Source organism: Pan troglodytes, chromosome 1 (genome assembly GCF_028858775.2).
Source record: "Pan troglodytes isolate AG18354 chromosome 1, NHGRI_mPanTro3-v2.0_pri, whole genome shotgun sequence".
Classification (NCBI taxonomy): Eukaryota; Metazoa; Chordata; class Mammalia; order Primates; family Hominidae; genus Pan; species Pan troglodytes.
Window position 1 is genome coordinate 130639370 of NC_072398.2, and position 288358 is coordinate 130927727.

At 38.9% G+C, this 288358-nt stretch overlaps 5 protein-coding genes, 1 non-coding gene and 1 pseudogene across 31 annotated transcripts in view; 3 read left to right on the forward strand and 4 right to left on the reverse strand.

The window, feature by feature from the left end:
- GPR88 (G protein-coupled receptor 88) overlaps positions 1 to 1352 on the reverse strand; it is a 3704-nt gene extending 2352 nt beyond the window's left edge. The window contains exons 1-2 of the mRNA XM_001135440.6: positions 687 to 1352; positions 1 to 299 (exon numbers count right to left, since the gene is read on the reverse strand). The exon at positions 1 to 299 is cut by the window's left edge and continues 2352 nt beyond it. Coding sequence (XP_001135440.1) covers positions 1 to 226 — 226 coding nt within the window. The 5' untranslated portion in view covers positions 227 to 299; positions 687 to 1352. The remainder of the gene's footprint in view (positions 300 to 686) is intronic.
- Positions 1353 to 18582: 17230 nt separating this feature from the next.
- CDC14A (cell division cycle 14A) lies at positions 18583 to 194594 on the reverse strand. 23 transcript variants are annotated; one of them, XM_063781289.1, is made up of 16 exons: positions 194396 to 194594; positions 185699 to 185789; positions 161879 to 161954; positions 148564 to 148656; positions 114997 to 115076; positions 98980 to 99046; positions 96002 to 96064; positions 83506 to 83593; positions 75974 to 76204; positions 70760 to 70898; positions 54401 to 54560; positions 43934 to 44046; positions 42815 to 42862; positions 40639 to 40761; positions 39584 to 39917; positions 18583 to 20609 (listed from the first exon to the last, which is right to left on the reverse strand). In XM_063781289.1, the coding sequence occupies exons 3-16, from the start codon at positions 161918 to 161920 to the stop codon at positions 20580 to 20582; spliced, it is 1611 nt and encodes a 536-aa protein (XP_063637359.1). In that variant the 5' UTR covers positions 161921 to 161954; positions 185699 to 185789; positions 194396 to 194594; the 3' UTR covers positions 18583 to 20579.
- Positions 135839 to 146429, forward strand: LOC107973498 (pre-mRNA-splicing factor SPF27-like; annotated as a pseudogene).
- A 12602-nt stretch (positions 194595 to 207196) lies between the features above and the next one.
- On the forward strand, positions 207197 to 208021 carry LOC735368 (keratinocyte-associated transmembrane protein 2-like). The gene has a single exon (XM_054668207.1). The coding sequence runs from the start codon at positions 207197 to 207199 to the stop codon at positions 208004 to 208006; it is 810 nt and encodes a 269-aa protein (XP_054524182.1). The 3' UTR covers positions 208007 to 208021.
- Positions 208022 to 248140: 40119 nt separating this feature from the next.
- RTCA (RNA 3'-terminal phosphate cyclase) lies at positions 248141 to 273751 on the reverse strand. 4 transcript variants are annotated; one of them, XM_063816521.1, is made up of 12 exons: positions 273481 to 273719; positions 273277 to 273377; positions 272357 to 272395; positions 271599 to 271742; positions 269218 to 269341; positions 266440 to 266498; positions 264924 to 265065; positions 264170 to 264294; positions 262568 to 262626; positions 254603 to 254697; positions 252731 to 252835; positions 248141 to 248542 (listed from the first exon to the last, which is right to left on the reverse strand). In XM_063816521.1, the coding sequence occupies exons 1-12, from the start codon at positions 273523 to 273525 to the stop codon at positions 248441 to 248443; spliced, it is 1140 nt and encodes a 379-aa protein (XP_063672591.1). In that variant the 5' UTR covers positions 273526 to 273719; the 3' UTR covers positions 248141 to 248440. The 4 variants fall into 4 exon arrangements, with proteins under 4 accessions (XP_063672591.1, XP_001160984.3, XP_016778737.2 ...); XM_001160984.7 differs by lacking the exon at positions 272357 to 272395 and having other exon boundaries at positions 273481 to 273751; XM_016923248.4 differs by lacking the exon at positions 272357 to 272395 and having other exon boundaries at positions 271599 to 271820; positions 273481 to 273744.
- MIR553 (microRNA mir-553) lies at positions 258592 to 258658 on the reverse strand. Its single transcript, NR_035903.1, has one exon. It is a non-coding gene; the product is annotated as a microRNA mir-553 (primary transcript).
- Positions 273728 to 288358, forward strand: part of DBT (dihydrolipoamide branched chain transacylase E2) — an 83550-nt gene continuing 68919 nt past the window's right edge. The window contains exons 1-3 of the mRNA XM_063780695.1: positions 273728 to 273898; positions 273985 to 274087; positions 274655 to 274749. The gene's annotated coding sequence lies outside the window, so the exon portion shown is untranslated. The remainder of the gene's footprint in view (positions 273899 to 273984; positions 274088 to 274654; positions 274750 to 288358) is intronic.

A 288358-nucleotide genomic window follows, 5' to 3' on the forward strand; every position in this document is an offset into this window, starting at 1 on the left:
CGGCGCAGCCGTTCACGATGAAGGCGTTGCTGGTGGTCTGCAGCTTTCGGAAGGACGACACGAGATAGATGACCATGCCGTTGGCCAGCGTGCCCCCGATGGCCAGGCCCGAATACAGGAGTGACACCGGGATGCGCCGGCCCGCCCACGACTCCTCTTCCTCGCAGAGCAGCAGCAGCGAGCCACCGGTGGTGGAGGAGGTGGATGTGGAGGAGGAGTTGGTCATTCTGGCCAACTCTTCACACCTCCCTCGCTAGCGTCGGCTTCTGGCAGCGCGGTCCATCCTGACACTGTCCTGCCTGCCAGAAGGGCAAAGACATCCCTTCAGCCCTCTGCCACTGACACAAAAGGCTGAAGCAGAATAATGGGCTGGGGGAGGGGGAGAAAGGGAGCTCGAGGAGGAGGACGGGGGTGGCAGATGACAGGTGCCTGCCTCGGAAATGTCTCCAGAGCCAGGGGAAAGGCCACTTTGCATTGGATTCAGCAGGTATCGGGGAAGCCCTAGGACAGAGCAATACCTAAAACAGTCTCCTCTTCTCCCCCAACACACACATACACACACACACACAGAGAGAGAGAGAGAGAGAGAGAGAGAGAGAAATGTTGCCAGCTGGAGGACCTAGTTCCAGGAGAAAGCAGAGATATCCCAGCGGGGGAAAATCCCATGGGAAAGAGGTGAAGGTTACCTTGCGTTTAGGCTGGTCCTTAGCCGGTGTCTCAGGGGGAGGGATGCCAGGAAATACCTCCTCAGCAACAGCATCAGTGGTCCAGAAATCAACAGGAGAAACTCAGCTGGGATCAGTGCCAGGAGCAAGTGCCCGCTTCTCCCAAGCAGCATCCACACACATGGTCCTGGGCAGGAACTAGCAGCTGCAGGGAGACTTCTCAGCTGGTATCAGGGCTGGAGAAAGTAAAGTGGCGGGCTGCAAGCCCAGGCGGGTGGGCAGGCAGGCAGCAGCAGCAAAAATGCTTGGCTGCAAAAGCAGAAGCTGAGCTCAAGAGGAGAGCACCCTGTGCTCAGAAGCAGGAGTGGTGGCTGATGTGGTGAACCCACTCGAAGCTCTCTCCTGCTTAGTTATACATCACCCAGGGAAAAGACAGCCTTTCCACGCTTGGCATGAATTATTCAATAGCTTCCAACTTGTAAAAGGAAGAAAAATATCTTGCTCAGAAAGTCCTGTCGTTAACAAGTTTCTCTGTCTTTTCTCTCTCCCAATCACCGTATTTTTCATCCTGTTTCATTTTTCTTTCCGTCCTTTTTTTCCCTCCCTTCAATATTAGAATAAAATTTAATATACCCTAGAGTATTTCATCTCAGTCTGATGCATTTTGTGGGCAAGATTTTTCTGTGAGATAAATATATTCCCAGTACCCAGGACTGATCTCTTTATTCCCACATTTTTTAATGAGAATTACTTTATGCACTACTTGAAATTCATTTTTCTTTGGTAAAGTGGAACATAGACAATTATCCACAGAAAATATCCATTCCTCAATTTAAATCGTACTTTCAGTGTTTTCTCATCAACAAACTCCTTTCCAGAGTTTGTTTTGTGTTTTAGTAATGAAATGGTTAGAGGGTAAAAATGAAATGGGCAAAAGATTTAAAGCAGATGTCAGTGGTACATCTAGACAATGGAATATTATTCAATGCTAAAAAGAAATGAGCTGTCCAGCCATGAAAAGACATGAAGGAAACTTAAGTGTGTATCACTAAGTGACAGAAGCCAACTGGAAAGGACTACATACTGTATGCTACCAACTATGACATTCTTGAGAAGGCAAAACTATGGAGACAGTTAAAAAGACCAGTGGTTGCCCGAGTTAGGGGGAAAGGAGGAATGAATAGATGATCACGGAAGATTCTTAGGACAGTGGAACTACTCTATATGATACCATAATAGTGGATCTGTGTACTTATAAATTTGCCCAAAGTGGCAGAATGTGAAACACCAGTGTAAGCCATGGACTTTGGGGAATGATGTGTCAACGTACATTCAATTGTAACAGACGAACCACTCTGGTGGGGGATTTTGATAATGGGAGAGGCTATGTATGCGAGGGGCAGGGAGTACATGGGAAATCTCTGTATCTTTCACTCAAATTTGCCATGAATCTAAAATTGCTCTAAAAAAATAAAGTCAATTTTAAAAAAATGTGTGTCAGGGGGAAAGCAAGAAACCTGAATAATCCACAGTGTGAACAAAGATGACTTTTCACTTCAGAACTTTTTGTCTTGTCTGTCTTGGAGATTTGCAGTCTGATGTTGGCATCTTCTTTGGTGCAAGTGTTCATTTATCCATTCCATGTGGGAATGTTTTCAGAAAGGGAGTTCTCTCAATTATTCACTGGAAAAGTCATGTATTTGAAAATGTAACTCAATATGGGAATATGGTAACATGGCATAATAGAAAAAAATGTTAGATGGGGTTGCAGCACACCCAGATACTAAGCCAAGCATCCATCATGTAGCCTTGCGATGGATTATTTTCATCTTGTCAAATAAGTTCACAGTCAGTTACTTCAAAGGCCCTTTCTGTTAAAACTTTCTGTGAATCCCTGTTCATGAATTTAGCATTTCTTCTCTCTAATTATGACACATGGCATATACCTCTTCTATCTAACATGCATTGCAGTTGTAGTTCTGGGTCATATGTCCCTAAGAGCAATGTTTCAGGAGAGAGGTCAAAACACAGCTTCTCTGCTTTACTTTTTCTATTTCAAAATCAATATGGTTAGTTGATGACTTCAAGAACTCTGATGAGGATTAAGGATAAGCATGACTTGATAGATTTGGTCCAGCTAAGCTATATCTGAATGAAATTGGTTGGGGCAGGGGCCGGAGGGGGAAGTGAAAGAAAAGAACCAGTGACTTGCTATTCAGAGGGTTGAAGGTTTCGATATCAAGTTTACTGATGTAAATGAGATGAGTATTTGTCATCATCTTTTTGCCTATTGCCATTTGTCCTTATTGAGGTTTTGAGTGCATTAAGCACAGCAAGCCTGCATTTCTCCTTTCTAGTTATGACACATGGCGTATACCTCTTCTCTGTAACATGCATTGTAGTTCTGGCCCATATGTCCAGGAGTCTTTTCCACTCTGCCCCTAAGAGCAATGTTTCAGGAGAAAGGAGACTCTCCTAATCATTCATAGTTAAAACTTGCCATTGAAGTAAAGTTTTTTCTCTCACATTAACATAGTCCTAAAGGACTCTCTGATAGAATGTGGTGGGAGGGTATTCAAATTCTGGATCCTTGGTCCCAGCTGCCACTTTGTGTTGCCTTTGAGATGAGCAGCATTCCTGCTGAGGGACTCCAGTGCCTGGCAGTCACACACACTTCCTCCAAGACCATGCCTCCTTTAGCGCTGGCTTGACAGGGGCCAAATTTTTGTTTGTTTCTGGATTTGGTTTTCCTTTTGTTTTAAGTTAATGAACTTACATAATATAGGGTGGGAATTTTTTCTATCTTATTTCCAGCACCAGGTCAGTGCCTGGGACATAGTAGAAACTTAATCAATACTTATTGAATTAATAAGTGAATGGCAGTGTAAATGATTTCATTTATGTTTTCTCCACGGTGAAACAGTAATTCACTTTTATGAGCATCTCTTTCCTCCCACCTTCAGCAGGAACTTGCCCCATCAGTCATCTGCTTTCTGCTGTCTCTTGTCAGTCTCTCTGCTCTCCACTGCTTGCTCCCCTTCAGACTTACAAAAATGCTGATTTCACCACAACCTCATAAAACTCCCCTGGAACTTCACCTCCTTCTCATGGTGCCTACACACAGCTCACTTCCCCTTCCTGATGGAAGTGCTCATTTTCTCCTTCTACTTCTGATTTTACCATTGAATACCCACCCACACGGCCCTTAGCTCTCCCTGCTCCACAGAAACAGCTTTGGCCAAGTTAACAGTAGCCTCTCAGTAGCAAATCGTGACTCCTAAATCCTTGCCCTCTACTTTGACTCTGTGAAGAACACCCTCCTCAGTGCCGTTTCCCTCCAGGTTTCCCTTTGCTTCTGTTCCTCTGTCTGCTCCCTTCCAGACTCAGTCTCTGGCTCCCCAGTGTCATGGCTCCTTTAATATAGTGTTCCTGGCTTCTCTTCTTGGTTCTCTTCTCACCCTACTCTCTCTCCCTAATTGATCTCATCTGATTCCTGCCTTCCACTCTCGCCTATGGGTCACCCACAGATTCTTTCCCACCAAGCTTACTTCTTTCCAGAGCTGCAGACGTGTTGGAACTCTCCATTCGGCTGGCCTCTCTCCCTCCTCTTCCCACTCATTCTCCTATGGTCACTGATTTGGTTAATAGTCCCCATTGTTACCCTAGTGTTTCTAATAATTCACTATCAAATATGGTGTTTGTTATAGTTTTCTGATATATTGTTTATAAGTTAGAGACATTTCTATCTATTTCTAGTAAGACTTTTATATGAAGTGAATTTTTTTTTAGCTGTTGATGTAGTAGGTTACATTTGATATATTTTTAAAAGTTGAATCATCTTTGCATTCCTCTGATAAACCCTATTTGGTTACAATATATTATCCTTTTAAAGATAGACTGTAGGATTCTATTTGGTAATATTTTATTTAAGAGTTTTGCATCATAAGTAAAGCCCACTTGGTTTATTTTTCTTGTGCCATCTTGTCCTTTCTTAGTGTCAAGGTTAAGATAAAATTTCCCCCAGGAGTTATTTCACCACTGCTACATCCACATCCACATTCCAGCCCACAGAGATGGAGAAAGATGAAGGGAGGGCAGCCAGCTTCCTTTTTAAGATTTCAGGAGAATCCTAAACATCATTATTTTCAATGCCGTCGAGTACATACCATATGTGCCAAGCCATGCTTTGAGTATTTTTTATCTGTTGTTACATTTATTCCTCATGCCAGGGTGACAAGGGACCCAGTCCCCCCCATCCCCCCCACCTAAATTTGCAGGGCAGAGCAGGTGTTCAAAAGGAAGTTTGCCTGCCAATGTCTACATATTTTAAAATCATAAATCCAGCTATCAAACTATTAAATATGTTCTATTCTCCTAACTTAACAAATATACTTTCATGACAACTGGAGAGCCAGACTCAAATTTAGAATTCTGACCAGACACAATAGCTCACACCTATAATCCCAGCAATTTGCAAGGCAGAGGTGGGCAGATTGTTTGAGGCCAGAAGTTTGAGGCAAGCCTCAAAGTGGGCAACATAGCCAGACCCTCGTCTCTACAAAAATTAAAACTTAGCCATCGTGGTGGTATGCACCTTTAGTCCCAGCTACTTGGGAGGATTGCTTGAACCCAGGTGTTCAAGGCTGCAGTGAGCTATGATTGCACTACTGCACTCCAGCCTGGGCTACGTAATGTGACCCTGTGTCTTAAAAAAAAAAAATAGAATTCTCATTACACTCATGGGTTGTTCTGTGCTACCTGAATGTGACTTCTTTGGAGAGTGTGCCACTGGTCTGCAATTCACCCCTATCTCTCCCCACCCTCTGCTCTGTCATCACACGCCACAGAGGCCTCATGTCTAATGTAGAACACTCTAGCCTGCCCATCTGAGTTCTACCCACTCCACTGTCCCACAGCCACCCCTTGGCAACATCTCAGACCAAGGGTACCTGGTAGGTATAGTCAGCCATCAGGACAAAGCCAGAAAAGTCCATGCAGACTTTGGAACCTGCTCATGGCTACTGGGCAGGGAATTCTAGGCCCTGCTACTGGATATAGTCTAGAAAGGGAATGAGCTCTAGGTGAACTTGTCCCTCAGGATCTATTCAATAGATGAGAAAACTGAGTTACCACAAGGTTAAATAACATGCCTAAGATCACACAGCTCAGAAGTAGCAGAACTGGGATTCAAATGCATGCTATTTGGCCCCATATACATCCACTATACAATACTGCCTCCCTTGGTAAAGTTCAATTTCCTGAACATGACTTAGCTGCTATAGATTACGCTGCTGTAACAAACTGATCCAAAACTACAGTGGTTCAAAAAAATAAATAACAGTTTATTTATCTGCCATGGGGGTAACTGAGCAGTCCATGTAGAAAGCAGATCTACTCTACAAGATAATCTAGAAACCCAGGTGTCTCCTCTGTTGCCACTCCATCATCCCCTAGGGCACTAGTATTCAAAGTGTGGTCCCTGATCAGCAGCAGCGTCACTTGGGAATTTGTTAGAAATGGTCCCCACCCCGTGAATCAGAAATTCTGGAGATGGTATCCAGAGATCGGTGTTTTAACAAGCCCTCCAGGTGACTTTGATGCACACTGAGGTTTCCCCTGTCTACACGGCTGAAGTTATTTCACCACTACTACACCCACATTCCAGCCCACAGGAAAGGAGAAAGGCGGAGGGAGGGCAGCCAGCTTCCTTTTTAAGAATGTGACCTGAAAATTTCAAACATCACTTCTGCACACATCTCCACAGCCAAAACTTTGGTCTCATGGCTGCTCCTTGCTGCAAAAGAACCTAGGAATGGATTGTCCAGCCAAAAGGCCACATGCCCTGCTAAAACTCCAGAGAGCAGGGAAAATGAGACTGGATACTGGGGCAGAGGGATGCAATTTGCAGGCTTATGACACAAAAGCCAAGTCCATTTTATGATTTGTTTTAAGCACAGTGCCTAGAGCCTACCAGCTTTGCAAGACCCCTTTAAAATGACTGCTATCTGGAAAAAAATTACTGGCTCTGAAATACAAAAGGAAAACTTTTAAAAAGGTAATATGTTATTAAATAGTCACCTGCAATTAAAGTCATCATTGTGTATAAATTACTTATGTGGAATTGGGGTGCATTTTAATATGTTTAATATATTGTATAATGGAGTCTCCAAAAGCATCCAGGTCTGCAGAAGCCTTGAAACAGCCCTGCATACGTTCCCACATGACCTCTCTGCCCCATCGCTCCCTCCTGTCACTCTGCTGCAGCCACTTGCCATCCCTGAGTGTGCCCCAGCCTCTCCTCTTTCCCATCCAAGCATCTTTGTTGACAGCATTGCTCGCCCCTTGGCTGCCTCTCTGCCCCTACACATGTGCTCCCACTTTTGCCCAGCTAGGTCCTACTCATCTTCCACGCCTGAGCTTAGACTTCACCTACAAAGGGAGTCTTTCTTGATCCCAGTGCTATGGTTTGAACATTTCTCCTCTGCAAAACTCATGTTGAAGCTTAATCCCCAGTGCAGCAATATTGAGAGGTGCGGCCTTTAAGAGGTGATTGGGTTATGAAGGCTCTGCCCTCGTTAATGAATTAGTCCATTCGTGGATTCATGGATTAATGGGTTAATGGATGAATGAGTTATCATGGGAGGGGGGATCAGTGGCTTTATAAGAAGAGGAAGACAGACCTAAGCTAACATACTCAACCCCTTCACCACGTGATGGCCTGCACCACCTTAGGACTCTGCAGAGCATCCCCACCAGCAGAAGGCCCTTGCCAGATGTAGCCCCTCCTTGACTTTGGACTTAGTCTCCATAACTGTAAGAAATACATTTCTTTTCTTTATATATTATCCAGTTTTAGGTATTCTGTTGGGAACAACAGAAAACAAACTAAAGTTGATGACCAGATTGCCTAGCCTGTGTGCCCCCAAAGCCCCTGAGTGTATCACTGCCATGGTCTGACTTCTCCGGCATTGAGTATCCCCTCTCCAAGTGGTAAGCTAGTCAAGGGTAAGGCTCTCTTTTTGATTAGAGTACATGACATGTTGTAAATATTTAATCATGTGCTGACTGAATATGTCCCTTGGGAACCTTTATATGTGGGATCAAGATTTCAACCTCAATTATCTTTCTCAAGAGACACAACTCACATTAGTAGAGTCATGCCGCAGAGCATGGTATTTATTTTTCTAAAATACTTTAAAACCTTCATGTAACCACATCCTCCTAGTTTATGCTACCAGATTATTTTTAAACAGAGTGTTTGTTGAAAACACATCACAGAACCCCACACCTGATCCTGACAGGATCCAGTGTGGACTTTCCTGGTACTGAATTTCATGATCCACCAAAACATGATGTAGCAGCTGTCTCACATACTTTGCGAAACCGAAGGGTATGGAGCAACAGTGAAAAAGTGCTCATTTCCTGTTGCCTTTCTCCCCTCTGTGCTGTTAGCCAAGCCACAGAGCAACCTCACTAAGCACAACACTGAGGCTGTCTAAAATCCCATTTCTAACCCCAGCTGTATTTCTTCAGATCTTGGTCTCTCAGATATTACACAACTGAGAATTGTGTTGATATGGGCCTCTTTCAACTCTACGTTTTCCAAAAGAACAACATCTTTATGCTGTTTTATAGCCAGATTTGAGAGTAATTCAGCTGCACGTGAGCATTCACCATCACAAGAAACAATAGTGGTAGAGCTTTTTGAAATTATGAATTTATAGAATCATGAAGCTGCAATAACATAGCGTATTTCATCCTGAAATTCTTTGCCTGAGATATATGAAACCTTGTAATGATGGTTTTCAGCCTTCTCCTGCCCTACCAGACTTCAGAGGTTCGATAGCTTCACTCCAGCAGCAGCAGCTCACTATGGTAGTGATATCAGGGGACTACACTATACAGCAGTGGTTCTCAAATGGAGGTGATTTTTCCCCAAGCATACATTTGGCAATTTCTAGAGACATTTTTTGTTTTCAAAATTTGGGTGAGGAGTGCTATTGGCATCTAATGGGTAGTAGCCAAAGAAGTTGCTGAGCATCTCACAATGTCCACACAGGACAGCACCCTCACAATAAAGAATTATCCAGGTCAAAATGGCAACAGTGCCAAGACTGAGAAACCCTGCCGTGGAAGTTAAAGGGTCAGGGTCAAATCCAGGCCCTGCTTGTTATTAGTCACGTGACCTGGGCAAGCTATTTCACTTTTACAGACCTCAGTTTTCTCATTTGTAAAATGGTGATAATGTCACCTACCTTGGAGGAGTCTTCGGCTTCCCGAAGTGGCCAGCGCTTACTCTGAGTGTGTTGCACGTATTAGTGACAATGGTGATTCCTAACATGGGGCAAGGAGTGGAGGATAAAAAGTGACATGACTCCTCAACAAGGACAAATCTGAATTGGACAGGAGGCGTATGAAACACAGATTCATATAAACCCCATTTTTCCCTTCAAAGAGCCACTGTCTGTCATATGAAGTTCACAAAAGCATTTTAAGGGAGCTGTGACCCTCCCAAATTTGGGTGCAAAAGTGTGTATTTGTGCATTTTTCTGGAGAAAAGATTGAATAGTTTTATTGGTTTCTCAAAGGAGTTTGTAATCTCAAAAAGATTAAGAATGATTGATATTGTATCTAAATACCTGTGTCCCTCAAAAATTCATATGTTAAAATCCTACCCCCTAAGGTGATGGTATTAGGAGATGGGAACCTTTGAGGGGTGATTAAGTCATGAGGGCAGAGCCCTCATTAATGGATTAGCGGCTTTATGAAAGAAACTCCAGAGAGCTAGATAGCCCCTTCTTCCATGTGAGGTCATAGCTAGAAGGTACTGTCTATGAACCACAAAACCCTCACTAGACACCAAATCTGCTGGTGCCTTAATTTTGAACTTCTCAGCCTCTGGGACTGTGAGAAAAAAAAAATCTGTGGCTTATAAGCTACCCAGTTTATGGTATTTTGCGATAGCACCCCAAACAGACTAAGGCATTATCTGATCTCATTTTATTGGAAAGAAAATTGAAACCCAAAGACAGTGAACTATTTACTCAAAGTCACACACAAAATGATGGAGTTAGGCCTTGTACCAGATGGTCCCACAACACTAAGACAGATGGCTCTATTGGAGTGGGCTAGGACATAGTTTCCCAAACACAATTCCTTTTTCTATCCTATTAATTTATAAATTTCTACATTGATCTTTTCTGAGTTAATTAAGCTGTGATCTTCAAATCTTCTCTACTTAAACAACTCGGGTTTTGTTTAGATCTGCAGGCTGGGTTCCAGAATCTGAATTTTAACAAGCTTTTTTGTTAAACAAGATTCTTTCCATGCTGGTATCTGAGAATCATTGAAGTGAAGGATATTTAGGCTGCTCTTGTTAGTTTTTGAGTGTTGATTTGTAAAGCTGCCAAGACATTTCTTTTCAGGATTACGTTTCCAGTTTTTCCAGGAAAACCAATTTGAGCTAAAATTACTTTGGCTTGGTCTCTGTCCAGAAGTGACTTTTTTTCCAGTAAGAAGTTTAGTATAGTCTATTTTTTGAATCTGCTTTAAAATATTTGTCTGATTGAGATAGGAACTAGATGAGGAGGGTTTTGTATTTTCAAGCATTTAGGAATTATTTCATGTAATTTAAGTGAGGACATCAAATTCATATTAAAGAGGGGTGTGTGTGTGTGTGTGTGTGTGTGTTCTCTCACATATAACACTGATGGGAAAAAAAGTTCATATGCTTTTAGGCAATTAGCCACAATTATCATCCTGCATTAGAGTTAAGCAGCATTGACAAAATCACAACATAACTAAGAAATATCTAAGATATTGTTCATGAAATTTTAAAGTCTAAATTATATTGATTAAGAAACAAGAAAACCAGGAGCTACCACCCTGTTTCTACGTCACTGAGGTCATCATTGATGGTGAAAAAAAATTACTTCTATTTGCTGTATCTCAGAAATAGCCTGTCTTCTCCCTGCTTCACAGCAAATTGGCACTCTCAATTTCCAGAAAACCCTTTCTCAGCTATAGTCCTTGAAAATTTTGAAATCCTTCTCTGGATACTGGGCACAACCTTCTGAGCCTCAGTGAAAGCAATGGCCAAATATGCGTTAGAAGCCTCTGGTGTGGAATTTCAGAGGTACAGTCATCACCCCATTTCTGCTGCTTATCAGACATCTCTTAGATATCCCTCAAACAGCATAAACCAAACTAAACTCCCTGTGCTTGCAGCTTGTTGGGGTGTGGAGTAGCAGTGATTCTCTGTGTGCTAAACACCCCTCATTTCATCCTAATCACCTCCACACCCCTCATGTGGGAAGTCAGAGTGTGCGTATGCAGACCCAACTCCTCTGAGTAGAAGTTGCTCCTAAGGTTTAGGGTTCTTTCTCAGGTGGTAAAATGCAATATTTTGCACCATTCATTTGGCCATTACTCTGTACCACACTGTTTGCCAGTGCTGTCCTGGAATATCTCTGTCTTGCTATGCTACATGTATGGTAGATGCTTGTCTTGTCTGCCCAGCAAACCCCTTCATCACATACTTTTTTTGAGTTAGAACCCCTATGGGTCAGAAAACTATTATCTTTCACTTGATTTCAAAGGGAGTTCCCTGTTCTCTTGTGAGCTCAGCCATTCAAACTCCCCACCCCACCCCAGCCACAATTTGTAGGTCCAGAGGTGATTATGAGTCCCTTCCCAGTGGTGTGGGTTCAGGGCTGACAGTCAGGCCAGTGTCCCTGGTGACTGAACCCTAAGTTGCAAAGATGTGGCCTCTGTTGGCATCCATGTTGTCATGAGATAGGATGTTCCTGCTAATTTGGAGCTCTTGGTTCCAGCTGTACCCGAGGCCCAGGCACTTACCATTTATTGGGTTCCATACACTTGTGCCTAAACCAGTTAATGTTGGGTTTCTCTCACAATCGAAAAACACCAGCGAATACATGATTATGCCATTTCCCCAGGTGGGTTGTGAGCTCCTTGAAGATATGGATGACGGCATGGGGAAGATACCTTCTCATCCTTGTCCCATTTATTTGTATTCCCCACAGTTCCTACTATCCCTTGAACAGGATATTAACTGATAGGCGAGGGAGGACTATTTAGCCTATTATTTATCAACCTAAATCTCAATTTTTAAAAGCTATTCTGAAGAATTAAAAATCTTATTGTCTAAAAGTTCCCCAGGGATAGGGGTGCAGGGAGGAATCCTAAAGAGACAATGTTAAACGGTTGGAAAGTTTGACTCCCCCTTCCCTTAAATGACATGAAAGTATTTAAGGTTGTAAAAGAAAAGAGAAGAAGAAGGGGGAGGAGGAGGAAGAAGAAGAAGAAGAAGAAAGAAGAAGGAGAAAAGGAAGAAGAAGAAGAGCAAGAAGAAGAAGAACAAGAACAAGAGCAAGAAGAAGAAGAAGGAGGAGGAGGAGGAGGAGAAGGAGAAGAACAAGAAGAAGAAGAAGAGCAAGAAGAAGAAGAAGGAGGAGGAGGAGGAGAAGGAGAAGAGCAAGAAGAAGAAGAAGAAGAAGAAGAAAAGAAGAAGGAGAAGAAGAAAGTGAAACAAATAATTTGAGTCTCCTTTTCTCTGTATAGTGGTTCTTATTCCTACCGTGCATCAGGAATTACTCTGGAAGCTCTAAAAAAAAATTAAAAATAAGTCCCATGGCCCAAGTTCTGATTTAATTGGTCTGGAATAGAGCCTGGGCACCATTTTTTTTTTCTCCAGAAAACTCTGGAATTTTTATTGTGACTATGGTGAATTTATAGATGTAAACAGAGAATACTGACATCTCGAGTTTCATTGGAAGTACCATAAATATGTTATCCCTTTCTATTTGTATAGATTTCTACAGCTTTATTGAGGAATGATTGATGTATAATAAAACTACATATATTTAATGTATAAGATTCAATTAGTTTGGACAGATGCTTATACCTGTGATACTATCACCACAATCAAGGTGATCAACATACCCATTATCTCCAAATGTTTCCTTGTGGAGGAAACACGCTTTTATTTTGGTAAGAGTACTTCATGTGAAAGCTACCTTCTTAACAAATTTTTAAGCTCACAGCACTGTATTGTTAACTATAGGCGCTAGGTTGTACAGCAGATATCCAGAATGTATCTGTCTTATAGATAACTGTAACTTTATAACAGGTGAACAGCTCTCTGTTTCCTCCTTTGTTTTCCCGTCTGTGTTCCTCAGAAAACTGTGAACTTCAGCATAATGGTTTTAACTTTGTGTCTGTTGCTCCACAGTGGTCTTTCAATAAACGTTGCTGAATGAGGGACTGAATATCAATCCACAGTCAACTTTCCAATCAGTGTGGGTAAATATGAGTTCTTATATTTTATTCCCTTCCCACTGTGTCAATTTTTTCTGAACCAGCAATGTCCCCCACCAGAGGCAGTAGCCCATTAAACCTCCCCGAATCTTTTCCAATACAGCTTGTTCGAAGTTCTGCTCCCCGTAGGAAGCTTTCCCAAACCAGAACTCTAGATGTAATGGCCAGAGCTCCACTCAAGAAAATGAATCTATGTAACCATTTCTGAAGAACTCAGATAAAATGTGAAAAGAAATACAAAGTGGAATTTTTAAAAAGGCCTAACCTATGCTTATTATGTTTCAGTTACGTGGGTTACAGCAATAAAAGGCATACAACCCTAATTAAGGATGTCACAGCTTAGTGAGAGAAAAAAAAATTATACTTTGCCAAACCCAGAGTGAGAAAGGCTTCCTGAAGAAGGTGGAAAGCAAGCTGACTACTGAAAGGATTGACTTTATGTGGCATGTGCAAATATGTAAGAAGGTGACTTAAAAGGTAAGAACAAATTTTTTAGAACTTGGTTTTTAAAAAATAAAACATAAAAAATAATTAAAAGTTTAAAACATTCCTAAGCAAGAGGGATACTTGTGCAGAGAAAGTTACAGATGCCCACAGACCTTCCAATTAGCCTAATCCCAAGAGTGAGATACCCTGGACTCCTCTTGTGAATCAAAATCCCCAGGCAGAAGAGTCTAAGGACATGACCTATGAGCAAGACATTTTGTCAGCTCAAAATGATCCCACTTAGATTGACGGCTTGGCATCTGTAGACTTGCAAAAGCTGTTAAGCCTTGGGGTAACTTTAATTATTCAATTACTGTAGGCCAAACAAGGTACTAAGTGCTACAAATCTGTAAGTAATCTATATGCTATCTTCTCATAGCCCTAAGATGTATCCATTTCTAGAAATGTTGTATCATTTTAATTGATATTTTTATCGTTTTAAGTGCATCATTTTAAAAGCCTCTGTTGCCTGCTTTTTTGCAATCTTTTTTTAGCTTTAATTTTTACTATCTTTAATTTTCTTTAAATTGCAGTATTTTAAAAACTGCATTAACTTACATTTTTATTTCTTTTACTTATAAATAACAGGGAGGTGGCATAGATATTGAGAGCAAAATTTTGAGACTAGTTTATCTCTTAAAGCAAATATGAGTTGGTGCGTTTCTCCTACTCGTTTGGCCTGAAAGAGGTTGGAATATTGTAGACATCGGGTGGTAGCAGGTTTACTGTGGCCAGTAGAGTGTTTTATAAGGGGAAGCTGCACCACTTCCAAATTTAACCATTTGAAAACAAAACAGAAACCAGAACTCTGGCCCATCTGGAACACTGGAGTCCCAAAACATAGAGTTCCCGTCTCCTAGATCACAACTCTTCCCTCCACAAACAAGTTTTCTAAAAACACAGGTTTTGCGTCAACAGCCTGAGGGAAAACTGCACATTAATTTACATGGGCTTTAGTTACTACAAAATTAGTTGGCTGTGATCTAGGGTATACAGAAAAGTATCTAAAAATCAGGCCTGATACTGTCTTGTGAATGGCTTGCTTGCAAGGTTGTCTTTGACTTGTGCCTGAGAACTTGACTGGTAAACGGTTCCCTTACACTGATATAAAACTTCTTCTGAATGATAAGTGTGGTTCATTGCACCTAGACTGTGTAAACAATATGGTTTATGTGGAATACCTGCTTTCCTTCTGGGCGCCTGGAATTTTGATCGTGCTCTTCCAAGGCTGCCCATGTGACCAGCCCCGAGTAGAAACCTAGGATGCTGAGTCTGTAACGAACTTCTTTGGTAGAAAATGTTTCACACTTGTCACACCTCCCTAATGGGGGAATTAAGTGTGTCCTGTGCGACTCCACCGGGAGAGGACTCGTGGAAGCTGGTGCTTGGCTTCCTCCAGATTTCACCCCATGTGCCTTTTCCCTTTGCTGATTTTGCTTTGTATTTTTTGACTGTAATAAATCTTTCCGTTTAAATAAATCTTGGGTATAACTATACGTTGGGTCCTGTGAGCCCTTCTTAGCAAATTATCAAAACTGGGAATGCTCTTGGGGGCCCCCAATACACAGGGCTTTCCTGATTAGACAAATAATTAGATCCTGACTTAGTAACTGACTTTCATCTCTCCTCCAGACCAGATGAGTGAGCTTTTCCTCTTTTGGTTTACCTTAAAAATTAACAATCCTAACTACTTGTCACTTAAACAGAAATCCTTAATTAAGGATAATTTGCCCCAACAGATTTGACTTTAAAATAGATCAAACTAAAGTCACAGTTTGTCAGCTTAGTAGATTTTCAAGGTTGCACTCAGCAGTCCCACTTCTTGTCGTGACAGGGCAGCCATCTCAGGGCCAGCATCTCTGATTCACCCTCCAGAGCAATATGAGAGAAAGAGAACTCCAGGGCTGGTGCTCTATGGGGATGTGATACGAGACTGAGACCAGGGATTTTGCCACCAGTGTCTCTGCTAACAGATGTTAGCCGTATAGTTCGTGCAGTGTTGCCATCTGACGTGGTGCCCGGCCATTTAGTTGTTGGTCATTGAAGGCACCAAAATGGTAAAGTAAGCTACCAGCTGGGCCTCAAGCAGCAGGAAAAGTCTAGGATTGGCGGCTATGCTTGTGAAACTCATTGGTATGAAAAGTGGAGAAGGGAGAAAGAGGAAGTGAATATTACACAAAACCTCAAATCAGAAAAAGCTAGGCCTACCTTTCCAATCCTGCTGGTCACACTCAGCAGATGCAACATTACTTTACAACCCCAAGCTGCTTGAAAAGTTAACTGGTTACCTCTTTCCAGAGTTGATAAAACTGCCTGGAACATGCTTCTTGAAGTATGGTATCCAATTTATGTTTTTCCATTTAAAACAAAATATCTCTTTGCCTGTAAGGAACCTAGATTTTAAAAAATGGCTCCCTCTCCTCCATTGTTTTATTCATTTTTGGTTTTGTTTTTTACAAAGATCAGCTCCTTTCTTCTCAAGTCTGTGGGACCCCTGTGTCTTCCAAGTTTTATTTAACTTCCCAATACAAAAAGGCATATGTTATACTTACATTAGCTCTAGTAAAGCCCAGTTATATGGTAGGTTGGTAGGAGAGTAGTAGGTAGATAGATAGATGGATTCTTATAATCTGATCTCTGGTTCCAATTTTGTCCTTCCAGGTACTCGACATAATTATTTTTGGGGATCTGGATATCAAGACTGGCAATCTCACTTGGAGATAATCTTTTCTTCAAAACTGAGTAAAGTGAGTGCCAATGAAGAGTCCTGGAATTGACTAAAACTGTGTGTTTGGCATAAATATGCCCAGTCTGGAAGGAAAGGACAGATCTCCTGTGATGTCTGAGAGGCCCCTTTATCTCAGCTTCAAGTCTCAGTGTCAGTTGTCTTGAAATTCGATGTCCAAAGCCCCTATTTACTCTCGCTATGGTACATCTGCTTGGTTCTATGAAGCCACTTCAGATCTTTTGGAAGACAGCCATAATATAAATAAAGAAAATACAGTTGGCCATCCATATCCATAGGTTCCACATCCATAGATCCAACCAACCAGGGATAAAAAATATTCAGGGGAAAAAAAATTGCATCTCTACTGTAGTGAACATGTACAGACGTTTTTTGTCATTATTCCTTAAACAATATAATAACGATTTACATATTACATTGTATTAGATATTATAAGTAATCTAGAGATGATTTAAAGTATACAGGAGGATGTGCATAGGTTATATGCAAACACCACACCGTTATATATAAGGGACATGAACATCCTCTGATTTTGGTATCTGCAGAGGTCCTGGAACTAATCCCCCATGGATATGGAGGGATGACTGCATATTTGATAGATTACTACCCCCAAATCTGAAGTTTTAATGTAAATATTTGCAGGTAGAGTCATTTCTACAGTTATTACCATGCCCCATTCTTCACTTGGAGTACAACTTCTCAAAAATGCGTGGTCAACTTGATTCGAACCAAAGGAGACACCACAAGTGGTGATGTGATTTACTTTGATTTTGGTGGCGTGCAGGTTAAAACAAGGCATGCAGAGTGAGAAGTTCAGCTAATTTATGTTTGTCCACTTAAAACCTGTTCCAAATACATTTCGCATTAAAACTAGTCTTTTAATGTAAGTTTCTACTTGTACTTAGCAAAAAAAAGTTCAAAAATTATTGAGAAAAGCTATTTTTCTCCTTCTTGATATGATTATCATAATTCAATCCATAGAGAGGGAACTGGGTGGGAATATATTAACATTTCAATTCAGCTCAAAATAACTTAATACAATTATTTTCTACTTTCCATTATATGCCATAGTTGTCAACCCTATGCAACCTATGTGTAAATAAAGGAGTTTTCTGCTGTAAATTATATACTTCTGTAATTGGAATTGTCCCTAGTTAATCTGAGGAGACATACAGTGACCAAATTCTTGCTTTGCTAAGTGTTGCAAAGGGGACTCTGCCTTATGACTTTTGGAACAAGTACAGACTTCTTATATGACATGAAGCCCACAGAGTCCTGTTCAGCTTATATACTAACAACTGGTTTAATTAGACTCAACATATTAATGGTTTAACATGTCACTGAAGAAAGCATAGAAGTAAAAACAATTTTCAAAATACACTTGTATATAGTTGGTAAATTCATGTTCCTGCTATATTTGAATCACATAGATAGTTTTCCCAGGTGTGTTTTGAGATTTATAAATCATGTTACATCTAAGGATAAAAAAAGAAACAGGTAAACTCAATAGGTGAGAAATCTGTTGAAACCAGCTAATTGATTTGTTTTTTTACTTTCTTTTTCATAAAAACCCAATCTGTACAAAAAGAGATTTCCTTCTGCCCTGTGAAACAGGTTCATTAATTCATAAGAAATGTCCTTCTTTAAGATGTGGTCCTATGAAAACCTTGGTACCCCAATTGTTTCATGCAGTGTTGTTAGGACAGCTATTTGCAGATTCCCAATTCCAAATGTAAAACTACCTTCTCACCCACAACCTTTCCTTTGCATTCTAAAAAAAAAAAAAAAAAATTTAAGGAAAAAAAAAACTTCAGAAACATCATAACCCAAAGAGATCCAGTTTACTATATAAAATATCTCCAATAAATAGTGTAGCTTCTTCCTCCCAAGCTGACTTTTCAGGGCATAGATCCAACAGGTTTGAGGTTTCTTCTAACTGATTTATTTCTATAATTTCTCATTTAGGAAAAATGGCATTCTTTTTCAAAAGGAACTGATGATCAATCACACAATAGTCATCAGTAGTCATAAATGACTAAGCAGGACCCAAAACACTGATCAGGATCAGTATTTTATTGACAGTAAAAAAAATAAAGGGAAAGCAAGCAAGAACCTAACATTATATGATTTTTGTGAAATTCAAAGTATAAGGTTGCTGTGAGCTCACTGTCATGTATTTCAGGCAATGGCCACAACCTAGAAAGTCAATAAAAGCTAAACTAAAATCCAGAATAGAGATCTTGAAACACTCAAGGCACTGACCACACTGAACCAAAAATAAAATTATAAAGAGACTTCAGTACATTGATAACTCAAAAATTCAAATTATAAACACCAAAAAATAAGTAAATTGAATAAAACTTTTATTATTTATTAGCAGTGTATTCTTCTACACTTTAAAATAGAGCAAAATATCTTTTGGAAGATAAACTATTCATAACAAAATACATGTCAAACAATTTTTATTATCAGAGTAAAATTACTTTGCTATATACTTTCTATATTATATACATCCACTTCTTGGTGTGTCTATGTAGGCACATGTGTAAAGTAATTTTTAGACATATACATGTACATACATATGACACATATACACACATAATTATGGGAAATTTACAGTAGTCAACTTTACAATCATTTTAATAGCTTCACACAAATTAGTGTTCACAGAACTAAAACTGTCAACATGATTCCCTTTCCCCTACTTCTCAAATGTCATCTGAATTACTTTTTATGATAACTTGAAAAAAATACTGTCATCTTCCTATACAATTAACCAATTTTTATAATAACTCATAATAAAATATTTTACTTTTTTAACTTTAGAAAAGATACATAATTCCACTTATTTTAGTTTTTGATTCCTAAATCATACAATTCGTTTTTTTCATCAGTTGAGTGTAATTTTTGGTACTGCAGTTACTGAAGGTTAATTTAACAAACCTGAGTCAAACATTCATTCAAAATGCCTTTTTTAAAAACATAAAACATGAATAAGATGTTTTGATGAAGCATATATAATAGACTCAAGGTACCCTCCCCTAATAAATACATTATAAATAACTCAATGGTTGGGAGTAAAGCACTTCACATGAATCCATTTAACTAGCACTTTCAGTGTCGAAGCAGTCCATTCTTAAGCAGCCTGGAAGGATATCAGGATGTAACGCTCCTCAATTCCTCATAGAAATGAAACCTACAGGCTTCTGAAGACCTAAATATCAGATCATACTTACATGAAAGGGCTGTGAGTACCTATAAGGGTCCTTTCATTTTCATAGTAGGTTCCAGATATGCTAGCGTGTGCAGCAGGGGGTTGTACCCTGTTTTAAAAATATCTCCTTTAATACAGAGAACTACTTAGCAGCATCTTTTTCAGTTTTTTCTCTCCATTGATTTAAAACTGATGTCAAACCATGTGTGATTACAGGCAACAACAACCTCATACCCCAAGCAGGATATCCTAATTGGGTTAAGAACTCTTTTGAAAGGAGGAAGGAAAAAAAACATTTGGAATATTGAGTCATTTCATAGAGAAAAACCATGAAACCATGCTCTCAGAAGAAATATTCAGTGAATTCTGATCTTTCACTGCATGCTGTATTTTAAAGCCCCCCAGGATGCAAAACTAACTCAAATTGGCTCAGCAACAAAAACAATGGGAAAGGGAATTGTCCTAAATAAGCCATCCCATGCCATTATACTCTTGGTACAGATAAACTTGGATAAACTCAGTGTAACTAAACTGACTTCCCAAAAGAATGAACTGACCTGCCATATTTATAGTGGGAGCATAAAAATCACTTTCTAAGAACTTTCTCCCTTACTTCTTCTTAATAAGAAGGAATTATTTATTCATTAGAGACAAAACCATACTAAAACTAAACAGATTTAAAATACAAATTTTTGGTAGCAAACAGCAGGAAAATCTAAATCAAAATATAGTCTAGTTTTTACATAATTTTATATATTTATAAATTTATCAAAATAGTCTTTTAAAGTTCACAATACATATATAATGTAACACTGTACATGTAAATATAATAATAAATGTATTACCAAAATACATTAAAAATAACCCTTCAAAATACCAAATTCAACATTAAAACTGTCTTTAAAAGTATGGAAATCTCCATAAACATAGTTTCAGTGCATTTATAGTAGTCATTAACCAGTTTTCTGTTTTCAAGTCTCTTGAAGGTGTTATCTTAGTGCTCTCTTTAATTTAAGGTAAGAAGGCAGAGATATTCTTCCAGCAAGAAGTTGCTTTCCCTCTCCACTGCTCGTCCAGATGAAGAAATTGTGTCTAAGAGAGGAACAGCTTTCACTGGAGTGGCAAGGCCTTAGTAATGAACATATTCAGACTGAAGGGACTGTGCAGGGAGAGACATAAACTGAGGTTAAATTCCATCACATGTAAAACTTCTAGCAAGTCATGCAGCTTCTCCCTTCCACACAAGACAGCCCAGAGATCAATGAAATAAACTAAGCCAAAACAGAAACAAAAAGACGGGAGACGCAAAGCATTAGCTAAGTAAGAATGAGATATTCAATTATGCAAAGTGATTGTAAGAAAACTTTATATTTTAAAAGGTTTACTAATTTATTTATAGTGATTAAAAATTAAGTTTTAATTTAAAAATCGGTAGGTAGCCTAAACTCATCTCTAAGCATTTCTGCAATTAATGAGTTTTACTTAAAAATATTAAAAGATACTTTTAACTAATTAAAGATTACTAGAATATACTTTGAGATGATATATCCTTAAATTTAATTCAGTACATATCAATGGCATGCTTCTAATGCAGTAGAATTAGCAGCCATTTAAATAAATTCCTTAAGAATGCTTGAATTTATAAATATCTTACACATCCTTTCCCTTAAGGGGAAATGAAGTACTACCAGCTTGAAATCTGATCTTAAGACCCAAAAACATTTATGCAGAAGAGTCTTGCTGTCGGAATTTAATAAACAATAGGCAATTTTCAAGTAAACCATACAAATTCTTCCACATCACATTAGATACTAACATATATAACTGTGATTGGGATATGTAATCAGAATGCCTGGGACAACAGACATAAACCAGGAAAAGATAAAGAGAGTTACAGAAAGTTTGCCAAACAGTTATTTTTTTTAGCAGGAAACAGTGATTAGAAAAAGGAACATAAACCAATCTAAACATTAACAAATTTTTTGCTCAATTCTTCCAATTAAATGCCTGAGGATAACAAAGTTTACTTGATTTTCTAGTAAATGCCCTTTTCTCCCACCCAATAATTATTTCTCAAATTAGTATGTAACATTTCATTAACAGGTCTAGTCAATTATAAGACAGGTCCATTTTGGTGATGATATAGGTTATCAGTAAAAAAGAATCTGTCCATTTTCCAAAGAACTTACAAAAGGATTCAAGCTACCTCTTCTCAGCTTCAAAACTGCAGTGAATTTTACACCCCATGAACAGCCAAATGGCTGTTCCTGAGTAAGTCCCTATTAACACAGTATGTCAAAGAGTTATGGTCCCTGACCGCAAAGGGCGAAAGCCACAATGTCATAACAGATGTGAAATGAAAAGACAGCGGTGTCGACATTAAATAGTAATACACATAGTGTAAAGTTAACATCGTGCACCAGGAAAGGCTTAGGTGAGAGGTAGTAAGGGAAATGGGTGGTTCTCAAGGCTGCCAGTTTCAAGAGCTGTAGGAAGAATGGAAAAGGTTTGGCTATTGACTTTCTTGTATGTGGTTCATGCTAATACTTCAAAATAGGTGTGAGATGATCATGAGTCGAGCACTATACTATAAATATACCTGAACCCACAGTGCGAATAAAAGAGGTAAGACCCTAAGAAAGTCCAGTGAAGTTGGTCAAAAGTCTTGAAGCCCATATACATTCCACTTGAGGGACGCCAACTACCACACTCGCAATTAGAGCACAAACATTTTTCTACCTGCTTTTTCTCGGTTTCTTCTAAGTCTGGCAAGCAGTCAGAGGGCAGAGCCAGTTAAGTCCCCCAGCTATAAGAATGCCACAAAGGTATGTTGTGCGTGTATGTGTGTGTGTAGCTCAGCTAGTGCTTTCTTGAGAATATTTAACTTTTACTTTTGTTCTGATTAGTAAAGTTGTGCATGTTATCACTAACAGAAATCAGAAATTCTTCAAACTGCATATAACTTAGAACAAAGTTGTTTTTGCAAGCTCCATCAATTATCAATAAACAGAGATGTAGCAAATAAACATTAGACAAGCGACCTTTGTTAAACCAACTTTTTTATAGGGTAAAGTATTTCATATGTACGTCAATATAGAGGCACAAATATGTGTGTGTGCATATATTTATATATATAAACACACACATATATATATTCATTTATTTACATATTTATTTAGTGAATCACAGGACCCAGTGAACTGGAAAACAGAAATAGTCTAGAACATTTTAAAGATTTCTATTATTCATATGGAGAATATATTCATTAGTCTTCTGTCCAAAGCCTTTACTTCCACAGAGCTCACAAACTCTGGCTGGTGTTTAATCTAGCCTCAGATACAGCTCACCACAAGCCCCACTATTTCCTTTTCCAACCCCCTAATTTGCTCTCTTATGTTGCCTAACTGGCCCTGCAGGCCTCTGCAAACAAATGATGACACCATTTGGCCAACGAATTGACCTTCTGTCCCACCAGTTCAATTCATTCAACAAATAATTACTGAACATCAGTTGTATCTATTAAGCACTAGAGGATAAAAATACAATACCAAAGTCCTCAAAACAAAACATGTTCCATGGTTTCTTTATATGGTATAAAGGAAAGTGAAATAAAAGATCAGTAAAAAGGGTTCAGCAAATTATTCTGACATCAGTATTTTGTAACAAATTAACTTCCTTTCATTTTCAATCTAAAATAAAAATCTTAATACAAATGCACTAAGGGGGCCACAGTGGCTCACACCTGTAATCCCAGCACTTTGGGAGGCCGAGGCGGGTGGATCATCTGAGGTTAGGAGTTCAAGGCCAGCCTGGCCAACATGGCGAAACTCCATCACCACTAAAAGTACAAAAGATTAGCAGGGCATGGTGGCACATTCCTGTAATCCCAGCTACTCGGGAGGTTGAGGCAGGAGAATCACTTGAACCCGGGAGGCGGAAATTGCAGCGAGCTCAGATCACTCCATTGCACTCCAGCCTGGGTGACACAGCAAAACTCCGTCTCAAAAAAAAAAAAAAAAAGAAAGAAAGAAATGCACTAAGGGGAGAAGAGAATTGTTCAAGTCTCCAAGATCTATTCACTTAACAAAAGCATAACTAACACTGTGAGACCTTTCTATTCAGGGAGCAACAGTGTTGGATGACAGGAATATTTAAACTTCAGGTATCACATGGTTATCCTACGGGGTTGTGCTGACGGTCTCTCTGGGTCATTTGTACTCAGCCACAGTTGAGGAAACCTCAAGGAAAAACACAAGTACTCTCCATTTCAAATCTTAGACAGGATAGATAGATAAGCCAGATGAGTGCCTGGTGGGACCTAATACACATCGTAACAAAGCATAACTTCATGCTTTTTTTGTAGTCACAGGTAGGACTACCAACTATATACAATGTTTTCCAAATGTCCATGTATTGTAAAATTACTAATATCCCAGAAAAGACAATAGCCAGTTACTGGCATTTTTAATTTTTATAGTAAAATTACATTTTATAGTAAAATTGCATTTGCATTTTGAATTCCATGAACAATATTATTGCTATTGATTTTCGTATTCAAAAATAGATTAAATACAACTAGCTGAACTTCTTAACAAATTAGATATATTACTTGACACATCAATTATTCTGAACTAGATATTTGAGTACTTCCTATATGCTAAGGACAGTTCTAAACATCTTATACATATTCACGCATTAAATGTTTCAGACAACCCACTTTACAGATGAGGAAACTGAGGCACAAAGCAGTAATTAGCCCCAATTCATGTAATTAAGAATTGGTGGAGCTGGAATTTGAACCCTAGCAGTCTGACTCTAAAGCTCAAACCCTTAGCTACCATAGTTTAATGTCTCAAGACAGCGAGCATTTGCCTTGTGATCACTACATATTCAATCCAACATTCTCTATCACCCTAACATAGACAAATAATGACCTTAGGCAAGATATGATTCTGAGTGAATAAAAAAAATTATTAAAAAATATTTGTTGCATTAAAAGATAAATACATTTTTGAATGATTTTCATCAGGCCTGAATTCAAAGAATTTTCAGGAATATTCTAAATTTAAAAGAAATTTTCATTATAAGAACATCCATGCTTAAGTATTATGAGTTGATTAAAGTTTTAATTCTGATTGGCCAATGTTTTCAGTTGTTACAATAATGAATGAATGAATCTGAAATACAAAATAAATTATAACAATGACAGTGAAGATGGTTATAAAGAAAGCGAAAATAATTTTTATACCTGAAGTACAAATATTATTTTAGAAGCCCTTGTTTATATAACCAAGAGATTTTAATTTCTCAAATATAATATTCAAGCTCATTTAATTAGTAAGCTCAACAGAGTTATAGTGAGTTAGGACCAGATCAAGTTTATTATGAATATGTGGTATTCTTATTGTATGAATACCATAAAATTAATAATGTAGCAATATTCAACCTGAAAAATAAGGATAAAATTGCCTTACATTTGCAGCCCCCAAAATTTTTATGTCAAAATATAAGCTTCCATCAAGAAGTCTTGTTCCCTGAAAGCAGTAAGATTTGACATAAAACAAAGTGTTAGGTAAGGAGATCAAGACAATTTGTTCTGTTCTGGAAATCTGCTACTAATCTGTTTTGGCAGATGTAGGTAGTAACTTTAAAATTTTAGCTATTCTGGAGGTGTTTCTTTTTTAAACAGCCCAGTTACCTAATCATGGCAGGAAAATGTCTAATAATTACAGATATAAATATTGTACAGATGGTTAATAAATAAAACATGTTAGCTATCAAAAACAGCAAATTATAAAGAATAATGAAAGATTAAGGTCCTTGACAGCAAATGAATGTAACGATGTCTTAATGTTCAAATAACTTGAACCAAAGGATCCAATGGCCTGGAATGTTAGCATCCTACTAAGGTCAAAATCCTGATTCAAAATGTTCATGGACTTTTTGTCACACTGACATTTTCTTTCCTACATTTTCCCCAGTCCTTTAAGGAATAAAAAATAGTGTACCAGTTATCCCTGGTTTAAGTTCTAACCACAGAGGCAAAAAGAACCTAAAATAAAAATGGTTTGTTTTAATGTGATTGAAATTAAAGGAAAAAATACATGCTTGGCAACATGGTATTTTATATATAACTATAGTGTTTTAAGTTTTAATGAACAAATACAACACTGGGGAAAAATAAATACACCCATAACTGCCTCTGTACTCCTATGTCTCTTTAAGCCTTTGTAATACAGTTTCCAGTTTTTGTATTGCTTACAAATTAACACATAATATGTGTGCATTGATACTTATTTCCATAACTGTGGATTCACAATACTGAAAGTATTTTTTATTTTTTTATTTCAATAGGTGTTGAGGTACAAGTGGTTTTTGGCTACATGGATGAATTGTATAGTGGTGAAGTCTGTGACTTTAGTGCACCTGTCACCCAAGTAGTGTATATTGTACCCAACATGTACAATACTGAAAGAATTTGCCTCTGTTAATATGATACATATTTCCTCCAATAACACTAGATGAAATGTAGCTGGGTATGGTTTTATTGGCATCATATTAAGATAAAAGGATGAAGGTTTGTGTTAAAATCAGGTTCAAAAGGTGTGTGTGCATTTTTCCATAGTGTTCTCTGTGCATTTCAGGGACTTCAAGACTTAAAAAGCCAATTTGGGCTCATTATAATGCTATATAAAATAGTCTTTCACCTTCCTACATGATTTTTAATAGATTCTTTTTTCTGGAGAAATTTAATATATGCTTTTCAACAATCACAAAGAGCTCAATTGTTAGATGACAGATTGTTGACACCCAGCTTGACTCAGCCAACCATTACATGAGTGTTTTCAGTTCATCTGAACACCAAAATTATATTGATGCAAACTCAGTTAAAATTTATTTTCTCTTATTTTAGTAAAGCCACATTTCTAGCAAAAAAATACACAACTCCCAGATTACCGTATATTAAAGCTAAAGTTGGAAACTTGTTTGTTTTCTGTTAGTGCTTCATATGCTAACAATGAGACCCAGGCTCCTAAACACTTTAACATTCACGAACCCAGATACATTATCTGACTTTTAGTTCAATAAGTATTTATTAGGCACTTATACTGTACTGTGGAACCTCAAGAAACAAGAGATGTTTCTGAGAAGCTTAAAGGAAAGCAGAGGAGAGAGAGAATCATGTATAACTGACTATAATATGAGAGCGTCAGCGCTCCTAGGAGAGTCAAGAAAGGAAGAGTCATTCTGTTTAGATGGGTCACAAATGCTTATCAAAAAGATAACTATCGAGCCAGGTCAAGAAATATAAAATCAAGCAGAGAAAGAAGGGAAAGCAGAGTGGACTGCAAGTGCTAGGGTTCAGGCTTAAGGCAGGTCGTGCCAGGTAGAGCTGCTGGAGAGGAGGCTGGCAGGGAGGCACACAGCCCGACAGGGAAGAACCCTGAATGCCAAGCCAGGGGAGCCAGACTTGACCCAGTAGGCAGAGTGCAGCCACTGAACGAAGCCAAACATGAGAAGGATTTGATTAGCTCTGTGTCTCAGAAATTTAACACTGGCAACAGTATAGAGGAAAGATTAAAGGTAAGAGACAGGAAGACAGAAAGGGCTATGCGATAGTTCATGAAGACCCCAATTAAGGCAGCAGTGGTAAGAATGGAAGGACAGAGGCATTTTAGCGGGAGACTTGATAGGACTTAGTGACTGGTGTGACAAGGGGAAGGCAGGCAGAAGTAGTGTCAAAGCTGACTCCAAATGTCTAGCTTGGATGACTGGATGAATAAAGATGAGATTATTCGGCTAGGAAACCAAAGAGGAGCTGGCAATGGAAGGAACCTGTATTCTCTCCATCCCAGGTAACACCCAGAGGAAGCTGGGAGTGTAGGTCCAATGCTCAGGAGGTTACCCAAAGAGAAAGAGCCAATGTAAGGACAATCATTAAGGGGCAGGCTTAGGAGTAGAAGGACTAACAGGAGCCCATCAGATCTGGCCTTGAAGAAGTCGGCAGTAATCTGCGGGAGAGACTTTCACCAGAATGAGGGGCCACCTCCCAGCTGTAGAGCGGAGGAGTACCAAAGAGACAAGGGAGGGGGAAGTGCAGGCTTCTCTTTCCCCAAGTGTGGCCATAAAGGAGAAACTGTGAGAGGAAGACAGGGCCAAGGGAAGACTCCTCCCCAGCCCCCACCAGCCTACCAACTTGGATGTGCACATTTGCAGTTGAGGAGACCTGCAAACGGAGGGTAAGAGGCTGAAGATAGAAAAGGAGAAGGAAGTGGTTAGGGCAACTTCATGAAAGATTCTGGAAAGAACAGTACAGGTAGGTAGAGTTATCATTGGAAAACAGTAGAGTTTCTTTGGAATTAAAAGGGAAGGAAGAAATGGATGAGTCCAGATGCAGATAAACTTTGAGACAGAGAAGAGGGAAGTTAGAGGAAATTACTTCTGATAAATTCTATGTTCTTAGCAGATCTCAAAGCAGGGTCAGCTGGCTCTGGAGATCAGGAAGGGGTTGTGTTGGTGAAAAATGTTAAAAAGTTTTGGAACAGCCAGGTGGGGAAGAGAAAAGGAGCCAAAAAGGGATAAAACAACTAATTAGGAGCACTGAAGGGCCGGGTAAATTAGAAACACATTTGAGATGGAGCCAATTGGCAAAGTTATAGGATTTTCTCCAACAGTGCTCACAGGAGAGAGATGAGGAACAGATACAACAGATGGTTGAATTGATCTAATTTTGGAGGCTGGTAATCAAGTGGTTACAGAATGTCCAAGTAGCAGTGAGAATGTTGGAAAAAGGAAGCAAAAATGACTATGCAGGCTGTAGAAGGAAAGAGGCGAACTGAGATGGCTGGGGAAACAGGCAGGGTCAGAAAGAGGTCATGGAGCAGAGTTAGGAGGAGGGGGAAATGTTTAAAGGAGGCTGGCAGGATTCAAGATGTCAGAAGCAATGTGCTAAGCAATAAGAAGGTTTATTCAATGAATTTTCAAGTGAACAAAAATAAAGATAACTGAAGTTAAGAAAGTTTAAAATAAGATCACTGTGACACCTTGGGCAAGTTATTGCCATTCTGAGTCTTGATTTCCCCATCTGTAAATAGCAGGTTAAATAAATAAGATAATGGATATAAAGTACCTAATACCATGCCAGGCACATAGAAGGTATTCAAGAAACAGTGGATGATGATAATGATTAGAAAAATGTTACAGTTGTCCAGAATGTTGGCAGTGCCCAGGCAGCTAAAAAGTAGAAGCAAAAGTCTTCCAGGGATGAAGGGAGGTAATAACAGTGATGAGGACAAAAAGACATGAGTATCCTTGGATGATGTTTCCAAAAGACAGGAGAGCATGGAAACGAGGTTCCTAATAGGAAATGGGAACACAGCCTTTCCCCTCTTAACCATAAAGATTCAGGAGCTACCAGAGAGTAAGTAATGTGTACTTAAAGAGTAAATAAGGGAAAATGAGATAGAATGGGTCAACCTTATTTTGCTCACTTTCAAATTGAGACTTCATGATTTTCTCTTACAGTCTACTGCTTTTTCATAACAGAAGGCTGAAGGACTCACAACAGTCTGCCCAAGAGAGAAAAATATCTACTTCTAAACTGATAAAAACAGTTCTCTCCCACATATATCAACCTTTGAGTTGTTTAGACATTCACTATCAAGGAGAGCCTGCGTCATTTACCAAAGGTTTCTGTTACGGGCAAATCCAATGATTTTACAAGCAATGTGCACGTGGTGTCTGTGCTTGTTTGCACATGCATGCACATCCACATGTATGTGTATGTGTGTGTAAGAGGAAGGTGCAATAAAAATATGCCTTTCTAAGTTAAAGATCTGACACACATGTGCACACACAGTAAAATTCAAATTTTTGGAAGAAACTAATGACCTACACAGTATTAGAAAAGATGCAAGTATGGACTGAGTATACCCACAATCAAACAGGTAAGCATAGTTCAATGCCAGATGCTTTGGAGATAACAAAAATAAAAGACATTTTCTAACCTCAATCAAGGAATTCAGTGGAGATTCAAGGCCCACATCCACAAGATAGGTGACTCTCAATACGAAAGAGGGATGAGGAAGGCCAATAACCAATACAAACAGAACGACTTCAAAAAACATCATGATTGCTATGGTCTGGTGAGATTAAGGAAGGCTTCACAGAGGAGGAGGTTGGACTTAGGCCAACTCCTGATGGAAAGGAGGTGAGAAGCAAAGGGAGGGAGGAAGGGAGACCAAGTTGGGGACATAGCATGTAAGAAAAGCACAGAGGTAGGAGGAGCCGTGCACGTTCAAGGACATAAGAAACTGCCTGGCAGAAGCAGAAGGTTCATGCTCAGGAGTGGAGGGAAATGAGTTTGGAAAGCTGGTTGGGGAAAGCTGAAAAAGAACTGAACGGCAAGCTGCAGAGACTGGACCTACTTCATGTCGAGACGATACACTCCAAACTACCCTCTGGATGCATATATTAAATATTTTTTAAAGATGAAGAAGAAAGAAAGGGCACAGCAGGAATTAAAAGCAAGATCAACATCTTTGTGACCCAGAAACAATCAAGACAGTGGTGGGACTCTGGCTACACAGCTGGAAGCCTGCAGAGGTGGCTGGGTGTTCCATTCATGTGGGTACATAGGTCGAAAGCCCCTGGCCTGAAATCAGGGGTGGAGTCAGGCTCTCCCACATGGGGAAGGAGGCTGAGAGAAATTGGGACCATTGCCCTCGGGCCAGGGCTGAGGTGGAGCCACATCCCTGCCTGAGAAGAAAGCCTTGGAGGAGCTCACCAAGAGATGGAAGCCTGGGTCATTAAGGTCTGTTTCTAGACTGAAAGGCCTAGATGATCAGGCAGAGCCAACAAGAAGGCCAGCAGACGAGGAGGGAAAAACAGAGAGAGAAAGAGGAGAGAAACACACCAACACTCCCATCCCATCTGAACCTACCAACCAAATTCCCTAACACACAAGGCAAATGAACATTATGAGAACTAACGAAGTATGCAACCACAAGGCAAACTCTCACAGGATGAAATGCAAATAGCAAAGCAATATCAAAATGGCTTATCACCTGAGATCCTTCAGGTGAAAAAAAAAAAAATATATATATATATATATACACACACACACACACACATATAAAAAGAATAAGAAGCCATAAAACAAAAACAGGCAGGCCCAAATTATAACAGATGGCTATCATAAGGATCAAATTAGAAATGCTGGAAAAGAAAGATATAGCCCCTGAAATCAAAGGTCAGTGGATTGGGGGATATACTCCAGAATGGACACATTAAAGAAAATTCACGAATTGAAAATAATAGGAGGAGTTCAATCAGAATACAGCTAGAGCTTAGGAACTGAAAAATATAAAACAGAAGGTAAGATATATTGAGGACAGATTGAAAGTCTCCAATATAAGTTTGGGGGCTATTGGCTGGATGCAGTGGCTTATGCCTGTAATCCCAGCACTTTGGGAGGCCGAGGCAGGCAGATCACCTGAGGTAAGGAGTTTGAGACCATCCTGGCCAACATGGCAAAACCCCGTCTCTACTAAAAATACAAAAATTAGCCAGGCGTGGTGGTGCACACCTGTAGTCCCAGCTACTCAGAAAGCTGAGGCAGGAGATTCACTTGAACCTGGGAGGTGGAGAACCTGGGAGGTGGAGGTTGCAGTGAGCTGAGATTGCACTCTAGCCTGGGTAACAGAGTGAGACTCCTTCTATTAAAAAAAAAAATTATGGGGCTATTGCAAAAGGAGAAAATAAGGGAAATAAGGGGAAAGGCAGTAAAGCAATATCCAAAAAGATAGTGGAGCCGGGTGTGGTGGCTCAAGCCTGTAATCCCAGCAATTTGGGAGGCCAAAGCAGGAGGATCACTTGAGGCCAGGAATTCGAGACCAACCTGGGCAACATAGCAAGACACTCTCTCTACAAAAAAAAAAGAAGAATGATGGCTGAGAATTTTCCATAACTAAAAAAGCAGCCCTAAGATTGAAAGTACACACTGATGCCAGGCAAGATAAATAATAATGAATCTGTATATAGCTATATTATGGTGAAACTACAGAATTTCAGGAAAAAGAGGAAAAATCTTATAATATTTGGTCTTATTCTTCAACCACAGAAGCTGTTAAACAAAGGCTTACATTAGGAAACTGGTATTTTAAGTGGATTCTGGCAGCAGTGCAAAAATAGAAAGGACCAGAAAAATGAGAGCAAATCAATTCTACCAGAAGATGCTTGCATGAAGTTTTTAATCTAGTGGAGGACAATGGCTTGTATGTATTTGTCTCACCTTGCTCTACCAAAAAAATACTAGGCTCAAGCTAGACACTTACATAAATATTAGCTATAGCTTTATTAATTGGATAAGTTTCCATTTCATTTAATTTCAGTTTTTAAGATACGGGTTCTCTCTGTATTGCCTAGGCTGGTCTCAAACTCCTGACCTCAAGTGATCCTCCCGCCTTAGCCTCCTAAAGTGCTAGGATTATAGTGTGAGCCATTGCACCTAGCCAGCTTTTATAGGTATATAAAAAGCACTTGCTTTCTTTTACTCCTAGCCAAAAAAATAAGACGCAAGATTAAAATAAGACTCTTTTCTATTGACCTAGTAGTATTATTGACACTACATAAGAAAGTATAAAATTAAGCTGAACAACCAGGGTGATTCATAACTCTAATACATTGAAAATATAAATTAATCCTTACCTATTATATATTTCTGATCAACCTTATCACTTAAAGCAAGTTTTATGTTTTCAAGTCTTTTCAAATGTACAGTCAAAAACAGCTGACAGGCTTTATACAGAAAATTAACATAAACTACTATTTAACACTGGAAACTTAAATTATAGTTACATATATCTACAAATACTGCAAACATATAAACAGTTTATATGCATATTTAAAGGCATCATCCGAACCATGCTGACCTCATAACAATTTGATGCTTTGTCAAGTAGCATTCTCAGGTCCCCTTGGGAAGGGAAAAAAAATCGCAATGTTGAATGAATGCCAAAGATGTGGTTCAATACTGAGATTGAGCTCATGTTCTTGATATGTAGTTAGTATCCCTTAGCTGAAAACTTACATCAAATCTAAAGCAATGCCACAACAAAGAGGAAGGATGAAAAACCACAGCAACATAAATATACAACAAGAGGATAGAAAGCTAGTACCTTTAACTGTAATAAATATTAACACCTAGTTAATATTTAACAATATTAATATGAATTAATAAGTGAATATTGATATAGTTTGGATGTTTTATCCCCTCCAAATGTCCTGTTGAAATGTGACTCCAGTGTTGGAGGTGGGGCTAGTGGGAGGTACTTGGGTCATGGCAGTGGATCCTTCATGAATGGCTTTGTGCTGTCCTCCCAGTAATGAGTGAGTTCCCACTCTATGAGTTCACATGAGATCTGGTGGTTTAAAAGAGCCTCGCACATCCTCCCTTTCTCTTGTTCCCTCCTGCCATGTGATACACAAGATCCCCTTTTGCCTTCCACCATGATTGTAAGCTTCCTGAGGACTCACGCAAAGCCAAGCAGGTTGTTGGTGCCATGCTCGTACAGCCCACAGAATTGTGAGCCAAATAAACCATTTTTCTTTATGAATTACCCAGCCTCAGGTATTTCTTAATAGCAACAAAAGCAGACGAATAAAAATGTCCTATTTAAAATCAGGACAAGATGACCAATTTTTAAAATGGAGAAAAGGCAGAGGGAAAAGACAACAAGTTGATATCGGGAAACACTACTACATACCACTGGAAAGTATCAGCACTTTACTGGGAATGGATATTCAAACAATCAATAAGTAGCTTATCACTGTCAGCACTAACATTATCCCAAAGTACAAATGAACCATGCTTTAGTGCACTGCCAGTCACTCAGATTTTCATCAAACTGGTTATTTTATAAAGCTAGATTCTAATATTTTGATCTCATTCCAGGTCCTACTTTAAGGACCAATAATTCCTTAAAACACATACGTATTCTGCCTGATGTTAGAACACAGAAGAACTTAACCTATTCATAGGCTACCAAGATTGTTCTTACGTTTGTCAAATTTGAGGTGGAAAACATCCACACAGTCTTCATAACCAAAGAGCAGCATTAACCAACTGAGTATAAAAATGCTACTAACACTAGAAAAGAGAACTACATTTAAGCCAACTTCAACTGTCATATAAGAATGCTGAGGGAAAGTAGGAAGCACACAATATTTCATTTCCATTTTGCTTTCAACTTTCAACCAAATGAGTATTTTAATTTTTAATTCCCTCCTGTGACCAGTACTGTGTTAGAAACCATGAACTATAAAAGAACTTTTTGAAATGTCTGCAAAAGAAGTTTACATTTGGAGACAATTCTTACATACACAGACAATATGTAAACAAATATAGATGTTCATGTATATAATAGCATACATGATAAAATAAAGTATTAATTATAGGGTGGATTCCACTTACTGGGGAGAGCTTCACAGAAGACATGGGAGGTAATATATGTCTTTATTTAAAGATGAGAAATTGGTAAGGAGAGCAGGGGGCTTCCAAGAAAGGGCTTCCTAAAGACTAGCAGTAGGCATGAACACTGTGGGAGAAGAAGACAAGAGAATAAGCAAGGTAAATGCTGGTGCAAAGATACAATACTACAGAAATGCAGTACAGAGGGCCTGAAAGCTCAACAAAGAAAGTCAGTATTTATGTTCTAGCACTAAGGGACCACTGGTCATTTCTGAACAGGGAAATAAGATGTTGAAATCTATATCTCTTATCTGGCAATGCTTTAAAGCAGGGGTTGGCAAACTGCAGCTCACTATCCAAATGCAACCCACCACCTATTTTTGTTAATAAAGTTTTATATAATATTAGCCACACTTTTCGTTTATGTATTGAGTTGAATAGTTGGGACACAAAGCTAAAAATCTTTACTATCTGGCCCTTTACAGAAAAAGTTTGCCAACCCTACTTTAAAGTAAGAATTAAAGGTGGAAAGAGACAAGTTAGGAAGATCATCAAAGACTCAAACACAACAGGGATGAGGAAGCAACTGAACGGAGAAGAAAGGAAAAATTCCAAGAGACAATGGCACCACTGACATTACCTACAACCTTCACTATGAGAATATCCCTGCAAATGTTTGAAGATTAAGATAGAAGAGTGCATAACAAAGCTTATTACAGGCTATAATAAGTTTCACTTATTTGTATAGTTTTATTATTAAAGCTACAGAGCATTCATTCATTTAACCATCCATCATTTTATCCAATCAACAAATACTTAATGAGTGCCTAATATATGCCATGCACAGGGCATATAACTATAAAAACCAGAGGCACCATCCCTGCCCTCACAAAGCATATAGTCTAGTGGATGATGCAAATTCTGAGTGAAAAAGAGTATTCTGATTTAGACCAAGGTGGGATGTAGAGAGGCTTATGGGAGAAGCAACATGAACTAACTCAGAGTTGGGGGTCAGGTAAGGTCAATGTAGATGACTAGTAATCCAGTGATTAAGTGTCATAAAAATAAAGCATAGCAAATATTCAAGACAGATACCACAAGTAATTTCAATTTAATAAAATACTTCCACCCCACCTACACCATAATCACATGTCCCTCATTTCTTAAGCATTTGAAAACTCCTCTGAGTGTCAGGGAGTGAAACTCATTTTTTACAGTAAGTGGGTCAACAAAAATGTAACCTTGTGTGTGTGCATTGCACAGGGCAGTATAAACTGCAAGACTAGCAAAAGAGGACAAATTAATAAAAATAAAATCTGACTGTTCCTCAGCATTCTGTCACAACCATAAGGAATCCTTAACATTTGTTCTTGTTTTCTGTGTTAAACGATTTAATGACAGAATAAGGAAATCATTTTTACATTTTTCTGGGGGCTGAACTGCTGCAAAAAGTGAGTGAGCAATTGCAGCTTTCAAAAGAGATGCTAATTGTAGCTTTTAAAATATTAGATTCCCTCTAAATACCCATAACCCCCATCCCCTAAGAGTTTCTGGGTCTTTCTTAAAGGTTCTGGGAGGATATTGCCATGCAGACTTCATTTTCCTACCTAAGAATTTTAAAACATTTTTATTGAGTGATTTTCCTAGTTCTTCAAGGCTCCTAATCTCACATCTTCAGAAGTACTAGAACTAGAAGTATGATCTTATTTAGACAATAAACCCAGTATAATTAGACAAGCTGCACTGGACCATAAACAAAAATAACTCATAATCTCCTATCTTATTCCACACAAAGTGGGAATTTTCATCATAATTTAGCTTTTTGACCACAAGTCAGCAGAAGTAGGACTTGGAGCTTTCCCTCTCACAGGAGGTTTTCTAAGCAAAGTTAAAGGGGGGAAGGTCTGCTACAAAGACCTGCTGCTTCTTACTTCCAGGGAGGGTGAGAGGGAGGAAAATGTTGTGTTGATAATTCTATTTATAAATGCTTTTCTTTACAATAAGATGATAAATTTAGGAGGGAGGAGAAGGGAAGTGGCAGCAACTGCCCACACAGACTATTACTTAAATTGAATTATTTAAAAATCACTCTATTCTAGCCAGAAGAGGGACGAGGAGGAGGAGAAGTGAAAAGAAATAACAAAATACGGAACGAGACCCAAATCAAGTTATGTAAACATCATTAGGGGAGATTAACAATTGTCTAAAGAATTGCCCCCATGGTTCTACCAGCAAAGAGGAAAACAAAAAAGTAGAACATTATTCTTGTCAAGCTACCAATGCTACTGGCATTCAGCTATAAATGTGGATTACACAATACCTTTACGTATGTAATCTGCAAGGTATTTACATAGTCATGCATCACTTAATGACAAAGATACATTCTGAGAATGCATCCTTAGGCAATTTCATTGCTGTGTGCACGATAGAGTGCACTTATACAAACCTAGATGGTAGAGCCTGCTACACACCTGAGCTAAATGGTATAACCTATTGCTTCTAGGCTGCAAACCTGTACAGCATGTTACTCTACTGAATATTGCAGGCAACTATAACACAGTGGTAAGTATGTGTGTCTAAACATACCTAAACATAGAAAATATACAGTAAAAATATGGTATAAAAGACTTAAAAATTGTACACCTGTAAAGGGCACTTACCATGGATAGAGCTTGCAGGAAGGGAAGTTACTCTGGGTGAGTCAGTGGGTGAGTGGTGAGTGAACATGAAGGCCTAGGACATTACTGAACACTACTGTAGACTTTATAAACGCTGTACACTTAGGTTATACTAAATCTACATTAAAAACTTTTCTTTCATGAATAATCAATTAACCTTAGCTTACTGTAACATTTTTATTTTATAAACTTAATTGTTTTAACTTTTGACTCTTTTGTAATAATACTTAGTTTACTATTTTTTAATGTTTTTATCAACTCCCAATCACTTGAAATTAACACTTAAAATAAGCATTGTATGTGTAACTGTACCAAGTATTTTCTTCCTTTACATCCTTATCCTATTTTTTTTATTTTAAATATTTTTAGTATTTACTTTCTAAATTTTTTGTTTAAAATGAAGACACAAACACACACATTAGCCTGGGCCTACACCAGGTCAGGATAATCAATATCACTGTCTTCCACCTCCACATCTTGTCCCACTGGAAGGTCTTCAGGAGCAGTAATACATGGAGCTGTCATTTCTTATAACAACAATGCCTTCTTCTGGAATACCTCCTGAAGGACCTGCCTGAGGCTTACAGTTAACTTTTGTTTTAATAAGGAGAAGGTGTATACTCTAAAATAACGATATAAAGTACAGTACAGTATATACATAGGCCAGTAACAGGTATTTATTATCAAATATTATGCACTGTACATAATTGTATTGCTAGATTTTTATATGGCTGCAGCACAGTAGGTCTGTTTACACCAGCATCACCACAACACATGAGTACTGCAGTTATAACCCTACGAGGGCCACGACGTCACTAGGCAATAGGAATTTTTCAGCTCCATTATAGTCTTATGGGACCACCATTGTATACATGGTCTGTTATTGACCAAAACATCATTAGGCAGCACATGACTGTATGATTATCTATATATCTCTAGCACTTTTTCTGAAAATGGAAAGATCTGCATTCTGATCCAAAAGAAGAGGCTGATCCACAATCGGTATGTGAAAATGCTGACTGAACTCAATGCCTGCTGGAAAGTATATGATTTATAAATACAGTTAGGAAAATATAAATATATTATCTTTTTACATCTAATCCTTAGTTACATGGATTTAAGTTTTTATAATACCTATACACCCAATTTTTATAGTGGGATCATGGGATCAGAATCAGATTAAGGGGTAGATGGGCTGGCAATTTCCTGGGACCCTAATCTGTAAAAGAATCTAAACTAATGCCAAGGCCAAGCATGGTGGCTCATGCCTGTAAAATAGGACAGGGAAAATCAGATATGCCAGGCTCCTCTTAGGGAATGGGTTGAGAGTGGACAGAGAGGGAAAAAGTTTTAAAAGAGGTCTCAGGTAGGGACAGGAGTGGTAATGAATCTAATGCAACCACACATGAACACACACACACACACACACACACACACACACACTGCATTCTCATGTTAGAAAACATCCTCATCCTCATGGTTTCTTTTTTTTTTTTTTTTTTTTGAGAGTGGCTCTGTCACCCAGCTGGAGTGCCGTGGCACGATCTTGGCTCACTGCAGCTTCCACCTCCCGGGTTCTAAGGGATTCTCCTGCCTTACGGTAGCTGGGATTACAGGTGCGCGCCACCACGCCCAGCTAATTTTGTATTTTTTGTAGAGACAGGGTTTCACCATGTTGGCCAGGCTGGTCTCGAACTCCTGACCTCAGGTGATCCACCAGCCTTGGCCTCCCAAAATGCTGGGATTATAGGCATGAGCCACTGAGCCTGGCCCATCCTCATGGTTTCTAAACTGTCAACTAAAGAAAGTAGATGTCATTAAGAATGAACCATGGGGCTCCTGTTTTGCTGAGTGGGCCATACGCAGCACACTGCCACCAGCACCTTTCCTCCTCCCCTCTTCTCTACAGAAGCTGCCACTCCCTAGATGATGGCTGAGGAAATGTTTCAAGAATAGCAAGTGTGAAGCGACACCAGGCCAGAGCCTTCCAAGACACCCAGGGCTTGTTCATGCCCTGAGTACGATCAGTGTTGCAACACTGTATGTATATGTACCATGCTTCATATTTCCTTAATACATAGGATTGATTTCTCCTTCCTATTTGTCCTTGTTCCTCTCAAGTCGAAACTCACATTCCTATAGATCTCAATACCCCTAGAGGCAATCAAAACAGGTTATTAAAGTAATTCATAATAGGAGTTTACCAACAGAGTTTACCTTACCAGGTATTGTTGATTGTTAAAGAGAGCTTGGTAACCTAAATAGAGATCTCATTGGTAAGATGTGTTTGGAGGTCTTCCCACCTTTCTCTAGAAGAGTGCTGGCTACTTTTAAACACCTTCCTGATACTCTGCTTGCTCCCCACCTTGCATCCCAGGTACCTACCTATAAGCCCTTCTTAGAAACATCTTCCACTTGCCACTTATTTTATTCTGGGTCAGTTCCTTGCAGGAGGTGAAATATTCAAGGGCCTAATGCTTAGTTCTAGGAAGATACTGTTCACTCAGCACCTTCCACGTTTCAATACTCCAAAATTAATTCACTGATATATGATGCGGAAAAAGCCATAATTCCCCAAACCAGCACACCCCCAGCAAATGCTATCCACTGTATGAATCAGCTCCTGGCTTAGCACCAGATATTCAGAGTGATTGGAAACATAACTGAAAAGTAACTGAAGTCAACAATGCCCATAATCAAAAGAATGAAAGCTATTTCCCTTTTAAGAGAAACTACTTAAAAAGGAGTTGGGGGTAAGAAGAAAAAGAAGGAAGGAAGAAAACCCAGTTGTGACTTGGCGTTTACTTGAAGAGGAGCTAGCAGAATGTAGTGCATAGACAGTTTCACAGCACAGAGGGAAGGCATCGCTCAGAAGGCTTCCTTGGCGCTATTAAATTTCTTTGGTGGCAGCCTCGGCTGGGAAGGCAAGGCACAGAAGTTGCATTCAGGGTTCTGAGGACCAGGAGGTGGTGTCTGCGAACTTACAGGGATAGAACGGCTCAGGAATCTCGCTGAAGAAGAAGAAAGCCCGGTGTAGGAGGGTCGGAGGATGGTGGTGTGCTCCTCTGTCTTGGCGCTGTGGGGGCCTGGGGGGCTGTTCAGGTTGCCCCCGTTGCTGTTGCTGCTTCTGTTGTACTGATTATTGTTGAGCTCAGGGTAATTTCTGGTAGTTGGCTGGGAGCTGCCATTCAAGAGGTTGGTAAACGGGCTGGCTGTGAAGCCTGCCTTAGAGGATGAGGAGGTCTTTTTGTTCTCTGGATCATCTGTTGCAGCATTCAAGTTCCCTAGAGAACTGGCTAGCCGGGAGTTTATGGAAAAGCTGAATGGAAAACACAAGTGAGGAGGGAAAAAACAGACAACAATGTACAATCACACAGAGCTCACGTTTCTAAAACACATACTCATGACATTAGGGGAACATGATGAAGATGAATCTGATCAATGTGAATGATGTCAGGATGGCTTCCTCATCACCCTTGGTGTTATGATAATATGTAGCCTTGAGTTATACATATCAAGTTGCTTTGTCAAAAGCAGTTAACTAGGACCCAAGAAACTGGCTAAAACACTTTGACTACAGATCTTGAAATAGAACATCACAGAGTTTTATTTACCCTGGGGTGGGAAGTAAAGGATAAGGGCCATGTAAGGGGAGTGTTAAAAGCAGACTTAAGTACATATTCAATCACATGACTACATCAAACATCCCTACCCATTTTGGTTAGTTCTCCCTTGCCTATACGTGTCAGCTGAGAAATGACAATATCATTTGTATATACAACTGAACTCCATTTTCTGGATCACACTAAGCCAGCTGCTCACTCTCTAGAAGAAGAGCACGCTTTGCACCATTCCCTCCACAACCTTGTCTCCTGCCTTCCCAAGACAGGAACGGAAGCCCCAGAACATCACAGGGTCTTCCGTGGTTTCTCCTCTTCTCCCTTGTCCCCTCCTCTGACAAAACTGCAGCTAAACTCATCGCCTGCTGCAAGCTTCCTTTACCTCAAACCAGCACCTTAGAAGAGGGAGAGAAAAATTACCTTCTTACAGTGGCACCCGAAGACAAAGAAGTTCTGTTGATCCTCTTGGCCGTTGCTGAAGGGGACAGTGCCATTTTTGATGTCTTCAAAGTAACTGCAGATCCTTGCAGGGATGAACTTAATCTTTGCAGAGAAAAATGGCAAAGTGTCACAATAAAGTAGTCTTATCTTAAACATTCAGCAACTAACTAGGACAAGATAAATTAATCAATCTTAAAGATATCATGACAGGTCCTAATAGTGATGACAGCAGCGGCAGCCACCACTGACACAGCGCTAACTCTGCCAGGCACTGTTCTAAGAACCTTAAAGATGTCAGCTCAGCTTGTCCTCACAACAACCCTACGAAGTAGCTAATATTGCTGTCCTTACTTTACAAGTGAGGAAACAAAAACACAGAGGAAAAGTTCCTCATCCAGTCACTCAGTTAGTGAACAGCAGACCTGGGATTCAAACCTAGGAGTCAAAGTCCTGCTCTTAGCCATGATCCTGTCTTCCTGGGCCACTGCCCTTCTTTGCCACTGGTATTCATTCCTCAGCACAACCTTAGATTCCACTTCTTATATGTCAAATCCATCCTCTTCTTTTCACCCTGCAAACTACCCTAGGCGAGGCCATCTTTATTTCTTATCCTTGACTACGAGTGGCATCTTTTAATCTTATTCCTAAACAATTCAAATTGTGAATAGCCTTCAGTGAATCATGTCACTTCACTGTTTAAATCATTTCATCTTTCCTCTGTGCCCACAAGCCTATAGAAACTCTTTGGCTTGGCATATGCAGCCCCTCCAAAATCTGGACAGGTCCTTCTTTCCACACTTTCCCATTGGACATCTCTATTCCAGCTACATAAGAATGCCTTGAGTTCCCTGAATGGGTAGCGTCCACACGTTTGTCCAGTTTGCACAGACTATTTTCCCTGCCATGGCATTTTCTCATCTCCTTCCCATCCTCTACCTCTTATCTTCCATGTCCATTTGACCCACTTCTATCACACTTAGCCTTTAATGGTCCAATCAGCTGTTACCTCATCAAGCAAGCCTTCTCTGAGTTCCCAAGCAATATATGTTTCATCATATATTCTCATAGTAAATCATAGCTCTTATACCATATTGCGTCATCTGATATTTGTCTATCTCTGTTACCTGATGTAAGCTCCTTGAGGGCAAAGACTTCTCTCTCATTTCAATTCCCAGTGGCTAGCACAATGCTGGATTCTGAGCAGGCGCTCAATAAATATTTGCCAAGTGGACAAAAAGGAAAAACTGACTCAAATCTGGAGAGCCAGGGCCCAGTCATAATCTTAATACCAAATCTGTTTGATCCTAGATAAATCATTTAATATAGCTGAACTCTGTTTTCCTCTCTGCTAGAGAAAAGCTTATTTACTTGTAGACTCTTTCCTTCATTATCCACCCACCAAACAGCAGCTTAAGCTCATGTTTTGCCTCCAAAATAAAAATGGAAAAAGTTCTACAAAGAAGCAATTCAAGCTTCTCCAGAAGCTCCAGAAGCTTAAGCCCTCTTTGAACTGCCCTCACTAAACAGTCCTAAACCTAAGAATGAATAAGAACCAGCAGGTGAAGAGCTTCTTTCCCCTATTTCATCAACACTCTTGGCCAAACATCTCTGCTGCTCTCACTGAGTGCCACACCAGATCGTGGTACCACTCCCGGAGGTTTCAGGGGACATTTTTCCACAGAACAAAACTAGTATTTCCTCTTGAAAAGGAAGGTAGAGAAGAAAATAAGACTAGAAAATAAAGGAGGGGAACAAATGCATGCTGATTGGGAAAAAATAGAAAGAGGACCAATAAAAATGAAAACAATTTAAGCTAGATCTATCACTAGATCAAAAGGAGAGATGCAGAGCACCTGTAGTTTCTTAGAGACCCCCCATCCACAATGTGCTAAGAGCACAAAATACATTGATGTCTCTACCACCACCACACAGCCCTGTGGGCATGCCAGCAAAAAAAAAAAAAAAAAAAAAAAAAAAAAAATCCTTTTCATGGTGAGCATTAAAAATAAGGCATAAACAATATGGAAGAGAAAGGAAGCAATTTAAAAAGTAAAAAGCTGTGTACAGTTGATTTTCGTGTTTGAGGCTTGGGAAACATGGCTAAAAGGAAGCATATATTTACAAGCTACTAGACATTCAACCTCATTGGCAGTACCTGAAAGGCTGGGACACTGCTCTTGGATGTCCTTTTGTATCATCTGACCTGCGGAAATCAAAGACAGATGCTCACATATCACCAGGGCACACGTTTTCACAAAGACCACAAGGCACATCAAATGGTATCAAACCAGTAAAAATATTAAATTAGCAAAAGGGAGAAACCTTGCAAATGGATATTAGATTACCCAGAACCAGGCTTGCTATCCCCTTTTCACATAATACTGCAGAAAATGATAACCTCATCTTTGAGCAATACGAACCTTTATTCCTTAGATCAGGAACTCAGTAAAGACCCAATCTGACTACAGTGTTATAGTTTCTCCCAGATTACACATGAAAACTAAATTCCCTGTGAATCTGTTTGGTGTTTACCATACCGGCAAAACATCCTTCTGCTATGTGTATCTCTTATTTATAAGTCAAAAAAATGTTGCTGCTTACCATTATATTAATTTGTGGACTGGGGCCTTGCCACCCAGTATATTGTAATTTTAAAAAATGATGATATTTACAAATGTTTGCACCTTTTGATTCCCCTTTTTTTAAACCCAATCTGAGCTATCAGCAGGTTTCAAATGTGATCAGAAGTCAAGTCCCATCATTGATTCTGGTGAGTAGTTTGAGACTTCAAAGTCAAGATGGCTTATAACTTTACAGGCACAGGTAAGAATTGCTTATTCAATTTTCAAAAATAGAAGGTAAAGCTGAGGAACTAGCTTAGATTGCCAGAGACTGGCATACAATACTTTTATATACACTATGAGTCAATACAACAGCCTCAGCACACCTGTGAGGATCCAACACAGGACAAGAAACTCATTCACAGCAGAAGGGGAGAAATCCAAACAGAATTTGAAACAGAGTCCCAGAGATAACTGCTTTGCAGCTTAAGGTAGAATTCCAGAGACTGAGATGGCAGCAGTTGCTTTCAATAAACTTCTAAACTTTAGCTACTCCCAACAGTGATAAAATAATCAATAAACAACACAAAATAGTAAACTTAGTATTTGTAGAACAAAATTCAAAAGAGAAGATTACAGATTAAAGAGAAGATGAAATGTTCTATTCACAAAGGGAAGCACACTATAAATTGAAGTGTTTAAAACAGATCTACCTAAATGCACAGGATGGTGAGGTACGTGGCTGTCTCTGACTTTTTAAGGCATGTAGTTTGTCTCCCTGGGTTATACCATTTTTCATTTCCACATCATCATCTTCTAAGTTATCCTGGAAAAAAATACACGTTCCATAGAAAGGTCAAAATTTGGCTTTATATAGGTTTCTTAACAGACTACATATATAGATGCATTTTATACAGATTATCTTAATATAGATTAAGTCACTAAAGGTACTGTGAATCAGCAATGTCAAAGTTTACAAAAAAGAACACTCAACTATTTGCCAGTTCAACAGGCAACAAGTCAAATTCCAAATAAATGAAGCATGGGAATAGATGTGGTAGAATATACAAGGAGCTGTTTGTTACACTGGACAGCAACAGAGGAGACTCTCCTGCAGACACAATCATACGTTGGAATATAGCCTAGATACAGAAGGGCCCACAGATGTAGTACAAATATGTTTTTAGATACTACCAGGACCCATCACTGCAAATTCCATAACCTGTTTACAAAAATACAAGATAAAAATACTTTAGGATATCTATACAGTAAGTTATTAACACAGTAATCATGTAACACTAGTAAAAGCACACAAGCCCTTTTCAGAAGGATTTAAAGGACCATGTTCACTAGATCTTTCCTTCTGAAATAACTCTTTATAGTTTGAAAAATAGAAGTACCATGCTAGTCTCTTCAAATGCTAGTCTCTTCAATAGCCCTGATGCAGGGGGAGGCACTGGTACCCTTATTATCGATGAAAAAAGGACATACTCATGGAAGTTAGGAATATTGCCCAAGCTCCCATAAGCTCTTAATGACCTTTGTGTGACTTCAAAATTAGATTTCTTGTCCCAAGATGCAATGTTCTTTCTAAAATATATGCCATAGCACACTGTCATTGCACCAGTGAAGACTGTATTTTGCCTTTTTTCCTCAACTGAAAAATCAAAGTGCTTGGATTTGCTAAAATCCCTCCCAGCCGTAATAGTCCCCTCCCCTATTTAAAACTAGAACTCTTGTTTGATGAAAAATGTACTTCCATCAAGTCACATTTGGTCATTTCTCATCGCAATACCTCCTCAATCCCGGCCACCTATGTTGGGTTCCACAGTAAAAAGACCAAACCTCACCATCACATCTCTGAGTTTAAAAAAGAAATAAAGAAATGCAAAGCACAAGGCCAGTGGGAAAGAAAGAATAAGGACAAAAGCTTCCTAGAGGCAATCCCTTAAAGAATGGGTGCAAGTGACGCAGCCCAAGATCCCAGGAAAGGTCATCCTGTGCAAGAATACCAGCTCAACAGTCACAGGATCATGGAGTCTTCATGACAGAGGATTCTCTTAGAGTCTCAAGTTGCACTTCTAAAAAATCTCCAGAAATCAGTTTTACCATTCAGTTCTATCCATACAACCCCAATGGGGGAGGAACTTATTACCATCAAAGGAAGCCTGCAAGAACAGAAATCAGGAAGGTCTGACAGCTAGGCTTGCCAGTGGGATGGTGCACCTGAGAAGGTGAGCTTAGCTTCACTAGGCTGCAGTAAGCACTCAACGTGCTGGGATGTTAGCAGTTACTTAGCACAGAGCCAGAGTTTCCTGAATATGAGGTGAGGCCAAAAAACACATAGGTCCTCATGAGAATGGCTAAGAAAGCTTCTAGGAGGACCTGACAGAATCCTTGCCACAATCAGTTTCATTGTCAACTGGGTGCTTTTGTACCAGGAAAGCTTATTTGTTCCTCCAACTAGGAGGATCTTTATGTTTCCCACTAGAAACACCTTCAAAATTCTAAATATAAAATGATTCTCAACCTGTAATTCTAAAATTCAACCTTTCAGGTAAGTATAAAGGTAAAACAGATATAAAAATTTACCTTCCATACAATCTTTCTGAGAAAACTATTACAGGATATGCTCTTCAGGAAAAAAGGAAAGATAACATGAGATCCAAGAAAATTAGGGATCTAACTGAAGAATATGAAGAAGAGTTATAGAATCAGGCTATATAGTTCTGATCCTAGGACTTCACACACACACACATACCCACACACACACATACACACACACACACACACACACACACACACACACAGCAGGGCTAAGAACAACCAGTCCAAGTTAGAAGGGATAAATGTCTTCAGGAAAAGAATGGAATTAGAATGGAATTTTGCTGTGTTGAAATTTTGAAAAAATTTAAAATTGTTTGGCACAACTTTTTAAAGCATTATCTTTTCCTAAATGCATAGAAAACTATGCAAATTTAAAAAGGCAATTAAGTCTAGGACACACAAAGAGAGCATCAAAAAAGGAAACAGTCATAGTGTACTACTAAGCTCAACCGTGAACAATGTTTACATAGTAATAATGTGCACATTATTTGATTTAACGAATATAGTTATATTGGGAAGTGGTGGTGACAGTGAGCTAGAAGAGCTGCATCCTGTCTACAACAACCAGGAGGCAATAGAAAAATGTCCAAAATTGATCAATTAAAAAACAGCAACATAAGCAAAGTATTTATAATAGAAATATGGCAGTAAAAATAATAGTATAATTTTCCTAGAGGTTTCCCCCTTTGGAAGTGGGTCCAGAGATACAGAAAAGTGAGAAAGGAGACTGATATTTTTTGTTGCTAGAATTCAACGCTTGTTGATATTTTTTAAGCTGTGATCAATATTGCTTGAAAAGAATAAAAGCATTTTAAAAGATATACAGTTAAACAGAAAATTAAATAACAGTACATTTTAAATTATAATTACTTTGCATGTATTTTTCTCTCATTCTATTGTGAATCTTAAAGGTCAAATATTTCTGTAAATTATGATACATCTCAAAATCAGAAAACAACAAAAATACTACAATACACAGCCATGCACTTAACTACCCAGATTTAACATACTTTTACTTCCTCCCCTCAAGTTTACTTAAACACCCTCACAGGAGTCACCGCATTGTCTGTGATGAGCCTCGCGGGCCACTGTTCTTCCCCAGCTCCTCTCGGGTGGCTGCGGTGGTGACGACCACGAGGGCAGAGGTGTTTTTTCTCAAAAAAAAAAAAAAAAAAAAAAGTATCTGGCTAGGCACGGTGGCTCACACCTGTAATCCCAGCACTTTGGGAGGCCAAGGCAGGTGGATGACATGAGGCCAGGAGTTCAAGACCAGCCTGGCCCACATGGTGAAACCCCATCTCTACTAAAAATATAAAAATTAGCTGAGTGTGGTGGTGCGTGCCTGTAATCCCAGCTACTTGGGAGACCGAGGCACGAGAATCACTTGAACCCGGGAGGCAGATGTTGCAGTGAGCCTAGATCGCACCACTGCACTCCAGCTTGGGCCATAGAGACTGTCTCAAAAAAAAAAAAAAAAAATATATATATATATATATATAGAGAGAGAGAGAGAGAGAGAGAGAGATGCAGATATATTTATGATACATTTTTATGTATTTAAATATATATGCATTTACCATATATATGGAGATATGTTTACCATATGTTTGTCATTAGTAATAAAGTATAGGTAAACAGGAAAAAATATTAAAACCACCTATATATTTACCATCAAAAGCAACACACATTAACATTCTGGCACATAGTCTTCCAGAATTTTCCCTGTGCTATATAAAACCCCCAACCTACTTCTTCCTTACAAAAAGAGGTTGTATTATATACATATGCTGCTTTGTAACTTTTTTAACTTAAAAAACATATAGTGGAAGTTTTTCAGGGCAAATTTTTTAAAATCTCTGTCGTTTTATGGCTCCATAAAATTCCATTGTCTAGATATGCCTAATTTTATTATTTAACCGATAGCCTAGGTTAGGCTGTTCTCTGTCTTTCATCACTATAAACAGCCTCAACAAACATACTCTTATATATACATGGTTTATGAAGACTTATTATTGCCTTAAGACAAATTCATAGAAGTGGAATTCATTTTAAAGTCATCTTCCACATATGATCAAATTGCCCTCCAAAAGGCTGTACCATTGTAAATTCCAACTAGCAATGTTTAAGAGCTTTGTATTCCCTAAACGTTTGTCAATACTGCATACATTTTTAATACATTTGATAGGCATAAATAGCATCTCATCATTTAAATTTGTGTTTCTTCCATTTCTAGGGAAGTAGAATATTTTTTATGTTTACCAGCCAGGAGGGTTCCCGTATTGTTTTATTTGTGCACATAGTATTTTGGTGATTTGTAAGAGTTCTTTACACCCACACGACCCCCCTCATTTGCATATATTGCATATATTTCCTCCCATTGATCACTGTGAGAATGAATTGGAGGTCAAGACTCGGGGGAGGGACACATTTAAGCGGCTATACAGTGGTCTGATGAGAGATGATGGACTGGATTAGGGTATGGGAAACCACATGGGAGTTCAGACTTGGGGAGAGGGAAGAAGGGGGAGAGATCCAGACAGGCAATATAGGTCTGAAAAAATCTACTAAAATGTAAACCGTACTATTTTTGTCTAAACTAATCTTCTTTTATTTTTTCTCTGTGGCCATTGTACAAAGTGTGGGGCATTTTTAGGACCATGAGAGATAGAACATATAAACTATAAAATTCTCAGTGATTAATAAATAGCCTTCAAACTCAAGAAAAATAGTAACATTATTCAAAACATATTTACATTAAATTACAGAATTAAGAAACTAAAAAGCTATATGGAAAAGGACTTTGGCCTCCTGGAATACTGAATAAGACACACAGACATAAATATAAGAAGCCTTATATTTATTAGGGGATTGATCTGATAAGATGTACCAGGTCATAAGAGCCTGTGGGAGGAAAATGTTTATTAGCAAATGCAGATATTGTGTGGCACAAATCAATCTCATGAGTTGGTAGCCAGGGGAGAGTTTGAAGACTTTTCTCATCAGGTGCTGTTAGGCCTCCTTCCTTATACCAGATTCATTCTTCATGATGACTAAAGAACACATTCACAAATGACAAATGAGGAGAACCCAACCTGGGCCTCCATTCTGCCCTTAGGCTCCAGCCCCTCTCCCTACAAAATGCCAGAGCAGACTCTCTCTTGTCCTAAGCTAGTCCAGGAGAGGCAGATTCCCTGGAATCTGCTGAAAAGAAACAAAACCACTTGGCTGATGCTGGCAACAATGAAGAACCCTACCTAGTCCAGGGAAGACCCTCCTATCTTTGTCCCCCACAGGAAAGGGGTCTGCTCTCAGATGCCCCACTGCCCTTTGGAGGATTAAGCAGCACCTCTCTTCCTTTTGGATACTGGGCTGCCCTACATGAAGGCAAGAAAATGATATTTTAGTAATATCATTTAGTAACTAAAATATTGTACCAAAAGAAGTACAATTAAAAAAAAAAACATGAGTGATGACCTAGTGAAAGAACAAACAACAATATGAAGAATAAATATTTTATTCCACCAGTTGTTTTCTCTATGCACAATCGTGTCCACAGATTTCAGCTAGATAAAGTAATTGCTGACCAAAACCTAAACAAAATCGTGGCACAGTAAGCTATAGGAAAGGCTGTGGAAAGTCTCATTAAGAAAAGATCTATGAGATAGAATATAGCACACTAGGGAATAAAGATGGAAGAGTCCTAATAGAAAAATGACATAAATAGACAGTTTAAATAGAAATGAGTAAAAATAGAAGTCCAAGAACTGGAAGATAAAGATGAGAATGGAATTTTTAGCAGATTTTAATAAATTGACTAGGAAAGGTGGCTGGGTCATCTCTAAAGTTCTTTTCAGCTCTCAGATGTTGAACCTATGAGATGTAAGTGCTGGGGAAAGGCAAAGATGTCGTCTTTATAATAAGCTGCTTCTGAACAATAAAAAGTTTGAATTTATCAGAGCTACCCACATCTCTCTTCCGGCTGCCCCATTCACTGCCACTGGTTGGGACCTTTAAAACCTGGACCTCCCCATCACCAACTCCCTGGCCTTCCACCCTCAGCCCTATATGACACCATAGCCAGAGTGATCTCTCAGCACCATGATTCTGTGTGCTGTCACTCCCCTGCTTAATAACCTCTGGTGGATTCCAATGGCATTCAGATTAGAACTGGTCTTCACTGTCATAATGGGGGAAAGAAAGGTGCTTAAAAAGCAGGACATTAGAGATTTAATTTTTACTTCATAGATTTTTCTAAGATGTACCCTGCTTATGAGTACTTGATGGATTTTATAAATCACAATGTCTCAAAGATGTAATTAAAACACTACATTCTTGTCTACTTGATTGTCAATTTGTATGAACTTGGCTGAATATTAGCAGCACCTGTATCTAATTAATATCACTAAGTCAAGAGCATCTACTGATTGGTATGCTAATATTGGACTATAGCCCTAGAGTAGAAAGACAAAATGTAAAAACCGTTGTAATTCCAGAAGAAGTTTATTAGTAGGGAATGGTTACAGTTTTGCTCAAAATTACTGTACATAATTTACTAAAGCCACACTGAAGACCTCATAGAGAGTTAGCAGAGTATAGTGAGAGGCCTCCCGGGAGGGTGGCTGAGGGCACAAACTTTGGAGCCAGAGCACAGAAGTTCAAATGACCACCTCACCATGTACCCAAGATCTTGGCCAGATGGTTTGACCTCTACCTCAGGTATGTCTCCTGTAAATGGGCCTAGTAACAGTGCCTATTTCATATGGCTACTGTAAGGATTAATAGAGTTCATTAATGTCAAGTGCCTAAAACAGTTACTGGCATATAGTAACTTCATGCTAAGATCCTGATTTAATATTTGCACTTTAAATAAAGTACTTTAAATTCTATCTTTTAAAATAACTCCAAGCCATAATGGACCCATAGGCCCCTAAATGTTAAAGTGAGCACTTATTGCTAGTACTATTTTGTATTTGAGCACATAATGCACTTGTGTAGCTTAGATTATTACCAATTTCATGTCTCTGTCCTTTTTTTTTCTCTGAAACTATAAGCCTTCTTCATCCATTCACATAATACTTATTAAGGCCTTTTGCCAAAAACAGAATCATGATGAAGACAAATAAAAGTCTCTTCCTTCCTAGATAGTATCACCGAGCAGGGAAGGAGGCATGAGGACTGTGGGGGAAAAGTATAGTGCAAGGCAGGAGCAGGGAGCAGGGAGCCTAACCTAGACCCACAGGATGGGCTGTGTATATTTCATAGTGCCCAGCCCAGCACTGAAGTCCAGGCTCAATAAAGGTGAAGCCTCTATTTTATTTCTCATAACTCTAAGTTGGCAAAGAACATTCAGTAAAACCACAACTTAGTCCATCACTATGACCTGCATCATTCTGGTTGTTTTCCTTTCACCTACATCCTAAGCACTAAAAAACTGTATTTTTGTTTTTGTTTTGTTTTGTTTTGTTTTTGAGACCGAGTCTCGCTCTGTTGCCCAGGCTGGAGTGCAGTGGCATGATCTCAGCTCTGCAACCTCCGCCTCTCGGGTTCAAGTGATTCTCATGCCTCAGCCTCCCAAGAAGCTGGGACTACAGGCATGTGCCATCACACCTGGCTAATTTTTTTTCTATTTTTAGTAGAGATGGGGTTTCGTTATGCTGGCCAGCCTGGTCTCAAACTCCTGACCTCAAGTGATCCATCTGCCTCAGCCTCCCAGAGTGCCAGGATTACAGGCATAAGCCACCATGCCCGGCCTAAAAAACTCTATTCGAATTCTCCAAATCTGGTAATACAGAGCTTCCTAAGTAACTAATCACAAGAAAATTACTGTAGGCCTAGAAAGAAAAAAATAATTTAGAATCTCTGCTTTTAATCTTTTTTTTAAAAGTCAATCTCAAGAGGAATACTGCCTTTTTGCACTTTCTATATATACAAACTAAGTAAATCCAGAAATTCCATAGACTTTCACCCACATGCAACTTGAAACACATTAAATTCTTACAGCATTCTCAATCTATTTTCCCATGTGCAATTTATAAGAATAATAAAGACATCATTAACTCTGTTAAGTCCAATTTTGAGTAAGCGAATTTTCCATATTCATGTGATATTCCAGAGCTGGCACCAGATAAGCATGGAAAGAAAAGTGCTTGTAAGAGTTACTTGCACAAAGCCATTAACTAGCTAATAAAGTAGTCCTAGAGCCTATACATGATGCTGTGTAAAATATTCACCATACCATCATTCTCTGGCATCTCTGAATTCTTTCATTTCTGCTCTTGAATTTCAGAAACAATAGCATTTCAATGGCTAAAACTAAAATAATGATGGGGGATGCTATGGTCTGAATATTTGTAGCCCCCAAAATTCATATGTTGAAATCCCAACCCCACAAGGTGATGGCATTAAGAGTTTGTTTGCCCTTTCTGCCATGTGAAGATGCAGAAGGTGCTGTCTATGAACCACTAGGCAGGCCCTCACCAGACACCAAATCTGTTGATGCCTTGATCTTGAATTTCCCAACCTGCAGAACTGTGAGAAATAAATTTCTGTTGTTTATAAGCTGCCTAGCCTGTAGTGTTTTGTTACAGCAGCCCAAATGGACTAAGACAGGGGAGTAGACTTATATACACTTATATTTAAAACTGTCTTATTTAAAATTCCAATCATATTGCATTCCTTACCCTCACAGTGATACATAAATGTTAAGTTTCTTAAATTCAACAAATTGGGGATTAAAAGAGTATGAGAATAAAATGTTCTAACTACCAGATGTTAACTTAATCAAGATTATGATATAGAAAGTACTATGTTCCTGCAAGGTAAATATGTTTCTCAGATAACGGGATTAACTTTATGTTTGTCTTTTCAGAGTTCATAACTCAAAGCCCTATTTACTTGAACTCAACCTGGGGAGGAAATGCTGACTAGAGCAAGAAAAAGGTATTCTTGCTTAGCTATATTATCATGTTAAAATCTTAGTTCAGACCCTTTCTTTTTATTTGCTCTTAATAGGTGAAACTGGAACACAGAGACAAGAAAAAGTCAACAAAGGCTCTAACATCAACATGACCTTGGATAAGGTGTACATTTCATCAGGACAGATGACTCGAATGGGTAAACTTAGTCACCTCATCAGCAGCCATCCTGGAGAACAGAGCACTGGGCTTAAAAATCATTTCTTCCAACGGTCTCCATCCTTTGTCCCTGAAAGAAAATTCATGCTCCCAGTCTCCAAGCACTCTGGCTATCTTTCTTGCTAAAAAGAAATCTGTCTGGGATGCCAATCATTAACCTAAGAGAGCTATGATGTGTTCCTTCCATTCTGGGCTCCTTGGGGGCTAAGCTTGAGCCACAGTATTTGGTTTAAGGCCCTTGTCCGGGTCTAATGGGTCACTGTCTAATAGAATGTAAATCTACACTTGTTGCTTCTATATTCTTTCTTTCTCTTTTTTTCTTTTTTACTTTTTTAGACAGGGGTGCTTGCTCTGTCGCCCAGGATAGAGTGCAGTGATGCCATCATAGCTCACTACAGCTTCGACCACTGGGCTCAAACATCCTCCCACCTCAGTCTCCCAAGTAACTGGGACCACACAGGCACACATCACCCTGCCTAGCTTGTTCCACTATTTTGAACAGGTCCTTTTTTTCTTTTCTTTTTTTCTCCTTTAGAGATATAAAAGTATAAACCAGATACTTAGCTTCACCTCAGGTATAACGTGGTAGAAAGACCTAAACTAGGAATTGAATGCCCAGTTCTCAAAGTGGCCCCACTACTAAACAACCCTGGAACTTTACACAAATCACAAATTTTCTGGGACCCCAGTTTCTTGTCTCTACAATAGTGAAACCAAACAAATGGTGTTTCAACGTTGTTTCTAGTTCCAAAAATGCTCATAATCCTAATTCTTAGTAAATCACTTCTATTTTATTCAGAGGTAACAGGGTGTGATATAAAAAAACACAAGCTTGGACTCAGACATGGATTGAACCATGTTTGACACTGAGGTTAGAACATCTCTGATATGCAATTTCCTTCCTATAAAATAGAGATAGTATTACCTAACTCACCAGGTAGTTATGAATATTAATCAGACAATATATATCAACTATTTACAGTGGTTTGTTTACAGTAGAGCCTTAATTTTTTTTTAAAAAGTGCCCTAATCATGTTTTCAAGTTGGCACTTACTTTAGAAATCAGCATGAATTTGAGGCTTTCAAAGCACCACTTGTGGTATGTATGATTTCCTCAATTGTCACATTAAAATTTTTCTTCTTGATATTTATTTTAATTTTCAAATAGAAAGTTTGCTTTTCTGTTTCCTTTCTATAAATATTATCCCTTACCAGAGTAGCCTCCTTTATAATTTACTCCTTAAATTATAGCTTTTTTTTTTTTAAGGGCAATTGGTTTCTTTCCTCTGCTTCTTGCTATATAGACGGATGGCTCTACTTCTAAAAACTTGGTACTCGTGGCATCCAGAGAAAAGACACTGCTATGTTATATAGGTCCAACTGAGAAACAAATGCAGAACATCAGTTTTAAGAAGATAGAATCTCCTAGGGAAAACTTACCTCTCCAAATCGTTCCATGTTTTGTGTTTTTGAAAGATTTCCACCAATAGACATATCATGTAGGCCAGAAAGAATTTTATTAATACTTCCTTCACTGGATGGTCGATTTTTCAGTTTGGATCGGAAAATGTCTCCTTGGACCCACAACGATGCTTGTTTTCTGTATAAAAAACAAAACAAAACGACAAGAAAAAGTTATCTTTAAAACAATCTACTCTCATCTCAAAGGTATGATGACTTATAAAGGAAAATATTTAGCAAATAAGCATTTACAAATCAGACTAGAAAGATTATGATATCTTAGAATAAAGAACAATGAAGTCACTTTCAAAAAGCCAAAATAAGATTCTATATTAAACACAAATGTCATCCTCCAATATTTGTCTATATAGTTGACTGCTGAAGTCCTCAGATGCTTAGAACAAATTCCACAGCAATAAAGATTATGAGCCCATTTGTCTTTTAAATATAAATTTGAAACCTTCAATTGCTCAAATAGCAATTTGATATGCCTATTTATAAAAACAGAGAGAATAAATGGACTCAAAACTGTACATGAAAGAACTTGAGTTAAATGGAGATATTACCCAAAAAAGTATTGCATACCTACTTTTGGGTGGTACCATGAAAGGCCCTCACACATAACTTTAAAAATCTACTCTTAGAATCTAAAAGCAAGGCTTATATCCTCAATTAGATTGTCCTTAGAAAAGAAAATGTGTTTGAAGTTCATGTATAAACTTTCTTTCATTCATTAAGGCAAAATCACAACTGTTTTCAAAGTTATATGAAGATAATTTAAAATATGTAAGCAAAATGACATTCTGAGGATTTTATTTTTATTGGTGGGATCACCTTCATACATTTCCTATAAGATAAACTATTCCATAAAATCACTTTACTTCTATCCTATAACACACTGTACAGAATATAATTAAACTAAAAACACTGTGGTTCATCATAAAAATATCAACATCTAGTGAAATAATTGCATCATCAAGGAGACGCCACCAGTAAGAACATAGATATTTTTTAAAGCAACAGGATTGAGTAATACTTTCTCACAAAGATTTCACATACCACATAAAATTCAGGTTAAAACGCTGATCATTAGAGAAATGCAAATCAAAACCATAATGAGATACCACCACACACCAGTAAGAATGGCTATTATCAAAAAGTTAAAAAATAACAGATGCTGGTGAGGTTGCGGAGAGAAAGGAACACTTATACACTGTTGGTGGGAGTGTAAATTAGTTCAACCATTGTGGAAAGCAGTGTGGCAATTCCTCAAAGAGTGAGACACAGAATTACCATTCATCCCAGCAATCCCATTACTGAGTATATATCTTGAGGAATATAAATCATTCTACCATAAAGACACATAAACGCAAATGTTCATGTAGCACTATTCACAATAGCAAAGACAAGGAATCAACCTAAATGTCATCAATGATAGATTGGATAAAGAAAATGTGGTACATATACACCATGGAATACTATGCAGCCATAAAAAAGAATAAGACCATGTCATTTATGGGAACACGGATGGAGCCTCCCAAGCCTGCACGTTGTGCACATGTACTCTAGAACTTAAAGTATAAAAAAAAATATATAGATATCTATATCTTTCGATATCTCTCTCTGTATATACATATATACACAGAGAGAGAGAGATAGGTTGAAAAGAATACAAATCATGATTTAAAAAAAAGAGAAGATTCAGCTCTGTCATAAATAGTAAGAAATTCAGATAAATGAAACACACAGGTAGGACAGGATATAAGGATGAAAGACTGAATCCCTGTCTCTCAAGAAGGGATTTCTAGTTTAGGATGAGAAAAGCAAACAAATGAAGTCCAATATTACAAACCCTATGATCAGGATTTGCACAGGACCTCAGGAAAAGAGGCCCCTTACTCAATCTGAAGGAATCAAAAAGAAGTTCCCCAACATTCCAGAAGTATCTGGAAAGATGAGCAGGACTTACCTAGCTAAGAGTATTGCCAAGCAAAGAAAACAATGTGGGCTGGAAAAATAGTGATATCAAAGAAAACAGCATGTTTATGAACATGAATTGTTTAATTTGGCTGAAGCAGAGGCTATGAGAGATGGGCCTTGCATGTCATCCTAAGGAATTTAAATTTGATACCAAAAATACAGGAAAGACCTTTTAAGAGTCTTTAGGAACAAAAAACAAAGTGAGAACAGAGGAGAAGGACATAAGAGGCTAGTTGAAAAAAATTCCAATTTCAAAAGAAGTTATAAAATGAAAATTCTGATGCTGCTGCCAACTTAAAGATGAAAATTACAAAGTGACAACTTTCACTTGCTTGGTTTGAAAGACGCAATCTGTCCCATCTCTGGAAAGGCTTGATTTGAACCTGAATATTAAAGATGAATAAGGTGTCAGAGCTGATTTGTGTGTTGCTAAGCAATGCTGTACGCAAGTGCTTCTTGAGAAAAAGCAGCACTTCACGCAAATTCCTTTTTATTGAAAATGCAAACCATGCTAGCTTTTATTGTGGTGTCTATTACTCCCTAAAAGCCTCATCTCAAACAAAAGAAGTAAAACATGTATTTTTAAGCATTTAGTATTTAAAAATCATATCTATGAAGCCAACACACCAGCTCAAAGTACATTCTCCAAGAATATAGTGCATTTTCTAAGACAGCATGAAATTTACTGACCCTCTGCTAAAAAGGGCATGTGCTTTAAAATGACAGGAAGAGATGTGTCTTGGTTTGAATAGAGCCTTAAGAAGTATAGCCAGTGCTGGGGTCCTTGTTTTCAGCCATGTCCTTGCCCTGGGTTAGTTGGGTTTAGGCTAGCCAGGCATGGGACATAAGAAAATAACGAAATAACTTGGCTTATTATGAGCCAAGTTACAGTTGATTCTGATCTAGAGCCTTCACAGGTCTTTTTTTACATCTGCTTTTAATATTCCTCTAATAAAATTCAAGTCAGTCACACTGTTATAGTGAATATTCCTAGTTCTGAGTCCAGAACACAATGGAAGCTGTTGTGCAGGCTTCTGTGTGTGGCTGACCTGTCCTCCTTCACTTCCCTAAGCCCAGCCCAATCCCATCTCCACACCAACCGAACTCTTTATCTTTATCCTTCTTCCATCCTGGACAATTTTCCCAAAAAACTCAACCCTGACCCCAAAGTCCATCCAAAGCCACTATTTGGTCACTCCAAATAGAAACATAACCCACTCTCTAGCTTGGCCTAGGCCTACTCTAGCCATGACTTGAGTACCAATCTGTTTTGTGTACCTTCTATTCCACCAGCCCAGAGCTATTATGGAAACAGAGACAGTTCCTGGCCTAAAGAAGTGGGCTAACAAAATGGTCTACCTTGCTATCAAAGGAAGACAGATGGGAAGCAGTAACCAAGATGCAGGGGGCGGGAAGGCAATAGGTATTCAAGGAGTTCTTCAAATGCTGTGGTACAAGTGGAAGATTCACTAGGAAGATGTTTAGAGAATTTCTGAAAGTATAAGGGAAGGCAGTTAATTGTAAAACATACTAGAAAATGAAGCTAGAAGGAAAAAACTGAGGAAGGGAATTCTCCAAAAGATTCAACTAACTAAATCTAGTTTAGGTATAGAACCCTACAATCAGAAGCTAGATCATTGGAGTGTCATGCCAAAATGCAAACTTCATAACTAAGCCTAATATATCACTGCTTACTTTCTTACTGCTTACAATACCTTTTCCCCCATCTCTAACCCTTTTCATATAGTTTTATTCAGAGCACACGAAACAAAATAAACAAAAACCATTCATGGTAAGGATACAGAGAAACTGGACCCCTCGTGCATTGTTGGTGGGAATGAAAAATGGCACAGCTGTTGAGGAAAACAGTTTCACAGTTCCTCAGAAAGATAAACATAGAATTACCACATGATCCAGTAACTCCACTTTTAGGTATATACCCAAAATCATTGAAACTAGGGATTCAAATAGATACTTGTGTACCAATGTTCAGAACAGTTGCATTATTCACAATAACCAAAAGGTAGAAATAACTCAAACGTCCATCAACAAATGAATGGATAAATAAAATGGGATATATACATACAATGGAATATTATTGAGCCTCTAAAAGAAATTCTGATACATGTTACAACATGGATGAATGTTGCAAATATGCTAAGTAAAATAAGCCAGACACAAAAGGACAAATATTGAATGATTCCATTTATATGAGGAATCTGGAACAGGCAAATTCATAATGTCAGAAAGTAGAATAGAGGTTTCCAGGGACTTGGGTAGGGGGTGGAGATAATGGTGATTTATTGTTCAATGGGTACAAAGTTTCTGTTTGGAATGATGAAACAGTCTGGAAATAGTGGTGATGGCTGCACAACATTGTGAACATATATAAAGTCACTGAATTATACGTATAATAATGGTTAAAATTGTAAGGTTTATGTTATACATATTTTACCATAATAAAACATTAATTTAAAAAGTCAGTCTTCTATCTAGAGTAATAACTGGCATGAGTATTTAATAATAAATTTCTGATGCAACCACTGCCAAAGATTCTGATACATACTTTAATTATCCTTAATACTTGAACCCATATTAGGATTTTATTTTTGCTTAGTCAGTAGTTCCAGTATCAACTGGCAGTCAACAAATGGATCAGATAATGCAGCAGTAACTGTTGAAAAGAAAATCAGAAAATTCTATAATTGAGTGTTACTACAAAAATGTCATTTTCAGTAAATAGTGTAAACTCAAACCTACGCGGTATGCTTGTAATTCTAATAAAACACAGTATCTTGTTTTGTTAAATTCTGATTTTTATAGTATTTCGGATTATAATTTCTGTATTTTAGGAAACACAAAATTTTAAACCCTTAAAATAAATAATTAAAATTTTTTAGCCTATATTCCTTGACCTACTGCATGTATCTAAAAGAAAACCATAAAAGGAAATGGTACAGGTATGCAAAAGCACACAGAGTGAATATAACGGACTATGGAGACTCACAGAAGGTGGGGTCGGGGACAAGAGAGATTAAAAAACTACATATTGGGTACAATGTACAGTACTTAGGTGATGGGTGCACTAAAATCTCGGAGTTCATGCTATACAATTCATCCATGTAACCAATAACCACTTGTATCCCAAAAGCTATTGAAATTTAAAAAAGAATTAACTTTTTTTAAAAGGAAATGATAGAAGTCAATCTCAACTAAAACTCAAACCATTAGTGTTAGACTTTTTCAAGCATTTTCCATTTTCTAAACAGATGTTTTTCATCTTATTTTTGCTAATTCCTGAAATAAAAAAGCAATGGTTTAACTATTAATTTCTGATCTAGCTCAATCCAATTGTGAAACTTACGAAATACTATTGGCACCAAATTAAGATGTAGCCTAAGTTGATATTTACAGAGTAAGGATGAGCCAAACACCCTTGTTATTGAATATGGTTCAGGGACCAGCAGCAGCACACCACCTGGGAGCCTGTTAGAAATGCACACTCTCAGGTCTCACCTCAGACCTGCCGAATCAGAGACTGCACTGAACAAGATCCCCCAACGATTCCTAGGCATTTTCATGTTTGAGAAGCACTGAAGACAATGGAAGGCTTGCAACAAAGTTAGAATTCTGAAAATATCCAACTCAGTAGAAGCTGATGAAAACATCTATTGTAATAAAGTAGAACAGGGGAATTTTTGATTTATGGATTTAAGAATGAAAAAGAGTTCAACCATAATATTGTGCTTCATAAAGATAACCTCATTCAAAATGGAAGCTCTGCTTTACAGAGCCAAAACTTCCTGCAAGAGCCAGATTTAGGCTTTATGTGAGTTCTCTCTGTCTCAGAAGGAAATGTAAAACAAAAACAATGCCATATTTAGCCCCATAAATAAAGGATCTCCGTGAGCTGAAAATCCCCGTGGGAGCCCCACACTAGTCCCTCAATGATCCCTTTATAATGAATGAAAGCTTTAACAGATCATGATCCCCGAGGTCACAGATAGATCTATCTGTGATATAGGTTATCTGTCACAGATAGATCTATCTATCTGTGATATAGGTTATCTATCACAGATAGATAATGATACCCAAGGTCAGGGGAACATTCACACAGCAAATGTTCAATAAATAGAATCAACCAAATTGTAAAAGCAGCCTGACTCCACCTTTATACTTCTAAAGGTTGTCTCGGAGGACATTGAGTCCAGAGTTGGCTCAAAAACAAAAAGATGTATTTTTACATCATTTTAAGAACCTTGAGGATGTTTGATAGAAGACACATTTGGGATTCAGAATGGTATTTTTGGTTTAAGAACTTCAGCTTTAAATAGAAGAAAAACACCTGATGGTTGTTTTGCAAATAGAGAGCTTTATATCCTTTAAAAGTTTAAATATAAAATTTCAGACTGTAACAAAGGAGAGGTCAGCCAATATGTAAATTCATCAACAACTCAAAAGGATGCTAATAAACATCTCTCTTACTGCCAGTGAATAAGAGGGCTGCTTGTTTAAGACATGGCAATCAAGCACCTGGACATATTTTGGTCCTCAAGGACTAGGAGGATATGACAAACCAGCCTTTCTAAAGTCAGAGATTTGGAATTAACATTCTCTAAAAAGCACTGATTGACTTTTCACCTTTAAAAGAATACAATCACTTTAACTTGTTCAGTCATTTTTGACAGGTGAAAACCTAACAGAAAACGTTTTTACCCTCTTATTTCTTGCTTAATGAACACGTTACTTATTCATGCTTTTGCGTCATCATTGACTTCATACTCTTCGTCTCTCTGATCATTAGTTAGTCTTCAAAGCCTTGTTTTTTTCTTTTTTCTTGAAATGTCCCTGGTACCCATCTCTAAATCTTCAGTCCAACTTCTATCCTCTTTTGATAAGTCCTTGTCTCTCTGAGATGGATGATAATAGCCTCCTTTTTAGCCTCTCTGATTCCAATCACCATCCACCCAATTCATCTTACACATTGTTGCAACTCAAGCTTCCTTAAATAACGCTTAAGTCACACGACTCCTCTATATGCTCTTATTCATCATACTTTCTAATTTGGAGTATTTGGAATTAAATACTCCAAATTAGAAAGTATGATGAATAAGAGAAGTTCAGAATATGCATGTTCATCACTAGGATCTGCATCTCCTGCTGTACATATTTGCTATCTATACAAAGCAGATGTATTAATTTCCTATGGATATTGTAAAGCATTACCATAAATGTGGTGGTTTAAAAGAACACCAGTTTACTTTCTTACAGATCTGGAGTTGGAAGTCTGAAATCAGTTTCACTGAGCTAAAGCAGTGACAGTAGGCAGAGCTGGTTCCATATGGAGGCTTTGAGGAGATAATTTGTTTCCTTGCCTTTTTCAATTTACAGTGGCTGCCCATATTCCTTGGCTTATGGCTCCTTACTCCATCTTTAAAATGCATCAGTCCAATCTGTTTCAGTCATCACATTGGCTTCTCCTCTAAATGGCTCCCCCTGGGTCCCTCTTCTAAGGACACTGTGATTATATTGGGCCCACCCAAATAATCCAGGATAATCTCCCCACATCAACTTCCTTAACTTAATCACTTCTGCAAAGTCCCTTTTTCCATATACAGTAACATTCACAGCTGGTTCACAGGGATTAAAATATGCCTGTATTTGGGGAGACATTATTCAGACTGCCACAGCAGATTTCATGCCGAAAATTATAGGCAGACTAATTACCTTAAAATATAAGGCAATAACACCATTTCTGGAAAATGAAGTAGATGTACTTTTCCCTATTCTTCCCATAAGTAAAATTTAAAATCCTATATATATTTAAAAAAAAAAAAAACAAGACTCTGAAAAATAGAAAAGAAAAAGGCAGATTGGTTGGAACCTTGAGACCTAAGTAACGAAATGGTGGTGAGTTCCTCGAGTTTTCCTTTTGCCTTATATAGCCTAGTCTTAGGGCTGAAGAAGATAATGATTCAAAAATGCCAATAGAGCTGATTTTTTTTTTCAACAGAGTCCTGCTGTGTCGCCCAGGCTGGAGTGCAGTGGCACAATCTCGGCTCACTGCAACCTCTGCCTCCAAGGTTCAATTGATTGCTTCAGCCTCCGAAGTAGCTGGGATTACAGGCACATGCCACCATGCCCAGCTGATTTTTGTATTTTTAGTAGAGACGGGGTTTCACCACATTGATCAGGCTGGTCTCAAACTCTTGACCTCATACGATCTGCCCACCTCGGCCTCCTAAAATGCTGGGATTACAGGCATGAGCCACCGTGCCCAGCCCAGAGCTGATATTTTTAAAGCCCGAAGAAAAGCCTGCTCTGTCTAGTCAAAGGAACAGGAAAAGGGTATCCTAGTAGACAACAAAACATTTCAACAACTGCTCTTCTCCAGCCAAACCCCACAGGAAATAAACTGTGGCCCTAACCCTGCCAGCCAGCAAAGACTGAGAGGGGATCCTGGATTTCCACGCTGCCTGGCTATAGGTAGGCACCCCTTTACCCTTTGTCAATCACTCACCACAGAAGTGTCAAAGAAGGCTAAGTTGGGAGTCAGATAATGAGATCCCCCAATTTCGGCCCCACTCCTCACTAAGGTAGTAATGGTGGAACCTGGAAGTCCACCTCAACCAGGCAGTGACCAGCAACCCTCCTCTGTCAGCTGGAGTGGTGTCACAGGAGGCCTAGTGGAGAGTGAAGACTTTCACCAACACCCTTCAGTAACAAGGTGACCCCTATCACAGTGTCAGTGTAGACCCGATGGGAAACTAGAACTCCCACCTCCACCCACCAGCAACAAGAAGCCCCTCAACCTTGGACATCAACAGAGGCTGAGTACAGAATCCAGATTCCTGCCTCCACCTGGTAGTAGCAATGTGGCAACCCCCTGCCCCCCAACCCAACTGCCACCACCTTCCCCTGCTGAAGCAGTGTAAGAAGCCAGACACAACAGAATGTTTTAGTAAGATCCAGAGTCTCAACATACTAGGAAAATGTCCAGGTTAACATTTTCTCACATTGACATTGACTGAATGAAAAGAGATGATCGCTAAATGCCAACACCAAGATGACAGAGATGTTAGAATAATTTGACAAAGATTTAAAAGTAGCCATGATAAAAATGCCCCAACAAACAATTACAAAGACACATGAAACAACTGACAAAATAGGAAGTTTCAGCAAAGAAATAGATATAAAGAAAACCAAACAGAAAGTTTAGAATAGCATATAACCAAAATGTAAAATTCAGTGAGTGGGTTAAATGGCAGAATGGAGAGATGAGAGAATTTGTAAAGGGGAAGATAGAATAGTAGAAACTACCCAATCTGAATAACTAAGAGAAAATAAACTAAAAATAAAATGATGAAGATAGTCCCAGAGAGCTGTGGGACTATAACAAAAACCTAACACTCATGTCAACAGAGTTCCAGAAGGAAAGGAAAAAGAGGACAGGGTTGAGAAAGCACTTAAGTAAATAATAGCTGAAAACCTTCCAAATTTGACAAGACATAAACCTAAACATTCAAGAAGCTGAGTAAACCTCAAAAAAGGATAATTCCAATGAAATCCACACCTAGACACATTGCCAAAATACTGAAAACTACAAGCAAGCAGAAGGAAATAATAAATATAAAAACATGAACCAATGAAATTAAAAACAAAAATATAAGGAGAAAATTAATGAAACAAAGAGCTGATTCTTTGAAAATATCAATAAAATTGTCCAACTTCTAGGGAGACTGACAAAGGGAAAAAAAAATACACAAATTACTAACATCAGAAATGAAGCCAAGAAAATCACTACAGGCTCTGCAAACATAAAGGAATACTTTAAAAAAAAAACACACACACTCCACAAACATAATTTTGACAATTTAGATGAAACGGACTAATTCCTCAAAAAACAAACTACCATAATTCACCCAATGTGAAATGGATTATTCAAATAGCCTTATATATATTAAGGAAATTGAATTCATAATTTTAAAAAGAAATCCCCAGGCCCAGATAATTTCACTGGAGAATTCTACCAAGCATTTTAAGAATTCACACCAGTTCTCACAATCTCTTCCAGGAAACAGAGAAGAACAATTCCCAATTCATTTCATGAAACTAGTATTATCCTGACACAAAACCCAGACAAAACAGACAAAAAAAAGAAAACTACAAACCAATGTTACTTATGAATATGGACATAAAAATTTTTAACTAACAGAGTTCAGCAATATATAAAAAGAATTACACACCATGACCAAATGGTGTTTATTCCAGGGACATAAGCCTTCTTCAATATACAAAAAACAATCAATGCAATCTACCATATTAACAGTCTTAAGAAGAAAATCATGTGATCATATCAATCAATGCCAAAAAAGTATTTGACAAGATTCAACACTCATTCATGATAAGAACCCTCAGAAACACAGAAATAGAGGGGAACCACCTCGACCTGATAAAGAACATCTATAGAAAACCTCAATTAACATACTTAATCCAGGTGAATGCCTGGATGCTTTCCTTCCAAGACTGGGAGCACGACAAGGATGTCTGCTCTTATCACTCTTACTCATCACAGCGCTGGAAGTTTTAGCCTGTCCAACAAGGGAAGAAAAGGAAACACAAGGTATATAGATTAGAAAGAAAATAAAATTGTCCTATTTGTGGATGAAAAAGCAATCCCCAAGAATTTGCACATACATACACACACACACACTCCCACATAAAACTCCTAGGTTTCGGGATACAAAATAAACAGAAAAATCAATTGTGGCCAGGCAGGGTGGCTCACACCTGTAATCCCAGCACTTTGGGAGGCCGAGGTGGGAGGATCACCTGAGGTCAGGAGTTCAAGACCAGCCTGGCCAACATGGTAAAACCCCATCTCTACTAAAAATACAAAAAATTAGCCGGGTGTGGTGGCACACGCCTGTAATCCCAGCTACTTGGGAGGCTGAGGCAGGAGAATCACTTGAACCCAGGAGGCAGAGGCTGCAGTAAGCCAAGTTCATGCCATTGGACTCCAGCTTGGGCAAAAAGAGTGAAACGCCGTCTCAAAAAAAAAGAAAGAAAGAAAAAGATAAATCAATTGTATTTCTACATACCAGCAATGAACATATGGACATAAATACCATTTATAATTGCTAAAAAAAAAAATAAGTACTTAAGTGTAAATTTAACAAAAAAGGACTTGCATCCAGAAAACTACACAATGCTGATGAAAGAAATCAAAGAAGATCTAAATAAATGAAAAGACATATCATGTTTATGGATTAGAAGACTCAACAATAGTAAAGATGTCAATTCTCCCCAAATCGATATAGAAGATTAACATACTTCCTATTAAAATCCCAGAAACATTATCTGTAGATTTAGACAGGCTTACTCTAAAATGTATATGAAAAGGAAAAGAAAGTGGAATTGCTAAGAATATTTTGTTAAACAAGGAGAAAGTGGAAGGAATCACTCTTCCAATATTAAGGCTCACTATATAGGTCCAGTAATCAAGAGAGTGTGGCATTGAAGGAAGGAGACACATAGGTCAATGGAACAGAATAGAGAACAAAGAAATAGATCAACACAAATATATCCAAATGATTTTTGATGCTGCTATAGAAAAAATTCAGTGGAGAAACTGAATTTTCAACAAAAATGGTACTGAAGCAACTGGGCATGCATAGGCCAAAAAAAAAGAAGCTTGACCTAAGTCTCACACGTTATGAAATAAACAAAAACCTCAAAATCCATCACAGACTTAAATGTGAATGTAAAACTATAAACTTTTTAGAAAAAAAAATATGAGAAATCATTGAGTCTAGGGCTAAACTAAGAGTCTCAGACAATACCAAAAAGAAAAAAGTGATAAAAGGGATTTCATCAAAATTTAAAACTTTTATTCTGTAAAAGACCCTATTAAGAGGATGAAAAGACAAGTTATAGACTGAAAAAAACCTTGAAAAACATTTACCAGACAAAGGACTAGTATCTAGAATATACAAAGATTGACCTTAGTCATCAAGAAAAAGCAAATTAAAACTATAAAGCAAGTTATCACTTTAAAAAATCTAATGGCTTAAATTTAAGAGACTGACAAACCATTGCTGATGAGAACATAAACAGGCATATCTACTTTGGAAAACTGTTTAATAATTCTAACTCTGAATGCACACATACCCAACTGTTCCACTCACAGGTATATCTCCAACAGATAGCTGTACCAAAAGATAAGAAATAGCTAATGAGGGTGAATCGCTTTTCATATGTTTATTGGCCATTTGTACATTCTCTTCTATGAAATATCTTTTCATGTTTCTTACACATTTTTTATCAGATTGTCTTTTTATGGTTAATGTGTAGGAGTGTAAGTATTCTGGGTACAAGTACAGTGCCCATTATTATGTGATGTAAATATTCTCCTACTCTTGTGGTTTTCATTTTCACTCTCTTAATAGTGTCTTTGATGAAGAGAATTTTACAATTTCAACTCAGTTATAGGTAATGCTTTCCATGTACCACTTAAGATATCTTTGTTAACTTCAAAGTATGAATATATTATTTTATGTTATCTTCCAGAAGCTTCACTGATTTTTCTGTCACATTTGAATCAACAACTCATCAGGAATTCCTTTAAAAAATAGGTTGTGAGATAGGAGCCAAGGTTCTTTTTTTTCCCCATATAGATATCCAGTTGACCCAGCAGAATTTACTAAAAAGACCTTTTCCTGTTGCTCTAACATGTCACCTTTATCATAAATCAAGTGTCTGTATATTTTTGAATTTGTTTCTGCACTTTATATTCTATTCTATTGGTTAATTTGTCTGTCTTGACACCAATATCTCAATATCATAATTGCTGCAGTTTTAAAATGAATCCATATCTGGGAGTGTAAATCCTCCAGCTTTGATCTTATTCAAGATAATCTTTATCTTTTCACTTATTTATATCTTCTTTAATTTCTCTCAATAAAAAAAATTCTTTGGTTTTCTGTGTAGAGATATTGCACATCTCTAACCTGAAGTTACCAGATACATTGTAAATGGTATAATTTTTTAGGTTTTATTTTCTAATTGTTTAAGGCTAGTATATGGAATTACAATTGATTGTGCTCCTGTGTAAACACAACCCAAGATAAGATACAGAACATTTCCAACACTCTAGAAAGTTCCGTCATGCTTTTTTGGGGGGTCAGTTTTCCCTGACACACCTCAGAAGCAATTGCTTTCTGATTTCTATCACCACAGAATGGTTTTGCTTGTTCTTGGGCTTTATCTATACAGCATGTATTATTTTGTGTCTGGCTTTTTTTTTTCCTCTTACAATAATATGATATTCATCTATGTTGAGTATATCAGTAATTCATTCTTTGTTATTGCTGGCTAGTATTTCATTTTATGAACATATTATGATATATTCACTCATAAATTGTTGACGGACATTTGGATGATTTCTAATTTTGGGCTACTATGAATAAAGCAACTGTGAATATTCTTGTACAAGTCTTTGTAGACAAATGTTTTCATTTCCCTTATTTAAATACCTAGGAATGAAATCATTGGGTCATAGAGTTAAATATAGATTAACGTTATGAGAAATGGCCAAACAATTATACACCAATTGGTTAACACATGAGAGTTCCAGTTGCTCCATATCTTTGCCAGCATTTTGTAGTAAAACTTCTTTTTTGTTTGCCATTTTGGTTGACATAAAATAGTATCTCATTGTGGTTTCAATTTCTATTTCCCTGATGGCTAATGATGTTGGACATCTTTTCATATACATATATTACCTTCTATGAGATATCTGGCCAAGGCTTTTGCCCATTCAAAAATTAATTTTTAAAATTGCTTATTTATACTTTTTAATATATGTGTACAAGTCTTTTGTCAGATATATATACTGTGTGTCTTTTAATTAGCAGAATTTTAAAATTTTGCTAAAATTTCTGAAAACTGACTTTGTATCCTGCAATCTTCCTAATTTCACTCTTTAGTTCTAAGTTTTTTTTTCTTTCTTTTTTTTTCATTGCACTGGTTAAGATTTCCAGTATAATATTAGAAGTAGTGAGAGTAGACACCCTTGTTTTGTTCCTGATCTTACAGGAAAAGCATCACCATTAAATATAATTTTAGCTATAGAGTTTTCAGAGATTATTTTTATCTGAATGAGGAAATTTCCTTCTATTTCTAGTTTATTGAAAGTTTCTATTAAAAATGGGTACTAAACTTTGTCAAATTTTTGTACATCTATTGGGATAATCATATAATTTTTCTACTTTTTGTGTTAATTTGGTGAATTATATTGATTTTCTAATATTGAGCCATGATGGTCATGATGCACTATCTTTTTTATACAGCTGGATTTGATACGCAATGTTTCTTTAGGAACTCTGTGTTTATGATCATGAGGAATTCACCATCTGTATATCATTTTGGAGGACTTTCTGTTCAAATCATTTACTCATTTTATATTGTTTTCTTGAGTTTTGAGAGTTCTTTATATACAGCTTAAGTATCTATAAATTTAAAAGCCTTTCTTCAGCCTAGAGTGCCTTTGCCTCATAACTCTAATTTCTTCTCTTACTATTTTGAGATATGGCAGAGAGACAGAGTATAATAGGGAGGTTGGAGGGAGTATGCAGCCATGAAACATGAGGGCTGTGTTATCTGACACCCTGAGAAAGCTAGGTGACCTTGACTGGTAGAATTCTCTGCTATATCTCCTCACCTTGCGAGCTGTACTTAGCAGAATGCCTGGGGCAATAGGTATAGCAATACCTATTAAATGACAAGCAATAATTTTAAGACATTGATTAAATGGCTTAAAGAACTAGGCTTAGGAGTATTTGGTTTTTTAACCCTAAGACCATTTCTTCAACTTCAGCAATTAGTATAAGGAGAACCTGGCAGATACATGGCACAAAGCTCCAGGCTACAGGCACATAAAATGCAAAACAGAGAAATACAGGAAGACAATGAGAATCTGATCAAGAATAAAGCTCCAAAATAACAGAATTATCTTATTTGTACCTCACGGGTAAAAAGAGAGAAATCCCTGTCTTTGTAATGATCCTGTCCTTGGATATTTTTTCTAACGCATTCATTAGACATCTGCATCATTCTTTTAAGCTAAAGTATAACCGCTCATTTTTCAGCACTTCTTAATCAGTTATTACCTCTAGGATTGGCAACTAAAGTAAGTAATTCCTCAGCAGGCTCAAATCCTCTTAATCATTTCAGATGCTAAGAGTTTACTTATGGCATCTTCCTATGAAATTCATGATCATTTCTTTACGAATTCACACATGATCATGATCATTAAAACTGGAAAGGAATAATTATATTTAAATTGGAAATAAATAATTATATGGAAAAGAATGCTATTCAAAAGAGAGCCATCAGCCAGGCATAGTGGCTCACACCCGTAATCCCTGCACTTTGGGAAGTCAAGGTGGGAGGATTGCTTGAGCCCAGGAGTTCAAAACCAGCCTGGGCAACATAGTGAGGCCCCCGTCTCTACAAAAAATAAAAAATTAAAATTAAAATAAAATAGAGTCAACCCAGCATAAAAAGAAAAAAAAATGAAATTTCAGTAAAAGATATCACTAATAGATAGTATTTTAGAGCTGGACTTAGATCAACCAGTACTAACTTCATCTTCTCGTTTTATTAATGAGTACATTGAGATACGTTCTAACATTCTAAGAAGAAAGGATTGTGTCCTACAGGTTAAATCTCTCTCTCTTGGGCTGAGGCTGGACAAAAAGTTAATGAATGAATGGCTGTGGGAATAAATGAATGAGTGAATACATAAGTATTCTTCTAAATAATGGTCATAAAGCTAGTTAGTGGAGAGCCAGAACTAAAACTCAGTTCTCCTCCTTTTTTCTTCTGTGGTAACTTCTTGGGTATATTCATAAGTTGTACCTACATTAGCAGTTTAGTTAGTTAGTTGTCAGGAGAGCAGCAATCTTACCAAAATCACTGAGTGACCTTAATTGTGGTTTTTTTTTTCTCATTATGCTTTAAGACATGCAAACAAAAGAAAAGAATGAAAAGTGCCAAGTGGGATGTCATAAGAAAATTGCACTGTAGCCAGATCACACATAGAAAATGACAGAAAAAGGGTAGGCAGAGATGGCTCTGTGATTTTCTTCTCACTCTCACCTGATCTAAGAGATATAAAAGGTACAAAGTTAGAATGCATTAGCTGTCAAATCAACAATATTCTATTAGAGGCACACACTTCTCTTAACAATGCAGCCATTTTATAACCACAGGCTGACATGGTCCACAACCAGGGGAACAAGAGGTAGAAAGGATCAAGAACAGGATATAATGTGATAATGGGGACAATATACTTACTCTTCCAGGAAGTGCTGCTGGGGTCCTATAATAGAGCCTGGCCGGCATATTCTAATCCAAGCAATTATTTCAGCGTGTGTAAACCTGTAGTGTTTCATTACATAACAGGCTATCAATGTCCCTGTTCTTCCAAGACCAGCTGTAAGAGAATGAAACAGAATAAGAAATATAAAGTCTAGCAAATGCTACCACAAAAACACTGAAATCAAACCTTGCCCAGAAACTGCTCTGCATTCAAGTGTGATGATATTATCAACAGCTAATAAACATAACTGCTATCATGTAAAACCCAATTTTTCTTTAAACAATGAAAAGGGCAAAATGAAGGTGCCATAGATTTGGGGGCAAGAAAGTGATGTGATAAAAAGCAAATGGGTCTGGCAGCAGCATTACTGGCTGGAGTGGAAAAGCCAGAGATGGAAGCAAGAGAGATGAGATGGAAGGCTGGGGCAGGGAAGCAAGGGTGGCTAGGGGGTTGGGATGAGGGTGGAAAGGGATGAGGATGAGCAACTGCAACAAAGATGTAAAGCTCAATTGGAAATCCATTAGGACTGGGTCACAGGGAAAGTTATAGGTAAGTGACATTTCTGACCTAGAAAACTGGTACAATGTTGACTTCATCCATGAAAACATTTAGTTAGAAAAAGAAAGAAAAAAAATTGTGTGCATGTGCGTGTGTGTGTGTGTGTGCGCGTGTGTAAAACAAAACAAAGTAGGGAAACATTGATAGTTTCATTTTTTACATGTTCAAGAATTTTCTGCTTTTGAGGGGACCTTTTGTCAGCTTTCCCTGATCAAACAATAAAGGTAGTCTTCTCTTATCTCCCAGTAATTGGGAGCACACAGCATTTCAGCAAATCTAAAACTACAGTCGTGTAGTATGTAAGTTCCACTAAGAAAGAAAAAATTAAACTATGACATGCCATCAATTTTAAGATCCATTCTAACTTCAGAAATGTTAAAACATGAAAAATGTATGTCTTTAAATCAGTGTTCCTCAACCTTTTTTACATTATTGTTCCTTCCAGGAGCCTCTTTAGATATTTTATTCCTAATCAGTCCCCATGAAATTTCACTGTCACAGATAGACTGCATATCTGTTTATGTAAATCTGTGCTTTATACAAAAAAAAAAGTTTTTCATCCCACTAAAACAACAATTTTGTGTCTACAGATGCCTGACATTTCCTTCCCATTAACCCTTCCTTTTTTTTTTTTTTTTTTGGAGACCGAGTTTTGCTGCTGTTGCCCAGGCTGGAATGCAATAGTGCGATCTCGGCTCACCACAACCTCCACCTCCCAGGTTCAAGCGATTCTCCTGCCTTAGCCTCCCGAGTAGCTGGGATTACAGGCATGCACCACCATGCCCGGCTAATTTTGTATTTTTAGTAGAGACAGGGTTTCTCCATGTTGGTCAGTCTGGTCTCGAAGTCCTGACCTCAGGTGATCTGCCCTCCTCAGCCTCCCAAAGTGCTAGGATTACAGGCGTGGGCCACCACTCCCGGCTAACCCTTCCTTTTTAAGAAGTATTCATATTCTGTTTCATTAGATGAGGTGTGTGTGTGTGTTCTGTTTTAATCTGAAGGAATCCTTGCCCCAGATCAAACATCAATGTTCTTTCGAAGAGTGAGGTTTAATTTTGGTCTCAGTGGGGCTCTCCCTTTATGATTAAGATTTCTGCGTAATTTGCCTTCTATTTCACCCAGTGCCTATCGTTGTTAATTCCCTAGATGCCTGGCAAGACTATAGGCAACCGTATAGATAAAACACAGGTGACATCCTGGAGCAGAAGCCAGAGCCCAGTGAGTTTCCAGAGTTCTTCCTTCAAGTCACCAATTTGGGTGTCTATCTGGAGAGAAAAGGGCCTTCCTTTTGGAGACAACACTCTCTCTCACTGCTCCCCACTGTGCAAAGACCTGGATGGCTCCCTCACTTAGGCTCCTGTTCACACTCACAACCAAAAAGGAGGTGCAGGAAATTTTCCAATTTCTCTGAAACTAAAGCAGCTTCCCCCTTTTAAAAAAGAGTCTATAATTTTGATCTATAAAAAGAACGCACTTAGCACTCAATAGTTAGGAGCTCTTACCACAACTGAACTGAATAGGAACATTTCACTAAGTTTCTATAAAAACTTTAACAAAATTTTTTAAGCATTTGTAATTAAAGGGCTCCCTGGCACAGCATGACAAGATGTTGAAAAGTGTTCTATTTATACCAAGTCAAACACCAATTGCTTTATAGTTCCAGGCATTTTCTGAAAGCCCTATAGAACATCAATAATCACATACTGGAATATCACAACGTTGCTGTATTTTAGATTATTATTTGTGGTAGAGGATTTCAAGAATTCATAGCCATCTCTTTTATCAACCACAAAGTGAAATGCAGATATTGAAATGTAATCCCCAGCAAATTGGTTTCTAGTTTATCTCTGTATAAAATACTTTACGTTGAGGCATGACATATTCATTCCCTTTTCAGTAGCCACCAAAGTTCATTTGACATAGGATAAGATTCTTTCTCCTTCCTTCTTTTAGTTCAATTAAAAGACTGAGTGCTGCTTGAATTCCCAGAAAATTAAGCTGACTTAATTAGGGCAGATGTCAAAATAATTAATAAGCCTATAGTAGATAAGTATGCTGTGAAAAGCAATACAGCTGTAATTAAACCAAAGGTGTAATCCTTATAAAAGAATCCTATGTGTGTGTGCAAGTGGAAGAAAATGAAATAACAATCTCAAAAAGATATTACCACATGTAAATGTGACTATCCTATACAAGAACTGACTTCAATGTTAAAGGTTCTGATTTAAAATAAAAACATCTACAATACAGACTGGGTACGGTGGCTCACACCTGTAATCCCAGCACTTTGGGAGGCTGAGGCAAGTGGATGACCTGAGGTCAGGAGTTCAAGACCAGCCTGGCCAACATTCTCCTGAGGTCAGGAGTTCAAGACCAGTTCTGGCCAGCAGAACCCCATCTCTACTAAAAATATAAAAAATTAGCCAAGAGTGGTGGCGGGCACCTGTAATTCCAGATACTTGGGAGGCTGAGGCAGGAGAATTGATTGAACCTGGGAGGCAGAGGCTGCAGTGAGCCGAGATTGTGCCATTGCACTCCAGCCTGGGTGACAGAGCGAGACTCTTTGTCTCAAAAAAAAAAAAAAGAAAAGAAAAGAAAAGAAATCTGCAATATAAAATAAATACATATATTTTTTAAAAGGTAAACATTCACAGGTCAAGAATATAGAGAAAATATCTGTAATAAGAATGTTTAACACCAGAGAGTTTTCTTTGCACAAGGTCTCTCAGGTGAGAAATACTATCAAGAAACACACTGAGTTTTAATGAAAGCTTTGCAGTTCTTCTCCTTTGAATGTGTCAATCCAAGATATGGATGGCTAATCCACAGATAAACTCTACGACGTAGTAATAATAAAACTACTTGAACTAAGAAATAAGGCCAAATTAATCTCAGGAAAAAATACAATTTTTATGGCACAAAACTAAAGTTTGAAAGAGAAGATAGGATTATCTCCTGCTAAACGTTGATACAAACGTTCCCATTAGCTCTCAAGTTCTACTGCTGTTTAAAATACGTGACATGTGGGCTTTTTCTTGGACCTGGGCAATACTGAACAAAACGCAATGGAAAAGCAAACAGGGTGCAAATGAATCACATGGGGACAAGCCAACACACTGGCACCCCACTGTGGCCTGAAAGCAGCACCCACAAATGAGCCAGCAAGTGACACCTTCCTAACAGACTCCACGCCAGAGACAAGATATCCCACAAAGCCAGGGCCCATCCTGCTAGCTAATGGGGAGGGTGGGGAGGGAGAGCTCTGTCCACCCAGGAGGAGGGAGCCTGGCATGGGGAGCCCTGCTCCAAACCCGGGCCACGTGCTGCTCATTTCCATCTCTCTGGGTCTCTGGGAAACCGCAGCTTCCCATTTCTGCTCACATGTTCACAAAGTACCTCCACCTACTCAAATCTTAAACATAGAAACAAGGGCCTACAAAACGGCATTTTAATTTCTGTCAGAACCAAAGCCATACTCGTCTGAATAAGTCAGTTACAGCAGCACTAGGCACATGAAAAGAACAGTACCCTCCCCAACACCTACTAGATGATTAGCATAAAATGAGAGGGAAACCGGGTCTAGACCCAAAACCATGAGCACAGCACCACCCAGCGACACTAGGAGGAGCTGCGCGTGAGGAACTCGAGGCTCCAGCCCAGGGTGGCCCTAGTGATTTCTCCTCGCTGAAATCAAAGACCCAGTAAAATATCTGGAATATTTCCAGTATTATCCATACCGAAAGTTCGGAATGGAGTGGATTTTAAGCCTCCTCGAAGTCAAACAGCCAAGCTTAGAGCAAATGGTATGTCATATTTTCTGAGTAGCTGACATGGGGTTGCCAGATAAAATACAGAATGCATGTTCCCTGCAATATTTGGGACATATTTATACTTTTTGTTTTAAAAGTATTCATTGTTTATCTAACATTCAAATTTAATTAGGCAGCCTGTATTTTTATTTGCTAAATCTGGCAATCCTAAACCTTCTATAGTCTGAACAATTCCTGCCCCAAAGTATCCACCCCCAGAGATCAGAGATTTGCAAAACCAACTCTTTAAGTTTATTCCATGAGGCAGCATCACATCAGCAGCATTGTAAGCTAGCGGATTGCCCCTAGCAACAGGCATGGAAGACGCTCTGCTCCATGAAGCCAAAGACTAGCAGGGGAGGGAAAAGCAGAGACTGGAATGGGGGTCCAGATAACTGGGTCATAAAACAGAACCACGACAGTGCAAGAGGATGGAGAAGAGATGGGCAATTCTGAAAAAAAAACAAAGGAGAGAAGAAAACTAACAACCCTTGTCTCTTGAGAATTTTACCTGTTTAAAGGTGTTCCTGCAGCCTAAAGACACGGCTACTGTATTTCCCCTCATTGTGGCACGTGGGCCTGGAAAGGTAAGGTCTGAAAAACTGGCATATCAAGAAAGCCACACCACCACCAATTGTCCACACCCAAGCAATCGTTTCTTTAAGAAGGGGTTATTAAAATGAGTTTGTGTCCCAGTTGTCTGAAATTTAAAACTTCATTGTTTTTCTAAGACACTAAACAGGTTTTGTTTTATGTTATTTGCTCTTCCTTGGCCCGCCCCTTCGATAAGCACAGCCACCACCACCGAGGCCTTGCACACACCTTTGCAGTGAACGGCGATGGCCCCTTCGGTGTTCTCACAGATGTTCAGGAACCTTCGCACGATGTTGTCACTGGGTGTGCTGCCATCTATGAAGAAGAGGTCATAGTGCTCGAAGCCAGCGTCTGTGAAGCGCTTTGCCTCATAAATCTTTTTGTTTAGCCTCACAACTGCAGTCACATTATGCTTTTTGAAATAAGGAAAGTAGGCTTCAGGGGCGTGAAGAGGATAACCTAAAGGAACAAAGGAGCAGTAAGCAAAAGGCATGCATTTCATCTTCCACAACCCAGAAATACAAAACTCTCAACAATGAAGTGTATAAATCTCAACAAAGCTTGGGAGGAAAGTGTGTTGTGTGAGAGAAGAGGTCACAGCAAGCTCCTAAAAGCATCAATCTGCATAACTGTAAGCACCACAGGAGGTTAAAAAGAAAACTTCTGTAAGTACTGAAAATACATCACTAAAGTTCAAAATCTCAACCTCTTGATTCGAATCCTGGGAGCATACTCTTCCCACTCCCAAAACAAAAGCATTCTTGAGGTAATCAAATGTGCATAACAGACCTAGAATGGTTCTTGGTGACTTTATTCTCTCTTGAGCTTTATTCTCTACTTGACAAATAGTTTTCAACTACAGCTGAAGCTTTTTTGCCATATGTATAGTTTTAATTTGTAGTACAATGCTCCCCAGAAGCAATTATTAAGCACCTACTATGTACAAGTCACAATTGTGTATCATTTCAAATTCTCAAAACCATCTCTTAAGTATGGCTAATTCCATTTAACAGATTAAGAAACTAAAAGAGGGGGTGCTGGGAGGATATTGGTCAAAGAAAACAAAATTTCAGTTAGAAAGGAGTATGTCCCAGAGATCTATTGTACAACATGGTGACTATAATAACAATGTATTATATACTTTAAAGTCATTTAGAAAGTAAAATTTAAGTCTTCTCACCACAAAAAATGATAAATATGTGAATACTTAAGTAAGACTTGACTTAACCATTCTACGATGTATACATATTTCAAAACTTGTTGTACACCATAAATATATAATTTTTATCAATTAAAATATAAATTTTTTTTAGTTAAAAATAAAAAGAATAACTTTCGTGGACACTTCCTTTTTTTGAGGGAGGAAGATGCTCCACCTTTAAATCCCCTTTTATTTTTGAGTGGCTCCACCATCATGTGAGTATTCCTGGGAGCTACACAGTCAGCTGGGTTACAGACCTAGCCTTAGCTAATCAGCCAAGGCAACCACTGGGGGCTTTGGCCATTGCAGGCCTTGCAATGGCAGCTCCAAAAGTTCAGGGGACTAAGTTCCCAGCACACTGATGGCCACATCTGTAACCCATTCAGGATTCACTGATTCCCTAACATACCAGCTGAGTGCAATTATCTCAATTGGAACCCATTCATGATGGTAGGTTCCAGGGGTGGCGGCAGCCAGCAAAGTGAACCAGACTGTTTCCACGCTGTGTGCTTGGCTGTATTTCTTGCTGCCTTGGATCCCTGTTATGCTAGTCAGCTCTCAGCTCCAAGCCGACTCTTATGCTCTGTGACACTGGGGCTGGAGTCCATATACTATGCCCTACATTTCCCAGACTACCTTTCTATCTGGCTTCCTATTAGTTGTAAAAATGGGAGGCACTAAACCTCAACCTGAGGAGGAGGAAGGGAATTCTTCCTGTCCTCCTGGCAGCATCACTTCAGCAGCAGAAAACAGGAGCAACCAGAGCTCCCAGCTTACTTTGGCTCTCATGCCACCATCCTGCTGCACTCATCTCTGAGGCTGGAGCCCTCATGGTCTCCACTCCTCAACCCCCAAATCCAAACACCAGCTATGTGGCATTCCCTTCAGAGGTCAGAGCACCAGCCTTCTGGCTCCTCCTCAGAGCTCCCAGGTTCTGCTAACTCCACTTTTGTCCCTTCTGTCCCCCCCAGCCTTAAAGGTACTACCTGTTTTCTCCAACATATTCTGGTTTCTTCAGTGTTGCCTTTTTACTTTTTAGTCTTCTTTGAAATAAACTCCTTGTATTAAATGCTTTATGTTTGAAATGCCTAGCGTGGTTCCCATTTTCCCACTTGGTTCCTGTTCATCTTTTAAGCCTAGTTCTCCAGCCTTTTCTTAAAGTCTATGAGCTACCCAACATATTCCAAAAACTGCCTTTTACCAGAGTTGGACAGCCATAACTGGTACACTTGGCTAGGTCACACAAAGGATGAAGACAGAATTGGAAGGCAGGACCAATTAATCCACAGCTCAGATATGTGATTTTCACAGGCCATGTTGCTTTTGAGCAAACAGGTAAAACAGAGCTTAACTTAAAATCTTCTGTGTAGAAACAATAACCTACACAAACATGGAGAAAACATGCTTTTCTAACTGCAAAAATCAAGTCTGTTTTCCTAGTTGGTTTACTTGCTCAAATTATTTCCCTGCAACAGATTTATAGCCTAAAGCAAAAAAAGAACTGTAGTTGGCATTAAGAAGTAACGGTTTTTCTATCATGTGAGGAATGGGGAGGAGAAGGGCTCATAAACACCTGGGCAGCCTGCCCTGGGTGTGGCAGGCTGGTGAGAGCTTCTGCCTCTGGGTTGCTAGCATGCCTGGGACCTCCAAGACAGCACCTGTCAGACGTTGTGTTAGCAATTGGTTCGGTGCCTATCCCCTTCCTCCCTGCAACAAAGACTGCAAGAATCTCTCTTGTCATATATGAATTTCCATCATGAGTAAATGGCAGCATAGCTAATATGCCTAAATAGACTATTAAGAGAAACGATGTATACATCTTTTGAGAAGAAAACACTGGACAGAAATTGTCCAAATATGGCAACGGGGCACTGAAATAACAATAACAACAATAATTGCACCTAACGTTTATCAAGCACTTACTATATGCTAGCCACTATGCTAAGTGCTTTATGTGGATTATCTCATTAAAACCTACAATTACTCAATTTCTGGTGCCTGGAAAAGCTGGCCCATACACATACAGCTAGTAAGAGGTAGAGCCAGTATTTCAATCCTGGCAGTCAGATTCCAACACCCATGCTGGGGCTAATTTCAAGTAAGATTCAACTTGATTCTATCTGTTAAGACTCCAAATAAGAGAACATGATATGAACATGAGCGGTTAGAATTGGTGAGTAGGTTTTATAAAAATCCTTAAAACTGTTTAGAATAAATTATAACGAACAATGGAAATGTCCTATGACCTGTGAACAACTGTTTGTGGCTTTTACGGATGTACGTGGGTGCTTTTTGCGAGAGACTGGTTTTAGCAATGTGTATAATGTGCAGACCCAGAACTGATGGAGCCTTCATCCGACCCTTACTCCATCTGGCCACAAGATGGTGCGCTGGCATCACTGAACCACAACAAAGTCCTGGAGTTAAGCTGACCAAACACATGAACACGGTATCAGAGTCAAAAGAGATTTTTTTATTCATCTCTTCCCAGGCCCTCATTTTAAAGTTCGAAAACTGAAGAACAGCAGAGTCAAATGACTAGTTCACTCAGTCATTATTAAAAGTAAAAACTGCAAACTAAGCAGGCAAATGTAGAAAGACATAAAATCTGTTGATTAGCCAGCTAATGATAAAAATGTAACCATAATACCTGCTATCTAATAAACGCCTATTATGTGTGCCCAATACTCTGCAAGGTACTTCACATAACATCTCTAATCCTCACTAGGTGCCTGCAGTGAGGATCATATTTCTCCCACTGTGATATATAGGAAAACTGATGCTCAGAGAAGCTGTGGAACTCACTGAAGTTCACACAGCCAAAAAGGAACGGAGCCAGGCTTCAACCTGCCCAGGCTCTTTACTAAACAAGACACTGGGCTTCTCTCATTAAAGGAGCAGGCTGATGCCTCAAATGGTCGGGATTCTCAGTCTGAAGCTATCTGTGTGTGTGTGTGTGTGTGTGTGTGTGTGTGTGTGTGTGTGTGTGTGTGTGTGTTTAAATAGAAGTGAGAATGACAGTGACACTTAAGAGACATTTTTACAGAAAATCTGAAATCCAAAATATCTGTTTCATTCTGCTGTTATCCATCATTTATCAATTCAAAAATGTTTAACAAAAAAAAAGTAGGGCTCTTCTCTTCCCCATTGTCAAAACAATGTGAATCAAAATGGCTAAAAGAAACTCCTAGTGTTCCCTATTGACACAAACACACACTTAAGGCTCTTATAATACATTCTGCCCAGATCCCAAGATTTTAGAGCTTCCTTTAGCTACCTCCTAGCAACAGCTACTTGATCACTTCTTTAAAACCTCAGCTTTTCTAACGAGCCTCTAAAATGACTTTCAGCCTCCTCAGAAAAACACAGGTTTCTCAATTCAAAAAAAAAAAAAATTACCAAGATGTCACTGTAATTGGATCAGGTTTATTAATTCCATCACAAAATTATTTTCTCAACTTCAAAAAGCATTTACAAAGTTAAAGTACTTTACAAAAAAGTATAGTGAAGCTTCTAGTGAATATTAGATCTTAAAATGGAAATTCCAGTAAAATAGCAATATTTTACCAATGGCAGCCTTGAATGAAATTGTTCTAGGCATCATAAAAGCTGACAAAGGTGAGATAAATGTACTTTCAGATTTTTTTATGTCAATATGACAGGGCACAATACATGCATAGAATAAAATATGCATATAGAGCGATATCTTAAAGTGATTATTTCTTGATTATATGATGTTTTTAAAGAGTTTTACTCTTTATATTGCTTAAATTTCCTAGAGTGAGCATGTACATCCTCTATAATAAAATTTAAAACAACACAAAATTCAGAATTAAACAGACCACTGTTTGAATCCACACGCCAACAATTACTGGCCTATGAACCTGGACAAGTTAGGTAATTCCTGTAAGCCTCCAGCTTCTCTTCCATAAAATAAATACCACCTGCTCCAGAGGGTTGTTCTGATCATTAAATAGATGATGTGTATGCAAGAGGCTTAGCACCCTTCCTGGCAGCTAAGCGAATGGTGGCTATAATTTTTCCCCATATTAAATATAGGACCAAAAAATGTTTTAAATATTTTTGACACTTATAACTTATTATACAAAATTGCGTATCCTTTTATCTAACAATTTACAGAAGAAACTACAGCTGCAAAAAGATGTATGAACATCTATGCCAACCACAGCAGTTTTTAAAAAGTGAAAAACTTCATCTGGTTAAATAGATGATTAAAAAGGAAAAAAAGAGTAAGAATAAGAGATAAACAACTTAGATCTCATTCAAAAATAAATTAACAGGCTGGGCTCAGTGGCTTAAATCTGTAATCCTAGTGCTTTGGGAGGCAGGAGGATCGCATGAGCCCAGCAGTTTAAGACCAGCCCGGGCAACATAGAGACCTCATCTCTACTAAAAATTTAAAAAAAAAAAAAAAATCAGCCAGGTGTGGTGGGATGTGCCTTGTAGTCCCAGCTACTTGGGAGGCTGAGGCAGGAAGATCATTTGAGGACAGGAGTTCAAGGTTGCAATGAGCTATGATCACACCATTGCACTCCAGCTTGGGCAACAAAGCAAGAGCCTGTCTCTAAATAAACAAAAGCAAAAACCAAAAATAAATTAACACAATATGGCACAGTCATATGGTAGAACAAAATGCAATGCAGTCGTGGAAAATGATTACATGGATCTTCATTTACTGCTATAAAAAGAAGTCGTGATATGTTAAGTAAAGAAACCTGGCTGTAAGATAGTAACTATGTTATGATCCCACTTTTGTTAAAAAAAAAAATTTTCAAAATGCATGTATCCATAGAATATACAATGTCTATATACATAAAAACTTTTAAATGGCTTTTATATCTCTCAATTTCTCATTAAGAAAACGTAGTCAAACACATGAATCACAAATGGTGAAAGTCTTTCGACTTTGCCAAATATCCAACAACAAAACTACTACTGAAACAATATCCCTACTAACATTTCCTGGGCCTGAGTCAGATAATTTGCACAGAAAGCAGGTTTAATCAGTCTTATCTTGAAAGGCCAATTATCAGAAAGCAGTTTCCTCAGGCTCTCAACATGTAATTCCTAACAACCCAAAATGACAGAGGTTAATTATTGAATGTCCAGACCAAAAAAGATTATTTAGCAAGCTTATAAGTGAGAAGATCAAATTCTGACTTCACCATAGAGGTATCCTGTTTGTGAGCTTAACTCTCTAGACCTGGATTGCCCATTCGCACGGTAAAATCATGATTCAAGCAGAGTTCCCTATTAAATATGTCACAGGTATGAAATGATAAGCATATTTATGAAAGCTCAAATTATAAAACCTAAATGCATGAATAACAATATACAATGAAACTAGATTCTAGAATATGATGATTAAAGAAAAATAAATCTTTTTTTTTTTTTAAGAGACAGGGTTTTGCTATGTTGCCGAGGCTGGTCTTGAACTTCTGGCCTTAAGCAATCCTCCCACCTCAGCCTTCCAAAGTGCTGGGATTGCAGGCACATGCCACCATGCCCAGCTGAAGAATAAATCTAGACCAGAGGTTTCAAGTTAGGTTCCCTCAGAACACTGGTATTCCACTTCTACGGTCAGATAGAAAAAAGGGGGGGGGGGGATATTTTGTTCATGGATATTTTTTCAATTTTATGTACTTCTCTTGTAAATTATTCTTGAACCTCTGTTGTCTATCATTACTTGTTTTCTAGGGAATGTTAGTAGATAGAAAAAATTAGTAAGTACAAAATAAGTCTTAATGGGAAAACTTGCACAGCTGATCATGTTTCATTCAAAAGGTTTATTTTTAGTTTTGTTTTTATTTTTTTCCTAAATATGTATGCCCATGGCAATAAATTATGCTGCAAATAAGTAGTTTAACCACTGTCAGCTAGAAAATTGTACCTAGTTGTCACAATGGAACTAAGTGTATCAGTGTAGTGGCAATGTTTAGGAGCCCTCCTCTGGTTTGGAGTACCAGTTCTGCCTATTACTTTGTGACCTTGGGCAAATTCCCTACTAACAAGGCTCAATTTACTCCTCCCTAAAATGCAGATAACAATATCTGTATCTCATAGAGTTGTGTTGAGTGTTAAAAGAGATAAATGCTGTGATCTGTGTAACTATCACCTAAGTATTCAGTAAATGACAGATTGTCTTCATCATCATTATTCAACATGGTGTTACCCAAAGAACATCTTGATGTGTAGCACTCTACCAACAAATAAATCTGAGAACCACTGAAAGAATACAGCAATCTGCTTATGAGTTTGACCAGTTTGTTTCTCAGATTCTTCTCTAATAATTGGGGGTCAGGTAAAGTGAACATCCTATTTGTGGCAAGCTAAAAATTTGTTAAGTTCTAAAACAGTGATTATAGCTCCACCTACTGGAAATACAATATTTAACACACTATTACTACTGCTCAATTTTTTAAATTATGAATATTCTTTGGAGAATATTACCAAAGAAAATAATTATCTGAGGAAGTTAAGAAACTTAGAAAGATAAATCAAAATAAATGTTTGGATGGTAAAGGAAAAAAAAACCTACCATTCTCAATTTTGCTTTTAGGATGTGGTCCACTAAATGCTAAAAATTTTCCTGGAACAATCCAGTTGAAGTCACCATTTTCAACTCGCTGGCAGAATTTTGTAAGAAAAGAGAAGAAAAATATTTTATAATTCTTATACAATTTAGGAAACCCTTACAAATAAAACTGCTTTTCACTCTTAGTACTAATTAGACATACATGTAGACAAACATAGCTTAAAATAAAAACATGCACCTGATTCACAAAATGCTATTTAGGAATTCAATCTGCTTTAGAAAAACTTGTGTCTAGACTGTATGAAATGTTTAGAAACTTTTATTTATGGCAGAGGTATTTTGCATAAAATGTTTGTTTCCTGGCCACTCTGCAAAGAAATGAAATGAAAACAAACATTGCTTGTCCTGGCGATAAATAAGAGAAAATGGGAAATATGAAAACTTTCCATGAATGTAGTAAACATATTTTAAACAATGAAAAAACATCTGTAAATATCAAGCTCCTGATGAATACACTTCCAATTTTTTTTCTCTTTTTATAGGGCTGTTATCTCTTGTCAATGCCGATTTTTAGAGGGGGAAATGGCAAAAGGCAGGAGCTAGTGATATTGGTGCATCCATTCCACAAACCAGAGTCAGCCAAGCTGTACTCTGGAGGATAACAAGATTCAAGCAAGGGACATACATAGAGTCAGGTGCTCCTCCACTCCAGCTAATGAGACACCTTGTAGGAAAGCCAGCTGAACACAGCTGATCTTCCAACTGAATTTTCATGTGAAATCTCTCTTTTTAAAATGTTGACTTTTTAAATTAAGTTTTTAACTCCTATGAAACCAAATAAAACATGCCCATTGGCTGACTTTGAGCACCAGTTATCAGCCTCTAGTCTAAACACGCTAAGAGATCCTCAGAAAAGGCTTAAAAAGACCAAGAAAGTAGCCAAGCACATTCCCATGGCTCCATCATCTCCCCCATTTTCTTCCCTTCCCCATGTGCCTCCGAACCATGGGACACTGGGGCACGAGTAAGGTTACCCCAAATTTTGCAGTCATTAGAAGGCATTTGTGCAATGCATCACAAAATATATATATCACCTCTTCACTTACGCTGTCTTTACCACCACCACCCCCTCCCCACCTACCCCTACCCTTGCCCTCCTTGTCTCCATCCTCAGCGCAGGGAAGTAATGTTGTTCTCTTCACTGGGCCATCCGTTACCAACCATATAAAAAGCTTTCTCCCCCCATTATATGGCAAGGACCTCAATAGTAGAAAACTGACCCAATATAGACTCTGTACTCTACCATAAGAACACAATAAATATTTGTTAAACAAATTGGAATATGGCCATCAAAAAAAACTGGAGCCATTACTTTAATTACTTATATTACACATTATCATTTCCATGAAAATCAAAATTTGGCTATAAAATATAATTGTCATTTTTTAAATGCAGATTTTTTCCCAGTTATAAAAAATTATATGTGAAACTGTGCATACCATTTTATAAACATCTGAACTGCATTTAATCTAGTTGTAATAAACATAATATCTCCAGCTGGGCGTGGTGGCTCACGCCTGTAATCCCAGCACTTTGGGAGGCCAATGCAGGTGAATCACCTGAGCTCAGGAGTTCAAGACCACCCAGGGCAACATGGTGAAACCCCGTCTCTACTAAAAATACAAAAAAATTAACCAGGTGTGGTGGTGTGCACCTGTAGTCCCAGCTACTTGGGAGGCTGAGGCAGGAGAATTGCTTGAGCCCCAGCGATGAAGGTTGCAGTGAGCCGAGTTTGCACCATTGCACTCCAGCTTGGGCCACAGAGTGAGACTCCGTCTCAAAGGAAATAAAAAAAATCTCCAAAATGCCCTAAGTAAAATCTAAGAAACCCTGAGTGTTATGATTGCACATGTGAAATTAAACCTCAAGCATAGCTTCTATTTATAACAACTTAAATAAAGAATCTAATTATGGCAATTAAAATTTGCTTGTTTAAATAAAAGTCTCAAATTAATTATCCAATATCTCTCAAGTAATTATTAAGCTTAACACAGTATTTGAAAATCCAAGAATAAAGGTATGCACTAATCATCAAGAGACTAAAACCAATTCTTTATGAACAATAAAAGAAAACAGGTTTCTACGGTCACTATTTCTGCATCCTTGATCACCAAGTAGGTTAGATAAATACGCTCTGCAATATCTGCTTATTTGGATTACAGAAATCCATTTGGTTAAATAGCAACCTTTTATAATTAATCATATGGAGAGAGGCAAGGGGATCCCTAAGATACATTCATTCACAGAACCAAAAGAATATGTTTGCAAATCCTCCTACCCAAAAAGATAAATAGTAGATAATATTGGGTTATATTCAGCAGCCAGGATAAGGCTGATGGAATAAACAAGAAGATTTAGGTCTTAGACCTAAATCTGAGAAAAAATTAATAAGGAAGTTACAGCTTTTAACTGACCTAATATAATATACGCTTACTTTGGTAGTCTTCCAAAGTTAATATTTGTGCCTTTATTCATAGTGAATTATACAAATGTCAATGTTTATCAATAATAAAATACTTTATATGACCCAAGTTGGTTTTTCTAATTAAACACACACATACACTTCAAAGAAATCTAGATCAGACAGGAACTTAAGGTACTTTCCAACCCTACCACATTTTGTAAACAAATACCTAAGCAAGGATGAGGCAAGAGTATGATATCACCACTTCTGATCTAAAGCCTACTACCTACCAAATACTATGCAAAAAAAACTATAGATGTTCTTCACTGTAAGAAAAATCCAAAATAAAAAAATCTGAATTCCTGAAAGTGATACATTTAGGTGTTGTTATTCACCGTGCTATAGGATTCTCCAATCTACAAAAGATTCACAGCTTTCTTTTGAATAACTCACTCTCCTGGTGCACTCAAAATATAATTTGACTAAAAAACATGAATTTTTACAATTCCTTTTTTTTATCTGGAGATGGAGTTGCATTCTGTTGCCCAGGCTGGAGTGCAACGGTGCGATCTCAGCTCACTGCAACCTCTGCCTCCAGGTTCAAGCGATTCTCCTGCTTTAGCCTCCCAAGTAGCTGGGATTACAGGCACACACCACCAGGCCCGACTAATTTTTTTGTATTTTTAGTAGAGACCGGGTTTCACCATGTTGGCCAGGCTGGTCTCGAACTCCTGACCTCATGATCCACCCACCTCAGCCTCCCAAAGTGCTGGGATTACAGGCATGAGCCACTGCACCCGGCCAATTTTTATGATTTCTAAGAAATGCATCTGTGACTCTATAGTAATGGTCACAAATACATTTTTCTGTCCAAACACTGAGAACTATTTGACCTTTTTACTACTGTAATAAACCTACAATAAGATAGAAAAGATAGTCTTTGAGGTTGACGATTACAAGATTGATTTCCTATATCAACAGATGTGTTTTCTAGGAAAACATGCAGAAACAGTTTTGAAGCGCAATTCAACATTCATTTAGACATTTGCTGAGCCTTTATTATATATCAAGGACTGTAACTTGGTGTCAAACATAAAATAATAAAAAGCATTCTCTATGCTTTTACAGAGTCCAAAGGCAGGTGGGAATGACAAATAACAGTAACAAAAATGGCAGCAAATATGTGGATACCACTGACTCTGTGTTGAGCACTAGTGTATTCTATACAACTTACTTATCATAGCAACCCTATGAGGTAGATGTTATTTTCATCTTCGTTTTATCCATTAAAGAAAAAGTCACATTACACTTTGAACATGCGATACTAAAAGTACGTAAGAGGAATGACAGTGGCACAAAGACTATTTTGAAATTTAATAAGGTAGAACCACAATGGCATTTTAAAATTCATTTAAAAAGTGCCTTCTTTATATTTCCCTAACTTCTAAAACAACAAAACAGTGTTGACAGTATAGTTGTATTACATAAACGCGAATATGCTGTAAGGACAGGCACTTTATGAGCTTAAAGCAAAGTAAGTATTTGAATTATTTGGTTTAAGTTGACATGCCATCTGGCTTTAAATAATAATCAAACTCTAGATTATTAATTTAGACTTGCTTTTGAGGGAGACGGTGTGGTGGAGCAAAAGAGGAGTGTCCCATGTGGATGACTGCTTCACCTCTGCTAGCATCAGCTACAGCAGGGAGACAGTGGGGTTGGAAAACATGTGGAGGCCCATTCCAAAAGTCCAGATCAGTGAACACCTCTGCTGGTACAACAGCAGGGTGCAAAAATCCAGTGCACATTTGCAGATGCCACTCCAATGTTCAAGACGCAAAGATGATTTGGAGTCAGCAGCACAAACATAGTTGTTGAAACTTGGAACTGGATGCACTTAATCATACAAAGTGTGTATAACCAGAAATCATGAGGTCCTCAAGAACCCCAGCAAATCAGGGTGGGCAAAGGAAGAGAAAGGATTTGAGAGGGAGGCTGAGAAAGATGGCTAGCCATGGAGGGAGGAGAAATCCAAAAGACAGCACATTATAAATCAGGGAAGGAATGCGAATTAGAGAGCAACCACAGAATAAACCAAGTAGGAAGAAGAATAAGCATAGCCACTTGGTTTTACGAACCCTTGTGTTAGCAGGAACAGTTTCAGTAGAGGCCAGACCATAATTAGAGTCGAGACTGCTCTCTTAAGAAGTTTGGAGATAAAAGAAGGAAAAGATACCAAACAATCATTAAAGAGGAAGAAAAAAAAGCCATGGGGAATTGTTTAGGTCAGGGTAAGTCTCAAAACATTTTATAGACTTAACCAACGTGAGCTTTGAACCAGCAATGGGTGTAGCAGATACGGAAACACTGGGTCCCCTCACTTTTGCAGTTGCGGTGGCCAGGAAGTAATTTTGCTTCCTTAAACTTGAGGCTTTGGAGTGGTGTAATGAACACTACCAGACAGCTCCAGGAGAATGCTTCTTCTAATAGTTCTTCCAATATTCAAATTGCCACAGGAGGCGTACTTCCATAACTGCTCCAGGTGGTGAGGACATGCCCACATACTTGCATTCTGGGGACTGCTTGACCCCAGTCCTATGGCAGTCCCATTACTTCCAGTTCCATAATCCACCAACATGTAAAGAAGGCAGACCAAGCAGCATCCAGATTACATTTTAGTTTGCTGTACAAATTCTAATCCAAACAAAGTCTTGAAGCATCATAACTTCAGTGTTCAACAATATTGACTCCTGCTGTTGACCCGATGTGACTTGCTGAGAGACAGGAGGCCTAACAAACTTTACTATTTCTCAAGGTAGGTGCTAAAGAGCAATTGTTAGGACTCTACACCACCTGGTCAATCTGAAAATTTACTTATGCAGTGAAGGATGACAGAGTCAACCTGGAGATAGGTCCCCAGTCACATATTAAACTAAATTGATGTTCCATACAGAACTGGTCTTAGATTAAAACATCTAGCAATCTGTGTTGTAAATAACTGACTTAGAAACAAACAAAAAAAAAACCTCACTCTTGCAGCATAGATTGGCTGCTGATAAAAGAAACATCATTTGAAGAAGTTGTCTACCATGGTAAATTTGTCCCTTGGAATATTACTGCAAAATCAGAATGGATTCTTAATCAACATGTTTTAGGCACTTTCCACTGAAAACAGATCATATAAAATATCTTGAAATGTGCTATACTCCTGTTTTTAGTATTATTCACACATTTATTCATTAGTTCTTTCATTCCACAAATAATGACTGCCCACTATGAGTGTACTGTGCTAGTAGGTTACTTATTCAAACAAAGAAGAATAAGACACAGTTCCTGCCCAAAAGTACCCGCAGATACAGGAAAGACACAGATGTGTAAACAGAGTACCACACAAGGCTACATGAGAAGAGCTTCCATGGGGTTGAGAAGGACTTAACAGTCAACCATGTAAATACAGTGGACCAGAAAGAAGAGCTGATGGGCAGGAGGAGGGAGCAAGAGCATGTGCAAAAGCTCAGAAGCCGCCACCGGGTAAGCTGCGTGGATTTGGATATGGGGAGGGAGTGGAAAAGGACAAGGGTGGAGAGGAAGGACAAGCCCATGTCAAGAAGGGCCTTCTGTGCTGTAGTAAGGAGTCTGCATTTCCTCCACACCTTTAGTCAGTGTGGAGCCCATGAAGGGGAAATGATAAAACAGGGGAATGATATAATCAGACTTAATTTTTAAAACCTACACCCTGATAGTAATGTGAAGTCTTGATCGAAGAGGCCCAAGATCCAAGAAAGACTCAATCCCAGGCATCCAGAATGAACCCATGCTTTTTCACAAACAGTTCCCAGATGGGCTACATTGTAATGTGGCTAAAATAATGTGAAATCACTTTCTAGAATAGAAATGGTCTTTCCCCAAAAGAGCACCCTTTAGGTGAAGATAGCAATAATGATAACCTGTGAATTGCTTGAATATCTCAGGAACAAAATAGTCCACATTTCAGCCTGTCATGGATCAGTGAGAAATTTTGTATCACAACTAAATTGATAAGCATAAAAGTAGGGGCTTGAAGCAAGACTCAAATATGGCAACTTCTGCAGAATGAGGCACAAGAATACATGGATTCTATGGTACCAGGTGACAAGAGCAAAGGCTTTAACCCTACACATGGAGAGATGATATTACTGGTAGCCTCCTAAAAAACAAAAAAAGAAAAAGAAACATTGGGCCTAGCAAATATGTGGAGCAAACATGAGGCATTTAATATCTGTTCAACAAATGAACTGAAAAGCTATGAGAATGAGGCCATAAGGAGCATGGTGTGGCTACTTGACTTTCAAATAAGAAATGTTCATCTGCACACCATTATTTCTGTAAAACAAAGCTTCCTAGCCAGTGTGACCAGAATGGAGCTGCCTGGGCAGACTGGAGCAGCCAGAGTCCCCAGGCCACTTGCCAACAGCTATGAGCTATCATCACAGGGTGTTGAGCAAATATTATCATTTTCTCCATATGCCATGATGAAAAAACAAAAGGAAGCCCTGTGCAGTGACTGTTGTCAAGGCAGTAACAGGTGCCTCTGTCATCAGGCCTGCAGGCCAAATGTGGCTCTAACTTCTATCAAGACAATGGTAAAGAAATGGCCTGGGTTTGTTCACATTTAAAAGTACAGGATCAAGGCCACAATAGCTTGATATTCTGGAAAATATTCTCATAATTTTGTTTTTCACACCCAAAAATGGAATGAGTTATGGCAGGGGGCAGATAATGGCAGCTAGAAAATAGCTCAAAGAAAAAAAGTCAAAGTACTTTCTCAGTTTTGAAGTCATTTTTCAACTTTTATCTCCACCTAATCCCCAAATAGATATTTAAGGAGACTCCTTGAAATTGCATGGGCTGAATTTTGAATGGGGTAATAAATGTAAGCCACAGTGATGAGGAACCTCCGATGTTGCCACTGAAGCACCATTTCTCTGCATTTCTTCCCCCAAACCCAACTAAGAACAGGACACTGCTACCGCATCACACTTCCATCATCAAACCATGGCAAGCCTTTTGGTAAATAGTGGAAAGCCCTTGGGGACAAGCAAAATAACAAACTAGAGACATAACTTCAAATTCTCTCTGATAAATAATAACTGCTTAACAGTAGCATCATGAATGATCACTGGTGTTTGGGCAACATCTTGTTTGGTAAGGACAGCTATCCCCCAAAAAAACAGAAGAAAGCTGACTGAAGGTAGACTCTGTATATGGGTGCCACTTCCAGGTCTTACAAGCAGAGTATCAGCCTACACTAGCATTCACCACTAACTTTACTACTGAAGAGCATAGTTCTTCACATACCTACAGCTACCTAATTTAATTGAATGTTCAAGCTCTATCATCTTCATTATTTTTCCCTAGGACAAAAGGTCAACTTTCATTTTTCTGAACTAGATTTGAAATGGCTAGATTTCAAAGGAGTAAAAGTTCTCAAGGTTCTCAAGGTACGTATTCTTTGAGAATACCTTAAGAAGCTGTTGGAGAAGTACAAATGTTTTGACACTGATTCCTAGAGGAAGGTTTTGGACCACCATCTCACAGTTACTTTTCTGGACCTTCCCAGCATAGCTGCCCAAATTTCATGTCTGATCGGGGCAAATGTAAGGAACTGTACAGTTCCACAACAGCTTGCTAAAGGACCTGGAAAGACCACATTTTGGAAGATACTTTTCCAAGATGGAAGCCAACACCTGGTGTTGTTTATCAATACTTAATACAATGGGCCATTTTTAAGTCACATGAAAATAAAGCAAGAGCCTGAGGTATCTCACCTCGAGCTTTCTAAATAGAACAGGGCTTTGAAATTAACTCTCGTGTGAACAACAGATCACATGAAGCAAGGAGATATAACCTAGGCTTCATGTCACACTGATGGACTATGACAGTACATTGGCTAGCCTGTCCTTACAGAATCCATACTCTAGCTACATGTGGCTACTATGCACTTGAAATATGGCTAGTCTAAATTAAGATATGCTGTAGTATAAACTGCACACTGGAGGCCAGGCGTAGTGGCTCACACTTGCAATCCCAGGACTTTGGAAAGACAAGGTGGGCGGATTGCTTGAGTCCAGGAGTTTGAGACCAACCTGGGCAACATGGCGAAACCCCATCTCTACAAAAAAATACAAAAATTAGCAGGGCAAGGTGGCACACACCTGTGGTCCCAGCTACTCTGGAGGCTGAGGTGGGAGGATGGCTTGAGCCCAGAGGGTCAAGGCTACAGTGAGCCTAGGTTGCACCACTGCACTCCAGCCTGGGTGACAGAGCGAGACCCTCTCTCAAAAAAACACAATAAATAAAATAAATAAACTACATACTGGGTTTCCGAGGCTTAATTCAAAAAAATGTAAAATACATACATCATTAATAATTTTTGTATTGCTTACATGTTAAATGCTATTTTAGGTATATTACTAAATATGTAAACAACATATTTACAACAAGTAAAATGTATTGTTAAAACTAATTTCATGATATGACTTTCACATTTCTATTGGACAGCACTGCTTTAGACCCTGGAATTGCAGGAGGAAGATGCATATAACCTTTTGCAGGATGGGCAGAGGTTTATCTGTAGACTTTACACAACAAAGCATTTCCCACATTCTGTTGACCTCATCACTAGAAGCATTTATAAGTAGCACTCTTTCTATAAGATTCCCCTTTAATCTCACATAGAGATACAGTCTTATTGTTTTAGGCTTTTTTGGGGTTTTTTTGTTTTTTGTTTTTCTGAGCCATATCATTTACTAAATGTACTTTAGTAAAGAAAAGTTGCATCTTGAACATCCCCTAATCATCTAAGGCTTACAGTCTCACAAATTGCTGTCAACAATAAAATTTTGCTTTGAAAACTACACTGCCTTCACTGGAATACTGACTTTACTGGAGCTAATAAAATGTATGAATTCAGCTATTCCACAAGTTCACCAAATATCATACCCACTAGAACAGGGCAAACAGCAAGAGAAATCTGACAGGAAATGACTGGGCCCACAGATTGTCAGAAAAGAGTTCCTTTATTCATTTATTCCTTAAACATTTAAGAAATTAAGAAACTAAAAATTAAGAAATACCTACCACCTGCCAATCACAATAGTGGTTTTCTATTTTATAGGCTTTATAATAGAACAGATAAATCATTCTCAAAAAAAAGAAGTTGTTTGACAACATCAAGTCTTCACCAAAACTGACTGCTCCCCTCCCATCACCTAGATGGTTGTTGTCAAGGTGAAACCATGACTACCTTCTTGTCAGATTTTTGTTTGTTTGGCTGGTTGGTTTGCAAGAATAAAATTGCACTGTCTTCTTCAGGTTTTTCAAGATTTTTTTCAACTAACCCTCAGCATCACCATTAAAGTTAGACAGAGAGGAAGGAAGGAATAAATAAAACATCCACAAGTTTTCTCCTTGAATTGTTCCTTCTTCTCTCTCACCGCTTCCAACCCCCTCCTGCCTCCATCTCTCCTTTAATTGAAATGGCTTTAGTGTTTGGCTGTATATTTAATAATTAATACAATGGGCCATTTGCATTCTTCATGTTCATATACATGGGGCAGAGATCCAGGTTTTGGGGGGGTCTGAAACTCACCTAATTTGAGGGTCCATCTTAGAGTAAAAAATTATTAACACAAAATTGGGTATAGGACTGTAAAAGGTGCCCATACAAGTTGAGGGGGTGAGGCTCTCTAAAATTTAAGCTTCATTAGCTTCAAAGTAAGTCACCTCTGGTCATATAATGTAGATACCTACATGTGTGGGCTAGGGAGTGTCTTACTATTGTTTGTTTTATTACAAAGATGGATTTTATTAAAGCACTCTTCCATATCCTTTCTCTTCAACAAACATTATAGAAATCATTCCAAGATAAGTGGTATAGCTCAATTCATTTTTTAAAATGACTGCATAACATTCAGTGATTTAGATGTACTACAAGTTATCTGACCTTCTTTCTTATAAGTACATATTCCCTTTGTTTCTAATTTGGGGATTTTAGAGGGGAATCTTTTTTTGTCACTACTAAAAATGCTTTTATGGTATTAAAAAAAACTCTCTTTGGGTTTTTTTCATAAATTGCATTAAATGTATTAATTTTGGGAAAAGTAGCAGCTTTATGATGTTGTCTTTCTATCCAAGAACAAAGTATATGTTTTTCTATTTGGTCATAATTCCATCCATAGGGAATTTGCAACCTAATAAGGAAAATTAGGCTTGTACACAAATAGCCATGATATAAGAAAAATGGAAAGTACAAATTGTAACACATGAAACTGAAGGCAGGGAGGAAGAGTACTCCAGAGGTGAGATGTAATCTGTGCAGGATTTTAACACAAACGAAATGGAGGAGGGGGAGGTTAAAAGGATGGGAATCTGGGGAAAAGCAACCTCAGCCAAGCAACAGGGATATTCAAGAAACAGTAACTAAGCAGTTTGAGGAGCTGGAACACAGAGTACGTACAGTGAAGAAACAGGAGATGCGGCTAGAAGGGTAGGCTGGAGCTCATCACAGCTAAGAATGCCAGGACAGGAGAGTTTATCCACATTTCAGCAGGGCAATGGGAGAAACAGCCGGTTTGGGGCCAAGAACAAGACAAGCAAGATGAGAACTCTATTTTAGGATCACTCAGGTGTGTGTAAGGCAGCCAGGGAGGAGAAGGGCCGTGCTCAGTTAGAGAACTATTAAAATGAAAGGTCCACAGGAAAAGATGTGAGACCTGAGTCAGAGGGAAGGAAGTGAGAACAGAGAGGAAAGACAGATATAATTAATACATCCTGTGGCACCAGTAGAAGTGATCCGAATACTCACTAGGTTAGGGAGGAAAACAGCAATGTTTCTAGCCTTGAGCCTGGGTGCTCAGTAGGATGGCAATGTGGTAACACACACAAAGCAGAGGACCATGTTTGGGTAAAAGATGATCAGTTTCTTTTCAGATATGTTGCATTTAACATGGAAACAGAATAGCCAAACAGCCCTATTCTAGACTAGGGCCCCAAATGTGAGGGCTGCCCTTATCTTACTAAGGATAGAGATAAATTGTATTACTCCTCTGGGGAAACCCAACGGATGAGTTCACCTTCCGAGAATGTCGAACCTACTCACATTGTACAGGCTTCTCATCTTTCAGAAAAAGTTAATGACTTCTAGACTCCTCCTTATCCTACTCTGCTTCAACATCTCCTTACAGCGCAAACCAGCTTGGAGATAGCCTTTGCCTGCATTTTGAGCAGTCAAGACATTAATCAAAAGTCTTGTAATGATGCCATGGGGAAAAAAAAAATTCAGCGAACTTTTAGAACTAAGTAAATTCAGCCATATTTCAAAATAAAATTTATACAATCAAAAATATTATAAGGGGGCTTGGCATGGTGGCTCATGCCTGTAATCCCAGCACTTTGGGAGGCCGAGGCAAGAGGATCACTTGAGCTCAGGAGTTCAAGACCAGCCTGGGCAACATGGTGAAATCCTGTCTTTAAAAAAAAAAAAAAAAATTAGCCAGACATGGTGGCATGCACCTGTAATTCCAGCTGCTTGGGAGGCTGAGGTGGGAGGATAGCTTGAGCCTGGGGAGGCAGAGGTTGCAGTGATCCGAGATTGTGCCACTGCATTTCAGCCTGGACAAAAGAGCTAGACACCACCTCAAAAATAAATAAATAAAAGGTACAAATTCAGTTTTATTTTAAATAAAACCTGATTTCTAAAATAAAAGTAACATAATTTTACTATCCTACTTAGATTTTTCTTATAAACTAAAGGTGCAAAGTGATTGTATATAAATGAGAGAATATATATAGATATGTTGTTTTTCCAAAATAAAATTTTGGTGACTCCTGATTCAAAGGAAATAACCAAGGCTGAAAGGACAAAACTGACCACTATGGAAAACTCCAGAATGCTTTCATTTAGCACCCACTCGATTTGCAATACATGAGTGTGACAGGGGGAAAAAATTAATCAACATGAAATTATGTTTTGTAAAAAAAATTAAATGTACAAACCTCATAATGTTCATATTCATCCACATCAAATGTCTCAAAGTCAAAAAATCCATGTTGTAATCCCTAAAAGCAGAATTTGAATTAGTTTTTCCATGCTAAATTGATAAACTCTACTCATCATTTCTGGAACTCCTACTTACAGAAATGATCCTCACTAATCTGAAGAGACAGCTTGAAACCTTTGATGTTTAATGCATATCTAGAAATCTTTTTATAAAACTGGTTATACTGCATTAAGACTGTCTTACTAGAACTAAAAAAACACTTAGAATAACATGAAAAAGCCCCACAAAAGATGCCTTGGTTTCTAATTTACATCAGTTTTGTATGTAAAATTATATGTATACAAAATGAAATAAAACAAATTTATAGTTAGAACCTGTTGGGAACTAGACCTAACTATGACAGAATAGATCATAGTGATTAACTTCTTTGTTAGGAGAAGAAAAATCAATTATTCTTATGAGTTTTTGTCTTCCTTTTATCATAGGGAGATATTTAGCCCCCCAAAAAAACCCTGCATCTTTTACTGTTTTTTTCTTCCTTAATATTTCTACTTAATAGGTCCTTAATAATATTTGATGAGAGAATATATATATTTATATATAATATATAGTATATATTTATATATACAATACAGAATATAGTATATTTATATATACAATACATAATATATATGTAATATTTCTTAATATTTCTACTTAATAGGCCCTTATTTGTTCCTAAAACTCTACCTTGGGAGAATCTGTTTCATGAGATAGTTTCTGACAAAGTAGAATTATACTTGACTGCTCTTACAATTTAAAAAAAAAAAACATATTTTTATCACAAAGTAAAAGTCATACTCAGTTTTGTAAACAATGACTTAGAACTTTTAAAAACTATCCAGCTAGCTCAGATCTAATATTTTAAAGAGAACAGAATCTTTTATTTTATAAATCATGAAGCTATACAGATTACAACAGAATACAAAACCACAGGTACATTTAAAAGTTACATGATCAAGTCATTAAAAATAGAAAAAGAATCTAGCAAGCCAAGCTCCAGTACATCTATCAGTGTTTTTTCAAAACACAGAACATGCGCCATCAGCATCAGAAACACTTAGGGTAATTCATATGAAAGAAGCAGACTCCTGGGCCCCACCCCAGAACTATCAAATCATATTCGCTGTGGTTGGGGCCCAGGATCACCATTTTCAGCATAGCTTCCCAGGTGATTCTTAGAAATGCAAAATTCTGATAACACTGGTTTAAACAACCCCTACAGAATAAGCAGAACAAATTATTTAAATTAGTCCATTCTAAAAAAAAACAAAAAAAAACTGAGTTCATCCATATGCACCTTTCCAGACAAAAAAGTGAGAAAAATATATAAACTCTCTGAAGGATTCACTTTTTTTTCCTCTGTATTTTCAAAGGGTTTGCTTATATCCATGTATAGTAGTTCACATAACATGGAATATAAACTATACTTATGACAATGCCAATACATTAAAATCAGAGAAATGTGCTCCCTAAAAAGGCAAAAATGTGGCCATATTCTGTATAGGTTCTTGGAATGGTACTACTCGTTGCCACACAAAAATAGCCCAGAATATGGTGCCTTATGTAAAAGAATGAACTTACAGGAAATGTCTCAGGTGCTTAAAGACATGCTGCACAATCTATCAGATCCTCCAAAATCTCATTTGTCTTTGAGTTAACCCCAACATTTGATGAAACAAGTTTACATACCTTTCCTCTACAACAGGAAGGATGGCACAACTTTCTATACTGAGTTACTAATTACCATAATTACAGGCCGCGATATTCCAGTGTGAACTCTTTCTAAATTTTTTAAGTGTTATAAAACAAATGGCCTGTAGCAGATGGTAGAAAAGGCAAAATAATAATAGTGACGATAAATAAATTATTTTTTCCCTCAGGCATATTTTCCAAATGCTATAATCAACAGTTATATGTTGGGTAACGTCTCCATAGAAGCTCTTAACTGGCATTACTGGAAATGCACCTTGGCAATATTGTTGCAAGAGTGGGCTAGAGTATCTCTGTAGTTGTTTAAGTGGAAAGAAAAATATTTGAAAACTATTTTAAAGTTTGATAGGGTTTAAATTCATTTTAAATGAAATAGAAACAACCATGTATAAAACAGGTAGCACATTTATCACACTAATTTTCTCAACTCAAAACACAGCAAAAATCAGTTTTATATTACATCCGAGAAATGAACTAGAATTGCTACTGATAATATATTTATAGTCCATGTGACATTATTATATATGTCCTATGATCAATAGGTTATGTAATATGTACATTCCTGACTGATAATAAACCATAGTTATATGTTCGAGATTATGTACTTTGAGCCCTCATTAGAATTTACAGTATAGCTTGGATAACTTCTCAGATTGTGAATTTATGTTACTAAAACATGTTCCGAGAGCTCTCAGAAATCTTCTAGTTTAACTTCTCCATTATATACAGAAATAATTAAATAACTATGACTTGGTTCTCAAACTTTGGAGTGCATCAAATCACCTGGAGAGGTTGTTCAAATACAGACCGCAGGGCTCCACCCCCAGAGTTTTTGTTTTAGTGGGTCTGGGGTGGGACCAAGCAGCAGAGGAGCACAGTGGCTTAGATAACTTCCTGACTCTCCCACACCAAGATCAAGCCTGATAATGAAGCTAAGCATGTGACAAAGCAATGTCACAGGCACTGCAGCTGATAGTGGTGATAAATCTGCCCTGGAACACAAATAGTTTAAACGACAAAGAAAGGCCCCTGCCACTCCCTCCTCCCAGTTTTTCCTGGTGTTTGTATTTTACAAATCAATCATCCTTCAAGAAGTGAAAAGCCTTCTACTTACTGGCTCCCCTTTCTTCCCTCCAATAACAAATAAGGATGTTGAGATTATTCCTTTCTCATATTTTTTTAAACTACTGTGTCAACTACAGCAAGGAGAATTGTTATTACCTTTCTGATTCCCTGCAAACAGTCGAGAATGGTGAGATTGTAAGTGCAATTTCCAAAGGAAGCATCCCTATAAACATAAATAAACTCAACATTAAAAACTTGCATTTAGAACATTCAAATAATAAAATATAACACCAAAGTCAGCTGGAGATGTGCTTGTTTGGCTTCACAGCTATCAACATGGTAAACTTATATAATACATTAGATCCTACTAATTAACTACCACACTTAACTGAAGCACTTCTGAAATTGCTTTAATCCAAGAGGCTGATTTAAGAGCCTGCGTTCCTGAGTCCGACTGCCTTAGTTCCACTTCCAATTCAACCAGGTACTGCACAGGAACTTAAGCAAGTTATTTTACCTCTATGCTGAATCTTGGTCTCCTCATCTGTGAAATGAAGTTAATGATAGCAGCTATCACTCATAGGACTGTTGTCAGATTATGTTTTTTAAAATATGTAAAGTCCTTCATATAGTGGCTGGTACATAGGAAGCACTTCATAAATATTATGACTATTCTTATTATTAACAGTGAATTGGACTGTTTGATTAAGTAAAACATTCATCACTGCAAGAGGTATTCTGGCAGAGGAATAACCTCCTGTCAGGAATATGATAAAAACAAGCTTAAAAGATAGGAGAGACAATGTATGTAGGCCAACAGAACCTAGCAGGTGTTTTCATGGATTAAATGCCATCCTTCCCCTACAAAAAAGAAAAGAAAAGAAAGAAAACAGGAAAATGTAGTCAGGCTTCCAAACAATCTCCTCTGAGCCACTGGGAGCCACGAGAGCTTCTAATGCACCATGAAGTACTCCTTCAAAAGGAGTGGGAACCTACCGTGGTGAAAATTGAGTGCTTCATACTTTATTTAAGTTTTTAGAGCAATTTAGCAGACCTGCTTTAGGCAACATAAAACTAAAGTATCAAGTTCAGGTCAGTTAAGCAAGAACTGGCACCAGAGCTTTAACACTACAGTGTTCCAAGGTGTCCGAGGTAGGAAACTTGACCTCAAGGCTCCAGGCTCTCTGCCCAGCCTCCACTGCTGACCCAAGAAACAGAGCAGGCAGACACCTATCTAGACAAAGTCAAAGGCACATATGGCAGCCATCAGGAAGGGGCCAGAAGACGTTCCAAGGGGAGAATAGACCTTTAAGGGCTTTAAGGTATAATTAACATAAAACCAACTTTTACAACCATCCAAGGTCACTTGAACCTATGGCTGCTAAGCCATGAAGTGAAATGTAACTTCATCATCCCTGAGTTTCAGCATCCCGAAAGCCTAACATAAAACTAGGAAGTTAGCAAAGCAACTTAACAGAATGCTTAAGTCCTGAAACTTCAATTATTCCAAATATTTATGTCTCATTTCAAAAGGAGGGATCTTTGTTTTTGTGTTTTTAAATATCATCTGAACTCACATGTCAGCAAAAAATAAAATAGCCCCCTTTTCAAATATCTTGTAAAAATGTAAACTATATGTTAGAAAGCAAATTTTAATGGGCTATGCCGGAGAAAAGAGTGACTAGGGATCTAAGAAAAATATTAGTTTATATAAACAACCATAAATTCCTTTGCAGACACTTGTCTTTGGGGTTCAGAGTCTCTGTGCCATGGACTCTCAGCGACCTGAGGAGGCCTGCGAACCCATTTCCTCAGAATAATGTTTTTAATGCATAAACTAGGATTAACAGAAAACTATTTCAATTACATTTAAATAAAGTTTAAATATGTATTTTAAATATACTAAAATACAAATTTGCAATACCCCAAAATGCACTTTTCAAATTAATATATTATATAACAAGATCTAGTGGCAAGTCTGATAACTGCTACTACAATTTTGAGGAAGGAATGAGCATAAATATTTTAAGAAATAATAACTGTAAGTGATATTAAATTGTCACTTATATTGCTAATGCTACTACAGTTTATTTACAACATTTATAATTGGATGTAACTTTATAATTGATAAGGTAAGGTCAGTAAAAATAAAGATATAATTTTTTTCTCATCTAAGTTCACTGACTCCCTGAATTCTCTCCACAGACCCTAGATTAAAAACTACTGCTTTACGTTTTTTAAAAGGGGGTAAAAATTTCTTTATATTTAAAAAGAGTAAAAAAAAAAAAATTACAAGAAGTAGAGGTATCCCTTATTCTTTCAAATATGTCTTCCCACCCCTAGACTCAGCTAAACAATGTCACTAATGTAAGCTACCAGAAAAAGTTCCAGGCCTATTCTTTCTGAATGTCTGCAAAGTATGGTGAGGCTTCCATGATACCTCCTACCCCATCACAGCCACAATTGTTACCAGTGACTAAAAGGAGAGCTCTGGTGACCCGGTGGTCAAATCTGCAGGCCTCCAAAGTTGGGAGGGAAAGTTAACATGCCATCCGACAGAACTAGGCAAGTCAGTCACCACAGGCTGAAAAGGCACAGAGAAGTTTACAAATTGAAATCTAATAAGGAATGCAATAGAATTTAGTCATATCCTCCAGATTGAGAGAAGGAAACGGCATGCCTTTTTTGAGCACCTACTGTGTCAGGTAATTTATATGCATTAGCGCATTTAATCCTCATGACAGCCACATAGTGCCAACAGGTTCTCAAAATCTGCCCCAAAGACTGGACAAGAAAGAAATGGCTTAATCGTGGCATGTGGCTCATACGTAGTCACAGGAAAATACTATAACAGTGAAGGGACACAAGAACATGTTTTATATTCTCTGGGGGAGAAAGAGAGAAGATAAAGATGGAAGATTGAACCCATGCATCTACCGAACCCCACTAAAAGGAGATTTTTTTTTTTTCTTTGAAACAGGGTCTCACTCTGTCACCCAGGCTGGAGTGCAGTGGTATGATCTTGGCTCACTGCAGCCTCCACCTCCTGGGCTCAAGTGATCCTCCAGCCTCAGCCCCTGAATTAGCTGGGACTACAGGCACAAGCCACCATGCCCAGCTAGTTTTTATATTTTTCGTAGAGCCAGGGTTTCACCATGTTGCCCAGACTGGTCTGGAACTCCTGAGCTGAAGTGATACACCCACCTCTGCCTCCCAAAGTGCTAGGATTACAGGTGTAAGCCACTGCACCTGACCAAAAGGTGAATTTTTAAACGCTTTTGTTTTTTAAATGGAAACCAGCAAAGACTAGGAGAATAAGAGAAGAGACAAAACAATAAAATTTTGAAAGCTAGAAATCATTTAGATGAGTGGTAAATAAGTTAGAAGACCAAGAAAACTGAATACTAAACTGACAATGAAAAAACTGAGAACCAGTTGGGCACAGTGGCTCATGCCTGTAATCCCAGCACTTTGGGAGGCCGAAGCAGGTGGATCACCTGAGGTAAGGAGTTCGAGACCAGCCTGGTCCAACATAGTGAAACCCTATCTCTATTAAAAATATAAAAATTAGCCAGGCATGGTGGCAGGTACCTGTAATCCCAGCTACTCGGGAGGCTGAGGCAGGAGAATAGCTTGAACCCGGGAGGCAGAGGTTGCAGTGAGCCAAGATTGTGCCACTACACTCCAGTCTGGGCAACAGAGTGAGACTCCATCTCCAAAAAAACCAAAAAAAAAAAAACTGATAACCAACACAATTAATACCAGGTAAGTCTCAAAAGGCTTAGGAATTGGCAGCACTGTGTTCTCCTGAAAGTGAGGATAAAGGAAATGACTAAAATAAGATTGAAAGTCCATTTAAGAGGCAACATTCCCTCCCATTTTGTAAGTCAATTTTCCCTGTTGATTTTCCTCAACTCACCAATATAGTTGGGACCATCTCAAAATAGAATGGTTGGCCCTGGGAGACAAAAAGATACCTGCCCCACATGATGTTCAAACTTGGAATTGGAAGATCCCTTCTAAGGAATTTTTTTCGCCTGCATTATAACATGAAATGGAGGTCAGGAGTTAGGAAAACAGCAGACTACTGGCCCCAAAAGTCCCCTCCTACTCTGAGGTTATACCACCATAAACACCATTGGTCATCTCTTTATCTCTCTTCTGGATCCTTTCCAACAGAATTTAAACATTTTCAGGTCCCTAGTAGCTCCAAAAAGAACAAGCCAACCAAAATTTTCCAAGCTCCACATCTTCCTTCAGCTTCCACCCAGTTTGGACTCCTCTCTAAAACAAGATTTCTCTAAAGAATTACTCCTTTTCCTTTTTTTTTTTTTTTTTTTTTTTTTAGACGAAGTCTCACTCTTGTAGCCCAGGCTGGAGTGCACTGGCACAATCTTGGCTCACTGCAACCTCTGCCTCCCGGGTTCAAGCGATTGCCTCACCCTCCCGGGTAGCTGGGATTACAGGCGCCTGCCACCATGCCTGGCTAATTTTTGTATTTTTCGTAGAGACAGGGTTTTACCATGTTGGCCAGGCTGGTCTCGAACTCCTGACCTCAGGCGATCCGCCCACCTCGGCCTCCCAAAGTGCTGGGATTACAGGCGTGAGCCACCGCGCCCAGTCTCATCTTCCTTTTTAAAGTGTACAATTCAGTGGGGTTTGGTGTATTCATAATGTTGTACAACCATCACCAGTAATTCCAAAATATTTTTACTACCCCAAAAAGAAACTTTGGACTCATTTGCAGTCACTCCCCATTCTCCTTCCTCCAGCCCCTGGCAATCCACTAATTTATTTTCTGTCTGTCTGGATTTACTTATTTTAAACCCAGAGAACACTGTGCATGCATCATCTTAACCTAATATGTCAGCAACAAGTAACTCCCTACTTTGCTCTCTTCTCTTGGTTCCTGGATTTTCCTTCTACCCTCTAAACACTACTTCCAACCTCCTTTGCAAAGTCATCCTTCACTTCCCAGTCTTTAAAAGTCAAACCTTCTCAAGGTTCAACTCTAGACCAAAATTCTTCTCACTCCATACTCTCTCTCTCTCGACCAGGGCCTCTAAAACTTTAGTGTGTATTGGCATCACCCAGATAGTTCCACAGACACAGGCTGCTGGGCCCCACCTCAAGTTTCTAATTCAATAGGCCAAAGGCAGGGCCTGAGAATTTGCATTTCTAACAAGTTTCCAGGTGGAGCTGAGGCTGCCGCTAGAAAGGCATGTATTTTGAGAATCATTGCCCTAGACATCTGCATAAATTACCATCTATCTACCAATGACCCTCAAATCTCTCTAGCACAAACTCCTTCTTAAAACTTCAAAAATAGTACAGCCAACCACCTACATGGCATTTCCGTTCAGGTGTCTTAAAGATGCCTCAAACTCACTATGTAAGAAGAATCTCTTGAATCTGCTCCCACTCCAAAAAAAAACAACTGCAACGATAATCCAGTCTTGCAGCACTCCCTGTCTGGGTAAAAGCTCCCACAGTCACTCAAGCTACAGGCCAGAAGTCTCACCTTTCTTTCCCCTTATCCTGTCCCTCACTATGCACCATTGGTTTCGCCTCTTAAATATCTCTTGAATGCATCACTTGCCAATTCCATTGCCACTGCCTTCCTACACCCACTCTTAAAACTTTTTAATGGTTTTCTTCACTGAAGCCAGAGTGATATTTTTAAAAGGCAAATCTAATCTGATCGCTCTTCAGCTATAACCCCTCACTGACTTCCCATTGCTCTCAAGGGAAAGTTCAAATCTTCACTGTGGCCACAAGGCCTGGGGGTATCTGGCCCCATCTTCCCTGAGCTCCCCAGTAGCCACTGGGCTCTTCCTACAGAACCTGCACATCTGCAAGTCACATGTTCTTCCCTCTCACCCTCATCTTCCCACTTACCCTCCTCAACCTTCAAACCACCACGCCTGGCCACAATTCTGTCTTTCTAAATGTGACTTCTGGCATACTAGTCGACTGAACTATACAGCTATTATACAGTGATTATAAAAATCCACAACTATGACCATAGGAAGAATTTGCAGTCAATAAATAGTTCTTGAATGAAAAACTAAATGAATAATATTTAAATAGAAGGAGCAATTGGGACTTATTGTTTATTTTGTGTTTAGTGTTTATTTTGCAGAAAAACAGCAGGAAAAAAATTAAGTTTAAGAAAACTAGAATCAACATCCACAATTAAATGTTAAAAGAAAGAGCTTGTTTCACTGGTGTCCCAGCACTGTCTTATATAGGCTCTCAAGAGTGAACTGTTAAATATTCAGAAATTTTGAGAGCCCAAATCAGCAGTGGTAAAAGTATTTGTACCATGGAAATCAGCAAATACTTTTTACTTATAGAGCCAGTTTACCAACATACCACTGCTTGTAACCTGAGAATCTAAGAAATCACTCAGAATGAAGCAACCTTATAAATATTAATAATGGGAGATGAAACCAGAGATGAAAGAACATATTTACACAAAATAAGAAAGCATTTCTTATTATGAATAATAAAGTTACTCGAAGAAGAAAGAATGGAGAACAGAAGCACAGTGTCTACAATGTGGAGACTACATTAAAAAATACAAAAAGAGCTGATAGAAAAGAGACTAAGAAATTTTGGAAATGACTGTGATCTACAATTATCTTAAGCCCTTGATTCTCTAAATTCTCTGGGTAACAAGTAGTTAGGAGGTATGCAAAAATTGCAGAGCAATGGGTTGGAAAGGATCATAAAGGTCATCTAAGAACCCTTACAAGCACTGAACTGAATCCCCTCTTCACAACCTCCACAAGAAGATGAGTTTCTTAAGGACGGGAAACGTGTCTTTTATGTCTGTTGGCCCAGAGTATAGTACAGTGTTGGGAAAATTAGAATGTTATAGATGTTGCTAAATGAATTAATACAGGAATGAATAAATGATCATTACCAAGAGTTCATTCAACTTATGCCTGAACACCTCTGGTGGCTAAGAATTATTGACCTTTTGAAGCAAAAATGTGTCCAGGCATGATGACTCACACCTGTGATCCCTTTGAGAGGCCAAGGCAGGAGGATTGCTTGAGCCCAGTAGTTTGAGACTAGCCTGGACAATAGAGGGAGACCCCTTCTCTATTAAAAAAAAAAAATTTAATTAGACAGGAGTGGTAGCAAGCTACCTAGAAGGCTGGGGCAGGAGAATTGTTTGAATTCAGGAGTTCAAGACTGCAGTGAGCTACAATTTGGCCACCGCACCCCAGCCTGCTAACAGAGTGAGACTCTATTTCTGAAAACAAATAAATAAAAGAGAAAGTATATAAAACAATCTTTAATTATGAGCTATGTACAATAGCAAAAACACTCTAGATCATCACTGTCCAATGGAAATATAATGCCATCCTCAAAAGAGAGCCACATGTATAATTTTAATTTTTTATAACCATATTAAAATAAACTAACAAGAAAAAAGTAAATTTTAGTAGTGTATTTTGCTCATCCAATATATCTAGAATATTCTCATTTCAGCATTAATCAACATAATTATAAATAAGATATCTTACATTTTTCTTTTATATTAAATCTTTTTATTTTGAGAGACAGGGTCTCACTATGTTGTCCAGGCTGATCTCAAACTCCTGGCCTCAGCCTGGGATTACAGCTGTGAGTCACCACACCCCGCCTTTTATACTACATCTTTGAAATCCAATATGTATTTTAAATGTACGATCTATCTCAATTTGGACTAGACTGATTTCAAGTGTTCAATAACACATGTAGCTACTAGCTAACATACTGGACAGTTCAGCTGCAGACTATATTGTCCGTATACTTCAGAGCTAGACAATGCCCAAAATACTTTACACAATTGTCCAAAGTACATCCTAGTTTCCAGCCTCTGAACAAATCTATGACATATATGTACCAGCTACAATAAAAGAAAGAGCTTATATCATCGAGACCTACAAGACGAAACTGTATTGAGAATTAGTAGGGAAGACAAAACCATCTCCCATTCATGAAAGAGCAAAACCACATGCCTCAGGAGGCAGGGCCCAAAGTTGAACGTGACCTGTACCTAACAACAACAACAAAAAAAAAACAGAATCTCAGCTTTTCAGATTTAACATAAGGCTATACACGAATCATTTTACTCATCTAAAGAAACAGAGATACGTGAAAATTCAATTCTAAAGTCATGGCTTAAAAGGTCACCTGAAATCAGCAGAATAAAATCTGTCTAGAACTAGCAATAACACCAGAAAAACACACCAAGACCTGTACTCTGGGCATTTCATCAACATCTGACTGACACCCATTTAACCAGTAATTTTTCTATTCTTTTTTTTTTTTAATTTCAGAAACAGGGACTCATTCTGTCACAGCAGCACGATCATAACTCACTGCAGCCTCAAACTGCTGGGCTCAAGCAATCCTCCCACCTAAACCTCCCAAGCAACTAGGACTACAGATGTGTGCCACTACCCCTGACTAATTTTTATATTTATTTTTTTTTGTAGAGACCAGGTCTTACTATGTTACTCAGACTGGTCTCTAACTCATGGGTTCAAGTGATCCTCTTGCCTCGGCCTCCTAAAGCACTGGGATTACAGGAATGAGCCACCCACACGGCCAACAATTTTTCTTTAAAAATAAAAATAATGGCAAATTGGTTTTAACTCAGGTATTTAAGAGCTTTTCATAACATTCAACAAAATAATAACTATTACTATGTTCATTAAGGTAAATGACTGCAATCTTATTCAAAACCATATTTATCAACTAAGGCTACTGGAAATATACCATAAAGAGTACAAAAACTTTGGCACCTACCCTACTTCACTAAGTTTGGTAAAACTGATCTGGAACCCTAAAGGTAGGAATAAAAAAAAAAAAAAGTAGTCTGAGCGAATTTTCGCAACACAAATCACCAAAGCACCTTCTTGTTCCAGCAGATAAAAAATAGAATAATATAACTCACCTCCATGTGAGTTCTTAATGGGTCATGGAGACACTTACACTTGTTTCTCTTCTCAGGTCCTGTATAGCGGAGCTTACTTAGCACTTTAACAAGAAAACTCTGACAAAGAGTCTTTTTTCATGGGGGTACAACTTATTCAAAATATGCCCCAGCTGTTAAGAATGGATTCAACAGTTTGGACTGGAAAAGCCATCTATTTTCAACACTCAGGAAATTGGCACATCCCCACTAGTCAAAACTAATGTGAATTAGCTTCCATTATACCAAGCACCAAAAGCAAAAGTTTACTAAAGATCCATGGGGCAGAAATGACCCCAAAGATCAAGACTGAGAAACAGTGAGGAAAAGTTGAGAATGAAAGGAACATCTTAAAAGAGGATAAAATACTGTTTCCACAGTTTTGATACTCAAGAGGAAAGCACGGTAAAGAGAACTTTCCCTTTGAAGTACAGTTAATTGCTAAACAAACTTCGACAAAAATCACAATATCATATTTAAGCTAATAAAAATCTGGTTCAATGTTTTATGTAAGGAAATATATTTTATGATTACATCTAATGTCTACCAGCACATGTTTACTTTATGAAAAAGAAGGCAGCCTGATGCCAAGTCCTAAGTGGTTGACCAACTTTTTGAGCCTTTGTTTAAAGACCTACAGTGGTTGACCCTTTTGAGCCTTTGTTTAAAGACCTACAAGTTCTGGCATGCCCAGAAGATCTAAAATAATTACTTTTGAGATTTCCCATTAAGACTCAGCCACAGAGCTCAGCAACTGGGATATCACTAAGGGTCATCCCCCAAAACACAACAAACACCTCCCTCAACACAAACATTATGCATCCATTTTAATGACAGATGTCATAAAAGGATTGCCAGTGGGAGGGGTGTGAATCCTCTGTTAGAGAAGATTGTCTGGCCTCACAACAGCAAGAAAACTTGGATATTCCTGTTCACATTAAATAAAATACCATGATTTGATAAGCCATCTATTTCCAAGACTCTCAAGAAACAGCATTAAAAAAATGTTCCACAAAATGCTAGCATATTATTTTAATCCCAAGAGATGTTTTTTGTTCCACACAGGTGTGGATCAGGAAATATGCCTCAGAGTGTTTCAGAACAGGAGTTCTGCTGGATATTAATGGAAAGTATGGGGCAGGAGGAAGAAAATCAGTACTTTGTAAAATTCTGGGCCAGATGCAGTGGTGCATGCCTGTAATCCCAACTACACAGGATTTGAGCCCAAGAGTTCAAGCCCACCCTGGGCAACAAAGTGAAACCTCCATCTCAAAAAAACAAAAAGAAGAAAGAAAATTCTGGGTTATACAGAGCTAAACAGGTTACTTCATTACTCAGAACCATTCAGAATCTTTAAAACAGAAATTTGCTTTGTAAATCTCCAAGATGGAGAGTTTTAAATTTACTTGATATATATATATATTTACTTGATATATATATATACTTGATATATATATAATATATATACTTGATATATATAATATATACTTGATATATAATATATATACTTGATATATATTATATATATACTTGATATATATTATATATATACTTGATATATATAATATATATACTTGATATATATATTATATATACTTGATATATATAATATATATATACTTGATATATATACAATATATATACTTGATATATAATATATATACTTGATATATATTATATATATACTTGATATATAAATATATATATACTTGATATATATATAATATATATACTTGATATATAATATATATACTTGATATATATATAATATATATATATATACTTGATATATATATATATAGTTTGCCATGGTACATCTTACAGAGCAGGAGTTCTCAACCTTGACCACACATATTGGCATCATATATGCAGTTTTTCAAAATCCCAATACTCTGACTTCACCCTTGACCAATTACAGCAAAATTTCTGGGCACAGAATCTAGGGATCAGTAGTTTTTTAAAACTCCCCAGGTATGTAGATAAGTTTGAGGATCAACATAACTTTGAGAAACACCTGTAAATTCTAGCCTCTTCTCCAAGCTTTAGGAAAAAACTAAAGGGATAGGACATCGAATGTTCACAGCTTTATTCCATTAATGTCAGCACATTACCCTACCTAACCTTACCTCCAGACTTAGTCATTATTTTTCATGCCATGCTCTCTGGATATGTCTTCAAAACTAGATCCCTGGATGTTATTTATTGTCAGCATAATTTTATTCCCTGTTTAATTGTATATGTCATTTTATTTATTTATTTATCTATTTATTTTATTTTATTTTTTTTTTGAGATGGAGTCTTGTTCTGTTGCCCAGGCTGGAGTGCAGTGGCGCGATCTTGGCTCACCACAACCTCCGCCTCCCAGGTTCAATCAATTCTCCTGCCTCAGCCTCCCGAGTAGCTGGGACTACAGGCACATGCCACCATGGCTGGCTACTTTTTTTTGTATTTTTAATAGAGACAGGGTTTCACTTTGTTGGCCAGGCTGGTCTCGAACTCCTGACCTCAAGTGATCGCCCACCTCCCAAAGTACTGGGATTACAGGCGTGAGCCTCCACGCCCGGCCTATATGTCATTTTAAAAACTGGCTTTTAGGAGATTTAGGAATTATCACCAATACTAAAAAACTTACCAATCTGATACATATGGACCAATAAACAAAGAAATAAGTATAAAATGAATTTAAAAGCACAAGAGACATCTTAAATAAGAATTGTACAATTTAGATTGGTTATCTTTTCAATGTTTTGTGGGACTTTAAATTTTCACAAATACTGTTTTGTGAGCACCAACAATGTAGATTTGAAAACCACTGCCACTGACTGCCATGAAAACAATCTGGACATTCCACTAAGGGTCACTGGTCTCCTGGGGTTTTAGACAAGCTGAGATTAATATGACTTTGTTTGCTCAATAGTATACACTATAATTTAGTAGTACACTGAAAGGAAGAGAACCTAAAAAGATTCATACCCAGTTTGTCAATTCAAACTCTGCTGAGTCTGACCCCAGAACTGAAAGGTCTCTTGTTCCCTTGAAGGCTAACTGCCAAGCCAACACTGAAAATGGATGACTCAAAGAATTAAGGTAGATGAAAAACACCCCTTTCCCCTGATTTTCACCTAAAGTCACTCTTAATCAACACATTGGCTATTCTCAGTAAAAGTGAATACAGTTTTTGACACACCTACCCTCCAATTCAACAGAACATCCTAAGACTGACTCACAAGTGACATCACAACACTCATTGCTGTCACACAAGCCAGAAATTCAACTATCTCTAAAGTCAACTATACTTAATTTAATCAAGAATAGGCAGTTAAAGCTACACAATTCTCATTTTTTGTTAATTTTAACTAGGTGAACAGAATCTAAGTAGGAATAAAATCAGATCATCCTTTTGGTTATAATAATGTACCCATACTGTGAACTTCGTATTATATATACTACCTAACATACCATTATACAACCTATGCCATACGAATAAATAAACATAGCACCTAAAATCAGTGCCTGAATTGCTGTTCTCCAGTTTTCATCCTAACATGAAAGGCATTCCATGGGGCCTATTCCTAACATCTTCTCCTACTCCCCCATTTCAGAGTTAAACCTCCTTCCTCAGTATTCCCATAACACCTCTCTCCTAATTCTAACAAAGCACTGTAATGGTTTTATACACCTATACATGTATACAGACTATACACTGAGCTCTCCTGCAGCAGGTACCAAGTTGTCCTAAACATCTTTTGATCCATAGGACTATCACAGTGACTGGCACTGAAAAAGCAATAAATATATTTTAGTATACTTGCTCCCTCAGGACACAATAGGAAAAGAACCAACCACAGCCCTCAAGAGAAGAGTCAGCCATGCAAACAAATAATTATAATACAAGGTGTTTGCTTTAACGTTGCATGTAGCCTTGTAATACATAAAATGTAATAGGGAATCACAGGCAAAGGACCTGCCAAGCCTCTCCAGAAAAATGAGGAAGGCTTTACAGAAGTGACTGCTCAGATAAATGTTTGCAAAGTGAAAAAAATTTGAAAAACAGCATTATTTAAATTCACAGTAGCCATAAAACTCTTTTATTAGAAAGAAACTAAAATATATGGCACAAATGGGAACACAGACATTTCAGTGAAAAGTGTATATGAACATACCAACCACACCTTCAACAAGCCTTCAAAATCATCTTCATTTTTAAAAAATTTTAAATAATAAAACAATTACATCCAAATAGAAATTCCTTTAAGGCTTCTCATTTTTAATTAAAAGTGTTAATATATCAGCAGTTGAAAAAATCTAGACAATGAAGACAAAAGTGTAATTTCATAAGAAATGGGATTTTTTTTTAAACCTGGTGATAATAAAACCCAGATTATAATGAAGGCCAATGCAATGATGGCTGCCCAGAATTTAGTATGAGGATGATTCTTGATAGAAGTCCATTAGTCTTAGTTGGCCTGAACTGTAGACTAAAAACAACTCACATCTTATCTTAGCATAATAAAAAAATTAAGTTTCCAGAAAACTAGTAGTATTCTTTCAACTAAATTCTTCACTAAATTATAAATGCACTACTTTGTGGTATTTTCTGTTTCAAATGTATGGTTTATGAAGATTCCAGATTTAGAAATGAAGCTTAATGTAAATACAACTCTTGGTATCCTAAGATATCAAAAATATAGAACTTAGAGTTACATTCAAAGGCATATTTTTAGTAGGAAATGGGTGCATATCTTCATTTACTTATACGTGCATAAAGAAATTCTAGACTGATATCAAATCAACTAATACCAGAAGTTACCTGGAAAGGACTAGACAGATGAGGATCAAGGATGGGAGGGATAATTTTCACTTAAACCTTCCTATATAGATTTTTTAAATTTCTGAACTATGTTAATGTATTTATATTTTCAAATATTTACATAAAAGTATTTGAGTGAAAAATATTTGAAAAATAGGCTATAAATTTAGTATTTATGTAGAATTGAAATCAATTCTATGTTAAGTAGTATTAATTATCTTACTATCTTTTCTTCTATTCTGGTATTATTATTTAAAAATTCTAGTTCTTGACTGGGTGCAATGGCTCACACCTTTATCCCAGCACTTTGGGAGGCTGATGCAAGCGGATCACTTGAAGCCAGGGGTTCAAGAGCAGCTTGGCCGACATGGCAAAACTCCATCTCTACTAAAAATACAAAAATTAGCTAGGCATGGTGGTGGGGGCCTCCAATTCCAGCTATTCAGGGGGCTGAAGCAGGAGATTCTCTTGAACCCAGGAGGCAGAGGTTGCAGTGTGCCACTGCACTCCAGCCTGGGCGACAGAGTAAGACCCTGTAATAATAATTACTATTACTATTAATTATGTTACTAACAATAATAATAGTATAATGCTAACAACAAGAAAAACAAAAACCAAACATTGCACTAGGTAGAAGGATAAATTTATTACTTCATTCGATCCTTAGTTTAGACCTGAAGCCATTTTACAGATAAGGAAACTGTGGCTGAGAGAGGATAAGTAATTTGTCCAAGATACTTATTTACTACAGATAGCAAGAAGCAGAATGAGGCTTCAAACTGCCTGAAGTTTCTCTGCCTCCAAAGTATATACTCCTAACCACTTTGCTTAGAACTTAGAATTATCAGCATTATTACCCCTTTCTGAAAAAATAGGATTATATTTTACAAAGGACTTTCAAAGTATAGGAGCCATTAGAAGTGGAAGGAAAAATAAGCTTTGTCTTCACCATTAAAACTTTCATCTACATTATCTGCCATTTTTTATCTGCCCTTCCACGGCTGATTACCTCAGACTCTAGGTTGATTCAGAATATTTTCCCCTCAGGGTCCAAATCCCAAGGCCTTACTCCTTGACTTCACTTTAATTAAGCACAATACGTGTTGCTTCTTCCCTCCCCATGTCTTACCCTAACAGCTACCTCCTGTGATCTCAGAAGCAGAATAAGAATCCCTTGACTCTTAAGGGATTTAGTCTTAATGTATTCATTCAAATATTTACTAAAAGTGCTTTTAAGTATAAGGCACTGGGGCCTGCCCTCTGAGAGTTTACAGCAGAATGAGGAAGACAGACAAGCAGAGTCTTCTCAGTCACTCCCATTCCTTTCGCTCATTGTGTTGGTTAATTATGGTAATATAACAATAATAAGCAATAAGCAATACACATGCTTGCAGATTTGGACACACAAGCAAAAAAGGCAAAAATATTAGAATCATTCACAATTCTAGCAGAGGTAAGTGTTATGGGAGTTTTGATGTATGGTCCCTTCTACTGTATGTATGTATGTATGTATGTATGTATTTGAGAAACGGTATCACTCTGTCACCCACGCTGGAGTGTAGTGGGGCGATCTCAGCTTACTGCAGCCTTGACTTCCCAGGCTCAAGCGATCCTCCCACTTCAGCCTCTCAAGTAGCTGGGACTACAAGCACATACCACTATGCCTGGCTAACTTTCATATTTTTAGTAGAGACGGGGTTTCACCATGTTGCCCAGGCTGGTCTCGAACTCCTGGGCTCAAGCTATCCACCGGCCTCAGCCTCCCAAAGTGCTGGGATTACAGCCATGAGCTACTGCACCCAGTCCCCTTCTACTTTTTAAATGAGCTCAAGTTCACCCCAAATTTTTAAAAGATCTTCTTTTGATGATACTTAGAAAACACAGTAATGAGAGAAAGGCTTCCTGGGGATGCCAGTCAGATTTGTGTGCCAAACTGGTGATTTAGGGTCCCCACTAAACAGGTGCTCCTGAAGAATCTTAGAGGGTCTTATTCTATATCCCCAGCCTCTGACATGTGACCAGAGCTCAATCACTGCTTATGAAATGAAAGAATGAATGGATGAATCAATGATGTAGATTACTGAAATCCAACAAATCTTGACATGATTATTAGCTTATAAATGAGGCACTTTTTGTGCTTGACATAAACTGTAAAGATATAGAAAGGATTCAAAGAAAAAAATAAATTCCTACAAGAAGAAAGCTCTTTTATTCTTGCTAGCTAGGGGGATAAAACTCTACGAAATGAAATAATAAAAACTACCATCTCATTTCATTCCATATAACATAATGGTTATTATCTTAAGACAATTAAAAAACACTACAACCCAACTCTAAAGTGTCCAGCTCTGTAGCAAAAGTTTAACCCAAGTCTCACCAGGAGTTATACCTGAATGGAAGATAGGGGGGGGTTGAGCCAGACAGGAGTGCTCTGTAGGCTTCTTCTGGTGTCTTCTTTAAATAGATTACCTAAGACAGATAAATAGCAACATTTAGAACACCCAAGAATGACACAAAACTAATTACTCACCAAATTTGCATTTCACTTCCTCCACTTTGAGTGACAACTGTTACGGTGATAGTGTTGATCTTTACAAAGCAACAACTTGCCAACATTTCCTTTTCAGCACGAAGCTGCGCAGCAGCCTTTGTCTTCTCCATGGGTAAGCTTAGAGACAGAGGGCAGATCCATGAAGAGGCCATCCCAGGCTCTTTACAAAGGCACACTGAACAGACACAATGGCAGGGACAGTTGTACCCTCATAATATACCGTGTGCTCACCAAAGATCAATGCACACCTCCTTGACCTTCATCGAAGACCTGAGGTGAGTTATTTCAGTGCCTGGTAAATTTTGAAAGACTTCTCACAGTGAGCACAATATCCATGGGGTATCTACTGAATTTTCTGCCTACTCTTGAGGAAAGCCAGTGTTGCTCTCTAGACACTCAATAAAATCACAATAAAATGGGTGAAAATGTGTATGGGTAAGAGTATTGGAAAACATATTATCTTGGATTTTGATACCAAAGCTACTTAAATCCCTCTGGTCCAACAAGATGAACTAATCTTAAAGACACAAACAAAAAAGGATTCCTTAAAACCAGTGAACAACTCCCAGGTAATATACATAGATACTGAGTATATAGTATATGCCAGGCACTGTATCAGGTACTGGCACCTCCCTTAATAGAATTTATGCTTGTGGGGCAAAGACAATAATCAACAAAAATAAATACAGTCTAAGGTAAATGCTGAAAAGGAAATAAACAGGGGCCTGGAAAGCAGCTACCTGAGTCAAGGTAGTCAGGGAGGGGTCTCTGGGTGATGTTCAGGGTAAGATCTAGACTCTAGATGGGGAGAACCACAGGAAGAGCTAAGGGGAAGGAGGAATGGCTATCCAGGCATGAGAATGACAAAGACAAGTTCCCTGAGATAGGAAAGAGCTCGGTAAGTTGGAGGAAAAGGAGGTCAGTGTGGCTAGGACTGAGAGAAGAGGACAGGGGGCGGGAGAAAACCAGGCAGTGGCCGGAATGTGAAGAGCAATACAAACCACTGGGAGAGTTCAACTTTACTCCAAGAGCAATTAAATTTTTTAATTCTGAGCCGATGGCCTTGGTCCTTTTCCTCTATAGTCAGAAACGAGCTTAATTCCTACAATCTTCTCTACCTAAAATTAGTGGCACTATTTCCTTAGTATGTCCCAACATCAAAACCCTATGCATTTCAATGACAAGAATGGCAGAGTCTTGGTTCTTAACAGTAGGGTTTTCCTCTACTTACAAACCTTCTTTGAGCTTTAAGCTATTTCACTAGGAATATATTACATGTTTACTTATTAATATTTCAGGACTAGAAAACGAGTCCATTCTGAGTTTTCTAAAGAAAGAAAAATAAAATAAATAGATTAAAAATACTAACTTTAGTAACAAAACCCCATATTCATTTGGCAAGTAAACATGAAGGTCTGATAAAGCACACACCAACCAAAGCTTATTGAGTGTGAAACAAAAAGCAATAGAAAGGAAATAACTAAAAGTGCTGCCAGACAAGAGGCACAGATTCTAAAAATGGAGAATTGTCACTCTAGTTGCAGCTCAAATAATTACAAAACTCCATTTAAACCAACACTAGCTCTAAAGACCATTTTCAGTAACCAACATTACAACAGGTTTTACTGTACCCTAAGGGGTAGGTTATATAACAGAATTGGTTATAATGCAGTGATTTCTTAAGCCTAAAGATGCTGCAGTATTTGAAAGGTGACTGGTTGCTAAAAGGGAGGGCTGCTTGTAGAAAGCTTCTGTGTGTGGATTAGATAATTAAAGCTTAGACAACAACCTTTGAAAAGCAAAAATGCATTTTCCTCCCCAGGAGCAATTACGTTAATTCCCTTTAATTTGGAGGGAGTCATTCTGCAAGAGGGAGGCACCAGCCCACATGGAATGCTTCTTTAGATTGGCTACCCCACAGGGCTTTGCTCCTCATCTTACCTGCATGACTTAGCACACATGGCCCATGTTCTCACACTGCAAGATGAGACCCTTTGTTTTTATTTTTATCCCAGTGCTCAATTATTAATAAGTGCAAAGTGAAACCCAACAGAGGCCATCTAAATTCCAGGAGATTCCTGGGGCATCTTTTACAGGTTGACCTTTCACAACCTGAAGGCAGGTATTTGGGCGAAGTGGGGAAATGTTCTCCTGACGAGTGAGTACATTACTGCATGAATGCATGCTGGGTCATTAAAATACCAAATTCGATTTTTCCAGGACAAAATATGTCACATATTCTTATGCCAGATCTTCTTAGACATGTCTGCTTATTAAAAAGAGAGAGAGAAGAGAGACAGACTAGGCTAGATTAAAGCTCAGAAGAAAAGTGACATTTAGTAAGAAAGGTAAGGAACTTTCCAAACTCGCATTGTTGCTCTAGGATGAAAACAGAATTCGAACAGTGGGCTGACTCCAAAGCCCACAGCAATTTCATCATATCTGCCTGAAAATATAAACTCAGTTGGTAGCATAGGTCTGGAAAAAAGGTTTCCACTCTTCAAGTTCCTAAATGCCATTTCATTCCATTTGATTTTAAAACTTAGGTGACTTCAAACTGTTAACAGTTTGTAGTCACATTTGAGGAAAAGGGCAGGGGAAGGATCAGAAGGAGAAAGAGGAACTTTCTACCTTATATTTCTACTATCAACACATTGTCTTTTTCACAGACATACACAAATCTGTTTTTTAAATGTGAAGTAAGTAAATTAGTTATGCAATGTTAAATGTGTACTCTTTCTAAAAATAAAATCCATATTTAATGCTCGAAAATTTGTTGCCAGATATTCTAATATTTCTAAAAATATTTTTGCCTTCTCTCAGCAGAATCATAAAAATATTTTCTGAATGAAATTAATTTCAAAGCATCTTCTAAATATCTTGATTTTTTCTCTTGTGCTCCTAAGGGGAAAGAAAGAATATGCTGTCTACTTTTCTCGCTAGCTATTAACATATATAAACCCAAACCAGAACTTTCCCCAAACTTTTGACTAATACAACTTAACAAAAGCATTTGCACTGATAATGTTTGGTGTACCACATCATTTTAGTGGGTGGTACATGCACGACTTTGATAAAATTGCCCTACTTTTGCCAAGAAGTCCTAGAAACCATATTAATAATATAGCATTTAACATATACTTTTATTTTTAACTGAGCAGGAGTCACCCAATTAAAGTGACTTTTTTCTGTTTAATTAACTTCCAGGTACCAAGAACTTAAATAACTTTTAGTTTCTTTAATAAAGCTTCTTAAAGAGCCAGTATCTTAACATATATATTATCAACAGCTATGAGGTTTTATTAAACAGCATAATAAAATTTACCCTACTACAAACCAGCACAATTTATATTGTTTACCAGTAAGCCAATGTTGCCCATTAGTTAATCATGCACTTTCCCAACTTCTGCCATAGGTACCACCATGTACTACCATTCATTCTTTTTAAACACACATTTACTTTTGACTTAAATCAATTTGATGTAAAATGTTTTATATCATTGCTATAAATGGGAAAACCTGCCACTGAGTCTATACATAAATGAATATTAAAATGCATAACTCTTATAATTTTAAATATTTGTGTTTACTACACCGTGAGAAACAATGTAACAAATATCAAGTCTGTACTAATTTTATAGAGGAACACCAGACCAACATGAGAAGTTATATAGAATCCTCTTAGAATTCATCTGCAAATACTTCTAAATCATTTTTTTAAACTAAATCCTGCAGTCATTAAATCCTTAATACCTGCTCCAAAATAATATGTGAATTTCTGAAGCATTTTGGAATTTACAACTATATTTCTCTACTCAGATAATTCAACCTCTCTGATACACAAGGGGAGATTCTTAAAACAATAAATGGCTTCATAGAGAAGTCTCAACCAGACTCTGGGTCATGAATTTGCTAATGATCTTTCTCTGGGGACATTTGCCTCAAACTTTACTATGTTTTTAGCTTTGTTTTTAGGTGCTATTTTTCCTCCAAAAAAAAAAAAAAAAAAAAAACCTTTTCAGCAAAGCATAACACACACACACATACACACTATATATATATATATACACATATATGTATATATATATGTGTATATATATATATTTAAAAGTGAAATCTGTGCCCCTACATTAATTATATTTATATTTTGTGACTTGGAAAGTGAAAATACTCTTGAGGATTCAATTTGGCCATCTGAAAGAGTATTCTTCAATTTTATTTGTTTAATATTTTACTTGTGTGAAAAAGAGGAAACAAATGCTGACAATAGCCTTTCCCAGGTAGGTGCTGCCACTGGAACATTGGCACGATAGCTTTGAAATTAACATTCCAACCATGTCTTAGTCAATTAAATTCCTTCAAAATACAATTTCCAGAAAACTGATGTTACAACTTTAAAATAGTCTTAAAGCACTATGATTTACCAAATATGGAAGACTTATGCCAAAAAAGGAGAGACTCCATTTACAAGTTTCAGACAACTAGGTTTAGAATACACAGAATACTAACTGTGGACATTACAAAGACATCACTATGATGTGTGCTTTGGGCTGAAGCCCATTAATCAGCAGAAATGCTGAGTCCTTTCCTTAGCACTATGTAACTTACAATTATCATGCTTGCAAAACTGCAATTGAGGATGGGGGTGGGCAGATGTAAGAAGAAAATGTTTCTTTTACTGGTGAAGCTAACCAGTGCAGAGCACTCACTTGGCTTGAAACTACTGCACCCTAACTGGCTGCTCTCAACATCCCCCTTTCTCATGAGGGGTTCCTCCCAGTCAGCCAGACCCAGAATCTCAAAAGTCATCTTTGACCTTGGCCTCTCCATCACGTGATAGCCACATCAAGTCAATACCCAGACTGATTATCTCTTCACAGTCACAGTCAGTCTCTCTCTTTTTATTTATTTTATTTTAGACAGGGTCTGGCTCTGTCACACAGGCTGGAGTGCAGTGGCACAATCTCAGCTCACTACAACCTCCACCCCCAAGGCTCAAGCCATCCTCCCACCTCAGCCTCCCAAGTAGCTAGGACTACAGGTACACACCACCACATTCAGCTATTTTTTTGTATTTTTCGTAGAGACAGGCCTTCACCATGTTGGCCAGGCTGGTCTCAAACTCCTGGCTTCAAGTGATCCACCCGCCTCAGCCTCCCAAAGTGCTGGGATTACAGGCGTGAGCTACCACTCCTGGCCATCCACAGTCTCTTTCAATTATGGCGTAGATCCAGGTTTGGGAGCCTGAAACACATCATTTGGGGAGCAAAGATGGAGGATACAAACATCTTTTCAAATTTTACAAAAATTTTTCCCTTCAACAGCTTGAGAGACGGAACTAAGCAAGAAAAGGCCCTGAGTCTTAAATTTCATTAGTTCCGCAGTGAACTACCTGGACCTTTCTTCCATGACAATCATCATCACGTTATTTCAAACCCTTATCCAAACCCTTATCACTGTACTCTAGGACTAACACCATTTCTCTCTGCCTCCACCTCCTGCCTACTCCAGTAGTTCCAGAGCAGGGCTCGGAAAGTCTCAACCCTGCTCAAAAAGCCCAGTCTAGACTGCCAACCCTTCACCAAGATATTGTCCCAGCCTGCCTTTTCAGGTAAATTTGTCATTTTTCCTCAAATGAACCCTACCCGCTAGCCTGGACTCCTCACCCTTCCCTAAACATACCGGATATCTCTGGTATTTGAGGTTGTTGTTGTTTTTCTGGAATACTTTCCTCGCCATTTCTACCTATTAGACCTATATTTCATTAGACCTAAACTCAAATACTATGTCCCATGATGCCTTTCTTCTCCAACTCAGAACCTTTTCCCTTACCCTTTAGACTCCAGAATATGACACTCAACTATAGGTGATAATGATCACAATAATGACAACAATAAAAACAAAAAGTTAACAGTATATACCATGTGCCAGGCACTCTTCTAGGCATTGTACATAACTTGGTTCATTAATCCTCACATCACCCCAAGTTAGGTTCCATTATTATTCCCATTTTCATTTTACAGGAAAAGCACTGAGAATTAGTTGCTCAAGGTCACATAGTCAGTCTGGCTCCCTCATAGAAACTCATAAGCACATCCTGATGGGCCCCTCACAGCTCTTTTGTAATTAGTTTCCTTTAGACTAAAGTGGAAAGCTTCTGGAGCTCAAGTAACCAAGCTTCCCATACCTTTATAAACCTTCAGATGCCTCCTGTCAGATAGATGCTCAGCAAAAAACCAATGTTTAATGAACAGCTACTTTAAACATATAAGGATAAGAATGCATCTACCCAAAAGGGTTAATTCAGCTTAATTAATAATTGGTGAATGAGATTTTAAAAGACTATATCACTACAACTATAGTGGGAATGCCCAAAAGAGGGGTAAAATTAACTTTCTCAGCCCAGTTGTATGAAAGCATCAAGCCAAATAGAGTCAATTCACCAATGATGTGCTTCAAGAGAAAGCAATAGACTGATTTTAAAAAATAAAAGCTCTAGGTCATATGATTAGTATTTGCTTATAGAAAGTATTTAGTCAAGGCATACTCCCTGATCCAAATATTCACTCTCCCACTTCCTCTGTGTCTATTCTGAAGCCACACTCAGCCACTTCCAACATGGGATACAACGCAGCCAGCAGGAGGTGGAACAGAGCACAAATCACCACAGATGACTGTAATTCAATCAGCATATATATTTACTTAACGCTTACAATTTGCACAGGAACCTGCACATATACGAGGGCACAGGGATAGTCTGAAATCTCCATTATGGAGCTTAAAGACACTGATTTCAAGGACTCTAAAGGGGGCTGGGAATGGCCTATGAAGTGACCAGACTCAACCTGAGCCTACCTTGCATCATCGCAGTGTTTAGATGCCACCTCCTCCATTTCCTTGGGATCACAGCTCTAAAGTGAGACAGTCTTTTTGGCAACCCAATAAGATCAGGCCCCTGCCTTATGTTCTCAAAGCTCTCTGCCTTCTCCTTCAAATTCGTATACCAGTTTGTTTCTGTGGTTATTTGATTGAGCCTGTCTCCCCAAGTAGGCTGTAAGACTAATGACAGCAAGGTTTCCATCTCTTTTTTATCTGCAGGACTCAACACTATGCCTGGCATGTAGCACACACTCAAAAAATGATGGACGATTGCACAAATAGTGGGCGTTTTATACGAGGGGAAGCATGACATAGACACAGGTTCTTTCCCCATTAGTGGCATGAAACTAACCCTCTATGCTTCCATTGCCTTAGGTATAAACTGAGGATAATAATTGTAACTATCACATAAGGTTGTTTGTTGGGAAGAATAAATGAATTAATAATGTATGTAAAGTGCTCAAAATTATATCTAGCACATAGCTCTTCTACAGCAAGGGACAACAAAAAGGAGATAAACTTTGGTCCCAAAATGTTTTTTTTCCTTTCCACCATCTGTCTCTGGGTCAATCTGGACCCACACTGTTATTATTTCTCGCACCTTCACCCTAAAGCCCGTCTACGTATACAAACATCAGAATATGAGGTTGTAAATGTCCCTAATAAGACCATGATTTAGTTCAACCCTCTGATTATAGAGTACAGATGTTGATCCTACTCTCAGTTCTGTCTCTTTAAACAGCCTCCCTAGTCTCCTGATGCCTTAGTATCAACATCCATAAAATAAATGCCACTGGTCCCTGCTTTACCAAACCCATTATCAAAATATCAGAAGATCCCTGAGGTGGGCCATGTCTTTCTGCAACAAAGTACATGAAATAAGAAGCGAGTTACTGTTATTAGCACTGTATTCATTTTTTCTATTTGAATGTCTCATGAACAAAAGAATTAGATTCCCAAGTTGGATTTGTTTTTAGGAAAGGAAAGCACTCACCAGTTACCTGCAAAGAATGAACCACACAAGTCCATGAAAAGAAGTCCAGCATAGAAACAGAAGTCTATCATAAAAATGCACTGCAAGGCAAAAAACTCTGCAAAAAGCTGAAACATAAAACTTTTAAAGTCTCTTCCTTGGCTCCCAAAACTTGGTTCTCAGACTTCTTAAATGTCAGGGCACTTAATTTATAAACTGTTTTTTCCTAAAGACAGCATTAATTGTGATACACAAACACAAACAAATTGTTTAATTTTGTTATTTTTAGCAACATTATTTTCTTAATCATTTCCTCCCATTATATCCAGTGACTCAGAAAACAATATCTACATTCAACTTTATAATTTTTAAAAAATAGGAAAAAGTTATACATTTCTCAAATGCATAAACAATTCCACTTTGTTCTAATTGCTTGTGGAAATAGAAATATTCAATGTTAATCACATATGAATTAGGAAAGTCAGTCTGATTACAAATCAGAAACACAACTGTATTTAAAACTTGTATTATATTCAGTCTATTTTAAATCTATCATGCTAAATAGTCTAATTAAAACAGAGTAAGAATGAATGTCTTTTGTTTCCTACAGTCTTTGGTTGAACATGTTGTAAAAGAAAGTCATTCTTCCTGTTCTTCAAGTTTTGAGTCCATTATAAATCACAGATTATGAAGTCAGCAAAGCATAAGACAATATATCTGCTTAACAAATATGGAGGCAAGGCTAATCATAGAAGTTAAGCAGAACCTGACATCAGGTCTCTATAGACATCACTTATTTCTACCCTAAAAATACTTAACAATTTTCAGTATTTGAATCCTCATGAGAATGAGGTCTAGAAATGAGTATGTTTTTTGTTTGAGGTGCTGTTTGCTCTGAAATACCCTCATGTGACATCTCTTTACAGTTTAATTTGAAGCTGGGATTTAACATACAGTCAACAATGTTTATTTGACAATTCGTTTAGAATAGAAATACTCTCTCACCCCTCTCATGGGTATAATTAGAGTGAAACCAGTGGGAGCTTTTTGATGGGCAATTTAGGGAGAATGGCAGACAATATTAGCCATGTGTGTCTTCCCATCTAATTTGATTACAACCAGAATTTTCATAATCAGCCTAAAAAGATATCCTTCCAGAACTGACAGCTACAGCCAGCACAAATGCACATCTCTTGCTAGCATTGTCTCAGTGACACAATGCTTCTCTTCTGCCTGAGGTGAGTTCATGTACCAGCATAGACCTCACTGAGCTGGTTGTGTGACAGTAAACTAGTCCAACCCCTTATAAAGCAAACAAAGGAAACACCAAGCCAATGTTCTTAACACACAGAAACCTAAAAGGACACGTTAATGGGGGAAAGGAGAAAATGTGTCGCCCCAAAATAACCTCAGTCCCTTAGTCTTACGCAAGCTGAGCAAAATACTGTTATGTTACAACATGCAGATAAATATAACCCTGTAGAACATTTATCATTCATCATCAAAAGGTAGTCCTTATATAAAACGCAAAAACAGACTCACTCCAGAATATCACTTGAATAATACATACTCCCAAACTGAATGGTTTCATGTTAAAAACTCCTGGTGCTGAGTTTCACTGCTTACTTCTGGGTATATCATGAGCTTCATTTCATAAAACTTTCCAAATGAAGAAAGAAAATGAAAAAAAAGTATGTTATTTAAACCCAGGACTGAATTGGATCAAGTTTATAAGGCAAAGAACCATAACTTTGTAATGAAGATGGTGACGCAGATCCACTGTAACAGACCAGGACTGGATGTTTAAATCCTCTTAACACCTGTTAGCAATTATAGAAAGTCTTTAAATTGCAAATACATTATAGTCCAAACATTTATCTGTAAAAGATAATATGGGGTTTTTTGTTTTGTTTTGTTTTCTGTTGTTGTTGTTTAAAGTAGAGATGGGGTCTTACTATGTTGCCCACGCTGGTCTCGAACTCCTGGGCTCAGGCAATCCTACCGCCTTGGCCTTCCAAAGTGTTGGGATTACAGGCATGAGCCATTGTGCCTTGCCAAGGATAATATTTTGACTTCTGGAAATATTTTCCCAAAGACAAAATCTTAGGATTTTAAGTTTCCTAAGCTAGTCCAAAAATGATAATATATTCACTATTATCATTAAAATCATATATCTAAAATAAAATGTAGTAGAAGACACTATTTTCAAAATTAAAACTAAAATAATTAAGTAAGTGTGTTAGTTTCTTAAGTTAATTATCTTCCCTCAATGCTAATACTTGAGGGAAAGCTAAATTAGAAAAACTTGAAGAAATCAAGGAATACATCTATAATGGCTTTAAAGTGAACCCTGAATTATTTCTAATGTTTTGATTGGTACTTAATTATATACAATTCTGCTTCAAAATGCATAACTTTCCTCAGTATTTGGCATTGTGATTACAGCTGATTTCAAATCTGAGGCAGTGGAAAGCAGGGCAAATATGAGAGGAAATTTTCTTGCTGTCACTGGAAGGAAAGTAATTGAGGAGAAAAGTGAACAAGAAAGATCATAAACTTTCTGGGAATAACAGGAGGAAGCCTACCAAACTTGCCAGGGATGGAACCCAACTTGTGGGGGTTGCTTCCCATGTACTTATGGCAACTTTAGGCAGTCTGTGATCTCCTCGAAGAGAGAAGGTGGTAGACCAGCAACCCAATGTATTTATTTTAGTAACTAGAGTATATACTTAAGGAACTGTACATAGAATTGTTTTTAAAATTAAAATTTTAAGAAGCCTTTTCATATATAGTCATCTTATTCTTTTTCAAATTTCAGGAAGTTTGCAGGTGAGATGTTATCCAAACTTCTAACACAAAAGCCACAAAGCATGTGAACTGAATCTCAGGTCTAGAATCATAGTAACTTGTAAGCTACTGTTCTTTGAACTCACCGAAGAATAGAAAACTAACAATGCACACAAACAAGGAACTGGTTGTTCTCTTCCAGTATTTACAAGAGTTGTTGCTTAGAGAAAGCAGGAGAAACAAGAGTTTTGCCCATCAGTCAGGTGTTTGCAAAAAAGATTCTGTGGCAATTTTTCTGTGCATTAGCCCCAACTGTTCAAACATGTGCCACATGACAGTATTGTCCTTCGAGAAGATAACAGAAATTAATCATCCTTTTTTCTTTTTTCTTTTCTTTTTGACAGTTTCGCTCTTGTCACCCAGGCTGGAGCGCAGTGGCACGATCTCAGCTCACTGCAACCTCCATCTCCCGGGTTTAAGTGATTCTCCTGCCTCAGCCTCCCAAGTAGCTGCAGAATTAATCGTTCTTAAATGTGCATAGATTTTTTTAAGTAAACATGTTCCCTACATACTTTAGCTTACTAACTTCCACAAACAGCAGAACTGAAACAATTACAGCTTAAATAAAAGTAATTCAAACCCAATCAACAGATCTATTGCATACATACTATATATATATAAAATATATATATTATATATATTATATATAATATATATATTTTATATATATATTATATATATAATAATATATATGTATTTTATATATATTTTATATATATTATATATATAATAATATATATGTATTTTATATATATAATATATATTTTAAAAACATACAGGAAGTTCACCCACCTTCCCTGCAGTAACTGGGAACTTCCCTCCTATTCTGGCTCACTACTGTAGGCAGACCTCACTACTTCCAGAAAACAGCCCCCCTTCACCCTGGCCAGCAATTTCTCACCCCCATCTTCCTATGAGCAACAAGACTTGAATGGCAGGTTTCCTGGTAGTAAGGAAAATGAAGAAGGAGGAAGGAAAAGGAGAAAAGCAGAGAGCTTTCCACAGTTCTACACACCAGGTAATTCATTTCTTCATTCAGCAAAGACTTACCAGTACCAGGCACCATGGATAATACCAAGAACAAAGCAAGTATGTTCCTGACCTCATGGCATATCCCTTGTATATCATTTCAGATCTAATCCCAGGAGATCCCCCACTTTAAGTACTCCTCACAAAAACCTTTAAAGGTTAAGTAATCAGAGCATTATGGCAGAGTAGCATAAGAGAAATCGGAACAATACAGATAACTGTACCATGGAGAGCTTCAAGTGACATTCTAAAAGGTGAGTTTTTAAAGTGTTTTTAAGTGTACATCAGGTCATTTCAGCTCCGTAAGAGACCCACAGGTCACGAAGAATAAAATTCGAACTTGCTCTCACATACAAGCCCTGGCAGAGACTTTGGCCTCATCGCCTGCATTATAGCCTTTTTAGCCACAGCAGCTTTGTCTTGGTTCCTCAGCCTTTCCTAGTTCATTCCCACTCTAAAGCCTTTGTATGTGTTGTTCTCTGCCTAGAATGTTCTTCCTCTTTATCAGCATCACCACCCCAAAGAGGGCATCTCTGAACTTCCAATCTGAAGTAGCCAGCCAGTCACCAGCACATCACCAACTTGCCATTATCACTGACCTCTTATTTGTTTGTTTCTCCCAGCAAAATCTAAGCTCTGTCAGGACAGGGATTTTCTCTCTCTTGTCCATTACCACATCCTTAGAGCTCAGAAGGGGTGTCTGGCCCAGGTGCTCAATGACTGTTTGTTCAATGAAAGAATGAACAAATGAATCACACAAAAGGAGAGAGGAAAATACTATTTCCCATTAAAATGAAGAAAGAGTTTTTATTAGAAGGGAAGGCCACAGCAGCCCTCTACTACCCTCTTTTGACTAAACTTCCAGGAAATTCATTACTAAGTTTTGGGCTTCAGTAAGTCAGAGTCAATTTCTGTTACACACACCCAAAAAACTCCGACAGCCAACTAAGAAAGGAGGAAAGGGAAGGAAAAACAAACCAATAGGAGATTCCTTTCATTCTTGTCTGAAGAAAAAAAACTTTTTAAAGCAATAGGAGAGAAGTGATCAGAACACAGGAAGGAGAAAGAGATGGAACCAGTAGGAAAAACAAAAACAAAAATGGAGAGGGAAAGGTACACAGAGACAACAAGAAAGAGTGATAGAGGAGAAAAGAGGTAAGCGGTTATTCACACAACAGTGTTCCCTTGCACTATGGGTGTCGAAGTAAGCTGAGGGCTGCGAAGGTAGAGGCAAAGGACTGGAATGCCAATAATATAGGAGGCTCTTGGCCCTGTCAGTTCTGCCTCCTGTGACAAGTTAATTTATCCAGGTTTACCAGTATGGTGAGGATGAGGAGTGGAGAAGGGTGGGCTGGTTAGGTAGGTCAGGGAGAGATCTTCTCTAAGATGTATCGGTTCCTATAACTGAACAAAAAAAAAAAATCACTATACAGCTCTACCAGAGCAGTTCTTCAGAGGAGAAATTATTCTCCGCATTGCTAGAGTAACACGGTAAAAGTCAGAGACCTCCAATCTCATCCTGAAGTTCTTGTACTTAACCTGAGGTCTAGATCAACCAATGTTCCTTAATAAAAAGGAGCAGGAGGGAGATAAAAATTTTTTAAATTGAATTAATAGCGAGAATTCGGTGATCACCATCGTGGTTAAATCCCCCAAATTTTAATTGTAATAAAAGGATCTTAACAACTTTAATTTCCTCTATTAATTCAGAAGTAAAATATTTTCATCAGTACACATGTGTAAAGTCTAATATACTTTTTAAACACAGCCCAATGCCAGGATATTCCAAATGTTTTTGGGTTTTGTTAAAAATGTATATATCTGGCCGGGCACAGTGGCTCACGCCTGTAATCCCAGCACTTTGGGAGGCCGAGGCAGGCAATCACGAGGTCAGGAGTGTGAGACCAGACTGGCCAACATGGTGAAACCCTGTCTCTACTAAAAATACAAAAATTAGCTGGGCGTGGTGGCATACACCTGTAATCCAGCTACCCGGGAGGCTGAGGCAGGAGAATCGCTTGAACCTGGGAGGCAGAGGTTTCAGTGAGCTGAGATTGTGCCACCGCACTCCAGCCTGGGCGACAGAGCAAGACTCCGTCTTGGAAAAAAAATGATTTTAGAAACTTTTAAAATGTTATCCCCATTTTGTCACTATTTTCATTACATTTCAAAGATATGTTTCTTGGGGAAAAAAAACTAAAATAAAAAATTTTTTTTCTTTTTTTTTTTTAGCCAGAGTCTTACTCAGTCACCCAGGCTGGAGTGCAGTAGCACAATCACAGCTCATTGCAGCCTCAAAGTTTTGGGATCAAGCAATCCTCTTGCCTCAGCCTCCCAAGTAGCTGAGACTACAGATATGCACCACCACACCTGGTTAATTCTTTTTTATTTTTTATACAGACAAGGTTTCACTATGTTTCCCAGGTCCCAGGCTAAAAACTTAAAATTTGACTCTGGATAAAATACATAGCTTGCTGCTAAAACTCCAACTCACTTGCAAGTACTGATGAATTTCTCAAAATTTCAGACATTTTTGAAGGGAATATAAATACTTTACCACATTCAAACTGATGAGATTCAAGGATTCTCCAGTTCCTGTTAGGAACTGATAACTATTAGGAGAGTTATCACATATTCCTACATTCTTTGAACAGGATGGGTCCATTCCTATGTTTTAACAAGCAGTTGATTTCAAACTGAAAGCCTTGCAACTGCAACCTTGGTGACAGGAGTCAAGGGCAGGACTGGATGTGAGATATGGAATCAAAGGAGATCACTTTGGAGCTTTAAGATTTGACAGCTCTGCCATATTTTGAACTTGCATGGGGCCTGTAGCCCCTGTGTTTTGGCCAATTTATTCCACTTGGAATGGCTGTACTTACCCAATGCCTGTACCCCCATTGTATCTAGGAAGTAACTAACTTGCTATTGACTTTATAGGCTCATAGGTGGAAGGGACTTGCCTTGTCTCAGATGAGACTTTGGACTATGGACTTTTGAGTTAATGCTGAAATGAGTTAAGACTTTGAGGGACTGTTGGGAAGGCATGATTGGTTTTGAAATGGGAGGACATGAAATTTGGGAGGGACCAGGAGTGGAATGATATGGTTTGGCTGTGTCCCCACCCAAATCTCATCTTGAATTCCCACATGTTATGGGAGGGACCCGATGGGAGGTGTCTGAATCATGAGGGCAGGTCTTTCCCGTGCTGTGTTTGTGATAGTGAATGAATCTCATGAGATCTGATGGTTTTAAAAAGGAGAGTTTCCCTGCACAAGTTCTCTTCTCTTATCTGCCGCCATGTGAGACGTGCCTTTCACCTTCTGCCATGATTGTGAGGCCTCCCCAGTCATGTGAAACTGTAAGTCCATTAAGCCTCTTTCTTTTGTAAATTGCCCAGTCTCAGGTATGTCTTTATCAACAGTGTGAAAAAGGACTAATACAGGGGATAAGGAGATATTTGTCAAAGGATATAAAATTATAGCTATTAATAGATAGGATAAGTTCTAGTGTTCCATACCACTGTAGGATGACTACAGTTAACAGTAATATATGGTTTCAAATAGCTAGAAGGAGGATATTGAATGTACCCAACATAAAGAAATTATAAATGTGTCAGATGATTGATATGCTGATTGCCTGGATCCGTTCTGATCACTATATATTACATGTAGCAAAACCTTATTATGTGGGCAAAGGACATGAGCAGACACCTTTCAAAAGACGACATACATGCAGTCAACAAGCATAAGAAAAAAAGCTCAGTATCACTGATCATTAGAGAAATGCAAATCAAAACCACAATGAGACACCATCTCACACCAGTCAGAGTGGTTTTTATTAAAAAGTCAAAAAATGTAACAGATGCTGGTGAGGCTGCAGAGAAAAGGGAACACTTATACACTGTTAGTGGCAGTGTAAATTAGTTCAACCATTGTGGAAAGCAGTGTGGTGATTCCTCAAAGACCTAAAAACAGAAACACCATTCAACCCAGCAATCCTATTACTGAGTATATACCTAAAGGAATATAAATCATTCTGTCATAAAGACACATGCACATGTGCATTCACTGCAGCACTATTCACAATAGCAAAGACACGGAATCAACCTAAATACCCATCAATGGTAGAATGGATATTTAAAATGTGGTACATATATACCATGGAATACTATGCAGTCATTGAAAAGAATAAGATCATGTCCTCTGCAGGAACATGGATGGAGCTGGAGGCCATAATCCTTAGCAAACTATTGCAGGAACAGAAAACCAAATACTGCATATTCTCACTTATAAGCTGGAACTAAACGATGAGAACACATGGACACAAAGAGGGGAACAACAAACACTTGGGCCAACTTGGGGATGGAGGTTGGCAGAGGGAGAGGAACAGAAAAAATAACTATTGGGTACTAGGCTTAGTACCTGGGTGACTAAATATTCTGTACAACATACCCCTATGACACAAATTTACCTCTACAACAAACCTGCACATGTACCCCTAACCTAAAATAAAAGATTTTTTTAAATAAAAGCATTACATGTACATTTTTAAAAAACATCAGTATGTATCCCATGAATATGTACAATTATGAAGTCAACTTAAAAAATAAAAATAAATATAAATTTTTAAAATAGCACAGACAGACACTATGTTAAGTACTGGAGATACAAATACGAGTGAGACACCACTCCTATTCAACATAGTATTGGAAGTTCTTGCCAAGGCCATCAGACAAGAGAAAGAAATAAAGGGTATTCAAATAGGAAGAGAAGAAGTCAAATTATCTTTGTTTGCAGATGACATGATCCTATATCTAGGAGACACCATCGTCTCAGCCCAAAAGCTTTTTAAGCTGATAAGCAACTTCCACAAAGTCTCAGGATACAAAATCAATGTGCAAAAATCACTAGCATTCCTATACCCCAACAACAGGCAAGCAGAGCACCAAACAGTGAATAAACTCCAATTCGCAATTAGCACACAAAGAATAAAATACCTAGCAATACAGCTAACAAGGGAAGTGAAGGATCTTTTCAAGGAGAACTACAAACCACTGCTCAAAGAAATCAAAGAGGATACAAACAAACAGAGAAACATTCCATGTTCACGCACAGGAAGAATCAATATCGTGAAAATGGCCATACTGCCCAAAGTCATTTATAGATACAATGCTATTCCCATTAAACTGCCATTGACATTCTTTATAGAATTAGAAAAAAAACTATTTTAAAATTCATATGAAATCAAAAAAGAGCCTGAATAGCCAAGATGATCCTAAGCAGAAAGAACAAAGCTGGAGGCATCACGCTACCTGACTTCAAACTGTACTACAAGGCTACAGTAACCAAACAACACAGTACTGGTACAAGAACAGACACAAAGACCAATGGAGAGAATAGAGAACTCAGAAATAAGACCACCCACCTACAAACATAGGATCTTCAACAAACCTGAAAAAAGCAAGCGATGGAGAAAGGACTGCCTTTTTCTTTTTTTTTTTTTTTTATTTGAGACAGAGTTTCGCTCTTGTTGCCCAGGCTGGAGTCCAATGGCGCAATCTCAGCTCACTGCAGCCTCCACCTCCTGGGTTCAGGTGATTCTCCTGCCTCAGCCTCCTGAGTGGCTAGGATTACAGGCACCCACCACCAAGCCCGGCTAATTTTTTTTGTATTTTTAGTAGAGACGGGGTTTTACCACTTGGCCAGGCTAGTCTTAAACTCCCGACCTCAGGTGATCCATCCACCTCTGCCTCCCAAAATGCTGGGGTTACAGGCATAAGCAAACGTGCCTGGCCAGAACGGCCTTTTTAATAAATGGTGCTGGGAGAGCTGGCTAGCCATAAGCAGAAAATTGAAACTGGACCCCTTCCTTACACCTTACACAAAAATCAACTAATGATGGATTAAATACTCAGATGTAAAACCCAAAACTATAAAAACCCAGAAGAAAATCTCTGTAATACCATTCAGGACATAGGCAGGGGGCAAAGACTTCATGATGAAAATACCAAAAACAATTGCAGCAAAAGCAAAAATTGACAAATGGGATCTAATTGAACTAAAGAGCTTCTGCACAGCAAAAGAAACTATCATCAGAGTGAACAGACAACCTATAGAATGGGAGAAAATGTTTGCAATCTATCTATCTGACAAAGGTCTAATATCAGAGTCTGTAAGGAACTTAAACAAATTTACAAGAAAAAAACAAACAACCCCATTGAAAAGTGAGCAGGGGATATGAACAGACACTTCTCAAAAGAAGATATATTTGCGGCCAACAAACATATGAAAAAAAGCTCAACATCACTGATCATTAGAGAAATGCAAATCAAAACCACAATGAGATACCATCTCACGCCAGTGAGAACGGCTATTACTAAAAAGTCAAAAAACAACAGATGCGGGTGAGACTGCGGAGAAAAGGACATGTTTACACTCTTGGCAGGAGTGTAAATTAGTTCAACCATTGTGGAAGACAGTGTGGCGATTCCTCAAAGACCTAGAGGCAGAAATACCGTTTGACCCAGAATCCCATTACTGGGTATATACCCAAAGGAATAAAAATCATTCTATTACAAAGATGCATGCACGTGTATGTTCACTGCAGCACTATTCACAATAGCAAAGACATGGAATCAACCTAAATGCCCATCAATAATAGACTGGATAAAGAAAATGTGGTACATATACACCATGGAATACTATGCAGCTATAAAAAGAAACAAGATCATGTCCTTTGCAGGGACATAAATGGAGTTAGAAGCTGTTATCCACAGCAAAGTAACACAGGAGCAAAAAACCAAACACTGCATGTTCTCACTCATAAGTGGGAGCTAAATGATGAGAACACACATGAACACATAGTGAAGAACAACACACACTGTGCCTCAGAGGAGGAAGAGCATCAGAAAGAATAGCTCATGAATGATGGGCTTAATACCTGGGTGATGGGTTGATCTGTGCAGCAAACCACCATGGGACACGTTTACCTATGTAACAAACCTGCACATCCTGCACATGTACCCCAGAACTTAAAATAAAAGTTGAAGAAAAAAAAATATGTAAGAGTTATCCCTTTACTCAAAAAGCTCATTCTTACAAGGGCAAGTGTGCAAAGCAAGTAAGTACAAGGAGCTCATCCTAGTAGATCATATTATGTGCAATTAATTGCAAAATGAAGTAAGAAAAGCTATAAATGAGCCATGTTCTAAGTCAGATAGTAAGAAAATGACAGTGAAGAGCTGGGAGGCAGAGAGTGAGGGGTAGGCAGAAAAACTAGGGAGAAAACATCAGGAAAGGTTTATCAGAGAAGGGAATTATGGTTTCTTAAATTAAGAAATTTCCCAAAGCAGGCCCACTAAATGACTCGTACACCCACTCTTGAAAGAATTGTCTGATTCATCCTACAGTATGTATATTCACATGGAAAGGCTTGTCTGTCTGCTCATTAATTTGAAACTGTGAACCACAAATATTATTTCTTATTAAATAACTCTATGAGGTACTGCAGCCCTCCTAAAATATTTCTTTGAGGCTGAGGTTACACTTTCCTAGTCCTACTATTTAGTTTTTGTTTTGTTTTTGTTTTGTTTTGTTTTGTTTTTTTTGAGATGGAGTCTCGCTCTGTTGCCCAGGCTGGAGTGCAGTGGCTCAATCTCAGCTCACTGCAAGCTCCGCCTCCTGGGTTCAAGCGATTCTCCTGCCTCAGCCTCCCGAGTAGCTGGGACTACAGGCACCTGCCACCACGCCCAGCTAATTTTTTGTATTTTTAGTAGAGACGGGGTTTCACCATGTTAGCCAGGATGGTCTCTATCTCCTGACCTCATGATCCACCCGCCTCAGCCTCCCAAAGTGCTGGGATTACAGGCGTGAGACACCACGCCAGCCATCCCACTATTTAGTTTTATTACCCATGAATTTGCTGTATAACTACACCCCTGGCTTTAAGTCCTCATCAATTAAAAGTTTGAATTTCCATAATGAAAATTCAAAGCCCCTACAAGCATTTGTTACGGGGGTTTGGGAAGATAGGCACAGGAAAAGCAAAGCTAAGGCAGAAGAGCAACAAGGAAGAAAATTAAGAAAGACACAGAGACAGAGTGTTGGTGACGTGGGAACCTAGTAGTTTACATGGCCACAGTCTGTTTTTTAGCATGGCAACCCTATTTTGAGCACTAAAAATCTTAGAAATAACTGAACACACGGCAAACTCAACAGCAGTTGGAGTTAGCTCTTTTTTTTTTTTTTTGAGATGGAGTCTAGCTCTATTGCCCAGGCTGGAGTGCAGTGGCACTATCTCAGCTCACTGCAAGCGGTTAGCTCTTCTTTTATTTAAAATTTCAGAAAGTGCTCATGAAGAGGGGTTTAATGAATTTATTCACTTTCCAAAATAGGGGAAAGGCCACAATTTTACTCACTCTATCAAATAGAAAACATTTCTTGAAATAAAAATTTACATAAATTAAAATTATTCATTCAAGAAAACCCTTATAAACCTAAGGTTTAAGATTCGATGTCTTGAGGTGAATGGGACATTATATAACTTTTCAGCCCACACTTAGAAACTAAGCCCAATGAGATACTAAAATGACAGACCCAGTAAGGCAGGCTCAGCGCTGGCTCCTCAGGGCCCACAACGTTGACCTAGCTACAGGCTTCTCAATCAAGGTTCTCCCAAACTGAATCAATGCACATTTTGGTTGCCAGGAAGAAGGGAGGAGTATGAGAGGGCTTTAAGGGTAACACAGTGATTCAAATGAAAGTGAGATAAGAAAAGATAAATCATATTATTTGAAGGCTTAAAACAAACTCAGATTTTCCCAAAAAGTCAAGTACCAACTGAATAAAAACCATCCAGAGACAGGTATGCATCTTGATGTTTAGAGAGAGCAGTCTTCAGAATACTTTCAGTTTTCCTTAAGCCATTCATGTTAATTGCAAACTAGCCTAGATGCAGAGCAATCAAACAATCACCTGCTCATTCAATGCCAAAAATCAATGCCCTAAGAACATTCAAGAACCTTCTGGATCTAAGCACAGTAAGCAGATTCTCCAATGGCTATGTTTTGCAGTCTGCAGGTTACAACCCATTAGTGAGCAGTGAAGTCAATTTGATGGGTAAAGACATATTTTAAATAAAATAGAACAGAATATAAAATATCAGTATGCTTTACACCTTGTAAGAATTGTTTCATGAACCTCTTGCTTCAATTATACATGTGAATGGCATGTGTGTATGTGTGTGTACTAGGCTGCAATGTAAAATGTGTTTCTTATGGTGAATTACAGTGAATAAAGCTTGGAAAACTCTGTCCTAAGATACCAGCCCAACCTACTTTATATCATTCCTTGCTTCTCTTATCCCCCTATCACTCCTTGCACTTAGACCTACCCCAACACATCCATGGACATCACCAAAGTAAACATGAGAACAACCGCCATTGTACCTGGTTGGTACACGAAAGTTTTGGCAGTGTTAGCCCCATTAGCCAGAATCAAAGCTCAGAAGCTACCTGGAAAAGAAACTGTATGACTAATGTATTTGAAACACTACAACACTGCTTTCTAAATAGAAAATTCTACTCTTCCACACTGCATGCTGTTTCTAATCTTTTTGCAGACTATTATGGTTTAGATGTAGTATAATATACCAAGACCAGCAGTGCTCGGTGACATGCTATATGACTGGATAAAGCTCCCAGCTAGAAACTTAGGGATCGGGGTTCTAGTCCTTCTCCATTAGCTGGGTTTGATCTTGGACAAGGTACTCGACCTCTCTGGGTTCAGATTCTCCAACTGAAATATGACAAAGCAGGACTGCAGAAGGGTTCTTCCTAGTGAGTGTTCTGTGGAGATACTTCACCAGTCTTGCAAAAGTGGATATTTTTTTTTTAATTAAGATGTTTATTTTTAAAACTAAAAGAAAACAGTAAACACAATCAAATACATTCAATATCAAATTTTACCATGCTGCAATTACCAGGCAGCCAAATAACCTCATTTTTCAAAAAATTTAAAGAATTACCTTCAGTTTCTGTATATATTCTAGTAAACATCTCATTGATTGGAAGCCTGTAGCTCTGCATGGGGAATACGTCTAAATGTGAGCCTGCTCTGTTCAGATATTTGTATAAAATGGAACACTGATAGTCCTCACTCGGGTAAATGCCAGGTGAAGCCTAGGTAGACACGTACAGAACATGCTCTCATATCAGGCATGGCAAACAATTTCAAGTCACATTCTGATAATGGATAATGTCTTCAGGGCTTTGAGTACCTCCTTTCCGATTTTTTTTTTTCATAATGAATGCATGCAGCTAAAAATTTTCAAGATCCAACTCTAATTAAAAATTTTCTAGTATTCCTCTTTCAAGCATATGAATTACTTCTTTTTTTTTTTTAATGGAGTTTTGCTCTTGTTGCCCAGGCTGGAGTGCAATGGCGCGATCTCGGCTCACCACAACCTCCGCCTCCCGGGTTCAAGTGATTCTCCTGCCTCAGCCTCCTGAGTAGCTGAGATTACAGGCATGTGCCACCATGCCTGGCTAATTTTGTATTTTTAGTACAGACGGGGTTTCTCCATGTTGGTCAGGCTGGTCTCGAACTCCCGACCTCAGGTGATCCATCCACCTTGGCCTCCCAAAGTGCTGGGATTACAGGCATGAGCCACCGTAGCCGGCCCCATGAATTAATTCTTAACTGGAAATTATCCTGAGACTGCAAGGATGGCTGTTAAAAAAATCGTTGACACTTAGTAGCAAATACTTATATGTATAAATAAGTAGTTTCACCTATTGAGAAAAACAGAAACAATGCTGAGAGTAAAATTAACATTATCATCCACAATATTAATTTCAAATGTTTGTATGTACAGTATTAACAAAGCCCATTTCAGTTCTATATAACACACTTTGTTTTACTCAGTAACTTTAAGAAAATTAGTTAATGCTTTGCAACACTGATTCTTGCTGTTATTTTTACAATTAGTACCGACTTCATAATTTATCTTTAAGCACATCACAGGTTTTAAATTACTCCATATTAAACTTCCACAAAACTGTGGAAGTCAACCAAGACTTATTTATCAATTAAACAGTCATTCATTTCACAAACACTTATTGAATGCTTAGGATGTGTCAGACATTGTTCTAGATACTGGGGCTATTGTGGAAAATAAGACAAAGTCCTTTCCCTTAAAGGGAGAGATAATAAACTGGTAAATAAATAATTTCAAGTGCTAAAAAAAAGTACATCCCCTTAATTCAGTATATATTGAAGTAGCAAAAACCGCAATTACTTTTGCACCAACCTAAAATGAAACAAATGGATGTTAGCTTCTTCACATAGAAAGTATATGTTATTCCAAAGCTACTGATAAGGTTCAGAAATTTGTGAGTAAATTACTGTAAGCATACACAGTGCATCACTACTAAATATATAGTACTAAATGCAGTGAGTATGTATGCCTGTGTGTGCAGCTGTGTATGTGTATATAAATTTGAGGGCTTATTTACAACACAAAGGAAGTTTATTATCAGGATGCCAAAAGAAAAAAAGAAAAAAAAAACTGAAAAGATTGATGCACCTTAACTTGATAAATCTTCCAATAATGAAAAGCAAACAGCTAATTTTCCTCGCCCACAGCTAAATGAAACAGGCAAGAAAAGTTAAGAGGTGACACTGCTCTACCCATATGCAGAAGGCTAACAGAATGTCCAGTCTCAAAGAGTCTGAAATTGAAAACGCTGTATGAGTTTAAGGAGCCTGATCTGTTTCAAAGCCACCAAAAATACAAGCCTACAAAGATAAAAGACTGGCCCATTTACAGGCAACATCACAAAAGAGTTGCCTATCAAACTACAAAAGGAAGGAACTGCAAACAGGAAATTGCCCAGCCCCAGCCATGTGCCTCCCCTCCCTTCCTCTCCACTAACTTCTATAAGCAGAAGCAAACACTGCCGTTAGATTTACCAACAAGCCACAGAGAAGGATGACAGAACACTAGTAGCTGACATCTAATATATTATTGGTTCAATAAATATTTAAAGTAAATGCCTTTATTATTTTGAACCAACTTTTTGATAATTTTACCTACATTTTAAATGACATTTATTTAATCTACAGTTTTTTAATGTCACTGTAAAGTAGTTCTGAAATCAGAATTTACAGAATTGTGAGTCAAAATATAAGCAAAATAATATACTTGGTCCAAACAATAAAAACAAAAACAAAATCACAGTTAATTGTCTGGGTATATCAGTGTCCAATGATTTAAACACACACACTCTAACCACTTTTAAATAATACTGTTCTGTTAAAATTTCTGCATACTCAGCAGACAGCTTAATGTTCAAAAATCAATAGGTCCATTATCAGCAGTTCCAATTAAGCACATTTATATTCAGGTATACAGAAGTATTTAATAGAGCATTCTGACATTCTAATGAGTAACAGCAGGAAAGGTCTATGGACTTCCTAATTTTTTACAGAAACTTGGACTGATGGGCATGATTTCTAGTAGTCTGTATCTATTGAAACAAATAGACACAGATAAAATGACTTCATCTTTTTTTTTTTTTTTGAGTCAGGGTCTGGGCTGGAGTGCAGTGGTGTGATCACAGCTCACTGCAACCTCAAACTCCTGGCCTCAAGCAATCCTCCAGCCTCAGTCTCCAGGTAGCTGGGTCTACAGGCTCCCACCACTGTACCTGGCTAACTTACTTTTTTAATGGAGGCTAATAGCACTTATCCACTCTAAAATGGTCTAAATATAGGAAACAAATATAAAAACACAAAGTTTTCAAACAGTTAATAAATCTATAAATAAAACCATGAGAATAATCAACCTCATTAATCAAAAAAATGATTACTAAAACAATGAGGTAGCATTTTTCACCAATTAAATTTCTAAAACTGTAATGTTCATACCCAATATGCAAAGTTTACATGAAATTGGAGATTTCACATAATACCAAATTTAGTATAAACTTGCTTAAGTATAGCAATATGCTCCAAGAGTCTTAAAAACTCTGAAATTTAAAATTATTTACCCTATTTCTGGCAATCTAAAGACAAAAATCCACAAAAAGAAACACTTATAATATAGAAAGAGATGTGTTACATTATAAAAAATTTTGAAAGAAATCTAAAATGTTAAACAATGGTATTCTCTCTAAATGAAATATTATTTGGTCACCTGAATAGCAAAATGGCAAAACATACATAGGCTAAATTTTAAAAGGCTCAAAAAACTACACTGCAATCACACCTAATAAATAATTCAGGTTTACAACTGCGAGAGAATTTTTCCACATTTCTTCTACAATGTGGTTACTCCACTTTTTAAAGTTTTTTTAATTGTAAGGGAAAAAAACACCCCTATCTTCTCATTAGATTATCCCCTTTTCAAAACGGACATTTAAAATAAAATTAAATTAAAAATTTAAAATAACTAGTTTTCTTCCAGCCTCCCTTCACTCCCCTACCACCAGAAAAAGCATCATCACCTTCATGCTATTCTCCCTGTCTGATGGTTCCTCAGCAACCTGGCCTGCTGGGATTGACCATCTTGGAACCTCCCCTCTCTCCAGGTCTGAACCCAGCCCTCCACACCCACACCAACAGGCAGGGAGTCATTCACCTTAGTATCCTCAACTCCAGGAACAAGGCCTGTTACATGAAAATACCTCAAAAAAACATTTGTTAGATAAATTCATATTTACCCAATTGTACCTATTGCCCGCTTTAAACAATTGTTTATCGCTCATCTGTCCCACATTTTAAGCTAGGCATTGTTTTTATATATATATATATATATATATATATATATATATATATATATTTTTTTTTTTTTTTTTTTTTTTTTTTTTTTATTCCCTAGAACCTACCATAGTGCTAGGAAGGGCTCATAGTAGCTAAACAAAGATTTACTGAACTAATGAATACCTGACTACAGATCTCACAAATTCATTTGGTTTAAACAAAATATTCCCTTAAAATAACATCCTTGGAGAGAAATATACTCGTACCTTCCAGTGAATTATACTAAGCAATAATCAGATTAACAACCATATGAGTGTTGTTACTGAGCCAAGGAAGTATTTAAGTGAAAAATATGATGGACAAGAGGAAGATGGGCAGACAGAAAGAGGGGAAGTAGCTGTCCGATCATCAGGGAGGTAGCCTAAAGGGTCTACGCACAAAAGTGAGTGATAGGAAGTAGGAGACTGGGTCAGAAAACTTTGTGGAAGGCCACACAGCTTCCCTGCCAGGGCCACCAGACATTCCTAAGTGCATACAACGTCAGACACTGCACCGATGACACCTTTATATAAATGACCACCTTCAGTCCTCACCGCAAGTATAATAGGGTATTATTATGCCTATTTTAAAGATGAAAAAAACAGGAGTTTGGATAAGTTAACTTGCTCAGGGCATACAACTAACAATTGGATTCAAAGCCCAGTGAGCCTGTGGCTATGTTAAAGTCATTGCTCACAACCACTAAGCCAAATGGAGAATGGCTTCTTTGCAATTAGTCACAGACTTAGCAGTAGAGTATAACTACTTAGGTCTTAAGTGTAGTCTACAAAATAAATAGCCAACACAGACATGGTTAGACAGTCTAAAAACCTCAGGCTTGTTATTCCCAATTCAGACATGACATCTGGTTCAGGCTAGTCTCAGTTAATCCACAATGTAGACCTCTAATTTAGCAATGCAAAGACTTAACAAGTGGGTAAGGAAAGTATATAATGTGGCTACCACCTCTGTTTAAGCATCCTCCACATAACAGAAAAAAAAACTGTATTTCTTTAACTCTGAACTTAATTTTCTAAGCTATACAGTCACACTTATTTTAACATCTTCTCATACATATTATTTTCCAATTCTTCAGTCACGGTGACCTGATCCAAATTCTCCTTGACCTTCTTGCCATAGGCCTGCAAAACTGAAAACAATATAGCAACACAGGTACTAGTGAAGACTTGGTCTTTAAGCACATGGCAAGAACCTAATTAATTCATACTCATAATTTTTAAAAGCCATCTTTTTCAAACTCATATCAGAGTGTTTTAGATGCTACAATGATCTAAACATCCTAACTTCAAAACTGCACTGAGTGTTGCCCTGGAAGGGAAATACCTTTCTGACAAAGTTGGTCTCTTCTTAAATCTGAGCCTTCCATCTCAAGGAGCACAATGTCACAATGCAGGGGGTGAAGAGATGCTCTACTAGTAGAGGCATCCCTAAAATGGGTGCCTAGCATCTGCTAAGTGTCACTGTGGTCTCCAGTGCCCACATCATTCCAGCAACCGTGGCTTTAAGATCACTGAACATGATGGTCTATATCAGGGTGTCTAATCATTTAGCTTCCCTGGGCCACATTGGAAGAAGAAGAATTGTCTTGGGCCACACATAAAATACACTAACACTAAGGATAGCTGATGGGCTTTAAAAAAAAAAAATCTCATAATGTTTTAAGAACGTTTATGAATTTGTGTTAGGCCACATTCACAGCCAGCCGCAGGTTAAACAAGCTTGGTCTATATTTTATCTCCTTTTTGATCCTTATGACAGCTCTATGAGAGAAAGCATAAAAAGTCTCCCCCCACTTAGATATAAGGAAATAGAAACACAAAAGCTGTGAAATACTTGAAGTCATTATCTAACAGAGAAACCAAAAGTGCCACAAGATGGCACACTCAAAAGTAAGCCATGGTGTTGGTGGCACAACAGTTGGAAAGTAGTTAATACCACTGAGCTGTACATTTTAAAATGGTTAAGACAGCAAATTTCATGTTACGTATATTTTACCACAAAAAAAATTGGGAAAATACAAGTTTATTTTTTTAAAAAAGGCTAGGTAGTGATGTAATTTTGTATACTGGTTACTACCCTTGGTCTATGGTCTTTACTTTGATTCTGTATCTTTAAAGACCAAAGTTGGCTCAGTCATGACTACAAATATTCTGGTAAAGGGGAAGACACCACTTTATACCTTACGTCCAACTTCATTATTTTCAGGAGTTTCCCATATATTACCTTCTTTCTTTCATGTTTTGTCATCCCATTATTCATTCACTCAAAAGATACTTACAGAGCACCCATTACATACCAGGCACAGCTCTAAATTGATAGAGTTCAAATACTGAAATAGTTCTATACCAGTTGGTAAATAGCTGCAGCCCACAGCACACCACTCCACTCCACACTGGCCATCCTAGTCTCTTCCTTGGGACCCACGCCCACCCCCTAAGCCCTAGACTTCCCCATGATTCAGCAAAGCAAGAAGCCTCCAGGACCCTGTCCCAACTTCCAACTCAACGGGTGAATACCCGGCCTAACCCCTTGTTAAATATTTTATCACCCTCCACACACAGCAACGAACAAAACAGATAAAGTCCTTACCCTCTAGTCTAGGAAAGAGATAATAAGCAAGTAAATGCATAAACAAAGTAATTTCAAATAGTAGCATGCTGTAAAGAAAATAAAGCAACAAAGGTCTAAAGGATGACTAGGGGTGGAGGTAACAGGGTAGAAATTAAGAGAAAATCTCTCTGAGAAAGTAACATTAGAAAGAGCCAGGCATGCAGAGGTCGGAAGTAAGAACATTCCAGATAGAACAGAAATATCAAGGCTCTTTGGTAGGAACAAGCATGGAATTTCAGTTAGAAGGCCATAGCATGAGGGGAGCAACTTGAGCAAGGAGACCACAGAGGTAGAGAGGGTCAGATCAGAAAGGATCTTAATGGCATTGGTAAGGATAAATTTTATGCCAAGATCAGTGGGCAATAACAGATTTGAAACAGGGTAATGATGTGATCTAATTTACAATTTTAAAAGACTACTCTGACAGTTGTATGGCAACTAAATTAATGGGAAGCAAGAATATAAAAAGGAGACAACATATAAAGCTGTGGTCATAATCCAGGTGAACAATGACAGTGGCTTGGGCTAGGTGATAGCAACAGAGATGGAAAGATACATTCTGATTCAATATGTTTTAGAGGTAGAGCTGACCAAACTTACGAATAAGTAGAATGTGGGATGAGCGAACAAAAGGAATCAAAATGACTACTCTTTTGATTTAGCAAGTCACTGATGGTAGTCCACTTACTAAAAAGAGAATGACTTGGGAAATAAATACATTTAGGGAGAGAAGGAATAAAAACTTCTGTTTTGTCACAATAAATTTGAGGTATCATTTAGACATATAATATGGAGCTATCAAACAGGCAGTTGGATATTTGATCTTTACAATAATCCTGTGAAGTAGATAAGGAAACTCAGGTATTATCCAAATTTTACCAATGAGAAAACTAAGGCTTTGAGAAAAAGGTTTGTCTTAGTACAAAATACTTTTATTAGTCAGTCAATGCCACTTAACAGAGGGCCGATTCCACATTTTAAGAACAGGAACACCTTCACTGTTAAAGACTTCTGTTTGATAAAATATACCTACCTACCTAGCTTGCCTCATGTAAGTTACATGGCTGCTCCGAAGGTAAAGGTCGTTTGTATCCAGAGAAGATTCCCCCAGAAAACGGACACTTATCAAACTAGCAACATTTAATATATGTAAAATTTAACTGAGATATACGTATAATGGATATTATTGACTATCTTACAAGACTGTCAACAAGTAAATACATACAGACAATACAAAGAAAGGCATAAAATTCTCTTTAAGGATCCACTGCCAATTTTTAGTTCCGTTTGTATTAAGGGTTTGTGTCAAAAAGCCCTCTGGGGAATACAGTTACAAAATTAGAAAAATCAATTGGGACATGACCAGTTCAAGAATAATCACTTCACACTGCTTCTCAAGACTGTAACTAGTGTGTAAGACAAGCTCATGCTGTACTCAGCACTTCTTCCACCATGCTAGGACTGCTTTTTCCCCTTTTGGTTGCTTTAAAGTGGTGGAAACTTCTCCATTAGAAGACATATTTTGTCACAGAGTATTTTGTGACAAGCTCAACGCATCTAATATAATCCTTTCAAAGTTCTAGAGGCACCCTGCTGAAATGAAGAACCACACTAAACAAAACAGGAAGAACAGGTGTTAAAAAGGAAAGAAAAGGTTGGGTGTGGTGTCTCACATCTGTAATCCCAGCACTTTGGGAGGCCAGAGCAGGGGGATCACTTGAGGCCAGGAGTCCTGAAGCCAGGCTGGGCAACAAAGCAAGGCACTGTCTCTACAAAAATAAAATGAAATTAGCTGGCTGTGGTGGCACACTTGCAGTCCCACCTTCTAGGGAGGGCTGAGGCAGGAGGATTGCTTGAGCACAGGAGTCTGAGGATACACTGGTCTACGATCGCACCAGTGCACTGCAGCCTGGGGGGCAGAGCAAGACTCGGTCTCAATAAATAAATAAATAAATAAATAAATAAGGAAAAAAGAGAGAGAAGATGCAAGGGAGGGAAAAAGGGGTAAAGAAATGAGAAGAGTAGGGCAAACCTGAGGTCCCCAGAATGGCAGGCACAGGTTTGGTGGCTGGAGAGGTTGAGGTGGATGCACTGCTATATTTTTTTTTTTTTTTGCGGCGGGGATGGGGAACAGAGTCTCACTGGGTAGCCAGGCTGGAGTGCAGTGGCGCGATCTTGGCTCACTGCAACCTCCCACTCCTGGGTTCAAGCGATTCTTCTGCCTCAGCCTCCCGAGTAGCTGGGACTACAGGCTCGCATCACCACGCCCAGCTAATTTTTGTATTTTTAGTAGAGACATGTTGGTCAGGATGGTCTCCATCTCTTGACCTCGTGATCCACCCGCCTCAGCCTCCCAAAGTGCTGGGATTACAGTCGTGTGCCACTGCTTGATTGATATTGACCACTTGATCCATATTTTGATCAAGGTTATGAAGCCTTTGGTGTGCAGGAAGCAGCTGCAGTGCTGGTGGAGAAGGAAACTCACAGATACCAACCTACTATGAACTACCTGAGATACCTGACAGTCCCGGATTATTCTGCTTTTGAAACTGACATGATGAGAAATGAATTTGAGAGACTGGCTGCTCGACAACCAACTGAATTGCTCAGTATGAAACGATATGAACTTCCAGCCCCTTCCTCTGGTCAAAAAAATGGCATTACTGCATGGTAAGAATGTGTAAACAATTCTGTGGCCTAGTTAGAGCATCAAGCAGTTACAACTGAGAATCTGAAACTAATGTCACAGCATGGATGTAATGCCTGGAAAGTATACAATGCAAATCTAGTTCATATGATTGAACATGCACAGAAAGAACTTCAGAAGTTAAGAAAACATATTCAAGATTTAAACTGGCAGAGAAAGAACATGCAACTCACAGCTGGATCTAAATTGAGAGAAATGGAGTCAAATTGGATATCTGTGGTAAGAATTATGAGACTGAACGGACTATTTTTCAGCTAGAAAATGAAATCTATCAAATTAAACAGCAACATGGAGAGGCAAACAAAGAAAACATCCGGCAAGACTTCTGAAAAGACAATTTCGCGGGTAGAAAAGTTGGGCTCTCACAAAAGGCATCTGAACTTTTAATGAACTGTTAAGGACAACAGCAACTTCCCAAAACCATTGATGTTTAAATGTTTAGAAATCATAGAATGTGTGGGCTGCTGCGGTAATTCTATTTGTATATCTCAACAGAATTAAAATGTCTAGCTTGGTGATATTTTTATAGCCATAAAAAAGAAAAACCCTTAGGCTTTCAAAATAAGTATGACTTTAGAATAATATTATGTCATAGAATTAATTTTGAGCCATGTGGGTCATGTTTTGTATCCAAGGATCTTTATTCAAAACTTTCAACATGTACAGGAAGTTGGAAACTTTTGGTTTATTACCTTGTCTAATAAAGAGATAGTTCTAAACACATTCTTGATTACCAAACAAGACTTCAGAAACACAGTGACTATACAGAGTCATCGTTACCATCATCATCATAGATAACGTTATATCAAGCTTAATATGTGCTGAACACTGTCCTGAACACTTTGGGTAGATAAACCAGACGAATATGAATAAAAATCATTTGGTCTTCACAAAAAAAAAAAAGAAAGATGTGCGAAGAGTGGCAAATGACCTCTTCTTGATGGCAATGCTTTACGAGAAAGGATCCACAAATAACACGCTTACAAAGCATCACAAAACCCTGCAGGAAAAACACATTTGTTTACAGGGCTTGAATCCAGAAATTAGTACAGTCTTTTTCCATATTTCAATCACAGTGTCAATCATCAATTTCAAATGAGTAGTCATTATCAATGTAAGGTAAAAAATATTCAGCTTACCAGAACTTCACTGAACCTTCATGCTAACTGACAGCTTTTCATGTATGCACTTAAAATAAAAGCAATAGCCTGGCTGGCACTACAAATAATCTCAGTATCCTAAGAACTGAAAGGAAATGTAGGGGTCATTACATCCAACCCTCTCATTTTGCGGATAAGGAAACTAAATAAAACTGAGAGAGATAAAGTGCATCATCACAGAGCCCTTCAAGATGAAAAACATGTTTTCTGACTCTTAGCCACTATTCCTTGTACTATACCATGCTATCTACAGAGCAAGAAAGAATTCTGCCACAAGGGGTAGGCCAAGGGTTTATTGCAGCTACATCAAGGGACAAAAGGTGGGCAGGGCTGGGCACCTCAGTGCTACAAACAAGGCCCCAGCCCACAGCCTGGCTGACAGTCTGCCACTCTTCTCAGCCTGCACCCTGCAATAGCTGACAGCTTTTCCAGCAATACTGCTGGGCTTTTTCCCCTAGAGCTTTTGGGTTGATGGGGCAGAGTTTGAGGTCTAGTAGCTGGTGCCCTCTTCCCTCAAGGTCCTTAGAATGAGGCCCTTGAAAAGTCACTCAGCAGGGTTGCTTCCATGGCTTCAGAGGAGCACAAGCCCTCCCCAAGGATGAGGGGAAATGATACCTCTCTGCTCCCTGCCTTTAAACCAGCATATTCCCAACTGATATCACACATATCCCTGCAAGTATGTTTTAGCTCTGATGGTTTCTGCTTTCTAAGCTTTTGCCCAATCACAGCATATATAGAAAATTCCAGAATCACCACCTAAAACTCCATAGCATGGTCATGTGGAATTCATACTGACATGTTAGTGTCTGCAGAGAACAAAATTTTTAATTGAAATTAGTTTTGGAAAAGTCTCTTGTAGTTATTAGGGAAGCTATAATATATGCAGGATTTATATTCAGTTTGCCTACTGCAAACAATTGTATAAATTAATGAATGGATTGATAAAAATAATAACAATCCTCCCCTGTGCAATCTAGGGTTTCCTCTTCTCCCAAAAAACAAACACTTCAACAGTCTTTTAAAATCTTCCATAATATCATATTTCATGCATTTAAACATACACACATGCACACACACATTTTTTTTCCTAGAAATGTCCTTGGTAGGTATTCTTTTTATTAAAATACCTATATAACTGTGGAATTCAAGCTACATATTGCAGTTTCAAGATTCTCTCATTAACTAGTAGAAAATAAAATCTAAAGAGTAAACATTCCACCACTGCTAGTCCATATTTCTCACTACAGATCAATTCCCAAACTGCTAATAATCTCCACCGTCTCTCAATCCCACTGAAAAACTGGTCTGGATTTTCTTTGACAGTGTTAGCATTTCACTGGCCTGATTATAGAAAATAATCATGAAGAAGGTACTTACCGCATAGGCACCTATCAAAAATGCTGCATTTGCTCTTTTCCGTTGGTCAAAACAGGTGTAGTGCACTATTTTCTTTCTTGACAAACTGTATGACTAGAAAGAGGAGATAAAAAGAGTTAGTGTAACCATAGAGACAAAGTTAACATATACAGAAGGCAAACATCATCTCTTAACCTTCAAGATGTGCTACAACCCATAAAATTTAACAACTTTCAACTTTAATTTCTATGGCATTTGAGGGTTGGAGAATTACTAGCTCAGATTTTGTACAGCCCAATCATAATGTAAGAATCAACAATATAATTAATATCTTTCTCTCCCAGAAAAGAAACTAATATGGTGGAAAATAATTAAATTATTGGCATCTCTATTAACTGGAAACATTTTTGACGATTTATTCTAAATCTTCTACAGAAAGTCTCTTCACACTTTGTTACCCCCTACATGCCACTCCAACTCCCAGGAATATTATCTATAGTTTTCATATAACACAATTTTTTAAAATGTCAACCAGTTTACTATGATCTCTAAAAAATCATATTTTTGAAGACCAATATTAGTATTTTATTTCTGGGATGTTCTATAACAACCCCCTTTTAATATCTGAAAATACTTGGTTAATGGAAAAATACCATTAAAAAATTATATCAGCAAACATCTTAATACAACACATTACAATAGCCATCTATTAAATTCATGAATTCAGACAGTTATTAAGCACCTGTTATATGCCAGGCAATATGCTGCATGCTCAAGTATTTAAGTTCAAAATAATCAACATGGTATGTTGTACACATGCTAAACATGAAAAGAAATGACAAAAAGATCTGGTAAAATGAAATCAAATTATTAATCAAAACTCGAATAAGACAACGAGAACACAATGTAACTCAATGAAATCTGCTTGATTTCCTCACTTTTCAAAATTTATGTATTTTGACAATTGATTTTCTAAATATAGGTACATAAACTGTCTTTAATGAGCTAGCAAAAAAAACACAGGCACAAAAGTACATTTCAGTATTTGTCTATAAATTCACATTGACTATAAAAGCAGCTTTTTCTATCTTATACATTGACTACAACACACAGAAAATCCCTGCTTTTAGAACCTCTTTAAAAAAGGTAAATAGAGCTCAACTATGTACTTTTCTTGATCCTGCTATTGTCTACAAATTTAAAAAAAAACTCTTCCATCTCTGAAGCCCGTTCTAAGATGAAACTGCAACACTCTGGCTTTACCATGTAACCACAAAAGTGTATCCCTCCAATGAGCCAGGAAATCTTCACTCCAAGTCAGGCATTTCTTTTATAACGAAAAATCATATATATATATATATATACACACACACACATATATATACACATATATATATATTTTTTTTTTTTTTTTGAGACAGATTCTCGCTTTGTCACCCAGGCTGGAGTGCAGTGGCGCAACCTCGGCTCACTGCAACCTCCACCTCCCAGGTTCAAGCCATTCTCTTGCCTCCCATGCAGCTGGGACTATAGGCACCCACCACCACGCCCGGCTAATTTTTGTATTTTTAGTAGAGACGGAGTTTCACCATGTTGGCCAGGCTGGTCTCAAACTCCTAGAATCACATTATCTGAAAATGGCTGTACCCTTTTATCTTTTTTTTTTTTTTTTTTTTTTTTTTGAGACAGGGTCTTGCTCTGTCACCCAGCACCCAGGCTGGAGTGCAGTGGCATGATCTTGGCTCACTGCAGCCTTGACCTCCCGGCCTCAATCAATCCTCTCACCTTGGCCTCCTGAGTAGCTGGGACCACAGGCACATGCCACCATGCCTGGCTAATATTTGTATTTTTCGTAGAGGTGAGATCTTACCATGTTGTCCAGGCTGCTCTCGAACTCCTGGGCTTAAGTGATCCACCTGCCTTGGCCTCCCAAAGTGCTGAGATTACAGGCATGAGCCACAACAACCGGCCAGTAGTGCCCTTTTTATTAAACTTTTAAAAATTAGTATGTAAGGCCAGGTGTGGTGGCTCATGCCTGTAATTCCAACACTTTGAGAGGCCAAAGCAGGAGAATCACTTAGGGCTGGGAATTTGAGACTAGCCCAGGCAACATAGTAAGACCTCATCTCTACAAAAAGACTGGATAGGAGTATCACTTAAGCCCAGGAGATGGAGGCTGCAGTGAGCCATGATCACACCATAGCAGTACAGCCTGGGCAACAGAACAAGAATTTGTCTCAAAAACAAACAAACAAAAATCAAACAAAAAAATTAGTATTTGACTCAAAGAAAGTATCTTATTGCCAATGCCCTTATTTCCTGACAGGTTTATACAAATACTCCTATGAAATAAAGAGATAACAAAGGCACAGCATTTAATTCAGCTCAGTTGAGTTGATGCATTGAAGTTACCTAGGGATGTAAAGGTTACAACCAATGGTGCTGACACTTGATTCCTTGCTTTCTCAATTTGGAACTACTGACTGCCTGAACATTTCCTTTTTCTGTTTTATTTCATTGTCTCATTGTCTGTTGGGTGGTTGGTTGGTTTTGCCACTTATTTGTTCCCCATCAATAAGTTACATTTGATTTACCAAAAAGGAAATAAAGGCTCTTCAGACCTAAGCATCTCCTATCATCTCTGAATTGCAAATATCTAAATACTGCCTTACACAGGCCAGGCTCTCAATAAACATGAGTCAGACTGAGCATAGGGACCCGACGCTCTTATGGCTCCCAGCCTCTCCCTATTTACATTTCCTAATTCCCTAAAATACCTGTGGGGAAGAAAATATCAACAGTCTATCTTCAAGTCTGGATTATCATTTTTGATGCTATTTTCTACTAAGAATTTAGGTTTTATGACAAACTACTGCTATTGGTTAATAATGTGAAACTGTATTTATTTTACAAATCTACTTGCTGAAAGGGACAAGTTATAGTGCTGTTCTTTCATCACTGATGCTTATTTCTTCCTTGGGTTTTTTTGGAGGGGGTTGGGGGGAGTAGAATCTTTTGTGTTTACTTGGTTTTGTTTTTTCTCTCTCGCATTCTAAAGTATATAGAATACAGAGACTTATCCTGGAACATGAAGCATAAAACTAAAGGACAGAACTCTGAGGAAGACTTTCTTTTCACTGTATAGCTATAAATATTATTTAAGTAAATATAATACAAATTAACACTTTAAAGATTTTAGAAGAATGCTTAAACTTTATAAGCTTTCATAAATTATATCAGATAGAGAATGGTCTTCACAAAATCTTCCTAGAAACTTTATTTTAAAATATTTCCTATGAGAAACTCCCCACAGGAAGCAAACATAACTGACTTTTTTTTAGAGCTTTCTGCCTGATTTTTAGGAAAATGTTTAAAGCTGCTAGCATTTACTTTGCTTAGGTATTTTTGGAATTCAGTTTCCTCGGTTAAGTTTCAAAAGCACACCAGCCAAGAAATGATTTCCTGCTTAGCGAAGCTTGGCCAGCATCTCCGAGGTCAAATCACTGAGAGGTGAGTTCTCTCACTCGAGGAATCAAAACAAATTCAAAGTTAATGAGAGCAGAGAAAAATCTACTAATCTCAACATTAGACCTTGTCCTAATTTCCTAATTAATTTTCTAATTAATCTCAAATTTGCTAATCTCAAAATTAGGCCTTGTGCTAATGTCCTTCCTTTTCACAACTGGGCCTCCCTCTTATGGTCATCCTGGCCCACAGTTTTATACCAGTGATGCTGTTCAACAGAGAAGATACTTTGGTATTGGAATAAAAATTTGAGGGATAACAAAATATTTTGTCAATTGTTTAGCTGATGTTTTATATGAGTGGGCTGATTTTTTAAAAAAAAACTCTTTAATGTTTTTTCCTCTCAAATTTTAAGCATGTCCCCCACTTAAAAAATACTATTACATAATCAAAGCACCCTAGAAGAAGCAATACTAACACCCAGTGGAGACATTGATGATTGAAGTACCTTCTATGGAACATTAACTTCTCTTTTGAGATCTTTCACAGAGGAACTTTACCATGCAGACAAAGTCACAGTTTGGAGACAATAGGACAGGACTCTATGTATGAGCCCAGTCAATGTTTTCTCAGATTCTGCCCTAATATCAGGAGAATATCATGCCTCTAAATTGTACAGTGGCCTCTTCCTTACTCTGGTCTGTCTCCTCTGTAGCTGGGACCACAGGAAGGTGTCACCACGCCTGGCTAATTTTTGTATTTTTAGTAGAGATGGGGTTTCACTATGTTGGCTAGGCTGGTCTTGAACTCCTGACCTCAAGTGATCTGCTCACCCCAGCCTCCCAAAGTGCAGGGATTACAAAGCAAATATGATGAGTGGGCCCTTCAAGGAGAACACTTGCAAGGTTACACCATAGCCACAGGCTTTCAATGAGCTACCTGCTCTATTACAGATTATTTTCTGCTTTACACAAGAAGCTCACAGGTTACAAAAACACTGTATGCCATAGCAAAGTGAAGTTTAAAATTGGTCAATTCCAATAAATACAGTGTAAATATAAAATAGAGAGGGTCATAGAAAGAATACTGAGACCTCTGGACTATTTGCCAGCTCTGTAGCAGCACAGCACATGACCCATTACAAATCACAATCTGCAGCCAGCCACTATCCACCTTTTGTTTTAGATTTCTATCTTGAAACTGGAACAAATACTCTTCTTTTTTTTTTTTTTAATACTATCTCACTCTGTCACTCAGGCCGGAATACAGTGGCATGATCTTGGCTCACTGCAACCTCCACTTCCCAGGTTCAAGCAATTCTCATGCCTCAGCCTCCTGAGTAGCTGGGACTACAGGCAGGTGTCACCACGCCTGGCTAATTTTTGTATTTTTAGTAGAGATGGGGTTTCACCATGTTGGCCAGGCTGGTCTTGAACTCCTGACCTCAAGTGATCTGCTCACCCCGACCTCTCAAAGTGCGGGGATTACAAAGCAAATACCCTTCTGAACTTTCTAAACTGAAGTGGACATAGCCAGCCCTCTATAATAACCGCAACAACAGCTCACATTTATTGCTCACTTGTGACATTCCACCATTATCCAAAGCAATAGGAATGGCACCAGAGGGGTCCAGTTTAATCACACACATAATGTCTCCCAGACTAGGGGTCCTGGGCAAGGCTAAAATATAATGAGCACACTGTGTTTTACAAGGAGAACATAAGCCCAGAGTCAGAGAGGGCCTTTGATGAACATTTACACAGCAAGAGTAGTAAGCAGGATCAATCCAAAACTTTCTCACTGAGCCTGATAATTTGTGTAAATCTTAATTATGAGGCCATAACAAGTTTCATGCTTCAGAATTTAAATAATTCTCAGGTTGAATTGGTCAATAGTACTAAGACTTTTCAGAAATAACTAAATCTAACTCTAAATATCTATATTATTTAGACTTTTCAGAAATAACTAAATCTAACTCTAAATATCTATATTATTTAGAGTTATTATTGTATAGATACAATAATAATATCTATATTATTATTGTATTATATTTCATTCTCTTAACAGATTGGTTCAGAATCACCTGCAGGGCTTATTAAAACACAGATTGCTGGGTCTCACCTCCAGAATTTCTGATTCAGTAGGGCCTGAGAATTTACATTTCTAACAGGTTTTCCAGTAATGCTGACACTGTTGGTCCAGACACCACACATTGAAATCCACTACTCTAAGATACAGCTAAATTTTGGAGAAGCACTACATAAACATGTAACTGGTCCCACCCCTGGGAATCTTTTATATGAAGCTAAAACACTGTCCATCTGGTCAAGTAGTCCCCAAAGAACTCTATCTACATTCTCTTAAAAAGGAATTCTAAATCATGCAATAAGCCTTTTAAAAGCATTTTACAAAAAACACATTTCCCCAGATTCCTCAGCAAACCTTATTACAATTTGTAAATTCATACATTCCAGGTGATAACACCTTAGGAACAAGTCCCTTTAATGATTCCGTAATCAAGCTGCCTTAAATGTCATTATTCCAGAAGTTCCAAATTCAGATGTTCTCAGGTGCCAAGAATCTGACGTGGGGCAGCTGGTAAATAAGAAAAGCATTCCCTATCCAAAGCGCAGTAAGCTCCAACCTACTGCTCTTGTGAGGGAATCTGGGTGCAGAATGGTCAGATATTGCAATATTTAAAAGAAGCCAAAATTGAAGCTTTCATAAACTGCAGATGTTGACTATGAATTAAAATTTTTTAAACAGTGTTTAAGCTCAAGAAAACATGTCTGTGGACAGAATGCAGGCCACAGGTGACCAATTTGCTAAATCTGGGTGCCAGGATACTGCGGCTGAAGAAGGTTCTATGGGTTCCATCAGCATGAATTGAGTAGCTGTTGTGTGTCAAACACTTTGCTGAGCAATGCAGTGACAAGGGGAGAAGAAACCCACTCTCTAACCTCAAAGGCTAATGAATATTTAATGCAAAATATTGGCCAAGGCTTATTACAAACAGAGGAGAATAACTGTATAGGATGCATTTACAGCACACAAGGACCAATAAAATGATACTAATTACAGGTACAGTAAGTGTTTCATTTAACAAGGCAAAAAAAATAGTAGATAAAAGGTGGAATTTAGTATTGACTATCAATTAACATAATCAAACCTACAGAAATTTCTGTATTGCTTACCTGAGAGTCAAAGTTTTGCCCCTGTTATGTAAATCATAAGTGTATATCATAAATACTTAATGGTACTTATAAACCAAAGTACAATGACTGCTATGATAGAACAATACAAATTAAGATAAGGGTATTGACCCCAGACATTTTCTATCTTGGAAAGAAAAGCTATGTGAAAGGTTATATTCTAGTGGGATCACTCCTTGTAAAACACAAGCCACAGCAACTTGGAGAGAGAAAAAAGTAATGACAAGCTGCACAAATAACAAATAGCTCAGGCTACACTTGGATTATGGCAATAAACACAAATCATGCACTTGTTCAGCTTCAGTCAGGAGAGCACAAACTACTTAACCATTCAATAACAAAAGGTGATGCAATTAGGCTCAAAGCCAAAGCCAAAAAAAAAAAAAAGAGTTAAAGGTCAATTTAAAGAAACACAGAAAAGTAAAATCTTCAAATTATTTGGTTAGAATGCTGTATTTAATTAAGCTGTATGAATCAGTCTGACTGAGCTAAGGAAGACATTAATGCAGCCTGGATAATATGCTCTTTAATAAAAATAGAGCCCATGCACCTCCTAAACATGCAAGTTCCGTCAATGATCATGGTCATATTAAGGAGATCACAGCACAGGGACCGCAATGACCAAGGCATCATTCTCTTACAGGTGGCTAGGCTAGCCCAGTAATGGCCGCAGCAATCAGCATCTCCATAGCAATCAGTGGTCATCTCACTGCAAAAGCGATAAAATGAGCAGGTCTTCCTGTGAGCAGCCATGACCTTTACAAGTTTTACCTCCAACTTTCTCAGGAAAGGAATACTCTGGAAAATGTTCTTTGGCTGTACAAAACAAAATATGGTTTATGTTTTTATTTAGTGCCAAGATGAAATAGATTGAATCATTTCTTTAAAAAGAAAAAGGTGTCTCTGTGTGGCCCACTTTGTTTCAAACCCAATACATTTCATTAATGAAATGGCACATTTGATTAAAGCAGAAGTCAAAATGTCAGAGAAAAGTTGCTCATGAAGATGATTTCATCGTGTTAATAATCAATAACTGAAGGCACGTGGGATTCTCTATAAACGGGGTTCTTCCTGCCTGAGGATTCCTAACAGGCATAAGGGGTTCTTGCCTTGCAAACTCGGTATATGCTTGCTCCTATGGGAGTTGACATTGCTTTGGAGCCCCTAGAACCTCTTTAAACTACATGAACTATCTCCAGAATGTAGCTTGCTTTTCTTCCCCACAAACCTATGAGCCAGAAACAGAAGAGAACCACATGAAGAAATCTCAACATGTTTTTGTAGTTATAATAGGGTGGTCTAGTCATTACATCAAAAGAGTTCTGGTGTATATAACCCCCTGATAGGGTGGCAGGTGCCTGGTTTACAGGATAGGATTATGGCACTGATTCATTCAGCAACAAGGACATTCCCTAAGCCCCACCATCTGCCAGGTACTTCCAATGCTTCAATATAATGGTTGGTTTCATGATACCCACCCACTTCCCCTTTTACCCTGAAAGGGCTATTGTGGGATGTTTTGTAAATTTAAAATTACATTTCTGTGAATACTCCTTTAATCCTTTTTTAAAATAGTCCTCAAGATTACTGTAATTATCCTGTTGATTCATAACAGCAGGTATTAAAAAAAAGAAAAACCACTGCCCTAGAAAATGTCCCCTTTTTTCAGAGACTTTTTTTTTCTCCAAACTCAGGTTTTATTTTTCTCAGAGGAAAATGAAATCAATAATTAAAACTGTATTGATGGCCAAGCACAGTGGCTCATGCCTGTAATCCCACCACTTTGGGAGGCTCAGGCGGGAAGCTAGCTTAAGCCCAGAAGTTCAAGACCAGCCTGATCAACATAGTGTGTCCCTGCCTCTACAAAAACTAAAAAAAAAAAAAAAATAGTTAGCTGGGTGGGGTGCAGAAGTGTGCACCTGTATTTCCAGTTAGTCAGTTGACTGAAGTGGGAGAATCATCAAAGCCCAGGAGTTTGAGGCTGCAGTGAGCTATGACTGCACCATGGCACTCCAGCCCAGGTGATGCAGTGAGACCCCCTCTCAAAAAAAAAAAAAAAAAAAAAGAATAGAGGAAGGTATTCAGTTTTTTCAAAATACCACAACTTTGTCTTTTGTTAGTAAAGTCTTCTTTTTCAGAAGACTTTAGCCCAGTGTTCTTAGCATGTCTGTGTCAAGGATCCCTCTGAGAACCTGAAGAAAAGCCATGAATCCTCCCAGAAGAAAAATGTAAATACATACAAAATTGTACATATAATTTCAAGGGTTTATGGATCCCTTGAATTACCAGAATAATAATTCCAGCTCAAGGCTATCAATCATTGATGACATTTAACATTAAATAACATACACAGTTTAACAAATTGTTCTCACTTCAATGCATCTTCCCTCTTTTGATTGCTTCCCCTATCCTAGGGGAAAGACCAAACAGCAACCTATTACTGCCTAATTCCTAGTACTGACAATTTTTTAAAGTACAGTTTAAATAAGCAGCAGGTTTTTTATTGGTGATGATGCATTTTATGTTTGGATTTTTAATCTAAGCATATGTTTGATGGGATAATTTTCCATTCTGATTGACATAATTAAAATAAGGACATTGGGAATATATTGCATATGGACACAGAAACACAAAAATAGCGATAAATCACCACCTCAAATCATCAACTGGAAAAAAACATCTTCTCATTTCAAAAATGAGAAATTTGGGATTGGAATAAAATGTACAGCAAAATATTACCTATCTATATAAAGCACAGAATGAGGAAGAAAAATCATACAAGCTTTCTTGGAAGGAATAAAAATTTCCAAACTAAAAAGTGAAATGTGCCTAAAAGAACTGGGAAATCACACAAGAGAAGAATCCTACGACGAAGTTACTGGTTAACACAGTGCGAAATTACTCAGAGAAGTAAAGGAGTTTGAGGATCCAGCAAGTGCCATCAGATTCAGCATTTAAGATGTTATTAAAGCAGTTTTGGTAGAGTAGGGAAGGCAAAAGTTAGATAACAAAGGGTTAAGAAATCAGCGCACAGGAAGGATGGAGGCAGGCTCTTCTTCTGAAACCTCTGGAAGCAAAAGGAGAAAGGGGGATCTGCAAATGAAGGGGATCATGACAAAGTCAAAAGAAGTCTCTGTGTGTCTGTTGTCCCTGCACTAGGCACTGAGAACACAAAGATACATGACATCCTCCACCTTCCACCCTCTAGAAGCTCATAGAATAGTGAGAATGACAGGTGCAAACAGGTAATTACAATTCATCAATGATACAGATCTGCACAGAGAATGATGGGAAAACAAGGGAGGCACCCTCAATCCAGTCCAAAAGGACAAGAAGATGCTTCCTAAAGGGTGGTGGCTGGACAAGGTATTAAAGAATGAAGAGCTATCAAGCCAGAGGGTAAGGGCATCCCAGTCAGACTGGTCTTCATGAGCAAATGCATGGAACAGCTGGTATGGTAGAGTGAAGTGCAAGGCTGGGAGTGGCAAGGGTACTGCTGCTTCCCAGTAAATTAGTGCATGAAATCATCCACTGGGAAGACAACAAGGGTGAGAGCTGGCAAGGCAGAAAGACAAGAAAGCAAAGTACCCAAGACCTTACTGAAGTAAGTGACCATGGGCTGCAGGCAAGAGACATCAGCAGGGTGCCAGTGGACTGAGAGAACAGGGAGACTGAAGGTCTAGCAATCCCAGTAGTGTGAGAGGGACAGAATGTGCAAAGTGAGTAACAAAGGCATTTTCCAAGGGGGAGAATCTGGAGTCTGGGTTCGTGCAAGTGAAGCAGACAGAATGGCCCTAACACTTACTGGAATGAAAGAGGCAGAGGAGCCTCAAAGTCAGCGTGGGACAACAAGGTCAGGTAGCTGGGGCAATGCTAAGAGTGAACAAAGGATGACTGTAAACCAGAGGCTATGGTTCCTACTGAAGGTGAAAAGAAGAACAGGAAAAATGTGGTCAAGAGCCATGAAATCTAGCCCTGACTTTGCCTGCTGCACTGGGCAAGTCACACACCTTTCCCAGGCCTCCCTTTCTGAGTCTTGACTAAATGGTCATTTAGATTCCTAAAATTATATTGGACAGCTTTCCCATATAGAAACAATAGCTTTAAGGCTGAGAAACAGGTGTTCATCGATTTTGTAGAAGAACTGTCTTTATTATATTCCCTATCAGAATTCACAAATGTTACATTGGTAACTTTACTATGTATAGGACTTTAAAATGTACAAAGCTTTTACATATTGATATAGTTTGGATATTTGTCCTCTCCAAATCTCACGTGATCCCCAGTGTTAAGAGGTGGGGCCTTGGGTCATGGGGGCAGATCTCTCATGAACGGCTCGGTGCCATTCTGAGGGGATTGAGTGGGTTTTCACTCTTAGTTCCCCCAAGATTTTGTTGTTAAAAAGAGTGTGGCACCTCCCTCCCCTCTCCCTTGCTCCCTCTCTTGCCATATGACATGACTGTTCCCCTTCACCTTCTGCCTTGAGTGAAAGCTTCCTGAGGGACTCACCAGAAGCAGATGTTGGTGCCACAATTCATGTACAGCCTGTGGAACCATGAGCCATATAAAACTCTTTTCTTTATAAATTACCTAGCCTCTGGTATTCCTTTATAGCAATGCAAAACAGACTAAGACATGTTTTCTAATATAATACTAACCACCACCCTGTGACAGTTCTGTAATTCCTATCTTACAGATGAAGAAACTAAGATTCCACAAAACTGAAGCAATTCCAACTTTGGATTGGTACAGTAAATCTTTTTCTCCTAATTAGAGATTCTATGTAGTATGCTTCATTGAGATAACTCATGACTTATCAACATTTGGGTTTTTAAAATTCAATCATTCAGCAAGTAATGCAGTGCCCATTAATTGTCCTAAAGCTACATATGTCATTCCAGACAACCAACAGATTACCTTACCACTAAAATGAACCAAGGAGAGTGTTTAAACTTTATTAATAATGTCAAAACACAGCATTATAAATGAAAGCAAATAGAAACAAGTTTACATACATATACTTACCATACTGTTCAGTGTAGAAAATGGTAGAAAAAATACTCTCAACTCAACCCATCTACTCTTCTGCAACTGCTATAAGTAGAACACTGAGTCAGACCAGTGATTTTACTTTCCTGATAATGACTCCTTTCTCTTTGGCTACCCTAGATAGTACTCGGTTCCCAGATTAATTATAATACCCAATTCATACCAACTACATACTAATGACTAATCAAGACAGCAAAGAAATTCCTTGGTCTTCAAAAGAAAAAAATAGACTTCCATTATTTATTAATTATCCTTTTCTTATTTACTCAGCCATTAAAAGTTCATTTTATATAAAAAGGATATTATTTACTTCCTAGGTGATTGCAAAAACCTCTATTTTACTTTCTAAAATACTGGCTTCTTTTCTGAAAAACAGATCTGGCTTAATTAAAGGAATTTACATGTATCTTTTCAAGTCAGACAACTTTGTAAGTTAATTCCTACAAAAGTTGAGTAAAACAGATTTTATTATGTTGGTTCAAAAGTAATTGTGGTTTTTAACATTAAAAGTAATTATAAAAACCACAGTTGCTTTTGCACCAACCTAATATGTTATATGATTATTGATTCTTTTTGGTATAATTCCATGTCCACCTCTCACTTTGAAATCAATGGCAAAAATTTGTAAATTCATAAGGATACAACATATTCTACAGGAAATTCTCTATCAGACTGCTTTTTATACCTAAGTTCATTAAAAACCAATCAAATCAAAAAATAATCACAGAACAGTTAATATGTCCAAGGCATTGTACTATGTAACACCAGTAACATTTTACCCAGCAGAAAGAGCAAAATACCTGAGCAATATAATTTAGTATTTATCCTTAAGAGTCCTCTGTATAGCATTTTGTCTTTCAAACTGAAATAGTAAAGATCTTCATTTAGAAATTGGAAGACAAGGAGATAAATATTGCTTTCTGTGTGATAAAATAAGTTTACTAAAACTAGGTATATAGATGAGTTTCCTCATATGCTTGAAGAAGAAAAAAAAAGCCACATGCCAAAATCCACATAAAAGTACAGAAAATGAAACCAGATACCCATGTGAAATCAAAACTATAGATGAATACTAAATGTATGACCAGAATTCTATCATCTCAGGTAAATTCCATTCTCTGTTGCTGCTGGTTCATCAATCTCACTTGGCTGTTAACTACACAGAACATTTAAGAAACATGCAAAAAATTTCAATCTTGACCAAACAGAAAATGTTATGCACACAGCTCCAGCCATGATAAGCCCTGTTCATCACTTGGAAACAGGGTCTACAGGCATATCTGAAGGTTTCAGAAAAATTATCCTAGGAGGGAATTTGATAGAGACTCATTAACAACAGCCTAAAAGGATTTGTGCTTTCTTTCTTAGATCACTATTCCAGTGACTTCATTCAGCTCATATTGCAATTCATTCTGAAAACTGAAAGAGGTTAACATGTCCTTTGTGGTATAATCAGGAGGATCACTTTCAAATTCTAGGTGAACTACTCACATAAATTTCCAGAGATCAAGATCACCTGACTAAATGTTTTGTGCACACCAACCCCACTGAGCAGATCCTATGGTTCAAATGTTTTAATTCCAAATTATAAATATCACTACAATACTCACTTTTAGTTTCTTGTTTAGTTTGCAGCAATATCTGTACACCATTGCCAAGTTCAGCGGTCCAAAATCTGCATAGAAACTAAGATACAAGAAAAACAAAAAATGTAGTATTTAGTCAAAGTATAATTTTCAGTAACATCAATGTTCATCTTTAATTTCATTAAATTTACAATCAAATTTCAATTATCTTATAACTAATCTGATCCATGGTATAATCCAAATAACTAATGGTTTCGTCCTAATGCCCTCTAGTTACTCTAACTAGTCTCTTAATAGGGAACTAGTGGCCGGGCGCGGTGGCTTATGCCTGTAATCCCAGCACTTTGGGAGGCTGGGGCAGGCAGACTGCCTGAGGTCAGGTGTTCGAGACCAGCCTGACCAACATGGAGAAACCCCATCTCTACTAAAAATACAAAATTAGCCAGGCAGTGTGGTGCTTGCCTATAATCCCAGCTACTCGGGAGGCTGAGGCAGGAGAATCACTTGAACCCGGGAGGTGGAGGTGGAGGTTGCGGTGAGCCAGAGATCGCACCACTGCACTCCAGCCTGGGCAACAAGAGTGAAACTCCATCGCAAAAAAAAAAAAAAACAGAACTAATTGGACAGTTTTAAGTTCCACCTCCTTTTATCTGCCTGCCAGACCATTTAAGTAAACACACTAAAGAGCAGGCAAAGAAAGAACCAACAGGAATATAACAAGTACATGGCCTGTACTACTTGCTTTTATTTCTTTATCATATATTTTAGTCATAATCTTACTTGTGTACTTTGGATTCCAACTATTCCTCTCAAACATAGCTCACAATTTTCAAGTATCTTAAATCCAGTGGTATTTTTTCAGTTTTCGTTCTCCATGAACTTTCTGTATTATAAGACACACTGGCTCCTCCCCCTCTCTTCATCCCCTAACATCTCCAGGATACAGTCATCAATCTGTAGATCTTCTCTCTTAGCCAACATCATGAATTTAACTGACGACCCTATGGAAAAGTGATGTCTCTTCCACTTGAGAGCCAGTGTCAGTCTTCTCCATCTCGGCTACCTGCTGGGTCCACCATCTACAGGCCCTTCCGTCACCTGGAACTCAAAATATCTAAAACTCAACCCATCTTTCCTTCACATCATCCCTCCAGACAAAAAAACACTTTGCTTCTCCCAGTCACTCAGGCATTAAATCTCTCAATCACAATAGGCCAAAAAATAAATATTTAATTCTGATATATCAAACAAGCTACTACTATAATTCATCCTTTCCCTTTCTCTTCCTATTTTGCCAACAGAAGTCCAGATCCTTTTCATCTCACACCTGTACTTTATATATATATATATATATATATATATATATATATATATATACTTTAAGTTCTAGGGTACATGTGCACAACGTGCACATTTGTTACATATGTATACATGTGCCATGTTGGTGTGTTGCACCTATTAACTCAGCACTTACATTAGGTATATCTCCCAATGCTATCCCTCCCCCCTCCCCCCACCCCATGACAGGCCCTGGTGTGTGATGTTCCCCTTCCCATGTCCAAGTGTTCTCATTGTTCAGTTCCCACCTATGAGTGAGAACATGCGGTGTTTGATTTTTTGTCCTTGCGATAGTTTGCTCAGAATGTTGGTTTCCAGCTTTATCCATGTCCCTACAAAGGACATGAACTCATCATTTTTTATGGCTGCATAGTATTCCATGGTGTATATGTGCCACATTTTCTTAATCCAGTCTATCACTGATGGGCATTTGGGTTGGTTCTAAGTCTTTGCTATTGTGAATAGTGCCGCAATAAACATACGTGTGAATGTGTCTTTATAGCAGCATGATTTATAATTCTTTGGGTATATACCCAGTAATGGGATGGCTGGGTCAAATGGTATTTCTAGTTCTAAACCCTTGAGGAATCGCCACACTGTCTTCCACAATGGTTGAACTAGTTTACAGTCCTACCAACAGTGTAAAGTGTTCCTATTTCTCCACATCCTCTCCAGCACCTGTTGTTTCCTGACTTTTTAATGATCGCCATTCTAACTAGTGTGAAATGGTATCTGATTGTGGTTTTGATTTGCATTTCTCTGATGGCCAGTGATGATGAGCATTTTTTCATGTGTCTGTTGGCTGCATAAATGTCTTCTTTTGAGAAATGCCTGTACTTTTTAAAATCTCTCTCCCCTTCCCAATCATCCCGTATTCCAAGAAAGATATTAGTCTTCATAAAGTCTCAGTTCTCACATATCCTCCCACTATTCAAAAATGTTTAATGGTTTCTTATTGCCTTTAGAATAATTCCTTGGCCCAGCAATCAAAGCCTTACACAACATTCCCCTAGCTTCCAGGCTGACCTTATCTCCTGAGAGGTCCCATAGGAAATCTGCATTCCAACAAACATGTCCATTCCTTATTCCCAAATATTCTAAATGTATTCTTTATCTAAGCCTCCACTCACATCGGTTTCTTTGTCTAGAGTGTCCTCCTTTTCTTTCTGCTACACTCTACCTTGCTCAAAGTCCAGTGCAAATCCCACCTTCTCCATGAAGCCTTTCCAATCATCCTAGGGAACACCTTTCTCTCAAAGTTTTCAAAACTTACTGTCTGAGTCATTCGTTTAGTCTACTACATATACTACTAAATATTGCAAATTATTTTAAGTATTGATTCTACTTAATCAACTACAATGTAAGTCTCTCTGTCAGGGACTGTATCATATACTTATGATTAGAAGAATGTCCTACACGTAATACAAAAGCAGAAACGAGTATTCATTATGAAATAGTTTGTTCATTAATGCTTTAAGTTCAATTTAGTCTAGACCACAAATTTACTAAATACCAACATATTTCCAAAATCCATCCCCAAAAGACCTTTGAATTAGTCATTTAATTTTTTTGCTGCCACCCAAATGACACTATCATAACTATGTCATTACATTACATAAAATCTGCCAATAGCCACTTGCCTTAGATAAATAAAGAATGCTGAATTTGTATATTTTATCCCTATTAGGCAGGTTGGTAATATTTTGAAATTTATATTACAGGTGGCACCAAATTTAGCTGTCCCTTTACACAGGCTTCATGAGAAGAACACAGAGATGCATCAGAGAAATGCAAATCAAAACCACAATGAGATACCATCTCACACCAGTTAGAATGGCGATCATTAAGAAGTCAGGAAACAACAGGTGCTGGAGAGGATGTAGAGAAATAGGAACACTTTTACACTGTTGGTGGGATTGTAAAGTAGTTCAACCATTGTGGAAGTCAGTGTGGCGATTTCTCAGGGATCTAGAACTAGAAATACAATTTGACCCAGCCATCCCATTACTGGGTATATACCCAAAGGACCATAAATCATGCTGCTATAAAGACACATGCACACGTACGTTTATTGCGGCACTATTCACAATAGCAAAGACTTGGAACCAACCCAAATGTCCAACAATGATAGACTGGATTAAGAAAATGTGGCACATATACACCATGGAATACTATGCAGCCATAAAAAATGATGAGTTCATGTCCTTTGTAGGGACATGGATGAAATTGGAAATCATCATTCTCAGTAAACTATCGCAAGAACAAAAAACCAAACACCGCATATTCTCACTCATAGGTGGGAATTGAACAATGAGAATACATGGACACAGGAAGGGGAACATCACAATCTGGGGACTGTTGTGGGGTGGGGGGAGGTAGGAGGGATAGCATTAGGAGATATACCTAATGCTAGATGACGAGTTAATGGGTGCAGCACACCAGCATGGCACATGTATACATATATAACTAACCTGCACATTGTGCACATGTACCCTAAAACTTAAAGTATAATAATAATAAAAAAGAAAGAAAGAAAGAAAGCAGCAGTGATTTGAAATAAAAGTTCTAGACTCATTTCTTAACTTCCCAGTGTGGTGTTATATTGTAAATGTAAACAAAATACCCACGAATCCAAAATGAACTATACCTATAATCCCCTTACTGACCAGTCCAAGACAAGTCAACAAAAACTAACTCAAAAGAACCAAAATGAAGAGTATAGGCATATCTCATTTTATTGCACTTCACTTTATCTGCTCACAGATAGTGCATTTTTTAACAAATTGAAGAACCGTGGCAACCCTGCATCAGGCAAGTCTATCAGTTCCATTTCTCCAACAGCATGTGCTCACTTCATGTCTCTGTTTCACATTTTGGTAACTCTCACAATATTTTAAATTTTCATTATTATTGTATCTGTTATGATGGTCAGTGATCTTTGATATTACTACTGTAATTGTTTTGGGTCTCCATAAACTGTACCCAAATAAGATAGCAAACTTAATTGATAAATGTCATATGTGTTCTGACTGCTTCACCAACTAGCCATTCCCCCATCTCTCTCCCTCTCCTTGGACCTCCCTATTCCCTGAGACACAACAATATTGAAATCAGGCCAATTAATAACCCTATCATGGCCTCTCAGTGTTCAAGTAAAAGCAAAAGTCACACATGGTTCACTTTAAATCAAAAGGTAGAAATGATTAAGCTTAGTGAAGAAGGTGTATTGAAAGCCAAGATAGGCCAAAAGCTAGGCCTCTTGCTCCAAACAGCCAACTGTGAATGCAAAAGAAAAGTTCTTGAAGGAAATTAATAGTGCTACCCCAGTGAACATATGAATGATACAAAAACAAAATAGCTTTATTGCTGATATGGAGAAAGTTTTAGTGATCTGGATAGAAGATGAAACCAGCCACAGCATTCCCTTAAGCCAAAGCCTCATCCAAAGCAAGGCCCTAATTCTCTTCAATTCTATGAAGGTTAAGAGAGGTGAGGAAGCTGCAGAATAAAAGTATGAAGTTAGCAGAGGTTGGTTCATAAGGTTTAAGATTTATGGGAGGAAGTCAACATATTAACATTCACAGGAGTTTGAAAGATGTTGATTCCAACGCTCATGAATGCTATTGAGGGGTTTAAGATGTCAGTGATGGAAGTAACTGCAGATGTGGTGGAAATGGCAAGAGAACTAAAATTAGAAGTAGAGTCTAATTGCTAAATTCTCATGATAAAACTTGAATGAGGAGTTGCTTTTCATTCAACTTTATCATGCTCACACCTTTTGCTCATGAATGAGCAAAGAAACTGGGTTCTTCAGATGGAATTTACTCCTTTTGAAGATGCTGTGAATATTATTGAAATGACAACGAAAAAATTAGAATATTACACATACTTAGTTGATAAAGTAGCCCCAGGGTTTGAGAGGATTAACTCCTATTTTGAAAACTCTAAGTAAAATGCTATCAAATAGCATCTCATGCTACAGAGAAATCTTTCATGAAAGGAAGAGTGAATCAATATGGCAAATTTCACTGCTGTCTTATTTTAAGAAATTGCCACAGCCACCCCAACCTTCAGCAACCACCACCCTGATCAGTCAGCAGCCATCACACTGGGGCAGGGCCCTTCACCAGCAAGAAGATTACAACTTGCTAAAGGCTCAGATGATCATTAGCATTTTTTAGCAATAAAGTATTTTTAGTTAAGGTATATACATTGCTTTCTTAGACACAATGCTATTACACACTTAATAGACCACAGTATAGTATAAACATAGCTTTTATATGTACTGAGAAACCAAAAAACCTTGTGTGACTTGCTTTATTGCAGTATTTGCTTTATTGTGGTGGTCTAGAACCAAACCTGCAATATCTCCACAGTATGCCTGTGTATAAATATGCATCTACCAGTATTGATTAAGGTAACCTTTTTTCTAAATAAGAGATTTTCTTATCCTTGGGTTAATGGAAGCAACACTTTTGACTAATATAACTTGTTTTTTTTCTACTTGTATATGAATATTGACACTGGTAGAATTTGAAGTTAAATTTGGAGTTTTTAGCTATGGTTATTTCAGCTTTTTAAACTCACTTTGAATAAATTTTGGGAAAGCAAAAATAATTCAAGTTATCCATAAAAATCCTCCAAAAACCAAATCCAGCAGCACCTCAAAAAGTTTATGCATGACGATGAAGTAGGCTTCATTCCTGGAATGCAAGGTTGGGTCAGCATATGCAAACCAATAAATGTGACACACCACATTAACAAAATTAAACATTTTTTTAAAATGTGATCATCTCAAAGACACAAAAAAAGCTTCTGATAAAATCCAACATCCGTTCATGGTAAAAATCCTTAACAAACTGGGCATCAAAGGAACATACCCCAAAATAATAAGAGCCATCTATGACAAACCCACAACCAACATCATACTGAATGAACAAAAGCTGGAAGCATTCCCTTTAGGAGCTGAAACAAGACAAGGATGCCCACTCTTACCACTCCTATTTAACACAGTACTAGAAGTCCTAGCCAGAGCAAGCAACCAAAGAAAAAATAAAAGGCGCTCAAATAGGAAAATAAGTCAAACTATCTCTTTCCATTGACGATATAATGATATACCTAGAAAATCCTAATGACTCTGCCAAAAGGCTCCTGGAACTGATAAACAACTTCAATAAGGTTTCAGGATACAAAATTCATGTACAAAAATCAGTAGCATTTCCATACACCAATAATATTCAAGCTAAGAGCCAAATCAAAAATGTAATCCCAGTTACAATAGCCTCAAAAGAACTAAAATACCTAGGAATACATCTAACCAACATGAAAGATCTCTACAAGGAGAACTACAAAACACTGCTAAAAGAAATTACAGACAACACAAATGAAAAAACATTACATGCTCATGGATTGGAAGAAACAATATGGATAAAATCACTATATTGCCCAAAGCAATCTACAGTTTCAACACTATTCCTATTACACTACCAGTATCATTTTTCACAGAATTAGGAAAAAAACTATTCTAAAATTCATATGGAACCAAAATAAGGCCAAATAGTCAAAGCAATAAGCAAAAAGAACAAAGCCAGAGGCATCGCATTACCCAAATTAAAACCCTACTCTAAGGCTATAATAACCAAAACAGCATGGTACTGGTACAAAAACAGACACATAGAACAATGGAACATTATAGAGAACCCCGAAATAAACCTGTACACCTACAGCCATCTGATCTTCAACAAAATCAACAGAAACAGCACTAGGGAAAGGACTTCCTATTCAATAAATGGTGCTGGGATAGCTGGCTAGCCAAATGCAAAAGAATGAAACTGGTCTCCTATCTATCACCGTATACAAAAATTAACTCAAGATAGATTAAAGATTTAAATGTAAGATCTCAAACTAAATGTCCCAGAAGAGGCCAGGAGCCGTGGCTCATGCTTATGAAATAGCACTTTGGGAGGCCAAAGTGGGAGGATTGCTTGAGCTCAGGAGTTTGAGACTAGCCTGAGCAACAAAGGGAGACTCCATCTCTACAAAAAAAAAAACTTTAGGCTGGGTGCAGTGGCTCACGCCTATAATCCCAACACTTTGAGAGGCTAAGGCAGGCCGATCGCTTGACCCCCAGGAGTTCAAGACCGGCCTGGGCAACATAGCAAAACCCCATCTCCTAAAAATTACAAAAATTATCTGGGTGTGGTAGTGCATGCCTATAGTCCCAGGTACTTGGGAGGCTGAGGCAGGAGAATTGCTTGAGCCCGGGAGGTCGAGGCTGCAGTGATTTCTGATGGTGCCACTACACTCCAGCCTGGGTGACAAAATGAGACCCTGTCTCCAAAAAAAAAAATTTTTTTTTTATTAGCCAGGTGTGGTGGCATACATCTATAGTCCTAGCTACTTGGGAGGCTGAGGCAGGAGGATCACTTGAGCCCAGAAGGTCAAGGCTGCAGTTAGCCATGATTATGCCACAGCACTCCAACTTAGGTGTCTCAAAAAAAAAAAAAAATTTTTTTAGAAGAAAACCTAGGAAACACCATTCTAAATATCAGCCTCAGGAAAGAATTTATGACTAAGTCCTCAAAAAGCAAACATTGACCAGTGGGACCTAATTAAACTAAAGAGCTTCTGAACAGCAAAATAAACTATCAACAGAGTAAACAGACAACATACAGAAGGGGAAAAATATTCGCAAACTATGTATCTGACAAAGGTCTAATATCTAGAATCCATAGGAATTTAACAGTTGAACAAGAGAAAAATAACCCCATTAAAAAATGAGCAAAAGACATGAACAGACACTTCTCAAAAGAAGAAATACAAGCACCTAACATATGAAAAATGATCAACATCACTAATCATCAGAGAAACACCAATCAAAACCATAATGAGACACCATCTCACACCAGTCAGAATGGCTACTATTAAAAAGTCAAGGCTAGGCAGTGGCTCACACCTGTAATTCCAGCACTTTGGGAGGCCAAGGTGGGCGGATCACGAGGTCAAGAGATCAAGACCATCCTGGCCAACATGGTGAAACCCCATCTCTACTAAAAATACAAAAATTAGCTGGGCGTGGTGGCACACGCCTGTAGTCACAGCTACCTTGGAGGCTGAGGCAGGAGAATCGCTTGAACCCAGGAGGCAGAGGCAGGAAAATTGCTTGAACCCAGGAGGTGGAGGTTGCAGTGAGCCGAGATTGCGCCACTGCACTCCAGCCTGGCGACAGAGCGAGACTCCATCTCAAAAAAAAAAAAAAAAATGTCAAAAAACAACAGATTCACACTGTTGGCAGCGGGAATCTAAATTAGTCCAGCCACTGTGAAAAGCAGTTTGGAGATTTCTCAAAATAACTTAAAACAGAACTACCATTCAACCCAGCAATCCCATTACTGGGTATATATCCAAAAGAAAATAAATCGTTCTATCTTCGCAGCAACATGGATGAAGCTGGAGGCTATTATCCTAAAAGAATTAATGCAGGAATAGAAAACCAAATACCGCATGTTCTCATTTATAAGTGGGAACTACACAATTGACTACTCACGGACAAAAAGATGGCAACAATAGACATGAAGGACTACTGAAGTGGGGAGGGAAGAAGGCAGTAAAGGGTTGCAAAACTAACTATTGGGAACTATGCTCACTACCTGGGTGACAGGATCATTTATACCCCAAACCTTAGCATCACAAAATATGCTTGTATACAAACCTGCACATATACCCCTGAATCTAAAATAAAAGTTGAAATTTTTTAAAAAAGAATTCGTCATCAAATTCCAGTTTCATACTAACCATTACAATCCAACTTCAAACTCAAATTCAAAGATGTACAATTTCTAACAATCAGATTGGCTTAGCCACATGTACTTTTGAAAGCAATATGGTTCACATATGAACCTATTTCACCAAACACCAGGAAATAAAATTGGTATACTACAATAACACAGGAGAAAGTAAATCAAATACAAACATTATCCTTAAGTTGATCTGTACTCTCCAACATGGTAGCCACTAGTCATGGCTATTTAAATTTAAATTAACTAAGGTGAAACAAATTAAAAATTCTTCAATTATTTCAAATGTGTTCAAAAGCCACATGTAGCTAATGGCTACAGAATTCAACAATGTTCTGCACTGATGGACAATACTGATCAAGATGAAAAGACATATCAAAATAACTATAAAAGATAAAAGAAATTACCAAGTACCATAAACGAAGTATAGATAAAATGTTTGAAGACAATATCCTTTCCCTACAAAGGCCCAATTATTTCCCAACAGTGAGAATAGGCCCTGGTAATTTTTATCCTGTTTTGTTCAAGAGGGTCATATTTCCAAAAAGCCAGTTGGGACTTGGAACATAAGAGAATGGAAAAATAGGTGAGGATCTGGTTCCCACCCTCCTTCACTGTCTCTCAAAAAGACAGGCTGTTTTAAGAGTAGGCTGCTATCCAAAGATAGCAACAATGAAGAAGTTATGCCTCTCTTTTGGCAAGAGCCTCAGGTTAAAGGTAGAAAAAAAATAAGCAATCCTAACCCAGAGGACTTCCCACTCCACAGTATGTTGAAGCTCAGTGGGCCAGCCTTTATATCCCACAAAAGGACGGATGAGCTTCAAGTTACACTAAAAAAATTCAGTCAAAAGTTTTGCACAACCAAGAGCAATTTTGAACAAGTCTTCAAAAGTCAGAATTGTCACAAATATAAAGCCAACAAGCTCTATCTTATCTTAAAGTCATTTGATACAATACTTACACTTGTAAGACTATTTATGTATTTAAAATAATATAGTCTTATACATATAGTTTTCTAGCTTACTATTAATAAATATATTTTTAAATGTCAAGATCATTGAAAAATTGCTGATAGTTGTTCACACCATGCTGGGTTATCACCAACTTTGGTATAATGAAATACTGTGAATAAAGAAGACATCTTCCAACAACATGCTCCTTTGTAAGAACCTTCTTCACCAGAGTTGAGGGAAAATGAAAACATACTTATAATACATACTATTAGCTAGAGGGAAATTCAAAATAAAAATTAATTGATAATCAATGAAAATAATCAAATGTGCTAGATTTATTTGGGCAGCTTGGAACAAAAGCAGGGTGGAAGAGGAGAAATGGAAGGTCATCAACCTGGGGATAGTGAAAAGGGAGGAGACGGTAGAAATAAGCACTTCATAGACTATTCAGAAATCTGAGGGTTGAGTGCACTCCTAAACTTGAAGTTAATGACAATGGACAGAGTCTTCTCCACTCTGGCATTTCCTAGGAAAAGGCTTCCAGAGCCACAGCCAAGCAAGGGTCCCCACTTTGTCTTGGCAGAGGGGAGTAGTCTTTTGGTCTCATGTGGCCAGGGAAAAACACGGACATTTTATTATTTCAGAGTACCCGTGCGTTCATCTCCAAATGAATTAACAAATGAACGAATGATTCTCTCCACCTATTTGCAGATTTCTTCTAAGAAGGTTGGCAAATTATGGGTCAATGCCTACAATGAAACTCATGAACTATTAAGGGAAAATCGGTCCATCCATCTTTTTATTCAGTAAGTGTAAATAGCTAAAATCAAACCCTTTTCTGTTTTGACAGGAAAGAAACTAAAAGAATTGGAGCATTTGGAGTCCTGCAAGTGGAGGAGGAAGGAGGTTCATCTCCTTACCGGGAGAACAAAGAAACAGGAGCCCAAGGATCAGAGCAAACATTCACAAGGGTAGGATCACCCACCACCCCACAGGTGCAGGTCCTACAAATTTGAAGGGACATAGAAGCTGGGCCTAAAAGCCTTGCTGTCATACTCAACATGTGCAGCTCTTCTCACAGATTTATGAAGTTTATGATGTACCATTATTTTGTCTTCGGTTTTTCTAATAAACTATAATTTAAGTGAGTCAATTCCCAGAGGAATCGTTGTTTGAAGTATTGTTATACCTTATTCTACACATTAGAAGCTTCATGTGAAAATTCCCAACACCTCAGCAAAAAGATAAGCTACATTCCAAGAAGTACTCATTCATTCAACAAAATTTATGACTACCTATTCTGAGCAAGGCATTACAAGTTAGCATATTCATCACAGAGTACTTGCAATACAAAAAAAATTAACTGCTTTAAAAACAGGATGAATAAATTCTATAAGATCGTTATAAGGCATGCCAACCTTTCAATGTTTTACCAGCACTGCTGACGTTTTTTGTCTCTTCATTCACTTGCTCACTCAAATAGTTACTAAAAGCCTATTGGTCACCAGTCCCTACCCACAAGGAGCTCACTATCTACTGAGAAGACAGGTAAAGACATTATTACAATGTGATAAATGCTAAAATAGCAGTATCCTCCAAAACACAATGAGACCGTGTGTGTGTGTGTGTGTGTGTGTGTGTGTGTGTGTGTGTGTGTGTAAAATTTTGTTGAAATTGATCAGCAATGCCTCTGGGCCACACATTACCTAATAGTTTCCCTATCACTAGAATACTATCCGCACCCCTCCAGTCAGATGATAAAGTTTCTGTATGAGACGTGATTATTATGGCTGAACTCATAATGATCACATTTTAAAAAGGTCCTAACTGCATAACAAATACCAACCTCAGATGAGGGCACTAGTCTGAGTTTTTGCTCAAGCCCTTTAGCATAACCACCCACAGTCACACTGATGCCAACTTCTTGGGGAAGAGTTGCTGCACATCTAACAAGCTTCCCACACACATAGCAGTCTGATGCAGAACTAAAGATCACTGGGTGCCAAAAGGTTCCAGTCCCAATTTGGTCACTCAGTGTCCCTAATCTGGTGTCGTAGCCTCTCTGGGACTCCACGTCCTCATCTATCAAATGAAGCCACTGAATTAGATGGCTCCTAAAGTTCTTTCCAGCTCTTATGTAATATCATATATCACAGTTCTAGCCGCTATATAGACTCTACAGAGTCTATGACTCTAGTTATCCTTATTGGACAAACCCATTCAACTGTTCAAATGTTTCTCAAGGTCTACTTGCCCTATTTGATGTTCTCTGTTCTATCTGTCCTCTCAGTGCATTGGGTCTGGGTACAGAAAACATTTCCCTCAGAGTGTCTCCTCTTTGGGGAAGGAAAAGAACACAACTTTTTCCATGAAATTCACTGTTTTCTGCACAGCCAGAAAGCAAACCCACAGACTACAAAGCAGCTACATGTATTAGGAAACTTGACATCTTTATTACTTACTTGTCTGCAAAAAGTCTGACATTTGTTGAGATCATAAAGGAAGGAGAGAACCCCAATATCAACTATCAATCCTGTCCCTTGATGCATTGTCTAGATTTCTAAGAAAGTTCAGGTTTACAACACCAGAGGGTGAGGAACCATTCTCCACTTATTACCTTCTTAACCCGAGGTAAATACTGGTCAGGTCAGGTGTCAGCTGCTGTTTCTGTAAAATAGGTGAGTGCTTTCACTTTGCCTTAAAGCCAAACAACAGACCAGATGGTATCAAGAAACCTTCCAGTATCAGGGTCTGTAATTCTAACATCCCTCGTTAGAGAAGGTCAGTTAATAAAAACTCCCTTAGAGACTCAGATTAATGAAAACAAAAGGAGACTTCTTCAGGAATGCACTGGGAAAATTAAAATTCACTCCCACAGAAATATTCTCAAGCAGTGTAAATTAACTCCATTATTCAATGGCTAGTACTGAAGGCAGGAGAGCTATACAGATAGTATATGCAAAGCTTTGTTAGAAAACAGAATGATGAGCGATTCCCCCATACATAAAAGGCTAACCCTTAGATTTCATAAAGTGGCTGAGGCTCTCAAAAGGAAAATAATTACTCTAAAATTTGTGGTGAGGATCACAGGGCCAGGGGCAACGGCTCACGCCTGTAATCCCAGCACTTTGGGAGGCCGAGGCGGGCGGATCACGAGGTCAAGAGATTGAGACCATCCTGGCCAACATGGTGAAACCCTGTCTCTATTAAAAAAAAAAATACAAAAATTAGCTGGGTGTGGTGGCATGCACCTGTAGTCCCAGCTACTTGGGAGTCTGAGGCAAGAGAATCGCTTGAACCTGGGAGGCAGAGGTTGCAGTGAGCCGACATCGGGCCACTGCACTCCAGCCTGGCAACAGAGCGAGACTCCATCTCAAAAATAAAAAATTTAAAAAAAAAAAAAGATGATCCATAATGATGAAGTCTGTGTATGACAGAAAAAAAGTAAATTGTGATCAATAAATTTTTTTTTTGTGACAGGGTCTTGATCTGCCACCTAGGCTGAGTGCTGTGGCATGCTCATGGTTCACTGAAGCCTCGACCTCCTAAGCTCAAGTGATCCTCCCACCTCAGCCTCCAGAGTAGCTGGGACTACAGCCATGTGGAACAAGCCTGGCTAATTTTTGTATTTTTTGTAGAGACAGGGTTTCAGCATGTTGCTCGAGCAATCTGCCCACCTTGGCTTCCCAAAGCGTGGAATTAGAAGCGTGAGCCACTATGCCTGGCCAGTAAATTCTTTAAGAAGGCAGAAATGTATATTCATTTTAGAAAGGTTTCTGTAAATTATTCAAATTATAAAACTTTGATATTTCAGAATGTAATTTTCCAATTCTCTGTAGAAGTTGTCTCACTGAAATGCCACATATCCAGATACACAAAACTGAATAAATGCATTACTAAAGTACATCAATCATGGGGACCAAATTTGAAATAAACTACCTTTTCCAGTTCTCAAAAGAAAATTAAATTTTATAAAAAAAAAAAAAGAGAGAGAAGTCTAAACTGGCAAATTCTTCAATTTGTCACTAGGATGTGAAAATATTTAAGACCAAAAAATTAAATTAACAATAAAGGAAATATCTTATTCAAATTTATAGTTTACACAAATTATTTCTTATAAAGGAATTCACTGTCAACAACAAATAATTGTGATCATTTACCAGATGTTTTTGATATACGAGTTAAAAAGAAATTACTTAGGCAGGTACTGAGGGTACGGGAGCCCTCGGTAAGGGTTTCCTTTTAATGAAAAGCAGCCCTAAAATCATTTTCTCTTTTAACAAACAGCAGCCTGTAAAAGAGAGCTGCACACGTAAACAAGCAGGCTGGAAACTTGCACAGGTGAATGTCGGCAGTTGTGCCAGTAGGAACACTACTACCTGGGACTAGGCATGTTCAAAATGGCAGCTCCATCTTCTCTTTTTGCCAGCCACATGTACAGTGAGGAGCAGACAAGACGGCACTGGCCGAGTGGAAAGTGCATTTGCATAATAAGATTAGGGTGGGGTGATCAGCCTTCCCCACCCACTACGTAAACGTCACACATGGTTGAACCAATCTGCGGGCCCTATGTAAATCAGACACCGCTTCCTCAAGCCAGACTATAAAACCTGTTGCGGTCAGCTGCAGGCCCGCCTTTCCCTTTGGACTCCTCTGTGTCACAAGAGAGGGAGAGCTACTCTCTCCTCTGTCCTTTCTTCTGCCTATTAAAGTCTCTGCTCCTTAACCCACTCACGTGTCCCTATTGTTAATCTTCGATGAGATGAAGAACCCCGGGTATTTACCCCAGGCAACAATGCTGCTTCATTTTCAAGTTGTCAAGAACTGGGGATGTTACATATTTTTAATAAATAGAGCAATATTTTTGATGACTCTCAATCCACATAAAATTCTTTGGTGCTCCTGGAAGTATTTCGTTGATTAAAACAAACCAATATATTTTTTAAGTAAATTGAAACTAAAGCTTTAAAAAGAATTATTCACAGCTCTACTTTGCTTCAGTAATGTGAATTGGAACAACTTAAAATGACAAGACATAGGAAACAACCAAAATGACCAAAGAGAGAAAAATGTTCAATACAGTATGGTATATCCTTTCCCTGAAATATTATTAATATAGAGACATTTATGGTGATTTTGAAAAATGGCATTGGTTTACAATGCTCATGTATGATTTTAAAAAATCAGCATTTAAAACTGCATATACAAAATTATGCCAATTAAAAATTTATAGCACTGTAGGTTTGAATTTCTTCATTGTAGAAAAGCAATATTCTTTGAAAAATTAAAAAAAATATTTCTAAGACACAATGAATTTCACAATTCAGTATAAAAAATTCAGCTCAAATCACAAAGCCAGAAAGGAACTTGAGATCAGTTGTGCCACTTACCTCCCCACATTTTAAATATCCAGGACAGACACGGTCTATTTTCTGCTTAAAGATCACAAAAGACAAAGACTCCATTATAATGACCCCCTTTTTACTTCCTATCTCCAATCCTCAAAACAAAACAGAATAGCAAAAAGGCAGTTTCCTTCTGATTTACGTACCTCACCTACTTAAAGGTGTCACTCTCTCCCAGTCACCCAAGCCAGAAACTTTGAATTCACCTTTGCTTCCTCCTCCCTACCCGCATCTGGTCAGTCCCAAATCCAGTCAACCAATTCTTTCCAGCCTCTCCCCATCTGGCCTTTCTTTCCCCACTGCTGCAACCCTAATCCAATTCTTCCATAGCCTAACTGACCCCACCTTCGAGCGATGGCAGCACTCGTCCTAAAGTAGAGCCCTGGTCACTCTCTGCCATTTACAAGCAAGCACAATTTACTGACATCCAAACAGTTTTCCACAATCCAGTCCCCAACTAAGTGACTGCTGCTGTGACCTGTGACTCCTCTCCATTCAAATATTATTACACCTCCTCTAACAGAATCTTGCTATTCCCAAACACCTCTTGTGCCTTTTCTCAGGACTCTGCCTGAAATCTTTTTCTTTCCTTTCTTCCTCATTCACTCGCTCACTCATTCATTCATTCAACTAAAATTTCTTGAGCCCCATATCTATGCCAGGCACAGTGCTAGGTGTTGGGACATAATGGTGAGCAAAAACAGGTAGTACTGGTCCTCACAGAGATCATAAAATGTACTCTTTGCTATTATACACCCTTCAAAAACTAGCTCAGTGCTTATCACCCTGGGTAGCAATAATCTCTTCCTTTCTTGAACTCCTAACACATACATTTGCAGGTTTGGTCATGTATTATCCTGTACTGCATGTGTTTCTACTTCCTTCTTTACAAATACATATCTCCAAAGCATTAGTACAGTGTTCTGCATCAAAATCTATCCCATCTAAATACTAAGTTTCTTGTATAGCAATTTTCAACCACTTATGAAAGTTTTAAGTTATGCTTTTCACTTCCCATAAAAATGTGTCAAGAGTTTTGTGAGGCTTCTGTTTTAGTTTTTTGTTTTTTTGTTTTTTGTTTTTTGTTGTTTTTTTTTTTTAAGCACAAAGGGGTATTGAGCTGTGGCTAAGCAAAAGTCATTTACTTCTGGCTTGGGAATGTGTTTATGAACTTACAAATGAGAACATCTAATGTCTTAGGAATCTACTTCAAACAAAATAATGAAGCCGCCCTGTGGTGACCTGGCACAGAAAGAACCTGGAAGGCTGACAGCTCCCCACTGGGATCTCCTGCAGCCCACTTGGAGCTCTCTCTCAGGCTGCATGATTATGACTAGCCCTGTTAAGATAACTCTCCTTAGCACCTAGGCTACATTTTTTGTTTTCACAGCCTTATCTCAAGCAAACTGAAAAAACGGAGTAATAATTTATCATTATGAAGATTAGAGATCAACTCTACACCGAATGCCTAAGAGGTCAAAACAGCAGATATTTAAATAAATCATTATCTAGGAGGTAAATTTGATTCCCCTGGATTGCAGAATTAAGAACTGTGGGCCAGGCACGGTGGCTCACGCCTGTAATCCCAGCACTTTGGGAGGCCGAGGCAGGCAGATCACTTAAGGCCAGGAGTTCGAGACCAGCCTGGCCAACATGGTGAAACCCTGTCTCTACAAAAAAATACAAAAATTAGCAAGGCATGGTGGCATGCACCCATAATCCCAGCTATTCGGGAGGCTGAGGTGGGAGAATTGTTTGAACCCAGGAGGTGGAGGTTGCAGTGAGCCGAGATTGCCCCACTGCACTCCAGTCTGGGTGACAAAGCAAGACCCTGTTTCAAAAAAAAAAAAAGAACTAACTATGAATGTACACAGATATATCTACTTCCTCTTAACATATACTACATCATAGCACTGGCTGTCATGTGTTCAAAACAGAAGGTGAAAAAGGCTAGGCACAGTGGCTCATGCCTGTAATCCTAGCACTTTGGGAGGCCAAGGCAGGCAGATCACGAGGTCAGGAGATCAAGACCACCCGGCCAACATGGTGAAACCTCGTCTCTACTAAAAATACAAAAAAAAAAAAAAAAAAAAAAGCTGGGTGTGGTGGTGCGCGCCTGTAATCCCAGCTACTCAGGAGGCTGAGGCACGAGAATCGGTTGAACCCAGGAGGCGGAGGTTACAGTGAGCCGAGATCGCACCACTGCACTCCAGCCTGGCAACAGAAGGAAACTCCAACTCAAAAAAACAAAAAAGAAGAAGGTGAAAAAAAGCAGCCCTGAACAATATCACTTTTCCAAGGTTTGGATGAAGAGAAGAAAAAGGGGGGAAGAAACTATAAACTACCATCTTTTAGAAAGTAAACAGTTTTCTGAGGGTTTTTTTTGGAGAATACCTTAAAAAAAAAATCACCTTAAGTTACACCAGGTAAGCAGCCAGAACATTTCACCAGACAGCCTACAAAAGCAGTTATCATAGGCTTATAAAAACTGGGCTTCTTTCGTTTTCACGTGTCCTACAATTAACTCAATTTCTTTCCTCTCTTTCTTTTTGGTAGTGCACTGATAGGAAAAAAAAGGCAAAATTATACCCCCCAAAAGCGAAATTACAAAGAAAAATGTTTAAATTACCACCACGCATTCCCAGATAGGAGCTGGTCATAGTTTGTGCATATACTGTCAGTGGCACATTTCCCCCAAGAGCCATCACCACCCAAGTTAGAGGGATCAAGTCTGTCAGGAAGGGGCAAAGTTGTCCCATACCCTCCCCATTGGCATCTGTCTCAGGCCAACTGGGAAATGCCTGGACTCCAGGGTGGACTGCCTCTGGCTTGCATCCCTGCTCTGCCTTACCAGCTCAGTGACCTTAGGCAATATACTTCCCTCTCTGGACCTCTACTTCCTCCTTTGTTAAGCAGTGATAATAACAGCATCTAACTTCTAGGCTTGTTCTGAGGATTAATTGAGTTAATGTGTGCGTGTAAACCACTTAGAACACTGCCTGGCACAGGGCTATAGATGTTAGCTGCTGCTGCTGCTGCTGCTGTTGTTGTTGCTATGGCTTTATTATTATTCCCACAATGAAATTTGTCTCGAGGTTCAACCAAATCTCCTCTTCTGTCTATATCATAGCAATTTATAATGAGAATTGAGGTTCTAAATGATGACCGTAAGGCTCTATCAGATCATATATATGTGTACGTGTGTATATGCTTAAGTGGCATTCAACCTTCCATTAAATTATCCTACTTGCTATACATTTAATTTGAAATAAAAATTTAAAAACCAAAAGGGTTTCTCCTGACCTACCTCTAACCTAAATATGCATTCCCACAAATATTTCTAGGCAAGAGTAGTTTTTCCATGCTTCTCTCATAAATGTTCTATGTTCACATTTTGACTCAAAACTATGCTATAGACAAGATAAAAGAAATCATTTTTCTATAAATTATTTATCCAAAACTTCCTGGATGCATTAATATCAGGCTGCTTTAATTAAGTTTAAATGAAAATTGAATGTTTTAAATTATTTAAATCTTCCATTTAGCTAATTAGTTCTCATTAGAGGCTGCTCATTCTTAACATGCTAAAACATTTGGTGAAATTCTTCAAGTCACTTCAGAAACTGCTTAAAATTCAGTCCCTAGAGTTTCTCCCTAAAGAGCTCTTTCCTGCACTTTCAATACCTTTCTTCACAACTCAAAAAGAGAAGAAATGACAATGGACAGGCTGAAAATGAAGACCCTATACACTATCCTTCCCAGCAAACTGGCTTTCTATGCCATGAACATCCAACCCTACACCCATGACCACCACTAGGAGGGGCACACAGATGTCATAACAAGTAATATATTTCGTTTCACTAACTTTTTAGCCACACAAAAGTAAGCCAAGTTATTGAAAGTAAGCACCTGTTTGGATTACGGGGCCCAATTCCAATACCAAAGAACAAGCCTTTCCAGGGAGTGGTGTGTTATTTGTAGCTTAATCAAATGCAGATAAATCTTCTTTGAAAGGCTCCCTTTTTGTGGAGCTATTTTTCTACCACTAGTGTGTTAGCCTATACTTTGATTTTAACTCTGACCTGTGAAATCATAACCCAAGGACAAAGGATGATTTCTTATCATCCTCATTTTATTAAAGCTGCCCAGGCCTTTATAGTAATAAGTTCTGTTTTTAAAAATCAAGCAGATAATTCAAACGTTCACTCTTAATAGCCTTACCTCATGAGGCCACCTCATTAAATTTTCTCCACCAGCATCTCAGAAGGTTGACATTTCAATCATGGAATGCAGTCCTCCTTTCATAACTAAAGAAACATCTGCGCAAAACACAGCTGTGGCCAGAATATCCACAGCCTAATATTTAAAGAGTCTACTTCCTGATTCAAAAACAATCGCTTCTAAGGTGATAATTTAGCCAGAAAAGCAGCATTTCTTTTTTTTTTTTTTTTAAGAGATGGGGTCTCACTATGTTGCTCAGGCTGGCAGGCTGGCTTTTCAGTTCAACTGTGGGCCTCAAGCAATCCTGTCGCCTCAGCCTCAAGAGTAGCTGGGACTACAAGCACACCCAGCTGGAAAAGCAGCATTTAATTTAAACATTCAGCAACTAATTACACAGTGCAAAGGCCTGTGTGACAATGAATATAAATATATTCTTCTCCTCAGAGACATGCACATTATGATGTGACAGTCAAAATCTTTCTCGCTGTAGGACATCCTCCAGACAGAGCCCAGGTTACTAGACATCCTTCTAGGGGCTTTGCAGTCTCTCTCATTCTATACTTCCCCAAAGTGGAGCTGACGAGATGGAGTCAGTCCTTCTCCCTTTCTCCTTTCCCCTTCAGTGTTTGTCCACCTCTTTGTTGCGTACTTCCACCTTCCCTTGCTCCTCCCATCCTGGCTCTACTTGTGAAATACAGACCTTGAGACCTTCTCTATCTTCCCAGAAATCGCATCATTCTCACAGCTTTATTAGTCTCTTTGGGAAAATTCCCAAATTTAAGAACCTCAAATGTATGTGATATCTAACAGTGATGTAAATATCCCTTAAATTTCTTAAATTCAATCTGGCCAAAATGGAATGCCTGGTCTTCCTACCAAAGCCAATTATTCCACCCTCCTTCCTTATTTCAGTTAAGAGCTCCAGTAGACTCACCACAACCTAAGCTGTCTTAAGGACTTCTTTGATCCCTCTTTTTCCTCAGCACCCCTCCACACCACCCTCCTGTGTTGCCAGGTCACATGGCTTCAGATCGCTTCTTTCCATCACCATTGTCACCATCCTAATCCAGGTACTTGTTTCTTTCCCCTGAATTTTTTTTTTTTTTTTTTTTTTTTTTTAGACAGAGTCTTGCTCTGTATCCCAGGCTAGAGTGCAGTGGCGCAATCTCAGCTCACTGCAACCTCCACCTACCAGGTCCTGGTTCAAGCAATTCTCCTGCCTCAGCCTCCCAAGTAGCTGGGATTATAGGAACACGCCACCATGCCCAGCTAATTTTTGTATTTTTAGTAGAGACGGGGTTTCATCATGTTGGCCAGGCTGGTCTTGAACTCCTGGCCTCGTGATCCACCTGCCTCGGCCTCCCAAAGTGCTGTGATTACAGGCGTGAGCCACTATGCCTGGTCCCCCCTGAATTTTTTTAAGTGGGCTCTTATCTCCTTAACAACCCATCTTAAATGATGCTACTGTATTAATTTTTTGAGAAGGATATATGTCTTCTGCAACTAGATGACTTGGTTTCAAACTCCAGCTCTGCTACTTTTACTTCTGTGACCTTGGGCAAGTGACCCAGCTTCTCTATGCCTTTTTGTACAATAAGGATAATAGTGCCTGTCTCACAGAATTGTTGCGAAAACAAAATGAATTAATAGTTATAGAGCACCTAGAACAGCATCTGGCACACATTTAAATGCTCAATAAATGTTTCCCATTGTTTGTAATTAGCACAAATCAAGTCATACCATGGCTGCCCCAAATCCCTCAAGAGTCCCATGGTGTACCAAAGAAACTGCAGGTTTCTCACCCTGACATTCATTCTGTCCCCAGCCAACATCTCAATTTCACATTCTCCATCCCCTGCATGTTCCCTGAATACACACCAGGCAAACTGGAGGACTTACTGTTCCCTGAACACACGTCCCAAGCCTCTCCCCTCCTCACACTTGCTGTTTTCTAAGATCCCTCCTCTCATGTCTCTGCCTGATAAGACCTTGTCCATCCTTCAAGCCAATCTTAACTCTTCCACGAAGCCTTTGCTGAACCCCTTCCACCAGATGTGCCCCTACCTGCCTGTGAATGCCTCTCCTAGCATAGAGGTTGTATTTCTCTTTGGGCAGGTATCTTTCCTATACCTCAAACTGCAGTCCTGTTATTTTCCCTACAGGCTTGGAGCTCTTTGAAGGTAACATATGCATTCAACATTGTTTTATTCTCTGCATCACCTAGCACCATGTAATATGTTGGGGTAACAAAAAAGATGGAGTTGGAGGTGTCAGAGCCACAGCCATTACTGTGGCACAGTAGGGTAAGTTCAAACTAAGAAAAGTACACACTCTGCCCAGGCTGAAGTCCTCATCGTATTTCAAATGTCAATCCAAACTCACAATATAAATTGGATGGTTTCTCCAGCAAGTCTTTCCTTATAAGACACCAGAAAAACAGTAGACTATAAGAGGAATATGATTTGTAGGCCTATCCCAAAATACCAACATGAAAATCACATTAAAAATTTCCCTCATCTATCAATATTAAAATCAAAAAGCCATCATGCACAGTGTTTAGTTGGCTTAATTTTCTGCTAGATCTACCACCTAGCAATCCCAAGAGAAGTGACTCAGATCTCCATGGCTAGAGCTCATTCAATGACATGTTAACAACCACTGGCATGTGAGTTACTGTAGAATTGAACATAATGACATATACACCATCCCCACTCTCAGACTCATGAGAGACCCCCAAAACCTACAATCACAAAAACAGAGGCACAACAATGCACATTCCCAACAACAGAGTGAACACTCAATAAACACTACTGGCAGTGACATCATCCAGGTACACAGCCGCACATAACTCCATCCTGTCTAGAAGCAGAGCTGTAATCTGACACCAGGGACTCAGACCTCTTTGCCTCAGCAACTCTGGGCATTCATGAGCAGCAGCAAAGGGCTCTTTCATTCCCACTCTTACTTTAGCCATTCAAGAGGCATCCTCCTCCCAGCACCACTAAAAGAAATGTCGCAGACCTCAGTTTCAAGAACCTCTATGATGAAGTGACAAAGATTGTTTTCCCCCAAATAAAAGATGTGCTCTTGAAGGTCCAGAACACTCACTCTTCGAAGACCTGGTAGTACCCACAAATCCTTAGGCAGAACTGCCAATAACCTTTCTAACAAGACAAGTCCAAGGAAGCTAATTATGATTCATTTAACTATGTTCATTTATCTGCACATTTGGTAAAGATAACAAGTAATTTAAACGTTTAAAATAGAATATATTAGACTCCTCTGAAACACCAGCTCTTTTCATAAAAGTACATAACCAAGTCAATTCAGCCTTATTTCTTATTATCTGATACTTTTACTGAATAAAGATTTATCTCTCTTCAATTAATGTTTTACTATGCCTAAAGTATTAAGATATCTTTTTCCTGTAGATCAGTGGTCTTTCACAGAAAACAGTTCCCTACTTTTATTTTACACTCTCAAATCCTAATCCCACAGAAGCAAAGTAATCAAAGAAAATAAATCAGCACTGCTATATCATTTCCTTAGAAGCAAAGAAAATAATATCAAAAAGTTTGGGGTACCCAAATAAAAGAATCAATAATATGTCAGATAAAATGTTAGTCATAAATGTGACTCTGATACAGCTCCCCGCAGTTAATGTGTCCCACTTTCTGAAAAAGAGCTGCACAAACAAAAACATCCTGAGATAGAACAGAAGTCTTGTAAACTATAAAGCTCAAGCACCTGTAATACATGCACTGCCCTGTACCCTATGGCCACTCCATAAATACTTAGTGACTGATTCACAGGCCAATTACAGAGTCTAGCAATGACAGTGTGTCTCCCTGGTCCTACTCTGGGGAATGTTAGGAATCTCCAGTTGCTGTTTGTTGTGGTGGTAGGAAGAACTAAAACAGATAGATGTCTAAAAGAACTGAAGTGTTGAAAGGTTCAAATTCTGTCAATTTTCTCTGAACTTCTCCCCAGGCACCTGAGTCTTAAAAAATTGATATTGTTACTCGTATCATTGGGGGTGAAATGAATAAAACTGCCATAAAAGTGCATAGTGTTTCCTCGTCAAAGAACAAGCTGAATGGCCAAGAGAAAAAAAACAAAACAGAAACTTACTTTTCATAGACCAGCTCCTCATCGATGGAGAAATAGTGGGTATTTACTGTGCTTTTTGGTCTATTCCTTAAAGTAGCAAAATATAACCGATCTGAAAGACAAGTTTAAAAGACAGAAAAAACATATGAGAAGTAGGGAAGTGGAAGTGAAGGTGGGTGGTAACATACGAAGGATCACAATTTAAAGACCCCATTAACACGTGGAATTCTTGCAGAAACCTCATCCCTCCCAGAAAGCTAGAGACTCAAGAGCACAACAGTTAGGCAAGAGGAGGACCTGACCGAGGAACTCAGCGGGGCTCAGAGCACCCACATTTCCCTTGTTTCAGGCCAGCAGAGTAGGCAGGAGCTGGGGGTACCCGCAGAACTGGAGGTGCAAGTTTGGTTCCCAAATCTCCAGACCTCAGCAGCTGCGAGAAGGGGAAGAAAGAGGTGAGCCTCCCGACGCAGCTTCGGAGATTTGAAAAAGAGGAAGGGAGAGAGACTTGGGGGGTGTGGTTGGGGGTGTCCCGAAAACCGAAGCCTGCGATGGTGGAGTAAAGGTGACCGGTGAGCATCCGGAGCAGGCTCCCCATGAGCTGCTGAGTGCCGGAGTACGGGCAGAAGCTGGTGCTGTCCCATTACGAGGCCGAGAGGCCATCCGAGGGAGCTGCAGAGGGAGCAAGGGACATAAGAAAGAGAAGCCGGAAGCAGGGGGTCCTCGGAGAAAGGAGAGTCCCTAGAGGGGACGAGAGCGCGCGCAGCGGCTGCAGGACACTGGCAGCCTCAGGAGAAGGTGGGGACAGTGGCGCGGGAAGTGAAGAGTTGGGGGCAAGAAAGCGTTGGAAGATGCGGGGCGGCTGCTCCTCACCTTTCATGAACTCACAAGCCCCGATTAGTTCCCCTGACTCCGCTGCCATCTTAAGTGAGATACGCACGGGGGAGGGCTCGGTCGTGGCCAGCTGAGGTCACTCGCCCCCGGGGGCTTCCCCACTGCCCAGGAGCCAGGAAGCTCACAGTCCCGAACAACAAGCCTGGCCGAGGGAGGCAGCAGGCGCCGAAGGCGGAGGCGGCTTCGGGGTCAGCGCGCCGGGCGCCCCGGGGACATTCCGAGGGGAACCCGAGCTCGCTCCGCGCGGGGCGCACACGCCCCTGGCTGTGGCCGCTCCTATTTGGACTCGGCTGCTGCAGCTGCTGCTCCGCCGCCGCCGCGCCTGGGAAATGCAGACCAGCTCTCACGGCAGGGCAAAGTCTTCCCCCGGCTTCCAAAGTGATCATGGAGGAGGAGACTTCTGGTCCCGATCGCGCCCGTGGCTACTCGAGCGGCAGCCGGGAGGACTTCAGTGTCCGCGGGCTGGCAGCAGCTGCTCCGGATCCTCCTTCGCCACCTCCTTTCAGCAGTTACTCTTCCTCCTCCTCCTCCTCCCCCCCCCGGGTCCGCCCCCAGACCTTCCTCCCCGCCCTCCCTCAGCTCCCTCCACTTTCACGACTCCGCGGCCATCCCTTAAAGGGACAGCCCCGCTCCTTTCTGCGCAGCAGCCCCAGTTACCAGGCGCCCCGCGGGTCACTAGGAGCCGGTTGCTAAGGCTTTGTTGCCGTCCACCAATTGCTGTTCAGGAAACGGGGCCCTCGGCCCAGGGGAGCGGGCGGGGCCTGTAGGCCAGAAACTTATGAATGAAACGGCGGGGTTGCGAGTGGACATCGCCAAGGGCGCTGTCGCGGCCTCGGAGGCTAGGATGTGCCGGTGCCCCCTTTCTTTTCTGCACCCTCCAAGTCTTGTCCCACTCCAGATTTCTTTCCTCTCTCTCTCTCATTCTCTTTCTTTCTCGCCCACTCACCCATGCTCTTCTAAACTATTGTAGGGCGCGCGCGCGCACACACACACACACACACACACACTCGTAAAAACCTCAGATCTCCGTGCCCTGCCTCGCCTCTAGCTAACATTTCAGCCACCCCCCACGCCCAACACTGAGGGGGTCTGCATCTTTATAAAAAATACAATTGAAAAAGAAGCACCAGCTCCTAGCTCACAGTACATGTATTGGTTTCCTCTACACATACCAGACTCTGATATAACTTGTACTTTGTTCTCAAGGGACAAAAAGTTTCCCATCTGGTTCTCCACGCCCTCTCATCTGGGCCGCCAATGTGAGCGCAAAAGCATCACAAATGCCTAATCTTTACAGTGCTCGGGTCCCGGAGGGGCGGGGCGAGACCGCTGAGCCAGCCTGGGCCGGTGCGGAGGGAACAGGAGAGAGAGGAGAGTCCACTGGTCCAAGGAGAAAGTTAACACAAAGGAATTTCTTTACATAGTCTCAGCTGAAGCGCTCCAGGCAGGAGTCCCGCTAAAAGAGGCCATTGACTTGTCTCTGCGAGGCTCTACGTACTGTTTGAACAACTTGAACGCTGGGCGTCCTAAGGCTGTGCCTAATCAGCGTGCGGTCCCTTCCATACGAAAATGGCGCTACAGACCGACTATCCGAAGAGCATGCGCTCTGAGAGGTCTCTCCAGAAACAGCAAGAAACTTGTGGCGGCGTTTTCCTTCGCAGTCGCTTGTTGACCTCTAGGGAGAAAGGGGGCGCACCCGTGCAGAGCTGACTGAGGGAACCAGCCCTTCGAGGGCCATTTCCAGGTTTTGTTTGTGGGTTTTTTTTTTTTTAATGTGTGTTTTGTTTGTTTTAGACAGGGTCTCGCTCTGTCACCCAGGCCGGAGTGCGGTGGCTCAATCTCTGCTCACTGCAATCTCCACCTCCCGGGTTCAAGCGATTCTCGTGCCTCAGTCTCCCAAATAGTTGGATCTACAGGCGTGCGCCACCACGCCCGGCTAATTTTTGTATTTTTTGTAGAGACCGGGTTTTGCCATGTTGGCCAGGCTCGTCTCCAGCTCCTGAACACAAGCAATCCGCCCTGCCTTGGCCTGCCACAGCGCTGGGATTACAGGCTAAGCCACCGCGCCAGGCCTCAAATTATTTTATTGAAAAAAAATCTAGTATTTCTTATATGAAAGATAGGGAAAAACAAAGTATATGAATCTCTCGATAAACTTGCCCACTTTGTTTAAAAGGCTAAATAAATCCAAAGATGTTGTTGTATTTCCGAAGATGCTGATTTAAAATTCTTGCATAATCTAAATTCAAATTCCTAACAATTTTTCATTAAAAAGTGCGTTAGAAATAGAAGTCAGAGTTCTCATTCAATTCATAAACTTTTAATTGCACAAAGTAAATAGTCTAATGAAAAGAACTCCAATCTACACTTTCAGAGAAGCCAGATATAGTTGAACACCCTCTTGTTATTTTCCAAAATGAATTTACAAAAATCTTTTATATAACTCTCCTGCTTAAAATTGTGATCATGAGGAATGAATTATGACCTAACAAATACAAGTCCTTAAATTCAAATGAAAATGTTTATTTTTCCTTAGCATTTTTACAAAGATAATAAAACTCTGTAAGTAATTAATTTTTTTAAAATATTGCGTGGGGCTGGTCATGGTGGCTCACACCTGTAATTACAGCACTTTGGGAGGCCAAGGCCTGCGGATCACCTGAAGTCAGGAGTTCAAGACCATCCTGGCCAACATGGCGAAACCTTGCCTCTACTTAAAAAAATACAAAACTTGTCTGGGCGCAGTGGCTCATGCCTGTAATCCCAGCACTTTGGGAGGCCGAGGCAGGTGGATCACCTGAGGGCAGGAGTTCGAGACCAGCCTGGCCAACATGGTGAAACCCCCAACTCTACTAATAATACAAAAAAATTAGCCAGGCATGGTGGCACACACCTGTAATCCCAGCTACTAGGGAGGCTGAGGCAGAAGAATGGCTTGAACCTGGGAGGCGGAGGTTGCAGTGAGCGGAGATCACATCATTGTGCTACAGCCTGGGTGACAAGAGCAAAACTATGTTTCAAAAAAAAAAAAATACAAAACTTAGCCGGGTGTGGTGGCACACGCCTGTAATCCCAGCTACTCGGGAGGTTGCAGTGAGCCGAGATCGTGCCACTGCACTCCAGCCTGGGCGACAGAGAAAGACTCCGTCTCAAAAAAAAATTAGCCAGATGTGGTGGCGGGCACCTGCAATCCCAGCTACTCATGAGGCCGAGGCGGGAGAATGGCTTGAACCGGGAGGCAGAGGTTTCAGTGAGCTGTGATTACGTGATTATGCCACTGCACTCCAGCAGTGCAGTGTCTCTGGGCAACAGAGTGAGACCCTGTCTCAAACAAACAACAACAAAATTGCAGGGAAGGAAGTGTCAGTATAATCAAATCTCTCTAAGCCATTCTAAATGGTATAGAAAATTCTACAAGAAAAATATGAACTAGATAATGCACACACAGCACACGTATAATACATAACAAGGTTCTAATGAGATCATAAAAACACTTTATTCTCTCAATTATCCTGAGGTCAAAGTTCCTGTTGGTTGTAGTTTCATAATAAAGGCATACTTTTACAGTCTACAAGGGAAGATAATGGAAGAAAATTTTCCAACCACCCAACTTGATATAAACTTAAGGAATGGACTTTTAAGAAACAATAAAGGCGTTTCACATATAAAGGAAATACTAAGAGATTTTAAATATCGCTCAACTGCACAAAAGGAAGGTAATATTACACACAGAAATTCAGCAGGTAAGTGTAAAAAGTGTCGAGTTTGAAAACAACGCCTTTTTTTTTTTTTCTCTAGACGGAGTCTTGCTCTGTAGCCCAGGCTGGAGTGCAGTGGCACCATCTGGGCTCATTGCAACCTCCACCTCCCGGGTTCAAGCAATTCTACTGCCACAGCCTCCAGAGTAGCTGGGACTACAGGCATGTGCGCCACCATGCCAGCTAATTTTCATATTTTTGGTAGAGACAGGATTTCACTGTGTTGGCCAGGCTGGTCTCAAACTGCTGACCTCAAGTAATCCGCCCGCCTCAGGATCCCAACGTGCTGGAATTACAGATATGAGCCACTGCGCTCGCCCTGAAAATGACAAAATTTAAATCTAACTCCTCAACCATTGCTTGAAAACTGCTTCAACTACCCTGCAACCCGTGCTTGTGCACCTGCAGTTCTAGAAAACTCACTGCTGGAGGCAGCTCTAAATTATGTCAAAAGCCACTAGTTCTAATTCTGCCTGGAGGCTGCAGGACCTATGATCACCCTTACTCATGACAGCTCTTCAAAAATGCAAAGGCAGTTTCCTTGAACGCCTTCCTTTTCTCCTTAGTCTTCCCCAGATAAATATCTCCATTTTCTTCAACATTGTCTTATATTACATGGCTTCAAGCCCCTCACTTTCCAGTCCAGTCTCTGCCCATTTGTCCAGTTGCTTACTAAGTGGGTCCCAGAACTGAATGCAGACTAGTGATAAACTGGTGTGGCCAGTTATAAAAAAAGAAAAAAGAATGGATTGAAGATTCAGATGATAGCAAAAGAAATGAAAAACATAAAAGAATTAAATTTTATCGTTTAAACTGGTGTAACCAGTTCTGAAAGAAAAAAGAATGGATGGAAGATTCAGATGTGAGCAAAAGAAATGAAAAACAAAAGAATTAAATTTTATCATTTAGCTTCAAGAAAAAGAAAAGGAAAATATTCTTTTTTTTTTTTTTTTTTTTTTTTTTGAGATGGAGTCTTGCTCTGTTGCCCAGGCTGGAGTTCAGTGGCACAATCTTGGCTCACTGCAACCTCTGCCTCCCAGGTTCAAGCTATTTGCCTGCCTCAGCCTCCCGAGTAGCTGGGACTACAGGCGTGCACCACCATGCCCAACTAATTTTTGTATTTTTAGTAGAGACGGGGTTTTGCCATGTTGGCCAGGATGGTCTCGATCTCTTGACCTCGTGATCCGCCCACCTCGCCCTCCCAAAGTGCTGGGATTACAGGCATGAGCCACTGCACCTGGTGGAAAATATTCTTTCTTGGTGGAAGAGGGCAAGGAAAAATGAGCTCAAGATTGTCAAAGGCCTGACAGCTGTGTGGTTTACATATTGTATTCTTTTAAAATTAACATCATTTCTTATTAGAATGTATCATTAGAACATACTCTTTTAGTTGTTTGTTCAGTAGTGATACAAAGTTACCAAAGAACGTAAAGAAAATATAGAATACATACTTTGAATTCTTTCTGGAAATTAATTTTCAGATTAAGTATGAAACATGTAGTAAAAACCTGTGCCACTGAGTAATTTGAAATTCAAGGTAATTTGAATTATTTATTCATATACATATTTTGACAATTTTTGATCCCAAAAATAATTTTAAGCAGCTTTTAGTAAAATACATGTAATAAAAAAGTTATTACAGTAGAACCAGAATACCAAAAATAGATAGCGTGACTCATAAACGGTTCTGTTCCAGAAGTCTGCCCGCAAATGATAAGACCTTAGCCTAACCCAGCCACATTCTGTATCAGACAAATCACCATTGCCTGTTTAAGAATTCCAAACCAGAATCAAAGAAGTAAAAACCAGAAGGGACCTGGGAGATCAGCTAGTTCCAGTTTTCAAACAGACTCCATCAAACTCAAGGGATTTAGCACAGGCCCAATATGGGGGTGGGAGTGGAAGGCAGTGGATGAGCACTCAAGGCTTCTACACAATAGTTCCTTTATAAAAGGTTATATGGCAAAATAAAAGAGAAAAAAAGAGAAGGAGGTCCACAGTAGGTAACTGATTTCCCAAACTCACATAGCTGGTGGAAATAAGACCAGTATTCATTATTTGCTGTAGTATCAACAACCTTTTCCTAATTTTTCCCTAGTGAGCTTAAATTACATTGTTTAACTTATAGATTATTACACATTAGCCATAAAGTGTCAATAATAATGTATGCCTAATATCTACAACTATTTTCTTCAAGATATTTAGAGGAAATATTGAAATAATCTCCGAATGAAACAATATAAGATGTTGCATTATCTGCCATTGCTATTGTTTTTGTGTGGCTTCTATAAAAATTTGAATTGTTTGCAACCCTGTGATTTATTAATGGAATGGTATACCAGCATTCTACAAAATACAGTTTAAGAAATACTGGTATAGTGAACATTAAGTAAAACAAGTCAATTCAATATTCATCTCCTTCTTGACTAATGCAGTCAATAAAGAATGGTGCAGTTTTAGAAGGTAAAAGAAAGTTCCATGAGGTCAATATACTTCAGAGTAGTCAATTTATTGTCCAGTTTGCTATACTTAACAAACAAGTTAACAACTCAATACATTTTTTAAATTTTACAGAATTTATCCATCTATATTTATTTGTCATTACTACTTTTTTTTTTTTTTTGAGACAGAGTCTCGCTGTGTCACCCAAGCTGGAGTGTAGTGACACTATCACAGGTCACTGCAACCTCAACCTCCTAAGCTTGAGTGATTCCCCCATCTCAGGCTCCAGAGTAGCTGGCACTACAGACATGAGCCACTGCACTTGGCTAATTGTTTAATTTTTTGTAGAGACAGGGTCCCACTATGATGCCCAGGCTGGTCTTGAGGTTCTGGACTAGAGCCAGTTTCTCCTGCCTCGACCTCCCAAAGTGCCGGGATTGCAGGTGGGAGCCACCGCACCCACGCCATTCATACTCTTTTTACAGAAAAAATAAGTGAACATTTTTACTCCAAAAATAGATAATATTCCCCACACCACTCTTCTCCAGCCATCACCACCATAGCCATGCTGAGAAATATTAGTGAGCTACACATTGTAATCTAAAGGTTTTTTTTGTTTTGTTTTGTTTTGTTTTGTTTTTGAGATGGAGTCTTGCTCTGTCACCCAGGCTGGAAGTACAGTGGCACAATCTCAGCTCACTGCAACCTCTGCCTCCTGGGCTCAAGCAATTCTCCTGCCTCAGCCTCCTGAGTAGCTGGGATTACAGGTGCCCACCCCCACACCCAGTGAATTTTTGTATTTTTAGTAGAGACAGGGTTTCACTATGTTGGCCAGGCTGGTCTCTAACTCCTGACCTCATGATCTGCCCACCTCGGCCTCCCAAAGTGCTGGGATTACAGGCGTGAGCCACCACCACTAGCCGTAATCTAAAGTGTTGAATGTTCACTTCCATGTGCACATTTAATAATGTTTCTACTCTACATATTTCTAGCAGGAAAATAATAGTAGTTAATAGTACGGTTTCATTTAAAACCAAGCACAGCAACTTACATCTCAGTTCTTACATTGGTTGCCTATCAAGTAGGTATATTATTATTTCCATTTTATAAATGAGGAAACACACAAAATACATGCTCAGTATGTATTTGGAGAATGGATAAATGAGTAATTAAAATGTGAGGAGATGAACTCATGTGAATCATTTGGATTCATAAATCAGTTACTTTGTAGCCTGGAGTAGTGGAAAAAATGCTGGATTTGTAATCAGAAGCCTGGTTTTCAGGTATCTCTCTCCCACCAACTGTATGCATTATTTTGGACTCAGTTTCCTCTGATATTAAATAGAAATTATAATAATTTCTAACTCACAAGAATAACAGTAAAATTAAATGAGAGTGTCATGCTGTGATGCTAGACACTGTGTACAAATGTGATGCTGTACACATACAGCCTAGCATTTATATTAATAAATACAAATATTTATTAATATTAAGCATAGGATTAAGAACTACTAACTTGTTTCCAAAATCTAATTTTCACAAGTCTCAAATGAATACAACTATTTGGATCTAGGTATCGTAATTTAATTGACTCCTAGCTAACAGCATAATTAAAATATACACTCACAGAGAAGTCCTTTTTATCAACTGAAGACAATTCCACAGGGTACAAGTTAACGTCCTTCTTCATTTCTGATTGCCTGTGACAATATGCCTGTCTCTAGAGTGTGATCAGGGCCAACAACCCCATTCAGGCATCCTCAACGGATTCCTAAATTCCCCTGCTCTCACTCACATTCTTTCGGTCCTTAGTGTTCCAGAAGCCTGGGACATAAATGTTGTGCCCTGTGGTTTCCATGGTGACCCTTGACACACTTTTGGAACATATGTTTTCTAATGCCCAGTCCTGTGTAGAAACTCTAGAAGAAAATTATAATTTCAATAAACAGGAGACCTTTGGTTTCCATTTTTCCAACCAAAAATACTGCATATGTATTGAACATATTATTAATGGTTGTTCTTGTTGTTATTAACATCAATAATTGTATTGATTCCCATGGGAGAAAAAAATCACACTTCATATCTTCCACATACCAAGCCTTCCTACATGGAGTCTATGTTTTCTTCAAATGATATCTAAAGTAATATACCTGTATTTGTTAATGTAGGATAACAGTGATATGAATAATGTAACATACACAAAAATAATGTCTACTTACCCTAAAATATATGTATTTTAGGTAAAATATTTCTCTTCATACCTATGTTTTATTTCCATAACATCAAATGTACATTTTCTTTATATTTGTGTATTCGTTCATTCAGTAAAAATTTACTATCTACTATTTGTCTGGCTCTGTGCTAGGTGCTAGGATTGCAACTGAGAATAAGGCAGAGTTCTATTCTTAAGGAAGTTACATTCTAGAAAGGGTTATGGATGAGCAATCAGGTTCCATAAGCAAGATACATGCTAGGCTGAAGTAAGCACAGAGCAGAGGGCTGTGTGGGCTGCATCAGACCTGAGACATGAGGAAAGGGTTCCCTGCAGAATCCTTGTATAGACTTGAAGGTTGAATAGGAGTTAGCTAGGGGGAGGTAGCCAAGTAGTAGAGAGAGCAAGGCGGGAGGGTACATGGAAGGAGAAGACACACAAGAGAACCCCAGGCGGAGGGAACAGTCTATACATAGGCCAGGAAACAGTAGAGAGAAAGGCCAGTTCAGGATTTGAAGCAGCTCCATTTGGCTCCAGCCCAGAGTATAAAAGAGAAGAGGAAGAAGGATCTTGGTAAGTTAGTCCAAAAATTTGGACGTTATCCAGAGGGCAATGGGGCACCAAAATGAAATACAGTTGACCCTTAAACAATGCAGGGGTTGGGAGCACAGTTGCATATCCACATACAACTAAAAGTTAACAGCCTACTGTTTACCAGAAGCCTTGTCCATAACATAAACAGGTGATTAACACAGATTTTGTATGCTATACGTTATATATATGTTGTATTCAGAAGCCTTGTCCATAACATAAACAGGTGATTAACACAGATTTTGTATGCTATACGTTATATATATGTTGTATTCTCACGATAAAGTAGGCGAGAGGAAAAGCAAGATTTTTCCAAATTATCACAAATCTCCAAAGATTTTCCTGTATTTACTGAAAATAATCCATGTGCAAGTGAACCTGTGCAGTTCAAATCAATGTTGTTCAAGGGTCAACTGTACATTAATGAGGAAAAGCCTAAAATCCCCAGGCTGGGATTTTAAAAATAGACAGAAAGAGTCTGCAAAATTGTTTAACTAATTGTAAATAGATTGGACTTTACTCCATGAATCCCCCCAAAATCAGAATTATAATGGGAATGTAGACAAACACCCGCAATAACGTGTTTCATTCTTTCTTTTTACCTCTCACCATTAAAAAGACAAAATACAACTTGCCTGGTTTTTGCAGAACATGATTAAGTACTTAATGGGAAGAATTGTCTTAGATTCCTGAAATTTAATTTGCCTGTGTTGGTGATAAATGTAGATAAGATAATATAGATAACTTCTAAATTGTAACTATTTTGAGTAAAAGTACCCTAAGCAAATGTAAAAAATAGAATATATAAGAATTACACTTTAGGCCGGGCATGGTGGCTCATGCCTGTAATCCCAGCACTTTGGGAGGCCAAGGCAGGTGGACCACCTGATGTCAGGAGTTGGAGACCAGCCTGGCCAAAATGGCGAAACACTGTCCCTACCAAAAATACAAAAATTAGCCGGGCGTGATGACAGGCACCTGTAATCCCAGCTACTAGGGAGGCTGAGGCAAGAGAATCACTTGAACCCGGGAGGCAGAGGTTGCAGTGAGCCAAGACTGTGCCATTGCACTCCAGCCTGGGCAACAAGAGTGAAACTCCGTCTCAAAAGAAAAAAAAAAAAAGAAAAAGAATTACACTTTAAAAATATATTCTAATTAACTAACAAAAGTAATTTGGCATATGTAAGAACTTGATTTCTAAAAACCTTCTTTAAAAACTTTTAGAAATAATAAATTAATGTGAATGATTTGATTATTTTACATTGTAGAGGGCAAGTTAATTGTCCTTAAGGTTTATGGAATAAAAAGAAAAAAAATCAGACCAGCACTACATGGCATGTGCCCTGGGTCCCCAGAGGGGCAGCCAATCCCAGCCTTGCTCATCTCCTCTTAAGTGAAAAACCATTCACCAGTGTGGAGATATAATTCTTATCTAACAAGCTCTATCTGTCTATGTATCATGGTGTCTTTCCTGGTGCTCTGGGACAGTTTGCTTAGTCAGGTTTTCCTGATGGACTTTAGCTCATCACTGCCATTTAAAGCATTTCTCTGAAAGTGACTTTAGTTCATGGAGCATCATTAACCAAATATTACCCGCTTGCTGGCAGGAAGACACACACACACATAAAATTTGACAAGAAGACCGCTGATTTTCCTAGCTAACTCTTTCCTATCACTTTAACTGTTCCTGGTCAGAACTTTGATTTCTGTCCCTAAACCTCTTCCTCCTCCAGACTTAGCCAGGTCAGTACATACTACCATCATTCATCCAATTGCTTAAGCCAACTCCAAGTTAAAAGTCACCTTTGGCCGGGCACAGTGGCTCACGCCTATAATCCCAGCACTTTGGGAGGCTGAGCTGGGTGGATCACTGGAGGTCAGGAGTTCGAGACCAGCCTGGCCAACATGGCGAAACCCCGTCTCTATTAAAAGTACAAAAATTAGCCAGGCATGGTGGTGTGTGCTTGTAATCCCAGATACTTGGAGGCTAAGGCAGAAGAGTCATTTGAATCTAGGAGGCAGAGGTTGCAGTGAGCTGAGATCACACCAGTACACTCCAGCCTGGGCGACAGAGCAAGATTCCATCTCAAAAAACAAAAAAAGTCACCTTTAATCTAACCGCCACATCCAGTCAATCCGCATGACTTGCCTCTCTGCCTTCATATTGTATCCTGAATTCTTCTAATTTTATCTGCTTGGCAAACATCATCCCTTCCCCTGAACCTCTGCAACAGCGAAGAGCTGCAAAACTTTCATTTGTGTTTTGATCTGCAGGTAGGTCTCAAGAACTGTGGTCCAGTTGGAATTCTTCCACTGTTAGGTCCTTTAAAGGTCAGTGGGGAGAGGTTATTTATTTTAGTCAGTTCTTCCCTTCATAATTTCAAGAAGGTATCCTGGGAAGAGTTACCTCGGTGTCCACTGCCTATGGTTGGTCTGTGATATGAAGTCATTGCCAAGTCTAGCTGCCTCTCCTGCCTTGCCTTACACATCCCCAACTCTGAATGCTGGGGCCTTGTGAACCCAGACACACATGCTGTCATGTGAAGAACGTACTTGCTTCCTCTCCTTTCCACCATGATTGTAAGTTTCCTGAGGCCTCCCAGTCATTATTCCTGTTAAGCCTGTGGAACTGTGAGTCAATTAAACCTCGTTTCTTCATAAATTATCCAGTCTTTATAGCAGTGTGAGGACGGACGACTACAGTTCTTGATGAAAAGATGAGTTAGTTCTTTCTCTCTCTCTGTCATGCCCTCTTTCTCCTTCTACTTTTCACCATGGGATGATGCAGCAAGAAGACCCTTGTCCTTGGACTTCCCAGCCTTCAGGACTATAAGAAATAAATCTCTGTTCTTTATAAATTACCCAGAGCCAAGTATTCTACTATAGCAACACAAAATAGACTAAAACAGAGGGCCTTCTTTGCCAGTTCATCAGATGTAACCAACTATGTATGAATTACAATGGTGGGCATGGTTTATGCACAAACTGGAACCCCTGCTACTTGGTCATTCAGGAAAAAAATGATAAGGGTAGATGACAATAGGCATAGAAGTCCAAATTCAAGACATCTGTAGGAAATACAATTGACAGGATAGGCAAAACAGATGTAGGTAAAAGTTGAGGGGGAAATGAAGAGCCAAAGATAACTCCTAGAATTGTAACTCTTTCACTGACCGGCTGGTGATGCCATTTTCTAAAACAGAAGTGCAGGCTATTCATGGGAGGAAAAATGAACTCAGTTGTGCTATCTAGAATTTGAAGTATCTGCTGGACAATGAGATGAAAATACATGTTAAGCACTTTAATATATAGATTTCATGCTCAGGAGAGGCAGATGGGCTTGACTGACAAGTTTCAGATTCTCCAAAGGTTAGGCTCAATCTACATTGCGGAAAAGACAAGATAAGCATAGTGAGGTGATGAAGAGCATGTCCTCTAGAGACAGACTGAGTCCAAGTCCTGATCCCTCCACTTACTGCTTATGAGAACTTGGACAAATGACTAACCTCTCTGTGCCTCATTTTCCTAGTCTATAAAATGAGGATAATAAGAGTATCTACCTCATAATATCATAAAAATGAAACCAGTTTGTTTGTGAAGTGTTTAGGTCAGTATTCAGAACCTAGTAAACATTATGTCTATCTCTTCCGAATAAAAATTTTCTCCAAGGAAGAGAGTATGAAATGAGAGATGAAGAAAACTAGAATTAGCCATGGAGAATATCAACATCTTAAAATGTAGGTAAAGAAAAAGGTATTTTTGATGTGGATAAAGAAAGAGGTATTCTTTTTTTTAATATTATACTTTAAGTTTTAGGGTACATGTGCACAACGTGCAGGTTAGTTACATATGTATACATGTGCCATGTTGGTGTGCTGCTCCCATTAACTCGTCATTTAATATTAGGTATATCTCCTAATGCTATCCCTCCCCTCTCCCCCCACCCAACAACAGGCCCCGGTGTGTGATGTTCCCCTTCCTGTGTCCATGTGTTCTCATTGTTCAATTCCCACCTATGAGTGAGAACATGCAGTGTTTTGTTTGACACATGCACACGTATGTTTATTGCAGCACTATTCACAATAGCAAAGACTTGGAACCAAGCCAAATGTCCAACAATGATAGACTGGATTAAGAAAATGTGGCACATATACATCATGGAATACTATGCAGCCATAAAAAATGATGAGTTCATGTCCTTTGTAGGGACATGGATGAAGCTGGAAACCATCATTCTCAGCAAACTATCGCAAGGACAAGAAAGAGGTATTCTTAAAAGAAAATGATAAGCAGCAGCTCCAAATGAGCTTTCTTTTCTCAAAAGACACCAAAACTGACACACTGAGACACAGAGGTGATAAAATATCAAGACCTAACTCCTGGTGCAAGATTCTCTGCAACTTTAATGGGCTGTCTCTCAAGTAATTTTTATTTATTTTATTTATTTTTATTTTTATTTTCTTGAGATGGAGTCTTGCTCTGTCACCCAGGTTGGAGTGCTGTGGCGCAGTCTCGGCTCATTGCAACCTCCACCTCCTGGGATCAAGTGATCCTCCCACCTCAGCCCCCCAAGTACCTGGAACTACAGGCACATGCCACTGCACCCAGCTGATTTTTTAAAAAAATTTTTTGTAGAGACAGCGTCTTGCTATGTTGCCCTGGCTGTTCTTACCCAGACTGGTCTCAAACTCCTGGGCTCAAGCAATCCTCCCACCTGGACAGTGCTGGGATTACAGGCTTGAGCCACCATTCTCAGCCTCTCAAGTAATTTTGGAAGTACAGTGTAACATTTTTAGGTTCTATAGGAGTAGAAAAAGGGAAGTATATCTTTAGCTACATTAAAGAGGGAATATTCAGTAATCCTTATCTACTTATAAAGAAGTTTCATATTTTAATAGTAATTGAGTGTGTTGTATTGGGAGAAATCAGTCTCTCAAGAGAAGTTAAATAACTACTCTGACCATAAAATAATCTGTCTACCTTACAGATTCTAGGTTGCATAATTAGCATTCATAAAGTATTTTTAAAAGAAAATCACTTATGAGCCCTAAGCATTACTGTGTAATTAATAATTTCCTAGACTTTATTTGATTAGAGATTACAGATGCAAAATTTAACATACCTGGCATGAAATCAGACTTTCTCTCTCATCCTCATATTCAGCAATGCTCATAGTGTGCTAATGCCATCAAAATGCAGGAAAAAATGTGCTTTTAAAAATAATTTAGTTTTTGGTAGTTCTCTACTGTTTCTACTCACATTTCCAACATCAAATGTGTAGGAATTTTCCATACCAAACAATTCTCCAATTCTCTGCCCACATCAATTGGGTTTCCTACAGTTCAACTTAATTGTAGGACACCCAGTTGGCGTGAGCACAGAAGTTACCTGGAGTTACCTGACACTATTTACATGGAGTTAGCATCAGATCTCACAAGTTAAAAGTTCAGTACCACAAGACTGTGTCACTTCAGATGCCAGTTGCAAGTTCCAAGGTTACCAAAAGTAAAATTCTAAGACCCCCAACAAACTGAATGGACCCCTCCTCTCACCCAAAGTCATTCCATAGTTAACCTGAAAAACTAGATCAGGCTGTGATGGAAAAGGAGGGGTCCAAACATGCCTCATTATACCCTCCTCCCTTTAGAATTCAGGTACAACTGACCAGTATTAACATTGAAACAGAGACCTAAAGACTGACCGAATAGACTCTTGTAGCAATAAGATACCAACATGACAGATAGCTAACCTTGAAAGGAATCAAAGTATTTTACCCCCAGATATATTTCTTTGACATATTTTGAAATGGCCCTGCAAAGCTGTCTATTGTGGGGAAAATCTACTTTCTGTAGAGAATCCTCTCCCCCTTTCCAGGTCTTTTCCCTGATCCAGGAGAGAATTAACTAAGAGTCTGGCACCTTTTTTAAGTCTGATTAAAAAAACATTTACAATCTAATCTCTCTGAAGCCTGCTACCTGGAGGCTTCCTCTACATGACAAAAACCTTGTTCTCCACAAGCCCTTATCTTAACACAGACACTCTTTCATTCCTTTCTATTGATTCCAGGTCTTTTTTTTTTTTTTTTTTTTTTTTGAGGTGGAGTGTCATTCTTGTTGCCCAGGCTGGAGTGCAATGGCGCGATCTTGGCTCACCGCAACCTCCGCCTCCCGGGTTGAAGTGATTCTCCTGCCTCAGTCTCCCCAGTAGCTAGGATTACAGTCATGTGCCACCACACCCAGCTAATTTTGTATTCTTAGTAGAGATGGGGCTTCTCCATGTTGGTCAGGCTGGTCTCGTCCCAATCTCAGGTGATCTGCCCACCTCGGCTTTCCAAAGTGCTGGGATTACAGGCATGAGTCACTGCGCCCATCCTGATTCCAAGTCTTTAGATAATAACTTAACTTTTTCGACCAATTGCCAATCAGGCAATCTTTGAATCTGCCTATGACCTAGGACATCCCTCTCCCTACAAGTTGCCCCGCGTTTCCAGACCAAACCAATGTACATCTTACATGTATTGATTGAAGTTTTACATCTCCCTAAAAGATATAAAACCAAGCTATAGTCTGACCACCTCAGGCACGTGTTCTCAGGACCTCCCTGGGGCTATGTCATGGGTCCTGGTCCTCAGATTTGGCTCAGAATAAATCTCTTCAAATATTTTCCAGAATTGTACTCTTTTCATCACCATTACCTATCACCCATAAGTCAGAGTTTTCCACAACCCCTTCCTCAGATTCAGTAATTTGCTAGAATGGCCACCAAACTCAGGAAAGTATTTTACTTACAATTACCAATTTATTATGAAGAACTCAAATCAGGAACAGCCAAATGGAAGAGGCATAGGGAAAGGTATGGAGGAAGGGGCACAAAGCTTCCATGCCCTGTGTGCACATCACCCTCTCAGCACCTTCATGTGTTCACCAACTCAGAAGCTCTTCAAACTTTGTCATTTAGGGGTTTTTATGGCAGTTCCACTATGTAGGCATGGTTGATAAATCACTGGTCATCAGTGATAGAACTCTGTCTCCAGCTCCTCTCTCTCTCCTCCCCAGAAGTCCTGAGGTGGGGCTGAAAGTTTCACAAGGTTAGTTGCTCTGACAACCAGCCCCATCCTGAAGCTATTGAGGGGTCCCCCAAAAGTCACCTTAGTATGGTTGGAAGAGGCTTATTATGAATAACAAAAGATGCTCCTATCTTTACCACTAGGGAGCATATCCAAGTCTTGCGGGAACAAAGCATGTTACTGGTGGCAAATTCATACAGGTAGATAGCAATCTCAATTCTTGCCTTCTCAGAAGAAGGAATTTGACCAAGGGGGCATAAGGCAGAGTGAGGGACCAAGACAAGTTTTAGAGTAGGAGTGAAAGTTCATTAAAAAGTTTTAGGCAGGAATGAAAGAAAGTAAAGTACATTTGGAAGAGGGCCAAGTGGGTGACGTGAGAGAGTCAAACACCATGCCCTGTTTGATGTTTGGCTTGGGGTCTTATACGATGATATGCTTCTGAGGGTTGTGTCCTTCTCCCCTGATTCTTCCCTTGGGGTGGGCTGTCCGCATGCCCAATGGCCTGCCAGCAGTAGGGAGGGGCGGCATGCACAGAGTGTTTACTGACATTGTGCACATGCTCATTTGAAGCATTTTTCCCTTAGCAGTCGAGGGCTTAAACTCCACCATTTTGCCTCTTAAAGTGCATGCTTGAGCCCACCCACCCAACTTCTGAGCTCTTACCTGGAAGCGGCTAATCACTAGTTTCAGGTGTTTCCTATCTATTGAGAGACTGCCTTTCCCTGGCGCTGGCTACAATCAATGATTATTTAGAGAGAAAGTTATCAACTGCACGACCATCATCTGATGGTCACCTGATGTTCCTGGTTGGGCGGTGGGTAGGGAGGCCTCTCGTGCCCTGCTCTTGTCTGCCTACCTATAGTAACACTATCGCCCCTATCATTCAGTTAATTCCAAGGGTTTTAGAAGTTCCATGTCAGGAACCGGGGACAAAGATCAAACACATATTTCTTATTTATCACAGGTAGAAAAAGAAAAGAAGCCTAGGAATTACTTGCAAAAGGAAGCTTTCTGAGTCTCTCCATTTTCTAAAGACCTTGTTGCATTTGCCCAAAATTATTTAAGAAGGGGCCTTTAATTGCAAATATGCTAATTATAAACTGAAAGTTAGTATTTATTGTGTAGCATGGTGCATTTGAGCTTTATTAAGTTTTAGATTAAATCTAAATACACAGTGTCTTAATTTAATTTAATTTAATATTAATTTAATTTAATTTAATATTAATTTAATTTAAATTTAATTTAATTTAATATTAATTTAATTTAAATTTAGTTTAATTAATATTAATTTAATTTAAATTTAATTTAATTTATATTAATTTAATTTAAATTTAATTTAATTTAATTTAATATTTAAATTAATTTAAATCTGCTTCCCCAAGAAGCAGATTTTGAAACAAGAATTCAAGTGCAAGTAATCTATTTGGGATGTACAAGGAAACCATCTGGGAAGTGAAGAAATTGGGCAAGGAAGTGAAGGCAACTAATAGAGGGTGTGTCCTTGAGCCTAGCTACCACTGGCTTGGTGTGATATAAAACCACAAGCCTCAGAATTATCCCCACAGGAGCTGTGATATTTATCCACCAACTCCTGTCACCCATTGGTGGAGGGCTGCTCCTAGGGGTGTTAATTTCTGAGCATTTCCTTTGATGCACGCAGGATTCAGAAGTCCTTAGGCACAAAGATGCAGATATTGGCAGGTGGAAGTCTTGGAAGCCAAGGGGAAGGGAGCGTACAGTGTCAACAATAACAGCAAATCAAAATCAGAAAGAACAATTGTCTTTCGTTTTCTCAAATAGAATGTGGTTTTTCTGTTGCCTTTCATGCAAAACCTCCTCAAAATTTTTCTATCTTCACTGTCTCTAATCCTTCTCCTCTCATTGTGTTTTGAACACACTCTAATCAGGCTCTGTACCCACTATTCCACCAGAATGTTCTTGTCAAGGTCACCAGTGATCCACAAGATGCTAAATTCAATGGCCAATTCTTAGTCCTCATCTCACTGGACCTATTACTAGCATTGATTGATTTATCGATTGAAACAGGGTCTCACTCTGTTGCCAAAGCTGGAGTGCAGTGGCACACTCATGGCTCAGTGCAGACTCAACCACTCCTCCCATCTCATCCTCCCAGGTAGCTGGTACCACAGGCGTAGAGATGGGGTCTCCCTGTGTTGCTCAGGGACAACAAACTGGTCTCAAACTCCTAGACTCAAACGATCCTCTTGCCTTAGCCTCCCAAAGTACCGGGATTACAGGCATGGGCCACCACACCTGGCTCTATTTAACCCCGTTGTTTGCTTCCTCCTCCTCTGATCATTTTCCTTAATTGGCTTTCATGACATCATAGATCCTGGTTTTTGGTTTCCCTTCTGTCTCATGGGCTGCTGCTTTTTTAGACTCTCTCCTCATTTTTTGGGCTTTTTAAATTTGGAGTACCCAGGACTCAGAGCCTATACACTTCTCTATCTCAGCCACTCCCTTTGTGATGTCATCTAGTTATATGACTTTTAACTGTGATCTATATGTTTACTTGCAAATGTTTATCTCCAACCCTGACCTCTCTACTGATCTCCTGACATATATTTAACTGTATGCTAGACATTTTCACTTAAATGTCCAAAAGACCTTTCAAACTTAGTGTGTCCCAAAACAAATTCTTGATCTTTCCTCTAAAACTTGGTCCTTATGCAATCTTCCTCATCTCAGTTGATGACAACTTCACCTTTTTGGTGGCTTAGGCCAAAAACCTTGGATTTATCCTTGACTCCCCTCTTTGTCCTATACCACATCTAATTTATAGCAATCCTCTGTTACCTCTATCTTCAAAATATATTCAGAACTGGAACAGTTCTCCAGCAAGTGCCATATCCAAGCCACCATCATCTCTGAATAATTGCAAGAATCTCCTAGCTGGCTTCCCTCAGAGCAGCCAGAGGGATCCCTTTAGAATGCTAAATAAGGTCATATCACTTCTTGGCTCAAAAACTCTTTAATGATATCCCAAATCATTTGGAGTGAAATCATTCAGAACAAAAGCCAAAATCTGCTGTTGTTGTGTTTTCTTGAGACGGAGTCTCACTCTGTCACCCAGGCTGGAGTGCAGTGGTGCAATCTCAGCTCACTGAAACATCTGCCTCCCAGGTTCAAGCAATTCTCTTGCCTCGGCCTCCCAAGTAGTTGGCATTACAGGCATGTAGCACCATGCCTGGATAATTTTTTTGTATTTTTAGTAGAGACGGGGTTTCACCAGGTTGGCCAGGCTGGTCTCGAACTCTTGACTTCAGGTGATCCACCTGCCTTGGCCTCCCAAAGTGCTGGGATTACAGGCATGAGCCACCGCACCCGGCCAAAAGCCAAAATCTTTAGAATGGCATGTAAGGCTGTAAGTAACATAGACCCCCATTACTTCTCCAACCCCATCTCCTATCACTCTGCCCCATATTCCTATTGACTCCAGCGATATTGGTCCTTGCAGTTCCTTGAACATTCCAGACACTCCCATACAAGGGTTCTTACCCTTGCTGTTCCCTCTGCCAAGGGCACACTAACTCACCTTCTTTGCTCAAACATCATGTTCACAGTGAGCACTCCCCATCTCCCTTCCTTGATTGGTTTTTCTCCACGGCACTTGTTATTTTCTAACATACTGGATATTTTACTTATTATTTTGTTCATTGTCTCGCCACTAGATTACAAATTCCACTCAGCAAGAGTTTCTGCCAATTTTGTCACTGCTCAGAGCCTAGAACAGTACCTGGCACATAATGGTTACCCCACACATATTTTACCTAGTTAACTAAATGGTTTAATTAATTAATTAAACTTATTGACCTCATTAACTAGTTAACTAACAGCAAATGATGAAGACTGAAGTGGTTTGAGAAGTGACTGGAAGGTGAGGAATATGAGGCTGATCATATTCCTTTTTTCTTTTTTTCCGAGATAGGATCTCACTCTGTCACTACACTCAGGCAGGACTGCAGTGGCACAATCATAGCTTGCTGCAGCCTCAACCTCCCAGGCTTAAGTGATCCTCCCACATCAATCTCCCAAATAGCCGGGACTACTGGCATGCACCACCACACCTAACTAATTTTTAAATTTTTTTGTAGAGACAAGTCTCATTATGTTGCCCAGGCTGGTCTCAAACTCCTAGGCTCAAGGAATCCTCTCACCTCGGCCTCCATAAGTGCTGGGATTACAGGTGTGAACCACCACATCCAGACAAAAACAACACTTCTAAGAAGCTTGGGGCTGGGTGTGGTGGCTTACGCCTGTAATTCTAGCACTTTGGGAGGCCAAGGCAGGAGGATCTCCTGAGGTCAGGAGTTCAAGAGCAGCCTGGCCAAAATGATGAAACCGTGTCTCTACTAAAAATACAAAAATTATGTGGGCTTGGTTGCACACACCTGTAATTCCAGCTACTTGGGAGGCTGAGGCAGGAGAATTGCTTGAACCCAGGAGGCGGAGGTTGCAGTGAGCCAAGATCATGCTACTGCACTCCAGCCTGGGCAACAGAGTGATAATACATTTAAAAAAAAAAAAAAGAGTCCGTTATGGTTGCTGCTGCCCTGAGGAGGATGAGGGGGCCCGCACAAGCAAAACTTCTGCCCAGGTCGGCCATCCAAGCCTTTGCGGGGCTGGTGGGGCCGCTGGTCTTGGCGCTCCTCCTTGTGTCCGCCACTCTATCCAGTGTTGTATCATGGACTGATTCACTGATTCAATCTGTACTCAACTCAGATATTTCTACCCCAAATGTGAATGCTTTAACACATGAAAAACAAACCAAATCTTCTATTTCCCAAATCAGTACCACCCTCCCTCCCACAATGAGTACTGAGAAAAGTGGAGGAGCATCTGTGGCCCCTCATCCCTCACCTACACCTCTGTCTCAAGAGGAAGCTGATAACAATGAAGATCCTAGCACAGAGGAGGAGGATCTTCTCACGCTGAACAGTTCTCCATCCACAGCCAAAGACACTCTGGACAGTGGCAATTATGGAGAACCAGACTATGACTGGACCACGGGCCACAGGGATGACGACGAGTCTGATGACACCTTGGAAGAAAACAGGGGTTACATGGAAATTGAACAGTCAGTGAAATCTTTTAAGATGCCATCCTCAAATATAGAAGAGGAAGACAGCCATTTCTTTTTTCATCTTATTATTTTTGCTTTTTGCATTGCTATTGTCTACATTACATACCACAAAAAAAGGAAGATTTTTCTTCTGGTTCAAAGCAGAAAATGGCGTGATGGCCTTTGTTCCAAAACAGTGGAATACCATTGCCTAGATCAGAATGTTAATGAGGCAATGTCTTCTTTGAAGATTACCAATAATTATATTTTTTGCCCTGTGATTTGAGTTTGCTTATTATGTAATTTTATTTGCTTGACTTTTTATATGATATTGTGCAGATGTTTGCCATAGGCAATTGGTACTTAAATGAGAGGTGGGTCTCTCTTTTGCCTTGGTGCTTTGGAAATTAAATGTCATAAACAAGGAGTATATAATTTTTTGATCTGTACTTTTAGAGTTGAGTTTAATCAGGTGTCCAAAATGTGAGTTAAGCATTACCTTATATTTACACTGTTAGTTTTTATTGTTTTAGATTTATTATGCTTCTTCTGGAAGTATTAGTGATGCTACTTTTAAAAGATCCCAAACTTGTAACTAAATTCTAACATATCTGTTACTGCTGACTCACATTCATTCTCTGCCATTCAAATACTATTTTTTAACCACACATTTTTTTGTGGTCCCAAACTGTAATGTACAAGGATATGTGTGATAATGCTTTACATTTGAGTAATATTTTTTTTCCTTCCAAGAAAACTGCTTTGGATATTTTTAGATAATTTAAACATAATTTAGGATAACGATATTGCTCAATCTGACCACGATTTTAGGTAAAACATTAAATGTGTCAAGAAATCTTGGCAACAGAGACTCTGAAGCTTGCAGTGGACATACATAAAACGTTACAGAGATACTATTTTTTTTGGTTTGAATTACTATGTTAAATTTAGAAGTGGAAACTGTGATAAAATATTAAATACATGTACAGTTGCTTTTAGTTAGCAATTGATTGTAGCATGGGTTCCTCCAAGGTTTCAAGGATTGGGCAGAGTTTAAAATTATATCACATTTGTTTACTCCATGTATTATTTTATGGTGAATTTGAATAAATCTTATGGGTCATTATCACTTAAATAATACTGTATCTAGGTCTTTCAAATTAAAATTATACCTGATTGAAGTTGTTTGTATACATAAAGTATATTTGTGTACAATGACCTTTTTTCCTCCACGCTTGTTTTCTTTTGTTTTTGTTTTTTATGGCAACTGGAAATTATTTACTATATTTCATTTGTGTCTATCTTTCTATCATAAAGAACTGATCAATACGTAAATATGTGATTTGAACCATGGTTGACTTACAAGTGTCACTACAACATTTCAGAAAACATAAGCCCTAATATATGTCAAGCAGGGCCCAGGTGAGCCAGTGGCCTTGTTCTTTGGGTAGAGCTGGAAGAAGGCCGTCCATCCTGTCTCTAGGGTGGACAGTGTACTTTCCTAACAAGGAAGGGAAGCACAATGGAAATATCTCTGAATTGTTTTATTGCAGTAATTTTTTTCATATCTGAAACTGTATTATTTAATATTTTGAATAAGATTTTTAAAAATAAATGGCAAAGATATGTATATATACAAAAAGAAGCTTGGATGAGAAGGGAAAATAAAAGAGCAGGGTCATGAGAGTGTCGAAGAACTAAGAGAATTGTTTTGTTTTAAGTCTGATATCTTTGAGCACACTGGTAGATTGAGGGAGAGCAGCATGAGCCACCACGCCGGCTGCTAAAGGCAATACTTAACCAAATGAGTATAACTGTCTTCCTATAACATTTTTCTCTTACAAAAAAATGTGGCAGGCCCACAGAGGATAGTTTGCTAATTGCAACTCTTAAGATTACAAGGGACTAGGTACAAATGAGTACAAATGTAAATGAGTTTGTGAATTGGATGGTCAGGTGGTAGAAATGGTATACTTGTCTAATTCTATTTTCTCTATGAATTAGAGTAAAAATCATTTGCTAAGAAGGAGTAGGACAAGGTAGGGGATTTGTGGAGCATAGTGAGTATTTGAAATACCTGCAGAAAAAAAAGGGGAACAAAAATATCACCTAACTAGATTAGAAACGGGTCCACACAGTTGTGGTCCATCACCACCAGTCTGGGGAGCAAATGACAACTACCCGAAAGAGAATACCCAAAGCCAGGTCTTGTGTTGGCTGCCTCCCTAGGATCCAAGTTCCTATTCTTCCTCCAATAGCACCCTAAATTTTCCTTTGAAACATTCGCTCCTCGGCCACATAGTTGTGGTCATATTAACCTCACTCATCCACCTCCGCTCTAGTGGTGGGCCCTGGATGGCTTGGCCAATCAGCATTGTCCACCCCGACACTGGTCACAATGACTGAGGTGGGAATGAAGAAGGCACACAATTTGAGCCAAAGAGAGAGAGAGTGAATCTCAAACTCTGTGTCAGAGATCAAGTTCAAAAGCACTGTTCTTTTCTGATGCATGATGTGGGGAGCAAATGTAACATCTAGAATTGTAGCTGCCTTTTTGCCACCAAGTGGAATCCAAGGATAAATCCAGCCATGAAAGGTCAAGCGGAGAGAGGGATAGAAATAGGATTTGTTACATCACTGGGTCAACCGGTACATGATGGAAGAACTACACCTGCAATTTTTTATTTTGTGAACCACAAGATTCTCCTTTTCCTTTGAGCCCATGTGAGTTTTATTGTCTATAACTAGCTACCTGAGAGTCCTAAGGGACACACTTTATTGTTTTAAACATGTGATCTGAGGATTATTTGCATAATTACATCTGAGGGAGAGTACCAGTATTCCTCATTTGTTAACAAACAATCCAGATGAATCTTTTGCATGTAGCCTTTAAAAATAAGAAAAATTTGCTAACATATAAGTATTCTAAGGGGCCTCAGAGGCTGGAAATTCAAACTTTAATTAATTCATTAATTGAACAAATATATACTGAGCACCTTCTTTGTACCATGCCCTCTTCTTGATGTTGTAAAGATAGCGGTGAATAAAACATACACAAAAAAATTCTTGCCTTAAGGAGTTTATATTTCAGGTCAGGGAGAAAGAAAGAGGGAGGGAAGAATGGTAAACAAAGAATATACCAGATAATGATAAGGACTATGAGAAGAATAAAAGTGGGTTCAAGGATACAGGGCAAGAAGGTGCCATTTTATACAGGGTAGTCAGGGGAATCTTTCTGATAAAGTATTATTTTGGCAAAGACCTGCAGGAAACAAAGGAATGGTCTGTGCAGATATTTGGGGAAACATTTTTCCAGGTACAGGAAACATCAGGTGCTAGTGATGTGAGCATTCTTAGGGGAGTCAAGAAAGATCAGGGTGGATAGAGGCTTTGGCAAGTCTTTGGATTTTAATGGTGTCTAGGCCTATAGAACAAAATCCACATTCCTTATCAGAAATTTGAGGCCCTTGGCCATCTGTCCCCCACCACCTTGCAAGCCTGTCTTTGACCATGTTCAATGTGATACCAGTCCTCTTCCACACAGTGTAGCTCTTCCCTAGACATATCATGCCCTGTACAGGTTAACACCTCCCATGCCATAGCTTTGGGATTATCTAGAATGCCTAGAATGTGCTTTCCACCATCTCTACCTGCTAAAATTCTCTTAGTCAAGAACCAGCTCACATGCTGCTTTTGTCACACGTAATCACTTCCTCTTCTGTGTTCCTACAGAGTTTTATCTGTACCTCTTTTGGGGAGTGCTCACCACACTAATGTCTGCAATACAGCATCTCAGCCCACAAATGCCATCCCCACTAGATTATGCAATGTCTATTCTTCTTTAAACTCCCCCAAATATACAGTGCCTTGGATGTATTAAATCCTTGCCAAATTTGTTACATAAAAATGTGAGGCATACCTGGGGTACAATGAGTAATCCAGTGTGGCTGGAGCAAATTATGAAAGAAAAGAAGTTTGGGATTTTCAAACCAGAAAAACATGCCAGGCGCAGTGGCTCACACCTGTAATCCCAGCACTTTGGGAAGCCGAGGTGGGTGGATCACTTGAGTTTAGGAGTTTGAGACCAGCCTAGGAGTTTGAGTTTGGGCAACATGGTAAAACACTATCTCTATCAAAAATACAAAAATTAGCCAGGCAAAGTGGCCTGGCTATAGTCCCAGCTACTTGAGGAGCTGAGGTGGGAGGATCACTTGAGCCCGGGAGGCCGAGGTTCCAGTGAGCCAAGATCACCTCACTCCACTCCAGCCTGGGTGACAGAGTGAGACCTTGTCTCAAAAAAACAAGCCCCACCCCCCCCCCCGCCACACACACACACACACACACACACACAAATAATGGAGAGTTTCTACCATTGTGCTGAGGCATTTGGAGTGTTACAACACAAACCTGTGCCTCCAGATTGCCTGATCTTCCATTTGTGGTAAATAAAACTAATAATGTTTTTACTTTTTTTTTTTTTTTTTTGAGACAAGGTCAAGAACTTGATATCAGCCAACCTGCATTTAAATTCCAATTAAGCTACTTTCTTAACAGCTGTGTGACTCAATCCAACCTGTATTATTTTAATGTAAACTATACTTTTCCCGTCCATATATTGGGTATAAATAAAAGAGCTGGCTGGGTGCGGTGGCTCATGCCTGTAATCCCAGCACTTTGGGAAGCAGTGGCAGGTGGATCAACTTAGGTCAGGAGTTCAAGACCAGCCTGGCCAACATGGCGAAACCCCATCTCTACTAAAAATACAAAAATTAGCCCAGCATGGTGGCACATGCCTGTAATTCCAACTACTTGGGAGGTTGAGGCAGGAGAATCACTTGAACCTGGGAGGCGGAGGTTGCAGTGAGCTGAGATTGCACCACTGCACTCCAGGCTGGGCAACAGAGTGAGACTCTATCTCAAAATAAATAAATAAATAAATAAGATACTACACAGATGAATGGAGAGATTACAATTTAAGGCAGCCAGTACTGAGCTTAGCACATTGCAATCAGTTAAGAGGTAGCTGCTATTATCACAACCTTATCATTCAGATTGGACTATAAGTACCTCTAGTGTCAAACAGGGTTTGCAGGCAGTAGCAGAAAACATTTCTGGAAGCAGGGTGAATAACGATGGATCCTCTGAAAGCCTTTCTGAAGATTCTAAAACATAAAGCTATGCTACTGATCTAAACTATTGACCAGCCATGAATTTTTGAGATAGTTAACCTCTCTGTGACTTCTAAAGGACAAGAGAGACAAACAAATAGAAACCCCACCAGACAACCATTTACCACTCCAGGAATTCAGATAAGTTATTAATGAAAGTGTCTGTGAGACTTATTAAACTGTATGAGAGAAAGATGATATATCAGTTTTGATAACAAGCAGGAAAAAGGATGCTTACCCCCCAAAATATTTTTACCTGTCATCCTCCCTTATTATCAATTAGATGATAATAGATAGAAGAAAGAAAGAAGGAAGGGAGGAAGGGTGGAAGGGAGGGAGGGAGGAAAGAAGGAAGGAAGGAAGGAAGGAAGGAGAAGAAGAAGGAAGAAAGGAAGGAAGGAAGGAAAGAAAGAAGGAAAGAAAGAAAGAAGGAAAGAAAGAAAGAAAGAAAGAAAGAAAGAAAGAAAGAAAGAAAGAAAGAAAGAAAAGAAAAGAAAAGAAAGAAAGAAAAGAAGGGAGGAAGGGAGGAAAGGAGGAAGGGAGGAAGGGAGAAAAAGAAAGTCAACATCCCTAACATTTAACCCACTAGAAACCGTTACTGGCCCTGCATACAAATCATTTTTCACTCACGGTGAGCCAAACAGATATGAATTCCAGGTAAGCTACTCTTATTTATTTTTTTGAAACAGGATCTCCCTCTGTTGCCCAGGCTGGAGTGCAGTGGTGCAATCATGGGTCACTGCAGCCTTAATCTCCTGGGCTCAAGCAAGTCTCCCACCTCAGCCTGCTGAGTAGCTAGGACTACAGGCACACACTACCATGCCTGGCTAATTTTTTTTTTTTTTTTTTTCATGAAGACAGGGTTTTGCTATGTTGCCGAAGCTGGTCTTGAACTCCTGGGTTCAACTAATCCTCCTGCCTCAGCCTCCCAAAGTGCTAGGATTACAGGTGTGAGCCACTACATCAGGCCATAAGTTACTCTTTCTAAAAACGAAACAGCCAAATCTATAGGCACACACATATGTATTTGTCAGAGCAAGTCATTTCAGACACTTACTGGACCAGAACAACACCCACTTCCCACTAACCTGCGATTTGTGGGGCCCATACTTCTTCTTCTTCATAAGGATATCCACCTGGGCTATAAGGACCCCACATATTCTGAGTTACCTTTTCATTCTTCTGGATGGCACAAGCCTGTTGTACTCAGGTGAGAAGGACAGAAGAATTCCACCCTATCACATGGGCAGACATGGTGTTCAGTTACCCTCTATCAGTTAGATTTATAGGGTTCAGGAACTAGATCAAATTACAGTGGAGGAGTGTTCAGACATTGTAATGCAAGTAAAGGTATGGATGACAGCGGGCTACTGCTTTGCCTTCAGAAAACACCAAATTTGGTGAAAAGTTCAATCCAATCCTATTTTTTTTAAATCAGAAACTGCCTGGGGATTCTTAGAAAAGCAGAAGTGTAAAGTAATGAAAAGTAAAGCCAAAATAATAAAGTATAAAATAATGAAAGCTGAATGCATCAGAGCCTATTAGCTTGCTTCTGCTGTTTGTAGTACTGTGGTTTATTCTGCATCAACATAACAATAGCTGAATTAGATATGACTAACAGTGTTTGTTGATTCTGTTTAATTGGGTCAGATTAATTTGTCAGCTGCACAATCATGTGGGAAAACCATTACTCATATAAACTAGATGTTGATGTTTTAAAATGTGAAATTATTTTTTCCCCAAATTTGTGTTGACTTCCATATCGTTATGTCAACCTCTCTTTCCCCTTGGGCTTCCAACAGATGCCCATAACCAAAAGAAGATCACTAAAGCAATTTCTAATGAGCTAAGGAACAGCTGAAGGGAGAGCCTGGCATCTGAGTTAGAGAAGTTAGACAAACAGTGGTGGTAAAGAGTGAGGAGTCAGACTTCCTGGGCTCAACTCCCTGCTCTGGCATTTACCATCGATGAGGTCTTGGGCAAGTTTCTTAATTCCACCACACCTGTTTGTCCATCTCTAAAACAGAGTGAACAATAATACCCACCTTATTCGGTTTTGATGATTAAATTAGGTGATCAATTTAAAGTGTTTACCATAATACCTGGCCTATAGTAAGTGATCAGTTAATGCCAGCTATTAAAAATAATAATAATAGATACCAAGCTAAAGGCAGCTTTCCTGACAGTTGCTTTCCCAGAAACGTTCAGATTAACATATACACCAATATATATGTATACATGCACTAGCCAGAGATTCTCAATCCCAATACTACTGAGATTTTGGACTCTATATGTCCAAAAAAGATAGGTGGAATTAGTGATGATAATAAAAGCTTATAGTGCCATGTGAGAAATTTCTTCTAGGGCATAGTGTTAGGAAAAACTATATACTCTTCTGTGCATTGTAGGATGTTTAGCAGCATCCCTGACTTCTAACCACTATGTAGCACTTTCACAGTTGTGAATCCAAAAATGTCTCCAGATATTGCTGAATATCTCCTGGAGCAGCAAAATCCCCAGTTTGAGAACGACTGTGGAGACCAATTAATAGCTCCTATTAAGGACACGTCATCTTTGTCATATCACTCTTGCCTAAAGGTCCAGTCAACTATGTTCACTAAATGGTAAATAAATCACACCCCAAAAAAGCTACTTTAAAATTACTTCTTCCTTTGATATTAAGTTAACTCTTGTGAAGAGTGTTTGTCGTGTTTACCTGTGCATTCTCACTGCCAGGCACACAATGGACAATGAATGAATGAGGAATGATTGAATGACTGAACACAGCTTTAAGTTTTTTTTGTTTTGTTAAACAACTCTGGGCTGGCACAGGGGCTTAGGCCTATAATCCCAGCACTTTCGGAGGCCAAGGTAGAAGAATCGCTTGAGCTCAGGAGTTCAAGACCAGCCTAGGCAACATCGGGAGCCCCTGTCTCTATAAAATAAATAAATAAATAAATAAGTCAGGTGTGATGGCATAAGCTGGCTGCTGAGGTGGGAGGATTGCTTAAGCCTAGGAGGTCAAGGTTGCAGTGAGCTTCAATCATACCACTGCACTCTAGCCTGGACAACAAAGTGAGACCCTATCTCAAAATAAATAAATAAACAACTCTGAGCAGCATTTCAGTTTCCTCCCTCTTAGACTCCAGGCAATACACAAAGGAGATAAAGACTGCTCACACTCCCGTACACTCACATACTGTGAGGAACCATGGCCAACTAGGCCAAGCTGAGTCAAGCTCTCAGGAGCAAGGGAAGGCAGGAGCACCCGTTCCACAAAGCTTCAGGGTGTGGAGCCAAAGGCTGACCATGGATTATCTCCAGGATACAGTGCCAAGGACCTAGCTGGAGAAGTAGGTCCAAATAGGTCAGTAAGAAAGAATGCCTGCAGTTAATCCTGATATGAGAGGGGCAGATCCAGGGGAGTCATAGAGCAGGCAAAGAACAGAGGATTAGAATAGAAAGTGACCCAGAAAAACCCCACAGACAGGCATTTGACTGGATTTTAGCATGTTTCAGATCCTCTGTGATGTGTTCATTTACAGGGCCCAAGATGGAATGAGACCCAAAGTCTGTCATTTATTGTTTGAATTAACCCTGCTAACTTCATGTTTATTACTGTTTTAACCAATATACTCTCTCTTCATCCAAGTTCATGATAAACATTCTGAACAAAACTTTTCCTTCGAAACTACTATTATTTCCCCAGTGGCCCATTAAATGAAGACATTTAGTTATGTAGAGAGCAGAGCAACTTAATAATGAAATAATACATGAATCACAAAGTTCAGCAAACAGAATTACCAAGTGAACATCACTTCAAATATTTTCATATGAATCAAAAAATGATGCAATTTTACTAGGTGATTGCATGATATTTCCAAAGCACACAAATGAGGATTCTTAAATCCCTAGTTATTTGCTACTGAGATATAAATTGCTAAACAAATACACAACTCTCTTTAGTCTTGTCATTTACACTCACTGTTTCCTACATACTCGGTGCACAAGTTAACCATTAGCTCAATTTTGATTCAACTACAACTTTCTTTTTGGCTTTGTGCCCTTTATTATGCAAAGATAGGTGGAATTAGTGATGATAATATAAGCTTATAGCGCCATGTGAGAAATTTCTTCTAGCGCATAGTGTTAGGAAAAGCTACATACTCCACTAAGGAAATAGAAGGCTTGGGGAGGGGAGGGTTTGGGAGGTATTGGAAGGGAAGTCAAGGGGAGAATAGCCAGTAACATATCATGTCTCTCTTTTTACTTTCACTAGAAATCCTAGGCCAAACTTGAAACTCAATTCTAGTGGTTCATTTGCATACTACTTTTACGCCTGGTCATGATTTCTACTCTAGTTTTTATTTCTCTGGGCCTGATTTTTAACTCTTTATTTGTAGTTTACCATTTTATGGTCCGTGTTTATTTTAAGTCACCATAAATACATTACAAAATGAGGAATGGTATGAATGAAAATTAAATAAAACTAACTCAATTGCATATTATATAAATAACATTGTAAAACAAGAGGCAGGATCAGCATTAGTAATTAGTCAAACAGCATAATGTAAAAGACATAAGCATTAGAAAGCTCATAACTAGAGTCTTTTTTTTTTTTTTTTTTTTTTTAGTTTTGAGGGCTTTCTGATTTTTAGGATTCCTGATAAAAACACAGAATCCCTTTTCAGGAGGCTAAGGTGGGAGGATCACTTGAGGGGCCAGGAGCTCAAGGCCAGGAGTTGTAGCCTGGGCAACATAGCTAGATTCCTGTCTCTTTTTTTATTTTTTATTTTTTATTTTATTTTATTTTTTGAGATGGAGTCTCGCTCTGTCACCCAGGCTGGAGTGCAGTGGCATGATCTCCACTCACTGTAAGCTCTGCCTCCTGGGTTCATGCCATTCTCCTGCCTCAGCCTCCCGAGTAGCCGGGACACAGGGGCCTGCCACCACGCCTGGCTAATTTTTTTGTATTTTTAGTAGAGACGGGGTTTCACCGTGTTATCCAGGATGGTCTCGATCTCCTGACCTCATGATCCGCCCGCCTTGGCCTCCCAGAGTGCTGGGATTACAGGAGTGAGCCACCGCGCCCGGCCAACTCCTGCCTCTTAAACATATACTCACACTCTCTCACACAGACACACACACACACACACACACATACACAGAATCCCTTTGGAGGGTTAATAATTTAAGGCTTTATCACTTTGCAGCTAGCCGAGGACTAGCTCACATGTGTAGGATTATGCACATGAGAGGATGCTGGTAAGAAAATATACAGATAGGGCATGAAGGAGTGTCAAAGATCAACACTGCTGCTGCAGCCACTAGGATCAGCCAGGGAGTAGTCTATGGTTTCTTTGTGCTGTTATATCAATCAGTCATTGCCCACTTACAGCCCTACTGAAGGGGAAGCCTAGCAGCCATGGTTTACCTCAGCAGGAGTCAGTCCTTGACCAGAGGGCAGTCGACTCTCGCTTCCATCCTAGCCTAGGATAAACACAAAAGATTTGTGTGTTAGTTCATTCTTGCATTGAAACTAGGTCATTTATAAAGAAAACAAATTTAGTTGGCTCATAGTTATGCAGGTTGTGCAAGAAGCACCGCACCCACATCTGTCTCTGGTGAGGGCCTCAGGAAGCTTCCAGTCATGGCAGAAGACAAAGGGACAGCAGGCAAGTCAAATGGGGAGAATGGGAGCAAGAGTAGGGGGAGACTCCAGATCTTATGTGAACCGAGCGATAACTCTCTCATTATTGTGGGGACAGCACCAAGTCATTCATAAGGGATCCACCCCCATGACTCAAACACCTCCCATCAGCCCCCTCCTCCAATGTTGTGGATTACATTTCAACATGAAATTTAAAGGGGACAAACATCCGAACTATGTCATTCCACCCATGGCCTCTCAAATCCCTTGTTCTTCTCACATTGCAAAATACAATCAACCCTTCCTCACAGTCTCCCAGTCTCAACACATTCCAGCATCAACTAAATCAAAAGTCCAAAGTTCAAAGTCTCATCTGATACTCAAGTCAAATTCCTTCCACCTATAAGCCTGTGGAATGCAAAGCAATTTCTTTACTTCAAAGACACAAGGGGAGTACAAGCATTGGGTAGACATTCTCAATCCAAAGGGGAGAAACCAGCTAAAAGAAAGGGGCTACAGGCCCCACACATCTGAAACCCAGCAGGACAGACATTAAACCTTAAAACTCCAACATAATCTCCTTTGACTCCATGTCCCACATCCAGGGCACACTGGTGCCAAGGGACAGTCTCCCAATGCTTTGGGAAGCTCCACCCCTGTGGCTTTGCAGGGTACAGTCCCCATGGCTGATCTCACAGGTTGAAGTTGAGTGCCTGTGGTTTTTCCAGGTTCAGGATGCAAGTCAGTGGCTATATCATTCTGGGGTCTAGAGGGCAGTAGCCCTCTTCCCACAGCTCCACTAGTCAGTGCTCCAGTGAACACTCTATGTGGGGACTCTAATTAATTTCCTCTTAGCACTGCCCTAGTAGAGTATCTGTGGGGGCTCACCCCCATGGTAGCCTTCCACCTGGGCACCTGGGGTTTTTCTATAGACCCTTTGAGATCGAGGTGGAAGCTGCCAAATGTCCTTCACTCTTGCATTCTGTGCACCTGCAGGCTTAAAACCATGTGGAAGCTACCAAGGCTTACAGCTTATGCCCCCTAGAGCAGTGGCCTGAGCTGTACCTGGGGCCCTTTGAGCTGCAGCTGGAGCTGAAGCAGCTGGGATGTAGGAGCAGTACTCCGACACTGAACAGGGCAGTGAGGCCCTGGGCTTGGTCCCTGAGACCAATCCTTCCTTCTTAGGCCTCTGGGCCTGTGATGGGAGGAGCTGCCTAGAAGATCTCTGAAATGCCTTTAAGGCCTTTTCCCATTGTCTTGGATATCAGCACTTGGCACCCTTGTAGACACACAAATCTCTCTAGCAAGTGGTCGTTCCACAGCCTGCTTGGATTCTTTCTCTAGCACAGGGCCAGGTTGCAAATTTTCTAAACTTTTACACTCTGCTTTCCTTTTAAATATAAGTTCCAACTTTAAGTAATTTCTTTGCTTCCACATCTGATTACAGGCAGTTAGAATCAGCCAGGCCACATCTTGAACACTTTGCTGCTTAAAAATTTCTTCTTCCAGATACCCCAAGTCATCACTCCTAAGTTCAAACTTCCTTAGGACATGAACACAGTACAGCCAAGTTCTTTGCTAGAGTGTAACACAGGTGACCTTTACTCCAATTCCCAATAACTTCTTCATTTCCATCTGAGACCTTATCAGCTTGCTTCACTGTCCATATTTCTATCAGCATTTTGGTCACAACCATTTAACCAGTCTCTAAGAAGTTCCAAACTTTCCCTGATCTTCCTATCTTCCAAGACTTCCAAACTCTTCCAACCTCTACCCATTATCCAGTTTCAAAGCTGCTTCTACATTTTCAGGTATTTTTATAGCAATGGCCCACTTCTTGGTACCAATTTTCTGTGTTAGTCTATTATTGCATTGCTAAAAAGGAATACCTGAGACTGGGTAATCTATAAAGAAAAGAAATTTAATTAACTCATGGTTCTGCAGGTTGTACATGAAACATAGTGCTGGCATCTGCTTCTGGTGAGGCCTCAAGAAGCTTCCAATCATGGCTGAAGGCAAAGGGGGAGCAGGCGAATCACATGGCAAGAGTAAGAGCAAGAGAGGGAGGAAGCACCACACTCTCTTAAACAACCAGATTTCACTTGAACTCAGTGTGAGAACTCACTCATTACCATGAGGACAGCACCAAGCCATGCATGAGGAATCCACCCCCATCACCCAAACATCTCCAGGCCTCACCTCCAAAACTGGGAATTACTTTTGTTGTTGTTGTTGTTGTTGTTGTTGTTGTTGTTGTTGTTGTTGTTGAGACAGAATATCGCTCTGTCACCCAGGCCGGAGTGCAGTGGCATGATCTCAGCTCACCACAACCTCCGCCTCCCGGGTTCAAGCCATTCTCCTGCCTCAGCCTCCTGAGTAGCTAGGATTACAGGCACACGCCACCACGCCAAGCTAATTTTTGTATTTTTAGTAGAGACAGGGTTTCACCATGTTGGCCAGGCTAGTCTTGAACTCCTGACCTCGTGATCCACCCATCTCAGTCTCCTAAAGTGCTGGGATTACAGGCGTGAGCCACCACACCTGGCTGGGAATTACATTTCAACATGATATTTGGAGAGGGCAAACACCCAAATGATATCAATATGCTATTTAGCCTAATTCAGCATCAGATCCCAAAAACATGAGTGGACTCATTGCTGTAATAATATTGCTACTACAAAACTTTTCTATTATATCAGAACAGGCATATCTGAGTTACATACAAATCTCATCTTTTTATTTTCTTTTTTTTTTTTCATTTCTTGGATAGATAATGCATGAACATAGTTCAGAATTCAAAAGGGACAGTGAAAAGTATGCTTCCCTCTCTCATCTACCTAGACCCTGTTTCGATTATCCACTGAAGGCAACACTGTTTCTAGTGTTAGCTTTCCAGAATTTTTCTATGAATTATAAAGATGTATAGTCTTATAAGCCTGAAAATTGAATAATCTTTTTTTTCCTTTTTCTTTTCTTCCTACTGCATCCAGTTAATTCAAAAGTCCTAAATTCTATTTCAAAAGATTTGTGCATTTTATCAATACTGTGTCAGCATCTTTACATGTCTCCCTGACTCTGTTAAAGAGGAGAAACACTTTCCATGTAGCTACCAGAGCAATCTTTTCCATGTTGTGAAATACATCATAAAATATTAATATTATATAAAGATATATATAATATATGAGAGATGTATATATACACATACAGCATACATGCTCTCTTAATCTGTTCTGGTTGCTATAACAAAATATCTTCAACTGGTATATTTATAAACAACATGAATTTGTAATTCATAAACAGCATAAATTTACTGCTCACAGTTCTGGAGTCTGGGAAGTTCAAGACCAAGGTGCCAGCAAATTCAGTACCTGATGAAGTTTCCTTTCCACCATAGAAGATGGTGTCTTCTCTGTGTCCTCAAATGATGGAAGGAGCAAAACAAGCTCTCTTTTCTCAAGTCTCTTTTATATGGGCACTAGTCCCATTCATAAGAGCAGATCCCCTCATGACCTAATCACTTTCTAAATGTCTCAACTCTTAATACTATCACATTGGGTATTAGGTTCCAACACAGGAATTTGGGGGAATACCACCATTCAGACCATAGCACATACAAAATGGCATATATGATTTACATACATATTTTATATAAGACAACATTTCATATACCTATCACCCAGCTTACATCATAAAATATTACTAGCACTTGGGAAATCTACTTTATGCCCTTTTTTGGCTCACGTGTTTTGATGCTCTGTTTTCAGGCACATACACATTAAGGATTATTTCTTCTTAAAGAATTGACCCCTTTATAATTATGTAATGCCACCCTTTATCCCCTATAACTTTCCTTGCTTTGAATTCTCCTCTATCTGAAATTGATATAGTGATTCCTGCTTTCTTCTGATTAGTGTTAGCGTGGTATATCTTTCTTATCATTTACTTTTGATACATGTGTCTTTATATTTAAAGTAGGTTTCTTGTGGACAACATATAATTGGACTTTTTTTTATCCTTTCTGACAATCTTTGTCTTTTAATTGGTGCATTTATACCATTGACATTCAAAAAGATTCTTGATATTGTTAGATTAATAACTACCTCTTTTGTTACCATTTTCTATTTTTTGCCCTTATTCCTTATTCCTATTTTGTCTTTTACTCTTTTCTGCCTTTTGTGGTTTTAATTGCGCATATTATATGAACTTTATTTTGCCACATTTCTTCTTTGTGCCCTTTTTTGACAGCTTGCCTTTCCCCCCTTCTACCCTAGAGTAATTGCTTTTCTAGATATTGAATTCTCTCATTGTCTTAGAATCAATTTATTGCACCCCAATAAAATAAATGTATAGTTTTGCATGCTTTTGAAATTTTCATGAAGGGAATTAAACTGATTGTGTGTTTTTGTGACTTACCTTCTCAGTTCAAAGTTGCTTTGATATTTGCCCATGTAGCAGTAAGGCATTGATTATTCCTTTTCACTGCTGTATAATATTCCATTATGTGACAACACCTACTTTTCTTTAGCCATTCTTCTATCAATACACATTTCAATTGCTTGCAATTTTTAGACTATTTCTAATAATATTCCTATAAATATTATTGTAAATATATCCTGATGCATACATATGAGAGTTCACAGTTTATATATCAAGGAAAGGAATTTTAGGTTATGGACATGTACATCTTCAAATTTCCTGAGTAATATCAACCTTTGTTCCAAAGTGATAGACTAACTTACACTTCCACCAACAGCACATAAGGGTTCCCATTGTTCCACATTCTTGCAAACACTACAGATTTTAAAACACTACAGATTTCAAACTTGGCCAGGCACAATGGCTCAGGCCTATAATCCCAGCACATTGGGAGGCCAAGGTGGGAGGATCACTTGAGCCCAGGAGTTTAAGACTAGACTGAGTACCTTGTCTTTTACAAAAAAATTAGCCAGCTGTGGTGGTGTGCAGCTGTAATCCCAGCTACTTGGGAGGCTGAGGCAGTGATAGTAGCAGGAGGCAGACAGATTCCTAGGCAGACAGGGGTTGGTCCCCAATGAAACCCAACCTTCAAGCCAAAGACAGCCGGAGCCTGAAAACTGGGCTGCTAGTTCTGCGTAGAGTCCATAAACCGGAGTGAGAACTTCCTCGATGCCTTTTAGCCAATCAAATGGTGTTTCTTCCAGGCTCACTCATGGACAAATCAGCATGCACTCCCCAACTCTGAGCCCATAAAAACCCCAGACTCAGCCACACATTGGGACTACCCTGCCTTCAGATAGGGGCTACCCACTTTGAGTCCCCTATCCTGTTGAGAGTTGGTCTGTTGCTCAATAAAACTCTTCTCCACCTTGCTTACTCTCTGTTTGTCCATGTAACCCCATTCTTCTTGGATGCAGGACAAGAACCTGGGACCCATCAAAAGCCAGGTGCAAAAGGAGCTCTAACACTGTAGCCCTCCTGTGCTCTGCTGGCACTGACCAGCCACCCCACATGATAAGAAGTAGTGGCAGGACCAGGCCAACACAGGAGCCTCAGGACAAACCAGGGTGGCAGGGCTGAATGAGTTGTAACATGAATGAGCTGAAGCATGTTCCTGAACGGCAGGCAGTGACATGCTCCCATTCACCAGACTACAAGGGAAGAGCTGCAATCCTTCTCAGGGCCCAGAACTTGGGACTCCCCGAGCCAGAGCTATGACACATTGTAACACCCCCTTGCAGTCACAAGTGAAACTCAGGCAGAGGAGCTGCCAGCCATAGAGTTTTCCAAGTGGCAAAGTGGCACTGAAAGAATCCTATGTCAGCAGGAGGACTACTTGAGCCCAGGAGTTCAGAACCATAATGGTCAACATAGAGAGACTTCATCTCTACAAAAAAATTAAAAATTAGCAGGACATGATGATGTACACCTGTAATCCCAAGCTACCTGGGAAGTTGAGATGAGAGGATCACTTGAGCCCAGTAGTTTGAGGCTGCAGTGAGCCATGATCACATCACTGCACTCCAGCCTGAGCCACAGAGTGAAACCTCGTCTCCTAAAAGAAAAAACTTTTGCCAGCTTCTAATAAGTGCAATATGGTATCTCATTGGGATTTTCATTTTCATTTCCATGATGATAATGTGATCAAGCATCTTTTCATGTCTCTTTTAAGTAGTGTTCTGGCTGCCTCCCACAACTGTTTACTTATGCAGTCTTTATTATCATTCAGTTATAAGTATTTTCTAATTTCTATTGTGATTTTCTCTTGAATCCATGGATTAATTTCTGAATGTATAGCATTTTAAAGGTATATTTTTGTTACTGATTTCTAACTTAAATGCATTGATGTCACTGAACGTGTTCTATTTGGTATTCATTCTTTGAAAACTTTTAAGAATTTGTTATACGAATAAGCATATGGTCAATTTTCGTGTATGTCCATGTTTACTTAAAAAGAATGTGTATTCCCTAATAATTGCATGAAATCAGTTGAATAAACATATTTTGAGTTTCTACCAACTTCTAGGTCTCTTCTAGAGTTGATCACATGGCTTTTAAGAGCTCTTTGAACCTCAGAAACACAAAGATGCAGGTTGCACCTAACCTCATCATTTTGGCTGACATCTACCTTAAAGTAAAACCCTTGGGGAAGAACATTATAATTAACTTCTGAAACAGAAGAGAAATTAGGATTAAGTAGAATTCAACTTCCAATAAAGGGGAAGTGAGAAGAGGAAGAAAATTAAACTTCTCTTAGCTCATAAGAGAAGGGGGCAAAAATCAAACTTCACAATGGAAGTCTCAAACTTGATATTATCCATATCGTAGCCAAATTCCTTCAAACTATATCTGAAAATCCTCTTTTTCAACAGAAAATTGTTTGAAACATAATGGTAGAAGGATTAAGCAAAGGAAGAAACAAAACCACCATTCCCTCACATCTGCATGGTATGATATGATATGATATGATATGATTGCCTAAATAGAAGATACAGAAGAATCTACAAATTATTAGAATTAGTAACAGTATGGCAAATGTGCTGATTATAAGATTAATATACAAAATTGTACACAACAGCAACAAAAAGTTAGAAAACTGACATTTTAAAAAGACATATCCAGCCACTACACATCTTTTAGAGTGGCCAAAATCCCAAACACCTACAACATCAAATAATGACAAGATTGTGCAGCAACGGGAACTCCAGACATTACTGGTGGGAATGCAAATGGCACAGCCACTTTGGAAAACAATTTGGCAGTTTCTTACAAAACTAAACATACTCTTACCATATGATTCAGTAATCACATTCTTGATATCTACCCAAAGGGGTTGAAAACTTCTGTTCACACAAAACCCTGTACATGGGTATTTATAGCAGCTCTATTAATAATTGCCAAAGCTTGGAAACAAGCAAAAACAAGCAAAACGTCCTTCAGTAGGTAAATGGAGAAATAAACTTTGGTACATCCAGAAACTTAAATACATTTCACTAAGTGAAAGAAGCCAGTCAGAAAAAGCTGTACTGTATTGGAATTATACAGTATAGCTTTTGAAAAAGATATTCTGAAAAAGGCAAAACTATGGAGACAAGAAAATGATCGGTGGTGACTAGAGACTGGAGTTGCGTGAAGGAAGGAGAGATGAATAGGTGGAGCACGGAGGAATTTTAGGGCAGTGAAACTATTCTGTATGATACCATTGTGGAGTCCCGATGAGTAAGCAACAAAAGGCAAGAACCCCAGGTGAGGAAGAACAATGAACAATTGTTCTGAGAGATGGCTAATCACAAACAACATGAGGACACAACAATATTCCTGGGCACAGTGACCTCAACCACTGGCACAATGATTGGTTCTTCATGTAGCCCCCTTCAGCACTATAAAACTTCCCAATAAAACTTCCCTCCAGCACCTGCCTCTTTGCAGACAGCCCGTTCTCTGCTGTGCTGCCCTTTGCATCCTTGCGACATATTTTCGTACCCTCTCTAACAAATATGTCTTTCTTTACCTATAACTGTCATGGTAAATACTTTTACCACCTGTGACACTGGCCCTAGCTAGTTGCTACCTGCAACAACCATCATAGTGGACATATGTCATTATACATTTGTCAAAACCCATGAAATATACAATACCAAGAATGAATCTTAACATAAACAATGGACTTAGGATGCTAATAATGTATAACTGTAGGTTCATTGATTGTAACAAATGTGTCACTCTGCTGCAGGATGCTGCTATGGGGAGTGTACTAGTCAGAGTTCTCAAGAGGAATAGAATCAATGGGATATACATATGTATACCTACATATATATATGTAGCCCATTGATTCTATGTATATCCCATTAATTCTATTCCTCTAGAAAAACCCTTGTATATATATGAGAAGATTTATTATGGGACTCAATCATTCAATTACTTGAGGACAAGAAGTCTCATGGTATGCTGTCTGCAAACTGGAGAATCAGAAAAGCTGAAAAGTTGGTGGCATATTTCAATCTGAGTCTGAAGGCCCAAGAACCAAGAGCTCCAATGTCCAAGAACAAGAGAAGATGGATGTCCCAGCTCAAGAGGAGAGAGAAAGAATTTGCCATTCCTTTGCCCTTTTGTTCTATTTGGGCCCTCAATGAGTTGGCTCATGCCCACCCACATTAGTCAATCTGATATTCTTTGCTCAGTCTACTGATTCAAATGTTAAGCTCTTCCAGAAACTCCCTCACTGATACACCTGGAAATTATATTTTACCAGCTAACTGAGCATCCCTTAGCCTAGTCAAGTTGACATATAAAATTAGCCATCACACAGAGATGACTATGTATATGTGGGAGTGAGGAATATACAGAAAATCTCTGCACCTTCCATGAAATTTTGCTGGGAACCTAAGATTAAAACTGAAATAAAATCTATTTTTTTAAAAAGATTTTTTTTTGCTTGAAATCCCAGCACTGCGGGAGGTCAAGGTAGGAGGATCACTTGAGCCTAGGAGTCTGAGATCAGCCCTGGCAACATAGCAAGACCCTGTCTCTATAAAACATTTTAAAATTAGCCAGGCATGGTGGCATGTGTCTGTGGTCCCAGTTACTTAGAGGCTGAAGTGGGAGGATCACTTGAGCCCAGGAGGTTGAGGCTGCAGTGAGCCATGGTCACATTGCAATCCAGCCTGGGTGACAGAGTGAGACCCTGTCTCAAAAATAAATAAAAAGACATTTTTCATAGTAACAAAAATATAAAGTAACTAGGAATAGCAAAAGAAGTAGTCCTTTATGGAAAAAATAATAATACTTTATTAGAAGACTTTAAAGAAGACATAAGTAAACAGAGAGACATACCATGTTTATGAATAGGAAGATTCCAAATGGAGCTATAGATTTAACACAATCCCATTCAAAATCCCAACAAGTTTTTCATAGAACCTATATCAGTCAAAGCACAGTTACAGAAGCAGAACCAATTATGCTACTTCACATATAGCATAAGAAACTTACTATAGTATACTATCATTTCTCTCTTCCCAGCCTTTGTGCTACTGTTGTCATGCATTTCACATCTATATAAAATCTACACTACATTTTATTTTTGTTTCAACAGTCCATTCTGTTTTATTTAGTTGTTTTTAATTTGTTTGTTTGTTTCTGAGACAGAGTCTCGCTCTGTCACCCAGCCTGGAGTGCGGTGGTGTGATCTTGGTTCACTGCAACCTCCGCCTCCTAAGTTCAAGCAATTCTCATGCCTCAGCCTCCTGAGTAATTGGGATTACAGATGTGTGCCAACACATCCAGCTAATTTTTGTATTTTTAGTAGCTGGGATTACAGATATTTAGTAGCTGGGATTACAGATGTGTGCCAACACATCCAGCTAATTTTTTTATTTGCCATGTTGGCCAGGCTGGTCTTGAATTCCTGACCACAGGTGATCCGCCTGCCTCAGCCTCCCAAAGTGTTGGGAATACAGGCGTAAGCCACCGTGCCCAACCTCAAAACTTCATTCTCTTTTAAAAGGCTCTAAGTAATAAGAAAAAAAAGTATGCATTTACCCACGGAGTTAGCATTTCTGTTGTTCCTTCCCTTGTGTAGTTCCAGGTTTCCTTGTTACCATTTTCCTTCCACATGAGGGACTTCCTTTAACATTTCTTGTGGTGCAGGTCTATTGGCGGTTAATTCTTTCAGCTTTTGTAGGTCTAAAAAAGTGTTTTCCCTCCATTTTTAGAAAATATTCCTATTTATAATTTTTTTATTTCAGTACTTCAAAGATGTTTTCTCCAGTCTTCTTGCTTGCATTTTTCTGAGAGAAATATGCTGTCCTCCTTATCTTTGTTCTTCTGTATGTAGTTTTTTCTGGCTGCTTTTAAGATTTTCTTTTTGTCACTGGTTTTGGGCAATTTATAGTTGCCCAAACTGGTGTAGTTTTCTTTCTGCTTCTTGCACATGGGATTTGTTGAAATTTCACAGAATTTTGGGTTTGTGTTTTGTATCAAATTTAGAAATACGTTATCATTATTTCTTCAAATACTTTTCTATCCCCCTTCCTTTAGGGTCCCCAATCACATATACAAGCTCTCCTCAACTCAAGATGGGATTATGTCCCAATAAACCCATCATAAGTTGAAAATATCATGTCAAAAATGTATTTAATACACCTAATCTACCAAACATCATGGCTTGGCCTAGCCTGTCTTAGACAGGCTCAGAACAGTTACATTAGCCTACAGTTCAGCAAAATCATCTAACATTTTATTATTTTTCTATAATAAAGTGTTGAATATCTCATGTAATTTGTTAGGTACTCTACTGAAAGTAAAAAACAGAATGGTTGTGTGGGTACTCAAAGTACAGTTTCTACTGAATAAGCATCACTTTCGCACCATCGTTAAGTTGAAAAATCGTAAGTCAGGAACTGTCTATATAGTAAACCAGTTAAAGTTGCCCCATAGTTTATGATACTCTGTGTACTTTTTAAATTTTATTTTTTTCTGTGTTTTTCATTTTGGATTAATTCTATTGCTATGTCTACACGTTTACTAATGTTCTCTTCCATAATGTCTAATTTGTCTTTAATCCCATCAGTGTATTTTTCATCTCAAGTATTATAGTTTTCATCTCTAAAGTCTATTTGGATCCTTTTCATATCTTCTATGTCTCTAATTAACATGTTCAATCTTTCCATTAGCTTTTTGAACATATGGACTATATCCATAATAACTATTTTAATGCCATTTGATAATTTTTGCATCTTTGTCAATTCTGGATGAGTTTCTATTATTTTTCTTATAATTATGGGTCTTATTTTCCCACATCATTTGATTGCCTGGTAATTTTTGATTGGATGCCAGACATTGTGTTTTTTACCTTGTTGGGGGATGGATTTTTTTTTGTTCTTATAAATATCATTGAAGTTGATTCTGGGCCACAGTTAAGTTACTAGGAAATAGTTTGGCCTTTTTAAATCTGTCTGTTGAATTTGTTAGCTAAGCCAGATCAGCATTTATTATAGAGCTAATTATTCCCCATTTCTGGGGCATGGCTATACTAAGTACTCTACACAATTCCCCATGAATTATGGGGTTTTCTTATTTGGCTGGGGGATGAGAGTGGTCAGTGGACAGGCACATTTCTAGCCCTGTGCAAGCACCATTATTCCCTCTAATCCTCTTGGGTGCTCCAGCACTAGGGAGGTTTAAAAAAGAAATCCTCTTGAGTGATTCTTTCAGAACCTCAGGTAGTTTCCTCATGTGCATGCAGTCTTCGCTAATCTGCTAAATATTTGAGGGGAACCCTCTGCAGGTCTCTGGACTTCTCTGTGTAACTCTCCTCTCTTCAGAATTCTAGCCACCCAGGTCTCCTCAAGCTTCCAGTCAACATCCTTAACTCAAGGAATTTACCAGGATCTACTTGAGTGTCCCCTCCCTGTGCCATGGGAGGGGACACTCAAGTTTATCCTCACAGTCAGAGGGGGATATGTGTTTGCTTCCCATATCTCAGGGAACACTACCCCTCATTGCCTGATGTCTAATATCTTGAAAAGTGTTGTTCCATATATTTTGTTCACTTTTTAAGTCGTCCCAAATAGGAGGGTACCTCTAAATCCTGTTAATCCATCTTGGCCGGAAGCAGAAGCTTGACAAATTGTTTTCATTATAATGTTATAGAAATATCTACAAATAGAAAACAGTTAAATTCCTGATGTATGTAACTCATACAACAAAAAAGCATTTTTAAAATAAATTAATTATAATAAATCCATAAAATAAAATTCAAATTAATTAATTTAACATCACTGATTCTGTGATTTGGTTTAAACTAAACGATACTGATGGGTCTGGTACATTCATTTTAGTTTGGCAGATTTTTACTATTTGTGCTGTGTTGACTCACTTCCCCCATTAGTTCTCTATATTTGAATCACTGAAAAACATTCATCTGTACAATACACTATGATGTAATTCAGCCTCCAGTTAGTTCAAATTCATCACTTACATATCAAGTCTACCCCCTGTTTTCGTTGATGTTTCTACAATTAATGTGCAACTTGGAATATTGAAATTTTGTGGCAGTACTTGGCTATAAAATAGGCACTCAGATGATCCTAAATATATTTATATTAATTTTATTAATTTTCAAAATAATCATTGAGTTAGAAAAAATGAAATTTAAAAAATTCTTTTACAGCCTGGCAACACAGTGAGACTCTATCTCTACAAAAAAGGATTTTTTAAAATTAGCTGGCATGGTGGTTGTGGTGGTTAGTATTGAGTGTCAACCCGATTGGATTGAAGGATGCAAAGTATTGTTCCTGGGTGTGTCTGTGAGGGTGTTGCCAAAGGAGAGTAACATTTGAGTCAGTGGGCTGGGAGAGATAGACCCACCCTCAATCTGGGTGGACAACCATCTAATCAGCTGCCAGTGCATCTAGAATAAAGCAGGCAGAGGAAGTTGGAAGGAGCCGACTTGCTGAGTCTTCTGGTCTTCATCTTTCTCCTGCGCTGGACACTTCCTGTCCTCAAACATCAGACTCCAAGTTCCTGGCTTTTGTACTCTTGGGCTTACACTAGTGGTTTGCCAGGGGCTCTCAGGCCTTCAGCCACAGACTGAAGGTGGCCCTGTTGGTTTCCCTACCTGTGAGGTTTTGGGACTCAGACTGATCCACCACTGGCTTCCTTGCTCCTCAACTTGCAGATGGCCTATCACAGGACTTTACCTTATGACCATGTGAGTCAATTCTCCTTAATAAACTCCCTTTCATATATACATATATCCTATTAGGTCTGTCCCTCTAGAGAACCCTGACTAATACAGTGGTGTACACCTGTAGTATTAGCTACTCAGGAGGCTGAGGTAGAAGGATTGTTTGAGCCCAAGAGGTCAAGGTTGCAATGAGCCATGTTCATGTCACTGCACTCCAGCCTGGGTGACAGCAAGACTCTGTCTCAAAAAAAAAAAAAAAAATTATTGTAGAGAACATGCAGTTTGAAATATACTGTTCCAATGCAAGACAATAAAATGTTTCTCAAGTTGGATGGTCGTCATGTTGATAAGGCTATAGACGTATTTGAGCCAAGAGAATTGCTGAGGATCTCTACTTTGCCAAAAGGACTGATAATGGGAGAGAAACAAGGAATGAAGTTGTGAAGAGCTACAGAAAAATGCCTGCAAGAGAAAATAGGGGGAAACTTTAAGAGAATAACCAAAATAAGACCGAGTGTGGTGGCTCATGCCTGTAATCCCAGCACTTTGGGAGCCTGAGGCAGGAGGATTGCTTGAGCCCAGCAGTTCAAGACCAGCCTAGGCAATGTAGTGAGACCCTGTCTCTACAAAAAATATTTTGTCTCTGCAAAAGAGGCTGAAGGGGAAGTATTGCTTGCGCTTGAGAGGTGGAGGCTACAGTGAACCATGGGTGCACCTCTGCACTCCAACCTGGGTGATGCAGTGAGATCCTGTCTCAAGAAAAAAGAGAGAATAGCCAAAATAGCTGCACGGTGTAAAAATGTAAGCATGACAACAGCTCAGTTACAAAGGTTAACTAGGAAGACATTGCCTGACAGAAAAAACAAAAATAAGGAGACAGGGGAAAAGAGACTATCCAGGATCTTTATGGATAATGCAGAAGTGAAAGAAAAGGCAGTATCTCTAGGAAAGGAAAAGAGAAGGTACATCAGCCAAACTAAAGAGGAAATATCAGTGCAGCTTTTACCAGTAGTCAGAGTATAGATCTGAATCATAACAGGATATAATCATGTTCTCTTATAGAAGGCAAGGTGAGTTTTTAGGCCTTGCATTGGACCAGACTGTGTGGGAAAGTAAGTCATTGGAGTCCCTCACACAAGAAGAATTCAGCAAGACAGAGAAAAGAGAACACTATGCGGTACTGCCTTTCTACGTTAGACCTGGCCTTGGTTTCAAGGTCTTCCGTCTGTGGTGCTCTGTGTCTGCCTCTGGCTTCCTGAGTGCTCTCCTAGTTTATCCTGTAACTGCTCCATGAGCTCTGACCTTCGTGAACTTTTTCCTACCATGTGACTTGAGGGTAGATCTTCCATTTTCTTTTGGGCTTCATTCTCAGTCTTTTCATTGACTTTTTTTGGATCAGGTTTACTTACTCTGTTTCTTCTCTATTCAGCGATGCTGTCTGTCACTTATCAGGGTAAGAAAAACAGTCCTCCAAGGAACAGAAAGTTCCCCAGTATAGAATCGGGGAAAGGGCTATTTGGAGTAACTATAACCCCAAGGGCAAGGTCCTTATTATAGGACTGCATTAGTCTGTTCTTGCACTGCTATAAAGAAATATCTGATACTGGGTAATTTACAGAGAGGTTTAATTGGCTCACAGTTCCACAGGCTGTACAATAAGCATGATGCTGGCATCTGCTAGGCTTCTGGGGAGGCCTCAGGAAAGTTAGAATCATAGCAGAAGGCAAAGGGGTAGCTAGCACTTGACATGGCCAGAGCAGGAGGAATGGGGGGGGAGGTGGTACACACTTTTCAACAACCAGATCTTATGAGAACTCACTCTCATGAGGACGGCACCACGGTGAGGGTGCAAAACCAATCATGAAGGATCCACCCTCATGATCCAATCACCTCCCACCAGGCCCCACCTCCAACATTGGGGATTACGATTCCACATGAGATTTGGGTGGGGACACAAATCCAAACCCTATCAGAGACCTAAGAGCTAAATGGAATGCCAAGAGTCTGTGTAGTACTTTAAACCTACAAGTTCTTTCAGTGAGTGTGCATAACTTAGGGTTTTAATAACTATGTAAAGCCAACTGAATAATCTGAAGTTCACTTGAGTTCAAGTGTTCGTACCTCAGAATCCCCACTCTGCGATAAAGGTCAGTTTTCTACATAAACCTAAACAATGCATTGGAGTGGACAAAGTGAGTGGCAGAAAGAGTGAGAGAAGGTGGGAAAAGGCAGGAATCCAGGCTCCTGGTCTTTGATAGGAAAATCTTTTTATATTCTCTCATGGTGACAGAGAATAGGGAAATCTGAGACACATCAGATGTGAGACGAGATGTCATGCCCTATTTCAGCTCAAAGGCTCCTTAGGAATTTAGCATCATTCACACTCTTCATACGCCCCATTTCGGGCCGCTAACTTCAGGGTCATAGTGTGACAGAACTCCAGTTTCTCATCACTGGACATTCTTTTTCCAAGACAGAAAGTCCACTGAGGACATTCACTAACCTGCCTGATAAGGGAGCTCTTAGGGGGCAGGTCCAAAGATTGCCCTTAGTTTGGGAGACCCTACAGCTTCCTGTGTAGACTCATTTTGCCTGAAGTAATCACTGCCTTATCAGACATTATTTAATTTAGGAATATACTAAGTATTAGATTTTTTTCCCTGATAAAGCAGTTATTTTAATGGCTTTTTTCCCAACATTGTGATTGTATGTTTTCTGAAAATATCTGAGTGTTTTTTCTTGAGAAATAGGATTCTCATATTATATATGAAAAATTTCAGAGCTAGAAAGGACTACAGTCCTCTTTAAGAAGAAACTGAAGTCTAAAATAATTAAGTATACTGTAGGCTCAGATTATCTCAGTAAAAAGAAAAAAGACAAAATAAAATGATTAACTAATTCGACTCAAGTCATACTTCTGTAACACCTAAATATTATTCCCATGAAAAACCCACCTAAAGTCAAAACCTAAAAAGTGGTGAAGCTGGTATTCAAACTCAGATCTATTTGTCTCCACTGGCTTTGGAGGCAGCTGTGATATGGTAGTGAAAGAGTCATCTGATACCAGCACCCATTATGTTGTGTGGCTTTTCTCATGCAGATAGAGAACTGCTCTGCATACCTAGATTGGTAATGTGAGTGCAGTGACGTGCTACAATTTGAATCAATGCTAATCAAAGGCAAAAAGGATTTGGGGTTGTCCTTCTACTTGTGTTTCCGGAATCTGATTCTATTGACAACAGAATAACTAGCACCTGTTTCTTTCCAAGTCTTACTTGAATTCTTCAATTTTTCCCAGCCGTGGAGCCACCTGTAAATCTAGAGCAGTGTTCCTTAAAGGGTCTGTGTGGACCACCTAAACCAGAGGCACTCACTTGGAGGTCTTTTGATAAATATACAGATTCCTACCTAGGTCCCACCCACAATTTCCCACTCAGAATTTCTTGGGGGAGAGGAGTAAACAGAGATTTTTATATCTCCCTGAAGATGCTTATTACACTGAAGTTTGAGGATCACTGAGATTATAGAGCAATATCCCTATCCCTGTGGATGAGGCTGCAATAGCCTTTGCCTGAGTGGTTTGAAAATAATAGAATTGAAATCATAATTAAAATCAGCTGGGTGTTGTGAGGCATGCCTGTAATCCCAGCCCTTTGGGAGGCCGAGGCAGCAGGACAGTTTGAGGCCTGGAGTTCAAGACTAACCTGGGCAACATAGCAAGACCCCATCCCTACAAAAAAAATTTGTTTTAAATTAGCGTGGTGGTGGCATGCACCTGTAATACCAGCTACTTGGGAGGCTGAGATGCAAGGTTCACTTGAGCCTAGGAGTTTGAGGCTGCAGTGAGCTACGATTATGCAACTGTACTCCAGCCTGAGCAACACAGCAAGACCCCATCTCTGAAAAAAATAAGTAAATATCAAAGTAGCCTCAAGCAATCTTTTTTCTTTTCTTTTCTTTTCTTTTTGATATGGAGTCTTGCTCTTTCACCCAGGTTGGAGTGCAACGGTGTAATCTCAGCTCACTACAACCTCCGCCTCCTGGGTTCAAGCAATCCTCCCACCTCAGCCTCCCAAATAGCTGGGATGCCACCATGCCCAGCTAATTTTTGTATTTTTAGTAGAGACAGGGTTGGCCTGGCAATGTTGGCCAGGCTAGTCTTGAACTCCTGACCTCAAATGATCTGCCCACCTCAGCCTCCCAAAGTGCTGAAATTACAGGTGTGAGCCACCACGCCCAGCCCAAGCAATCTTTTCTTAGAGAAACTGAACTAAGTTTCCCAGGGGTGAAGTTTTAAAACTATCTTGAATTGCCTTTGTATTTTATTTTTCCAGGCACACAATAATTTGGAAAATAAAAAAATAAAAAAGTAAAATACTTATATTACACTAATGCCCATTTGACAACTATTTTTAACATTTTGATATAATATCTTCCTGGCTTTTTTTTTCTTTTAGAGATCTGCTTTGTCCTTACATAAGGACGACTTAAAAATGAGCTCCTTGGTCAGAAGCAATATTGTGTAAAAACACCCATTAGTACCTGGATAGTCACATTGGCAGAAGCATTGCGGTCAGGGAAGACAAATCTATATCCTAATTAAAGCTATTCACAGAGGACAAATGGCTACCTCCTCCACTGTGGTCAACCTGCCAAGAGGTAGTCTTCTCCTCTTTCCCAGGGAAAAATCCTGTGTAGAGGGCTCTGTCTCAGTCTCTGCTGTTGACAAGGTAGACACTCAGCAATGGGCATAGCCACACCAAGCTTGGTGAGGGAAGTACATGTTGAGCCTATGCATAATCTTGATCTCTTCCACTGGAGCCACTGAGCAAGCATTAAGGTAACTGCAGAAAGAGACTGACACCTCCACAGGGCATGTCATTCTGTCCATCTGATTACTGAAATTCTCTTCTATAGTGGATCCCCTTTGCTGAGTATTCATGTGGGACTTTTTTTTTTCACTCTATCCTGAAAGTGTCATCCACCTGTCTCTTCCCCTAACCTTTGGTGACCTTTGTCACCAATCTAACAAAACCTTTTTTCTGAGTCCCCAACATTTCAAACTATCAGTCACTGTCCATGAATCAGAATATGTGTACTTCTGACCATCTCTTAATCTACACAGAGTGGACAACTAAATGTATTGCTCAGAGTTCTGCCCACTGGGAGAATTTTCCATCACCACTGTCTTACTAGGCCATCCCTGAATGGGGTTATAATGCTGCAGCCATCTGCATCCAGTTAATGCCAGATATATTGTGCAAAACCATCTGTAAACCAGGCCTTAGCTTTTTCTTCCTCAGTCAGCTGGTAACTGGGAACTCCCCACAATGAGTTAGTAGAGAGATGGCACTGTAGCAGGAATAGGTGCTATAGGAAACCAAGCCACCTCTCATGCAACATACTTACATCTTCAGGACTTCAGGATCTGCTTGCACCGAATCTCATTCATACCATCTTCACTTGATGTTGGATTGCTGATGCCTTCAACCAATGTTCTATCTTGGTGGTTCAGAAAACGTCCAGTTCATCATGGGTAGTTCAGGACATGTGGTCTCCAGATGTCCCATGATCAGAAGTTTAGTTTCTACCAGGGCCCCATAGAAAACCAAGATCTGTTTCTGAAAAGAATTATCTATTCCAAAACCCTAGTGGTCTGTGCTTCTTCCAGTATAACTGTTGTAGGCAGGCTCTAAAATGGCCCCCAGTGATCTCCACCTTCTGCTATTCATGCCTTTAAGTAATCCCATCCCCTTAGGTATGAGTTGGACTAATGGTTTGCTTCTAATTATTAGAATATTTTGGATGTGATGGAATATCACTTCTGAGATTAGGTTTAAAAAGACTTTGGGGCCGGGCGTGGTGGCTCACACCTTGTAATACCAGCACTTTCGGAGGCCAAGGCAGGCAGATCACAAGGTCAAGAGATTGAGACCATCCTGCCAACATGGTGAAACTCCATCTCTACTAAAAATACAAAAATTAGCTGGGCGTGGTGGCACGCTCCTGTAATCCCAGCTACTCGGGAGGCTGAGGCAGGAGAATCACGTGAACCCAGGAGGTGGAGGTTGCAGTGAGCCAAGATCATGCCACTACACTCCAGCCTGGCGACAGAGCAAGACTCCATCTCAAAAAAAAAAAAAAAAAAGACTTTGGTTTCCATTTTGGTCTCTATCTCTCTCTCATCACTTATACTACAGGAAGCAAGCTGCCTTGTTGTGAGAAGGCCTATGGAAAGACCCATGTGGCATTCAAGAAACTGAAGCTCTCAATTCATCAACCTTCGAGGAACTGAAGCCTGCCAATGACCATGTGAGTGAGGTTGGAAGCTGATCCTTCAACGCCATTCTCAATTAATACTCAAGTAATTGAGATGACTGCAACTCTGCCCAGTGGCTTAGTTGCAACTTCATGAGATACCATGAGCTAAAACCACCTAGCTGTGTTGCTCCTGGATTGATCAACAGAAATTGTGAAATAATAATTTTATTTTGAGACAAAGTTTTGTTCTTGTTGCCCAGGCTGGAGTGCACCAGTGCGGTCTTGGCACACTGCAACCTCTGCCTCCCAGGTTCAAGCAATTCTCCTGCCTCAGCCTCTCAAGCAGCTGGGATTACAGGGGTCTGCCAGCACAACCAGCTAATTTTTTTTGTATTTTTAGTAGAGACAGGGTTTCACCATGTTAGCCAGGTTAGTTTCAAACTCCTGACCTCAGGTGATCCACCACCTCGGCCTCCTGAAGTGCTGGGATTACAGGTGTGAGCCACCGTGCCCGGCCTAATTATTGTTTTAAGCTGCTAAATTTAGGGGTAATTTGTTATGTATCAACAGTTGAATACAATGATGATCTATGGGCTTATGGGTGTTCTACACAATACTGTTTGTGATTAAGGAACTCGTTTCTCAGCTAAAGAAGTTTACCAATGAGCTCATGCCCGTAGTTTATTGGTCTTGCCATGTGTGACATCTCTCAGAAGTAGCAGGGCTAATAAAACAGCTTACTGAAGTTTCTGTTACAGTGCCAGTTGAGAGACAACACTCTGAAAGGTTAGGGCGCTATCCTATAGGATGTAGGGAATTCTTCGAAACAGAGATTAAATAATATAGGGTACTCTTTCTTCACCAGAATACATGGATCAAGGGGTGGAACTGGGACTGGCTCCTCCACGATGACCGTTAACTACCAACCAGCAAAATTTTCTTTTCCATTCTGCAACTTTGATTGCTGCTGGTTTAGAAGTTTTAGCTCTCAAAGGAGGAATGCTTTCATCAGAGGTCACAACAATGGCTCCACTGAATTGGAAGATGGGACTTCCATGCTATTGAAATAACAAACAAAGGTGGGATCATTGCTTTTGCCAGGACAATTGCTCCCAATTACTAAGGATAAATTGAGTGGCTGCTACAGTAACGGAGATACAGGAGACTATGTTTAGAGCCCAAGACATTCTCTAAGGTGCTTCTGGGTACTATCAAATCCAGTAACAAAAGTTAAGGCAAAACCACAGCAACACATAAACAGACACTAAGATTCAGACCCTTTGGAAGTGAAGTTCTGGATCAGCTCCACCAGAAAAGAATTCTGACTGGTTGCAGGGCCAGCTGATGGCAAAGGAAACAGACTATACAGCAGATATGACTACACAGGACTGTAATAATTATGTAATTTTCTTCCTTGCTTATTATGTAATTATTGACACATATTTACTTACTTTCCCCCTCCTCTTCATTGTCCCCCTTTATTTTACACCAGGACTGTTATCAGTGGTTAACTTTACAATTTAGTCTTTTAGAATATTTAGGTGAGATTACATCAAACAGACATCACCCAGATATGGATGTAGTGACTACTGGACCTTTGGGCCCTCTTTTTTAGGAAGAGGATGGAAATGTCTAAAAAAGACAGTTGTATCTTGCTAAGCAAAAGCAGTAAGATACTATCGTTATCAGAAGATAGAAACACAAATTGATGCTGACTGACCAAAAGGATAGATTCTGCTGGCTATTTACTGTCTCTCAGCTTCAAGCACACCTTTCAAAACTCTGGTTCACGTTTGGGTGTGCAAAGTTTAATTTCCAGACTCCCTTGCCACTTGGTTTCTGGTTAGGTTCTGCAAAAAGAAAACCCTGAGTGGAGCTTTGAAAGAGAGAGGAAGAAAGGGAGAAAGGACTTTCCCTGCTTCCAGTTCCTGTCAGGATTGCTTTCATAGCAGCAGCAGCAAATTGTGGCACTGAGCTTCTTTTAGCACCACTGCAGCCCTGGCAACACCCTTGCTGTGCTCCCTTGACAGTAGAAATACTAGCCCCACTGTGCTCCCTCACCAACTAGGCCATGCCACCTAAACCACATGCGCACCTGCCAGGTTGCACTCTGATAACACTACTCTTACCTTTTATTTCCCCAGTCCTAAGGCTGTTAACTGCTTGCACTTACTAATCTTTGGTTATCTCAGTGTCCTTTCATTCCTCTTTCAGCCTTCCAACAACAACATAACAATTTCCTACGTAAGATCCCACCTTTGTTTGCAATAACAAATGTGGTTTCTGTTTTCTTGATTGAGCTATGACTGATTCATGGGCGTATAACCAGTGAAATATCAAAATCAGTATTTTGGTTATGACTGACTTTGGGGACCAATGAAACACATAGCAGAAAACTCAAAATAAGCCCCGTGAATTATTTGGTAGGACAGATCCACCTATGCCTCAGAAATTGTTGCCTCAGTGGTTCCACTTCCTGAACTCCAATTTCTCTAAACTCTTACAGGCCAGTGTGTGTGCTTTGCATTTATTTGGCCACCAATGGCTTTAAGTCACTGAGCTTTACAAGGTGGTCCAGAAGGTTCTGTCCTCCTAGGGATATCCTGCATAGCTGTTGTATAGTGCTCGACCTTTGGATATACACGCAGTCCCTAACTTACAATGGTCTAACTTATAATTTTTCACTTTACAGTGGTGCAAAAGCGATATGCAAGCACACTTCAGATTTTGAATTTTTACCTTTTCCTCCAGCTAGCGATACACGGTCCAATATCTCTCATGATGCTGGGCAGCAGCAGCAAGCCACAGCTCTGTCAGTTACACAATCACAAGGGCAAACAACCAACATACCATTCTGTTTTTCACTTTTATTACGGTATTCAATAAATCACATGAGGCTATTCAACACTATTATAAAGTAGCTGATTTTGCCAAACTGTAAGCTGATGTAAGTGTTCTGAGCATGTTTAAGGTAGGCAAGGCTAAGCTATAATGTTCAGTAGGTTAGGTGTATTAAATGCATTTTTGACTTATTTTCAACTCACGATGCGTTTATTGGGAGATAACCCCATCTAAGTTGAGGAGCATCTGTATTAAATGAAGGGTAGCACATTGCTGCCCAGAAAAGACATTGGCTAGGGTCAGGATAGGAAAGAAAAAGGTGGTACTACTGCTAAAAGAGAAAACGGTCATTTGAAATCTCCACCAGGTGATGGGATATCTGCCCAGCCCTACCCCATTAACATCTACAAAGACCAAGTCTTTCCCTTTCACTACTGCTTTTAATGTGCATTTTAATCTGGCTTTACTTGGAGTTTTTGTTAACTTTGTAGTAAGGAGTCCCTGAGTGTTTTCCCCCCTCCCCTTCTCCTTTAGGAAATGCCTGTGTGCCCAGAGAAATCACTGAAAAAACATATCATGCACACCTATCAATCAGCTCCATCTCAGAGCTGTGGAAGCAGCACACATTAAAACCCAGACAAAAACCAAATGTCACACTAATTTTCTACTGTGAAGGAAAGAGCTAACCAAAAGAAACCACCAACCATCACCACCCCCATCAACACCACCATTACAAGAGTCTGATTATTTTAATGATCACCAAAACAATGTTTTCACAATTGTTCTTCCTAAAAAGACACTTTATGTTTCATACTAGCAGTAAAATTGCCTCCTTTCTTACAGGTTCTAATCAATAAAGAACAGATACAAGGAGGGCCGGGCATGGTGGCTCATGCCTGTAATCCCAGCACTTTGGGAGGCCGAGGCAGACGGATCACTGAGGTAAGGAGTTCGTGACCGGCCTGGCCAACATGGTGAAAACCTGTGTCTACTAAAAATACAAAAATTAGCTGGGCATGGTGGTGCATGCCTGTAATCCCAGTTACTCAGGAGGCTGAGGCAGGGGAATTGCTTGAATCCGGGAGGCAGAGGTTGCAGTGAGCTGAGATCATGCCACTGCAGTCCAGCCTGGGTGACAGAGCAAGACTCCATTAAAAAAACAAAACAAAAAAAAGGACAGATACAGGGCACTAATAACTTTGAAAATAGAGGCTCTCGGGTAAAGCTGGATTGGGAAGCAAGAGATCAAGGACCTGAGGTCAAAGCAGAGCCACCTACTGCCTCCCCTTAAATTTAGGCTTAGCCCCAGCCAGTGGGGAATATTTTCAAGGCAGATCCTGAGCAAACCTGCCCTGCCACCACCTAAAGGATCACAGGTCTGTCTAAAAAATTCCACTGTACAAGTGTCTTTTCACGAAGGAGCATGGGGGGAAGGTGGGCGGGAGACCCAGCCTTCTTACTGTCCTTGCTGCAGGCAGTGCACCAGTTATGGGGAGTGGAGGGGGCTGTCTCCTGATGGAAGTCAGGCTTTCACCAACCAGATTACTGACTCCTCTCCCTCCTTTGAAGAACAAGTAGCCCAAAAGAGATACTGGAAAAGTTCACTACAATTCTGCTTTCTCCTGTGGAGTGGGGCATAAGCCTCCTCAATGTGGAAATGACTAAACGCCAAACATCTACTCCAAATGATTTTCCTGAAAGATTTCTTCTCAGTAGCTATTACAGAGAGATGACGGTATAATACAAAATTCAAAAATAGTTCATTGCAGCACTATTCACAATAGCAAAGACATGGAATCAACCTAAACGCCCATCAGTGGCAGACTGGATAAAGAAAATGTGGTACATATATACCATGGAATACTATGCAGCCATAAAAAAGAACGAATCATGTTCTTTGCAGGACCTGGAGGCCATTATCCTTAGCAAACTAATACAAGAAGAGAAAACCAAATACTGCATGTTCTCACTTATAAGTGAGAGCTAAATGATGAGAACACTGGGACACAAAGAGGGGAACAACACACACTGGGGCCTACTTGAAGGTGGAGATTGGGAGGAGGGAGAGGATCAGAAAAAATAGCTATTGGGTACTACTAGGTTTAGTACCTGGCCAGTGAAATAACCTGCACAACAAATCCCCATGCCCTAAGTTTACCTATATAACAAACCTGCACATGTACCCTTGAACCTAAAAGTTTAAAAAATAAAAGTAAAATTAAAAAATAATAAAGACAAAGATCTATAATAATTTCTAGATCTGCACTGTCGAGTACAATAGCCACTAAATACATGTGGCTATTTAAATTAAAATTGAATAAAATTAGAATTCATTCTCTCAGTTACACTAGACACTTTTCAAGGCTCGAGAGCCACATGTGGCTAGTGGGTTCTTTATTGGACCGTGAAGATACAGCACATTTCCATCACTGTAGAGATTCTATTGAACAGCACTGTGTTAAATGTAGGAAAACAGGATACTGAATTAACAACTCTACTTTTCTCATAACTGAATGCAGTTGTCATCAAATATTATGGTCACAAACCTCCTAAAAAGAATTTCAAAACACTATTATTCTTATAAATTTTTAAGTTGACATAAATTTTTCATCATAAGTTTCAACAGCTATAGCAAATGATCTAATTTCCATGTTATATTTCCATCTTAAAATAAAATCAGGCAGGGCACAGTGGCTCACGTCTGTAATCCCAGCACTCTGAGAGGCCAAGACGGGCAGCTTGAACACAGGAGTTCAAAACCAGCCTGGCCAACATTGCGAAACCCCGTCTCTACAAAAAAATACAAAAAGTTAGCTGGGCGTGGTGGCATGTGCCTGTAGTCCTAGCTACTCAGGAGACTGAGGTGGGGGAAATCACCTGAGCCCCAGAGGTCGAGGCTGCTAGTGAACCTTGAACTCATGCCATGCACTCACTCTGGGTAATAAAGTGAAATACTATCTCAAAAAAATTAAATAAATAATGACACCACTCTCAAATGTATTTACTGGAGTGGCTGTTTGATATTATCTCAAATTAAAAAAAAAATTTCCACTTCTCCCACAAAGGTATCTTTTTTTAAAATTGTAGTCACCTAGCTAATTTTTTCACCCACAAAGTTATCTTAGTATATCTTTATGTATTAATCTGCATTATGTAAAAATGTTCAGTGAAGTTTTTTTTTGTTTGTTTGTTTTTGTGAGATGGAGTCTTGCTCTGCCGCCCAGGATGAAGTGCAGTGGCATGATCTCGGCTCACTGCAACCTCTGCCTCCTGGGTTCAAGCTATCCTCCTGCCTCAGCCTCCTGAGTAGCTGGGATTACAGGCACCAGCCACCATGCCCCGCTATTTTTTGTATTTTTAGTAGAGACGGGGTTTCATCATGTTGGCCAGGCTGGTCTCAAACTCCTGACCTCAGGTGATCCACCCGCCTCGGCCTTCCAAAGTGCTGGGATTACATGCGTAAACCACCCTGCCTGGCCTTTTTTTCTTTTTTCCAAGATGGAGTCTTGCTCTGTCACCCAGGCTGGACTGCAGTGGCATGATCTCCGCTCACTGCAACCTCTGCATCCCGGCTTCAAGCAATTCTCCCTACCTCAATCTCCCGAGTAGTTGGGATTACAGGCACGTTCCACGTCCAGCTAATTTTTGTAGTTTTAGTAGAGACAGGGTTTCGCCATGTTGGCCAGACTGGTCTCGAACTCCTGACCTCAGGTGATCTGCCTGCCTCGACCTCCCAAAGTGCTGAGATTACAGGCTTGAGCCACCATGCCCAGCCGAAGATTTTTAAAAATGAAAAAATTTCTTCTGACACTTAGTTACAATATCATTATACAATTGAGTATAACAAATATACATTTTGAAATATTAAACACTAAAAATAAAAACTTATTGAAAATATCTTAATGAGATTAACGCTTTTAAAAATTAGATTATATATCATGTATAAATATTGTTAACTGCTGGAATGACACAGAGTTCAATGGAAACATATAGCAAAAAGTTTATCAAGCAAGTGTGGGACTTAAAAATATGTATTGGCTGGGCACGGTGGCTCACGCCTGTAATCCCAGCACTTTGGGAGGCCGAGACGGGCGGATCACGAGGTCAGGAGATCCAGAACATCCTGGCTAATACGGTGAAACCCTGTCTCTACTAAACAAAATACAAAAAATTAGCCGGGCGTGGTGGCGGGCGCCTGTAGTCCCAGCTACTCCGGAGGCTGAGGCAGGAGAATCGCGTGAATCCAGGAGGCGGAGCTTGCAGTGAGCCGAGATCGCGCCACTGCACTCCAGCCTGGGTGACAGAGCGAGACTCCCTCTCAAAAAAAAAAAAAAAGATGTATTAAGGCCAGGTAAGGTGGCTCACGCCTGTAATCCCAGCACTTTGGGAGGCAGAGGCAGGCAGATCACGAAGCAAAGAGATACAGACTATCTTGGACAACATGGTGAAATCCCATCTCTACTAAAAATACAAAAAAATTAGCCGGGCGTGGTGGTGCGCGCCTGTAGTGCCAGCTACTCAGGAGGCCGAGGCAGGAGAATCACTTGAACCCGGGAGGCGGAGGTTGCAGTGAGCCGAGATTACGCCACTGCACTCCAGCCTGGCAACAGAGTGAGACTCCGTCTCAAAAAAAATAAAAATTAATAATTAATAATTCAGTATCACAACCAGGACAGAAGAACATAAAGGGAAATGAAATTGTTCACCAAATTAGCATTATTGAGGACATATTTAATAATTCAATAGGCAGCTGTTGAGCACTTTTGAGACTGTCTCAAAACAAAACACCATCTATATATCTATTAATAATGTGTAAACTACACAATAATATAAGATAGATTATAGAAGCTAGAGCACACTGCACATGGTAGGGATGAATAGAGAGCAATGAAGTGAAATTTTTACTAAGCAGTAAACTCCCAAAGTTTAAAAGGATTTAAACATTCTAATAGCGTTTTGGCAATTAAAAAAAAAAATGGTTCTCCTAGTAATCAGAAAAGAAAATTCTGTTTAAAGATGTAATGTTTATCTATTGAAACACTGAATAGATAAACATATCAATGAAGCTTTCTCCTCCTTATTTAAAATCATGCAAAATACACAAATAAGATGCAGGTTCATATCTTAGTTTGAGTGGGCTTTTCAGAGACTAGTATTTCAAAATGCCCCTTTATGTGGTACCCTGGAGATTTTCTTATAACTCTGGGAAAATGCACTAAGACTGGTAAAAAATAAACTTCTTATGTAAAAAGGAAGAATGGCAATTGTGAAAAAGATGCTAAAAAGAACCTTCAAACACCTACCTTGACGTTAAGCAACTCAATTTTAGGAGAAAGTACACATTTAAGTAGCAAAACTTGGAAACTAATTCTCTAAAAACCACTGACATCTGCAAAACCTGAATCTCATGGAAAAGCTTTGTAAAACTCAAGTGGTAGGAATACCCCTGTTTGAAGGCCACTGGTTTAAAGAATATTCTTAAAAGACTGTTCTACAGTGTCAAATCAACAGAACTACTTGCATTTGGTAGTTTAAAACAAACAAACAAACATACTGAAATGGAATTTTAGATAAAGAACAGACATAAGAATAGAAGTTTTTTGGAAAATAGAAGTTCAAGTCACTTGTAGGACTTACCACTGAGACTCAATAACAGTGACACATCTAAGCCAAGATTAATCGTAAACTCCCCGTGTATACTGTTGAATTTAAATCTCTCACTCCCAGAGGCAAAATCTCTGCACTCCAGCCTACACCTTTAACACTGCTGGCACACCTCATCAGAAGTACAGAAATCATTTCAGTCTGAAGACCCCCAAATTTATCACAATCCCTCGAACAACAAGTGTAGTATTACTCTAAAAAAGTTTTACTCTAAAATAGAAAGATATATCTCAACTATTACAGAAATGAATAACTTACAAAACTTACCCACTATGTGAAAACATAAACAGCAAGTAACACTATTATCAACTTTAAAGCAAATTGAACCCAACTGTCCAAGGTCATAGATATCACAGACAAGGATAATAATAATGACTATGTACATGGCAACTTTTTTCATTTTACTGTTCCATACAGACTAATTCAGGACTTTCTAAATGTATCATAGAGCATCCTCTGGATCTACATTTTGGACTATGTTTTAATCATCATGAGAAAAGGTCCAAGATAGACCCAAGTTTTAATGAATTACACACTCTATTGTAGTACAACACATTAAGCTGACATACCAAACTGATTTCCTTTGAGTCATAACCTCAACTGCTACCAGGAACAGGAAAACATCTAAATGTGGAAGCATGTTGGGTGTAAGATAACAGAGAATGATGAAAGCACATTCCATTCGAAAGACACTCATTTATTTGTTAATACCACAAGCCAAACAAAAACATATCTGGGGATGAATCTGCGAAACCTACTAGGGTTAAAATTTTACTTCTCTTAATTGTTTGGCTTCCAAAACATATTTGGCTTCCAAAACAGATTCAAATTCAAAAAATATTTACGGCCGGCTGTGGTGGCTCATGCCTGTAATCCCAGCACTTTGGGAGGCCAAGGTAGGCGGATCACGAGGTCAGGAGATGGAGACCATCCTAGCCAACATGGTGAAACCCCGTCTCTACTAAAAATGCAAAAATTATCTGGGTATGGTGGTACGTGCCTGGAGTCCCAGCTACTTGGGAGGCTGAGGCTGGAGAATCACTTCAACCTGGAAGGCGGAGGTTGCAGTGAGCTGAGATTGTGCCACTGCACTCCAACTTGGTGACAGAGTGAGACTCTGTCTCAAAAAAAATGAATAAATAAAATAAAAAATAAATATGTACAAAGTGCCCGCTAGGTAGAAGGTATATATCATTAGAATGAGACAATGCCTATTAAATGTTATTGTTGCCGGGTGCGCTGGCTCACGCCTGTAATCCCACCACTTTGGGAGGCCGAGGCGGGCAGATCACGAGGTCAGGAGTTCGAAACCAGCCTGACCAATATGGTGAAACCCTGTCTCTACTAAAAATATAAAAATTAGCTGGGCATGGTGGTGTAATACCAACTACTCAGGAGGCTGAGGCAGTAGAATTGCTTGAACCCGGGAGGCAGAGGTTGCAGTGAGCCAAGATCACGCCACAGCACCCCAGCCTGGGTGACAGAACGAGACTGTCTCAAAAAAAAAAAAAAAAAAAGGAAAATGTTATTGTTGTCACAACAAGTACATTTGCATAAAGTTGCCTCATTATACTTGAGATGTGATTTCAGCAAAGATTAGAATTATACCCAAATTACAGATCAAATCTATATCCCTGATTTAATTAATTACATAAAAAAGAAAAATGTATTTACTTCAGGTGTAAAGAATATTTTATTTCAATACTTCAATATTGAAATCAGCTATCACACATATCCACCAATATTGAAATCAGCTATCACACATATCCACCGACTGATATTTCATTGTCCATCTCTCAGGAGATATTCAAAGTGAGATTAATTTAATGAAGCCTTCTCAGCAAACCTAGAACACTGTACTTCATCTTCAAATTTAAGTCATAGCCTTTAATAAGTTACTTCCTAGTCATTATTTTATAGTATTTATGAAATAGTGCAATATATCAATGAGGTATCATTTAAGAGGCAAATACTCTATAGATTTGGATTTGTCATCCCAATTCCTTGGCATTCAATAATATAAGTATCTTTAGCGGCATCTTCTTCATCTTCTGATTTCTTCACAATAAATTTAGCCTGAAATCAGAAGAGGAGTATATAAGTAATACGAAGAGATATGGAGGAAAGAGCCCACAACTCCAACTTATGTAGGCAGAGAGTTAATGTCAAGCCCATTTTATTGAAAAACCTACAGAGACACAAAGATCAAATGATTGATGAGAAAGAAACTTAATAGCCTCAAGATAACACATTTCATTGTACAACCATGGTTCTTCTTCAGAGGTATACATACCTGTGAGTTTTGTCCAAATATATATGCCTGGGCCCCTTCCACGCACACTAAATCAGAAAGCTCAGATGTACAGCTTAGGCAAATAACAATTTTGAAACCTCAAATGGTAATTTTAACGCAACTGTATTCCCTATGCCCTAAAATTTTTCTGAAACATTTCTACTTTTATCTTGTCAAGTCACAAATTACCCTTTAATTTCTTTACATTTTTTCTTGCTAATTTAGTTCCCTAAATATATCGTTCAAAAGATCCAATTCAGAGAAGGTATGTGGGGAGGAGGGGTGGTGGTGGTGATTAACATCTTCCTTCATCTTTAATGTACTGGGCTTAATATCACATTTTTCACTTAGTAACTAAAGTTGGCTTTGAAATATTTTACCTGTATCATTGTATTTTGCTTTTGTTTTTGTTCTGTTTTTGAGACAGAGTCTTGCTCTGTCACCCAGGCTGCAGTGCAGTGGCATGAACACGGCTCACTGCAGCCTCAACTTCCTGGGTTCAAGGGATCCTCCTGCCTCAGCCTCCAGTGTAGCTGGGACCACAGGCACATGCCACCATGCCTGGCTAATTTTTAATTCTGTTGTATAGGCGGGGTCTCACTTTGTTGCCCAGGCTCAAACTCCTAGGCTGAAGTGATCCTCCTGCGTCAGCTTCCTAAAGCGCTGGGATTACAGGCATGAGTCATTGTGCCTGGCCTATATCACTGTATTTTGAAAACATCATTATTTTTAAAGCAAATGTGATTCATTTTAACAAAACTAAATTTAGAATCGAAACAACTAGCCAGGTGCAGTGGTGCACACCTATAATCCCAGCTATTCTGAGGTGGAAGGATCATTTGAGTTCAGTTCAGGAGGCTGGCCTGGGCAACACAGGAAGACTCCTCAAAACTCCCATCAACGTCTTAAAAAAAAAAATCAAAACAATTAAATAGGTTAAGTTTGTGGCAAAAGGATTTCAAATATGCCTAAAATCTTAGGATTCTTGGAAGCACAATTTGAAAACCATCACTTGGGGGCCTTACTGAATGAATAGTAATGTTTTAAAATTCTTTCACTTTCAGCATTACATGGTAATGTACTGACACAGAGTGGACACTTGAAATTACTGTTGAATGAATAAATGCTGAATTCTGAGCTAGATAACCATATTAATTAATTAGTAATATATGCATGCGTTTATATATTTTTCAAATTACAAGCATTATGTAAATATGAAACACACGTAGCAGCTATGAAAATCATTTCTAGCCTATACATAAACCTACCTAAAACTACAAATATGTAGACCTGAAAGGAGCATAGCAGGCCTATCTAGCTTAAGTCTGATTTTACAGATAACTATTTGCATTGAGACAAAGAAAGATAAGAAACTTGCCCCAAGTCACCCAGTTATACACAACAAAGCTGACCAAGATACAAGCTATACACAGGTTCATAGCACTTTCCGTTATGTATACATTTCAAATAACAAGTAAGCATCTACTATATGTAAAGTACTGTGAAAAGTAAAGAATATAATGAATAAAACCTGATCTCTGCTATTAAGGAGATCAATCTATAAGGAGAGACAGACAAGTAATAGTTATAAATACAGCATAATTAGAGTAACAAAAAAAATAGAGTTAACACTCTTGACATCAAATACAATTTGCCTTTAATTCCCATCAGTCTTTCCTACAATTTAACAAAAACTTATCTATGTTTCTTAATAACAATTAAAAGTATACATAATTAAGAATCAAACTGGGCACAGTAGCTCACAGCTGTAATCACGGCATTTGGGAAGCTGAGGTGGGAGGATCACTTGAGCCCAGGAGTTCAGGACCAGCCTGGGCAACACAGGGAGATCCCGTCTCTCAAAAAAAAAAAAAAAAATTAGCAGGGTGTGGTGGTGCACAGCTGCAGTCCTAGCTACTTGATAGGCTGAGGTGAAAGGATCACTGGAGCCCAGGAGTTCGGGGCTACTGTGAGCTATGATACTGCCATTGTAATCCAGCCTGGGCAACAGAGCAAGCCCCTGTCTCTTAAAAGAAAAAAAAAAAAAAGAAAGGCCAGGCGCGGTGGCTCACGCCTGTAATCCCTGCACTTTAGGAGGCCAAGGCAGGCAGATCGCATAAGGCCAGGAGTTTGAGACCAGCCTAGCTAACACAGTGAAACCCTGTCTCTGCTAAAAAGTACAAAAATTAGCTGGACATGGTGGCACACGCCTGTAATCCCAGCTACTCTGGAGGCTGAGGCATGAGAATCGCTTGAACCTGGGAGGCAGAGGTTGCTGTGAGCCAAGACCGTGCCACTGCACTCCAACCTGGGTTAACAGAGCAAGACTCTATCTTAAGGAAAAAAAAAAGAAAAGAAAAAGGATCATCATACAAATAGGAGTAGGGCAGCAACAGTGGTTTTGTGTATGGGACACTTCTGTAATGATTAATTTTTTAAATTAATATATGTTACTTTTGTCACTTTAAAAAATGCTTAAGACTAGGGCTGGGCATGCTGGCTCACACCTGTAATCCTAGCGCTTTGGGAGATTGAGGTCAGAGGACTGCTTGAGCCCAGGAGTTCAAGACCAGCCTGGGAATGTGGCAAGACTCCATCTCTACAAAACATCAAAAAATTAGCCAGGTGTGGTGGCACACTCCCGTAGCCCCAGCTACTTGGGAGGCTGCGGTGGGAGGATCATTTGAGAGCCCAGGAGGTTTGTGCCACTGCAATCCAGCCTGGGCAACAGTGTGAGACCCTGTCTCAAAAATAATAATAATAAAAATGCTTAAGATTAGCAACTTCCCTTATAAAATTGTTACAAATTTTATATTTCTTTATAAAATTACTTTATAAAGAATAAGCAAAATGGGAAATATGCTACATGTTACTGAAATAAGCAAGAAATGAAGTTGTATGCATTAACTGCAAAAAATGCAAAGAGAAACGATTTAGGAGAAGAGGAAAACACCTAAATGTCAACAGTGGTTTTACCGGCAAGGGGAAATTATGAGAAGGCTTTTCCCCTCTATTTCCTATAAAGAAATTACATTAGTTTCATGATTAAATATACCTATTGTTTCTTTAAATTAACAATCCAGGCCAGGCACAGTGGCTCACACCTATAATCACAACACTTTGGGAGGCCAAGGTGGACAGATCACCTGAGCTACGAAGTTTGAGACCAGCCTAAGCAACATGGCAAAACCCCATCTCTACAAAAATTAGAAAAATTAGCCAGGTGTGGTGGCATGTGCCTGTAATCCCAGCTACTTGGGAGGCTAAGGCAGGAGAATCACTTGAGCCTGGGAGGCAGAAGTTGCAGTGAGCCGAGATCATGCCATTGCACTCCAGCCTGGGCAACAGTGTGAGACCCTGTCTCAAAAAAAAAAAAAAAGAATCCTGTAGGAAAGGTATGAATATGAGCTCATATAATGATAAATCCTTCTTCATTAAAAACTGTACGTCAACTCTACTAAATTTCAGAGGACAGTGAATATTAGTTTCAACAAATATTCTATTTTACCAATAGAATCAAGAAAATAAAATGTCTAAAATTTTATATAAATTTTTTTTATAGCCAACTATGAATCCCTTGTGATTTGATATCATAGTTCACAACAAAACATCTTTACTTACTCTGTAAGGCAGTACCACACAGTGATTATAACATGGGTTTTGAATTATGCTTTCCCAGGTTTGCTCAAAGCTCAGCTCTGCCACTAAAAATCCATGTGGCCTTGAACAATTTAATGAATCTCTCTGCCTCACTTTACTCATATTTATAATGGGAATAATAATAAATAGCCACCTACAATAGTTATGCTGAGTAGACAGTTTAGATAAATTGCTAAATTAGCTCAGTGCCTGTCACACAGGAAACAGTGATAGCAATTATGATTACTATTAAGTTTCCTATTAAAATTTAACCCAAAATTGGCTAAAATAAAAATCAAAATATCAATTTCCCTTTCTGATAGAATACTCACCTTTGCTATTTGCTCAGCAAAATGTATCGCGGTTTGCGTATGGAGTGTAACTGGTCCTGTTTTTATTCTGGAAACTCCATTGGCTAATGCCATGAAAACAATCAGCTATTTAAAAAAGAACAAAGAAAAACCTCACACATTTATTAATATTTGGCGTTATAATTCCACTGCTGCCCATAATAAAAATACTACTAGAAATAAAAATTGCTAAAACAGAATTTCTATTTCTTTAGGTTTCCAGACATACTCAGAAGATGACAGAAAACCTATGTTACCCTAAGTCTGTGAGTAGTACAAAAAGGCTTGGTAGCAGCTCTCAACATACAATTTTCTAAATTAATATTTACAAGTAAAATACAGAACAGTAATGTACTTAGACCAACTATCTCTACAAGTTGGTATATATAATATGATGTTTATTCTACTCTCTTAAATTACATTTTAACAGCTGAATAGACAGACTAATACTGGGACTTTACTGGGAGTTTAAAGTAGACCTGGGCAAGGAGGAAGAGACTAGAAATAACAGAAACTGTCTTAAGAAACAGGTCAAGAAATCTTGAGGACTATATTTCTAAATGTGGACACTACTGATTTGGGACTAAAGAGACAAAAGTATGGTAGAAAGGAAAATCTATAACAGACCATAAAAACGATATTTGGAAATATTCAGTATCACTTCTCACTGTGAGTGAACGTGCTAAGTTTTTTTTGTTTTTCGTTTTTGTTTTTTTTTTTTGAGACGGAATCTTGCTCTGCCGCCCAGGCTGGAGTGCAGTGGCACATTCTCGGCTCACTGCAAAACTCCGCCTCCCAGGTTCACGCCATTCTCCTGCCTCAGCCTCCCGAGTAGCTACGACTACAGGCACCCGCCACCACGCCCGGCTAATTTTTTGTATTTTTTCAGTAGAGACGGGGTTTCACCGTGTTAGCCAGGATGGTCTCGATCTCTTGACCTCGTGATCTGCCCACCTCGGCCTCCCAAAGTGCTGGGATTACAGGCTTGAGCCACCGCGCCATGCAACGTGCTAAGTTTGAGAGGTCTGTGACACGTCCAAGTGGAGGTGTTGACAGGCATAGGGGATATTATGAGCAAGGAGTTAAAGAGAAAGGCCTGGGCTTCGGATATAAATTTGGGAGTTGTCAGCATAAAGACGGTACTTAAGCCATGAGACTGGACAAACTAAGAGAGGGAGCAACTACAGAAAAAGAAAACAAGTATAAGCCAAAGTCCAGGGGCTCATCAAAATTTAGAAGTTGGCCAGGCACAGTGGCTCATGGCCCTTAATCTCAAAACTCTGGGAGGCCAAAGTGGGAGGATCACTTGGGTGCCAGAGTTTAGGATTAGCCTGGTCAACATACTGAGACCTCGTCTCTATAAAAATTAAAACAAAAAAAAAGTTTTAAATTAGGTAGGCATGACAGCATGTGCCTGTAGGCCTAGCTACTCAGGAAGCTGAAGCAGGAGGATCACTTGAAACCAGGAGTTCGAGACCAGCCTGGGCAACATAGCAAGACTCTGTCTCCACCGAAAAAAAAAAAATTGTTGTTGAGAAGATGAAAACCATAATAAACTAGCAAAGGAGACCAGAATGTATGGCCAGTGAGATAGGAAGATAACAGTATTTCAGAAACCAAGGAAAGAAAATACTTCAAAAAGGAAGGAGTGGTCAATTGCGCAAAACACTATAGACAGGTAAAGTAAAATGAGGGCTGAAATTTGAGGAATGCAAATCCCAGAATATTTTTTAAAATTATTGAAGTAGGACTTGCTAATTAGTGTCTGAAAGTCAATTATTTAAATTGATATTCAATCTACCACATATTCAAATCTAACAGGTTAGAGGGTTTTTAACCTAAATGTGTCATTACCTGGTCTTGCAGATACTCATCCACAGTACCACCATGTCTAAGATTTGCTAATAGCATTTCGGCAGCTTCAATTCCAACTTTGTCTGCATTTACACCTTAAGATAAGCACAACATTAAAACAAAACAAAACAAAACTAATTACTAAGAGACAAAAAGTTTGGTATATCCCAATTAGCACTGGTATACAATGTTTAGGCCTCAAAAACCCACTCAATGCACCTTTTAGAATAAGATCTTTAGTTATTTAATATTCTGAGTGTTTGGGATACACAAGTCTTATACCTTTAAATATACTAGTGGAGGAAAATATAGGCTTCATTAGTCCTATTTAAAATGTACTAATTTATAAAGCCAGTTTATAAGTTAAGTTATGACCCTATAATGCTATGCCTCAATTTCAAAAATTAAAACTTGCAGCCAGGCATGGTGGCTCATGCCTGTAATCCCAGGACTTTGAGAAGCTAAGGTGTAAGAATTGCTTGAGGCCAGGAATTCAAGGCTGGCCTGGGCAACATAGCTAGACGCCATCTACCAAACAAACAAATTCCCCTCCCAAATCCCAGAAAAGCATGCGTGTTACAATTAGTCTGCAGGTAATTCCATCAGAATTAAAGAATTTGGCCCAGTGCGGTGGCTCACGCCTGTAATCCCAGTGCTTTGGGAGGCTGAGGCGGATGGATCACTTGAGGTCAGGAGTTTGAGGCCAGCCTGGCCAAAATGGCAAAACCCCATCTCTACTAAAAATAGAAAACTTAGCTGGGCATGGTCGTGCATGCCTGTAATCCCAGCTGCTCAGGAGGCTGAGGCAAGAGAATCACTTGAACCTGGGAGGTGGAGGTTGCAGTGAGCTGAGATTGTGCCACTGTACTCCATCCTGGGTGACAGAGCAAGACTCTGCCAAAAAAAAAAAAAAAAATTAAAGAATTTTTTTAAAGTCAGGAAATTACATTTTATGTAAAAAAAGAGCATATAACATTATCAGATAAAATATTTTAGAGTTTTATTTCCTCTAAGATTTGAACAGGTATTCGCTTATTTTAAATATAAGTCAGAATATTTACCCTCTTGCCCTATTCCCTATCTCTCCATACATATTCCAAATCTTTGGTACAACACTGAATACAAAGTAAGTCTGTCACAAGTAGTAGAATGCCACATTATTATTTTAAGGTATTTACTCTCAACTAAAAAATTCTTGGCTGCAAATGAAAACGTCTTATGAAAAATGAAAATGTGGTTAGTTTTGTTTCTATTTTATATTTGCAAATTTACTTGATTATATATGATAAAATTTTCCCCAAAGTGGAAATTGTAGAATTTTAACTCTATTTTTCTTTGTTTTTCTTGTTTTTTTTTTTTTTTTTTTTTTTTTTTTTAGCGACTAGGTTTCACTACATTGCCTGGACTGGTCTCAAACTCCTGAACTCAAGTGATCCTCCTGCTTCAGCCTCCCAAAGTGTTAGAATTCCAGGCATGAGCCATCATGCCCAGAAACTCTATTTTTCTTTATAGTAGTCATAATAATATAATAAATTACCCTCTTTATATTATCAATTGGCCAAGTATTTACGTGACTGAATGAAATGGTTTGAAACATGTTTTGTGAATCTTGACTTCTGGTTAGCCACTGCCATTTCCTCTTCTAGAAGATGGAGATGATAATAACTATGCTGCAAAGTTGTTATAGAAATTAGAGATAATATTTATAAAGCATCTATTACCCAGACTAGTACATAAAAAGCTATTAATAATAACACAGGTTGAGTAACCCTTATCTGAAATGCTTGGGACTAGAAGGTTTCAGATTTTGGATTTTTAAAAAATTTTGGAATATTTGAGCCAGGCATGGTGGCTCATGCCTATAATCCCAGCATTTTGGGAGGCCAAGGCGGGCAGATCACTTGAGATGAGGAATTCGAGACCAGACTGGCCAACATGGTGAAATACTAAAAATACAAAAATTAGCCAGGCATGGTTGTGTGTGATTGTAGTTTTAGCTACTCAGGAGGCTGAGGGACAACAATCTCTTGAACTCGGGAGGCAGAGGTTATGGTGAGCTGAGATCGTGCCACTGCACTCCAGCCTGGGTGACACATGAGATTCTGTCTCAAAATTAAAAAAAAAAAAAAAAAAAAGGAATATTTGGATATACATAATGAGATAGCTTGGGGATGGGACCCAAGTCTACACATGAAATTCAGCTAAGCACGGTGGCTCACGCCTGTAATCCCAGCATTTTGGGAGGTGGAGGCAGGCAGATAGCTTGAGTACAGGAGTTCAAGACTAGCCTGGCCAACATGGTGAAACTCTGTCTCTACTAAAATAGCCAGGCATGGTGGCACACACTAATAATTCCAGCTACTCGGGAGTCTGTGGTGGGAAGCTCTCTAGAGCTCAGGAGGCAGAGGTTGCAGTAAGCCAAGATTGCACCACTCCACTCTAGACTGGGCAAGAGAGTAAGACTCCCATCTCAATAAATAAATAAACAAACCTGAAATTCATTAATGTTCATACATACCTTACACACATAGCTTGAAGGCAACCTTATACAATGTTTTAAATGATTTTTGTGCATAAAACAAAGTTTTGTGGCATATTGCCACTTGAAAAGCTTCTGATTTTGGAATATTTCAGATTTTAGATTTTTGGATTAGGAATGCTCAACCTGTAGGAGTATTGCATACCCACTATTTATCTACCATGCTAAGTAATAGAAACCAGATCCTTTGCTAAGGAGGCATTTAAAATACACATATATTAGAAAATTAGAGGATAATTAAGTGCTAACTCTGTGATATAAACTATATACCCGACAGGAGTTCAGAAAAGTAAGAGATTATATAGGTTCTAGAATAATTTGAGGTTTCATAAAGCATGAAGGACTTAAGTGAGTCCTTGAAAAACAGCTAAAATAGGGATGGAGGATGTATAGGAAAAGGAAAGAACTTCCGGCTTTGTAGTACTAGAAAACAGCAGGTACACTAAAGTTTTCTGCCATGTAGCAAAGAATTCCTCAGAGCCATTCACATTCCTTTCCACCCAGCCACCTTGATAGTAACGGCATGAATGGTTCTACATTACTAACTGCCATTACTAGCAGTCTGTAGCAACTGAACATAATAAGCAAAATATGAGAATCTTGCTTATTAGTATTATACACACCAAAAGCAAAATCTCAATTTCTTCTGAAATCTTAATGCTTTTCTAACTAATTGCCAATCTTCTCACATTTTGGATGTTTTTAAACAAAGGTCTCAAGGACTTGTTTTAGGACATCAGAGAGATGCCATGAGGCCGGCACGGTGGCTCACGCCTGTAATCCCAGCACTTTGGGAGGCAGATTACTTGAGGTCAGGAGTTCAAAACCAGCCTGGCCAACACTGTGAAACCCCGTCTCTACCAAAAATACAAAAATTAGCCGGCATGGTGGCACACACTTGTAATCCCAGCTACTTGGGAGGCTGCGGTGGGAGGATTGCTTGAACCCAGGAGGCGGAGGTTGCAGTGAGCCGAGATTGCTCCATTGCACTCTAGCCTGGGCGACAAAGCAAGATTCCGTCTCGAAAAAAAAAAAACAAAAACAAAAACAGAGAGATGCCCTGAATTACCACATACACTGAGGGAGGGAAGGAAGGTGCTTGCTATAAGTGAGGCAATTACTACACAAAGGAAATAAAGATTGATTAACCAGAGGCACAATTCATTTCAGCAGATTATTTTGCTCCCATAGTAAAGAATATAACTAACTGTAAGATAAGAGTAATGAAAGATCACACAGATACGCAACAATGGAAAGACAAAACACATTCTGTCTATAATGCAATCACTTAAAGTTGGAAGGGATCCTTAAACATAGATCACAATCACGGTCCAATATCATTTTTCAGATAAGGAAAGCCCAGAGTCACTATGCATGATAATGACAGGACATGGGACTAAAATTTAGGTCTTCTCACTCTCTGTTTAGTGCTCTCTATCATAACACACTGCCTCAGTCTAAAACAGCGAGATTTTCTCAGACAAAACAAAATCTCACCGTTTTAAAATAAAATTGAAGAATGTTATAGTTAGAAGGATTTTGGAGATTCTCCAGGCTAATCTTCTTGCTCAACATATAAGGAAACTAAGATCAAAATGGTTTTAGTAACTGAGACAATGATAAAGACATCCCTAGTTACAACTTCCTGCCTCTACCACCTATGGTGGTATTGACAAGCAGCCAATGTTCCTTCTGGTGATAACCCTAAGAAATTAGGATTCAAGGTCTGGTAGTTTTGTTTTATTTTTTTGAGACAGGGTCTTGCTCTATCACCTAGGCTGGAGTGCAGTGGTGTGATCTCAGCTCACTGCAACCTACACCTCCTGGGCTCAAGTGATCCTCCCGCCTCCTGCCTCAGCATTTAGAGTAGCTGGGACTACAAGCACATGCCACCATGCTCAAGTAATTTTTGTATTTTTTGTAGAGACAGGGTTTCGCCATGTTGCCCAGATTGGTCTTGAACACTTGGGCTCAAGTGATCTGCTCACCTTGGCGTCCCAAAGTGCTGGGATTACAGGCATAAGCCACCACACCCAGCCCCTAAATCCAGTAATTTTCTAGTTAATTTAAATCAGAAATGAAAGGGGATCTGGATAATAGAGGTCATGACATTCTCTCTGAGATCCTTAACATATAGACAAGCTGGATTGAGAAGACCACAAGTTACTTTTGCATTTGCTAACATCTCATTTGACTGATGTGCATGATAGGAAACAAGGAGTCAGTCAATCTCGGCAGGCATGTTGCTCTCTCCTCTATTCTCTCCTAACACCCTAAGTCTAAAAATAAGTACTGTGTACTCTACAAGTGTTTTATCCAAAAACTACTTTAAAGTACAAGTTGTTTCATGTGACAAAGTTAGAAAAAAATGCTGACAGAACATTAGAAAATTTTTTTCAGGCCTGGTAAAAAAATTCCATGTATTACTGATAAAGTAATGATCCCTTTACAATCAATCTCAACGCAGCATATCTAAAATTATCATCTACCCTGGCAAACTAACTCTACCCCGTATATTCACAAGAGGTAAATATATCCAGTTACCTAAGCCAGACATCTAGAAGGTCATACTTTACACTGCCTTCCTCACTTCCCATACCCAACTGGCCAGCAAATATTGTCCATTCACCTTTGCAAATACCCTTTTATCAGTATTCACCTCTCTAGCCCAGCATTCCTTGGCACAGGCCCTTACCATTCTGACCTGAATTGTAATAAACTCTTATCTTCCTGCCTCTAATATGGCTTTCTTCTACTTCTCTGAATTATCTTTCAAAAACTCTCATATCACATCCCTCATTAAATGCTCTATATTTCAGGATGAAATGTAAATTCCTAGATATAACCTATAGCCTTTCAGAATCCGGCCTGTCGATCTTTCTGTTGTCATCTCTCTCCATTCCCTTACCCAGATCTATTATCCACTTGCAGTTGCTTGCTCAAACACAGAACACTATTTTTTTGGTGACAAGGTCTCACTGTGTCACCCAGGCTGGAATGCAGTGGTGCAATCATAGCTCATTGCAGCCTTGAACATCTTAGGATCAAGCAATCCTCCCGCTTCAGCCTCCTGAGCAGCTGGGACTATAGGTGTGAGCCACCATATGGGGCTAATTAAAAAAAAAAATTTTAAGAGATGGGATCTTGCCATGTTGGCCAGGCTGTTGTCAAACTCCTGGCTCAAGCAATCATCCTGCTTCAGCCTCCCGAGTAGCTTGGACTAAAGCTGCATGCCACCTCACCCAGAATACTTTTGTATGTCAAATTTCTTTGTCCTTCCTCCTTAGCTGTCACTTTTCTATCCAGCTAACTTCTATTTACCCACAGAACCCACTGGAGGACCATTAAATGGCAGAAGGCAGATTTGGTGTCAATCAGTCCCCAGAAGGATTCACTTTGCTTCCCCTGTATTCCTGTGGTACCCTGGGGATACCACTATCATAGAACTGGTCTGTTTCTCTGCCAGAATAACCCAGGAGGCAGGAATCATAGCTGTCACTTTTGAATCCCTAGTACACAGTACCTGGCACATTTGGTAACCAGTAATACAAACAAACTCACACTTCTCCCAATGCCTGCTAAGTACTTATTACTTGTAATATGTCTGCTCCTAGTCTCCATTTTATATTTGTATTCTCTTTGCTTCTAAAGACTGTTGTAGATAGTGCATGCAGTGGCTCAATATCCACACTGATTCCTCACTGCACCTAATATGTAATTAGTATATGCCAAATACATATTTTAGATCACTATTTCTCAAACTTCAGTATACATTAAAAGTACCTGGAAAGTTTGTTAAAATGGATTCCTGGGCCCCACTCCCACAGATTCTAATTCAATACGTCTGAGGTAGGTCCCAAAATCTGTATTTCTAACAAACTCCCAGCTGATGCTGACAAGTTTGCCTGTCTGCCAACCACATTTTGAATAGCACAGTTTTAGACAGAATTCATTTATGTGAGTTCAACTGGAAATGGTGATTTTATTTATTCTCTTGATCAGATTTGATGCCCAACTAGTTCTAGATTTACCAACTGAGCAAACTGAAGAATTCCTAATTTTTTTTGTATTCAGTAGTAATAGCATGGCTTAACAGCATAGCTAGGGTAAACATTTTTATTTGTTTATTTATTTTGCAAAGACAAAGTCTCACTACATTGCCCAGGATAGTCTTGAACTTCTGGTCTCAGTGATCCTCCCACCTCAGCCTCCCAAAGTGCTAGGATTACAGTTGTGTACCACTGTGCCCAGCTTGGTAAGCATTTTTAAAGATGCTACAAAGTAGGAATAAAGCAATCAATGACCACGCAAACAACTAGAAGTTCACCTAAAAGTTGCCTGATTGGTAAAAGTAACTTTAAATATTAACAAACACATGCATGTATGTATCTTCTCTCTCTAATATACCAAACCTTAAACAAATTTCCCTTTCACAAAAACATTCAAAATTCTGAAATCACCAATGTAATAACTGATGCAGAGAAGAATCATCAATAGATGTTAAAACCACTGGATGAAAGCTGTTATGGGTGCAGGATAACCAGATGGCCTCAAAATATTTTCTTGGATCACTAGTTAATTATAAAGGTAAAAGGAACTTTCACGGCAGACAGATCTGCAGGACACACCTCCTTAACCAAGTGATCACACTCAACCTCACCAATAAAGGAGAAACTAACATCATGTGCCCCCTGCCGTGATACAGTGGAATGTACACAAAATCACCTATGTAGTATTCTTAATAAAAATGTTTAATCTGAATATATCATGAGACAATCAGACAAATTTAAATTGTGGGAAACTCTGTGAGAAAATGGCCTGGACTCTTAAAAATGTCAGTATCATGAAATGAACAACAACAAAAAAGGTAATGGGAGGATTCTGTATTAAAAGAGGGACTAAAGAGACTTGAGAAACAAATGCTATGTGCCCCCCCCCCAAAAAAAAAAAATTCCACATCGCTCTAAATAATATTTTGGAAACAATTCATTATGTATGAAGCTATCTGGTGTGTCAGAATAAAACAAATTCTTCAGGTGTAAAAATGGTATTATAATTATGTAGTTATGGCTCTTTGGACATATATGCTGCAGTATTCAGGGGTGAGACATGGCACCTGCAACTTATATTGAAATGGCTCAGAAATATACACAACAAACTAAATGTTCATAACTAGTGAATCTAAGAGAAGGTTGTATGGATGACTAGTTGAACTAGTCATTCAACTTTTCCATAGGTTTGAAATTTTCCAAAGTATAAAGGTGGGAGAAAGACTGAAAGTCTGAAAGTGTAATTGACTCTAAAAGAGAATCAATTAACTACATCCTTTTAAACTTTCATCCATCATTCTATAACATTCCAATCCTGATGGATTAAAGAATTCTGCAGTAGCATTGGGAACTATGGACCCCCTTCATTTATCTTACCTCGTTTACCAAGCGATGATCCAGCAAACAAACAGCCAGTGGAGGTCTCAGCAATAATTCTATGCAAGAAAAAAAGTTATTACTACCTTTGCTATAAATGTTCTAAATTTATGCAAATACAACAAAAGAGAACAATGACTATTAAATAGGCAGAACTAAATCTGGGCAACAAATTGCAAAAGTAAAAATTCTTCATATAGAGTGGTATGATTAACATTGTCTATCTTAATCAGACCAGTAGTATCCTTTACCACTTGACCAGAAGTCACACCAGATTCTAATTCACAGGTTAAGAAATGTCTACCATGCCCCCCAACAAGTTAACATGTCATTAGCACTAAGTGGTACCATTTCACAGGCATACAGTACTATAAAGTGTTTCAGAATTATCTTAAATAAAAAGGTCGTTATGCAGAGACTTTGGTATTGTTCTACGGTTTTTAGATATTGTTATCATAAGTAGAGCAAGCATTTACTTTAAACCTTTTAATGGAAATTCTGAATGAGAGGATTTGGAACTTAAATATCCACAAATGGTACTTTTATACTTCAAAAACATCAGTTAAAGAATTTGTACTAATACTTAAATCTATAACTCCTAACTGAATTAACGTAATAGTTCTAGTCTGGTTTTTTTTGAGATGGAGTCTCACTTTGTCGCCAGGCTGGAGTGCAGTGGTGTGATCTCAGCTCACTGCAACCTCCGCCTCCCAGGTTCAAGTGATTCTCCTGCCTCAGCCTCCCAAGTAGCTGGGACTACAGGTGTGCACCACCACGCCCAGCTAATTTTTGTATTTTTAGTAGAGACGGGGTTTCACCATGTTGGCCAGGATGATCTTGATCTCTTGACCTTGTGATCTGCCCGCCTCAGCCTCCCAAAGTGCTGGGATTACAGGCGTAAGCCACCGCGCCTGGCCTCTAGTCTGGTTTTAAAAAGCTCTTTGCTATATTTATTTGTGAATTGATTTCACATTTGACGTATTTTATGCAACTGGAAATATTCTCATAGGACTAGCTTTAAAGCCTAACTTCTGATTAAACGTTTAAGTTCACTATATAAGGGAAAGGGATCTTACAAGGTAACAAAAGGCAAGCCATCCTCAGAAAAATTTCAGAATAATTGTCTTAATTTATCATACTGGTGTTTTAGGTAGGAATGTCCTTAAAAATATAAACTGAGGCTGGGCGCAGTGGCTCATGCCTGTAATCCCAGCACTTTGGGAGGCCGAGGCAGGCGGATCATGAGGTCAGGAGATCAAGACCACCCTGGCTAACACAGTGAAACCCTGTCTCTACTAAAAATACAAAAAATTAGCTGGGCGTGGTGGTGGGCGCCTGTAGTCCCAGCTACTCAAGAGGCTCAGGCAGAAGAATGGCATGAACCCAGGAGGCGGAGCTTGCAGTGAGCCAAGATCACACCACGGCACTCCAGCCTGGACAACAGAGCGAGACTCTACCTCAATCAATCAATAAATAAATAAATAAATAAATAAATACTTCTTAAAACTATAAACTTAAGCAAGAAACCCTAAAAATCTTTAATTTAATTAGATAACTATTTTAGGGTTCTCAACTAATGTGTAGGAAAAAGTATTGTCTCACATTATTCCATTTCCATTGCCAAACGCTTGGTCTTTAGGTTCTTGAACAGGCTGGATGTTAACATACAAATCCCGGATCTCCTTTCTGATGCATCTAACTGCTGCCGCTGCCATATCTTTTGCTACCTATTTTAGCAAGACAGAAAAATAGAATAAAACAATTACTATTTGGAAAATTGTTTTCAAGACTTCAAAGACACATAAAATAATTGGTAGCTTTTACATGCATTATTTAATAACTTGATTTTCAAGAGAGCACTGAATTTTTAAATATGCTTATGCAAATTAATTTTATTTTTGTTAATTAATGTATCCATTAATATATATATTTCATCTTTTATTTTAGGTTCAGGAGGTACATGTGCAGGTTTGTTACATGGGTAAATTACATGTCGTTGAGATCTGGTATATGAATGATCCCATCACCTAGGTAGTGAACACAGTACCTGATAGTGTTTCAACCCTCAGCCCCCTTCCACCCTCCTCCCATTAGCAGTCCCCAGTGTTCCCATCTTTATGTCCATGTGTTTTCAATGCGTAGCTTCCACTTATGAGAACATGTGGTATTTGGTTTTCTGTTCCTACATTAATTTGCTTAGGATAATGGCCTCCAGCTGCAGCCATATTGCCACAAAGGACATTATTTCTTTCCTTAAAAAAATGTTAAGTTCTCTCAATAATTTCAAAATTTAGTTGACATAATACTTATCAAGACACATATATATTTTATTTCTAAGAACATCTAAACAACTTACTTTAAATGGCAAAACACCAGCAACGAAAGCTCTTCCATATATCTTAGTCACACAGCCACGGTCAGTTAAATTTATAGGGTTCAATTGTTTAACTGGTGACATTCGAACAATCACTTCACCACCCCCTTTTGGGTAATATCCCCTATGAAAAGTATAACAAATGCCCACATAAACTGATTGCATGACAAAAACAAAGCTCTATATTACAATAAAATGACATGTCAATGATATCCAAACATGTAATCCATGGAAAAGTCTAAATATTTTAGGTCTGTATTTTGTAAAATTTTACACATTAAAAAACAAAATTTTGTCTGTACTATACAATGTGGTAGCCTTGAGATATGTGAAACTATTAAAATTAAATAAAATTTAAAAATCAGCTCCCCAGCTGCACTAGCCACATTTTAAGTGCTCAATAGTCACATTTGGCTAGTGACTACCATATTGGACAGCACAGATATGGAACATATACCCCAATGCAGAAAGTTCTATTTGACAGGGCTGTTGTAGAATATAAGCGCCTTGAGGGCTAGACTTACCTATATTGTTCCTGCTATTTTCCTGCGCCTAAAACAATGTCTGGCACATGGTAGGTCCTCAAATAAATATATGATGAGTATTTAAGTAGCAAAACACTTAAAAAGTTTTAATTCAATTAATTGGTGTCATTTATTTTACAGCAGACGGTGAGAAGACAGTACTCCTCCCCTCAAAGAGCTCACCATCTGGTAGGGAGATGGCTCCACACACTGTCTACTAGAATACAGGTCAGGCTATAAGAAAGGCTACAACATAGGTGCAAATATGAATTCTGATTGAGGCACAATCACAGTTCATAAAGAATTATAAGTTTCACGTTGAAAAAAACATAGGATTTCTAACTTTTGGGAGAGCAGGGGAAGAATAACATGAACAAAGACACAAAAGTCCAAAGGCACAAAGCATATTTAAGGAATAACAAGCAAACATATTGTTAGAATACATAACACGTTGAAAGGAGGAGAGGGACGAAGAAGTTAGAAAAGTTAGGGCAAGACTTCAAAGCACTTAAATGCCACACCAAGAAATATGGCCTAGTGATTGTGTGGCAGAAGGGAAGCCTTAAAGAGAAATAACCTGAATGCCCAATGTGTTTCTTAGGAAAACAATTCTGATCACATTGTGGAAGAGGATTCCTTTTATGACCCCTTAGTGTCTAGTCCAGTTGTCTACACACAGTGAGCACTTAAGCTGTGCTGGGGCATGAAATATCACTAGATATGAGGGTACCTCAGTGTGAAAATTCCCTTGAAAATATTTTCCCTAGAAATAAATAACCATGATGTGTAGCTGCTCTCAAGTCCCCATGCTCCTGCTATTCATTATTTTTAAGCCACAAAGTACAATTACTTCTTACAAGAGATGCAATGTATTAAGTGGGTATTAAGAGAAAGACAGTTCTCTAAGGGTCTAACTTTTCCACTACTTCTAGCGTAAGTAATAGATCCTAACATTTAAGAAACAAGCAACTTACCTTGTTTTAATGTCACAATTAAATATGAAACCAAATTTTTCAACAATTGGCTTGAAGACCTGAAAAAATCAGTTTTTATCATTAGGTTAATCAGCAATATTCACTAATTTAACAAGTGTATTTATTAAACAAAAGCGCTTTGCTGGCTAGTAACTGGGTGCTATAGGTAAACAGTGTTATAAGAATATGTAGGCTGGTTCCATCTTTTTCAAATAAAAAAACTGATATGTAGCTAAATTTAAAAGTTTGACATTTATTTAATCAGAGCTGTGCAAGTCTATCTAACGAAAAAAATTGGAACTTAGGATATTTGATATCAGTGGTTATTCTACTCCAAAGGCCAATACTTCCTCACGCATCTCAATATAGTACATTTAAGAAATGAGGGGGTATTGGTGAAGAGCATTCCATTCTGTCATCTCAATTTTTTGTACAGTTGAAATCTCATTCCACAGACAATGCTTTAACATTATAAACATAAGCATTTTCCTGACATCATAAAATTATTCCTAAACAAAATCTGAATGACTCCATGGCATCCTAGCCTAATTGACTTAACGGTTCTCCAAGTTTTCATTATTAGATAATGATATATCTTATATAATGATAATTACAGTATATAATGCTCTGTTCAAATACCTTTAACATTTATCTTTAGCTGAACTTTGCAATATTGAATTAGAGGAGTTTCCTTGAAGTTAAATTACTAGGTGAGGAGAGATTAATTTTTATTATACATCCCATCGAACTGACTTTAAAAAGATTATACCATCTATTAGAATGGCAATATTTCAGAGAAAGATGGTGTTTAAGCCTGATGTCTAAGGCAACTCTTTGAGATCTACTCTAGAGATTTACTTATTTCTCTGGGTTGTCTCCTATGTATCCAGGAGGTATACACGTTATTAACCTTGTTTTGTGTTTTTTTTTAAAGGCAGAAAAAGCTTAACAAATAAAAACCTGAAAATATCAAGTGCTAGGATGGATACAGAACAGCTGGAACCCTCTATTTGATATTTATTTTTATTTTAGAGATGGGGTCTCGCTATGTTACCCAGGCTAGACTCCAGCTTAAGCTCAAGAGATCCTCCCACCTCACCCTACCAAGTATTAAATAGCTGGGACTATAGGCACACACCACTGTGCCCACTTCAGCTGGAACTCTCATATAGTACTGGTAATAATGCAAAATGTAGCCACTTTGGAAGCTAAAATAACCTGGCTATGTATTATAAAGTTAGACATTTGCTTATTATAACAACCCAGCAAGTATTTTCCCAAGAGAAATGAAAATGTACAATCACACAAAAACTTGTATATGAATGTTAACAGTAACTTAATTTATAATTGCCAAAATCTGGAAACACCCAAATGCCCTTCAATAGATGAATGGATATGCAAACTGGTACATCCATATACGAGAACACAACTCAAGTTTTCATTGCAGATACAAGCAACATGGATGAATCTCAAATGTATTATGGAGAGCAAAAAACCCAGACTCAAAGCCTACGTACAGTATTATCCCTTATATGACATTCTGAACAAAAGGCAAAACTATGACAGAAAACAGATCAGCAGTTGCCAGGGTCTGAGGTTCAGGACTGATTACAAAAACGTATAAGGGAATTTTTCAGAGTAACGGAACTATTCTATGTCTTGATTGTGGTAGATGGTTCATAACTGTGAATCATGTCACTGTCAAAAATCACAGAACTGCATGTTAAAAAGGGTGGATTCAATTGAAAAAATTACACTTTAATAAATCTGGAAGAAAAAAAGATTATACCACTTTTCTCTCCCACTAGTTATATGAGCATGCCAGTATTTTTTAAATCATTTTTTAAATGTTTGATCCTAGAATGGAAGGGGCTTAATAGAAAAAAAAAGTTTGAGTTTCCCTCCAAATCATAATCCTTGTATTTATAAAATAACACATCACAACTGATATAATTTATATCACACTCGAGGTGTTTTTTGTTTTTTTAAAGACAGCATCTTGCTTTATCACCCAGGATGGAGTGCCAACATAGCTCACTGCAAACTCAACCTCCCAGGCTCAAGTGATCCTCCCACCTCAGCCTCCTGAGTAGCTTGGACAGGTGTGCACCACCATGCCTGGCTAATTTTTCTGTGTGTAGTGTTTTTTGTTTTTTATTTATTTATTTTTTTTTGTAGAGATGGGATTTCACCATGTTGCCCAGGCTGGTCTTGAACTTCTAAGCTCAAGTGATCTGCCTACCTCAGCCTCCCAGAGTGCTAGGATTATAGGTGTGAGCCACCACACCGGGCCCTACACTTGAGTTTTTTTTTTTTAATTCACTATAAACACTATTCCAAGATATAACAACAAACTTAAAGTAAACATAATTCCCCACCCCCTACTGCAATAGACACATTTGGGAGGCTGAGGTGGGAGGATCCTTAGAGCTCAGGAGTTCAAGACAAGCCTAGGCAACATAGTGAGGCATTGACTCTACAAAAAATTTTTAAAAATTGGCTGGGTGTGTGCCTGTAGTCCCAGCTACTCAGGAGGCCAAGACAGGAGGATTGCTTGAGCTCAGGAGGTTGAGTATGCAGTGAGCTGTGATCATGCAACTGTACTCCAGCCTTGGCAACAGCACTGTCTCAAAAAAAAAGAAAGAAAGAAAGAAAGAAAAGACACCATGAAGAGATAAACAAGAAAGTCACAAAAAAACACTCAGGATATATTTAGAGAATGGAGACTCAGAAGCATGTATGAGATCATCTTAGTTTGTCAACAACAAAAGCCCTTACCATCTCTGTATAATCGATCTGTGGTGCCATTTCAGCATTAGTTCCACCTTTCAAATGAAGTTCTGATGGAGAAGCAGCAAAGAGAACACACGGCATTGAGACCTGCATCAAGAGGCACACACTCCTAAGGAGAAGGCAGAAGGGGCTTATTTTCATTTTCTTTTCTGCATTTTCTTTTCAAACTCTTAAATAAGCTATATTCTTGTTCATCACTACCAACTAAAGCACAGACAACTGTGAAGGCAGGTATATGCCATTGAGTTTCTAGTTAAAAAACATTTTAGTGTCTGAATAGTAAAATCCTGAATTTTAAAGAAAAACAGTATTTCACCATAGAAAAATAGCTTTAAATGATAACCAAACCTGGGTCTGAATCTTCAACTAAACACATTAGCTGTGTGACCTTGGCTAAGTTCTGATACTTTTCTTTATATTACAAAAAAGTAAAAAACAAAAAAAAATTAAAAATAAAACCTTCTTCAAAAGTTTTACAAAAGAATTCTTGAAACTAGCAGTTTATGAAAATGCTTTCAAAATAGACAAGGTCTGGATATGATTAGTTACTATATAACAAGGTACTGTTCCAGGTATAAAGATATAGTTCCTGTCATTGTGGAGTTCATGATATGATAGAATAATATTTTACGCAGCCATAAAAGAGAATGAGTTCATGTCCTTTGCAGGGACATGGATGAAGCTGGAAACCATCATTCTCAGTAAACTAACATAGGAACAGAAAAGCAAACGCTGCATGTTCTCACTCATAAGTGGCAGTTGAACAATGAGAACACATGGGCACAGGGAGGGGAACATCACACACCAGGGCTTGTCGGGGGGCAGGTGGCAAGGGGAGGGAGAGCACTAGGACAAATACCTAATGCATGCAGGGCTTAAAACCTAGATGACCAGTTGATGGGTGCAGCAAACCACTATGGCACATGTGTACATATGTGACAAACCTGCACATTCTGCACATGTATCCAGAACTTAAAGCATAATAAAATATTTTAATAATTATTAATTTTAATAATAACAAACACTCACAGCTTGGCCGGGCGTGGTGGCTCATGCCTGTATCCCAGCACTTTGGGAGACAGAGGTGGGATGATCACTCGAGCCCAGGAGTTCAAAACCAATCTGGGCAACATAGTGAGACTCCATCTCTACAAAAAATTTAAAAATTAACCAGGCATTGTGGTGCACGCCTGTAGTCTCAGCACTTTAGGAGGATCGCCTGAGCCCAAGAGGTCAAGGCTACAGTGAGCCATGATCATGCCACTGCACTCCAGCCTGGGAGACCAAAAAAAAAAAAAGACTGATAGCTAAATATTTCACATGGGAAGTTTTAGTGAAGTAATCCTTGCTTTACTTGCCTGTTTGGTCCTTATAGTCAAATAATGTGAGAAATCACAAGAAATAGTTATGTAACATGATGAATTTCATAAAGTGAAATATTTGGTCATTATCTTTTCTTTTTTTGAGACAGGGGCTCCTTCCATCACCCAGGCTGGAGTGCAGCGGCACAATCTCGGTTCACTGCACCTTCCACCTCCAAGGCTCAAGCCTCAGCTTCTCAAGTAGATGGGACTACCGGCATGTACCACCATGCCCAGCTAATTTTTATTTATATATATAAATATATATATATATATATATGACGGGGTTTTGCCATGTTGCCCAGGCTGGTCTCAAATTTGTGAGCTCAAGCGATCCACCCACCTTGTCCTCCCAAAGTGCTGGGACTACAGGTGTGAGCCACCGCACCTGGCCTGGTTGTTTTCTAAATGAGCCATTATCTCCCTTCTCCAAAGTTAAGTGAAAGCAATCATATTCATAAGTAGTTTGAAAGGGAATTCGACATAGCCTCTTAGCTATCAAAAGACAGATCTTTATTTAACTCACTTACACAATGATGCTTAAGTATTGAACTGGGAAGCCTCTATCAGTAATAATGAATTTCATTAATTCAATGAATATTTATTGGACAGGTGTGGTGGCTCACACTTATAATCCCAAAACTTTGGGAGGCCAACGTGGGTGGATTGCCTGAGCTTAGGAATTCGAGACCAGCTGAAAAACATGGCGAAACCTTGTCTCTTTAAAAAATACAAAAATTAGCTGGGCATGGTGCTGTGTGCCTATGGTCCCAGCCACGCAGGAGGCTGAGGTGGGAGGACCTGTTGGGCCCAGGAGTTACAGCTTACAGTGAGCAGTGATTGCACCACTGCACCCCCGCCTGGGCAAGAGGGATACCTTGTCTCAAAAAAATAAAACATAAAAGTAGGGAAACAAGCTCATAGACATTAAGCAACTTGCCCAGAAAGTGGCAAAACCTGGACTTAAACCCAGGTTACTTAAATGGAATGTTAAGTGATACATACCCTGCTGTCTTGGTATCTGCTGTGTGGATTCCACCTTTGATCTTCTCTGGTGTAAAGGTTATTTCTGTTGAGCCAATTTCTGCCCCCTCCAGTTGCCCATCACACAAATCTCGAATCATTTCCAGTCCAGATAAATGTTGAGGCCTTCAGGTCATAATACTGCATCAAAACGTGTGCATTCAGACTGCCTACATCCCCACATTTTATGACAAATTTATAAAACTGCAATGGCAAGAAAACAGCAAGGTCTAACCACAGTAAGTGCCACATCTTCAGTGTCAGCTTCCTTTTGGGTTTTTATGAACCTAGACTACCTGCTAGTATGTATCATTTTAACGCTTCCTTGCAGACCAGTTATTCCTGACTATAAATACATACCCTGATATATTGCTGCAAATTAGAAGTGTGCTAAAGAAGAAAACTAATAGTTATTTCAGTGCCACCAGTCTCGCTTGCACTTGACTGAACAATCTATGGTGCCTGTATGGGCTGAACTATGTTCCCCCTAAATTAACATGCTGAGACTGTAACCCTCCGTATCTCAGAATGTGACTATATTTGGAGATAGAGCCTTTAAAGAGATAATTAAGTTAAAATGAGGCCACCATACAATCTTACTGGTGTCCTTATAAAAAAAAAAAAAAACTAGAACATACAGAGACGCTAGGGGCAAGGTGCACAGAGGAACCACCATGTGAAGAGGCAAAAAGACAGGCCTGGAGCAGATCCTTTTCTCATGGCTCTCAGAGGAAACCAACCTTGTCAGGACCTTGATCTTGGACTTCCAGCCTCCAGAACTGTGAGGAAATAAATTTCTGTTGTTTAAGCTCCACTCCGTGTGTGGCATTTTGTTATGGCAGCCCTGGCAAACTAATACAACACCTACAGCCTAATGAATTGGATTCCCCTGTTGGTGAACTGGAGGGCTGCAAACAACTATGACAAAGGCAATTAACATTAACATATATCAGTAATTGCCTTTTGGTAATTTCAAAACTGTAGACAAAAGACTGAGACCGCTGATTTATTAAAATGTAATAAATACAGAATACATACAAAACAATCAGCGTGGCTTCAAACCTGGGTCCTCTTCTAGCAGGTGCATGTACCTGAAGCTCAACTAGTGGCATGCCCAGCTACCCAGACAGAAGAAATAAGGTCAAATGTCAAGGTGTTTCCCTCTCCACAACAGATAATTCTGGTCATAACAGCTCTCTGGAGGTATGAATGAAAGCTGGGATAACACATCTCAGGATTCTTTCCTGTTTTATGATTCTAAAACTGACAGCAGAACCAGAATGCACTGGTTATAAAACAGGGTGTCCTCTGGCCTCACAAGCATTTCTGCCCTATCTATCTTGCCAGCTCATACGTGCTATTCGGATATTTGGAATGCCCGGTGAGGTGGGAAAACATTTTAAAAGCTAGCTCTTCAGCAAATGACACTATTTAGTCAAACAGAGAAAACTCGAGACCATTTCTAAACTCACCCCTCCAGGCTTTCAAGACTTTACAACCCAGGCCACCGCCCAGGCAGAGTGTCCCCGCCCTGGATCGCCCATACCTGCGTCTGAGACCTTCTGGGTTACCCCACTCAGACTCCCGATGCCCCAGCCCGGCAGCCCGACCCCCCGATCCCCCAGCTTCACGGCCCAACTCCCCCTCCAGCCAGATTTACCTCAGGCCTGGCGTGCTCCGGCCGGCTCGGATCTTGTGCACCCGCAAGGGGAGGCCTAGGAGACAGCTCAAGGCCGTAGAGACTCTCAGGATCTGGCCGCCCTGCAAAGGTTGGGGTACGGGGAGAAGAGAAGTAAGCACACCGGTGGTGAGAGCTCCCCTCCTTAGTTAGGCTGCAGCCCCGGCCGCTTCGCTCTGCACTCACCCCTTCCATGATGCTGCCATCGACCTCCACCCGCGGCCCCGCCATGGGGGGCACCCTGGGGCCCAGCCCGCAGCGACAAAGCCTCCGCTGGAGCAGGAGAAAGAAGAGACGTTGGCTCCCGCCCAGTAGTTCAGAAACCTTGGTTCATGCCTGGGGCTGCAGGAGCCTGACGAGAAAGCGGAAGAAGCGGCGCCTCTCGGGACACTGGAGTCAGCAGAAACGAAACCCCGGGTTCGCCCAGGTCCGCAGTCAGTGCGCATGCGCGTAGCTCGGCTTAAAGGAGCCGCGCTGGGAACACTGCGGTCGGGACGAGGAAGCTGCCGGGGAAGTGAGATGACGGTCGCGGGGGTGCCCAGGAGCCCTGAAAAACTTGTGCCCTGGACACGGCAAAATCTGCAGGTTGCAGAAAGTCTCAACTGTAAGATAACTCCTCCAGTTATCCCGCAGGCTTGTGCTTTATCTCTGTTTTGTGGGTAAATATGTGTTTATATCTGTTTTCTCGAGGATCCTGGCATACCCCGAGGTGCCGACTTTTAGAGCTGAAGATGCAAGAAAGATCGGGATCCTGCGATGCACCGAACCTGTCTCTCGAAGTGTGTGCGCCCTGGTACATTGATACTCTTGGCCTTTGGTTCCTTGCGGTGTGCGTGTTTGTGTATGCGGAGTGTGTTATCTTTGTTTCTAGGGTGACACACCATTTATTTGAGAGGCGGGCAAGGCAGAATCACTAGTTTAATATTCTGAAAAGCCAAAGTTATGCCATTTTGCTTGAGAGTGAGTGCAAGCTCTTGACTCCAAGGAACAGTGCAGCTAACAATTCACCTCAGGCTAGGGCAGAAGCAATAGCCAGCTTCTTGGTTCTGCCTGTGGCTCAGTTCCTACATAATTGAGTACCAAATAATATGTAAACCTCTAGGGAAGCAAAAAAGAGTAATTCAGCTTCTACCCCCGAAGTTATTGGAGGTATAATGGAGAGACTGAGACGTAATCAATTACAATGTCATCCTCAATAATAATTAACATGTACTGTATTTACAGTTTATTATGGGGACAATTACAATATATTAATAATATACTGTAACAATAACAGGCAACACTTATTGAGCACTTAGGTGTTGTGCACTGCATGCATTCATAACATGATAAAGTACTTACTGTTTTTACTGTTTTACAGCTTCCTGTGTTAAACAATTTGCTACAAGGTCACACAATTTTAACTAGAAGACTGAGATGTGAACCTGGGTGGTCTGATGTGAACACCACTGTCTGGTAATCCCAACGCTCTGCTGCTTTGCGACAGAGAATGTTTTAGGGAACACACAGACTATGTACTTAACCAAATCTGGAATTTGCCGTAAGATATTAATCAGAGAAGTAATGATACTTGCATTTTAAAATGAAGGCTTTGGCAGTAGGAGAAGGGTGAATAAGAGGCTTAAGAGCCTGAAGGGAGAAATGCCAATAATACAATTATCCAGCAAGAAATAATCAGAAGTTGAAGTAAGGCAATGATGGTAGGGATGGAATATAAAAAAGCTGTACCCCTATCTGACATCTTTATTGGGGGAACCCGCCCCCAATATTTCAACGTAGGTTCTTTCTATTTTCCATAAGTGTTGGCCAGCTGAGAAATAAAGAGAGACAGTATAAAGAGAGGAATTTTACAGCTGAGCCACCAGGGGTGACATCACATATCGGTAGGACCATGATGCCCGCCTGAGTCTCAGACCAGCAAGTTTTTATTAAGGGTTTCAAAAGGGGAGGGGGTGTAAGAACAGGGAGTAGGTACAAAAGTACAAAGATCACATGCTTCAAAAGGCAAAAAGCAGAACTACTAGTAAGGGTCTAACAAAGATCACATGCTTCTGAGGGAACAGGACAAAGGGCAAAAGCAGGACTACTTATAAGAGTCCAACAAAGATCACAAGGCAAAGGGCAAAAGCAGAGCTACTGATAAGGGTCTATGTTCAGCGGTGCACGTATTGTCTTAATAAACATCTTAAATAACAGAAAACAGGGTTCAAGAGCAGAGAACTGGTGTGACCACAAATTTACCAGGGCGGAGTTTTTCCCCACCCTAGTAAGCCTGAGGGTACTGCAGGAGACCAGGGCGTATCTCAGTCCTTATCTCAACCGCGTAAGACAGACATTCCCAGAGCGGCTGTTTATAGACCCCCCCACAGGAATGCATTCCTTTCCCAGGGTATTAATATTTATATTCCTTGCTAGGAAAAGAATTTAGCGATATCTCTCCTACTTGCACATCCATTTATAGGCTCTCTGCAAGAAGAAAAATATGGCTGTTTTTGCCCAACCCCACAGGCAGTCAGACCTTATGGTTGTCTTCCTTTGTTCCCTAAAAATTGCTGTTATTCTGTTCTTATTCAAGGTGCACTGATTTCATATTGTTCAAACACAGATGTTTTACAATCAACTTGTACAGTTAACACAATTATCACAGTGGTCCTGAGGTGATGTACATCCTCAGCTTACGAAGATAACAGGATTAAGAGATTAAAGACAGGCATAAGAAATTATAAAAGTATTATTTGGGAACTGATAAATGTCCATGAAATCTTCACAATTTATGTTCCTCTGCCGTGGCTCCAGCCGGTCCCTCCATTTGGGGTCCCTGACTTCCCGCAACACATCTTAGATTCTTATTACAGAAACTTAACATTCCCAGAAGAAGCCTCGCCTTTTTATTTCTAATTTTGGCTATGAATTCCTAGCTATGACCCATTTGCCCCATTCTAACTATTTCCAGTGGTAGGGGGAAAAGAACAAGACAGTAATATAATGTAGAGATGAGCTAATTGTGGTAATAATAAGCACTTGTGTAGTGCTTTCATATACATGATCTCTCTTAATGTTCATAACAAAGCTGTGAGGTTGGTGCTCTTATCTCTCTTTGGTTAATGAAGGACTGAGGCCTAGGGAATTGGAAGTGACCTGCCAAGATGACAGAACAATAAAGTGGCAGAGTTGGGTTAAATCCTGGGTTATTTTAATGACAAATGACAGACCAATAATTGATTCCTCAATAAAACAGTGGAAGTCAGAAAGAGTAGAATTGTACATTCAGAATGCTGGCAGAAAATAACCATCAACCTAGAATTGGGCACTCAGCAAAATTATCTTTCAAGAATTAAAGTATAGAAATAAAATAATTTCCAGGTACATGGAAACTGAATTTAACATCTACCTACACTTTTTAAAGGAAGTTCTAAAAGATGTACTTCAGAAAGAAAAATTACTTCAGAAGGAGAGTCTGAGATAGAAGTGATGGGCAAAGAAATTGTAAACACATAGTTGAATCTGAGCAAACATTACATGAAATAACACCAGACAACAAAAGTATGTAAGACGAGAGGTGGATGACAAAGTTAAAGAATTCTAAGGTCTCTCTTTGTAGTTAAGATATCAATTAATAGAGTTGACATAATTCAAGTCTTTAAGTACGCAAGGTAAAGTTTCAAGGATAACCATGAAAGTGTATAACTTCTAATCCAGCCAAAGGAAAAAATGGACTAACAGGAAAACACAGATTAAATGAACAAAAACCTAATATCATAATGAGCATTAAAAAAAAAAGAGGATGAAAAGAAAGCACTAAAGTAACAAAATAGAAATAAATTCATATATATCAACAGTAACAATGAAAGTAAATAAACTTTCTGATGAAAAGCCAGAGATTGTTGGATGACACATACCCACAAGTTTAAAAAATAAAAAAGCCAGAGATGGTTGAAAAAAAAAGTGCCATTTACAAGAGATGCACCAAAAACATTAAGGATCGTGAGGAGTTGAAAATAAAAAGATGGAAAAGAGACGCCGTATAAATGCCAACAAAAAGAAAGGTGGTATGCCTATATTCGTGGTATACCTGTATTTTGTATTAAATTAGACTTTAATACAAAAAGCATTATCATTGACCAAAAAGAGTCACTACAAAATAATAAAAATTGTGTTCCCCAGGAAAATAGTTATTCAAACCTTTGTGTGTAATAAATAGCTTCAAAGTATGTAAGTCAGAAATTGAAGAAACTGGTGAATCCACTACGATATTGTGAAATTTTAGCTCACTTATTTATAGATCAAGCAAATGAAAATTTAGGAAAGACAAGACAACTAATAAAACAACTAATAAACTTTGATCTAAGGGCAATTATATACATACATAATTGGCCATGTACATATATATACAGATATATATATACATAAGATATATATACAGATATATATACACAGATATATATATATATAAAACCTTCAGTTATTATACATATTTCCCTCCAGAACTCATGAAATAGACCTCCCCAGTACATTTTATAAGGCTAGTATGATCTTGATGCCAAAACCAAAGACAACTTGGGGAAGAAAAATTATAGGTCAACTTTATTTATAATTTAGATGCACCAGTCTCAGTGAAAATATTTACAATCAAATTCAACAATGTTTGTAAAATACAACACATTATAACCAAGTTGGGATTGAAGATCAATTTAAAATTGGAAAAATATGCTGATGTATCAAAAACCTAAGATCACACCAATAGATGCAGAAAAAGGATTGGAAAAAAAAAAGATCCATTTATGATGAAACAAAATCTAGCAAACCTAGAGATAAAACTCTCTTAGTGTTATTAATGGTATATTAGTCCATTTCACATGGCTATAAAGAACTACCTGAAACTGGGTAATTTATAAAGAAAAGAGATTTAATTCACTCACAGTTCTGCATGGCTGGGGAGGCCTCAGAAAACTTATAATCATAGCAGAAGGCAAAGGGGAAGCAAGGCATGTACTTACATGGTGGCAGGAGAGAAAGAGAGAGGAGATGGGGGCGAGGTACACACTTTTAAGTGCCACACACTTTTCAACAACCAGATCTTGTGAGAACACACTATCACAAGAACAGCAAGGGATTTCCCCATGATCCAATCACCTCCTACCAGGTCCCTCCCCTGACACTTGGGGATTACAACTTGACATGAGATTTGGGTGGGGACACAGAGCCAAACCATAACAAATGGCATCTAAAAAATTCAACAGCAAACTTCATTTTCTTTTTCGGCCCTACTGGGAGTCAAGCAAACATCATGTTTAGTAGTAAAATATTAGGTTCCTTCCTTTTAATGTTATTAACAAGATAAGAATGCCCAATATTATGGCTTTTTTAAACAGATGGTAGAAGTCCTAGACAGATTTTACAAGAAAGAAAAAAGACATAAGATAGGACAGGCAAAAACAACACCTTAATTTTGATATCATCTTAATGATGAGACTGTCTACATAGAAAACCCAAAAGGAATCTAGAAGAAATGGATAAATTCCTCGACACATACACTCTCCCAAGACTAAACCAGGAAGAAGTTGAATCTCTGAATAGACCAATAACAGGCTCTGAAATTGAGGCAATAATTAATAGCTTACCAACCAAAAAGAGTCCACGACCAGATGGATTCACAGCCGAATTCTACCAGAGGTACAAGGAGGAGCTGGTACCATTCCTTCTGAAACTATTCCAATCAATAGAAAAAGAGGGAATCCTCCCTAACTCATTTTATGAGGCCAGCATCATCCTGATACCAAAGCCTGGCAGAGACACAACAAAAAAAGAGAACTTTAGACCAATATCCTTGATGAACATTGACGCAAAAATCCTCAATAAAATACCGGCAAACCAAATCCAGCGGCACATCAAAAAGCTTATCCACCATGATCAAGTGGGCTTCATCCCTGGGATACAAGGCTGGTTCAACATACGAAAATCAATAAACGTAATCCAGCATATAAACAGAACCAAAGACAAAAACCACATGATTATCTCAATAGATGCAGAAAAGGCCTTTGACAAAATTCAACAACTCTTCATGCTAAAAACTCTCAATAAATTAGGTATTGATGGGACGTATCTCAAAATAATAAGAGCTATCTATGACAAACCCACAGCCAATATCACACTGAATGGGCAAAAACTGGAAGCATTCCCTTTGAAAACTGGCACAAGACAGGGATGCCCTCTCTCACCACTCCTATTCAACATAGTGTTGGAAGTTCTGGCCAGGGCAATCAGGCAGCAGAAGGAAATAAAGGGCATTCAATTAGGAAAAGAGGAAGTCAAATTGTCCCTGTTTGCAGATGACATGATTGTATATCTAGAAAACCCTATAGTCTCAACCCAAAATCTCCTTAAGCTGATAAGCAACTTCAGCAAAGTCTCGGGATACAAAATCAATGTGCAAACATCACAAGCATTCTTATACACCAATAACAGACAAACAGAGAGCCAAATCATGAGGGAACTCCCATTCACAATTGCTTCAAAAAGAATAAAATACCTAGGAATCCAACTTACAAGGGATGCGAAGGACCTCTTCAAGAACTACAAACCACTGCTCAATGAAATAAAAGAGGATACAAACAAATGGAAGAACATTCCATGCTCACGGGTAGGAAGAATCAATATCGTGAAAATGGCCACACTGCCCAAGGTAATTTATAGATTCAATGCCATCCCCATCAAGCTACCAATGACTTTCTTCACAGAATTGGAAAAAAACTACTTTAAAGTTCATATGGAACCAAAAAAGAGCCCACATTGCCAAGTCAATCCTAAACCAAAAGAACAAAGCTGGAGGCATCACGCTACCTGACTTCAAACTATACTACAAGGCTACGGTAACCAAAACAGCATGCTACTGGTACCAAAACAGAGATATAGACCAATGGAACAGAACAGAGCCCTCAGAAATAATGCCGCATATCTACAACTATCCGATCTTTGACAAACCTGAGAAAAACAAGCAATGGGGAAAGGATTCCCTATTTAATAAATGGTGCTGGGAAAACTGGCTAGCCATATGGAGAAAGCTGAAACTGGATCCCTTCCTTACACCTTATACAAAAATTAATTCAAATGGATTAAAGACTTACATGTTAGACCTAAAACCATAAAAACCTAGAAGAAAACCTAGGCAATACCATTCAGGACATAGGCATGGGCAAGGACTTCATGTCTAAAACACCAAAAGCAATGGCAACAAAAGCTAAAATTGACAAGTGGGATCTAATTAAACTAAAGAGCTTCTGCACAGCAAAAGAAACCACCATCAGAGTGAACAGGCAACCTACAGAATGGGAGAAAATTTTTGCAACCTACTCATCTGACAAAGGGCTAATATCCAGAATCTACAATGAACTCAAACAAATTTATAAGAAAAAAACAAACAACCCCATCAAAAAGTGGGTGAAGGATATGAACAGACACTTCTCAAAAGAAGATATTTATGCAGCCAAAAAACACATGGAAAAATGCTCATCATCACTGGCCATCAGAGAAATGCAAATCAAAACCACAATGAGATACCATCTCACACCAGTTAAAATGGCGATCATTAAAAAGTCAGGAAACAACAGGTGCTGGAGAGGATGTGGAGATATAGAAACACTTTTACACTGTTGGTGGGACTGTAAACTAGTTCAACCATTGTGGAAGTCGGTGTGGCGATTCCTCAGGGATCTAGAACTAGAAATACCATTTGACCCAGCCATCCCATTACTGGGTATATACCCAAAGGATTATAAATCATGATGCTATAAAGACATATGTACACGTGTGTTTATTGCAGCACTATTCACAATAGCAAAGACTTGGAACCAACCGAAATGTCTGACAATGATAGACTGGATTAAGAAAATGTGGCACATGTGCACCATGGAATACTATACAGCCATAAAAAATGATGAGTTCATGTCCTTTGTAAGGACACGGATGAAGCTGGAAACCGTCATTCTCAGCAAACTATTGCAAGGACAAAAAACCAAACACTGCATATTCTCACTCATAGGTGGGAATTGAACAATGAGAACACATGGACACAGGAAGGGGAACATCACATACTGGAGACTGTTGGGGGGTGGGGGGAGTGGGGAGGGATAGCATTAGGAGATATACCTAATGCTAAATGACTAGTTAATGGGTGCAGCACACCAACATGACACATGTATACATATGTAACAAACCTGCACGGTGTGCACATGTACCCTAAAGCTTAAAGTATAACAATAATAAAAAACTAAAAAAAAAACTCTTAGAATAAAACTTAGATGTATTTTGTCATGACTTTGGATTAGCCCATTTTTTCTGTATTATGATACCAAAAGCCCAAGCAGCTAAAGAGAAAATTAGATAAATTGAACTTCAATTTAATTAAAATTAAAAACTTTTGTGCTTTGGAGACTATTTTATTTTGTTTACACCAAATTTATTTTATTTTTGTTTACACCAAATTCATACACCACTATGAAGAAAGTGGGAGGACAAACCACAGAATGGGAGAAAATATTTAAAAATCATGTATGTGGGCCAGGTGTGGTAACACATCCCTGTATTCCTGGCACTTTGGGAGGCCAGGGCAGGAGAATCTCTTGGGGTCAAGAGTTTGAAAGACCAGCCTGAGCACCACAGAGAGACCCCGTCTCTACAAAAAAATTTTAAACAATAAATAAATAAATAAATAATTTATTTGGTAAGAGTCTAGGATCCAGAATATATAAAGAACTCTTTGAAGTTAAGCAAAAGCCTGGGTGCGTGGGTCATTTGGGCCCAGAAGTTCAAGACCAGCCTGGGCAACATAGTGAGACCCTGCCTCTACAAAAAATAATAAATTAGCCAGGCATGTTAGCATGTGCCTATCGTCCCAGCTACTTGAGAGGCTGAGGCAGGAGGATTGCTTGAGCATGAGCCCACAAGCTGGAAGCTGCAGTGAGCTATGATTCCAACACTGCACTCCAGCCTGGATGACAGAGCAAGACCACCACCCTGTCTCAAAAAAAAAAAAAAAGTTATAAACAAAAAGACACAAGCAAAGGATTTGAATAGGCATTTCTGCAAAGATATACAAATGGCCAATAAGCACATGAAAAGTTGCTCAGTGTCATTAATTATTAAGGGAATGCAAATCAAAACCACCATGAAATACTACTTCTCACCCACTAGGATGGCTGTACAAAAAGACAGGCAGTAACCACTGTTGGTAAGGATGTGAAGAAACCAGAAACTTCATACGCTGCGCTAGTACAAATGTAATGTTGTTGGAGCCCCTTTTGAAAATATTCTGGCAGTTCCTCAAAAAGTTAAACATAGTATTACCATGTAACCTATAAATAGCAATTCTACTCCTAGATATTCACAGAAGAGAAATGAAAACATGTCCACACTCAAGCTTGTACATGAATGTTCATGGCAGCATTATTCATGATCCAAAAAGTGGAAACAACACAAATGTCAAAATTAAATCAAGTTATAACTTTAAGAGTTCATTGTGCATACGAAACAGTTTGCAAACTGGAAAGACCTCAAATTGGAAAACAGCATGAAGTCTCAATTTAAAAAAATTATGTTTTTTAATTTATATAAATAGAAACAGGGTCTTGCTATGTGGCCCAGGCTAGTCTTGAACTCCTGGCCTCAAGTAATATTCTTGTTTTGGCCTCCAAAATTGCTGAGATTACAGGCATGAACCACCTAGCCCAGCCAGGTCTCATTTTATAGCAATTACAGCGGTTTATAGAGCATACAGGAAGCAACATTGTAACTTTTTTCATGACTGGCTGTCATTTTTTTAAAGACATGTTGAGCTATTTAAGCTGATTTATCAATAGATTCGTTTAACTTCATGAAATCATATTGATAAAGACAAAAGGCTTACTTTTATGTTTTGTTTATCTTTAGGGTTAGGGGAAATCAGGATGGATTAAGTCTTAGTTACATTGCTATGGGCAGTTTGGCCTTGAGAAATCTAAACTGTGGCTCTATTTTTATTTATTTATTGAGACAGAGTCTCACTGTGTTACCCAGGCTGGAGTGCAGTGATGTGATCACGGCTCACTGCAACCTTGACCTCCTGGGGCTCACGCAATCCTCCCACCTCTGCCTCCCGAGTAGCTGGGACTACAGGCACATGCCACCATGCCTTGCTCATTTTTAAATTTTTGGTAGAGACAGGGTTTTGCCATGTTGCTCAGGCTGGTCTCCAGCTCCTGGGATCAAGTGATTCTCCTGCCTCAGCCTCCCAAACTGCTGAGATTACAGGTGTGAGCCACCACACCTCGCCCATTTTTATTTTTATTTTAACAATGTCTATCAACTGATGTGTATATAAACAAAAAGTAAAGTATATCCATACAATGAAGTATTGTTCAGCCATGAAAAAGAATGAAGTACTGATACCATACATGCTGTAATATAGATGAACCTTGAGAACATAAGTGAAAGAAGCTAACTGAAGAAGCCAGCCACAAGAGACCACATATTGTATCATTCCAGGTATATGAATGTCTAGAATAGACAGATTTATGGAGATAGTTTAGATTAGTGATTGTCAAGGGCTGTGGGGGTACATTCAGAATGCGGAGTGATTGCTAATGGGTGTGAGGGTTATTTTGGCGAGGGGTGATATAAATGTTCTGGAATTAGATAGTGGTAATAGTTGCAGAACTTTGAATATACCAAAAATCACTAAATTTTACACTTTAAAAGGGTGAATTTAACGTATGTGATTGCTATCTCAATTTTTAAAATTGCAAAAGACAAGACATGTGAAGGAAATATAGCAGACTACCTTTAGGACCTTTGGATTGTAAAGTATTTCTTTTTTCTTTTTTTATTTTTGGAGACAAGGTCTTGCTCTGTCACATAGGCTGGAGTGCAGTAGCGCAATCATGGCTCAGTGTAGCTTCAACCACCCAAGCTCAAGCGATCCTCCCACCTCAGCCTCCAGAGCAGCTGAGACTACAGTCATGTGCCACCACACCTAGCTAATTTTTGTACTTTTTGTAGAGATGGGGTCTTGCCATGCTGCCCAGGCTGGTCTTGAATTCCCGGGCTCAAGCAATCCCCCTGCTTCGGCCTCCCAGAGTGTTGGGATTACAGGCATCAGCTACTGCACCAGGTGGGATGTATTTCTCAAGACACAAAAATCACTAATTATAAACAAAAGATAAATACTGTTGGCCTGTGAACGGTGGCTCAAGCCTGAAATTCCAGCATTTTGGGAGGCCAAGGTGAGAGGATCGCTTGAGCCCTCAAGTTTGAGACCAGCCTGGGCAACATGGTGAGACCGCGTCTCTACAAAACGGTTAAAAAAAAACTTAGCTGCATGTAGTGGTGTGCACCTGTAGTCTCAGCTACTAGGAAGGCAGAGGTGAGAGGACTGTTGGAGCCCACGAGTTCAAGGCTGCAGTGAGCTGTAATTGCGACTCTGCATTCCAGTCTAGGTGACAAAGTGAAGCCTTGCCTCAAAAAAAGAAAAGATTAATATGTTTTAACTACACTAAAATTAAGAACTCTGTGCATCAAAGGACTCCTTCAAAAAAGCAAGCAAAGACATGTCACAAACTGGAAGAAAGTATTAGCAACACATGTAAATTAAAAGGATTAGAAGAATCCAGAATATATAAGGAACTCCTAAAGTAATCAACTAGAAAAAGATACACTATAGAGGGAAAATGGGCAAAAAGCATGGACAGGCATTTTATTTTATTTTAAATTTTTTTTGTTTTTACATAAACAACACTTTTTTTTGTTGATGTATTCATCAATAGACACAGGTTGTTTGCATATCTTAGCTATTGTGAATAATGCTACAGATATCTTTACAAGATATTGATTTCATTTCCCTTGGGTTTATGCTCACAGAGAAATTGCTGAATCATATGGTAGTTCTACTTTTAATTTCTTCAGGAACTTCTATTTTCACAAAAATAAAGTATATCCATACAACGAAGTATTGTTCAGCCATGAAACTGTACCAATTTACAAATATTGCCACCAACAGTTTACAAGGGTTTCATTTTCCCTATACCCTTGCCAACATTTGTTATTTGTCTTCTTGATAAGTCATCCAATATATTAATACTACATTTATATAGACTGTTTCATCATATAAAGTTGTATCAAGATACTAGAATTCCTTTGATCTTCAAAATATCCCTGAAGGTATGTTGAAGATGGTAGGGAAGGTATTATCAATGTCAATCTCATCTTGTACACAAGAAAACTGAAACTTGCCCATGATAGGCAAAAAAGAGGCAGATCTATATATAATTCAAACTCTTAATGAATCACTACAAACTATCCATATTAAACAAAATATATATCTGTATTATATACAATACATACAACTCTATATTAACATAGTTGACTAAGCATATATTGGAACAGTTTCTAAATAAGTAATGATATTTAAATACTTAGGCTATTAAAAGTCCTCAAAATTCATAAATAGTTAAACTACAGTAGCTCAGGCAAGCATGTGTTGGTATATTTTGGGGTAATGGTCAATGCAGGGGCTGACTCTAGGCTACATTTATCTCCTGACCACTTAGAATTCAGAGCAGAATTCAGAAGGTCATCCTCAGATTTTTCTACACCAGTCAGGCACACCAAGGAGCCAAACAAGTAATTTAAGACCTTCATTAATTAGCATCTTGCATTTTGGTAAACGTCACTCTTTCTGAGAATTCCATTGAATAGAGCAGAGTGTCAGTTTAACGAAGCCACAGTCATGTTCTATTTTTTTTTTCTTTTAGGCAGGGTCTTGCCCTGTTGTCTAGGCTGGAGTGCAGTGATGCAATCACAACTTACTGCAGCCTCGAGCTCCAGAGCTCAAGTGATCCTCTCGCCTCAGTCTGTAGGACTACAGGCACATGCCACTACCCCCAGCTAATTTTTTGTAGAGATGGGGTTTTGCCATGTTGCCCAAGCTGGTCACAGACTCCTGAGCTCACGCGATCCTCCCGCCTTGGCCTTCCAAAGTGCTGGGATTACAGAGCCACCGTACCTGTCCCACAGTCATTTTCTTAAGGATAAATTGTTTCATCTTATTTTGTCCCACATTTATAGAAAGTAACATAGACAACCATCTTAGAAATATCAACAATTGAGCAAGCACTCTAAGAATGGCTAATAAACATGTAGAAACATGCTCAAGTTTATTAATAATCAGGGAAATTCAAATTAAGATTATAACATCATTTTATATTTACTAAATTGGGGGAAAATTTTAAATCTGACAATATCAAATGAGGAACAATAAACATACAGCAGCTAGGCATGTAGTTTGTACAATCACATTGGAAAACAATCTCATATTATCTAGAGTAAACTTGAAGATAAACATAACCCCTGTTTCAACAATTCAACTTTTAGGTATTTATCCTAAGCCTACTAATCAAAGTGTAGTTGGCTAACCAATAGCATTTGTATCACCTGGAGCTTGTTAGAAATGCAGAATGGCAGGTTTACCCACATTTACTGAATTAGAATCTGCTTGTTAACAAGATCCCCGGTTGCTATGAATGCTCATTAATGTCCGAGAAGCGCTGTGCTAAAGAAACCCTAGAACATGCACCAGGAGAAATGATCAAGAATGTTCATAACAGCACTGACGGTAATAGCAAATAACTAGAAATAGCACAAATATCCACTCAGTAGAGAATGGATAAATAAATCATGTCAGAAAAACTAGTTGCAGAAAGATACATACAGTTTAATACCATTTTTATGAGACTCAAAAACAAGCAAAAGTAAATAATATGTTACTAGGCATCCATCCATATATGTATATGTGGTCAATTCTAAAATAAACAAAGGAATGATAAACACAATTCAAGATAACGCTTATGAAGGGGAGAGGTAAAGGAAGGAGCAGTGATCTTCACTAACAGGAAAGATTCTATTTCTTTTTTTTTTTTAGTTTAAAATGTATTTTATTTTTAGACAACCTACATAATGTGTTTTTCCATAGGTTCTATTTCTTAAAGTTGAGTGGTAGGTTCAAGGGTTTTTGTTATATTATCATGTGACATATGTATTTGTTTTGTATTGTTTTGAGATGGAATCTTGCTCTGTTGCCCAGGCTGGAGTGCAATGGCACAATCTTGGCTCACCACAACCTCCGCCTCCCAGATTTAAGCAATTCTCCTGCCTCAGCCTCCCGAGTATCTGGGACTACAGGCGCATGCCACCATGCCCGGCTAATTTTTGTATTTTTAGTAGAGATGGGGTTTCACTATGTTGGCCAGGCTGGTCTCGAACTCCTGACCTCGTGGTCTACCCGCCTTCGCCTCCCAATGTGCTGGGATTACAGGCATGAGCCACCACGTCCAGACTTATATATTTGTTTTTATTCATATGTTCATTATTCTCTCATATAACACAGTTTTAACAGCTTTATTATGGTATACTTTACATACCATAAAATTCACCTGTCTTAAGTGTATAATTCAAAGATTTTTAGTAAATGTACAGAATTATGCAATCATTGCCACAAAGTGGCAAAAGAAAATTTTCATCACCACAAAAAAAATCTCTCTTGCCTCTGCAATCACTGCCCCTTCCACCTCTAGCCCCAGGCGAATTTGTTTTCTAATGCTAACCTTATTAATTAATAATACTAATATAATCTTATTATATAACTAATATAACTAAAACTAATCTGTTTTTCATCTCTATAAATCAACATTTTCTGGACATTTAATTTAAATGGAATCATGTAATATGTGATCTTTTGTGCTTGTATTCTTTTACTTAGCATAATTTTTTTTGACATTCATCCATGTCATAGCAATTATCGCTAATTCAGTCATTTTTAAGGATGAATAATATTTCAGAATATGGATGTACCACATTTTGTTTATTCACCTGTTAATGGACATCTGGGCTGTTTCTAGATTTTGGCTGTTATGCTGTTATGATTATTCCTATACAAGTCTTTGTGTGAACACTGTTGTCATTTCTCTTATGTAGCTATCCAGGAGTGGAATTGGTGGGTCATAACTGGCCATTTTTAAATCTAAAAAAAGAGAAGAAA

Coding starts and splice junctions, on each gene's coding strand:
- RTCA (XM_063816521.1), bottom strand. CDS start 273,525: ATGGCGGGGCCGCGGGTGGAGGTCGATGGCAGCATCATGGAAGGG. Junction 269,342..271,598: donor GCAGATACCAAGACAGCAGG/GTATGTATCACT, acceptor CCTTCTCCTTAG/GAGTGTGTGCCTCTTGATGC. Junction 248,543..252,730: donor TTGCTGAGCAAATAGCAAAG/GTGAGTATTCTA, acceptor TTCTGATTTCAG/GCTAAATTTATTGTGAAGAA.
- LOC735368 (XM_054668207.1), top strand. CDS start 207,197: ATGGTTGCTGCTGCCCTGAGGAGGATGAGGGGGCCCGCACAAGCAAAA.
- CDC14A (XM_016956714.4), bottom strand. CDS start 187,792: ATGGGAAACTTTTTGTCCCTTGAGAACAAAGTACAAGTTATATCAGAG. Junction 96,065..98,979: donor GTTTGCAGGGAATCAGAAAG/GTAATAACAATT, acceptor TTCTGCTTTTAG/GGATTACAACATGGATTTTT. Junction 42,863..43,933: donor TCACCATCCTGTGCATTTAG/GTAGATCTGTTT, acceptor TGATTTCCGCAG/GTCAGATGATACAAAAGGAC.